Source organism: Choloepus didactylus, chromosome 10, assembly GCF_015220235.1.
Source record: "Choloepus didactylus isolate mChoDid1 chromosome 10, mChoDid1.pri, whole genome shotgun sequence".
NCBI classification, from domain to species: domain Eukaryota; kingdom Metazoa; phylum Chordata; class Mammalia; order Pilosa; family Megalonychidae; genus Choloepus; species Choloepus didactylus.
In genome coordinates, this window is record NC_051316.1 from 117,691,554 (window position 1) to 117,979,911 (window position 288,358).

The 288,358-nt window shown below is 39.5% G+C and overlaps 1 protein-coding gene, 1 long non-coding RNA gene, 1 other non-coding gene and 1 pseudogene across 8 annotated transcripts; 1 reads left to right on the top strand and 3 right to left on the bottom strand.

Annotated features, from left to right (window-relative positions):
- Window positions 1–3,883: 3,883 nt before the first annotated feature.
- Window positions 3,884–195,694, bottom strand: SLC44A1 (solute carrier family 44 member 1). 4 transcript variants are annotated; one of them, XM_037798696.1, is made up of 16 exons: window positions 195,465–195,694; window positions 143,144–143,233; window positions 132,416–132,558; window positions 102,687–102,823; window positions 90,581–90,674; window positions 83,767–83,936; window positions 81,707–81,796; window positions 77,711–77,850; window positions 76,256–76,442; window positions 75,172–75,337; window positions 74,300–74,456; window positions 73,513–73,596; window positions 64,853–64,990; window positions 58,239–58,475; window positions 56,381–56,461; window positions 3,884–5,027 (listed from the first exon to the last, which is right to left on the bottom strand). In XM_037798696.1, the coding sequence occupies exons 1-16, from the start codon at window positions 195,498–195,500 to the stop codon at window positions 5,013–5,015; spliced, it is 1,965 nt and encodes a 654-aa protein (XP_037654624.1). In that variant the 5' UTR covers window positions 195,501–195,694; the 3' UTR covers window positions 3,884–5,012. The 4 variants fall into 4 exon arrangements, with proteins under 4 accessions (XP_037654624.1, XP_037654625.1, XP_037654623.1 ...); XM_037798697.1 differs by lacking the exon at window positions 3,884–5,027 and adding an exon at window positions 45,110–45,251; XM_037798695.1 differs by lacking the exon at window positions 3,884–5,027 and adding an exon at window positions 51,661–53,993.
- On the bottom strand, window positions 64,386–64,516 carry LOC119505802. The gene has a single exon (XR_005210842.1). It is a non-coding gene; the product is annotated as a small nucleolar RNA SNORA11 (small nucleolar RNA).
- On the bottom strand, window positions 177,329–177,984 carry LOC119505781 (annotated as a pseudogene).
- Window positions 195,695–195,969: 275 nt separating the features above from the next.
- LOC119505606 lies at window positions 195,970–236,446 on the top strand. Of its 3 annotated transcripts, none has more exons than XR_005210775.1 (3): window positions 195,970–196,719; window positions 196,812–196,962; window positions 236,220–236,446. It is a non-coding gene; the product is annotated as an uncharacterized LOC119505606 (long non-coding RNA). The 3 variants fall into 3 exon arrangements; XR_005210773.1 differs by lacking the exon at window positions 236,220–236,446 and adding an exon at window positions 230,039–230,330; XR_005210774.1 differs by lacking the exon at window positions 236,220–236,446 and adding an exon at window positions 214,552–214,689.
- The last annotated feature ends 51,912 nt before the right edge of the window (window positions 236,447–288,358 follow it).

The following is a 288,358-nucleotide window of genomic DNA, read 5'->3' on the forward strand; positions in this document are numbered from 1 at the left end:
TTCCCCTCAGGAACAGCTAGACCCTTCTGGATGTGGCTTCAGTCTTCTCCAGCCCATTCAGGGTCTCTTCCCAATCACTCACCAACTTGGCACTAAGTCTTCCGTCCCCTCCCCCTGCTCAGTGCTTCTGGCCTTTGGGCAAGTCCTATGCCTTTTCTGTACTTGCCCTTTCACAGCCAGGTCAGGTTGGAAATTTCGAAAAGTAGCTTTTCTGAGAAACTAAAGCAACTGTTTTCAAATGTGATCCCTGGCCCAGGTGCATCAGTGTAACCTGGGACCTTGTCAGAAGTGCAGATTCTCAACCCCAGACCTACTGGATCAGCAACTCTGAGGGTAGGGTCCTGTAGTGTATGTTTTATAAAGTCCTCCAGGTGATTCTGATGCACACTAAAGTCTGAAAACATTGAACCATTAAGGGAAAACAAATTGTTTAAAAAAAAAAAAATACAGAAATATGAAAACAGATGATGTTTCTGATTCTGACATAGCACAGCTAGTCACAGATTTTTATTTGATCAAGGTTTCTGGGCCTCCAAGAACCCCTTTCTGAGGAAACCCCAAGTTAGAATAGCCTCAGGGTTGGCCCTGCTGATGTAAGGAGCTTAATGAAACTATCTGTCCCAGAACCGGGTTTCCTGTCCTCACTGAGTGTGCCAGGCCTGAGCTGCCTCTTATGTTCTGGAATCCTCCATCTCTTGGGAGAGAAAGTTCCTTCCTTCAGGTATTGTCAACAGTGTTCCCCGTTGGCAGTCAGAATAGGGTCATGGGTGTGGAATCAGCAGTCTGAATTAAATCCTGACTGTGCCACTTACTAGCTGTATAACCTGCAACAAGTCACTTAGTCTCTGTAAACCTCAATTGCCTCCTCAGTAGCAGGGCAATCCTCAGGGTTGTGGGGATTAAAAGAGATTATGTATGTAAAATGCCTGGTTTAGTACATATTTCATAAGTGGTAGCTGTTTCTACCATAACTCCCCTACACATTATGTCCTTCTGTGTCCCCCTTACGTGGCTCTTTCTCCCTCAAGGTCTTGGAGGTCTTAGAAGTCCTGTAACTCCCCTTTTGACTGTTACACCTGGCCACTCTGAAGTATAATCACTAGCCAGATGTGGCCTTTTGTCGACACCTCAAATCTTCACTCATTGCTCCCTGCTAATATCTGGCCTGAGTTTTAGCCTAGGCCCCCAGTCCTAGAGGACCCTGAGACATCTCTGAGCCTTAAGATTCCTCAGCCATGAAATGGGGATCATACAGTACTACCTACCAGGGTTGTGGAAAGGATTAAATGAGATAATTTCTGTAAAGTGTTCAGTGTAGTGTTTGACCTGTCATAAGTATTTGATGTTAGCTATTATCATTTCTCTCTTCCCAATCATAGAAACCTATCTAATTCTCTTGTTCCTGCCTTCTGACTGACAACAAAACTCCCCCAAAGCCCTGGAGCCTGTTGGAATTCAGAGTACTAATTTCGGGTCCGAAGAACTCCTTGTAAACATTTAGAGTCTCAGGGGGGAAGGGGGCTCTGCTCTGATGCAGCCAGAGCTCCATGTGGTGCCCTAGCTCCATTCATGAGGAGCTCAGAGCACAGCGAGAAGCAGTCAGAGGACATGAACCAGACAGACAAAGGGCCTGGAAACCATGTGAGAAGAAACACAGCTGAAGTGCCTGTGAGTCTTTAGCCTGGAGCAGAAGACTAGGGAGGACAAGATCACTGACTTCAGTCTTTCTCAGGCTTTTGAGTGGAAGAGGGAGCTGACTTCTTCTCTGGCAACTCATAGGTGGAATTAGACCCATCCACTGGAAGCTACAGCAGGACAAATTTCCACTTAACACAAAGTCCAACTTTATCACAGAGCTATACAGAGTTGAAATGGACTATGTTTAGAGGTAGTGAGATCCCCATCAGTGTAGTTGTTCAAGTAGGGCTGGATATTTGCTTGGCAGAGCTGTCAGAGGGAAGATTCAGGCACCAGAAGGGTGCCTGCCAATGCAACCTTTAACTTCTTTCTGAACCCTGAGTTTCCATCATTCTGCAAACCAGTCCAGGAACTCTTCATTCTCTTTCTGACTCAGCTTTGCAATTGTACTCACCTCTGGAAGACTCCCTATGAATCCTGCCCCACCTCCACTCCCATGTGGTTCATTGTAAGAGGCCCCGCCTCTTCTAGAGGGAGCACATGAGGTAGGAGGCAGTTAACTAAACTCTTGCCATTCTCATGTTTCTGTGTCATGGTAGCTTCTCTGTGCATGATGGCCTGCTTTATGCTAAGACCTGGGGCCATTGAGTTGAATAAGGGATTTAAAGGACACGGGTGTTTCCATCCTACCTTGCCTTAACTGTGGAAATGCCTTTGGGCTCATCATATGTGAGGATGACCACGGACAAAGGAAATTTATCTGCCTGTCAGTCTCCTCTTTGGGAAAGGATGCTGGCCCCAGCCAGCTCTCTCCATCACAGGGGGAACGGGCTCACTGTCCCCAGAAGGAACAATCCTCCGCAGTCCCTGTCCCTCTGGATACTCTCCTCATGAAAATGGTGTGGGCTTGCACTGGAGTGGAAAAGAGCCACAGTGAATCGATTGCAATTCCATTTCACTGGTTACACACCCAGACTCTGGTGCCAGACTGTCTGAATTCATGTCCCAGCTCTACCACTTACCCGTTGTGTGGCCTCGGGTGATTTCTTAATCTCTCTGTACCTCAATACTCTCATTTGTAAAACAGGAGTATTAACAGTAGCTATTGGCAGGGTTGTCATGAGGACAAACGATTTAACATATGTAAAGCACTTAGAATAATGAACCACCTGTTACTCTTTTCTAAAATAAACCTTTCTCCTCAGTGCGGCACCAGGAAATAATGGTGTCTTTCAGCCCTATGGTACTGCATTGCCATTGCTGTTTCAGGCTAGGATGGTTCTACATCAGCACTTCCAGGGAAAATAAACCTGTTGAAACCCATCCTTCATTCTGAAGGTCAAACTGGACTTCTCCAAGTCATGAGAGTTTGAGGGGGGATGATGATAGGACTTGAGCTCTTAAGGATAGGACTTAAGCAGACAAGAAGGGAAGAGAGGATCCTTTCCAAGCCAAGGAAACAGCCTGAGCAAAGGCGGGAAACAATGAAAAGACAAATTCCAGGGAAGGGAGGTTTTCTGTAGGAGTTGAAATGGATGGAAAGTTGATGCCCAACAACCGGGGAAGTATTAGGAAAACTTTGGAACATATAGACAGTGAAACATTCTGCAGCCATTAAAAACTATCTTTATAAAAAATACATAGCAACTCGGCAGAGAGCTTATGAGATTACATTTTTTTAAAAAACACCTTTAGCTAGGATTAAATACAATTATATAATATCTACTGTAGGAAAAGTAACTAAAATATTTATAAAATTTTCTTTTGTTTACAACTTTCTCCTCAGGTAAAGTGACATAATCTATGAGAGTTCAACCTGGCTTCTTGTTGTCAAATACTACACCACCTACAAGTGTTACATGTGTTCTTTTCTGCTTAAATAAAAGCAAACCGAAGACAATAAGTTGGCTGTGAAATATAAACTCAAGTTATGACTTCCTCATAATTAAGAGAGAGAGAAAGGGGTGAAGAGAGAGATTAGTAGGTGTCAGATTGTTATGGTCTCTAAATTCCAGGCCATGGTGTTGGGATTTGAGGATGTTCTAAGTGGAAAACCACTTATGAGTTTATAAACAGTTATTTTAAGAAACCTGGTTTGGCAAGAGGAATAGGAAGGACATGTGTGGGATGAGTCTGGAGGTGAGGAGTTGACTGGAGACCCAAAGCCCCCGTCCTGTCCCTTCTACTCCCTGCCCCTTCCCTTTCCTCATTCGATAGCTACAAACCACCCCCAGCCCCAACCACACGATTAGAACATGGTGGTTATCTTAGCATTATAAATCTTTAAGTTGTTTTTTTTTTTCAGCCAAATTGATAAATAGTAAATCAACTGTAATGAAAACTGTTGGCTTTCTTCCTAAGTCATCTAAACCCAAGGTCAGCAAACTTTTTCTGGAAAGGGCCAGAGAGTCAATATTTTAGCCTTTGCAGATTAATCATATGGTCTTTGTCGCAGCTAGGCAACTCTGCCTTAGGAGAAAGAAAGCAGCTATAGACAATATATAAAGGAAATGGCATGGGTGTCTGTATTCCAATAAAAGCTTTATTTGTAAAATAGGCTGTGGGCCACATTTGACTGACAGGCCATGGTTCACCAAACCCTGATCTTAAAGAACAGTGTTATTTTATTAGAAAATTATTCAGTGATTCTTCTGTGCCTCTGAAGACTCCCTGATCTTCCCTCTGCCACCTTCCCCACGCACATAAATGAGAGGAAGTAATACCACTGATGACATGATGGAGTAATTATCTCTGGAGCAATAATGAACAGTATAATGTTAGGATAGAGGAGTTTGAGAATTAGATTTGAGTACTGGCTCTGCCAGCTGTGGGGTCTTACACACAGCACATGACCTTGCTGAGCCCCCATTTCTTCATGGGCAAAATGGAGAGAAACTTACGGGTTGTTGTAGGATCGAATGTATGTCAAGCACCCACCATAATGCTTGGCATGCAACAGGCACTCAATAAATAGATTTAGTTATTAACCCACGTTGGCTCTATAAATAGCAGAGTCAAACAGGACAGATCCGGCCTGGAAGAAAAGAATTCCCTAGTGGATCCAGCCTTCAGGTCAGCTCTAGAGCAAGAAGCAGAGGGATTACTTTGACATACCCAAGGCTGGATAAGAAAGCGACACTAAATGTGAAGACACTCCTGCAGGACAGATTTGTATCAAATGCTTCGGGTAAATCATTTATTAGGCAGCTCCACTGTCCAAATCCATTTGGCTGTTGGTGGTTGGGGAACCTTGTCGGGCTTCCACTGAAGTAATAAGATCCCACTCCTCATTCATAGACTCGACAGCTGGCGAGTAGGAGAATCTAGGCTAAACGACTTCCTCTGAGGCCGTTCTTCCGGGCTCCAGAGAACAGTCACCTCTTCTTCAGCTGAAAAATAAACACATCAAGAAAATGAATCCTTCTCTCCCAGGGGACTATGAAACAGTGAGAAGCAACCAACAAGAAATAGCGTGGGATCATCTTTAGAGAAGACACTATGAAATGTCAAGCTAAATACAGACACACATGTACAAATGTACATGCATGCGTTTAGATTAACAAGTTGTGTATTCATGGGCAAGTTATTTATCCTCTGTGCCTACATTTTCCCATGTGTAAAATGAAGATAATACGATACTTTCCTATAAGGTTGTTGTGAGGATTAAGTGTGTTAGTAAATATAAAGTGCTTAGAACAGTACCTGGCACAGAATAAGAAATACTAGATTATTCTTTGACAAATAAATTTTTAGAACAGTCAAACACTGAGTCAAACAACCCCATAATGAACCAGATTCAAAGCTAATCTGCACAGTCTGATTTTATGGTTCTCTCAAAGACCCAAACCTCAAACTCAGATGAAACTTTGGATTTTCACTCCTATGCCTCCGTGGGCAGTGCAACAGGTCAGATCAGAATAAGGGGTGTTCTTGGAGATCAGTTCCATTCAAGAAACGTGACTGAGTGAATGTATTTAAGCCCGATAACTATACCATAGTTTTGTAAAAGAGTGCCCTTATTCTTAGGAAATATACATTGAAGGATTTAGGATTAAAGGGCCATGGTGTATGCAAATTATTCTCAAAATAGATATACATACATTCATATTTATATCTACATCTGTATCTATATATCTATCTATGTAGCTATTGATTGGTGGATTGATCTACCTACCTATCAAGAGCACACAAATGAAAAACAAATAAGGCAAAATGATTAACAATAGGTTTGATAAGAGTCTATGGTGTTCCGAGTACCATTCTTATTCTTGCAGCTTTTCTGTTTGAAATAATTTCCAAATAAAAAGTTGTTAAACCCCATTGAGATGTGGGGAAAAAACTTATAGGAAAAAGAAACACTGACTCAATGTGATTATCCAGCAAGCACTGTGCTGCTGCAAAAGAAGCAAAGGTGACATGATCCAGTCCTGACCACACGATGCCAGGAGAGCTTGGACTCGGAACAAGGGGATGTGTAGTGGTTCCATGACTCAAATATCTAATGGCGTCAGGCTAAGATTGTCTGCTACACTCATCTCCAAAACAGGCTATTCTTGCCCCCTGGTGCCTAGAACAGGCTGTGCGTGACACCAAGATTAACTAACATTGCTTGAAACCCTTGTCATAAATTTCATTTGGGGATTGTAACTTGAACCCACATGAAGAACTAAAGTACTGCTAGAGGTAAGTACAAAGATAAATATGTCAGCATAAATGTATTTTTTTTTGTTTATAACACTTGTTTTCTCCTATGCAATTTATAAGAGAACTGTATAAAGCAAAAAGTATAAATCTGTGTTAATGGGCACACAATGTATAAGGATGTATATGCTTGGCAATAATCACACAGAGGAGGAGAGAGGGAATGGAGCTATACAGGAGCAAGGTTTTTGTATACTATTGAAATTTAGTTGGTATTATTCTGAGCTAGATTGTTACAGTTAAGAAGTTAATTATAATCCCTGAGGCAACCACTAAGAAAATAGCTAACAAATGTAGTAAAAAAAAAAAAAAAAAAAAGGAATAAAATGATACACCAGAAAACATCTATTTAACACAGGAGTAGGTAGTAATGGAGGGACAAAGGAAAACAAAAGAATTAAGATCTATAGAAAACAAAGAGCAAAATGGCAGACCTAAATCCTACCTTATCAGTAATTACATTAACTGCAAATGAATTAAAATGCAGAAATTGACAGAATGCATAAAAAATCAATCCATTATCTGTCATATACGAGAGACACACTTCAGATTCAAAGGCACAAATAGGTGGGAAGTAAAATGATGGAAAAAGATATACCATGCAAACAGTAATCAAAGAGAGCTGGAGTGGCTATCCTAATAGCAAATAAAATATCCTTTAAGACAAAAAAAACTGTTTCTAGACACAAAGAAGGGCATTATATAATGATAAAAGGGTCAATCCATCAAGAAGATATAACAATTTTAAACATATATGCACCTAACCAAGGAACCCCCAAATACATGAACCAAACACTGAGACAATTGAAGGGAAAAACAGACAAATCAGCAACAATAATCAGTGGCTTTAACACCCCACTTTCAATAATGGATTGAACAACTAAACAGAAGATTAACAAGGAATAAGAAAACTTGAACAACACTATGAAACCAACTGACCTAACAGACATCTGTTGAACACTACAACAGATGTTGTAGTAAAAGGTTTGAAAGGTTTAAAATCAAACATAGTATGTTCCCAACAACAAAAGAATGGAACTGAAAATCAATAACAGAAGGATATTTGGAACATTCACAAATATGTGGAAGTTAACAGTATACTCCTAAACAATCAATAGGTCAAAGAACAAATTGAATAAATCAAAAGGGAATTAGAAAATACTTTGAGCTTATTGAAAATGAAAACATGACATACCAAAAATTATGGGATGCAGCTAAAGCAATTCTTTGAGGGAAGGCTATACCTATAAATGCCTACATAGATAAAGAGAATTGTCTCAAATTAATAACCTAGCATTCCACCTTATGAAACTAGGAAAAGAAGAACAAATTAAATAGGAAGCAAGCAAAAAGAAGTAAATAATAAAATCAGAAAGAAAAGGAAAAAGAGAATGGAAAGATAAAGACAAAATCAATAAAACCAAAAGTTGGTTATCTGAAAAGATCAACAAAATTAATTCACTTTAGGTAGACTGACCAAGAGAAAAATAAAAAGACTTACATTAATAAAATCAGGATTGAAAGAGGGGCCATTTTTACCAACCTCACAGAAATGAAAAGGATTATCCAAGAAACTATGAAAAATTGTATGCAAGCAAATTAGATAACCTAGATAAAATCAATAAATTCCTATAAAACACCCAAACTACCAAACTGACTTCATAAGAAATAGGAAATCTAAATAGACCTATAACTCAAAAATATTGATTTAGTAAAAAAAAAAATCTTCCCACAAAGAAAAACCCAGGCCTAATTTGCTACATTGGTGAATTCTACCAAATGTTTAAAAAGAATTAACACCAATTTTTATCAAACTCTTCCTATAAGTAGAAAGGGAGGAATACTTCACAATTCATTCTATGAGGCCAACATTACCAAACTCAGACAAAAACATCCCAAGAAAAGAAAATTATAGACTAATTTCCCTTATGAATACAGACTCAAAACCTATAACAAAATACTAACAAACTGAATCCAGGAACATATACATCATGACGAAGTAGGATTTATCCCAGGAATGCAAAGCTGACTTAACATCTGAAAGTCAATTCAGAAAGAATAGAATAGAATAAAAAAGAAAACCACGTGATCATCTCGAAAGATGCAGAAAAAGCATCTGACAAAATCCAACACCTTTTCATGATAAAAAACACTCAACAAATAGTAATAGAAGGGAAATTCCTCAACTTAGTAAGGAGTTTCTACAAAAAACCCACATCTAACTGAAAGCTTTTCTCCAAACATCAGGAACATGAAAGGATGTCTATTCTTGCCACCTTTATTCAGCATTGTATGTAAGTTTCTAGCCAGGGCAACAGGCAAGAAAAATAAATACAGAAAAGACACCCAGATTGGAAAGGAAGAAGTAAAACCACCTCTATTTGCAGATGACATGATTTCATATGTAGAAAATCCTAAGGAAGCCACAAAAAATATTAGTGCTATATAGCTTTTCTAAATTTAAAAAGGTTATATAAAAAGCTATATGTAACCCTGTAAGTTTTCAGTATATAAGATCAATATACAAAAATCAATCATTTCTATATACTAGCAATGAACAGTTTGTAAATGAAATTAAGGAAACAAGTCCATTTACAATAACATAAAAAAGAAATAAAATACTTAGGAGTAAACTTAATAAAGTGAAATATTTGTACAAGAAAAATTAAATAAAATCACTCAAAGAAATCAAATACTTAAATAAGTGGAAAGACATCCCATGTTGACGGATTGGAAGAATTAATTCTAAAATGGCAATGCTCCCTAAACTGATTTACATATTTAACACAATCCCCTTCAAAATCTCAGGTGGCTTTTTTGGCAGAAATTGACAAACTGAACCTAAAATTCATATAGAAATATGAGAGACTCAGAATAGCCAAGAAAATCTTGAAATAAAAACAAAGCTGGAGGACTCACACTCCCAATTTGTAAACTTATTACAAAACTACGGTAACAAGACTGTGTAGTACTAGGTTAAGGACGGACATATAGGTTAACAGAATAGTATTGTGAGTCTAGAAATAAACCCATACATCTATGGTCAATTAATTTCCAACAAGGGTTCCCAGACCATTCAATGGGGAAAAGAATAATCTTTCAACAAATGGTGATGAGACAACTGATATCCACAAGCAAAAGAATGAATTTGGATCCCTAACTCACACTATATACAAAATAACTCAAAATGGTCCAAAGGCCTAAATGTAAAAATGCAATTAAAAATGTGCTTTCATCAATTGTAACAAATGTACCACACTAATGCAAGGTGTTAACAATAGGGTGGTATACGAGAATCCTGTATTTAATGCATTATTGTTCTCTAATTAAAACTTAAAACAAAAACTTTGTGCTTCAAAGGACAATATTTAGATAGGGAAAAAACAACCCATAGAATAGAAGAAAATCTTTGCATTTCATATATCTGATAAGGATCTGGTATCCAGAATATATAAAGAACCTGTTCTGGTTTGTAATGCTTCCAGAATGCAAAACACCAGAGATGGATTGGCTTTTACAAAAGGGGGTTTATTTGGTTACACAGTTACAGTCTTAAGGCCATAAATTGTCCAAACACATCAGCAATCAGGTACCTTCACTGGAGGATGGCCAATGGTGTCTGGAAAACCTCTGTTAGCTGGGAAGGCACGTGGCTGGCGTCCGCTCCAAAGTTCTGGTTTCAAAATGGCTTTCTCCCAGGACATTCCTCTCTAGGCTGCAGTTCCTCAAAAATGTCACTCTTAGTTGCACTTGGGATATTTGTCCTCGCTCAGCTTCTCCAGAGCAAGAGTCTGCTTTCAATGGCCATCTTCAAACTGTCTCTCATCTGCAGCTCCTGTGCTTTCTTCAAAGCGTCCTTCTTGGCTGTGGCTCCTCTTCAAAATGTCACTCACAGCTGCACTGAGTACCCTCAGTCCGTCAGCTCATTTATATGGCTCCAGTGACTCAACTTAGACCCACCCTGAATGGGCGGAGCAACACCCACATGGAAATTATCCAATTAGAGTCATCGCCCACAGCTGGGTGGGGCACATTCCAAAGAAACATTGAAAGAATTACAATCTAATCAACACTGATAACATCTGCCCACACAAGATTACATCAAAGATAATGGCGTTTGGGGAACACAATATATTCAAACTGGCACAGAACCCAACAATGAAAAAGCAAACAACCCAATTTTTTTAAAATTGACAAAGGACTTGAATAGACATTTTTTTCCAAAGAAGATATACAAATGGCCAATAAATACATGAAAAGATGCTGAATATCATCAGCAATTAGGGAAATTCAAATAGAAAGCACAATGAAATACTACTTCACAACCAATAGGGTGGCTATAATAAAAAAGATGGATAACAGCATGTGTTAACGAGGATGTTGAACAATTTAAACCTACATGCATTGCTGACCAGATTATAAACTGGTACAGATGCTTTGCAAAAGTTTGGCTGTTCCTCCAGAAGTTATAACATAAGAGTTACCACATGATTTGACAATTCCACTCCTAGGTATACAACCAAGAGAATAGAAAACATGTCCACATAAAAACTTGTGCATGAATGAACATAGCAGTATTATTCATAATAGTCAAGAGGAGGAAACAATCTAAATGCCCATCAACTGATAAATGGATGAACAAACTGCGGTATATTCATAGAATTGAATATTATTCAGCCATAAAAGGAATGAACTGCTGGTGTGTGCCACAACATGGTTGAGCCTTGAAAACATTACACTAAATGAAAGAAACCAGACAAAGGCCATTGATCATACGATTCTATTTATATGAAATGGCCATAATAGGCAAATCCATCAAGAAACAAAGCAGTTAGTGGTTGGCAAGGGCTGATGGAGGTGAAAAGGCATTGAATTCTAAAAAGTATGGGGTTTCTTTAGGGAGTAATGGAAATGTTCTGGAATTAGAGGTCATGATTGCACAGCTCTGTGAATATACTAAAAACCGTGAAACTGTACAAGATAAAGTGATGAATTTTATGATATGTGAATTATATCTCAATTTAAAAAGAAAAAGGTAAACTATCTATGAAAAACTTAAGAAATGATTGAGCCCTACCTGATAAGAACTGCACTTAGGATATAAACATTGAGAAAGAAAAGATTTAAACAGAATTGAGATCATGCCAAAGTTCTGCACAGGAAGAATAGTTATTTAAAAATATTTTTTTCCAAATTAATTTATATAAGTAATAGCCTCCTAATTAAAATTGCAGAGCAATGTAGTTATTTTAGGTTATTTGTTTTTCTTATTCCTTTGTTTGGTTATGGTTTGTTAATTTTCTTGGTGTATGGTAGGAACATGTTGGAAGCAATGTAGTTATTTTAGGTTATTTGTTTTTTCTTATTCCTTTGTTTTGATTTTGTTTGAAATTTTTTTTATTGTTTGTTTTTTAATTTTTTGATGTAGTTAAAAAAACAATGAGTGTTAAAAAAAAAGTAAACGTGCAATGGGGGGAGGAGGGGAATGGAATGTTTTGGATGTTCTTTTTTATTTCAATTTTTATTTTAGTTTTTGGAGTAATGAAGATGTTCAAAGATTGTGGTGATGAATGCACAACTATATGACGATACTGTGAACAACTGATTGTACACTGTGGGAGATTGTATGTTATGTGGATATATCTCAATAAAGTTTCATTTAAAAAAAGTCAAATTGCAGTGACCTTTCCTTGATAACTTTATTGAGGTATACTGACATGCAATAAGCTGCACCTATCTAAAGTGTAAAATCTGTTAAGGGTTGACATATGTTCACACCTGTGAAATCTTCACAATCAAGATAATGAATGTATCCATCATTCCCAAAAATTTCAACTTGCCCCTTTGTCATTCCTTCCTCTTATCTCTCTCTACTCCCCTCATCCTCAGGCAACCACTGATATGCTTTCTGTCATTACTGATGAGTTTGTATTTATATAGCTTTATATAAATGGATTCATTCAGTGTGTGCTCTTTGTTTCTGGTTTCTTTAACTCAACATAATTATTTTGGGATTGATCTATGTTGTTGTGTATATTGATATCTCATTCCTTTATCTGGTTGAGTAGTATTCCACTATATGGCTATATCACCATTTGTTTATCCATTCACATGTTGATTGATAGTCAGATTGTTTCCAGTTTTTGTCTACTACAAACAAAGCTGCTATGAGCATTCATTTACAAAACTTTATATGGACATATGCTTTCATTCCTTGGATAAATACTTACGAGTGGGATTGTGGGATCATACGGAAGGGATATGTTGATCTTTTCAAGAACCTGTCAAAATATTTTCCAATGTGGTTGTACCATTTTACATGTCTACCAGCAGCATATGAGAGTCTCAGTTACTCCATGTCCTCAGCAACCAACACTTAGTATAGCCCATCTTTTAAAATGTTAGACATTTATGAAGTGTGTAGTGGTATCTCATGGTTTTTATTTATACTTCCCAAATGGCTAATGATATTGAGGATCTTTTCATGTGCTCTATGCCATATCTATATCTTCTTTGGTGAAGTGTCTGTTCAAATCTTTTGCCAAATTTTCTATTAATGAGTTTTGAGAATTCTTTAAATATCCTGAATACAAGTCCTTTGTTGGAAATGTGATTTGCAAATATTTTCTCCCTGTGTGCTGCTTGTCTTTTCATTGTCTTAACAGTTTTTTGATGAGTTCTTAATTTTGATGAAGTCCAATATATCATTTTTATGGATCATGCTTTTGGTGTTGTATCTAAGAAATCTTTGCCTAACCTAATATCACAAAGATGTTTCTCTTGTGGTGGGTGAGGAAACAGACAGTAAACAATGTATAAGTGATTCTGTGATATGTCAAAGGATAATAATTGCAATGGAGAAAAATAAAGGATATAAAAAGACATTGAGAATGTCATGGTGTGGTTGCTACTTTACATCGGGAGTTCAAAGAAGGCCTCACTGATAAGGCAACATTTGCACCAAGACCTGAAGGAAGGGAGGGCGTGAAACGTGTGGAAGCAAGAACTAAGGCCCTGACGTGGAAGTATGTCTGGTATGTAAAAGGACCAGCAAGGGAGTCAGGAAGTCACGTAGCTGGAGTAGAGTGCATGAAGAGTGGCAGGAAATGAGGAGTGAGCAGTAATAGGTGGGTGCATGGGCAACGAATCACACAGGGACTTTGACTTTTATTCTGAGCTGGGAAGCCAGTGAAGAGTTTTGAGCAGTGGGGTAATGAGACCTAACAGATTTTAAGAGGCTCTCTCTGGCTCTTGTACTGAGAAGACTCTGTAGAGGACAAGGCCAGAAGCAGGAAGACAAGTTGGGAAGTTACCACAATTTTTCAGGCAAGAAAGAACAGGAGCTTGGAACAGGGTCAGCAGTGGAAGACATGGCAGTGATTGGATTACGGGTCTCTACGGTCTATGGGATTTGATGTGGACTGGATGTGGGTTATGAGAGAAAAAGAGTAGATGATTCCCTGGTTTTCAATCTCAGCAAATGGAAGGTCAGCCTTGACAATTATTGAGAAGGAAGTTCAATTTGGGAATGTGAACTTTGACATGCCTCTTAGAAATCCAAGTGGTGACATCAGGAAAGCAATTGGAGAGGCTTAAAATGTATCTAAATTTCTGGAAGAATAAAAGGCAAGAGTTGCTAAGTAAAACTTTCAAAATGAAGATTAATGTAAGGGATTGCCGTTACAGATTAAAGTGCAATCTAAAATTTCGATAACAAACTTGCAAAAAAAGGATAAAGAACAATGAAATAAAAGAGCTATACCTTGAAACAGGCCCCCAAAGGTCTCTCTCCATTTGCAGATTTCAGTGTTGATGCTTGTGCTACTTGTGATAAACCCTAAATCTTGGACGACGATTAATCTGTAACTTTCCTGAGGCTAATGGAAACACCTTTATTGTTTTCCCCCTTACAATAATTATTATCAAAAATTAAAGTAATTTAATACAGAGAAAAGTAATACAAAAAACTCTTCATTCCTCTGTAAAGTAATAGAGAAATCCACCCCACAAATCCCTCCAGCCTTTGAGATAATCTGGTTTTACAACCTTCTAGAACGTTTTCCGAAGCATATGGATTGTGTGAGGGAGTCAAGCTCCCATTGTATAGACGAATGCAGCTTTGTTTGTTTTTTGATCATACAGTAGTATAGGATGTAGTATATCACTAGCTAATATCTACCGTATTGGATGTTTCCTAGGTGACTCCCCACACAAACTGCTCCACGTGCATCATCTAATACAATCCTCCCTACAATCCCTCTTTTATAGATGGGAAAACTGAGGGTTAGATGGATTTAGTAACTTGCCCAAGTTGAATCACCAAATACATGGTAGAGCCAGGACTTGAACCCAGTTTTGCTGACTACAAGATCCAAATTCTGAACTGCTATACTTCTTGGAATGTTTAGAGTCTACTGCACTGACAAAACATCTTCACCAGTCAAGGAAGGAAAGGATAAATGACTTAATAAATGATTTGGCAGAAATTTGTTTAATATTCAATATGGGTCTCATTCCATATTATATAGCAAAATAGTTTCTAGCTATTAGTAAATATAAAAAGATGAAAGAAAAAATACCTGTAAAAATAGAATGTAAATTATACCTCCATTTAAAAATGAAAAAAGAAATATTTTTTTTTGATGGGGGGTTTAAGGAAGAACTTTTGAAAAAGATAAAAGATAGCACAAAATACACAATCAACAACATGTATGATAAATATTTTAGTCATTTACAGATAAAAAATATTGCCAACACAATTAAAAGGCAAATTACAGAGAAGGAAAAATATTTGCCATAAATATGATCGAAAAAGTGCTAATATCCTTAATATATAAAGATATTTTATCTAACAGTAAGCAAAGCAGTGCCATCTTAATAGTAAAATTGGACTATTTTACTATTTTTACTATTTTACTATTAAAAGGCTATGAATAGGAGAAAGCCAAGGAAGCAAGAAGCCAAAATCAACAGAAGGGAGAGACCAGCAGATGTCACCATGTGCCTGGCCATGTGACAGAGGAGCCAAGGATCGCTGGCAGTCCATCTTTGGGAAGAAAGCATTGCCTTAATGATGCCTTGATTTGGATGTTTTCCCAGCCTCAAAACTGTTTAAAAAATGTCATTAGATCCTGATCAAGGTGGTGGAATGAGACACTCCAAGGCTCCATCCCACCCCACCCCCCCTCATCAGGAGCATTGAACAACCAGCATGAACTGGCAGAAACAACCTTCTCAAAGCTTCAGAAAACAGTTAAAGGATGCAGTAACAGGGAGAGCACCAAATCAAGAAAATGTCTACACAAAAGTGGTAAGATCCCCTGTGGACTGGCCCCTCCTCCTCCCCTCACTGGTTCTGCAGCGCTGACCCATCTCCTAGTGCAGATCTCTGGTCTTGGTACAGAGGAAGCAGAGTAACCCTCATGCACATCCTGGGAGCTTGCATGTCTCGCTCAGTCAAGCCTGAGGGACTTGCCATTCCAGAGCTTGCCCTACATGTAGAAGGCAGCTCACAGAGCTCTCCTACAGAACACTATAGGAAGGCAGTCAAGTCATGCTGCCTGGGGCAAGGGATTGACGGCTGTAGCACACACAGTGCAGTGTCTGGGACGATGAGGAAACTATTTCCCAAGGAAAAGGGGAAGTTTGTATCTGTGTAAACAGAAGGATTCCAGAGCCACACACCCATGCCCAAGACAAGATGACTGTGCAGAAAAGATCAAGGAGGCCCCTTTATTTTGGCCTGAAACTAGTCTCTCAACTGATTGTATACATAGGCCTTGAAGGAGAGAACTTGCACAGGTCAATATGCACAGAATGGGAAAGGTGTTTTCTTTTTTTTTTGCTTCTCTTTTTTGTTAGTTCACTAAAAGAAAATTCAATCATAACACTAGCTGGATACAAGCTTAAGGATCAGACACCTCAGAGTTTAAATTCCAGTGATGGCACATTAAAATATCAAAATGCCTAGGTTTCAACAAAAGACTACCAAAGAAACAGGAAGCAATGCCCAAGAAAAGGAGAAGATTAAAGAATTAGAAACCATCAATAAGAGGGACCAGATCTGGGACATAGCAAAGACTTTTTAAAAAATGGTTCTAAATATGCTCTAAGAGCTAAAGGAAAAATGGACAAAGAACTAAAGGAAGTCAGGAAAATGATAGATGAACACAAATATAGTATTAATATAGAGATGGGAATTATGAAAAGGAAACAGAGCTGAAGACCATAGTAACAGAAATTAAAAATTTCCTAGAGGGGTTCAATAGCAGATTGGAGCTGACAGAAGAAAGAATCGGTGAACCTGAAGATAAGATAATTGAAATCTTTCAGTCCGAGGATCAGAAAGAAAAAGGAATGAAGAAAACTGAACAAAACATGAAGAACCTAAGGGACATCATCAAGCATCCCAATATACACCCTGTGGGAATCCCAGGGGAGAGGAAAAAGAGAAAGAGGCAGAGAGAATTATTCAAAGAAAAAAGGATTGAAAACGTGCCCTTAAAGATAGACATGAATATACATATCCAAGAATGTCTTTCCTTTTTTACGGTTATAGGACTTTACTACAATGAACTCTAAAACAGACCCATGCCACAGCATATTATAATCAAACTGGCTAATGCCAAAGATAAAGAGAGAATTCTGAAAGCTGCAAGAGAGAAGCAACTTGTTATATACAAGGAAGGCTCATTAAGATAAGTGCTGATTTCTCATCAGAAACAATGGAGGTAAGAGTAGAGAGCTCCAGAACTCAGTCCTTCCACCAAAACAGCAGGATAAAAACAAACAAACAAAAACAAAAAACACAAAAACAACAACGAATGTTAAAAAAAAAAAGTAAATAAGTAAATGAACAATGGGGGGGATGGCATGTTTTGGATGTTCTTTTTTATTTTAATTTTAATTTTATTTTTTGGAGTAATGAAAATGATCAAAGATTGACTGTGGTGATGAATGCACAACTATATGATGATATTATGAGCAACTGATTGTACACTTTGGAGGACTGTATGTTAGATGAATATATCTCAATAAAATTGCGTTTAAAAACGCAATTTTTTTATAAAAAGGATATGAATAGAGAATTTACACAAGAGTGAATACAAATGAAAATTATTCAATTCACTATTAAAGAAATGCAAGTGAAAACAACAAAGGACTATCATCTTTTGTTTTTAAGGCTATTAAATGTGAGTAAGAATGATAACATGACTATCTGTCAGGGCCTGGGAAAATGGGACATTCAGAGACCTTAGTACAAATGTAAACTGGTAGAACTCACTGGAGGACAATTTGGAAATCTGTATCAATCTTCATTAAGAAGTACCTTCACCTTTTGATCTAGTAATAAATAGATGGCAAAGATATCTCTACAATAAAAAGATGATAAATAATCTAAGAGTATAATAATAAAACATTCATATAAGAGAATATAACACCATTAATAAAATCATGTTTTTGAAGAATATTTAATAACTTGGAAAATGCTTATTCTACATATACACATTCAGAAAGACAATTTTATATAATATTAAATGACAAAGGAAGTATATGAAAATTTCTCTGTGTACTTAATTATCAGTTCTGTGAAAAGGAGTATATATATGTGGATAAATATTATAGCTATAGATCTATGAATATATAAATCTAGAAGGAAAAACACAAAAATCATAAAAGCAGTTGTTTGTGGTAGAGGGATGTAGGACAGCTTATCTCACTCTTTTTTGGAAATATTTACTACATATTTTGAAACGAAAATGTGTTACTTGAATAATCAGGTTAAAATTATAACTTAATAAAAGTCTTTTAAAAGTTCACTCCTTTTTATCCAATAAGTTATCCAAGTTCTAGGAATGTATCCTTAACAAAATGGGCAGAGATATAGGCAAAGATTTCTATCCAAAGATGATCATTGAAGCATTAGTAATAATCTCCCAATATAGGGAGGAAACAGCTAAATTCAATAGTAGGAAGATGGTTAAAAACATACAGTATATTCAAATGAAGGAATATTATAAATCTATTAGTCCTACTTTCAAGGAATTTTTAATAACATGGTGAAATTTTCATATTTCCCAGATTATTTAATAAGTATTTTATTTAAATATAATCTTTTATATTCAATTTGACTTGAATTAGATGGATAGATACATACATACATACCTACATAATACATACGTATATACATATGCACCTGAAGGAAATGTGCCAAAAGATTGACAGTTGTTATCTTTTGGTTATGAGAATATGGCTATTTTTTCATACTTGCCTATTTTTTGTTTTATTCTTAACTTTTTTCTTGTACCTTTTTTTAATCTACAATGAGCAAAATGATTTCTTCAATTACTTTATGTATCATCTATCATCTATTTACCTATTTTATATATTTACTCATTTAGTTGCTTAGCTACCAATTTACCCATTTAATAACTTGCTGAAAGAGACTGGACTTGAATTCAGAATCTGGCAGACAATAACCATGTGACTTTGAACAAATTACCCAATCTTCCTTTAGCCTCTCTCTCCTCAGCTGTAAAATGGGAAGAAGACAACCTACTCTGCAAGAGTAAAAGAGATAATGTATATAAAGACTTAGCACAAGGACTCACTCACAAAATAGGCTCAAGAAATATCAGTTGTTATAATTTGATTATTATTTTTGAAAGTGGAAAAAGACGGAGGAAGCAAAGAAGTAATGGGGTTCTGAAAATACGTGGTTGAGACCTTCACGTTCTCCCAGTTGAGGGAATTATTTAACTTATAATTTTAAAACGAGAACTATATAACGTGTTACATTCTTGGGACTTAAAAAGAATGTCAATGTCAATGTAAATAAAAAATCAAACATAATTTTAAAATAACAATTTAGGGATAACGCAATGCACTGAGTAACCCCAACAAATTCTCGAAAGCCGCTTACTACCTGACATTGCCACCTAGTGGAATTAGTGATGCAGTGCAGAACCCTGGGAATCAGATTTTCTTTTGAAACAATTTATATAGAAAGGGTAAATTACAGTCAAATATTCTTGCCAAAAAATTAGCATGCAATAATGTGAGATCATGCATAAATTGTCTAATTCCATACTTACTTTAAAAATAAAAATCTAAGATATTACAAAGTAAGTTACAGGAAGTTTGGCAAGTGAAAAATTGCCATAATTCTATCACTGCCAGGCAATGACATCATTTTTATTATTTTTATTTCATCCCATTTTCTTTTCCTTTCCAAGTCAATATTATAGCATTAGCATTTCCCATGCTGTTACATTCTTCACAATGATTTTTAATGGCTGCATGATATTTTATGAGTGACGTGTCATACCACATCTTGGCACTTCCTTAATGCCAGATTCCTAGGCAGCTTCCAAGAACAATGGCAGTTTACCTGTTATAGGTACAGGTGGATTTTAGTATATTTCTCCAGTTAGAAAAATTAAAAACTGTTCTTGTCATAAAGGAATACACAATTAGCAGTTTAAAAGATAAGCAAAAATATTTTATTTTTATTTTGGAGTAAGGAAAAGCTTCAAAAATTGATTCTGGTGATGAACACACAACTATATGATGGTGAATAACTGATAGTACACTGTGGATGACTGTGGGGTGTGTGAATATATCTTAAACTGTATTAAAAAAAGTAAATGAGCAACGGGGGGAGGAAGAGAATGGGTTGTTTTGGATGTTCTATTTAATTTTAATTTTAATTTTATTTTTTGGAGTAATGAAAATGTTCAAAGATTGATTGTGGTGATGAAAGCACAACTATATGATGCTACTGTGAACAACTGTACACTTTGGATGATTTTATGTTATGTGAATACATCTCAATAAAATTGCATTAAAAAAGGGAAAAAAAAAAACATAAGCAAAAATAAGAAAATAAACTATATCCATAATCTCCCAACCCAGATAACCATTGTAACACCTTGCAGATTTTTTAAATATATTTATGCTGTAATATATATGTAAATATTTATGTAGCATATACTCAAATTTTTAAAAACAAAAACGGAATGATACTACTCTATAACCTGCTTCCTGCTTTCTTTCACTTAAAATTATATCATGTACCACATTATACATCAGCAATACCCACCTGTACTGGATTGAATTGTACCCCCACCCTCCCCACAACAGTTATGTTGAAGTCCTAACCCCCATACCTGGGAATGTGACCTTATATGGAAAAAGGGTCTTTGAGATGTCAATCAAGTTAGGATGAACTCATTCTGGATTAGGGTGGGCCCTAAATCCCATGACTGGTTCTTCATAAAAGAAAGAGATTTGGAAACAGAGACACAGAGACCGGCAGAAGACACACACAGAGAGTGGAGTGATGCAGCTGCAAGGGAAGGATGCCAAGGAGTGTGGGAACCACCAGAAGCCAGGAGGGGGCCAGGAAGGGGCCAGGAAGGGGCTGGAAGGATTCTTCACTAGAGCCTGCAGAGGGAGCATGGCCAGGTGACACCTTGACCTCAGACTTCTGGCCTCCAAAACTGTAGGAGAATAAGTGTCTGTGTTTCAAGCCATCCAGTTTATTATTTTGTTGTGGAAGCCCAAGGAAACTAACACACCATGTGTGCCAATTTGAATGTATTATGTCCCCCAAAACACCATTATCTTTGATGCAATCTTGTGAGGGCAGGAAACATATTGGTGTTGATTGGATATGAGACTTTTGATTGGATGTTTCCGTGGAGATGTGATCACTCAACTGTGGGTAAGATCTTTCATTGAATAATTTCCATGGAGTTGTGGTCCTGCCCATTCAGCATGGGCCTTGATTACTTTAGTGGAGCACTACATAAGCTCAGACAGAAGGAGTGAGCTTGCTAAAGCCAAGAGGGACACTTTGAAGAAAGCACAGGAGCTGCAAATGAAAGACATTTTGGAGACGGACGTTGAAAGCAGACTCTTGCTCTGGAGAAGCTAAGAGAGGACAAATACCCCAAGTGCAACTGAGAGTGACATTTCTGAGGAACTGCAGCCTAGAGAGGAACATCCTGGGAGAAAATCATTTTGAAACCAGAACTTGGAGCAGACGCCAGCCATGTGCCTTCCCAGCTAACAGAGGTTTTCCAGACACCACTGGCCATCCTCCAGTGAAGGTACCCAACTGTTGATGCATTACTTTGGACACTTTATGGCCTTAAGACTGTAACTGTGTAACCAACTAAACCCCCTTTATAAAAGCCAATCCATTTCTGGTGTTTTGCATAATGGCAGCATTAGCAAACTAGAACACCACCTAAAGTACCATTTTGTTGACGAACAGTATTCCATTACATAGATTAGTTAATCACAGTATGTAGTAGGTAGTAAGCTAAGCCCTGATCTACATGTTGTTCAACATGGAGCTCACAATTTGATGGAGAAAACAGGCATGAAACAAATCAATAGGAAAATAAATACATAAGCATAATTGGTGATGAAACCCCATGAAGGAAAAGAACAGGATACCACGAGAGAAAATAATAGGGGTACAGAAGGTGGTTGCAGAAGATCTGCCTGAGGGAGCAGAGCAAGTTTGGACTTGAAAGATAGAGAAGTTGGCATGTGAAAAGCTGGGGAGGAAAGTTCTAGGTGGAGGGAGCAGAAGATTTGAAGGCCCTGAGGTGGAAGAATTCTTAGTTCTAGAAACTAAAAGCTGGCTGACATGGCTGCGGGGGGTGAGAGAAGACAGTAGAGTGGCTCATCCTTGGTAAGGATGGGCCAGATGAAGCAGGGGGCCTTCCATGCCAGAGAAGGAGTAGACATTGCATTTTCAGTTGCATAGGAGTAACATGATCTGATTTCTATTTTAGACACAGGAGACTCTGGCTTTTCTCTGTTGGAGAATGGATTGGGGATGCAAGAGTGGAAGATGGGAGACTAGTTAAAGGAGTATTGCAATAATCCAAACAAGATGACAAGGGCTTGGAGGAGTGAACCTGGAGAGAAATCATTGGATTTGAGATACAATGGCTTCGAACCTTATGTGGGGATGGATGTTGGAGCAGTTGGTAGGTCCATCTTCAGACTGCACCTTGAGGGGCTTCTTAGGTTCACCTGTGGACATACCAGCCCCCAAGTCCAAGCTCCATCCACACCACCTGCCACGACCACAGCCATGATGTACCCTTAGGAGGGAGGACCTGGGGAAGAGGCCCATGTAGACTCTTTCTGGGTGGGGAGTTCTGGGGTCCAGGATTTCTAGAGTGCAGTGCTGGGTGGAGGGAGTTGGCTCAGGGTGGGCATGTCACCTTAGCCCTGTGGAATCCTGGCCTGTGGGACAGAACCCAGAGGGAAGGAGGGCAAGATCAGGGGCCCTGGCACTCAAGGGCCCAAGAGCAGTGCTGATCACATCTAGTCAAATTTAACGTTGAAGAATCTCTTATGTCACCTATAAAGTACAGTACTGTGTATATGTTTTCAGTATACCACCCTATACCATTATTGTCTAATTCTTCCTTGTCTGTATTTCTCCAAGGCCTCAGTTAATTTAACTTCATCTTCTAAGATGTTGATGGAGTCATCACTACCTACTTCCCTGGCTACTTGAACAATGTGTTTCCTTTAGCATCAGTGGTGAGTAAATCTTTAAAAGCACTCACACCTTCTTCACAATTATACATTGACTTTAAGTCTTGATGGCTTCTAGTGTCTACTTTAGTTAATTCATCTATGATATGACTCTCTTCATATTTAGGAAGATGGTTAAGACTTGGAATGACAGTTTGAGAGAGAAGGAGGGAAATTTAAGAATGTTTCTAGCTTGAGCAACTGGTTTAACAGTGTTTCTATTTACTAATATGGGAAAGACTAGGGGAAGGGCAGGTTTAGACATACCCTAAATCACTGACCCAATCTCCTATTGTTGGGCATTTTGATTGGTTGCAATATTTTATAAATAAGAACAATACCCTGATTTGAAGCAAAATCCTTTAGTATATCCTCCATTTCTACATACAGAATTTCTGGATTGAAGGACATGTCCATGCTCTTACAAAAAAATACATATTGCCAAATAATTTTCAGAAGAGCTAAGTGACTATTTCCTAACACTGCTAACATCAGGGTAGATTCTGAATACTCACATTCTGTGTCTTCCTTCCTCTCTCCCACCTTTCCTTTGCTCATTCAATAACTTAACTTTGTGAAGTACCTATGCTATCCCACACAGGGCCTAGAATATGTCTAGCTTTGTTCCTTACTGGGGGTTGGGAGATGATGAAGGAGAAGGATGAGCTAGGGAAGATTCTAGAAGTTTTAAACTTGGTTGACTTGGAAGTCCTACCCATGCACTTCTTGACAAAGACTGCTCTGGATACCAGGCCAAATAAGTTAAAATTCCTTCTGCATTTAGGTTGGTGATGCCACTCGGAGAGTTTGAAAGAAAAATAAGGTTTAACTTTGTGCAGCCCACTAAAACACAACTTTGCCCCAGGGAACTATAATTTAGAGGGTATCATTTTATGAGTTTTTAAAATATTGTGCAAATTGCACTCCCTTAGCAAATGCTACCTCCCTTCTCTAGCCCACGAGGCAGCACTGCCCTAGCAGGAGCTGATGGAGCAGGAGACCTCATGTCAGGTAGGAGTACCCCAGCATGAGGGCCCCTTTCTGAAACACTAGGGCAAGCGCCCACCCCCTTGATTTGAAAGCAGATTTCATAGTACTTGTCTTGAGCACCTACTTTGTTGGATTTGATTCTGATCTTGAGGTAAAATCGAAGTTGGTGGACTTCCTTATCACTGTAACTCAGTTAAGGAAAGTTCAACCTACGAACAATAGCTCCTCTCCTCTTGACTGTCACCTAGAGAAAGACTCACACATGTTTGGTGCCATTTGTACTGCAGTTAGGGATCCAAAGTTTTGGGAAGACTTAAGTCCTATGCATGGCTGGGAAATAATGACAATGCACTGATGTGCCGAAGGAATTAAAAGGAGATTCTTGGACTATAGAGAACCTAAGGCAAGACTTGATTATTGCTTGTCTTATTGCTTTCTTTTCTAGTTGTGTGGAGCCCTGAGCATGGGCTGTAACAGAATCCCCTGTCATCCAGACTCTGGTAATGACTGTGCCTCCAACACTTACCTTAACTAACTTACTAGAAGCTCTCTGGCCTCTAGTAAGCTACTTTGGCCTCTGAGTCATTGTGCTCTCATCTTTATATTGCGAATCACAGTTCTACCTCTCGTAGTCCTTGCAAGGATTTAAGAGATAAAGACATATAGCCCTTAGTGCAGTAGCTTTCACCTAGTAGAGTCAGCAAATGGCAGCAGGCAATGTACAACATCCTAGCACATCTAAGCCATAAAATATCAATGCATTTTATTAGAATATATATTTGAAATCCAGATGAACCATTTCCAGGTATTATATTGTCATGAAAAATAAGGCTTTAGATCTGCTTTTTAAAAATAATATGATATGGTTAAACCTATGGAATGCTTGATAGTTCTTTGTTAATTTGTTCAACATTTGCTGAGTACTTTTTAGTTACCAAAATCACCAAAGTTATGCATCTATCTGTTTCTTTCTGGATGGGCTCTCGCAGTGCTTTACTTAGAAGGATATTTAAGCAACACTACAGCAGTTCTATCTAGATCATCCTATTTAGATAAACATGGCAATGACTCAGAATCAGCTTCATCTTTCTGGCATGTTATACATGTCCTTACTTTGGAAGAAAAGAAACAGATGTATTATAAAAAAAAAAGGTGGGGGGGGAGATGCTCAGGGAAAGGAAGGGAGACTTTGTAACCCTCCCTCATATCATATCCCACCATGCACACTTATCTCCAGGACAAATAGCAAAGAATGTTGTGGGAACTTTAATTTTCCACACCCAATAGGAGGCCAACATTCATAAATAATAAAAGTAGCAGATGACCCTAAATTGTATTTAATTGAGTGCTTTAATTTCCCCCCTCTTCCCAGGGAGCCTAAAATAAGAAATAAAACAAAACCATTGGTTTCTCTCCTCTTCCTGTCAGTCCTTGATGGGTTCTGGGGCCAGCAGGGTGCAGTCCATTCAGATCAGGGGATCCCAGATGGGGAGGCAGACAAGGAGAGCTCTGATCAAATGTTTGAAGGGCATCTAACAGCACAGGCATGGACCATTCCAGAAGACAGAGCGAGGAGCAGATTCTGTTCTCCAGCCATCAGAGCAGACAGCATGGAAACATGCTGCCTTCTAAGAGCTCTTCTGAACTGGTTACAAGGTAGGAATTATGAGGCAAATTTCCATTAATAAACTGTTGGCTATACCTGGAAGTTGGGAGTTCCTGAGTCAACAAGAAGCTTCCTGGAATACAGGATGGATCAAACCTTTGAAACCCCAGATTGAAACATATGGTCTGTCCAAAGGCTTTTTCTCCTGACTTGGATATTTCCTGAAAGATATGCCCTTTGCATAACTGTAATGAAGGTACAATTTCCTTTCCTACCCTTTGAGCTTATTTAACACTAAAATAAAATTTATTTTGAACAGACTTTAAAATCCTTCCAGTACAAATAAAGCAATGTCATGTTTCAGGATCATCACACTCTATCATATCAGTCACCAGCTCTGTCCTGCAGCCACCCTTGGGCATGCATTTATATCAAGTACGATTCTTCTACGTATGACTCGGAAGTACTGCAGCACCACAGAGCAGCACTGCACAGGTGTCTATGCTAACCCTAAATTTTTTTTTTCCAGTTTGCAATTCTGTTCCTTTTGTGGCTTTTCGCTCTTTTTTCACCTGTCTCTATTTTGATTGTCATGTTCACTTCCAAGGTTTGTTCAGTCTCAGTCTGCCAACGTGCCTGCATTTCCAGGATATGAGAAGATGAGTACAATGGAATACAATATTTGCAAAGGGGACCGTCCCCAAAAATGTTGTCCCTCCAAGTCAAAGATTAACTTTGGGCCAAATCTTGGAGTGTCATGGCCTTTAGGTGGTTGACTTGGCTGATGAGCAAGAAACACAGTGAATTAGATACTGTCTGCCAACAAGAACATCACACTTTGGCATGAGTGGCTTAGGGACCCTCTCCTGATTTAGGGCTGGGCCAGCCAGACACAAGCTGCTAATCTAGGCAGATAGGGTCACTCAGCCCATAGGACAGGAAATTCTGGCCTTGGGGACCACATCAGGGTCGTGATCCATGTCCAATGGTAAGCAAATATTGACAAGCCTGGAATTCTCTTAGAACAGCAGGGGGATAGGGAGGTGGGTGGCTGGTTAATAACTGTCAGACGCCATACCTGAAAGAGGCTACAAGATTTGACAGGAAATCCATAAGCTAAGAAAACTGCTCTCATTTAGTTAACCTGTTTCTGAAGTAAACCCCGTGGAACAGCACAGAACAGCATTAGCTGTTGGCCACTTACCACTGTGCAGTCTGAAGACCTTATGGTTCCTGGTCTTTTTCTGGCTCACTGGTGTCAAGAGAAGGATGGAAAAAGAAGGGAAGAGTGCTAATATTTGTTTAGGGCCTGCTACGTGTTGGGCACTGGGCTCTGATATTTTATTTTAAACACATTTTCTCACTTAATCCTTACCTTTAACTTTTAGAGCAGCTATTATTATCTCCTCAGCCAGGTAAGGAAAGAGGAGAAGTTAAGGGATTTGTTAAGGTAATGTAGCTAGCAAATGGGTTGGGCAAGATTCAAATTCAAGTCCATCACATTCCAAATCCCATGCTCTTTTCACTAGACTAGGCCACGTGGGTGTAGATGTGCATGGGATGGCTGAAAACCAGATGGGGGAGGTGGGAGAAAAGAAGGGATTCTGTTTGTCCATCTTTCTCATGAGGGAAGGCCTTGATGGTGTAATATGGCAACAAGGCAAACAATTCTGTTTTGAAAAGCGGGATAAATGGAAATATAAATCCATGATCATTTTTTATTATAAAGGGGTACAAAATTATGCACAAAACAATGAATTGGTTTATTTCATGCCTCAGGCTCTGAATAGGAACCAGTGCCTAGCTTTCGACCTTAATAAGGACTCCTCTGGAATTTTCCTGGGGTCTGTGAGATGGGAAATGCTGAGTGTGAGGCCCTACTAGGACAGAGAGAGGAGGTAGTGCAGACACTCTGGGCTCTGAAATAAAATGCACAGAAATTCAGCCCTGCCAAATATCTATATAAAAAGAGCCCCCTGTTACATTACCAGGAATATTAAGAGACTTTCCAAATGGACCGGGACTTTTTGTGTTGAATCTGCATTAAATTCTCAACTAATACGTACAGTCTTATGAATTTTGATGCAGTTGAATTTGATGACTATCAAATAAATAGGGGGTGCTATCCTTTGTGCACTGATAGTCTGATGGCATGATCCGATAAAAGGCAAATCTTAAATTTAAACTCTTCAGTGGTTACTCAGAGCCCCTAGCATGAAATCTAGCCGCCTTGGGAGTTGGATGAGGCTCCTCTCTCATCATTTCCTGACTCACACAATAGCAGATTATTTAGAGGTTACCCCCTCTAGGCACACACACACTAAGTGCTGTTTCACACCTCTGTGCTTGAGCACATGCGAGGCTCTCTCCTGGGGCTTCCCCCTACTCTGTCTGACCAAGTGATGTCTATCCAGGATTTGGAAGAATGAATCGTTTTCGGACCTCATCTTATTTCCTGATCCCACTCCCTCCAGACAGGATAAATTACATCCCTCTCTCCCTCCCCCTGCTTCTCCACATTCACACACTTCCATCACTTTACTGATTGCACCTGTCCCCTGGCCATCTATGGACTATGATTTCCCAGAGAGGAGAGCTAGCACATAGTAGCTGCTCAGTGAGCAGAGGAACCAATTGCTCTAAGATATGCCACAGAAACTTTTTTCATCTTTCCAGAGTCTTCTATGAGAGTTCAGAGTGGGCTTCTCACTGTTTCCCTAAATCCACCACAAAGAATAAGTCCCCCAAGCAAAGCATTCAGTAAATCCTTCCAGAGGAAATCCAAAAGTTCATCATGTTTCCAATGAGCATAAAAGAAGATCATGTGGTCTAAGAAACATGTAAGAGAACAGAAGAATAATATTCGGCAAATATATATTGAAACTACCTGATAACTTAGTGAAAAGAAGACGCAAATCTTATATTCCACAGATACCTGGGATATTGGGTGTTCTAAACTTTGTTCTTAGAACTCAAACACTAAATTAAGGCCCCAGAAGAAAAAACGCCTCCGTTATTCCAGGAGCGGAGTTCGCTGAGTATTACTCTCAACCAGCAGGTGTCGCCAGAGACAACCACATTTGCTATTGCTTCCTTCTCAATGAAGGGCACCCAAATCCATTTCACCTGGAACTCCCGCTGCCCTTAATGTCCCATCCCTCAGGGGAAGCTTCGGTAGGACAGCCAGTATATACACCCATGGTTTTCAAGTTTATTGTAGAGCAGAATCACCAGGGGAAAGGAGGGAGGGTTTTAAAATGCAGATTCCTGAGCCAAGGATGCAGATTCTGATTCAGTAGGTCTGGAGCCTGGGGAATAATTTGCATTTTAAACACACCCATCTAACCCCAAACACCATTGTGATGCAGTTGGTCCAAAGACCACACTTTGAGAAAGACTGATTTGCAACCATGAAGACTATATAATGTCACGTCATAGTCTGTCTGGCCATAACTTTGACTCAGAGATGGTCAGGCTGGAAAGGGACTCATTTGTTCATTCATTGAACAAACATCAACTAAGTGCCTACACGTGCCACTATCAGGTACCTTCACAAAGTCATGCAGCTCATCCTCCTCTCTCAGCCTGGAGACCCCAGCAAAGGATCAATCAGGGAATCTGATAAAGACTCAGTCTTTCCGGTTCATGTCCACTCCATTAAAGAACCTGGCTTCTATCATAATAGGAAAAAAGTGTTCCTTTCCCAAAAAGAACATTCATAGACTGACAGAAATTCTGCCAATATTTCAATCCCTAATGGTTATTATTAGGGCATAAACATTCTAATAATCTAGTTGGAATGAATCTTATTACTATGGCTTTAAAACACAGGCAAAATTAATGAATCCATTAGCATCTAAAAATCAAAATGCTGCTGAGAATGTTTTACAGTCATGTTAACTTCATAAATCCAAGATAAATTAAAATGTTGGTAGTAAAAAAGTGGGATAGATTATACCATTACAAACAGACACAAACTAAAATTCCATTACACACTTAAAATTGCTGTGTTATGGTTGCCAGGGGGATTGTGAGAGAATGCATTCTTATAAACTGTCATGAAAATTGTGCATTCTAATGTAGATTATAGAAAAGAAAAGAAAAGAAAAGAAAAGAAAAAAACAAAAACCATCTGTTCAACCAAAACTTACTGTGCACCTATTTTTCTGTCTGACCTTTAGAAAAAAAAACTGTACTAGAATGGACGAAGGTTATTGAATTCAGGCCTTCACTTTGTAATCAATATTGCTTTATAACATCCCAGCTGCAAAAGTGCCAATCCATTTCTGCATGCATTCTTCCAGGGTCATTTGGTTCACTTCCACCTCTGGAGCTCATTCCCTCTTGGAACTAGTACCATTTTTAGGAAGCTCTTTCTCACACCCTGTCTGAAAAACAGGAAAAGCCAGTGGTTCCACAAGGAAGCCTTTTCCACTGAGTACCTACCATGGTGCCTGGGTGAGACATCTATCTCAGCTGCATTTAATAGAAATCTGTTATGGAGACCTAAATAAGGAAAGGGTTTCTTCTTCTCATGTAACAAGTCCAGAAGACAGTGAGTCCAGTTTGGGAGGAACGGTGCAAGGATGTCTCCAGGAACCAGCCTCCTCCTATCTTTCTGCGCTAGCACCTTTTGCATGTATTTTTTTTTAATATTCATTTTATTGAGATACATTCACATACCACGCAGTCATACAAAACAAATCGTACATTCAGTTGTTCACAGTACCATTACATAGTTGTACATTCATCACCAAAATTAATCCCCGACACCCTCATTACCACACACACACAAATAACCACAATAATAATTAAAGTGAAAAAGAGCAACTAAGCATGTATTTTTGTCATGCTTGCAAGAGAACTGTTGCGCCTCCAGGCATTGCATCTGCACTCCAGGCAGGCTGAAGAAAGAGAAAAGCAGGAGCATTGTGGCAGTACCCACATGAGGAAGGCAGAACTTTCTTGGAAGTCCTCATCAGACTTCAGCTTACATTGACTGGCCAGAACTGTGCCAGGTGGCCACCTCAAGCTTCAAGGAAGCTTGGGAAGGTGGGTATTTTAGTTGAACCCATTGCTGACCAGAACAACAGCTGGTTGTCCTCATGAAGAAGATGCAACACAGACATTGTGTATACATTTACATACACAGATTCAGAGAAGTAGAAAATTAAAAGCAAATGTAGTAAAATATTAACATTTGGGAATCTAGCCAAGGTGTATATAAGAATTCTTTGTAGTGCTTTTGCAAGTTTTCTGAAAGTCTAAACTTATTTCAAAATAAAAAGTTGAAAAATAATAGCCACTGGTGCCATTTGCTTTCATGTGTAAAACTAGAGTGTAGACTATAGCTTGTTGGGTTAACTTCTAACACGGAGTAAATACCTGCTAGGTAATGAATGAGTGAATGAACAAGTGATCACCAGGCCTCACAAAATCCCTATGAGACATCATCATTCCTCAGAAAAGTTGTGTGGCTTTCCCATGCCACCCGGCTTAGACAACAAGCAGCAGAGGCAGATTGAAACCCACATCTATCTAGCTCCAAGGCCCTTGCTCTCTCCTGTGTTGACTTCCTTAGTCACGAAAACAAGGAGATAACTCTTAACTGCTTTCAAAGCATGTTCTTATCTACTGCCTCATTTAATCACCACAATAATCCATTGCAATAATCTTAATCATCATCATTCCTACATTTGCAGTTGAAGTTCTTATTCAAGGCTGTGGTTTCCCTTCTTCCTCCTGGGATTCTACATAGTTTCTGGTGGGCTGCTTGAGAGTGACTGGGAGATGGGTTGTGCAGCCATTTGTGTGCCCTATTAGCACTTTCATACATGAGTTCTGTCCCAATCGAGAGGATCCTTTTGTACTTTAATACCTGCACAGAACGAGCAAGTAAAACACTAATGCCAATTTTAGATAAGGAAACTGAGGCAAGGAGAGACCAAATAGCCTATAATTGGATTGGAGGAGCTGGGCATGAATCCAATGTTCTAACTCCTAATCCAGTGCTCTTTCTGTTACATCCCCTCATCTCTTTATGAAAGTATACAGGGCTTTGGACATAATGTGGTTCTTTCCAGGTGAAAAGTGACTTATCTTCCGTGATGGTTAGGTTCATGTGTCAACTTGGCCAGTGATGGTGCCCAGTTGTCTGGTCAAGCAAGCACTGGCCTAACTGTTACTGCAAGGACATCTGTGACTCGTAATAAATCAGAAGGTTGGTTTATTAAATCATCAATCAATTGACTGCATCTGTGGCTGATTACATCAACAAGGGGCATGTCTTTCACAATGAGATAATTCAATCAGAAGTGTTTAACCCAATCAGTTGAAGACTTACGGAGAAGAGAGAGAACCATCAGTTCTTCTTCAGCCAGCCAACCTGTCCTGGAGAGTTTATCGAAGACCTTCATCAGAGTTGCTGGCCCACAGCCTGTCCTACAGAATTTGGGCCCATGCATCCTGCCCTACAGAATTTGAAGTTGTATAACTCCACAGGTGCATGAAACACTTCTATAAATATCATATTTACAGATCTCTCCTGTTAGTTCTGTTTCCCTAGAGAACCCTGACTAATACACCCTCCAGTACAGTTTTGCATGCAAACCAGGACCTAGAGAATCATGTTTGACTCCCATCTTTCCCTTAGTTCCTTAAAACCAATCACCTGGTTCAGATGATTCTCCCTCTTCATTAGCTCTGAGATGCATCCCCTTCTCTCCAGGCTTGGTGCTGTGTCTCAGGCCAGGCTCTCTCACTTGGCCTGTTGCAGCAGCCTCCTAACTGGTTTTCCTGACCCAGCATCAACCCACCAACACATCCTCCTTAGCATGCACCTCAGGATCTGATACCCAGAAACTTCTCTAATTTCACCCCAACTGTCCCCACACCCATTCTTTGGTACAGATTCATGGAGGCACATTTCATCATTCCTGTGCACATTCTGTTCCCCTTGCCTGGAACAGTCTCCCTAGCTCCCTGTCCCTCGAGGTTTCTTTACCTTAGCACATCCCTCTCTCCCTGTCCCTCCATATCACTTGGGAATTAACTATGTTAGAACAGCTTGCACACTATATTAAAATTGTCTGTTTACCCCTTTCCTTTCCCAAACAGACTGTGAAATTTTTTTGGAGGGCAGAGATGTATCATTTCTGTAACCTTAGCTAATACAGGACTCAGTAAATGTCTTTGAAATGAACAACTATCTTTCCATTTTTCTTTACACTTAAGAACGTGTCTTGTAAATCCTAATAGAGACAGACTGGGAGACAGTGTGAAGTAACAAAGGTTAGAGTCGCTGAGTTGCGGCGGTAAGAACATGGTTTTGTATTCAGTTAAAGCCTCAGGAAGTTACATCCTGGGACCTCACCAGCTCAGCACCTACAAACCCCAACTCAAGAGCCACACAAAGATCGTTTTTGCAGTAACCTGAAGAGCAGACACACCTTCCTCCACCAAAGAGTAAAAGTTCTGTAAATCTTGGCATTTTCCTTTCTTTTCAGGTTGCTGGGAAGCTCAAGTCATTTAATGCCTCAACTTACTGTAACCACACAGTCCTAGAGTCTAGCATATTTGTTTATTTACATCCTTGCATTTCTATTATTTTAATATTTATTATAGATATTCCCTTTTGATAAAAGGTAGGGCATGAATATGTACATGCATAGGTCCTAAAAATACATTGCATTTATTTCTTGTTAGCATAGAAACACCCAGATGGGTACAGTGACAACATGGCAAGGCAGAGTTGGAGCCACTGAGTCACCACGAGGGCAGCTGCCTAAGCCACACTAGCCACTGCCAAGATTGCAGACTCTTAACTAAACCAGAAATAAGGTCGATTTCATTCCTTTGGGAGTGAAACATTCTTGTTGGCACAGAGAAAGATTTTCCAGGCATCACACTCTTCTCTAATTGACCCCTTCTCAATCATTACAGATTTTTGCCTCAGCCAGCCTTGTGCATCAAAAGCAAACATCCCAGTGTTCAAAAATTAGAGATTCAGAGCCAGGATGAATTGGCCCACCAGGCCCAAACCCCCATCTTTACATGAGATGGTGTACCCCATCCCAGGAGATCTCCACAGTTCCTTCTTCCTTCCCCTTGGAAGTCTAACCAGTGGCCACACCTGTTGGGTTTCCCACCTTGACTCCTCCTCCTTCCCAGTACTCCTGATTCAGGTTTCTTCCTGTCTCCAGCCTCCCATCCAGCTGGAATGCTCCCCTGCTCAGAACCCGGCTCCCCATGGCTCCCCTCAGCTCCCATCGGAGGGCTGAACACACATGCAAAACAGCTGTATCCTTTCCAGGGTCACATTTGCCCTACATCCACATATTCTTTGTTCTGGTCTGCTCATGCCACTCCCTCTAGGCAGAATGATGCCCCCTTCATCCGGCTAGTTTCCACTCATCCTTCAAGAGTCAACTCAAGTTGACCAGCATCCTGGGTGCTCCCATAGCACCCTCTACCTAGCCTCATAACCCTCCCTGCTATCTGCCTTCCTCATCAGACTGAGTTGCTTGAGACCAGAGACTGAATATTTTAGAACGTAACTCTGTGTGGGATCCAAAGTTTTTAGGAAATGCTTGTTGAATGAAAGTGGACACACTTAACATGCCTAATGGATACATCTGAAATGGGCCTCTGTTGCTGACAGGGCGGCGCAGGAATGAGACACAGACACAAAGTTAAGAATTAAGGGAGCAGGGGGCCCACTGCATCTCGTGCTAAGTGGACAATAATGCACCTTTGCTCCAGTTATTTATTTCAGAAGATCAGGGAGTATATGCTAAATGTCCTCAGGCTCGGGAGAGCCCACCAGATACCTATGTTTACATCCTGTTGCATATCAGAAGGAACAATCTAGGTTTAGGACAATGGTAAACGTTGTCATCATAGTCACAAGACACTTATCTTTACAGGGCAGGCCTGCACGGTGTTCCATGCAGGCCTGAGGCTTAACGTTCTAAGCCACCACCCTAGATATGCCTCAGGCAACACGGAAGACTCAGTTTCCCACAGGCCTCATTCATCACATTTTGCATGAAATGTGAGAGGTAGATCTCACCAAATCCCACCAGCCTATTGTTTCTATTATTTTTCCTGATCCTTCTTAGCTTATCAAGTCCTCTGCACTTCTCCCCCTCAACTTTCCCTTGCTTGATTAAAAAAAAAAAATTCCTTAAACACTTATGCACTGCTGGTGGCAATGTAGAATGGTGCAGCCACTGTGGAAGAAAGTTTGGTGGTTCCTCAGGAAGGTAAACATAGAATTATCATATGACCTGGCAGTCCCACTAGTGGATATTTATTTCCTCAGAAGAACTGAAAGCAGGGACATGAACAAACATTTGCACACTGATGTTCATAGTAGCATTATTCACAATTGCCACAAGATGGAAACAACCCAAATGTCCATCAACCAACAAACAGATAAAATGTGGTCCATACACACGATGGAATATTATTCAGCAGTAAGAAGGAATGAAGTCCTGATGCAAGTGACAACATGGATGAACCTTGAGGACATTATGTTGAGTGAAATAAGAAAGGAAAAATGTTGTATGGTCTTAACTAATGTGAACTAATTATAATAAACAAACTCATGGAGTTAAAATCTAGATTATAGGTTACCAGGAGATAGAATGAGGGTAGAGAATGGGGAACTGATGCTTAATTTGCACACAATTTTTAGTAATGTTTATTGTAAATGTTTGGAAATGGATAGAGGTGATGGTAGCACATTATTATGAGTGTAATTAACAGAGCTGAATTATGGATGTGATTGTGGTTTAAAGGGGAAGTTTAGGGTCATGTATATCACTAGAAGGAAAATTAGAGGATGAAACATGAGACTGTATAACACAGTGAACTCTGTTATGGGTGATGACATGGTTAATAGCACAAATATGAGGATGTTTCTCCATGAACTAGAACAAATGTTCGTGACTATTACAAGGTGATAATAGGGTGGTGTGGTAGTTTTGAAGGCTTGTAGGTACCCTAGAAAGGATCATGTTCTTTTAACCCATTCCTGTGGGTGCAGAACTATTTAGATGGGACCTTTTGATTAGGCTATTTCAGTTGAGGCCTGCTCTAGGGTGGGTTTTAATCCTCTCACTGTAATCCTTTATAGGAGGATAAAACACAAAGAGATGAAATGAAGCTCACAGAAAAAGCCCCAGAGATGTTGAGAGAGGAAGCCACTGAAGCCAGAAGCTGAAGGCAGTGAAACCTGGGAGAGAAGGACCAGCAGACGTTGCCATGTGCTTTGCACAGAGGAGCCCCAGCTTGCAGGAGCTGAGGATGCCAGCAGCGTGTCTTCCGAATCCAGATATCATCCTGTCGATGGCCTTAATTTGGACATTTTCATGGCCTAATAAATTCCTGTTGTTAAAAGCCAACCCATTCTGGCATATTGTATTTCGTCAGCTTTAGCAAATTGAAACAGTGGGAAAAATACAACTAACGCAAATGAGGCACGCGGTGTTTCTTTTTGGAACAATGAAAATGTTCTCATATTGATTGTGGTGATGAAAGCACAACAATGTGATGATACTGAGAGCCACTGATTGTACGCTTTAGATTGATTGTATGGTGTATGAATAGAACTGTTTAAAAAAGTTCCTTAATCCATTTGGATTTGACTTAGATTTGTTTCCAAACTGAAAGCCAATTGTCCTAAACACCATTTATTAAACTAATTCTTTCCTTCTTTATTCATTTGAGGTATATCTTTAGCTTTTATTAAATTCTTATAGCTAACAGGACCTGTTTTGGGGTATCACTCTTCCATCAATCTATTATCACACTGGTTTGATTACTGTAATTTTATTATACTTACTTGGCTATTTCCTTTTTTTTTATTGAGGTGAAAAGAATTAACCAATTTAAAATGTAAAATCCAGTGGCATTTAGTATGTTCACAATGTTGTGCAACTATCACCATTACCTAGTTCCAAAGTTTTTTCATCACCCCAAAAGGAAACCCTGTATCCATTATGCAGTCACTCCCCAGGCCCCCCTCCCTCCCAGCCCCTGGCAATTACTAATATGCTTTCTGTCTCTATGGATTTACCTATTCTGGATATTTCATGTAAGTAGAATTATATACTTTGGTGTGTGTCTTCTTTCACTTAGCATATTTTTTTAAATTATGGTAAAATACATGTAACATAAAATTTGCTATTTTAACCATTTTTAAGTGTACAATTCTATAGTATTGATTACATTCACAATGTTTTTCAACCATCACCACTATCTATTACAAAATTTTAAAATCACCCCAAGCAGAAACTCTGTATGTATTAAGGATTAACTCCCTCCCCCTGTCCTCTGTTCTTGGTAATCTCTAATCTACTTTCTCTGTGAATTCACCTTTTCTAGATATTTCAAAAAAGTGTAACCATACAATATTTGTCCTTTTGTATATGGTTTATTGCACCTAATATAATGCTTTCAGGTTCAACCATATTGTGGCATGAATCAGAATTTCTTTCCTTTTTATGGCCAAATAATATCTCATTGTATGGATATACCACAACTTGTTTATCCATTCATCTGTTTATGGACACTTGGGTTGCCTCTATCTTTTGGCTATTGTGAATAATGCTTCTATGAACATGGGCATACAAGTTTGAGTTCTTGTTTGCAAATCTTTGGGATAAATACCTAACAGTGGAATTGCTGGTCATATAGTGAATATATGTTTAAATTTTTGAGGAACTACCATGCTGATTTCTACAGCAGCTGTACCATTTTACCTTCTTACCAGCAATGCCTGAGGGTTCCGATTTCTCCACACCCTCACCAATATTTGTCGTTTTCTGTTTTTTATTTTTGTTTTTTATGATTAAAGTCATCCTAGTGGGTGAGAAGTGGTATCTCATTGTGGTTTTGATTTGTATTTTCCTAATGACTAATGACTTTGAACATCATTTCATGTGCTTGTTGGCCTTTTGAACATATTCTTTGGAGAAATGTCTGTTTAAATTCTTTCTCCATTTTAAAAATCGGGTTGTTTGTTTTGTAGTTATTGAGTTGTAGGAGTCCTTTATATATTTTTGATGTTAAACCTGTATTAGAGATATGATTTACAAATTTTTTCTTCCATTCTGTAGGTTGTCTTTTCACTTTCTTGATAATGTCCACTGATGCACAAAAGTTTTTAATTTTCATAAAGTCCAATTTACCTATTTTTTTCTTTTAATGCTTGTGCTCTTGGTGTCATATCTACAAATCCACTGCCAAATCCAAGGTCATGAAGATTTACTCCCATGTTTTCTTCTAAGAGTTTCACAGTTCTATTCTTATATTTAGGTCTTTGATGGGTTTTTCATAGATCCCCATTATCAAGTTGAGGAAGTTCTTATCGCTCTTATATTTAGGTCTTTGGAGTTTGATCCTTTTGGAGTTAATTTTTGTATGTTGTATGAGGTAGGGATCCAATTTCATTCTTTTGCACCTTTTCTCAGCAACTATTCTTTCCCCCATTGAATGGTCTGGGTACCCTTATTGAGAATCAATTGGCATTAGGTGTATGGGTGTATTTCTGGACTCTCAACTATTCCATTAGTCTATGTCTATCCTTATACCAGTGCCATACTGTTTTGGTTATTGTGGCTTTATAGCATATTTTGAAATCAGGACGCTTGAGTCCCCCAATTTTTTTCTATCTTTTTCAAGATTGTTTTGGTTATTTGGGGGCCCCTTGCAATTCTAAATGAATTTTAGGATCAAATTTTTCATTTCTGCAATAAAGAGCATTGGGATTATAGTAAGGATTACATTAAATCTGTAGATTGCTTTGAGGAGTATTTCTATTTACCAGGATGTTATGACAAATACCATACAAGGGGTTTTCTTCAACAATGGGAATTAATTGGCTCATGGTTTTGAGGCTGGGAGAAGTCCAAAATCAAGGGATCTGCAAAGCAATACTTTCTCTCCAAGTCTGTAACATGCTGGTCCTGGCTGCCAGAGATCCTTGGCTTGTATCTCCAACTCATGTCACATAATGATGTTCTCTCCTTTCTCTTCCTGGTTCCATTGACTTCTGGCTTCCAGCTCCTCCTGATGGCTCTCTCTACGTCTGAATTTCTTCTACTTATAAAGCCCTCTAGTTATCCAGATTAAGGCCAACCCTATTCAGTTGGGGGCCACAACTTAACTAATAATAACATCTTCAAGAGATCCTATTTTCATTGAGGGCATACTCACAGGGACTCAGATTAAGAACATGTCTAAACTGGGGTACATAATTCAACCTAATACAAGAAGTATTGCCTTTTTAACTATATTAAGTTTTCCAATCCATGAACATGAGGTGTCTTTCCATATACTCAGGTCTTCTTTAATTTCTTTCAGCAATATTTTGTAGTTTTCACTATACAAATTTTTCATCTCCTTGGTTAAATTTATTGAGTCTTTTGTTTTTTATGCCATTGCAATGGAATTGTTTTCTTAATCTCATTTTTGAGATTGTTCCTTGCTAGCATATAGAAATACAACAATTTTTATATGTTGATCTTGTATCCTGTAAATTTTTTGTTTTAGTTCTAATAGTGTTTCTGTATATTCCTTAGGATTTTCTATAGATAAAATCATGTCATCTGTGACTAGAGGTAGTTTTACTTCTTGCTTTCCAGTCTAGATTACTTTTATTTCTCTTATTGTATATTTGCTCTGGCTAGAACTTCCAGTTCAATATTGAAGGGAAGTGACAATGGTGGGAATCCTTGTCTTGTTCCTGATGTTAGGAGGAAGGATTTGAATCCTTGATCACTGAGAACGATGTTACTGTGGGTTTTTCATAGATCCCTTTACCAGGTTGCTCTGGTTTGCTAATGATGCCTTTTTGCAAAATACCAGAAATGTTTGGCTTCCATAAAAGGGGGTTTATTTGGTTACACAGTTACAGTCTTAAGGCCATAAAGTGTCCAAGGTAATGCATTAACAATTGGGTACCTTCACTGGAGGATGGCCATTAGTGTCTGGAAAACTTCTGTTAAGTGGGAAGGCACATGGCTGGTGTCTGCTCCAGAGTTTAGGTTTCAAAATGGCTTTCTCCCAGGAAGTTCCTCTCTAGGCTGCAGCTTCTCTCCAAAATGTCACTCTCAGTCGCTCTTGGGGTGGTTGTCCTGTTAGCTTCTCCGGAGCAAAAGTCCGCTTTCAAAGGCTGTCTCCAAAATGTCTCTGAAAACTGCTGGTCCTCTCTCAGCTCCTGTGCATTCTTGGCTGTAGAAAGCTCTCTCCTGTCTGAGCTTATATAGTGCTCCAGTAAACTAATCAAGGCCCATGCTGAATGGGCAGGGCCATGCCTCCATGGAAATTATCTAATCAGAGTTATCATCTGCGTGGGTCACATCTCCATGGAAACACTCAAAGAATTAATCAACACTGATATGTCTATCCACACAAGATTGCATCAAAGATAATGGTGTTTTGGGGGACAAAATACATTCAAATTGGAACATTCCACCCCCTGGAACCCAAAATGTCATGATCTTTCCATGTACAAATACATTCATCTCATTGCAATATCACAAAAACTTAAATCATTTCAGTATCAATAGATAAGTACAAGATCTCATCAGAATCAGTTACAGACATGGTCTGTCCTAAGGCATAATTCCCCTCTAGCTGTGGACCTGTGAAACTTAGAACAAGTTATGTACTGCCAATATACAAAGGAGGGACAGTCATAGGATAAACATTCCCATGCCATAAGAAGAAACTGAAATGAAAACAGGGTTAAACAGGACCAAAACAGTTCCTAAAACCTGCAGGGCATACTCCATTAGATTTCAAAGTCTGAGAGTCATTCACAGAATGATGCTGTATACTTGGGGCTTGAGAGAGCAGGAGTCCAACCCTTTCCAAGGGCCTTCGCAGCCCTTTTGTCTCCAAATGCTGGAGTGAGTGCTTCAACATATCCACACACTGGGGAGACCACCTTCTTCTCAGCCCCATCCTCCTCAAACATTGGGGTGCCACCTGGACTCTGCCTCTCCGGGGCAAAGGCTCTACCCTCTCTGAACAGTGGGTGGCAGCCAGGCTCTCCCCAATCCCCAGGGAATGTGCTCCACCCTCTCTGAGGCCTGGGGTGGCAACATTCTGCCTGAGCATCGAGATGGAAGGCCTGCCCTCGACCTCCAGGGCAAACTCACCCTTTCCACATGTGTGGGCTGCTCCATTCTACCTGCCTGAGACTTCTTGACTCCAGACCTCAATCTCCATGGTTCTGTCTTTGAAGACATTTTTCCTTCAATTTGTTCCTCTGTCCCCTCCAGTCCAGACCGGCCATGGAAAAACAGATCTCGCAAAAATCTTGTTGGCTTGGCATGAAGTACACAGGGGTCGAAACCATTAGACAACAGGAGTTTCCATGAATCTTTTCTGGATAACTCTCTCTCTAATCCTGGCTTGTACTGAAATGGCAGTTGGGTTCCATGTTTGGTTAAATCTTCACGTTGGGCTGTAGCTTATAGGATCTCACTTTTTGGAAGCCAAGAATTTTCCAAGCTATCAGTTTCTAGTTTCTTTGTACCCAGGAGTTCATTTCTCAGCTTATCTCTGTCCTGTCGCATTTTACTGTAAGCTGCAAGGAGAAGCCATGCTGTGTCTTCAACTTTTAGTTTCATAATTTCATCAGCCAAGTATCCCAGCTCATCTCTCTCAAATTATTCCTTCCATCTGACACCAGGACTCAATTTTGCCAAATTCTCTGCCCCTTTAAAACAAGGATCGTCTTCCCTGCAGTTTGCAATGACACTTCCAACATTTCTGTTTAAGGCCTCATCAGAAGTCTCTTTAGAGTACATATTTCTACCAACAGTCTCTTCAAAGCAGTTTAGGCCTTTTCTATCAAGCTCCTCAATTCTTCAGAATCTTCCCCTTATCCATTTAAAAAGCCGTTCCAAAATGTTTGATATTTGCAAACTCAGCAGCACCCCACTTCTCTGGTGCCAAAATCTGTTCCGGTTTGCTAATGCTGCCTTTCTGCAAAATACCAGAAATGGATTGGTTTTTATAAAAGGGGGTTTATTTGGTTACAGTAACAGTCTTAAGGCCATAAAGTGTCCAAGGTAACACATTAACAATCAGGTACCTTTACTGTAGGATGGCCATTTGTGTCTGGAAAACCTCTGTTAGCTGGGAAGGCGTCTGCTCCAGAGTTCAGGTTTCAAAATGGCTTTCTCCCAGGACGTTCCTCTCTAGGCTGCACCTTCTCTCCAAAATGTCACTCTCAGTTGCTCTTGGGGCATGTGTCCTCTGTTAGCTTCTCCAGAGCAAAAGTCTGCTTTCAAAGGCCACTTCCAAAATGTCTCTGTAAACTGCAGCTCCTCTGTCAGCTCCTGGGCATTCTTCCAAGTGTCCCTCTTGGCTGTAGCAAGCTCGCTCCTTCTGTCCGAGCTTATACAGTGCTCTAGTAAACTAATCAAGGCCCATGCTGAATGGGCAGGGCCACGCCTCCAAGGAAATCAGAGTTATCACCTAAAGTTGGGTGGGTCGCATCTCCATGGAAACAAAGAATTACAGTCTAATCAACACTAATAAGTCTGCCCACACAAGATTACATCAAAGATAATGACGTTTTGGGGGACAAAATACATCCAAACTGGCACACAGGTTGAGGAAGTTCTTTTCTATTTCTAGTTTGTTGAGTGTTTTACCATTAAAGGGTGCTTGATATTGTCAAATGATTTTTCTGCATCATTTGAGATGATCAGGTGGGTTTTCTTCCCCTTATTCTATTAATGTGGTACATTTCATTGATTGATTTTCATGTTGAACCACCCTTGCATTCCTGGGATAAATTTGACCTGGTCATGCTGTATAATCCTTTTTAATATGGTGCTGGATTTAGCTTACAAGAATTTTGTTGAGGATTTTTGCAACTGTCTTCATAAGTGATATTGGTTCACACTGTTCTTTTTTTGTGGTATCTTTGTCTGGCTTTAGTAATCAGGATAAGACTGCCATCAATAGAATGAGTTAGGAAGTGTTTCCTCCTCTTTTATTTTTTGGAAGAGTTTGAGAAGGATTGGTGTTAATGTTTGGTGGAATTCACCAGTGAAACTATCTTGTCCTGCATTTTTCCTTGTTAGAAGGTTTTTGATTACCAGTTCAATCCCTTTACTTGTTACAGGTCTGTTCAAATTTTCTTCCTTCTTGAGTCAGTTTTGGTAGTTTGTGTGTTTCCATTTTTTCTAGGTTACCTAATTTGTTGGCATACAATTGTTCATAGCACCCCCTAATAATACTTTTATTTCCATAAGGTGAGTAGTAACATCCTCGCTCTCATTTCTGATTTTAGTAATTTTAGTCTTTCTTAAAGGTTTGTCAATTTTGTTGATTTTTTTCTAAGAACCAAGGTTTCATTTCATTGATTCTCTGTTGTTTCTCTGGTCTCTATTTTGTTTATCTCCATTCTAATTTTTATTATTTCCTTACTTATATTAGCTTTGCTTTGAGTTTGCTCTTTTTTCTAGCTCCTTTAGGTGTAAAGTTAGGTTATTGATTTGAGATTTTTTCTCATTTTTAATGTAGGTATTTAAAGTTATAAATTTCCCTCTGAGCACTGCTTTCCCTGCATCCTGTAAATTTTGCTGTGTTTTCATTTTCATTCATGTGAAAGTATTTTCTAATTTCACTTGTGATTCTTTTTGATTCCTTGGTTAAGAGTGTGTTGTTTAATTTCCATGTATTTGTGAATTTTCCATTTTTCTTTTGTTACTGATTTATAGTTTCATTCCATTATACTCAAGAAGATACTTTTTATGATGTAAATTTCTTTAAATTTATTGAGATTTGTTTTGTGGTCTGTCATATGGTCTATCCTGGAGACAGTCCCAAGTGTCTGTTTTGGGAAGAATGTGTATTCTGCTATTGGATGAAGGGTTCTGTTTGTATCTGTTAGGTCTTGATTGTTTAGATTGTTGTTCAAGTCCTCTATTTCCTTACTGATCTGTATGGTTGTTCTATCCATTATTTAAAAATGGGGGTAAGGGACAGAATATGTATCACATATTTTGGGGCTTTAAGTGTGTATATATTTACAATGGTTATATCTTCCTGATGAATTTTATCAATATATAATGCCATTTTTTATCTCTCAAAACACTTTTTGACTTAAAGTGAATTTTGTCTGATACTAGTATAGCCACCCCAGCTCTCCTTTGGTTACTATTTGCAAGGACTATTTTTTCCCATTCTTTCACTTTCAACCTATTTATGTCTTTGGATGTAAAGTGAGTCTCTTGAAGATACCATATAGTTTGGATCATGATTTAAAAAAAAAAAAAAATCCATTCTGCCAATTGCTGCCTTTTAATTGGAAATTTTAATCCATTTACATTTAAAGCAATTGCTGAAAAGGAAGGAAGGCCTAACTTCTGCCATTTTACTGTTTGTCTGCTCTCTATATTTTTGTTCCTCAACTCAACTGCTGTCTTCTTCTGGGTTTGTTTGTTTAGCATACAATTTTCATTCCCTTCTCATTTCATTTTTTGCATCATTTTTAGTTATTTTCTTTAAGCAGTTACTCTCAGGATTACAATTAACATTTGTAAACAAACAATATAATTTGATTAATGGTTAACAATCTTTAAACATTGTGCGGCCATTATCATAGATTTGTACACATTGTTTTATGCATTTGTCTTTTAAGTCATATAGGAAAAAACAAGAAGTTAGGAAGCAAAAATAAAATATTATTGACTTTTATGTTTACCTGTATAGATACCTTTATCATTCTATTTCTTCAGATGGCTCTAGGATACTGTCTAATATCCTTTTAGTCCAAAGGACTTCCTTTAGCATTTCTTGTAGGGCCGCTCCACTGATGATGAACTCTCTCAGCTTTTGTTTATCTGGACATGTCATAACTGTCCTTTATTTTTTGAAGGATAGTTTTGCTGGATATAGAATTCTTGGTTGACAGTTGTTTCCTTTCAGCACTTTATATGTGAATCTCACTGCCTTCTGGCCTCTGTGGTTTCTAATGAGAAATTTGTTATTGATTTTATTGAGGACCCCTTGTTCATGTCAAGTCATTTCTCTCTTCTCTGTCTTTTGACACTCTGAGGTTATAGGACAGGATGTGAGATTAACTGAGAGCCCCTTTGTTTTGCCTTGAAAGCAGTTCCTTACTGTCCTGTTCTGTCTAGTCTGACAGACTTGGCCAGGGAGCTAGCTATTTTAAGACTTCTATTGAAATTGTTTATAAGTCCATGAAATGGTCTAATAAGTTGCTTTGCTTTTTCTGGGATGCTAAATTTAATGCAGGTGCAACTTCTAAAGCTAGCTTTCTCAGGATTCAGGTAGTAAATGAGGCACAATATCAAATTAAACAAATAAAGTATTGATTACTTCCCTGCTATTCACCATGGCTAAGAAAATTATGTGAAAAGGCATGATCTTGAGGGTTAGTCCCACAGCACTTGATCAAGTTCCACAGTGCCTGATACAAGGCCAGAGTCTCCCAGGAAACTGGCTTCTTTCTGAGTCTTTCAACATCTCTAAGACCTCTGAGTTATGTGAATTATTTGAAGATGCTCAAGTTCATCATTACTTACACATGAACTTGGGGTGCAAAAGTAGTGTTTCTCCTGAAAGAACCCTCAAGATCTTTGTCTTCTAAAATTTGCAACTGAATACAGGGTATACTTTCCAAGCAGAAAGAAACGGCTTCCAGGTACCTGAGGAGATATGAGGCTTTCCACGGGTTCTTTAATCACTAGGTGGTCTACGTAACAGAAATTGTGGACACCTGCATTAGAGTCATGCAAAAGAAGAATAAACAGTCCAGACAGGTTAATATTCTTCAGTATCTCAAGCACCTCTAGTGTTTCAGACTCTTCACACGTGTTCTATAACTACTCCTTTTGGTGGGATGGTAGAGATAAACCACCAGGGCTAGAACTTGGGCGTTGGACACATTTGCTAATGAAGGCAACACTGTAGAGCACTCTCTCAAGAAAAACTCCAAACTTACCAAATTAAGAGGTGAATTTGTATTGCAAAAGGTCTCCCATTTAAGAACCTCCCATCTTCAATCCTTGATACATTTAAAATGATTAGTTTTAAACAAGCTTGATTTTTTCCGACTTTAATGGGGCATAAATATTGCCTAAATTAAGGGATACCACAGTTTCATGAACCCATTAACTTGGTACAGATCCAGACTTCAATTTACATGCAGGACACTGTACTAGGCATAACATGTGTTTTCCATGGTGAACCTTACTTAATGGAGGCCTTTCTACCCTACAATATCCTGTAGCTTATCACCAGTTTAAAAAAAACACACACACAGACACACACAAAATCTTTGGTAGTTACATGACAACTCAGACTCTAGTTACAAAGCCTGGTTTTAGTACACTTAACATTTCACATTCCAAGGATACTAGAACATGCTGAGAAACCTAGAAGGGAATAGCTGGGAAATTCTGGAGCACTCTTGCAGCATTCTGGCCTGATTTGAAACCAAGATGTTGCCCACGATCATTTTCTATCACTCACCACCCTGGGCAAGGGAAAGTGTTACAACACAGCAGACAATGACATTCTTTCCTATAAAATTTTATTACATAAAAAATTCTATACATTTGTTAGACTAAAATACAGTTTTCATTATAATTCTAGCAACTGAGTCAGTACACAGAGAAAACTTAGCATTAGATCAGCACTTTTTTTCTAGTTCAGGTTTCTGCACAAGAAAAACATGTCAAAGCTCCTTTTCACGTAGGCTTGTCGCACTCTGAAGCCTGGTGGAATTTTATCCAACTCAGAGCTCCTGGAAGTATTTGATAGCTCCAAAAGTTAACTGCTTAATATACAAACAAAGTCTTCTGAGAGCACAATGCTCCATCTGAGAAGTCTGCACTGCATCAAAAGGGCAATCACAAACACTAGAGCAACAACTGTGTCTGTGGAGCATTTCAAGCACCTAACGTGTTTCCCCACATGAACACAGTGCAGTGACACCGTAATGAGGAAAAACCCAAAGTGATGGTAAAGTAAATGGTGCCAAACTACGGTATTCATGGAAGGCTTAGTTGTGATCTTACAGTTCATAGTGGAAAAAGATAGGACCTGACACAAAAATTCTATGAAATGGAATGGAAATGGCAGAAAGAAGGGGAAAAAAAAAAAAAAAAACAGGAATGAAAAGGCATACTTCTCATGCTGGGTTACACAGCAGTAGGAAATCAAGAGACACACTAATGTGTACTTTCTGTTCATCTCCCTCCATATACTGGGCTGGACCTGACACTGGATAGACTCAGTGCCTAAGAGATCAATAATACCAGGTCCTTATTTCCTCACTGCATTGACTGATCTTAATACTTGGCTGTCTTATTCTAGGAGTTCTCAAGTTCAGAAAGGTTCTGCCACCCAGTCCTTTCATTTGGACCTTTGGTCTTCAGGAGATGTTTCTGCCTTTGGCTGTTTTTCCAGAGCCTCTGTCCTTTTGTTAGGTGCCCTCCACATTTCTGCCCCCATCTTTCTGTTGTCAATTGTAAAGTATTTTTTTCTTCCTCTAATCAAATCAGCTAATAACCACTGAACTTATTCCCTGGGTGCAAGACCTATTGGAGGTGCATGGCACACAGTGGTCAATAACATTCTAAGACAGTATAATTGACACTTCTTTTCATGACAGAGCTCCCAGAGCTTTTATATAGGAGGGAAGAAATCAGAAGACTTCAACACAATCTAGTAGTATTAAGACAACAAAGTAAAAGAAAGGTAACTTTCCCCACGGGATCATCTTGGAAAATCAAAACCACTAAGAAAAAGAAGGACCATATGGAAGTTCTGAGCCCAGATTACTGGATGGGGAAATTTATTTAATAGTCTCTGTCTCAAATCATCAGCCCCCAACGATGTCGTACCACTTTCACATTCCTATGAGGTGCCTACATGGTTTATTTAAAATTAAAAAAAAAAAAAAAAAAAAAATCGACCTGATTATCAACAGGGTAAATGCTGATGAGTTCTCATATTTTCTATGAGAATAATGCCTTGTGGGACACTGTAGTAGCTTCATCCAGTTCTGCGCCTGTTTATTTCCCAGGCTGTCTTTTGAAACCATACTTTTATTCATGTGGAATGGCTTAACACACATTCCTACACCTCAAAAACCAACTCAAATGTTACTCCTAGTTATAGAATGGGTGGATCAGTCATATAAGATATCAGAACATTCCCTTTTAGTCATACACTTCTGTAACAAAAGGACATTTTAAATTTAGAAACTTAACACTGGATTTAGGCATTTTTCTACCTGATATAGGAATTTCCACCAGTGAAATCTCATAGTGGGCACCGTTTACTACTATGGAAAACTCATTAGGTTCTTGTGGGAGTGTAAGTAGGGTAAAGGTGACTTTTGTCCTTTCTTCACCAGCCAGTTAGGAGATGGTCGTTGCTTCATTTGGTCTGAAAATGTAGGTAATGGGCTGTCTGAATATAATGTATGAACCACTGGAAACATTTCTTAAAAGAACTGCAAATTTCTTAACAACTTCCATCTGCTTTCTCCAGATGGCCTTCCATGAAGATGTAGCAGCCTTAATGAGTGCCATTGTGAAGAAAACCACACGCTCCCCTTCCCTAAAGAAGGAAGGTGGTGTGACTATGGGGAAAGGAGGGGCAGTCCCGATGGCAGGGTGGTCCAAGGCTGCTTCAGGGGGTAACTACCAAACACTCTAAACAGGAAACATCTATCTGATTAATGTAAGGAGGAGGAAAAACAGCTTTTGAATTTCTTCCCCTAGGATATACTCTTCCAACTTCGCACTATATGATTTTTGGCAACTCTGGACTTCCCTGAGTTTGCTAATTTGTCATCATCTCTAACTGCTTAGTTCTTGTTTAGGCATTTTTAGACAAACTGATAACATTGTGCCAAATAATGTCCCATCTGAGCTATGATGAAATTAATCAGATGTTTTGGTAGCTGGATATTAGAGATTCCCTATTCATTCCATCTTGGGTTTTTTTGTTTGTTTTTTGGTTTGTTTGTTTTTTGTCCATTGTAAATAAATTTGGGACCTGACAACCTGTCCCCCCTTCTCCATTCCCTGCCCCAGGACACACTCATCATCACACCTCCAAAGAAAGAAATTTCACTGTCTTCAAGATTCAGTGTTGACCATCTTGTTATTCATTCAGATTACCGTAGTTTCTATTTCAAACCTGGTTCTAAATTATACAAAGTCTTCAAGTTATACAAATCCAGCCCAGAAGGTGGTCTCATCGTAAAAGTGTCTTCAGTCGAGGCCTATCACCACCTCACTTCAATACACATTATCTAAACAAGTTTAGAGCACTCTTCTTATTCGTGTTCTTTGTCTGCTGAGGGGTGGTGGGTGGACGGGGAACTCATTATCTGAGGGTCCTGAAATTCTATGAGCATTTTAAATGTTCATAAATGTGCTTTGTGCATTTAGAGGAAGGAAAGTCTACAGCTTTCATAAGATTATTAAAGGGGTCCATGATCCCCTTAAAAGAATAAGTACCTACTTTTGGATATCAATTATTAAATTCAAGGCCTTAGCAACTAAAAGTGGAAAAAAAAAAACAACTCTCTGAAACATTTGAAACGACAATGTTTTCATCTTCAACTAGACCTCAACTAGACCACAACAACCTAAGAGCTTTATTCATCTGAGCTCCCTGCTCTGGAGTGTTTATTTCCAAGGAAATAATTTAAGTTGTAGATCTGAATATCAAAATGGAAGAAAATGGCATAATGTTTGGGTCCCTAGGATTTTCACCATTTACTACTGAGTTGCCTTAGAAAATATCAAACTTAAATCCTGTCTACGTAATTTACAAAAGTGGCAGGTGTTTATGCACTATTAAAATGGAAAAATGTTTTCCTTTTTAGGCATATAAAGATGAAGGAGATGAGGAGGAAAAAAGGACATAATAGTATTTCAATGGAAAATAAAGGGTTTCCACCCAAATCCTCAAGTTTAAAAAGTACACATTGAAGTTTTCTGTAAGAAAGATATTTTAAAAAATTTAAATCTTGGATTAAACTTTTCCTTTTAAATTAAAATTTGGAGTATATAAGAATTTAGCTCACGTTTATGAAATTTGAAGGGGTAAAGTGTGCTATTTTAAATTTATAAGCATATATAACATAGTCAGGTTTTTTGTATTGTTTTTTAAGTTTGCAAGCTTTAGGTTTTCTCTTGGCAAACTCAAGGTTCTCGCTTTTTCAAAATTCGGGATATGTGCCAGTAAGCAAAGATGAGTTAATTCTAAAAGCAGCCACTGCACATGAACAGTGCCTACTTTTCAAAAGGGATGACATGCATTCCTTAGTACATAAAGATACATAAATATGCATTCAAAGCAAAAGGCATTCTATGCTGTGAATACATAATACACAAACCTCTGCTACATGCATTTACTCATGAACCCACAATTTCCCAATATATATTCACAGATCACATCTTAACAATTCCAGGCAAGTCATTATAGTGAACGTCTAGCTGTCAGATGGAATTTATGAAAAGAAGACAGAAATTTACTGTGGCAGGTACATCAATAAACCACCAGACTCCAAGGAGATATATTTTATGGCGACTACCATAAAAAGGCAGTAAAGAACTTATTGAAAGGGGGAAGCTTAAAGGCCTTTCTGAAGGAAACTTCTCAGAGGGTATGTTAAGGCCATTGGAAACTACAAAAATCCAAATGAGAGGTCTACTACCAAAAGTTAAATAAAATGTTCAAGTCACCTTAACTGGCAGCTCTGGTTTTGGAACTGACCCCAGAATTCTACTTGGCAGGTGGGGGAACCTCTTGAAATGGCCTTCAGTAGCTAGTGGTAGGACAAGGTTGAACTGCTTGAAGTCTTGTGGGCAATGGTAAGGCCTTGCAAATATGTGGAGGCTGCAGTTCCTGCAGCTGCTTTGAGGAAGAGGAAGAGAGAGGTATTACTGGTTTAAAGCAGCTCAGGGCCAGCTCCTCACAACCCCACGCCCCACCCCCTGCCCCCCTACTGGGGTGAAATCCCAGGAACTACCTGGGAAGGCAAGGAAGCCCTTGGCATAAACCAAGGTCAGTGCTATTGGGAAGAGCTTACAATCCACAGCTTAATGACCTCTGCTGAAAAAAGAAATAATAATAATATTAAGCAAGAGAACGTCTCTACGAAGGAAAAGCTTATTTCTGGCATAATTTTGAAATATTTGCACTAAATGCCTCCACCTCAACCATTATGGAAAAGTTTGGGGACCAACACACAGCTAAGATACTTAAGTTCCAGTGACTTAGGACTTTATTACATTATAGGATGGGATCAAAGCTTTAATCCTAAACATCGCATTGGACGGTTTAAAGAAACAACCTGCTTTGAGCTCTGATCATCCATGCAAGGATTATATAATCTCAGTGCTGCAGCTCAATTCCTAATGGTTTATTAGTATTATACACCTAAGCCTCCCAGAGAAGATGGGACTCTTGGAGTTACAAGATAATATAACCCTTTCCCTTCCATATTATATTATCGTAGAACTTTCTTTTGAGGCAGGAGCCTAGAAAGTCTGAGTTATGCACCAGAGCCTTAGTTTTCTGATGGCAAAAACAAGCAAGATACTCAGGTAACCACCACTTTTAGAAAAAGAGGACCCTGTAACTCTAGAGATGATGAGTCCTGAATGCAGTTTTGAAGATCCAGCATAGAAAAATACAAAAACCACAACACGGAGTCAATGGTTTATAAAATTAGTCAGTTATCCATATTTCACAGACAATTTTTGTTCTTCCTCTATTCTTCTCACTTGGGCAGAAGATGGAGGCAGTGAGTGAGTAGCAATAAGGCAGCCCAGAGTTAGCTGAAGAATGACTTGCAATGAATGGAAGAAGCAGAATATCCAAACATAACCTCAAAACATTACAATAGTGCTAATAAGCCCCTGTGAGTCTTAATCAAACTAATCAAGGAATGAAGCTTGTATGAGAGGGATACTGTATATAGCAAATACCTCCCCATGTGTGCCTGTGTAATACATATGCATACTTGCATATATCTACATGGCACATACATTTGCTTAGAGAAAACACCCTGGCAATTAATTTGGAAGTCAAATGACATGGTTAAACATAGATCATAATTTCTAAACACAATGTTAGTAAAACAAAATTTATTTGTAAAACAGGACCTGTTATATAAAATGGCACACAATCAAGTTATACAAAAATACAAAATTTCTTTCTGATTACAGTTCTAGTTGCAAATGATAATTAGAAAGCATTCCTGGTGGCTTCCAAACAGCAGAGACTGCGAGCAAATGGAACAGGGAGCAGCAGGAGTCCATGATGCTGGGATGTCCAAGTGAGTAGAACCTAATTTCCAAATTCAAGCCTTCCATCAGGTCACTTTGGAGGGATACCTCCTAAAATAGCTAGCTCCTGGAATGTCTTCTGTTTGATACCCATCTTCCAGAATTTTGCCAACCCTAAATTTAGTCCCCAGTATTTCTGAGTCTCTAGGAAGCATGGTATTCTGAATCTTCTTACATCGTTTGCTTTTTGCACCAATCTGGGACAACTGTTAGTTACATAACTATATATATTCCATTTCAAATGATATAAAAGAGTACAGAGATACTGTTTGGCAAAGCTAGATGTTAACTTCTGGAGAATTATTGTTTCAAAATAGCTACTCTTTCATTGTTGGTTACCCAGATCGTGCTAAGACACGAGCTCTTAATTGTGTCTTCTTAAAAATTCAGACTCTTATTGCAAAGATTCTGAAAAATCAGAAATATTACACAAACTTTGAAATAAAACCAAGGCATTTAGCAATTTTTAGCCTAGCTAGAGAACACTGACACTTAAAAAAAAAAAAAAAAACAATTTACCTTTTGCAGCAATTTAAAGGTCCAACCCTTTGAAAGGAAGCACATTAGCAAACAGCTGCTTATTAAGCCCTAGTGACACTAATTGTATGCATTTCCATAATACCATTCTAATTCACTGTCTAATTCGGTAGGAGGCAATGCTTTCTTTCAAAAGATTCTCCTTCCATGGAATGATAAAATGCTGAGGCTTTTTTTTTTTTTGTACAGAGCCTGTATTTAGTGCAATAAGTTTAAAAAATTTGCTCTGAAATATTTACTTTACATTAACAAAAATAGCCTTTTTTTAAAAAAATGTAACAAAAAGGAGTTATCGCATAAACAGATCATGAATTATTCTTAGCAAATTACATATTTTTTTTCTTAAAGCATTCACCATTACAATAAGCAGAACAATGGAATTATTAGCCATTCATATCTGGTAAGCTTCAGGAATAAAAACAAAAACAAAACCCACCCCCAAACATAAAGAACATTCAACACTTGAGGATCAAAACATTAACCAATTTTTCAGCTAAACATTGTAGAATTCTGGATACTCAATGAATTCCAAGGAGAGGAGCACCTGCCAGAGTGTTTTCAGATTTTATAGCAAGCATTTGAATCAAATAGCCGTTTAGCCCTACGACATTGAAGTTCTTCTGCAGCAGAAGCCCAAGCACCTGCATTTTCAATGCATTATGTTCCATGTTTCTCTCCCTTCTTTATCCTCCCAGCATTACTTAATCTGCAAACCAACACACAGAAATTTAAAGGCTAAACTTGCTGGGTGCCCCAGCTTCCTTTCAAATCAGGCACACAAAATGTGTGGAGGATGCTACCAAAGTCAAAAATGAAAGAAAGACAAAACATAAGAAAAGAGTTTGCATAAGAAAGATTATCTACCCTTTTCTTTTACCTACTCTCGTTTACAGAAGCGTTAGGGTAAACTACAAATACCTGAGGAGTTGGTTACTTTTTAAATGTTGGCTGACAAATATATGACCTAGGATGAAAAATTCCCATACTGGGCTCTCTTGCATGTTTCTAAAAGTAAAATGACATGGCTTATTTGATTGGGAAGAAGTGATTGGAGTAATTCCTTATTTATCTGAACGCATAGGTCTAGACTTGTCCTACTAGGACTTATGCATCAGTAAAATAAGATCTTGATTTTATACACACACCAGGGAAATCAACCCTGAATAAACTTTAGACAGAGAATTTGGTACAATAATTTTATCTAATTTAAATAACTAAAGTTAAAATCTCCTCTACGTTATTAAAAATGTTAATCAGATATGAACCTTGACATTTCCATTTAGACAATTACAATTGGAAACATTAAATGACGGAAGTTGCCTTGTAAAAGCCACCCGTATGAAAGGAGTACATGTTTGACAAAAATAAGCATAAAAAAGGTATTAAATCCCTGTTCCTTTTCTCTGATTTTGGCTGATTATGTGTGTGTGTGTATATACATATACATACATGCACACATACATATACATATATACACACACCCACACACACAAATACATAGTTATGAGTAGATATTGTTTTGGAATGTCAATGGGTTCCATAACGGTCGGCTAGGTTCAAGCAGAACTTGCTCCCGAAGCCTAGAAAACAAAGTCATACAGAGTAGAATCTTAGATAATTACCATTAAAAGGAGACCTTGAATGATGTTACAAAGACACACATGGTCACAGACAGCAACAGGGCAAAATGCTGCGAGAGCCGTTCTCCCCTAAACCTGTATTCCAGGAGCTGAAACTCCTATGGATGCTGAAAGTCACACTTCTTTCTGGATCATCTTGGAGACACACAGATCATAGCTCCCTAGCCCAAGTTTCTATAATGCCCAAGTTTCTTCCTCCCTTTCCTCTAAATTCTTTGCCGTATGACGGTAAGCAAGTGGCCAGTAAAGCTCTTTCCTAAACCTCTTCATCATATTTGGTAAGATTTTCCAAAATAATTCCCAGTGAGTTGTAGAAAGGCCTCTCAAACCTTCAAAGTTTTCTTAATAGTGAGGTTCTCTCGCTAAAAAAAAAAAAAAGCCAAGCAGAAAACAGGAATTTGCTTATATTTAGTTCAAGGATCTGTCAAAGGGAAATTTAAAACTTCATTTTCCTGAACATTATTTTTTAGGCTAAAAATAAATCCTATGTTGAAATATCCCACTAAGGAGGAAGACAGACAGTGAGCACAAACAACAGTGCTTCTAGAGATATGGCAAAATAATAAGGCACTCTTTTACAGAACTTTTATCTAAGGGAATAACAATATGTGAATTAATAGCAAGCAGACACAAACAAGCCATCTTGAATTCTACCAATCCCCCAACTTTAGAGGGAATGTCTCAGATAATTCTTCAGGGACGCATATAAGGTAGAGGTGATATAGGGGCCAACTCTAATCACAGGAAAGAGAGATAAAAAGTTATGGGAGGTGCTGATGTGTCTAAAAAACAAAACTACACTGGGAACAATATTTTACACTTCTTTATGGGGTTTGCTTTCAACTGTTTAAAACATCATTCTCAGGGACCACATGTAGCAGTATCCACAGCACCAGGAAAGCAATGCACATCACAGTTTTATCTTGGGACAGAGGAGAGGGCTAAGCCCTTAATCTGCAAGCAGTGAACAAGGTGAAAAACATAAAATAAAGGCAAAACTGCATAAAGATTTAAATGCCTTGTTTGAGATAAGGGACATGAATTTAAAACTGAAAATAATAATAATAGGGAAAATCTCTTTAAATTTTTTTGCTTCTAATAGAATGCCATATAACCTGAGTAATTCCCCAATTATTACCTATAAATTAGTGGTTTAGGTAAGTATACTTGCATTCTAGTCTACCACAATGCATTATTATTCATGAAAGAGTAATACAGAAGCACATGCCAATTCATGGCCAAATTAGCTAGACCTAAATTTCCAAATATTTCTGTCTTTCTTTAAATGCTTATTACTAAAGAATAATCTAAGGGAAGTTTCAATGACTAGAAAGAAAGAAAAGAGGGAAAAGATCATCTAAGGAAGAAAGAAAGGAGAATCCTCACACTTTTGGAGACCACATGTATAATTATACGGCATATTATTTAAAATCAACTGTTTAAGGATCTAGGTAATGAAATGCTATCTTGAAATAAATCATATGTTCAAATATATAAACACATAAAAATTTAAGTAACAATACATTTGTAAAATGAGGCAGTAATTAGACTAATACATGCCAGTGCTTTCTGTCATTATGGAAGGTGAGATTGTCTATAAGAAAAGCAACTCAAGATTCTCTTGCACTGATTAAGTTGCCTTTTCAAATAAAAACGGAGTAGTATTTTATACATATCACCAACAATAGATAATTTATCCTTTTCACAAGTACACTGGGGGTGGAAGGAAGGAGAAGACCTGAGAGAATATGGGTGTTGATGGAAATTGTCTTGTTTGCTACTGAAAAAGAGCTTAAGAAACAAAGAAAGTATAATACAGGCAACAGAGGAGAAAATCAGCAAGGGAGAAAGACAGCAAAATAAACAGAACAATATTTTTTAAAGGGGGGTATGAATTTTAGCAAGTTGAAAGGAAGTGCTGTTATCACCTCCAAAATGATAGAAATCAAAGCATTTGTTCAAGTGCACAACCAAATGTTCAGTGAGGGCGAAAATGAGACAATGACAGTTAAAAAGGGAAAAGCAAAACAAAACAAAAAGAATAGCAGCAATTTCACCATAGGGACAAAAATATCACCTTCTACCCCACTCTGTGCACGAAGAAGGTGCTGTTCCTTTCAGCTTACTTTTACAGGAGATGGTCTCAGTTGTGACAAGAGTTCTGCCATCCAAGTAACAGGCAAGCACACAAACAGAAAGAGCAACATGTCCTGCGTGATGCAGACAACAAAAGCCTCTCCTGACGAAGTGCAGTCAGTGAAGACAGAGAGAGAGAGGAAGTGAAAGTGAAATTCTTGGAGGGCAGACCCCTCCTCATCTCCACCTACCATCGGTTTTAGCTCTCGGGCATCAGCAACGCCTCCCTTACCAGCTTCTTTCATTGCTTTCCTACTGTTTTCCACAAACTCCTGCAAAATATGGACCAAATTGCATAAATGCTTACATCCTTTCAGATTTCAGTAGGGAGATGAATTCTAAAGGGCATGTACAACTTTGACTCAATCTAGGTGAATGGATGGGCTAAAAACAGCAGTATATAATATTTAGTATCACACACAAGAGCTACTACATTAGTGGGGATAGATGGCAAACCACCGATGTGCAATCTCCTTTCCATCCATTCACTGTGACAATATCATTCTCACTAAGGCTTAAAAGAAATAACGTTAGTTCTATTCAGGAGAAAAAAATACCTAATGTTTTTTGAAGAGACTATTCTCACGCTTAGAATATTGTTTTATTTGTTTTATTTGTGTTTTTATTTTCTCTATATCAAGGTTAAATAAACAAGAACATTTTACTCCATAAGCCTCCCCTTTAAATGACCCTAAAAGGGCAAAGAAAGCATTGCTACTAAGCATAGAATATTGTGTGGTTTTTTGTTTTTTGTCTTTTAACAAATCTTTAAAAACCTGCAGGAAGACAGAGCGTATCAGCTTGAATCTATGGTAAGAAGTAGTTAGAATGGGAACAAACCTTGAAGGAAACGTTTCTATTCTGTCAACTTTTAGGAAGCACTTCACTGAACAGCCACATCATTCTTACAGAGAAAGCTAAATTTTGCTCTCGATTAGCGGATTAAAAAACAAAAACGAACTCTTCTTCTAAATGCCTTCATCACAAGAGAGATGCAATGCTCGTAAGTCAAATTGTTTTTTGAAAATAACCAATTAGTTATAATTAGACATTAAGAAAATGTCCAAAATTTAGTTGATGACCTCCTCAGTAAAAGAGGTAATAGCACCAAAGAGGTCAGATAAATCATTTGAAATTTTTGCTATTAAGATAAAAGAGAATCTAGCCATCTATGAATACATTTACTCTAGATCAAATTGGTCAAACATGCTCTTGGAAGATGACTTGTTGTTTCAATGTCTAATGTTCATGCTTCAGTATTAGCCATTCTTGAGACAGGACTATGTCACAGCTTAACAGCAAAGTACTATTATTAAAAAAGCCATCTTTAATTTGGTAGCATTTGACATTGATGATAATGTTAAATGGTTTAAACATGTTTTTAAATTTTAATTGAGGCTGCAATGGAGGGAAGCTGCAGAGACTACATAACTGTGAAGAACGTGAATATAATAGGGTAAATGCTTTTCTTGACGGATAGAAAACAATGCAATTTCCCCGTCAGGAGTCTGTCATCTGTATTCACTAATAAACTTTACCTTCCCTTGGGCTGGCATATTTAAGATGATGAGCTTTACCTGGGGGTGGTAACAATTGCATTTGGGAAGGTAATGGTTGGAGAAATACAGGGAGTCACTAGAACCGGGAAATAAGACATTTGTCTTTGTGTCCCGTTCTAGGAAAAGGCACTTAGAACATCAGTGGCCCAATGTTCCAACTCAAGGGCTAGAAGGCAGGTTTAAAAAATCAGTGCAGACGTGTCCAACTGTAGTGAAACGGGCAGCACTGCAGAACAGTCTGGCCTCAGGATTATCAACAGCCGGGGGGATTTGAAGGAGTCTCGTCCATGCCTAGACGGCCGCCTTCCCCAATTTCCCCAATACCAAACTCATCTGTGAGTGTTACGGTCTAATTCTGAATTACTCATAATGGGAATCAGATATCGAGAATGGCTACTCATAATAGGAATTAAATACAGAGAATGGGTTGCAAAATGTTTTTACTACTATTTTGATTCCTGAAGCAGTACAGGGCGGGTGAGGTACTCACCATCAGCACTTTATCCATGTAGAACTCTCTGCCAGGGCTCCCATCATTGTATTTTGTATCAACAGCAAAGCATAAGAATAAAACATCCACCACCATTTCATAAATGGACAGGAAACAATGGGCGACCAGGAAAGCAAAGAGGCAGACGATGATGAGTGGCAGCACCCACACCGTGTAATCTTGCTGGTAGTTGAGAAGCATAATCCCAGCCAGACCTGTGCTGCAGACGATCAGCACCTGAAGCAGAGAACAGAGACGGCATTTAACATCTGCTGCAGAAAACCACGCTTCCTCATCGTTTTCAAACTTAGAATTTAGAAATTTTAATATTTCAATATTAAATAATAATCCAATATCTTCATTAAATTAAAAATTTAATATTTTAGTATTTAGAAATGGTGGCTACATAAGATCATTCTATCTCAAATTAGGAGGAATAATCTGTATACACTCCTATATACACAGTTATGTTATATCATATTATATCATATATTGTATTGTATGTATAGGTATAGATATTATATGTCATATAAATTTAAAAATCATATCTTAAATGATCCTAGTGTACAAAAATATAATTAAATTTTCCTAATGTTATAATGTTCCCTAAAACTTTACTTATTTAGAATCTGTGGTATTTTTTTAAGGTAAGCATATGCATGTTTTAGAAAAAAATTATACATACTCTTAGCACCAAGCAAAAAAATTAAGAACGTTTCAGGGTATGTCTATGTATTTTTCTAAGCATTTTTACATACATGAAATTGAGCTTTATAAACGAATCATTAAAAGCTCTTCATTAATATCTATAGTATCATTATAAATGCTTCATAAATACTCGGCTACATAATTTCATTTTATGGTTGATTTATAGTTTACCTAGCCATTCACCTACTGTTGGAGATTTATATTGTTTTCAGATAGTGGTACAACAAACATCTCTATTCTAACAACTTTTTCTGTGTTTCATATTTTAATTCACAGAGAATATGAGGTAAATTTAATAAGACTTGCTATGAAGTTTAGATTTGTGAAAAAGAGGTTGCCAGGAACATGCATGCTACAGTAACAAAAAGAAAGACTCACCTGCCTATTTCCAAGAAGGACGTATTCTGACACGCTACCATCTCACACTCAGCGCTTAAAATTTTTTGTGGTTCTTTTAATACATTTTACTTCCGCCTTTCAATAACCCTATAAATATGCTGTGTGGCAAACACTGTCCTCCTCATTTACAGATTGGGAAGCATGCTCAGAATACTAGCAGTGTCCATGATCACAGAGCAAATAGCAGATACCGCCCAAATGAAATGGTCTTAGGATGCAATTCTTCCCAAGTAAAAACAGCCTGTACCTGGGGACTGACAAGAGCAGTGATGGGTTATGTTGGCTCCCAGGTACACTCCTGCCCAGCCCTTGAGTTGCTCTAGCATCATGCTTTAGCTAAAATAGGAAAAGAGTCGTCTAGACCCACGGCAGCCCTGTGCCGCATGGTGCTGCGGCCAGGCGGATGAGAACTCTTCTTTCACTCCCCCACGGTTTACAGGTACCAAAGTATCTCCCACTGACCATCATCTTAACCAGGAGCGACAATGCATCGCATGATACACTGATTAAGCTATAAATCGATGTCTTTCTAGAGGTTTTTAGGGGACAAGTCTGAGTCTGCTGAAGCTTTAGGCAACCCCCTTTTTTGGCAGCAATACATTTATGAGTCTTCTCTTCTGGGGAATTGTTTTCTGGTGTGATTTCCACAGGTAACTAATCACATCCATGTCCTTTCACTTTCGTGGTTTTAATTTTAGAATGAGTTATTTCTTACACTCGTCTTCAAATTCTGTAGATCCAAGGTTCTTTATGCTCTCACTGTATGACTAAAATTCAAACTACATTTGGAAAATCAAAGTCAATGATGAGAAAAAGTTGTGGCTCAAACAAACTAGATTTTGAGCCAAATTAGATGTTGAGCCTTAAAGCTGTTGAGATGGAAGGTCGGGAATTAGGTCACATAGGAAACAACTTTGAGAATGAGTGAAGCTTAGCCAAAACAGTTGAAGAAGTGTAATAAGAACTTCCAACTACAATAAAAGGCTATCCTGCATTTATTCAAGCAGAGGATACAGCACTTGAGAGAGTGTGCAAACAATGCAGATTCCTGGGCCCTGCCTCAGAGCATCTGATTGGTTGGCTATGGGGTGAGGCCCAGAAATCTGCATTTTAAAAGTACCCCAGGTGATTCTGAACGAGTCCATGGCCTACATCTCAAGAAATACTGGTCGATCTCTGTAGTCCCCATGATGGGCTACACATGCCCTAGGGAGGGCTGAAAATGATCACCTGAGATTTCTATTTATATTTATCTCACACATTTATAGTTTCTTTTTTAGTAAGCATTAAAATGGATAACATTAGTAAAGGTTGTTCATATATCATCAATAAGTAAATAAAAGTATATTGGGGATGTGTGCTTGACTTTTTTTTTTCCAGTAGGATGCATGACTTGAAAAGTTCAGACACCATTGGTCTAGATGATAAATTAGTTAGGATACAGTAGAAGGGATACACACACAGGGTAGGATGGAAAGAACAGAAAGGAAAAGATGTTACAGTCAAAGATGTAGATTTGCATCACAGAGTAAGTACTTAGTCTTGTTACTCTAAGTTCTTTATAACCTTTCTGAGCCTTTCTCATCTTTACAAAGAGACATAATAACACATACCTCCCATAATTGTTAAAATAAGCGTTCTGAAGACATTTAACACAGCACGTCTGGCAATGTTAGTTTATTTCCTTTTTAAATTTTTTGTTGGCCATCACAAATCCTGCAATTACGATGGCCTTTCCCCCATGGAACCCATTTTAAAAGATTTAGTTTATCAATAAAATAGCACTTATAAATAATAAATCATGTTTTCCTTTTTTATTAATCAATGCCAAATATACTTTTAACCAGAACATATAATCAGTGTGAGAAAAGTGTATCAAAGAGAGATAAAGTAATTTCACAGAGAAACAAAGAAACTTGAGATGTTATTTTTGTATAGCTTCTTTGGGAAAATATGCAATTTCTATTAGATTAAAAAAATTTTAAATAGCTTATAAATCTCCATTCTTACCTTTGAGGATCATCTGGACCAATGATTGCAGTTAAGCAGCCGCTAATCCAGAGGAGGTAAGCCCCTTCCAAATCTAATTCACCATTCCACAAGAGGCCCTGGGGCCCCATAGAAATGGAAACTATGATATTGTCCTTTTTTTTCCCTTGTTAAAGTCAGAGTTTTTAAATTAAATTTTTAATGCTGAGATAATTGTATATTTGCACACACTTGTAAAAAGTAATACAGAGAGATGCCACGACCCTTTACCCAATTTGTCCCAATGGTAAGATCTTGCAAAGCTAGAGTGCGATAACACAACCAGGATATTGACACTGTACTGTCAGGATACACAACATTTGCATCACCACAAAGACCCCTCACATCGCCCCTTTGAAACCTTTCCTGCCTTCCCTCTACCCCATCCCCAACCCTGAGGGACCACAAATATTTCAAGAATATTATATAAATGGAATCATACATATGTATGTAATCCTTTGAGATTAGCTTTTGCCACTCAGTATAATTCCTTCAAGTTTCATCCAAGTTGTTGCATGTACCAATAGTCTTTTATAATGTTTATTATGATCCATCTAGTTGAACTAGTTGGTCAAAAACTGGTTCTATACACTAGAAGTCCTTTAATTTGCAATAAAAGGAACTCATTTCAAAGGGTTTATATGTATTCTATTCTCAGAACTATGTTTTTAAAAAAGGAAAACTCAAGAATGTTCATCTTGATAGGCTGGAAACATACCAATATATTTCCCTGTTTTGTTCTACTTTTTGGATTTCTCAATTAATAAAAAAAGTTTGTTTTTCATGCTTTTAAAAGTCATTTTAATAATATTACAAATACTGCATTATTCAAAAATATGTCCTTCTGGAAGGCAATTTAGCAATGCATACCAAGAACCCTATTACACAGCCTTTGAATCATTAATTCTACTTCCAGGATTCTGGCCTCAGGAAGTAAGTCCTGATGTGGGCAAGGATGGTATACAGAGATTCCACTGCCGCAGACTACATATTAATAAAACACTAAGAACAGCTTAACAGTAAAAGATAAGAGATTGGTTAAATAAACAATGATACAAAAATTGTATAATGATGTTTTGAGACTTTTTAATTAAATAGGAAAATACTCGTAACGTAATACCAAGTGAAATAAAAACAGGGTTACAAAGCTGCCTTGTCTACTAGATTTTAAATTCTATTTATTGACTAGTATATAACCAGCACTCCAAATAGCCCTGGCACATTACCAAGTGGGCACTCATTAAAAATTTTTTGAATGAATAAAAGCAAATGATAAGCCTAAACAAAAATTTTGACATGTAAGTCATGTGGCTGCTGAAAATCTCGAAGCCATTTTTAAAACAGTACATTTTACCATCTATATGTTTTTCCATTATAAAAGGAATGCATACTCAACACAGAGAATCCTATTTATGGGGAAAGCAGGGGGAAGGGTTGGAATCACCCACATTTTCAATATCCAATAACAACTTGATGTGTTAATATCCAGTTTTTTTCCCATGTATGATTTTAAACATTATTGTGATAATTTAGTAATTTTACACAGCCTTTTCATTTATTATATTATAAGCATTTCTTCAAATTATAAACTCAATTTAAAACATGGTTTAATAGTTAAACAACAGTCTGTTTACTATTATCACCAACCATTTCCCTGTTGTGAGACACTAGGTTGTTAACAGTTGCAACTGGTCATTTTGTAAATAATGCTGTTTTCTCTGTATGTAGGATTTTTCCACAGAGAAGTTTATTATCAAAAATACTAAATTAAAAAATTGCTTTTAAAAGAAGGTCAAAGGGCAAATTTAAAGGTCAGCTGAGGCCACTAAAAACTTAGAAAAGTTTAGAAGTCAAACAGACCTGAAACTGAACTCCAGCTCTGCTACATGCTAGCTCTATAATTTGGGCAACTTACTTAACTCTCTAAGCTTTGGATTCTATATTCTTCCTGAATCAGTCATGGAGCATATTAACAATAATAGTTAATAATAGCACTGGGGAACTCTTCTCAGCCCCTTGCATAGATTAACTCATCCAATCTTTACTATAAAAAATTTCCTCTTAGGCAAACACATGACAAAAATGAAGTGCAACAATCACAATGTAAATTTAACTACACAATTTCAAAATATATGTAACTGTATAGCATTATTCTTAATTCTTTTCAGATGACAACTGCCTAAGAACATTTCCACTTCAAACAATACAGCACTACCGTGCCTCTTTACACCAAATCTTTTTCTTTTCAGAAACATTTTAAATGCACACTGAATGGAACGACCGAAGTGTTTGGTAATAGAACGTCTAAGTACAGCACTTGATGAAATGCCACCCATCATGATAATGAGTAGGTATGAAGATTATCAAAACAATATGGGAAACGTATAAGGTACAATGTGAGGTAAAAAGGGCAGGACCAACAGGTATGTATGTTATCACTGTTATACTTTGGAAATATAAGTCTATGAAAAAACACTGGAAGGAAATACATAAAAATGGTAAGTTATTAGGTTATAGTGGTGGGATTGTAAGTCTTTCTTTCCTCACTTTTTCACATTTCGGGTTATTTTATGATCTGAAATATAGATACAGTGAAATTCAATCATAATTCTATTTATTATTTTGCAAAGTTTGATACTATAGAATAAATCACCTTTCTGAGATACTGTGAAGGAAGGAATTAGTTCCAGTCCCTAACAGTTCTATCCTAATGGGTTTCTGCAGAACAACCATGAGCTCACATTCACTCCGAGTTTATAGTATGTCAGGCAGTGTCCTAAGTATACCCTACATGAGTTAACTGGTCTAATCCTCAGGACCCCTGGGCTATGACACTTTTATTGTCCCGATGTTACAGCTGAGCAAACTGAGGGATAGATACTTATGTATTCTGTCCCAGGTCACACATCCTGTAAGTGACAGAGCCAGGATTCAAGCCCAGCTGTCGAGCACTAGAAGCAGAACCCTCCACCACTAACAATGTTTCTTTCTTTCTTTCTTTTTTTTTTCTTCATGTGTAGGGCATTTGCTCATAGGGAGGTCACACAAATTTTGTGCCCCTTGTCACAATGAACCTGAATTCCTTTTGGGTGTGTTGTAAACAGAAGAGCCATTCTTCAGGCCCCCTGCTCTGAGCACACCCCCACAGACTGTTTCTTTATTCTTTGCAGTTCAAAATGTGTAAGGAGAAACCTGAAAAATGTGGCTGTATCACCTTGGGCAAATTACTTAACCTCTCTGTGCCTCGGTTTCCCATCTGTAAAATGAGGTTAAGAATAGAACTTACCTTACAAGTTTGTTATGAAGATTAAATGAGCACAATACATATAAAGTACTTAGAACGGTGCCTGAAACATAATCAGGGCTTTATCAAGTTACTTTTAGTTTTCTGGTAGGTCTGTTTTGTTTTGTTTTTTTATTAAAGAAGAAATATACACACAGGCAAAAAAAATTGCCATATGTCTCAACAATGGCCTTACCTTGCCTAGGAATAACATAAAATCCCCCACTGTGTTAATGGCAGCCACTCGCAAAGCATTCTCCACCAAAATGACAAAGGCGTCCTTCGCCGAGGTGCAGAAGTTGGTGCTGTTGATAGCTGTGGCTGTGTATGCATTCTGCACAGAAGCAAAAAGAGAATTTTCATCAACAAACAGAATCTTACTTTGTCATGATATCAACCAAGCATAGTTGGAGCACAGCTTTTAAAAATATTTCACACTTCAACCTATGGCTTTGATGAGGCACACACTGAGAGTGAGCACAAGGAAACATAAGACATTAAAAATAAATACCTGATATGGTAATAAGGCCTTTCCAGTTGGCTTGGTTTGGGTCCTTTAAAAACACTGATACTTACTGAAACACATAAATCTTTCTAACATCCTTTAACTTCTTCCCTGTCTTAGTAATCAAACCTTTTTGAGGTGCCTCAGGTTCATCCCTCTGAACGTCAGTGATGCATTAAAATCAGCTCAGTGATGCTTTAAAAGCTGCAGACATGTAAGCACTGGGTGCTTTTACAGTAAATGGCATCAGATTGCTGTGCGATTTTATCTGGAACCTCTGCAGTCTCTCCTGCCTGGCGGCTCTCTTTTTGGCCGTCACTTCTCACAGCTCTTGCAGTAGACAGCTGTTTGTTGCCCAGCATTTTATACCCTCTCCTTCATGGCAGCAGGACCCCAAATCTCTTCTGAAAAAACACCCCTTTCCCATTCTCTGGCTTGGGGCTGATTATGAATCGTTTGAGCTGCCAGTGGCCCTGGTGTCAAACTGACGGTGAGGCCAACACAGAGTACCTAAGAGCAGAGAAATTTGATTTCTTGATTTTTTGGTTCCAATGGCTAATAAATGTTAATATATTCTCATTCTTATCCCTTCTCTTTTTCCCTCCCTTCCTTTCAGGCCTTGCTGAGCTGGGCTCTCTGTCCCTTGTAACATAGAGTCCAGCTGGTAAGTTTTATTCAGTTATGCCTGCTTCTGCTGCCCCGTGCTCTCTTTCTTCTTTGACCTGCAAGTCACAGACTCTGATTGTTTTTCTTTTTTTATATTACATGCCAGAATAGCATTGATATTTTCTGGGAACTGTAAAAAATACTATCACATCAAATATGTTCTGGGTCTTACGAAGGGAAAGAATACGAACTTTGGGACTAAAACTTTTGGTCCTGAGGAATTTTGAGTTTAAAGCTGAGTTAAGAAATTTTATGTGGGTCCAAAATGCTGAAATTGCTGGAAAACTGCTGGCCATGTAAGGGGTTACTTTACTTTGTGTTGTCTATACAGCTTTAAACAATGAACCCAGGAGAGGAAGTCTTTAACTTAGGAATGTTCCATTTGTAGTTACTAGGAAACTGGTTTGAAGACAAGGTTTGAGCCATCATAAAATTAATTTGCCATTATGTGACTAAATTCATTGATTAAAAATGCAAAACATCTGAAAACAGGAAAGAGTTCTGGGTAGGTCACTAACTCTGGTTCTTAAACTTTTTTCAATAGTGGAGCAGCAGGAAATCATGGTGCACTTTGAAAAACATAATATGATTTGGAAATATGGAATTCCATCATAAAATTGGGGTAATTTACTATCAGAATTTATTGCTATATTGTATTTGTAGCTCTCTCTATCTCAAAAGCTAGTATATAAAATAGTTTAAAGAAATCATGCTATTATTTCTGTTAGTGTTCATTTGCTGCTAGCTCTCTTGTGTTGTCATCTGTCAGTACTTCTTATCTGTTAAGACAGCAGGCACCAAAGAGTTAACTGCTCTGCTCTACATTTCTTCACCTTCTACAAAAGCTTCTTTTGAAACATTCTGCCAAAAGCTTCAATGAGTTACTTCTGATCTTGCATGTGTGAGAGAGAACCCTCCTGAAACCCATGGAATAGGACTGCCCAACCTGTCCTATTCTCAAACAGATCACCTGGCCCTAAGCACCCACAAACACACCCATTTAACACTTTATTCTAGAGCAGGGGTTGTGAAACTACAGCAAATCTGGCTTCCCACCCACGTTTGTAGATAAAGTTTTATTGGAACACAGCCACGCTAATTTGTTTGCATACTGTGTGTAGCTGCTTTCACTAAATTGGCAGAGTTGAGTAGCTGAGGCAGAAAATGTATAACCTGAAAAGCCAAAACTATTGACTATCGGATTGGTCACAGAAAAAAAATCTGCTGACCCCTGTGCTAGAGGATTGCCAAGGATCAGTATCATCCTCATTGGTTTATGATCTCTGGAAACTACTTTATCTTTTTTTTGAAAACTAAAGCCACAATCGCTCATTTCAAGTCTTTTAGTACCTTTCTCTACAACTTCCAGTCCTTTAGCATCTTTCACTACAATTCTTCAGTTCAACAATTCAATTGACAAATGGCTTCAGTATATACCTGGGATGTAACTCTCTTGAAGATGAATACCATATTTCCCCTATTTTAGAAATGATCAAGAGAATAATGAATCAGTTATTTAATAACAGTTTTTCAAGGAAAACACCTTACATTATTTAAAAAATATGTATGTTGATCATGAGATGCATCCTGATGTAAAAAACAAAAACAGCTGAATGCCTAGAATCCAGGAAATCTGATTTAACTTACAGCAACCAAGTCCTCGTCTTATGTTTCTCCCTTATGGGGAACAACAACTCACTCTTAACTACGCTCCTCTCCCCTTTCCTGTTTGAAGATGAGTTTCCTTGAAAGAGGAGACAGAAGAAAGAGGGCACCACGTATCTCCATGTTCTCTCCATGACCATCCCAGCAGCTGACACCAGGAGAGGGCCCAATGCTTCCATACTAAACCCAAGAAGCTTTTAATTACCCTCGATAGTTTTCAGAAGCTTCAGTTTGTTTGAAAATATTATCATTCCTCTTTCTTCTCTCGCTCTGCCCGAGTCCATCTGCTTTTAGAGCAGAAGCCTATTTATTTGTAGACAAGCTAGAAAGCAGTTGTGGTTCCTTTTCTCCAGTCCTTGGTTCTAGGGTAGGATGTGCTCATGGAAATTAAGACTTCTTGGCAATATTCCTACAGATCCATGCAACTCTTCTGTACTCTACCTGAGAAAGAAAGTAGGTGCCTATTTTGGAGGCTCTTTCATCTACTTCCAATGCAGGAAGATGAGCTGCATATGATATGCAAAGAAGGTCAAGATGAGCCCTTCAGGAAGAAAAATGTGCTATGGAGCAGAGCAGGTTAGTCAAATTTCCCTCCGCCTCTATACCTCTTAGTCTGAAAGGATTCACACCAAGGTTCTCAAGAAGTTCTGGGCCCTCTGTGGCTTTCTCTGATAACTGCTGTGGGAGCTTTCTGAAAGCAAACTACTTAGTTAAGATCTGTAGGCCCCCCTTCCCCCTTCTAGAAAGCCTTCCTTATCTTGAGCTAATCTGCCCTCAGAGAGGCTTCAATGATGAATTATCTAGTCCATGACCAGTATCTGCTCAGGGAGGACATAGGCTTGAAACTCAATTCCCCACAGCAAGATAAAGGATGATCCCACCACCAAGGAATCTCTTTAAGAGATCCAAATAATCCCTGGGGAGCATTTCTGTGGGACAAGGTAGACCCCCCAAAAAAGTACTGGCCCTGTGGAGAAAACATTGAAGACAGACATAAGTCACCTTGCAGGTGGCTTGCGTACCTGCCTAGAGCACAGCTTCCACGTTTTCATACCTTCTTTCCTTTTTTGACTTAAGGACCCAGAAGTCTTCTTAAAATTTAAAAATCTTTATCAAATGACTCATTTAATAGGGGCAAGCTAACAGCAATGTAGGAAAAAGGGAATAGGATATATAACTATGTATGGATCATTATAAATTAAATAAGGGAGGGAGCTCAAGCCCATACCATTGGTTTCATCCAGTTTGGTTCTAAATTCTTAGACTTCTTAAGGGTCATAAGAATTAAAAGTATGTTGCAAATCTTTATTTAAATAGGTTTTCTTTAAAATCATCATGTGTCTAAGTTTATAGCACAAAATATGGAGGATCTGAGATGTTTGCATAGTTTCTAGAATAGACTATACTTCTGTTTTCTTTATGCTCTGCCAGATGTGTATATACATATATGGGAGGCAGTGTGATATGGCAGAAAGAGGCAAGCAAACGGATTTGTAAAATTCTGCTCCCCCTTGTTCATGTGACCAGTCAGAAATGCCAGTCTCAGGGTTCTTATCTATAAAACAAGAGAAATAATGCCTTCCTTAGAATTGTGGTGAGAAAAAGAATGTATACAAAGTGCTCAGTATAGTATCAGGTATATTGTAGGAACTCAAAGAATGTTTTCTAGAACCCTCATTCAAATCATATAGAGAGAAGCTTTATTATCTTAATAGTCATCAACCAGAGAGCAGACACCCTCCATTCTTAAATGTACTGTCTCCAACTGATGTCAAAGTAAACCAAGACTTGAGTAACCCAGAGAAAACAGACTCTGGTTGTAACAATCTCTCTACCTACAGTGAATCCTGTGAGATATACATATCACCTTCAACACATTACATTAAGCACCTGCAAAAACAAAGAGCAGTTCTCAGCTCATTCTATTTGGAAAACTGGAGCACTTACCCTATATATACTAAGTGGCTTATTTTTAAAATCTAAAGACCTATTATGAAGTCAGTTTTGTTTTCCACACTATACTTTGGGCTTATGTAATTTCATATTGTGCTGCAGAATGACTTTGGTTTATTCTACCTCCCTATCAACAGTCCTCTTTACTTGTCCTCTAAATTCTCTAAAGCAGGAGAGCAACAAACTGGTGGCCCATGGACCACTGATGTGTGGTCCACTGTCATATTTGCTCTGGCTCACTGGCAGTTATTTAAAACTAGCTGCCAACATTTTAATAGCAGAGATAAAATGTAAATAACCAGAATTCTGGCTTTTCTTGGAAAATTGAAAGAGCTAGAATAAATGTCTAGAAATTCTCACAAGGCAACGGTCCACTGGAGCTAACTAGTGACTGGCCTCTAGCTCTCCAGTTTCCCACAGTCCCCCCGACTTGCTGTCACCTTTGACCCTGCCTGCTTCACTCATTTGTGTTACCTCAACTGACCCCACAGGTGTCTGAGTTTGATTTCAAGGCTTTTGACTTCCGGTTGCATGCTGATCCCAGGAGGAGCAGCAAAAGGAAGGATAGGAGGAAAACAAGTCCAAAGTGATATGAACCAACTCATCTTTAACCGTCTTCCAAAGAGTATGAGACAAAATAGAACTGTAAGTGGGAGATAGTGCATGTAAAGTGTGAGGCACTTTAGTTGTTCAAGAAATGTTAGTTGCCATTATAATTGGTGTTATATACTCTACAGAAAACTCTAAAGCTAATTTGGAAAAATAAACAGGTGATATAGACAAGAAATCTTTGAAAAATAAGAATGAGCAGGATTTGCATACCTTATGCATTATAAAATATTTAAGATATATAATAACATAATAAGTCTTATAGTATTGGTATAAAAATAGACACATCAATGGTACTGAGAAGAAAGGACCGAAACAGACTCGAATATGATATATAAGAATTTACTTAATGATGAAGTTGGCATTTCACAGAAGGAGAAAGGATAGATTATTCACTGACTGGTCCTGGGACAACTGGTTAAATTCCAGACAAACAAAAGGGTTAAGTATTTTAAAAACCTCAAAAGGTGTATAAGAAAATATGAAAGAATAGTTATTTGAACCTGTGGTGGGGATAACCTTTCTAAGCACAAGTCAAGTAAGAACACATAGAAGGAAGACAAAGACCCGACAACAGAAAAATTAAAACCACTGCACATTAAGAAGGATTAAAAAGAAACCAATTGTGGATACTGTCACAGAAGAGCTGCGACTCACCGAGAACTGGCTGTTCTCAAAGCATGTGCTCACAGTACTGTGACACCATATCTCTTCATCCTTACAACTCTCTTAAAACAAAACACCATTATTATTCCCATTTTACAGATAAGGTGTATAGATTATCAGACATTATCACACTGAAATGAAATATTACATGCCTTTTTTTTCCAAAGCCAATTAAGTATCTGAATGATAGATGCTGTTGCATTAGGAAGATGAGATTCTGGGTGATGCTTTGAAACTCTTCTTTCTTCAGTACTTACATTACTTTTATTTTTAGAGAAAACAGACTTATCTTTAGAATGATTTTTTAAGATTATCTTTGCCTCAGCTCTCTTATCTCAAGAGTAAAAGATTGAGAATGTAGGTCATAAAGATTGGGGGTGGGGAGGTGATAACAACATTTACTTGGTGTCTGCCGAGAGCCAGACCATCTAAGAGTTAATTTACCTATTTTGTATTTGATCTTTACTCAAAGCCTCTAAGGATAGGTATATGTTTTTCCACCTGCTTAAGAAGGAAACCAAGGCCCAAAGGTTTCACTGAACTTGCCAAAGAGTGACACTGTTGGGATTGAAACACAAGTGCGGCTTCAACATCTAGGTTCTCTCCACTCTACATTCCCCCAATTACCCACTGTACCTTCTCCAACAAGGCCATAAGAGCGTGGGGCTCAATCCCATGTAACTGGAAAAAGCCAACTTCATTTACAGAAAGTAATGGTTGATAATGGAGACAAAACGGGGCCAGCTATGGCCTGACCTCCTGCAGAGCACTACACTAAGAACTGTCGACTGTGTGCAACAGCCCTGGAGCAAATGGCCCTCCCTGCACCAGCAGATCCTGTTCTTATACCTGACTGTTTTTTAGAATTTTAGAAAAGGGTTCTGAGGTCTGTTCAACATTGCCATGATCCTCTCCCGTCATCACAAATACTTCAAATACACAAGGGCCCACCTAGCTCTGAAACATCTCACAGGAAGGAGGTTTAAAAAATTCCTCTGGCAACTGAGCCTATTGCTCGACTTCTCATGACAGGAAGTTTTCTAATATCTTCAATATGTTTGCCCTCATTTCACATGGAGCCTTCCCCATGAGCACAGGAGACAGGAAGCACGCTGGTGATGGAGTCGAAGTTGTATTATTTCATGTTCTCAAACAGAACAGAAGTATGCGTTCAGTCCTTCTCTTAAGGAATCACATTTCCTTAAACCTCTTCTACACATTCAATTTATTACTTTGTGTGAACTTTAAGGCTTCTCTCAAATACTAGACACCACCTACACATAATGAAGGTATAAACTGGATAAAACCTGTGCAACAAAGAACAATATGCAAATTATATATACATCCCAGATCTGCAGAGCTAAACTGCTGACCAATGTTTACCTTGAGATATGCTGGAAGCCTTGGATTTTTAACCCAGCTGACTGACCATCTTGACATCCTATGGTTTGTTTTCTTCTTTCAGTATAATTGCACATCTCCTTTTCTGAGATTCTTACTTAAAGTTTTATATCACCCTGTCAGTCTTTTAGAATCCAAATGTTCACTGATTAATTAATAATATGTTCAGGAAATATTTAAGACCACCTATGGTATACCAGGCACTGTGCTAATTTCTGTCTAATTAAGATCTCTGTCTCAAAGGAGCTAAAAGTCTGACAGTGAGGACATGAAGTAAACAGACAATTTCAACAGAGCAGGCTCAGTGTTTTGACAGTGGTAAAAGCTCGTGCTGTAGAAGCTCAGCAGAGAGGCCACGGTGACGAAGGAGGGCTTTTTGTAGAAGCTGATGGTCAGGCAGAATCGTTAAGACTTAGCAGGACTTGGGGAGTGGAAGGAAGCCAGTCTTTTAAACAATGGCCCTCCAAACACTTGTATATCCATAGAGTGTATGACCTATAAGAATATATTTTGCTAATGAAATGTCATACCTACTTCTCATATTAACCAGATAATCCCAACCAAGCAAACCCCAGGTATGTTCAATCCAATGGCCACAGAATGACTGACATCCTTTGACTCTGCTGGAGGGATGGAAAGTGTGATTCTACTCTTCAATCGGTTCAAGGTAAAAGGGGAGAAAATCAGTTTTGGTTTTTGATCTATTAAATGAGGACATTGGTACATTAGAAATATTTTCAGGGAATGGAGAAAAGTTGTAAACAAGAAAGGGAAAAGATGGGAAGAGTCCTGCATGCTGCTAAAGGAAAGCAGAGGACGTGCCTATTGCTCTGAGAACTTTTATCTCAGTAAGTCTCAATTCCTTCGTTTGACTTTAGAAATAGTATGTCCTTTGATAATATTTCCCAGGCAAATAGAGATTTTAGCAGGTGAACCAAAAAAGTAATGAACATAGAGAGCAAACTAGTTCTGCATAATGGTTAACAGCAACAAAGAAGGAATAAATGTCACAATAGCCTTTCATGAAACTGAAGCTTTCAAATAGCATTTAAAAGAAAGAACGATGGCTAGAGCAGACAGATTTATATGAAAATCAAAGATGAAAGGATAGGAAGTAAGGGATAAAGGATGTCTTTCCTGAAAGAGGAACACTAATGGTTTTTTATTAGTTTATTAAAATTAAGGTTAATATAATAATGAGCTGTGGTAAGAACATATGTTGACTAAAAAAAAAAAATGACTGTGAATAGACAGACTTGATCACGGCACAATCTACGACACCACAAGAAAAACAGCATCTTTCAAGTAAGCTCAATTATTTTACCTTGGGAGAAGACACAATGAAATTGTTTTTGAAACTAAACATTAGATATATTTTTAAAACATTTTACCTGATTTAAATAATTTAGGCACTTCTCAAGACACCAAAGGCAACAAATACAAGATTTCAGCACACATCGAGCACAAGCATTTTCCTGAAAAGGGAGAAAAATCGGAATCATTAAAAAGCAAAGAATCAAACCATTATATAGTATTACAAATATTTAAAAAAAATACAAGAATTTTAAAAATCATAACTACACTTCAAAGCCTCCACCCCTGCCCCTTTTCTCCTCACTCAGAACATACTAGCTGAATTAATTTTAATCAATTCAACATTTAAGTAGTACCCATTGCATATAACATAAAGTGAGATACATAAGACTAACAAGGAGCTTACAATCTAGTAGGAGGAACAGAATGCTAATAAAACAGATTGGAACCGGAATATGATATGGATTCCAAAGGCTGTGGGAGTGCAGAGCAGAGAGACAGCATCCTTTGGGAGATGGAAGAATCAGGAAAGGTTTCTAGGAAGAGGTGGGCATTTGAGCCACGTCCAAATGCATGTTATTTTCAGTCAAGGACAGGGACAAGGCTCTAAGGAGGAAGGTGAGTGAGGCAGCGCAAGGAAAGAAGCAAAGCACAGGACGTTTTGGTCCCCAGTGATGTGATGGATTTTGCCAGAGCTGAGGGGGTGTGTGAGTGGAAGATGGGGGAAGCAATGGACTCCAATTTGTGAAGACTGTGACTGAAACATCTGCAGCTCTGGACTTGACGTTGGTGGTGCTTTACTACATACAGAACTAAGGTCTGGAATGTACCCACAGGAAGTCAGAGAAAGCATTTCCCCCTTACCTTTCCTTTGAGCTGACTGTGAATGTACATCAGGATCATTCGTGGGATTTTGACTAATGTGATAATAAAAGATCCTTTTGCCACAGTACCAAGATGATAACGAATAAGGCGATTCACTGATGCCAAAATAGGTGTAAATGGCAAATTCCTTTTATCCCTATTTAAAAAATAACCGAAAGATTATTAAAACAGAGCCAAGATCAAAAGGTTGGAAACACAGCATTGGTTTAGAGTCTAATTGAGTGAAAAATCAATTCATTATTCTTACTCTAGCTTTATGACAAAATGACAAAGTCATACACAGCTAATACAGACACTACAAATTTAACATATAAAATTGTTTCATTGCTCTATGGTATTTTCATGGGGCTCTTTTACTCTAATACTTTAAGTTAAATAAAACTTTGCTTTGAAAGCTCTTATTAGTGAATACTTATGGCACTAACTGTACAATCAAAACAGAATTCCAAAAGATGCTCTATCTAGACCTAATTAGAATAGGAAGCTGTGAGATCAACAGTGTTAAACTCAGCTCTGCAACCAGGAAAGGGGACTCTCAATACTTGTTCTGATCCAAACAAATTAAAAAGCTTTGTGTTCTCTGAAGGACTTATACATAAAGCAAAAGTACCATATAACAAACTACTACAAAATTCATCCTTCTGCTACATATAATTTAAGTTTCATCATGACCTGCTGGAGAAAGTTATAGAAACGAGTAAGGAACAAAATAACAACCTCCCAGAATTATCAACTATTTATAAAGAAATGAGGCTCTTCCCAACCTCAGTCCCATTCCCTTCCCCTCCACACTGTCTATATAATTAATCACTTGGATGAACTTGAGTTTTCTGACAAGTACAAATTCTCACCTAGTAAAATAGTATGTTACCACGGCTCCCGCCACCGTCATCTGCTGACATGCTAGAATGAACTCACTGATCCAAATGAGGCCCACTATGTGATACCACCACATGTATTGCAAAGGCCCAGAAACTCTGAATTCCACAAAGCCTTGGTCATTCTGAACAGCACTGCCTAGGAAAATATCAGAGAAGGAAAGAAGTACACAATGTATAAACCAAGAAATATAGCTATGAAATATAGGAGATTAATTTCCAATAATAGATCCTCCACCTCCCACTCCGAACTTCACGATCATAGTATTATTTATTAAGGAACAAACATAATTATCACTTGAAAAAAAGTTGTGAAGTTAAACACTGTATAACAAAACATTCTGAACTCCTTATAGGCATCATTTAAGGCTTTTAAAAGTTGTTGTATTTGAATATAGCGCTTACCATATTCTCAGTTACTTAGGTTATTAGGCATGATTTTTTTAAACACCTTACTTTTCTTAGGCCTATTACTTATCCAGTTATTATAGATCTTAATCATTACAGCAAAACACAGAAATTAATATTATATTTGATGACTGTGTAGTGACTGGCCAGAGAAATCACATACAGATTTACTACCCTTATGCTATTCTTCACTATTAATTACATCTAGGCTAATCTTTGCTATCGAGTATGGCTCAATAGGCACTCCTGCTAGATTTGGTCATTTCCAATCCAGAAACTCCAAGGAAGTAAGTTGATCTTTGGCTGTAGCCGTGCTTTGAGGCCAGTCCACAGTGGAACTGCATTCATGAGTTCATCTTCGCATGGATCCAAACGTCTGAGTCCGTACAGGAGCTTACTTCCAACCCACAACCATCTCAAAACTAGGACGGAATTCCAGGCCTGATCTGGTCTAGACTCCCATCATTAGGATGACCCAAAAATCATGACTAGGGAATGGATTATTCAAGAGCCATATCCACAGCTAGTTCTGGTGGTTACTGCACCATGGTCAACCAATGTTTGAAGAATTCTATGTATCTAACATTTTAAAATATTTTAATGCAAGTCATATTTATCACCAGGAGAAAGAAGCAACACATCTTCTTACCAGTCGTGCCGAGAAAAAGAAGTGTCATGATCCAGTACGCCCAAAACAGGACAAGAGCCAAGAAAGTCCAAAAGGGCTGGAACACCAGGAGAGGCAAGTGAATGAAGACCTTGCCAGCCACGTGGAACAAGGCGATGGTGAGAGCAACGCGTTTTCGCATCACCAACATGATCAGGAACAAGATAACCTGTGCAGAGAGAGAGGGGTGCACACGGTTCCAGTGACTCTATTAAGCAGTAAAAACAAAAGCTGAACAAGGGTGGAAATTTTTAACGTAACTCTTCATTCCCAAACCTGGAAGTCTCATTCTCAAAATCTCAATACTTGATCGGTCCATACCTCTCTTGCCGCTCTTATTTCAACTGTGTATTATGGTTACCGAGTATCCTTTAAGATTAAACATAAAAGGATTTCTCAATTTATTAACAAACCCTAGAATAATTCTCCCTTTCCCTTCATTTTCTTCCATTAGGAAGGAAAATATGTTCTTTATGACTAACAGTCAGTCTGGATGATACCCTTGCTTTATTTAAATAGACACATGCTTGTCACCCTGAAAAATAGGGGAGAGGACCCATGCTATCACCACAAAAGCACAGGAAGTATTTACGTGTGCCTCATCTTCCCTTCTGGACCAAGAGCTCCTTACAAGTGGGATCTATACCCCGATTTGCCCTTTGTTACTTCTTGTTACTTCTTCCTTCCCTCCCCCACTCCCCCAAGGCATGAATTGTACTTAAAAGATGATTACTAAATACCTGCAGAAACTAGCTAACAAATAAATATTTTTTGGCATCAGTGGTTTTATGTAGCTGGCTTTATTTTTTCTTTCTAATATTCAATAAAAAGCTTAGGAGTGCTCCTTGAAGTAGATTAGATTTTTCTTTCCTTTTTCAGAGAAGATGAACCAAAGAGATGAGTATGAAATTATTCACATTATTTATTAATTTTACTGTATAATGGGTAAACAGTGGATCTCATCTACATTTCTGAAATAATACACATTGTTGAAAGGAAAGTTTGAAGGAAAATATGGGCCAATAAACAATTAGTGAACAACTAAAAGGAAGGAAGTGGCCTGTTTCTCAACATACTTTTCTACAGTAAAAGTAATTGATTTTTTTAAAGTACTTGTGTTTTATTATGACAATAAGATATATGTTTGTGTAAGCACATGGTCATAGACTGTAAACGAATATTGTAGGTGAAAAATCCTCCCACAAAAAGCAGGCTGAAGAGAACAATGTGTTGCATCAAATAGCACTCATCAATTAGGGAAGCCTTCTGAAGACTTTTTAGTGCTTTCTATACTACAACACAGAGATTTTTTTTTTTTTTTTTTTAAATGGTGATCAGGGTTAAGAATGCAAAACCTAGAAGTGAGTTTCTGCTCCATCAATGATCTCCTGAAAATAAAAACACAAAATTGGAAGATACACCCCAGCCTCCACTCACAGTGAACACTGTAGCTGAAATGGCATAGATGAGGAGGGCCCGGAGATTGTCTTCAGCTACCTGAAGCTGTTCAGGAATAACTGTTTCTTTGGGAGACTTTCTTTGCCTTGCATACAGCCACCACAGAACGCCTGTGCCACCTGGAGACAAAAACAATTGATTTTGCAGTAATTAGTACAGGAAAATGTGTAACATACATCCTCAATTTTCTGGACCCTTCCTACACATCTTCATGGGACTTATGCAGTGACTGTCCATTTGGAAGGGAGATGGCTGGGAGCTCTTGGCCAGCATTAAGGGGTGCTCTGATGACTCCACTCCCATCTTCCACATTAGGCACTTATAAATCCTTCAGCATATCAAATCTACTTCCTTCAACGGTATTTATTATGGACTCTGGAGCTGAGAGAGGGCCAGCAAAAAACAGATACTGTTTTCAGACTCCTGAGAGGAATTGGTCAGAAAGAAAGCGCCTCAGTGTCTGTTTAAGTTGGGGTGGTTATCAGCACCGAGTAAGGGTCACAGAAATCAGCCATGAAGCTCGAGGAAGGCAAGATCTTCTCTGTTATACTAGGTGAGTGTCTAGTGCTGATGCAGAGTCATGCAGTTGATTCAATATTCATTGAATGAATAAATGAAGGTCAAAGAGTAGTTCCCACCAAACGTAGGAGCAAAGACAAGCAATCTCTAATAGTGGTAGGCTCTGGGGATAGGAGATTCATCTCCAACACTGGCTCAGAGATTCAGAGACCCAGTCTGGAGAGGGAAGCAGACGTCTAAGAGAGCGGCACTGGACCCATTCATTCAAATCATTCAGCAAGCATTTTGAGTGTCTACCACTTACTGTCCTTGGTGCTGGGGACACAGCAGTGAACAAAACAGCATCACAGAGTTATATAGTAATGTGGAAACAAAAACCAAGGAAACAAGTAAATATGCAGTATACTAAGTCTAAGAAAATAGATCACCTGGTAAGAGGGATAGAAAGTGCTGGGGTTGGGAAAAGTTTGCATTTTATAGAAGCCAGGTAAGCAAGACCTCACTGGTAAGCTGATATTTGAGAAAGAGATTCAAAGAAAGAGAGGAATCCATGAAATTACCCAAGGAAAAAGTGTTCCAGGCAAGAAGTAACAGCAAGTTGGAAGACGCTGAGGTAGGAACATGCCTGGCAAGAGGGAAAGAAGGAGGCCTTTGTGCTACAGCAGTGAACAAAGGGGAAAGGTGGTGGGAGATGTGGGCAGAGGGGAAGCTGGGGACCAGAGCGCAGGGAAGGGCTTGTCTGCCACGGCAAGGAAATGGAAGATTCATGGAGGGGAGAGGGTGTAGGCAGAAGAGATGAATACCCAGGAGATAAGAAACTGGGCTAAGATCCATGTACATAAACCCAAGCCCCATCTGCACTCAAGTAAACAGTGGATGGAATCAAAGGGAAATTCCATGCCCTATCTGTTGGCAAAGACTGAGTATGAATTTTACTTCTGTTGAACACGGGTAAACAAGCAAACCATAAAGGAATCTATAAAAAATATTTCAGAGCAAGGGGCAATGCTTCCATTTCAAAATCTTGTAGGGACAAGAACATTGTTTAATATCCTCAAAAACTGGCAGAAAATATCTTCTCTACAAACAGGAATAAGAAGTTATAATGAGAGAAAGGCAGAAGTTCAAGGAAGATATAATGAGATAATAATGATGACCTTGAGGAAAAAGTTCAGAACAGTCACAATAGGTAGCATATATTAAGCTTTTAAATTTGTGCCCGGAACTGGACTAAGCACTTTATACATGAGACCTAATTTAATCACACCACCACCATTAAGTGATTATTATTAGCCCCACTTTGCAAATGAAAAAAATTGAAATCTAGAAAGGTTAAGTAACATGCCACTTTCCTAGTAAGTGGCAGAGCTGGGATTCAAATTTAGATTTACTATAAAATTTGCCCAGTTTCACACAGAATTAGATATAAAGGCTACAAGGTGAAATGAAAAATGAAATTGGAGTAGCAAAATTAAGGTCCTTAGTGTAGGCAGTCAAGGATAGAACTGGTAGTAAGGAGAACTGAACCAACAACATAGAAGATAAACTTCAAGAGCTCTCCAAGCATGTAAAGGAAAATGATAGGAAGATTAAAATGATAATTTGGAAGATGGCAGGAAGAATGAACAGTGATGAGCTCAAGAAGAAAACCAGTGGAACAGAAATGATAATCAAACACAAAAATAAAGAAAACTCTCTCGAGTTGAAAAAGTGAAAAAGAGCCTTAAAAAAAAAAAAAAAAAAAAAAAAGCCATAGGCAAACTTAAGATTCAGAATCAGAAAAAAAATTTTAATTTTAAGGATAAACAAAAAAATTATATGAACATTTCAGTAGGTGAAACAGATTACTGGCAAAGCAACAAATTCAGACTCTTGATCTCTGACTTCTCTGAGAAAAAGTATAGACAGAAGGGTACATATTATGCCTCAAGAATTTTATATCCAATGAACTCAATATATACACGTAAAGGCAAAGACAGTTTTAGATAAGCAAGAGTTGAGAAAATACACCACCCATAAGTCCTTCATGAACAAGTTACTTGAATTCACATTCCAGTCAATATGAAGATGAAATAAAATTAAGAATTTACATATAAAGTTTTGTGAAAAAAGGATCAGTAGTTCTCACTAAAACCAGTCATAGGAAACAGATATATTTAAGTGTAAATATAATTATGAAATATTTTAGGCAAAGATAAAATTCTTTAAAAAGAAGATATAATATGTTAAAATAATATTTTAATTTTATTAATAACCTGGGGAAAAAAGCTCAGATTATTTTAAAAAGGCTAAAAAGAAAGTGGGCAGAAGGGCATAGGGGAAGAAATGAAGGAAAGTTTATGCAAAATTTAAAGGAGGTAGGGGAAAACTCAACATATACGATTTAATTTCAGCCTTCAATTATCTAGAATTATAAAGAATGTTTTCTGATAATGTATAGGTTTCCAACTGTAGAAATAAAACTATAATTGATACCATTCAAAGCAAGGTGAAAATAAACCAGAGAAAATATAGTCCATGTAGCAAGTATAGGGAAAGCAAAATAAGAAAGAATAAATTTAAGCAAAATCTAAAACACATGACAGCAGTAAGACCAATATACCAGTTAGGATTCTAAATGTAAATAGTATAAATTCCCCTACTAAAGAGTTTCACTTTGGGTTAAAAAAATTTAATTATATTATATACAGACATATACATATACCCGTACATATACAGAGGAAAAAGCTCTGGAGTTTAACGCTAACTGGTAAACTAAGGGGAGGGAAGTAAATATAATCTTGAAACTGTCTAAGACAAAGGTAAACAAATGTCTTAGAGAGAAGACAAATATGTGAAAATAATAGTTTTATTTTCTTCTTTATATTTCTATTTTCTATCATGAGTAAGTATCAAATTTATAAGTGGGGAGGAAAATTATTTAAACAAAACACAAAAAATCCAGTTTCATTACAAACAAGAAAGTAAAAAGAGGAAACAAAATAGAATGTGAATAGAATAAGTAATTAAAATTTAAACACGCTTACACACACGCGCATGCACAATCATCACGCCAGGGACACTTTTCAACCAGAAAGAACTTCAACACCTCACAATGACTGATTCAGGCCTTTAAAAAGTACAAGATAAAAGGAAAGGGTCCATTCACCTGCTAGGCTGGTGGACGAATCAAGTGAAAATTAAAGAACAAGAGGCAAAACAGAGCTCAACTGCTTTCTTTTCTCTTGGGCTCTTCACCCCAAAAGGCCAATGACCTTCCCATTTTATTAGCTATCCCAGAGAACTAACTCCAATGTAATCCACTTACCAGTCTTTTTAGAGCTTATAAATTAATTCACAAGCCTTACAAGAGGGAAGTTATTGAAAATAACCAAAGCAGTTCTGAATGGAGATAGTGCTGAAATAGCATTCAACTCTCAATTCTAATGACTAAGAAACAGGAAATAAGCAGCTTACCAAGTGAACCCAGTATGACCAGAATTGTTAAGATCCATACGAGTATTCTTGATATATACCTGATTATCACCATCAAAATCATGGATAGAACTGCAGGGAAGATAAATAGAGAACATGCAGAATATTATTTGAAAACACAGGAAAATAAAAGAGAAACTTTTTCAAATGCCCCCCTCCCTCAGAGAAACAATTGGTTGCTATTGACTAGTTCATGACCACAATTTAAGTAAAAAAGGAAAGTGCATTTTGACTTTGTTACTTGTGCCACTTGAATAGCATCACTCAAACCCAAAGACACCTAACTGTGCAGGTTTATAAATGACTGAGAAGTACACATACAAATGCACATGGTGACTCAAAAACAGTACAGGACTGTTGTGAATTCACCACGGGAAGACGACAGGACTCTCATGCAAACATACATGCCAACATACAAAGTATAGATAATGACATGTCATGTTGGTGAAAAGAAAAATACCACATGAAGACAGACATCAGGTAAATTAGGCACTACACTTCCTTGAGTCATCTAGGGGTTTCAAGAGCAACTTCTCTTTCAGCCAGTCAACAGGCTAGAGGGCATTTTAGCTTCTTCTGGTTGTTTCTCTTCTAGAACTCCAAGGGATGGTCTGACACTATGGGATAATATCCTGAAATCCACTGACCCCAAAATTCCTCTGACTTCATTTCTCAACTGGGGCCAGGGCTCCGTTGAGAAGCCTTCCTCCAAAAGTCAACTCCTCTGCCCTTCCCAAGCTAAATCCCAATGTGTTAAAATCTTGAGTAAATATCTCAAATAAAAAGAAAGGGGAGAGGGGGAATGTTCTCCTTGCACGGGAACATATATTTCTGAAATCGTAATTTGTTCATCTTTAATTATCTAAATGACCATTTTGCAAACAAATGAAAAAAGTCTGGGTTTATATTATTTCTTAAGACTCAAAAGAGAATCATTCTAATAAAATAATGGAATACCAATGGCCTAACAATATTATCATCACTAATTTTAAGGTTTGGCTTTTTCTTTTCTTGGTAAAAGTATTCGACTATTTCAGAAACCAAGTAATTTTTATATAAAGCTTGTCTCGTTGTTGAGTTTCTTTGGGCCATTTGCAAAGCCAAATAAATGCTTGGGATCTGTATCTAGGTAACATTATTAAGATACTCACTTTTGCAATAAATGTACAGGAACCAAAAACAGATGGGAGCCTTTCAAATATCACAGAATTAGATTTTCATATGGACAGCATTATTTCAATTGAGTCAAGTACTACCTAAGTAAAAAGAAAATACTCTCTAATGAGAGGAAGGACGGATATACAGCTTGTATCTTGTCAATGACTATAATTACTCTTAACAGTCAAAAATACTAATTTTACTTTATATATATAATGAAATAAGTGTTTGGCCCTAGGACAGTTTATATTTCCCAACAAAGAAGCCACTGGATAATAAACTCTGAAATGGCTACATATAGTTTTAGGATAATAGAGGGAATTTACATTTTGAAAATGAAACTTTATTTTATTAACTATTTGCTGACCAGAAAACTCAACTGCTAACAAGTGGAGATTTCCTAATTTTCCCAGCAATACAGTGATGTTATGAACTGTAGCAATGAAAAAAAAATTATATGTTTCAGAGGTACTCTAAGAGAAATCTATGTTCTTAGATGGGAATGTATAAGAGGGTATGTAGCCTCTTTTATAAGCAAATATGCCTTTTAGAATCATAAGTAAAACCAGAGGGCTGTTGACTCATTAAAAGAAGCCCTTCCGCTACCATATTAAAGGTAGTTTCAGTAAAGGTAGTTAGTTACCAAAGTTTGGGAGAACATCCAGTTTTCACCAATGAAAGAAAAAGAAGAGAAATGAGTTTCAGATGTATATATATAAATATATATATATCTTTATAACTATATATAATCTGAAACACTTATTTTGGATATGGGAAGTTAAACATTTTACAAGTAGCCCCAGTTGTACTCATATCTTGGCTAAAGACAGAACAGTCTTCTACTCCAGTACTATGCAATAGCTAATAATGAGAAAAACAATTACCTAGTGATAACAAGCAAAGTCCCAATATAATTTCTTTGCTGGTCATTACGCCACTAATCAGCCTGTGTAAGACACTATTGTCACTGACAAAGGTGATCAGGGCCTCTGCAAACTTGGCATAGCAGGAAATGTTCACAGGAGCACAGCGATGGAAGAATGGGATAGGTGCACTGGTGACACAAGAAAAAAAAATCAGAAAAAAAATTACTCCTACGTAATATAAATGCCACATCAAACACACAAATGAAAGGTGAATATGGCTGCAATACAGTCCACCCTCCACACACTGTTATGGGTGCTAAGAGCTGTGAGCTTAAGGCTAGGAAGATGACTGGAATGGGTGGTGATGCAGATCTTACCACAAGCCTTATCAAAGAGGGTGGAGTGCACGTTCCACAGAAGACATTACCCTCCCCTTCTGAAAAGAAACACACACGCACACAGACACGCACAAAGCCACCAAAAGCAAAACCAAACACTGATATGCCTTGGCCTCTACCACTATCAATCGAGGGGCAGATGATGAAACTTACACACATAGACTTCATTAAACTGAAAGTGAACTTTTGCCATTGGTGATTTAAAAAAAAAAAAAAAAAAAATACATGCTTGCTTGAAATGTGACACCATTAATAGAACGCTTCCTCTATCGGAAGAACACACAAAACCTTAGATTAATAAAGGAGTTTAGACCTTAGATTAATAAAGGAGTTTAGACCTTAGATTAATAAAGGAGTTTAGACCTTAGATTAATAAAGGAGTTTAGAGCATGAGCTTCATAACTCTCGTATAAATTAGTCATACTGAGACATCAACATACAGCGTAATATGCAGCTATTTAAAATAACCATGAAAACTAATGATGTAAAGGTACAGGAGAAGAAACACAAAGATTTGTATCTAATGGGATGGATTACTTCTTTGTAAAAAAGATATATACATATGAATGAGAATAGAAAAAATATTAAAAAGTGAAAAATATCTGATTTGTTAGCATCATGGGGAATTCTGGGCTATTTTCTTTTTATATGTTACCAATTATACAAGATTATTTGTGTCATAAAAGAAGTAAAATAATCAATTACTTTATCAGTTATATCAGGCTTTTATTGGCTGCAGCGTTATTTTACCTGAGAGGGGACAGAGCTGTGTGTAAACTGTGTTATAAATCTGGTTTGTTATAAATGGGTTCTAGATCAGTTTCTGAGAGGATGGTATACATCTAATCAGTCAGAGATTTCAAACCAAGAACTAGGAATATGCCTTCAGTTGTGATTTATTGGGAATCTAACCATGCATGAACACACAGCTCTCATATGTACATTAAGTTAAATTTTACCCATTACTAACAAGAATCCCACATCTTCAAACTGTGTACAGGACTATTGGACTAACATAACATTTTGAATAGAAATGATATAAATGTTTTCTTATTTTTGGTTGGCACTGCATTTTTGTCAAATTAGCACTTAAATTTTGTCAAGTGGATAAGCTCACAGGGCTGAACATCAAGTTCCAAAGTTTCTCAAGTCAGCAAAGCAACTGTGTGACCTGCATCAAAACACTATCTTTGTTTCCTTCCTCAAAAAATAGTATTTATGTTCGAATAAGAATATGCATGAACTACATATTGGCTTTTCCTTAAATAATTCTGTAAATGTCAAATGAGCACCACTGGGAGTAGAATAAGCAACATCTTCCATGCTGCTAATGCTCGTGGGACAATAGTCATTGTTTCAGTAAAACACATTAAAAAATGAAGATTGAGCAATGACATAAATATGCATTTAAAAGATTCACCTCTGTGTATCCCTGGGAATTTGTGCGTACCTCCAAAATGATGTAAAGCTAATGCCAAAAAATTTGATAGTTTACCAGAAATTGCAGAAAGCCATAGCATTCTGAATAATGTGTGAATTATATATAGCCAAGTCATCATTTTTTGATCCAAAGTTGTTTCACTAATGATGTAAAAAGATATTAAATTTCATAATACTTACAAGTGAGAACAGATTTAGATAGAAATATTGCAAGAATCAAGAAGGGTTAACTGTGAGTTCCTCAATCAATGGAGCTGATTTGGGGCAAAAGCTGGCAACTCTGTTTTGGGGTCTACAACTCTTTCTTTCCTGATTCTGTCTAGATGCTGGCCTGTGAGGTAATATCCCTTCCTGTCTCATGACTTTTCCAACCATACTTTAACTAAAGCCTAGCTCTCTATCCTTCAGTACTCCTTGGTCCATGATTATCTATATCTTCATTCTCTTTGTTTATAATCCTGTCATCTCTGATATGGCCTCTTTTTAACTCACTTGCCTCCAACGCTGAACACAAAACATATCTGCCTTAAGCACACCAATGCCTTTTTCTTTCTAATGTCCACTGATTTCCTTGGCCCTGCTCTCCTGTTTCCTTTTTTCCTGCTGGATAACTGTAGATGAACTTTATCCTTTATCCAGAGGTGACCCCCACCTACCTCTCCATGCTAACAGGATGCTGGTAAATTTTTATACCCAAAGGGAAATATACATTATTTCCAGAAAGAGTGGAGCCTGTAACAATGGAAAGAAAACTGGCACTGGGGGCAGAAATCCTGAGTGACTCTCTTAGTACTGCATAGCTGCATGTTCTCTCTGTAGCTCAGTTTCTCCATCTGTTAGCTGAAAGGGTAGAAGTAAACAAACTGCAAGTCTCTTCAGATCTTAAAAAAACAGCAGCAAAACAAAGAAAGGGCCCATCCATAAATCAATGATTTTAAATTATTTAGGATGAGCATGCACAGTATGTTCCGTGTTCTCCTGCTTTTCAAAAATAGGATGAGGATAGATGATCTGAAAAAAGGAAGAATTATACTCTCAATATGCTAATCCCTCATCTTGTTTAGGAGGAAATGCTGAGTAATACCTGCTCGGAACTTACCCTTTCAAGTCATTTTCATATGATGAATTGTAAAGAGTATTTAATAATATCCTTCAAAGAACTAGAGCAACATAACAACAGTTCCTTACCCTGTAATTCAATATATGTCAGTTAAAAAACTGACAGCTCTAAATTTGAAGGTATAAAATTAGCACAAGCTGATTAACTACATGGTGTAGCGGATGGTTCAAATTTGCTCTTAGAGGCAATGAATAACAGAAATGGCAAGCAAATGAAGGAAGAGATAATTGTTGGACATTTTTTTTTCAAAAATGAGATTAAATACTTAGCTTTAAAGTAAAAGGCACCAGATCCTTTTTCTCATCAGCTCCTCCCCCAAACAGCAGCAACTCAACCAGCCATGTTTTTTTGATACTTGAATTATTTTCTTATTAAAAAATCTAAGTAATCATGGCATTGAAATGTTTGTCTTATATTTTATCATTTAAGTCCCATATGATATGATGGATTTTAAATTGAGAGGAATTAGCTGATTTTATATAACCTCTGAGAAAATAATACTGCTGAGAACCTAGTGTATGTGTTCGTTTCTACACTAGTGTCTAATCTACATGGACACATTCTGTGCTTCTTAATTAAGGGGATGAGCATAAAGAATTCTATTAATGGTAAGTTTTTCTACCTTGTGAAGCCCACATGGATCTTTAAGAAGTCAATGAAGTCCCATTAGAAACTGATGCTGTTTCACATTATTGAAACATTAGTCAACAAGAACAAAATGAATTTATAATGAGTCTTTTAAAGATTTTCTAAATCAGCTGTTCGTAGGAAAATTGTATCTTACCTTAGAAAACATACTATTTGCCATACTATCACAGTTAATGAGCTCCCTCAAAGTACGATGACAAACAGTGCCTGGTAGCTCTTGTCCGTACACTTTCACAAGTGAAGGCGGGGGTCTGCACATCATGCAATTATTTTAAAGCCTTAGATTACAAATAAGCAATTACAAGTGATTCCTAGCTAAAAGTTTTATTTAAGAAAGAATAACAATAAACAGTTCTGGCAATATCTCTATAGCACACAAAAGGCAGGAGATGAACTGAAATTTAATGGCAATATGAAGTTTTGTCATACATTTCATTTTATTTCTTTTCTTTCTTCTTTCATTCCTTTAATAACTATGCTAGAGACTACAAGATCCTGGCTTCAAATTCTGATTCCCAACAGTATGTTGTGTTGCCTTGAGTAACTACACAATTAACCTCTCATAGCTTCCATTTTCTCTTCTACAAATTCAGGATCATATAATTATAGACAGTATCACTGAGAGGGCTAAATGAGATACATGAAAAACAGCATGATGGGTAGCCCACAGTAGTTGATTTATAAATGTTAATTTACTGTAACACCTCCATTTAAAAAAATTTTGAGTAGGTAACATTTTATAATTGGCTTTTAGTTTCTTATCTCCATTTTGTATTATCTATTTCCCATCACCTAGTATCCTTTCTGGCATCCGAAGGTGCCCAAATAAACGTTTGATGAATAAATCGAATTTTTGTAATCTGTTTCTACTATTGCGGCTTTCTCTGGCTATATGTAACAGCTAGTATTGCAAATATATGGGCTAGCTATTCCCCCTGTTGCTGCCAGGCTTGGCATTTCCCCCATAAAGAGGTATGAATTGGATGAAATATGATCCTTTCTAGGCATTTCCTCTTAAAGTTCAAAAGCTCTTAGGAATGGCAGTTGTTGGGTTGTTATGCGTCACTAGTGTGTCATTGCAAATTAGTTTGCGATTGCTTTTCTCTGCAACAGGCACTGCCTTCAACCACTGGAGGTCCCTGGGTGTCCAGGAAGGTTGGGGGAAAAACAGAAGCTCTAGAAATTAACAGAAATAATACTCCTTAAGCCAAGTGCTAAGCCACTTGCCTCCATCCCAGTTTTGCCTAGTGTGAGTCCTTTGGTACATATAAAACATTAAGTGACCAAAAACACAGTCCCTGTAAGACTATGAATTTCTTAAGGACAGGGACCAGATCTTACTGGACTTTGGAGACTTGTTTCAAATACAAGGTATGGAAAGGGGTGGTGTCCTAAACTTTTTATTAAAATGGATTTATTCTTGTTCTCTGATCCTTTTGATTAGCTTGCCAAATACCAAATGACTAATATTTGCAAGGTCCTAATCTGCCTTCCTTCATCAGCTGTTTCTTCTCTTTTACTTTCCAGCAGACTTAGTTCAAATAAAAGGGTTAAGGTACTCAGAATGTGAGGTACTGAAATAAGTAAAACATGAGGATCCTCAAATATGGCACAGGGGCAGTCAGTTTTCAGATGGTGCAGGCTCAGCATTTCATCTTAGATTAGTGGGACATGCTATGACCTTGTTAGAAGCCAGGTCTGTCAGCTCTAAAACCCATGCCCCTAACACTATGGTTTTTTGGTAAATGCCCTTTGGATGCAATGAGGGAGAAGTGACGTGCATGTGGTGCTGGCAGCAAGACTGGAGCATCCAGGATAACCAGGAAGGAGCAGCAGCAGGGAGGATCTGCAGGTGGGCTCACCACCCTCACCACCTCCCACACCCCCGCCACCCTCCGCCTCCCTCTGTATTATGCAGGAACAGAGCAACTTCATTCTCACACCAACACTAGACTTTGTTGGTTATGCTTTTATTATCTGTTTTGGCCTGGAAAGAGTGACTCTAGTCTCAAAAGTGCATTTTAAACAGTCTTTAACAGACGGTAGATGAGGGTACAGAGGTTTTCTTGTTTCTCTATTGATAAATTGTCTCCAATGACTTCCTTTTCTTTACTATTACAGCCTCCCTAACATTCTCAATTTCTATGAATGTACTCTCCTTACCTGTTGGTCTAACATCATAATCTGTAGGTGCCTCTCACTTAGCATCTTTTAAAATAGTTCCTTTATTTTTAAGTCTGTAGGCTTTATATTCCAATTTTCAACAGTAACTTGGCAAGACTAGAAGAACTCGAAGTCAATTTAACTGATACATCCTTTTTCTACATTTTTAACAGAAAATTTCAGCTTCAAGTTAATAAAGCACAAGTTACATCCATAAGCAATCCAAAGGAAAGCAGTCACAAGCCTCTAAGAAATTTTCACCCAATAGCTCACTAAAATGTACAGAAATAAAATAGAACTGGCTTCACGATATGCACTATGTTTCTCAAGTTCCATACACCTAACTCTGAGAATATATTATAAATACTTGAAAATTTATGTAATTTAAAAATATCTATCACTTAAAAATTTGCTTCCTTATAATTACCGTGAGATCCTTCCCAACAAAGAACATTTCTTGGTTCATCTGTATATCCTTAACACACAGTAGGTGCTTAATAACAAACATTTGTTGAATAAAACTTTGGATAAGATGTGGCAAATAGCATACTACAGAGAACCACCCAAAGGATATAACCTGAAATGAACCATGAAGAATAATCATTGTCGAAGTTTTACATTTACAAAGCAAATTAAAAAATAATCCCAGTAAGTATTAGCAGGATCAACTTCAAAGAATCTTTGGAGACTGTGAGACTCAACTTCTAAGCTCACTGCAGACTTTATAATGAGTTAGCAATTTTTTTTAAGGTAGCAATTTTGTGTACTTAAAAATTATGATACGAAAAAATAAAATGTGAACCACAAAAAAGATTTAAGGTATCTGAAAGTGAGAAAAGTAGTGTGTGTATGTGTATATGCATGTCTGTGTGTAACATATGAATTACATGTTGTCATGGTTATTCCAGTTTTTAAACTTTGCTGGAAAAGCACTGGACCTGGGCAACAGGTATCAACAAGTGACTACTTTTTCAGAATACTATTCAGAGTTTAAAATTTACCTAATCCATACTACCCCCCCCCACCATGATCACAAGTTAACAATCATTACAATAAAATTTACCTTGCTGGAACTGGTAGTTTTGGGCAAAGAACAGAAGCTTTTGGAGATGTAGTGTATTCAGAAGGCTTTAGGTTGTAGCTACATAGTGCTGAACCTGTCGAAAGAAAAGTTACATATTACATATGGCAGAGCAGAGCAGAGGCTGAAAAAGTTCACTTAGTGATTTATTTTAATTCTATTTTATATGCTAATATTAACTTAGGATATGTAATTTTTAAACATTCTAGAATTAAGAATCTGAATTTGTCTATATTATCAGTCCTCAATCATTTAAAACTGGCTCTTTACCAGGAATTTATGTACAAATTTTAATTAATAATATTAAGGGTAATTACAACAAAAAAGTACCAGAACCACCTTTATTGAGTGTCTGCCATATGCCAGTCCCTATACAAGATAACATACGTTATGTTCTTTACTACAGCTCTATAAGGCAGGTGTTATTAAGCCCATTTGACAGAGCAGGAAACAGAGGCTAAGATATAAGATAAGTAACTTGCCCAAGATAACATGACTAGTAAGTGGTAGTACAGCTAGGATTAAAACCCAGATCTCTTTGACCACAAAGTCCATGCTCAACAATCTATGCTGCTTCTTTCCATTACTATATACTTAAAATTACTGCATACAGCACATAAGCATTCAGGTAATACATTACGACTGGAAATAAACTGAACAAATTGATACAATTGATAAATTGATAAAGCAATTCCCAGTTTTCAGATAATTTAACAGTTTAAATTCAATCCCAGATTGAATACGCAGACCACCATCTGAATAGATAGTTCATATATAACTAAATAATATCTAAAATTCAGGTAGATATAGTCCCCCAAATCCTTCATTAGTCTTATTACTCGTCGGCTAATTTTGCAATATAGCAACTAGAAAACTGCAAAGGTCATTGTACAACAGATATTCTTGATGGAGGAGCTCCAGGCTCCAGTTCTAATTTTGCTGAAGATCTACTACACTATATCACCTCTTAGCCATGTAAACTGTTTATACTTGATTAACCTAAGTTATATCAGATTACTAATTTCGTCAAGCACTTTATTATGAATAAAGAAATAATACAAACACAGACTAGCTTTGCATTTGTATGATAGCAATCATGGACTTTCATATTGTAGCGCATTGAAAAAAAATAGATTTTTATATTGTAGCACCATGAAAAAAAGCTTCAAATAGAATGTGAAATGAAAACAGCAGACTTCAACAGTGAATTAATTATGGAAAAGCCAAGTGAGCATATGCAAAGGAACTAGAGGGAATTATAGAGAAAGAAAATAGCTTGATTTGTTGGTACAAAAAAATTGGAAGTTAATTTATTTCACCTATAACTTGTCCTACCAATCAAAAGAATTTTTAGAAAGTTACAAATCAACATTGAATTCAGTAATGCTGCCCCAAACCTGCAACCAACCTCCTAAGTATTTAAATATGTGGGCCATAATAGTGTAATGACATAAATACACGTAGCATCTATTTTGTATAAAGATAATTCAAGTAATTTGACAATGCAAAATTTTAAGAGATACTTGAAATCTTCATGGCACTGCTCTTCAAGCCTCTTCAGCTTAAGATAGACTCAACAGGAGGTGAAGTTTTTTAAATTGCTTTTTGACCATTTTTTTTACATTTTAATTACTTTTTTTTTAAGTTAAACATGAATTTTAAATATTTAATTCTTCTAAAATTGTCTTTTGTGTTTGAACATAATGCTACTGGATTCTATTTATAGCAGTGCTGGTGAAAATGAGAGCAGTGGCAAGTAAACATTTGAGATTCTCATCTGGAATAGAGAGAATATGAACAGAGTTCCTATTATGGAACTGCTAACAAAAAAATAGCAATTGTGCCAATGACTGCAGCTCACTCACGTGATCAGCAACTCTTGATCTGAATCACCAACTTATTTCAGAGTCCATGATGGAATCGATTTGCACAATATAAAAGGCCCTAACTAAAAAGCACTTGTGTTAGTGCCGTCAAACACAACGCTTCATCTGAATTCAGTAAAACAAACCTCCATCCCTGCCCTTTCTTCATTTAAAAAAGGAGTTCAGCAGGTGCAACTGGGTTCAATTTTATAAATACTTTCCCAGGATAACACTCCATGAAAGGATAATAGCCTTGTCGCTGATGGTGTTCTGGGATAGAGGCCAGGACTAAACAGACCCTGTACTAAACAGATTAAAGGAAAAAGATCTTTACAGTGTGTCAGTAGTAACCATCCTAAAAAGGCTTTTGCTGCTCCCTGCTCAAGGGGTGGATGGGCAGGGAAGCCTGAGTGAAGAAATTCAAACACAGTCAGAGCAACCATTTTTCAATGTTTTTCTTTTCATATTTATGATCGAACGCATTTTCAGTGAACATTTTTAAGGTTGGATCTATCTTAATTTTTTACGGTGGAAGTATAAACAATACTTGGCATGAGAGGTTTTGGAATAAATAAAGACAAATAAAGACAGGGTTGTTTCTTCAAATTCAAAGAACATATAAAAACCATACTTGAGTAATGAAAAGTCTAAAACAAAAACTAAAGCTTATCTAAAGCCACACCAGAGGCAAACCATGAAACTCAGTCAGTGTTATCCAAAGGCCAATGAAATGAGTGAACTTAGGAACTTAACTCGGTTATATAAATGTTTATCTTGGTAAAAGGTTGCTGTCACCCTCCAGAAGGTTTAAGTACTACAATTTTTCAAATACCTTATAATATTCAATTATTTATCCTTTAGTTCAATATCAGTTATAACAACTCCCCTACAAGGTGTGTTTCCATCACCACACTCCCAACATTATAGCTGAAAAACAGTAATACTTCCAAGGCCTCATAAGCAATTGCTGGTGAAATTAGAATTCTTTACTCCCACCAAAGTGCTTCTTTTGGATCGTTACTAATAATCATAATCAGATAAGTAGTCAATAAGCTCCTGGGAAAAAACATATGTCCTACAGATACCTTGAAAACAATATGTTGGAGAAAAATCACTTCCACCACCCACTCTCCAACTCTGCTCTGCCGCCTCCTGTGTATTTTCTAACCAAGAACTTCCTGGTTACGTTCCTGCTGCTCAACAAGCTTCAAGGCTTTGCACCTGCTGTTCCCTCTGCTTGGGCTGTCCTTTCCTACTAAGATCGGGAAGAGTGGTCAAGTTTGAGCAGAATTTCTACAACCTACTCAAGTTTCACCTCCTCAGTCAAGCCTCTCTGACCCACCCAAACAAAGCTATTGACTGCTTATGTCTATTATAAAACTTAGGTTATTTTGCAATTTTTTGTTTATACATCATCTCTATTTTTAGAATGGGAACACTTTCAGAACCAAGAGCTTATGCCTTCAAATGTCCGGAACTCCCATTTTCTGGCTGCTAGATGGCACCCAAAAGACATCTGCTAAATAAAATGTACCTCCTTGTTCTGGTTTGCTAATGCTGCTGTTATGCAAAATACCAGAAATGGACTGGCTTTTATAAAGGGTTTTTTGTTTGTTTGTTTACAAAGTTATAGTCCTAAGGCCATAAAAGTGTCAAAACACAGGCATCAACAATAGGGTACCTTCATCAGAGAACAGCAATGGCGTCCGGAAAACCTCTGTCAGCTGGGAAGGCAGTGTCTGGTGTCTGCTCTGGTGTTCTGATTTCAAAATGGCTTTCTCTCAGGATGTTTCTCTCTAGGCATCTGGCGATGTTCTCTTAATTTCTCCCATGCAAACTCTGGACTAGCAGAAGGTTACTTTCAATGGCTGTGCCCAAAATGTCTCTCCTGGCTGCTCTCCAAAATGTCCCTCTCAGCTGCTCTCCACTCCTTCTGTTTGTGAGCTCTTTTACAGGACTCCAGCGATTAAATTAAGACCCACCCTGAATGGGTGGGGTCCATAACTCCATGGGAATAATCTAATCAAAGGACTCGCCCACCATTGATTGAGTCACATCTCCATGGAAACACTCAATCAAAGGATGCCAACCTAATCAACACTAATACATCTGCCACCACAAGATTACATTAAAGAACATGGCATTTTGGGGACATAATACATCCAAACTGGCACACTCCTGATTAGAAAAAAAAAGTTATGAAATACCTGTTTTTAATCTCTTATATTTTGGTGTTACATGTTATAATATAATGTTCAAATGCTTTTCACCATTACTACAAAGTATACTATTTACAGCAGGGTTTCTTAACTTGGATACAATTAGCATTTTGGGCTGGATCATTCTTTGTCATAGGAGGCTGTCCTGGGCATTACAGGATGTTTAGCAGCATTAGTGGCCTTTATCCACTAGATGCCAATAGATTCCCTTTTCTGTGACAATCAAATCTATTTTCAGACACATCAAATGTCTCTCGGGAGGCAGATATCACCCCCCACTTGAGAACCATTGTTCTAAAACACTAATTTAAAAAAAAAAAAAACATAAAAACAAAAAGTTGGTATGTTGTGGCCTAATTTTTTTTGCTTTAAAATTTTATTTAATTTACCATCATTGTATGATACATTAAAATTAAGAGAAAAAAAGTCCATAAAATGTGATATAGAAATATGCAGTTAATAAAAAGAAAATCTCTCAATGAAGGGCAATTTTCGTTATGAAAGAAATCTATGTTGCCTTGTGAAGACCAGTAAATTTAACCTCTCTCTCTAATTGGGAAGGAGTTATCTATTTATATCCTGAAGGAATGCAAGACAATTTTCCAATTTTAATTTCGAATAACCCATGAATAATATGGACATATTTGCTATTCCCAAGAAGCGCCCATCTGCAGAAATTAACCAGCTTGTACAATATCCAGTCAACCAATACTGGCACACAAACTAGGCATATAAGACGTATTTGCTGAGTAAATTAATTTTTGAACATTTATGTGCAAGACTTCTACTAGGTGTTGTAGAGGACAGAGACGTTTGACTCTCTACTAGATGGAGTAGAGATGCATCCTACAATGCATCCTACGAATGTGGGGGACTGCATTTTGTATGCTTAGGGGATGCTCATTAAGTATTTATTGAATGAAGGAATTAGTTTAAATTGTATTATTGACTGTAAGGTTTTGTTTTTACTTTTTAACAATCAAGCTTCCCTTGCTGTTCTCTGTCTTGGAGGCAATTAAAACAGTTGCTAAGGTTGATCATTTTGCTCATTTGCAAATAATTTTGATTCACTATGCCAAAAAAATCCATACTAACTTTGGTTCAAGTTGTATTGTTACTGACTGGTAAGAAAGAGTGCAGTGTACTGACCATCTGTTGATATTAACTCTAAACCAAGACACCCTCCTAACAACTAAATAATGGCTTACTATTATTTATAAATAGCAAAAGTTATCTGAATGGATCACTTAATCTTTCAAGGTCTTAAAGGGCAAAACAGTGATCATTGAGAAAGCACCATAGATGCGTGGCTCTACTCAAAATGTTAATATGCTCCAAATGGCAAGTCAGAAAGCTCCTTGAATTTATACAAATACAATACAATGGAACTCACTGCCCTCCCCACTACGTGGGACCTGACTTCCAGGAGAGTAAGTCTCCCTGGCAGCACAGGATATGACTCCCGGGGATGAATCTGGACCCGGCACTGTAGGATTGAGAACATCTTCTTGACCAAAAAGGGGATGCGAGATGAAATGAAGTGAGGCTTCGGTGGCTGAGAGATTTCAAATGGAGTTGAGAGGTCACTACGGTGGGCATTCTTACACACTATATAGATAACCCTCTTTAGGTTTTAATGTATTGGAATAGCTAGAAGTAAATACCTGAAACTATCAAACTCCAACCCAGTAGCCTTGACTCTTGGAGACGAGTGTACGACAAAGTAGCTTACAAGGCGTGACGGTGTGATTGTGAAGACCTTGTGGATTGTACTCCCTTTGTCCAGTGTATGGATGGATGGGTAGAGAAATGCAGACAAAAACTAAATGAAAAATGGGGTGGGATGGGGGGGATGATTCAGGTGTTCTTTTTTACTTTTATGCTTTGTTCTTGTTCTGATTCTTTCTAGTGTTCAGGGATGGATTGGGGTGATGAATGCATGACTATGTGATGGTACTGTGGACGGATGATTGTGCACCATGGATGACTGTATAGTGTGTGAACATATCTCAATAAAACTGAATTTAATCTTAAAAAAAATACAATACAATGAAGAAGCACACTCAAATGGGAGTGCTTTTTCACATGCTATAAACGGTACATAAAAAGAGGAAAACAGATTTCTTCCAGAGTTTACTACTGTGTTAGGAAAGTCAAAATCTGTATTACAAAACAGTTTGGTAAGAGTAATGCAAAAGGTAGTAAGTATCCCATACAAAATATTAGCAAGAATTAAGAACATGCAGTCAGCCCCTAATTTACTCCCAGGTTATGCTCATCTCTAAATCAGCTGTTTAGAATTTAGATGGCAAGTGGAAAGAATGAAATGACACCCAAAGCATCTGGCACAGCACAGGGCCCCCAGCAGGCACCAATAAATGGTAGGAGAAAACAAAACTCAGGGCTTAAGTATCGCTTGTCTACTGAGACTCAGATGCGATACTTAACATGTCAATGATGGGGGCCGTGAAGGGAAATGAAGGGTGGACTGTGGGCCAAAGACAGTGGTAAGGGTGGGAATTAGATGGGTGAGAGAGGGGTAGAAAGAACTGGCTGATGGGGCTATACCTTCCTTTCCCTTCCTCACCTCTCACTGTCTGGCTGGGTTGAGATGAAAATCCCATACAAAGCTGGTTAGCTGCAGAAAGAGGGGGATTTCTCTCCCTACCCATCCCCCAACCCCCACCTCCACCCCTCACCATCACCCCCGCCAAATGTATGCATTATCTGAATTTTCAAAAATAATGATACTACAGGAGGAAAGAAACCTGTTCACTGGAAACTGAAGGAAGGAAAGTGAGAGTCAAGATGGAATTCGTGCCCTGCTGAAAATAAGAACTCAGATGAGAGCTTTCACCAGATGGTTCCAATTTTCTCTGTAGGGCATAAGGTTAGGAAAGAGGAAGAACATGAGGGCTTAGCAGAAGAAAAGGCATGAGTAATCACCTGAGAGTATGTATGGGAGCGAGAAACGAATGAAGAAAATGAATTATTTAGAGAGGAATAAAAAGAACTAATTCACAGCATTTCTGGTTAGACAAAAGCTAAACAATTTACCTGCTGGTGGCAACTCGCGTGGATGTGGAATTGAGCAAAGAATACAGTGTGTTGAGAGAATGAGAAAGAATGAAGTGGCATTTAGAGATGAAATTGGAAATCTGGTCCATTGTTCTTTCAAGAAAAAATTTTGTATTTACTGTATGAGGTCCTATATTACAGCCTGGATTTTCAGAGATGAATAGAGCATGATCCTTCCCCCAGGAAACTCACACGCCACCATGGGAAGATGAATAAACAAACAGAGGATCAGAGGTGTTTAATACTGAGTCCCCAGGGCATTTGGCAATTTTAATATTTTAAGGCAATTTTAAAATTGTTTTATTCTCAAGCATCACGTATTTATGATATTTGTGTCATATATAGATTATGAACAATAATAAAGTGTACATTTGTATGCCGACCACCCAACTCACACTAGAACTTATTCTTTTATATTCACCCAAATTATTCTGCTTGCCTCTCAAAACCCTTTGCAATATGGCACCATCTCCATATAATAATCTAATTTCCAATTATTACCTTCAAGTCCTCTATTCTAGTCAGATAGAACTTATAGAGGCTTTCCACAAGTTCTAAGTGTCCAAAGAAACAATTCCTCTTTCTTGTCATAAAAGAAGAAAAGAGTTGGTGAAATACATTACTTGTCCAACAAATGCATTTCTTTAAAACACGACTACAGGAACCAAGAACTTCCCCTTATAAAGATTTTAAATTATTTGTGAAGGTAATAAAAGTTCACATAAATGGATGATTGCAAATGCAAAAACAAAAAACAACAAAAAAACTTTCAAATGTTGTCATGGAAATTTAAAATTCTTTAGAAAGATTTACATTATCTTTTGATTCAGGTAAGAAAAATATTTTACCTTGCATTTTTAAATAATGTTTAAAATTAGCATTTAAAGAATTTATTAATTTGTTGAACAAGTTCCTTCTTTTTCATGAACCTTTAACAATTCTGTCATACAAATTTGAAAATTTCCCACTTAAACCTAAATTCTCTCTTGAAGATAATCATCCCTGAAATTAATGAGTGAGCTCTATATACATGAGGTCAAAGAGACTATGTATTTTCCAACTGAAATATAGCTGTAATAACACACAGATACAGAAAACCAATAAAAATTATGTGCTCCTTCTGAATCAACTTGAACCTCAACTGATGAAAAGGAAAACTTAAAAAGACAAAAGGGGGGAAAAGATAATGCAAAAAGCAGAAAAAGAATTCTTTTGGTGATGACAAGGGAGATATTGGAAAATTTGGCACATCTCATATGCAAATGAATATCCATAGTTCCTATCTGACATTATAATATGTGAATATCATGGTGCAGGAGGTAAGATGATAGAGAAAGGGAGGAAGAGAAAACTTTACAGAAGGAATTTAAGAATACAGGGAATTAAATTTACCAGATCCAGTTGTAAGTCACCAATTCAAAGAACATTATAGGTTATTTTCAGAAATTCCAATTTAGGATTATCAGAATAAGGTGTTTAGGTTTCTACACCAGAGATTTCCTCTCGCCCCTTTAATTTTTTTTTATTGTGGAATATAACATATTTACATAGAAGTAATAACTTTCCAAGTGCAATTTAAGTAGAGAGTAAATTTCAAAGAATGTTATGGGTTACAGTTCCCTTTAATTTTATAGACACATATTTTATAATTTTTCTGTTTGTCTTTGTAAAGTCCTGTATCTCCTTGCTCTATTGCTATGCTCCTTGATGTTGTTATTATCCTTTTTGTGTTTTGTTGTCTTATTTTATACACAGCTGGCTCAAAAAGCCTAAGGGTGTCTGTAGCTAGGCACCCATTTAAGAAGGCTGCTTCTGAAATAAAATTTATTCATTAACACTTCTAGAACACCTACTTTGTGCAAGGCACTGTGGGAAATACAAAGCTTCAACAGCTACCAGGGATTCTAACTAGACATTCAGATCCACAAGACCTGGAGAGGTCACGCTCGGGAGCACAGTCACTGAGGAAGACGCTTGCTGGCCCGGAAACGGTACATCAGGAGGGCAGCCCCGGGCACTGCTCCTCAGTGGGTCACTGCAGCAGGCCATTCAGCCGTCCAGATGACAGTTGAGGTGCAAGGGATGAAGACTCATTGGCCAGTTCGAGAGCTGCTCTCACTTGGTAGCCTCAGGTTCCAAACTGAAATCAACATATCTGGTAACAGATTCAGGCATAGCTTCCAGCGTCCCTGCCAGGGACATCCCCAGTTATCAGTCACTGAACTCAGGGAAGTCCAAGGCTAGGGCTTCCTATTAGATATGTGTAATTCATTTACAGAATGCCCAGGTCAGATGTAATTGGGAGATCAGGGCAGTGGGGAGAGAGTTAGAAAATAAACAGAGAACAAATGTGTCCTTATAGGAGAATGCATTCCATCGACCCTTTACGCACAAAAGCTATAAAGGATAAGCTGCCTGCCCTTAAGCAAGAGAGGTAAGATATCTACACTAAATAATAGGATTTAAGCTGGAAAGTGATAAAGAGTAAAGTAACATGGGAGTTGAGGCCCATTGAAGTAGGCTTTAAAGGGGTAGGTAGTATGTGGAATGCTGTTGTCCACTAGAACTTTCTGCAATGATGGAGATGTTTTATATTTGCACTGCCCAATATGGTGGCCATTAGCACCACACATGTAGCTACTGAGCACTTGAAATGTGACTAGTACAAACGAAGAACTGAATTTATAATTTTATGTAACTTGAATCTAAATAGCTCTCTGCAGCTAACATCTACTGTTAACAGACAGCATAGATTTGGAATACGGGACTTGGAGAATGGGAAGGATTCAGACAAACAGGAAGATCAAAGGGGTACTTGGAACAAAGAGGATTGTGTGGAGCACAGCCAAGTGTTGGTAGCATCATGTACAGGGAATAACAAATAATTCTAAGCCCCCAGAGCCTACGGCAGCAATTAGGAGTAGTAGATCAGTTTGGAAGGTAATTCAAGACTAAATCAGAGCTTTGAATGCCAGGGTAAGACATATAGATGTTTATTCTTTTACTACCAATGATTTCTGAGCAAGGGATCAATGTGACTGAAGCTCTAGGAATAAATAATAATGTGGTAGCAGACTGTAAGGGAGCTGGGAGTCGAGCAGGACTCGAGGCAGGAAGGCTGTCATCCCACTGGTGGAATAGTCTAATGAATAGTAATAATAGCATAGCCAACAATTTCATTGAGCAACTTAGTATTTGCTGGACTCTGTTCTAATTATTGCATGTATTATCTCCTCATAACAATCTATGGGGTAGTTTAGGTACAGTTATTATCCCTATTTCATAGATGGGGAAACTGAGGCATGGAAAGGTCAAGGAACTTGCCCACAGTCTCACAGGTATTAAGTAGTGGGACCAACATTTGAACCCAGACAATCTAACTCCAGAGCCTAGACTCTTACCCACTGTTGAAATAAAATTTATTCATCTTTATTCCTATGCATAAATTTATTCATCTATCCCACCCATCAGAGGATACTATTTGTGCTCATGGTGTCTAAGATTTGGGGAAAATTCTTAAGGAGTAACTCACCCCTCCCTATGAAAACTGGTAGTGACCAGGATTATAGTTCTGGTGTAAGGCTCAGCAAGCCAACACATGTGAAGATATCATGCAGGAAAAGAAAATGAGAACTCAAAGAGAAGTTGGCACCTCTTAATTCAGTGCCCACCAAGTGCCCACGATTCTTCGTGCAACACATTTAAAAGTTCTAACAACAGTCTATGGGGGAGGTATTATTTTTACCCACAGTCTTTCAGATGAAGAAATCTAGGCACAGAGCGGCTACACCATGAGCCCCTGGTTAAAGAGTCAGACAGCGACAGAACCCAAATTGAAATCCAGATCCAAATCAATGCCGAGCTCTTTGCACTATCTTGTGCAGCTGGCATGGAGTGGTGAGACAGGAACACTGCCCATCTGGAAGGCTGGGTCCTTCTGTCTTCTGACACCCTTCTGCACCCCATCTGACAGACCTGAGCTATACTCATGTGAATGTTACTACAACCCCAGGCTAGAAGTTATACCAAGTGGATGCTTGAGCTAGCCCTGGTGCAAAGGACAGAACTAGCCTGGGATTTGGACAGGACTGAGGAAGCTCTGAGGAGTCCCAAACAAAAACATAAATATGAAATCACATGTATGTGCAAATTCATGGGCTTAAGGGGTCATCAGTATGTGGGTCCACTCTCCTCCCCCAAAAGTGGTTTTAAAAAAAAGTTCTCAGAAGAGAGCTGAGGAGAGCGATATGGAGCTGAGGGCTGCACCTGAGATTAGAAGTCCCAAGATTCCAGGAAACTGACCATATTGGTTTCCTCATCTCATTCTCAAAGATTAGCCTCAAAGTTTCTTAAAACTTTATTCTTAGAAAAATGGTTATGGCACAAGGTTAAATTTTTAAAAAAGCAGAACAGAAAAACATATATACACCAACACAATGAAAAAGAACTGATGTTGGAATTTTGCTTTCTACTTCTTTATGTTTTCTCTGAACTTCTCAAATTTCCTATGATATACATATATTATGTTGCTAAACAGGGATAGAAATAAAATATAAAGTTAAATACTTTTAATCAATACTTGGGGAGTGGGAGAAAAACCCAGATTTTACGTAAGTGGTCTAGTCATTCCAAAATACTCAACAGGCGACATCAAAATCATGAGGCATTTGTAAAAAATACGAATTTCCAGAGCCCAAAGACCTACTCCATCAGAATCTCCCTTGGTGGGGTTCAGGAATCTGGAGTTTTAACAAGCTCCCTAGGTGACCATATATTTTTTATCAAAGAAGTGCAAAATTACTTTCAATTCTCTTTTTCTTTTTAAAGTTCATGGGTGGTTTATTTACTGCTATGACAAATTTATACTGGAACGTGACAGTGAGAGTAGGTAACTGGGGCACAGGTTTGTGTGGCCTCATTTCTCACCATTCATCTCTGCAAACTTCTGAACATCACTCAGGGTTTTCAGTTCTTGTCGTGGACATGCTGCTACACACAGTGCTACAGACTTGATCTTCCGGTTTATCAAGTCCAGATTGCATGGATCCAAAAAGAATACATACCTAAAGCGTGGAGAAAGAAATTGGGATATTATTTTGACAAAATATATTCTGGTTCACCTTGTATTTGAGCCTACAAGCAAAGAACATTTATTCCATACTCCTTTCACAATAAAAATATCACGAATCTAATCATGGATGAATTTCTAAAATAATGGCTTCTAAATATACTCTTAACTGTGGGAATGAGGGGGATGGTAGGGCTTTCAATTCTCATTATCTGTTTTTCTAATATTTAAATCTTTGTAATGTACACATAGAGATTTTTATAATCAGAATCATATGTTTGTTTTCTCAAAATAATTTATTCAGTGTACTTTTGTCAAATTTCACTTGTACCACAAAATTACTTAAAGATGACAATATTGCTATATAATATACAATATAGCATTATATAGTTTACTATAATTGCAGCATTATATAGTATAATAATTGAAGTTTATATATAAATTTTAGTTAATAAATTAATTTAAATGAATATCTGCACATTAAAAATTGGAGATACATAGCTGAATGGACATTAGAGTAAGATACAACATTGTAGCAGCAATCATCTGAGTGTTAGATTACAAGAAATTTTCTTTTGCTTTTCAAAATTCTCAAACCTTTTCCAGAATACAGATAACTTTTGAATTGAGATAATTACAGTAAACTTTGTTTAATTGAAGTCAATTACAAGACAAAATAATCCCAATGTCTAAATTATTCCCTCTGCATCCTATATATTTATATTTTGAAAAGGGAAAATTAATTAAAAATTACATTAAAACCTATTTTTTAATATCATAAAATAAAAGAGATGAGCAAGACTGTAGATATCATCATTTACCCAAAGAAAAAGTAAGGGCCAACCACCCCTACCTGAGCCAGCAAAGTATAATACGGGTCAAGGGAGGGAGATGTCCAAGTAGAAGTTAAAGAACCTCCAGCCCTGGGTTCAATTCTACTGCGTCCATGGAAAGTTTTATAAAACCATTTATCTGTCAATAGCCTTTTCCACATTGTCAAATTCTATTGCAATGCAGAGTATGATTCAAATTTGGAACAGGAAATAAACCAAATATAAGAATTAGGGGGAAAACTGAAAAGCAGTGTCAACATGTGCTGGGGTGGACAATATAAGGCCTTTGTAGGGGAGCAACACTGCACACTTCAGTCGAGCCAGGGGACCAAGAACCTGACGTGAAGGTCAGGTATAAAGCTATAAACCAGTAAACTAAAAAAAGAAATGCCATCCTCTTAGTGACTCCAAAACTACTGATTTTATACACAGAAAAAAGGCAAGAAAAGAAGCCAGGCAGAATGTGGGGATTCTAAAATTATGTGGCTTGGAAGTGGGATTCACAGGCAGCTTCTGTGTTGTTGACAAAGAGCTGGAGCTCAACAGTTACATAGGCAACTTCAAAAACTGTTATGGGTTACAGTTCCACAGTTTCAGTTTTTTACTTATTATGAAATACAGGGTACATACAAAAAGGTGGAGACTTTCAAAGCACAATTCAACCAGTAGCTATACAGCAAGTCCCCAGGGATGCTATAGGCTATGGTTCCACCATTTACTTCCTTCCAGCTATTCCAACACCCCAGCATCTAAATATATAAATATATATATTTATATATATATAATATATAAATAAATTTTAATATATATAATAAATATAAATATATATTTATATAAATTTCATTATATATTAATTACTCTTTTTTATACTTCAAAACACACTCCCTTGATTTACCCTGGTGACTGGGCAGTGGCCTCAGACCACACTTTAGTCAAACTAACCAGAGCCTGCCTTCCAGTTCTCTCTCCTAATAGTTCTCTGACCTTGGGAATAGATTTAGCTTCTGAGTCTGTTTCCTTATCTGTAAAACTGCACACCACCTATTTACAGGTTGTTGTAAGGTTATCAATAATATATATACATAAAGCACCTTACAGAATATAGCCAGAAATTCACTATTCATCATCATCATGAAAATGTATTTGCCTTTCACAAATCTCATACTTGATAGTAATGCTCTGAACTCAACAGTTTCTGATACGGGCATAAAACAGATGACAGTACTAATATTTAGCTTTTATTTAGAAGGCGAATCTGTGTAGGGGTATGGGTATTTAGGACTGTTAGATCACAAGCCTTAATAAGAGCTAAGTGCGCCTCCAGAACAGGTCTAGCGACAAGAAAATGAGAGTAGTGTGGCGAGAAGAATTCTACAACTAAAACGCTAGGACTAACACTGCATATTTTTTAGCCTGTGTATATGGTTCGGAAAAATCGACTTCAACAAAATTTAAAAAGTAATTTTAAATGGTATTCTCAAGAAATACATCCCAACATCCACACAGACCATCACACTCAAAACGGTCACCTACTCCACGGTCTAAGAACATATTCCATTTCATTCTGTCTTCATTTCACATATTCAAATACACACGTGCATGTGCACACACAAACACAATGTTAAAAATAATTTAGAAGCTTAGGTTCCGAAGCCAGGAACAGCTACTGGGTGTTTGGGTGCGAGGCGCACATTTGCGACCTTGTTTGATCCTTGTGACAACTCTGGGAAGCAGGGTCATCACTGCTCCACCGACGACAAAACGGAGGCCTGGAAGGGCTACCTGCCAGCCGCAAGACCAGGAATTCAAGCCGTCTTTCTGATTCCGAGTTTCACTCTATTTTCATTCTGCCCTGTTCTCGAAGTATTTCCTACAAATATCATTAATAATTTTAACTGTCCTGTATTAACTCAGAATATTCCATTTCCAGCATTCTGAAGTTCATCCAACCTATGGCAACATATTTATAAATAATTACATCTTAACCAACTGGTATTTAACCGAGGATGTACAGAGTAGGAAAGGTGCCTGAATCCAACAAATGTATGATGAATTAAAACTGTACTTTCTTACTGTTCAATTTGACAATGCTGTTAGCCAGATAAATATTCTTACATTAGTTTCCATTTTCACTTTTGAACAAAATGAACTTTAATGCATTAATTTAAATGTTTGACAGTGAAAGAAAACCAGTTCTCAAATAAGCAGGGCATTGGAAACCAGATTCCTGTAACTGAAATCTACAGATGACTTGTTTTCAGCTGAGAGGGCAAGAGACAAGGGGCAAAGGGTTACAAAGCATTCTAGAAAGCGTTCTTGAAATACTCTGCCGACCTTCCCTCTGCGTCCAGGCAAATGGTTGCAAGGAGGGATTGGTCAATATGAATTTCAAAAAGGCTCTGGGCCAGTCTCACCACACATCTTGCCCGTCCCCTTCCCTCCAGGGTCGAGAACCACTGTCACACACAACCCATGAGCTTAAGTTAAAAGGAAGCTTTGTTGTTGCTATCCTCAGTGACTCTCTTACTTGACCTATTCATAAGTTAAAAATAGCTTGCTTAAGTTTTACCTCCTTTAGAGGAGCTGGAATGAATACCTTAAGTGGGAATGAAAGAAAGAAGAGAACCAAGAGACAAAAACACTTCACAACTTGAATAGCTCCACACAGCTGCCACACTGGTGTACACGATATGCACACAGCGTGACTGCATGATACTGAGAACACATTTGCAAAACAGCCTACGTGAGCTCTGAACTTGAACACTGAACACTGAATGGGAAAGGAGAAAAATGCTCAGGCAAAACTGTAAACCAAACACTGCAGAGGACAACATGTAAAAACTTACTACAGTAGCGATGGTTTCCAGGAATTATTTGAAGGGCACAGAGAAAAAAATAAATTTATTTTAAATTGGAATTCCTGAAATATGACCAAAAGTATTCCAAAAAGACGGGAAAGGGAGAGATATTTAAATACAATATTCTGTCTACACAGTAAACTCGTAAGGGGACAGAAGCACCAAGGGGAAGATGGGCAAAGAGGCAAAAAAGAGGCACCAAAGCCCAAGCGGAATGGAAGCTCAGGAAAAGGGACAAGAGTCACACAAAGAGGCGCTTTTTAAAGCTGTGCTCACAACAAGAAGATAAACTCTGAATGATATGATGCAGAAAAAGATGTCAGGGAAGGTTCAAAACTAGTTCAAACTTCTATCTTGCCTTTGCCATCTTCTCCGAGGACGGGGCAAGATTAAGGAACCAGGATTTACCGAGAATTTACACTGAGCCACAAAGCATCTCAGGCGTGCTCCCAACAACCTCCTAATTCAACAAATCAGGGAGCTGAGACTTTTAAGGGAAGCAACTAAACTAAGACCGCACTGACCTGAACCCAGGGGAGCCCGACTCCCAAATCCTGCTCTTTCTGCCATGGCTGCTCCAATTCAAACTGGAAAAGTGAGAATAAATGTAATGGAGAAGGAGTCACAGACCAGCCAGGTCGGCTGCTTCACAGGGGCCAATCCCCTGGGAACTTCGGGCAGATGGTGACCTGCCCGGACATGACACAGCGCTGTACTCTGTGTGGTATTCAGCTCGCACACGATAAGGTGAGACAGGCTGATATGAAAATACTGTGCTCATTCAACAGACCTTGCTGAGTGTATACTGTGTGCCCACTCCTGGGCTAGGCTGGAGGGCAAATGCATAAAACACAGTTCATGAAAGCAGTCTAGAGAAGAGGAGGCAAAAATTGAGGGCCATTTCAAAATCACGTGATAAGCGCCAAAGTTGAGTTGGCCACGGAGATGGTGGAATCTGCATGAAGAAAAGGAGTCACGGGGTGCTCTGAGGAAAAGGAGGTGGTATCTAAGCCACGGTTTGAAAGTGAGTGGGACTTTTCCCCACAGATGGGGAAGGAAGCATTCTAGGCAGAGGAAACTGCATGTGTAAAAAAGCACACAAGCATGAAAGGGCGTTATTTAAGGGACTGCCAGTAACGTGAAATGGTGGACTGAAGAGGGGGTGAATTAAAGGGCTATGCTCCAGGGGATGCAGGGGATAAGGAGGCAGTTTTCCTTGGGCTCTGGAGGATCCTACAGCTCTGCTCCATTAGGCCACGTGCACTAAACGGTCACAGCCCAGTGTAGCCCTGGTGTAACAGGCCCCTCGGGTAGAGTGCCAGAAGGATGGAGCACCAGCCGTGCTGCCCCAGAGATGACCATTTACCATTAAACTGCAACCCGCTGCCATGGCAACTCTCTGCAGCAAGGCTTCTAGGAGCAAAACATGGCAAGCAGGGACTGGGGCTGCTGGCCGCTGCCTACTGAATCTAGCTCCCCTCCTCTCTAATCAGGACGGAAGCGTGCAGCACCAGAGCTGGAAAGCTGGGTGAAAAATCCCTCCATCACCTTCTGCTTTAGTGAATCCTGACGTGTGTTCTCCCCAGAGGGGGATAAAAATGTAGTCTGATCATTTTTCCAATTATTACCTCATATCAGTTTACAATTTATAGCCCATTTCCACCAAGAGCACTGCCATTAGTGAATCGCATCAAAAGGAAAAACATGATGGCCTAGCAGAGCTTCTGCTTTGCTAAATCTGTTCTCCACCCACATAGAATTCTGGCAAGAGGGGTCTTGGACTTCCTGTGGGGATGCCAGCAAGGCAAGGCCGATCACCCCGTCTGGGGCAGGGCCCAACTGCCCCACAAAGGGCTGTGTTATGAGAGGACAGAGCCATGGGAGAAGGCTGGTAAAACCCAACTAAGCTAACCCAACCAACTGCAGTACACAGGTAACTACAACTTTGCTGGCCTTCAACTTTCTAGAACAAAGCTAAGGGGAGAGAAGGACACAAGTTGACTCCAGGTAGTTGCTGAGAACATTGTACAATGTTCACTGTGTACAGTGTACAACTCCAATATTGCATGAACACGGATTAGAGAACCTAAGGAAACCATGACTGAGATGAGCTGTGGGAAATCCAACCCATGAGAAGGACGACAGTGACACCCGCTGTCCCACTTCCTCCACAGCTCTAATGGGGTAGAGGCAGAAATCTCGGGAAAGAGGTACCACTTGTCAAAGAAATACCCAAGCATGCATCTCATCAACCCCCAAGGAGGAATCTGAGCTCTAAAGGTCACTGCAGTTTCCTATTTCTAGCACTTCTGTAGCCCTAGATTTACACTCAAGTGATAGTGTATTAGTTAGGGCTCTCTAGGTAAACAGAACCAACAGGAAATATCTGTAAATACGACAAATATGCACAAGTCCAAATTCCGTAGGGCAGGCAGTGAGCTGGCAACTCCAATGAAGAAATGAAGGTCCTCTCTCTTTCTTCCTTAAAAGTTTTCAACTGTTGGATTAAATCCAGCTGATTGAATTCTCTCATTGTGGAAGACATGCCCTTCATTGATGTCATCAGTCACAGGTGCAGTCAATTGACTGATGATTTAAAAACCAGCCTTCTGGTTTATTAACCAGCCACAAATGTCCTTGTAGTAATGGTTAGGCCAGTGCTTGCTTGACCAGACACTTGGACACCATCATCTGGCCAAGTTGACACATGAACCCAGCCATCACTTAATTTGTAGTATCGAGAGCCGATAGCGATACTTGGAGAACCCGCCATCTACGGTGCTGTCCATAGGAGGATGGCATGCTCACCTCTCTAACCCCACCTCCCACTACTCTCCTCCTGGTTTCCCTCCCATTATCTCCATTCTGTCCCTCAAACAGTCCAGCCCCTCTCACTTTGAGGCCACTGCTCTATCCTTCTGGAATGTTCTTTCTCCAGAGAGCAGCAAGGAGTATTTCCCTCACTCCTTTTGAGTTTTCATCCAAAAGTCACTTTCTCAGTGAAGCCTTCCCTGTCCACCCTATCAAAAACGCCAATTTCCCACTCTGACATGCCTCATCTCCCTTTCCTGCTCTATTTTTTTCTCCTCAGCACTTGCACTGGCTAACAAACCACATTAACTTATTTATCTGTTTATTATCTGTCTCCACCTCTGAGGGCAGAGATGTCTGACTGTTTAATTCCTCATGATATCCCCATTGCCTAAAAATAGTGCCTGGAATGAAGAAGGAGTTCCAAAGTTATCTGTTGAGTGATAAATGGATGGTAAAATCTGCGTAAGATTTTGCCAAGGGGGTAGGGGTCAGAGGGGTGGAAGGGAAGAAGCTATTTTGGGTAGAAGGAAATACTTTCACTCATTCAACAGAAATTTATTGAACAAGTACTCTGCAAGACATAGGGCTAAATAAACACTGGAGATGCAGTGATACATAAAACCAACAGAAACAAGTTTCTGCCTTACCAGTGTTTACAGTACAGAGGGTTGGAGGTAATTATGAAACTGTGTGTAAGTGCTGCAGCAGGGAAAGAGGATACTTGAGGATACATGAGACGGCCCCCTAATTGCAGAGTCTGGGTAGGTGTCCAGAGAGGAAGCGATATCTAAAGTCTGCACTTAAAGAATGACTAAGACTTAACCAGGGATGGAGACAAGGAGGTGGGAGCAGGGAGGGGACAGAGTGCAAAACTGTAAGGTGAGAAAATGACAAAGATCAGCAAGGTGGAGGTGGAGGGTGAAGGAAGAGAGAGACGGCTGGACAGGCAAGATGGGGCCAGATCATAGAGGCACTTACGTGACATGAAAGATGCTTTCAAGTTTGGAGTTCATCCTCAAGACACTGGGAAGCTGCTGGCATGTTCAGATCCTTGAACATAATGTGGAAAATGAATCATCGGAGCAAGAGAGAAAATAAGGAGGCTGGACAGGCTATTGAATCTCAAGAAATGATGACTTGGATTAGGGTGGGAATGGGGATGAAAAAGAGCAGATTTCAAAAGCACAAATTTAGGCACAAATAAGAAAACATAATGATTGACTAGATGTGAAGGGAAAGGAAGAAATTAAGGATGTTGCTTAGCATTCTGATTTACACATGTAGCTAGGGACTTCTGGCTTGGAAACCTGTTCCATCTGAGACAGGGCACTCAAGAAAGGAGTAGAGTATGGCGGGATAAAGATAATGTTTAAACTTTAAATCTGCTGAATCTGCAGAGGTTGTGGGGCATCCCAGTGGATCTAGACCACTGGCTCTTGTGTTCTCACAGAGAAATCTGGACAGGGACAGAGACTTTGGAATTATCAACACAGAGATGGTAACCCTAACTCAGGAAGTGGACGAAATCACCAAAGTGAGCATGGACAGTGAGATTCTTAACCTGGGTGAGATCTGTGACCATCTGGAAATCTTAAATTTCATTTGTAAATTCATGTGCGTTTTTCTGATGAAAGACTTTGTGCTTCATAGTTTCTAACAGATTGTCAAAGATTGCCCCCAAAGAGATTAAAACTAAGAGCAAAGTAAGAAGAAATGAAGAGCCCAAAGATCATGGGGTTGTAGGCGCAACTATGTGATGATACTGTGAGCCAGTGATTGTATACCTTGGATGGTTCGTACGGTGTATGAATATATCTCAATACAACTGCATTAAAAAAAAGGGGGGGGGCAAAAGAGACACTAACATTGCAAAAACAAAGGCATGGAACTGGAAAAGCATGGGGGAAAATGGTTCTTCTATTTAGCTACAGCATCGGTCTCTGTCTTATACATGTACTATACAGTGAGAAATAATTCCCAGAATGGTAACCAAGAGTCACTGGCATCAAACTGTGTTCCTTATATTAAATTAAGGCAAGAAAGTAAATTAAAACACCTTTAAAAAGATTCCACAAGAGTAAAAAAGAAAAAGTTTTCTATTAATCCAGCCAACCAGAATAACACTCATTTAAATCCAAGTTCATTGTCAATATCATATGGAATCGTTCCAGCACTCACACTGAGAAATAATATGTGCCAAGAGTCAATGACCATGCATTTCTTTCTCTTTTCTTTTTTAGACAGCTTTATTGAGATATAATTTACATGCAATTAACCCATTTAAACTGTATAATTCAATGTTTTTCACTTATTTGACAGAGTTATTCAACCATCACCATAACATCACACCTAAAAGAAACTTTGAATCCAATTAGCAGTCACTGTCCATCCTCATGTACCACACCACCCCACCCCCAGCCCTGGGCAAGCACTAGCCTACTTTCTGTTTCTATAGATTTGCCTATTCTGAATATTACATATAAATGGAATTATATTAATTGTTAGGTTCGGAGCCATTCAAGAATTCATACAATGCAGTGAGTCAAAGTTTAAGTATAAAGTTTAAGATTTATTAGAGGAAGAAAGCAGGTGGGAGCCAGCAGAAAAGAAGAAAAAGATAATGGCTCCCGCCCTCTATCTGAGAGCAGCATTCTTTAACGAAAAAAGGAACCCACGTTGGGTAGGGTGTCTACTGTGATGTTCTGTGCCTCGATTGGGTGAGTGCCTATCTAGTTTTGGGCTGATTGGTTGGTAGAATTCTGAGACAATATTCTTTGCAGGAAAGCAGCTGCATTATCTAACTGGGGAGAGCAGGCCTTTTTGGTTGTTTATTTTATGGGATTATCTGTCCTTGCCTTACCCGCCTTTGAGGGGCCACTGTGACGGCCCTGAACAGCTTTGAACAGCCTTCATTCTTTAGTTTATGGGCAGGCAGGAATGTCGGGATAAGCTGTGGGGTCCCTGAGTTAGAAACTCCTTCTACATGTTAGTTTCTTCTTCCGGAATCTAACAATAATATGTGGTCTTTTGTAACTAGCTTCTTTCACTTAGCATAATGTTTTCAAAATTCATCCATTTTGTGGGATATATCAATAAGTCATTCCTTCTTATGGCTGAATAATATTCCACAGTATGGACAGATCATATTTTATTTGTTTATCCATTCATCAGTTGATGCACTTTTGGGTTGTTCCTACTTTTTGGCTATTATGAATAATGCTGCTATGAACATCTGTGTATAAGCCTTTTTATGGACATAAAATTTCATTTCTCTTGGGTAGATACATGGGAGTGGAACTGCTTGGTCATCTGGTGACTCTTTGTTTAACATGCTGAGGAACTGCCAGACTGTTTTCCAAACTGGCTGCACCATTTTACATTCCCACTGGCAATGTACGAGGGCTCCAATTTGTCTACATTCTTGTCAGCACTTGTAATTGTCTATCTTTTTTATTGTAAATAGTCTAGTGGGTGTGCAGTAGTTATCTCATTGTGGTTTTGATTTGCATTTCCCTGATGGCTAATGATGCTGAGCATCTTTATGTGCTTATTGGCCATTCATATATCTCCTTTGGAAAAGTGTCTATTCAAAACCTTTGCCCATCACAGAGTAAGGCGGAAGACAGGCAAGAGATATTGTGACAGCATTATGAAAAAAATTGTATTACAAGAGAAAATAAGGATGAAAGTGGAGAAAAAAGAGCACTTGGGAGGTTGAAGAATGACTGCAGTGGGCCAAGCAGAACAAAAAGCTGGAAGGTGAGAAGCTGGTCAGAATGGGGAATTCTTGGTTTGAATTGATTTTATAGGTGGGGCAATTAAGGGTGATGACAGAGACAAGCTGCGACTATGGAAGAGGGAATCCTGAAAGCCCCCACTGTGAAAAAATTTCAACAACTCCCAGGACTAGAGTGAGAACCAATGAGACTATACAATGGTAAAGTCTGTTAAAATAGCTGTGTCTTCCCCATTCGTGTTAAAAAGAGAAGAAGCTTTGATAAGTAACTCTGAAACTTGATTTGGAAAATAATAATTAGGAAGATGAAAATAATAAATAGCATTAACATTTAGGTTCCTGGCACTGTGGGTAAGGAGTACACATCATTTATCAAACGTATTCCTCTAAAACACCCTAGGAAATAGGTACTACTTTTATCCTCATTTTACAGATCTTCAGGCCAAACATAAACTGTCCTTTGGTTATCTATCTACTGGAGATACCCTTATAGCTATATCCTTAACTATACAAAGCATCTTATCCATCATACAATAACTGCAAATGCTGTTCCCACTGGATTGCTTTATCTTTACAGCAGATAATCACCTTTTTTGATCAAACATGCTCACCTTGGTACCAAATGGTTTCTTTGACAATCTGTCAATTATCTCCCCCTTTCCACAACAAAGGTAAGTATAATATTCCATTAAAAAAATATCTACCTCATCTGGAACTTCTTTTGCATATGAGATTGAGATATATCTAAATGTATTTTTTTCATATTATCATTCAACCCAGTGGTTTTGTTACATAATGTTGCTTTCAGTTTTAATTTTACTTATTTTCTCATATATCAAATCACTATAGTTTATTTCTATTTCTATTTTTGTTCCCTTCACTTATCTTAACCTACATTCAGGTAGTCTTGTTAACATGTTTTGGAATGCATTTTTATCTAGAATGGCAAAACTCTTGTTCCCTTCTAAGCCGTATAATCATTAATTAGACAATGACAGCTACAGATATATAATCCGTACTCAGACAATGAGTAATCACACCCCCCACACACACACATACATGTTTTGCTTGGCCAGTACTATTAATTTCCAACATTTAAAAAGCCAAAGATAGATCAAACACACACACACACACGCATATACACACACACACAGATTTCTGGCTTCTCTTGAAAATCAGCATCAGGGCCTATCGTCTCACATGCAAAAAATCAGCTAGAACCAAGTAGCAGCTATCTCCTTTTTATGGGCCACACACAAATCAAGTTCAAGGTGTTCAACATTCTCTGTTGTTGTACACTCAGCCCACTTAAGGGATGTAGAGCATCTTTCTAGAGGCTTTTGAATATGCAACCTCTGGTAAAACCCACTGAGTTTCCTTTTCTGCCTTCAAAGTCAAAAAGTTCACAGCTAATTTGGTGCTCAACATCAGCAACTACACTTAGCCTAGATTTCTGGTCTAATCTCTTCTCTACTTCCATTGTATGGCTCCTGACCTTTTATTCCTATTTAATTGTATTACAGGACATGCATCTAATTTTAGTCCTCTCGAATTATTTTGAGAACCAGAATAATTTTTACCCCCCCCCGACATTCCTGCCTGCTTCTTTACCCTGTGATTTACACTATTAATCAACATCCTATTGGAATCTTACCTGGTACTGTATTAAATCTATAAATTAACTTTGTTAATATTGTCATCGTTAGTATGTTAAGACTGCTCAACTAGGAATAGATTATATTTCTCTTATTATTTATTTTCTTTCTACTAAAGTATTATAATTCTCTATTTGGTCCTATAAATCTCTTGTCAGATTTTTATTTTTTTAATAAAACAAGAATTGTCTTTCCTTTTCATTGTATTTTCTGTCTACTGATAAAATGAAAGACTGACTGACTTTAGTCAGGCATATGTTTTATAATCCATGCATTGAGTGCTTCATTTCAAGATGTTTTTGTCGAAAGTCCTTAACATTTTGGGTCATAGTCCTTTATCATTGGTAAACTATTTATTTTTCTCTCTACTGACCTAAAACTAGTCAGTTTATTTCTTTCATATGATTTGTTGCAACTAATTATTTAAAACAATTCTATGAAAGGTGCTACCCTTGTTTTAATTTCAAGTAGACTATTTCTATTTCTCCATAATGCTGATACCTGCCACTTCTAGGAAGTCCATAGGCCTCCTTTTATGCCCTCAGACTTAATATAAAATCCCCTGTTTTCTACAAAGTTGCCAAGGTAATTCAATGAGAGAAGGACAGCAGGTTCAGTAAATGCTGCGGGGATATCTGGATTTTTGTGTGTGGGTGGGGAGGGGAGAAAAAGATAAGCCTGAATCTTTTCTTCACACAATACACAAAACTTATATCAAAATGGATCATAAATATAAACTTAAGAACTAAACAGAAACTTTCTAGAAGAAAACAGAAAAAATCTTTATGACCTGGGGTAAAACAAAGACTTCTTAGATAGAACGTAAAAAGCATGATCCGTAACAGAAAAAAATTGATAAATCAGACTTCATCAAAATTTAAAACTTTTGGCCATCAAAAGATACCATTAAGAAAATGAAAAGGCAAGCCACAGATTAGGAGAAAATATTTGAAAAACATTTACCTAACACAAAGGTCTTGTGTCCAGAATATATGTCAATAAGATGACAAAACAATTTTTTAAATGTACAAAAGATCTGAATAAATACTTTAGCAATGAAAAAATATGGATGCTCAACAAGCACTTGAAAAGATGCTCAAAATCATTGGTCATTAGAAATACATGAGTTAAAACCATAATAAGACACCACGACACACCCACTAGAATAGATAAAATTAGAAAGACCCAGTACAAAATGTGAGTGAGAATGTGGAGCATTTGTAACCCTTCTATCTTGCTATTAGGAATGCTGTATGGCAATTCTCACAAAATTAAACATACTCTTACCACGTGACTCAGCAAACCACATCCTAGGTATCTTCCCAAGAGAAAGGAAACATACACCCATGAAAAATTTTGTACACAAATTTTCAAGGCAGCATTATTTATAGTAGCAAAATAAAATTTTAATGTAAATCCAAATATCCAAAAACTGGTGAACAGATAAACAAAATGTATATACCTGCACACAGTGGAATGAATATTAAACAGAACTTTAAAAGGAATGAACTAATGATATATTCAACTGATATATATATATATATATACACACGCATATATATACTGATATATATACTGATATATTCAACAACATCGATGAATCTCAAAAATATTATCCTATGTGAAAAAAACCAGACACAAAGACTACATATTGCATGTGATGGTTAAAGTTCATGTGTCAACTGGTCTAGGTTATGGTGACCAGTTGTTTGGTCAAGCAAGCTCTGGCCTGAGTGTAACTGTGAGGATTTTCATAGATGGATTTGCATGTGTGCCGGTTTGAATGTATTGTGTCCCCCAAATGCCATTATCTTTGTGGTCTTGTGGGACAGACATTTTGGTGCTGGTTAGATTTGCTTGGAATGTGCCCCACCCAGCTGTGGGTGGTGACTTTGGTGGGATGCTCCCATGGAGGTGTGACCCCACCCATTCAGGGTGGGCTTTGATCAGTGGAGCCATATAAATGTGCTGACTCAAAGAGACTGAAGAGAGTGCAGCTGGGAGTGATGTTTTGAAGAGAAGCAAGCTTGCTGGAGAGGAACGTCCTGGGAGAAAGCCGTTTTGAGGCCGGAGCTTTGGAGTAGATGCCAGCTGCCTTCCTAGCTAACAGAGGTTTTCCGGAGGCCATTGGCCATCCTCCGGTGAGGGTACCCGATTGCTGATGTGTTGCCTTGGACGCTTTGTGGCCTTAAGACTGTAACTGTGTTGCGAAATAAATCCCCGTTTTATAAAAGCCAATCCATCTCTGGTGTTTTGCATTCTGCAGCATTAGCAAACTAAGACAGATTTTGGTACCAGAGAAGTGGGGTGCTTTTGCTGCTGTGTTTGCAAATACCAAACATGTTGGAGTGGCTTTTTAAATGGATAAAGGGAGGACTATGGAAGAATTGTGAGGAGCTTGATAGAAAAGGCCAAAACTGCTTTAAAGAGACTGTTTATGGAAATATGGAGTCTAAAGATACTTCTGATGGGGACTTGAGCAGAAATGATGAATGTGTTGTTGCAAACTGGAAGAAAGGCGATCCTTGTTTTAAAGTGGCAGAGAATTTGGCAAAATTGAGTCCTGGTGTCAGATGGAAGGAAGAATTTAAAAGCGACAACCTGGAATACTTAGCTGAGGAGATCTCCAAACTACATGTGGAGGAGGTACCCTGGCTTCTTCTTGCAGCTTATAGTAAAATGCGAGTGGAGAGAGTGCAGCTGGGAGTGATGTTTTGAAGAGAAGCAAGCTTGCTGGAGAGGAACATCCCCGGGAGAAAGCCATTTTGAAACCAGAACTTTGGAGCAGACGCCAGCCATGTGCCTTCCCAGCTAAGAGAGGTTTTCCGGATGCCATTGGCCATCTCCAGTGAAGGTACCTGATTACTGATGTGTTACCTTGGATGTTTTGTGGCCTTAAGACTGTAACTGTGTAGTGAAATAAACCCCCATTTTATAAAAGCCTATCCATCTCTGGTGTTTTGCATTCCTGCAGACATGTATTTGGAAAGAATATGTTTTTCTGGGGTCCAGGGGGTGGAATGTGCCGGTTTGAATGTATTATGTCCCCCAGAAAAAGCCATATTCTTTGATGCAATCTTGTGGGGCAGACATAATAGTGGGGATTAAGTTGGAATGTTTGAATTAAGTTGTTTGCATGGAGATGTGTCCCACCCAGCTGTGGGTGGTGACTCTGGTGGGATACTCCCATGGAGGCGTGGCCCCACCCATTGAGGGTGGGCCTTGATCAGTGGAGCCATATAAATGTGCTGACTCAAAGAGACTGAACAGAGTGCAGCTGTGAGTGACGTTTTGAAGAAGAGCGAGCTTGCTAGAGAGGAATGTCCTGGGAGAAAGCCATTTTGAAACCAGAACTTTGGAGCAGACGCCAGCCACGTGCCTTCCCAGCTAACAGAGGTTTTCCGGATGCCATTGGCCATCCTCCAGTGAAGGTACCCGATTACTGATGTGTTACTTTGGATACTTTATGGCCTTAAGACTGTAACTGTATAGCCAAATAAACCCCGTTTTTATAAAAGCCAATCCATCTCTGGTGTTTTGCATTCCGCAGCATTAGCAAACTAAGACAGCATGTGTAGTTGACTGCATCTACAATCAGCAAAGGAGATTGCCCTCAGCAATTAGAGGAGTCTCCTTATCCATCAGCTGGAGGTCTTAAAGCTGGAACTGAGGATTTCAGAAGTCAGAAATAATTTCTATCTCTACTTCAGCCAGCCAGCTTCTCCTGGGGAATTCAACATCAGCCTCATTGGAATTCCCTAAGGAACTTGGACTTGCCAATCCCCACAGTCACATGAGCCAAGTCCTGTAACAAATTTCTTAATATTACACATATATTTTTGATGGTTCTTTCTCTCTGGAGAACCCTGACTAACACATTATATGATCCCACGTACACAAAATTCTAGGAAAGGCAAAGCTATAGTGACAGAAAGCAAATCGTGGTTGCCTGGGGGCAGGAATTGACTGCACAGGCCAGGAGGTAATTTGGAGGGGGGTGGGTGTGATAGTATGGATTGTGGTAGAAGATACATGATGGTATAAATGTACCCAAACTCAAGCTGTACACTTAAAATGGGTAAATTTCATCGCATGTTAAGTTAGACCTCAACAAAACTATAAAAATAAATAAAATATTTAAAATTTCATCTTGAAAAATGCACTTTACAAAATCCATAGTATCAGGACTAAAGTATCAGGACTAAATGCACTTTACAAAATCCATAGTATTTGGGACTAAAGTCTCAAATAAAGATGAATAGGTGGAAAACCAATGACTGTAAAATTCATAGTTAAGTGGTCAATGATTATCTAAAACACATTCCAAAGGTCAAACCTATGCACTTATGCACAATGACAAAAGCTTTTAAAAATCTTTATAGCCACCAGGTTAACCTGGAGCCAACCCAAGTGGTCAGGAACTAGATTGAGCATGTGAATCAGCTGTTTAACTAGATATGGCAAGCATACACACCCAGACAAATAACATGGAGAGAAATCAATCAACCTGTCCTTGCCTAGATGCATATATGTCATCTAATTCCGTTAAGCAGCTTTTCATTTCTCTATTTTAGAATTTGCAATGCAACATTTTGATTTTCAACTCCTGAATTTTTCTAAAGCTATGCCGTCAGACCTCCTTCAAAATTCACAGCCAGTATTATCCTAAAAGTAGAACTACACTAGCAGTACTAGATATTAACCTCTGTAAAACACTTAGGCTAAAGAGTAGTCGTGGTCATGAAATAATATTTTCCAAAGATATCTCCATAAATTGAGACTTCTAAATATTTAGCCATTATTTTTATAACTTCTAACATTTCCCAACAGAAATGACAATTTAAAAAATGTATAAATAGTACAATAATTAGTTTCCGTTTGGAACATTATAAATGTTACTGTTTCTGAACTCATAAACACATGGGGAAAGGAGTTCACAAATGCACATCCACATGAAGTATTTCCCTCGTCTGCTCTTTTTTTTGTTGATCTTCATGTGGAAATGAGAGAGTATTTGAAAGGAGAAGAGAGGAGAGTTCTTTTCTCTTGCTGCAAAACCAAAATCTCCAAAGGATTAGAGCATGTGTTGTTCAGACATAACCCTGAGTGTGGCAATGAGCAGGTGATCTATTGGGCTGCTCTTAAGAATACTTCAATAGCAGGTGAGTAGGACATTCTGTTGAACCAAAGCATCGGCACACTGGATAAATGTGCCACCTCTCCTCTTCTAAGCCTCTAAAACCCCACAAGACGGTGCCGGGAGCTCCTTCCTGTGTGCACCCAGCCTTAACTTGTCTGGACTGCAGAATGCCAACCTGTAAATGCAGTCCTCCCAGTTCCTCAGCCAACAAGAACAAAGCTTGGCATTCAAGTGGAATCCCATACTCACTAGAATGTGGCTCTCAGAACCACCTCTCAGTCAGAGAACCCACAAGACACCCATTTAGCAGCTCCCCACCAACCCCCATCATGTGTGCCTTCCTTCCAGAGACCGCATGTATTTGATTTTTCCCCTGCTAGAATGCAAGCCTGCCCCAACCCAACTAACTGGAGCTCTAAAACCCTACCCAAACTGCTTCAACCTACATGGATGACCTGGAACCAAGATGCCGCTCCACAAAAGGGGAAGGTCGGAGAGATTCAAATTTGAGAAGGATTTGACCTCCATCTCTGAAGAATGAGGAAGGGGCCATAAGCCAAGGAACACAGGCTGCCTCTAGAAGCTGAGAACAACCCCTGGGTGACAGCCAGCAAGGAAACAGAGACCTCCATCCTATAGTCGCATGGGACTGAAAATACCAACACGTGAATGAGTGTAGAGGCAAGTTCATTCCCCAGAGCCTCCAGAAAGGAAGGCAGCTCTGCTGATTCCTTTGTTTTCAGCCTCATGAAACCTGAAGCAGAGAACCAGCTGAGCCACATTGTGTTCGGACTTCTGATCTATAGAATTCTGTTGTTTTCAGGGGATAAATTTGTGGTAATGTGTTAACAACAGCAATAAAAACTAATATATTGTGGCAGATGATGACTGTGATTAACTGTACAAATATAAAAAATTTCCTCCATGAACTAGAACAAATTTACAAAACTATTACAAGGAGTTAACAAGACAGTGGTATATGGGAAAAAACACACCTACTGCAAACTGTGGACTACAATTAACAATAATATCTTAATATTCTTCCATCAACAATAACAAATGCACTGCACCAATGCTAGGGATCAATGACAGTGGGGGACAAGGAGTACAGGATGTTCCGGGTTTTCCTTTTTTTTGCTTCCTGGAGTAATGAAAATGTTCGAAAATTGATTGTGATGAACACACAACTATGTGATGATACTGTGAGTCAGTCATTGATGGTATACTTTGGACAGATTGTATGGTTTGTGAATCTATCTCAGTAAAATTGCATTAAAAACAACAACAGTGGCATAGAGAAGAGTGAAAGACTGTTAGCCCCCCCCGGAACAATTCATAAATGACCAAAAAACTAGCAAATAACCTGGAATAACTGCGGGGAGACAAACGTGACTGTCCACTCATCATCCACCAACCTGAATTGGGAGGAATGCCCAAGATCACAGCATAAAATCTGTAAGTAAAACTGCAGACCTGCGCTGAGAGCCGAGAGCCCCTCCCTCATGGAAGCCTTGCAGTGCTAGAAAGCAGCACTCTCTCAGCCCAGCTGCCAGTGGGGTTTTAATGTTAACTGCTAAATACAGTGAATCCTCAACAAGCAGACAGAGGCTTTTGGTTATAACTGACCTTGGGGGAGTCGGGGGACATATTTGTCTCAGGACAGGGAGCCCAGAGGATTGGATGCTATCTCTGGCTGACGGGTGAACCTGGGAGCTTTTCTGTCCCTTTCTCTCTCTGTGGAGAAAACCTCAGCTGTTTTCAGTCCACAGTGCTTTGCAGTCAAGGCAGCCTCAGCCATTTTAAAATCAAAACACTCTGATCAGCAGAGTCAGCGAAACAAAGAACTTATTGATATTCAGGTGACCTCTCTGGAGGGGGCATAGCTTCCCAAGAGGAAAGGGAGGGGCCCAGCTCTACTGCCCGCCTTTCTGGAACCAGACACCAAAGCCTGGGGGAGGAGAGCCACAGGCCACACCCTCTTACACAGGCGGTGACAGGCTGACAGGTGCACCTGCCAGGCAGAAAAGCACAGGTGTATCAATCCTCTAAGAAAAACCATCAGGGAAACCAGATACTAAATATTTCCTCTTTCTGTGACCTGAGCCTGTTCTCGTCTGGGAAAACCTGATTGGGATGGCCTAGGAGGTCAGATGCCTAGACAACAGAAAACTACAACCTACACTAAGAAAAACAAAGCTATGGCCCAGTCAAAGGAACAAACATACACTTCAACTGAGATACAGGAATTTAAACAACTAATGCTAAATCAATTCAAAAAGTTTAGAGAATATTTCGCAAAAGAGATAGAGGCTGTAAAGAAAACACTGGGCATACATAAGGCAGAAATCGAACGTTAAAAAAAACAACTAGTAGAATCTATGGAAATGAAAGGCACAACACAAGAGACAAAAGACACTATGGAAACATACAACAGCAGATCTCAAGAGGCAGAAGAAAACACTCAAGAACTGGAGAACAAAACATCTGAAAGCTACATGCAAAGGAGCAGGTGGAGAAAAGAAGGAAAAATATGAGCAATGTCTCCGGGAACTGAAAGATGAAACAAAGTACAAGAATGTACATATCATTGGTGTCCCAGAAGGAGAAGAGAAGGGAAAAGGGGCAGAGACAATAATAGAGGAAATAATCAATGAAAATATCCCATCTCTTATAAAAGACATAAAATTACAGAGCCAAGAAGCACAGCGTATTCCAAACAGAATAGATCTGAATAGGCCTACACCAAGACACTTAATAATCAGATTATCAAACATCAAAGACAAAGAGAGAATCCTGAAAGCAGCAAGAGAAAAGCAATCCACCATATACAAAGGAAGCTTAATAAGACTATGTGCGGATCTCTCAGCAGAAACCATGGAGGCAAGAAGGAAGTGGTGTGATATATTTAAGATACTGAAAGAGAAAAACCAGCAACCAAGAATTCTATATCCAGCAAAGCTGTCCTTCAAATATGAGGGAGAGCTCAAAATATGTTCTGACAAACAGACAATGAGAGACTTTGTGAACAAGACACCTGCCCTACAGGAAATACTAAAGGGAGCACTACAGAGTGATAGGAGAAGACAGGAGTGCATGGTTTGGAACACAATTTTGGGAGATGGTAGCACAGCAATGTAAGTACACTGAACAAAGATAACCATGAATACGGTTGAGAGAGGAAAGGTTGGGAGCATGTGAGACACCAGAAGAAAAGAGGACAGATAAAGAATGGGACTGTGTAACTTGTTGAAATCTAGAGCATTCAACAATTGTGATAAAATGTACAAATATGTTATTTTATGAGGGAGAACAAGCAAATGTCAACCTTGCAAGGTGTTAAAAATGGGGAGGCATTGAGGGAGGGATGCAATCAGCATAAACTAGAGACTGTAACTAACAGAATCAGTGTATTATGCTTCCTTTAAAGTAACAAAGGAGATATACCAAGGTAAATGCAGAAAAGAGGGGGGGATAGGGAGGCATGTTAGACACTTGACATTGGTGGTGGTGTCTGACTCTTTACTCTACTTTGATTTAAGGTTACTTTTCCTTTTGCTACTTCCTAGCTGTCATTTTTTTTCCTCTTTCTTTTGCCTCTCTACCTTCTTTGACTCTCCCTGCTGCCTTGTGGAAGAAATGTAGATGCCTTTATATGGTGAAGGTGGTGAACACATAAAATGTGACCATACAGAGAACCATCGATTGTTTACTTAGGATGGAATGTATGGTGTGTGAACAAAACCATCTTAAAAAAAAATGGGTTGATGACAAAACCTCAAGGGCAATATACTGAGTGAAATAAGCCAGACACATATAAGGACAAATATTGCAGGGTCTCACTGATAAGAACTAATTATAATATGTAAACTCATAGACATGAAATATAAGGTACCAAGATATAGGATGAGGCTTAAGAATGGGGAGCGGTTGCTCAGTATGAGCAGAATGTTCAACTAGGATGAACTTAAATGTTTGGAAATGAACAGAGGTGTCAGTAGCAAGATGTGAGAATAACTAACAGTGCCGAATGGCACGTGAATGAGGTGGAAAGGGGAAGCTCAGAGTCATATATGTCACCAGAAGGAAAGTTGGAGGTCAAAAGATGGGAATGTATAAAACTGAATCCTGTGGTGGGCAATGTCCATGATTAACTGTACAAATATTAGAAAACTCTTCCATGAACCAGAACAAATGTATGACAATACAACTAGAAGTTAATAACAGAGGGGCATATAGGGAAGAAATATATACCTATTGCAAACTATACACTACAGTTAGTAGTATTTCAACATTCTTTCATAAACAGTAATAAATGTACTATACCAACACTACAAGTCAACAATTGAGGGGGGTTGGTTAGGGATATGGGAGGATTCAAGTTTCTTTTTCTTTTTACATCTTTCACTTTATTTCTTGTCTGGAGTAATGAAAAGGTTCTAAAAACTGAACAAAAATTAAGTGTGGTGATGGATGCACAGCTGTATGAGGGTACCAGGGGCAACTGATTGTACACTTTGGATCTTTGGATAATTGTATGGTATCTGAACAATCCCAATAAAAATTTAAAACAACAACAACAACAACAACAACAACAAAACTAATACAACAGTAGCCCCAGTCCTACCACAAAAGCATTTTCCTCTCCCACCAGCCTGCTGTGAGGAACCCAGAAACCGGAGCCACCCAGCTTTCAACAGACCACACTGTTCCAATGCTCCATGTTGCACTGTAATTTATCTGCATTTTGTCTTCCTCTCTAGAATGTGAGTTCTTTGAGGACACAGACTAAGAATGCCTTTTTTCTTTTGAATATTTTTCCCTACTGAAGTAATACATATTGATGACAGAAAACGTAGGAAAAAGATAAGCACAAAAGAAAATAGAAATCATCTATAATTCAATCGCCTGACAAAACCATGACTCTTATGTCATTCTCTACTTTCCTATGCATGTGTATATTTTTATATAAAAATAATATGCCATATAATTACTGCCTTAGAAGTGGACATTCTTCTACAGCATCGCTTTTATTGGCTTCACAGTGCCTCAGACTGGGTCAGGGCCTCCTCTTATATACCCTCTTGAGTGCTCCTATACCTCTCTCTTCTTAACCTTTCTATAGTCATTGTAACATTTGTGATTGTATGATGATTTTAAGTTCTGTGTTCTCTATCAAACTGTAAATTCCATGATATAAAAGAATGTGTCTCTTTTGCTGAAAAGTATAATTTCCAGTTCCTAACCCAAAGAAGATGGCCAAGAAACGTACTGAATGAATGAAACAATGAATGTAACAATCCCTTCTTTTTAACCCTTTAAACTGCTTCCTATTTTACTATTCCTTAGAGGCCTTTAGCACATATTAGCCTTTCATTAAATGTTTGCTGAAGGCTAAATTAAATAACAAACAGAATCTTTCCCAAACAAGTTCTCTAAAATATTACCAATTTCCAGGGATGATGAAGGACAATCAGTCAGTAAATAGCAATTTGTTAAGTCATGGAGAGGAAGAGAAATAAGTCCTGTTACATAAACATAAAGAACTGTACCTAGTTGATAAAAGCAACCTCAGAAGCAAGTATTTTAGCAAGTTTCATCTGTCTTTTCCAGTGCTTTTTCTTTTTCAAACAGGGGTAGTCAACAAGTTGCATGGTCACAAGATTTGATAACTCTTTTAAAAGCCTTCAAAGGCAGCACGTGTTACACATTGTCTTTTTAATGTTCTTCCTAAAACACATGGTTGCATAGCATGGTGTAGGACCAGAAAACTTGGCAGTCTTCTCATGAGTAGTTTAAAGAGTGAACACTTTATTCATATTGGTACACTATCACTACTTATTCCCTAAATAAGACTTTACAGAAGTTACTAAGTTATTTAGCCATCATGGGATACATTCAACCAGAGACACTAAACCGACAAAAGCTCTGCATTCAGAGAAGGGAATGGTCACTAATGTTCTACTCTGCTTCCATGTAAAGATTATAAAAATGAAGAGTTTCTTTAAGATGAGACTACTCAATATTAACATGATCAAGCATCTAACTAAAAAGTAACACCATCAGTATGAAGCTACATTAAAACATTCAAATTATTAAAAATATCCAAATACAAAATGACAATAATAGGGTTCCTCATTATAATTCATATCCTTACCTAACAGAGAAACAGTCAAGACTGCCTTCAAATTATTTAAAGCCTTCATGGACAGATTATGTAAATGCTTTGGTTCCTTTCATAGTTTTTTAACTTAGTTATCATTTTATTAATTCATGTAACCTGCCCCTTCTTCTCTTCATGTTCTCTTAAAAATTTCTTTTATTTTTAAATGTTGGGAAGGAGAGGCCTCAAAAGAGAAAAGACAGGAAACTGGAATCGCCGTGCAGCTTGCCAGAGGCTGTGTGCTATATCACGCAGAGCGCACTGGATTGATGGTGGAGAGCACGGGGCCAGGCCCACTGTACCTGCCGTCATCAAGTGACTTATGTTTCCCGGACCTGTTTCTTCACCTGTCAAATGAAGGGGCTAGATGGTCTCACGTGGCTTCCAGCACAAAGATTCTAAGCTATAGCATTTGGGGAACAAGAACAGTTACGAAAAAAACTGGAAAAAAGCACCTTGGTTCTATTTTCGCTAGATACCCTGCTCAGAGCTATGAAGGACACTGAAAATGGTCTCAAATAAAATGCCCTCTATGGACTTTACTCACACATGCCACCACCCTCAGATCTCTACCTCCTTTACATCCTGTTAACACTGATTATCTGAAATCTATGATGCATTTTAGGGCCATAGAGCCTTTATCAATGATTGTGACTATAATCGTAAACAGCTTCCTTAGAGGGAAGACCAAAAAAAAAAAAAAAAAAATAAGGAAAGACAAATTGGTGCAAAAATATACCTTTAGAATCTCAATGGAAAAACTGATATTGATAAGTGAGAAATGCCTGGAAAATTTCTCAGAGTACCAAAGAAAGTAGACACAATGCTCTCTGTTAGGATTGTTTGCAGAAAGGAAGACAGTTCTAACAATGCCTACATCAAAAAGAGTAAAAGCAGTTCCCTACTTATCCTCACTCAGCTTTACAGTAACCTAAATGTACCAAAGCCATTGCCACTTGGCCATACCTCCTTCCCATCCCAGGCACCCAGGAAATGGGAACATCCATGGTAAAAAGCACCATCCTCCACCACCACCACCCCACCCCCAACCACCACCAAAATCCTTTTCTTAGGGGCCAAATAGCTAGATGGTTTTGCCCCAGCATAGTCCCCACATCCACTAATTGGGATATCTCAGAACTACGAGCATCCCTGCTCTATTCAATTTGATAAGGAAGATAGGGGGATCCCTCCCTGGAAACTACTATAATAATTTTTGTTGAAAAATTGACATACACACTCTAAGTCTAGCTTACACATTATAATCCTGAAAATTGTAGGCAATCTAGAATGTGGCAGAAGAGACATGTTTTTGGAATTGCCAATCAGGGTTCAAAATATATCACCACCACCCCAGCCTACCCACCAAACAAATGGCTGTAACTCCACCCACGTTCTGTAGTATCAACACCACCACAGCCCAGCTACAGGTTAAAAAAGACATTCTTCTCTCCGGGCCTTAGTTGGTACTCAAAAATATCTGATGGGATGCTTTAAAGACCCCTTTCATCTCTAGTACTTTATGGTTCTAAGATAAATGAGCTTTCCTGAGCTGACCCAGCAACAGAACCTTATTTATAGCATTATTTCTATGCATAAAAGTTTCACATATCTCAAGCAACCAATTTAAAAGTCAAATTTGGGAACATATTGCATTTGATACTGGGGAGCTCCTGTATCTTATTCAATATTGCCTGCCATTTTCCTATACATCCTTATTACTATGGTAAATATAATACCAGGTCAAAAGTATTACTTGCAGAAAAAGAACATGTTATAATTGGAATGAAAGGGAAGTAAAATACTGCAACTTTCCTCTATTGATACAATATCATAGTCATTTCTACATCTTAAACATTCTGATTAAAACATGTCACTTGTGTCCCCATCCCCACTCCAGACTTTCCTATTTTACTGCAATTTAATAAGTCCTTATTAAAACTCTTAGTTGCTCAAATCTGGAAGTTATAAAAATGTGGTGCTCCAGGAAGATAGAGTTGTGCCATGTGGCAGACTCAGAGATGCCCCAATTATCCTTGCCTCCTGACATTCATGCCCTTGTGAATTCATCCTCTCCCCTTGAATTTGGGGGGAACTGTGACTTGCTTCTAACAAGAAGAATATGGCAAACATGAGATGTCACTCCTGTGATTAACTAAGATTGTAACTTCCACCTTGCTAGGAGACTCTCTCTATTAATGCTCTCCCTTGCTGGCTTTGATGAAGTGTGCCATCATACGGAGAGGACCTTGTAACAAGGAACTGAGCCAAGAGCCAGCAAGAAGCCAACAACCTTTAAGGAACTGAATGCTGCCAACAGTCACGTGAGCTTGTAAGGGCATCCTTCCCCAGCTGAGCCTGAGGCAAGATCTTAACTCTGGGTGACCCCTTGTGAGCAACCCTGAAGCAGAGGGTCTAGCTAAGCTGTTCCCAAATTCCTGACCAACTGGGAGATAATGCATGTGTCTTGTTTTAAACTGCTAGTTTTATGGGAATATTGTTATCCAACAACCAATAATTAATACATGCAGATAAGGAACACACACAATATCATTAGAGGGCAACTTCAAGACAATCAAAAAACAAGTTCAGGTATTTAAAGTAAAGAAAAGCTTACTATGGAGAAAGGTTAGTTTTGAAACATTTAGAAAAGGGTTATTTATGATACCCATCTGTGCTGGTTTGAATCTATTATGTCTCCCACAAAAGCCATGTTCTTTAATGCAATCTTGTGGGGGCAGAGTTATTAGTCTTTTGATTAGGGTGGGACCTTTTGATTAGACTGTTTCCATGGAGATGTGACCCACCCAACTGTAGGTGAGACCTTTAGATTAGATCAATTCCATGGAAGTGTGACCCCGCCCATTCTGGGTGGGTCTTAATTAGATCACTGGAGTCCTTTAAGAGAGCTCATGGAGAGAAGGAGCTCAGAGAAGCTGAGAGAGACATTTGAGGGACAATAAGATATGCAATCCAGAGTTTGCTCCAAAAAAGCAAAAGAGAGGACTCCCAGATGCTTAGAGAGAAATGCCCCAGGAGAACCAAGCAGAGAGCTGAGAAAAGCTAAGAGACACAGAAGTCCAGAGACATTTTGGAGAAAGCCCTTTGAAACCAGAGCCTGGGAGCAAAAGACCAGTAGACACCAGCCACATGCCTTCCCAGCTGACAGAGGTGTTCTGGATGCCATTGGCCTTTCTTCAGTGAAGGTATCCTTTTGTTGATGCCTTAGTTTGGACACTTTTATGGCCTTAAAACTGTAAATCTGTAACCTAATAAATCCCCTTTATAAAAGCCAATCCATTCCTGGTATTTTGCATAAAGGCAGCTTTAGCAAACTGAAACACCATCTTAAGATTTTCAAGAATTCAGACTGGTAGAGAGATTACAGGAACAGCATAGAGGTAGAATCAAGTGAGTATCACAAACAAAAATAATACAACCCCAAGAAACAGCCAGAGAAGACCAAATAGGTTAAAACAAGTCCAGATCATGGGAAGCCTGCAAGACCAGGGGCTGGGTGGGTTCACCTTTGATAGTATAGGCTACAACTCTAAAAGAAGCTCCTGAGCATGGAAATGACAAAATAACAGCTGTGCCTTGAAGAACTTAATCATATTGGAGGATTAAGGAAGAAGCAGATTAGAGATAAGACCAAGAATAAATATGCTAGCACATGAGGCTAATAAACATGGTTGGGGGGGGTGGTTCACACTCATTAATAATCAAAGACATGGAAATTAAAACTATAAAACATCATTTTTTGGTCTATCAAATTATCAAATTATAAAGAACAAAAACTGATAATACTAGCAAAAATAAAGCAATCTCAGACACTGTTGGTAGGAACGTAAAGGGAATAGCCTTTATGGAAAGCCATTCAACAGTATGAATTAATAATCTGGAGTCTCAGAATCAATAATTCACTTCTTAGAACACACTTTAAGGAAATAAATTACACATTCAACAAAGCACCTACTAGGCACTGAACTAGGCAGTGAAGACACAGCAGTGAACAAAATAAACCTCGTCCCTTCTCACCTCACATGTTTAACAAATAATCACAAAATAAAGGTCTAATTACACATATTACAGGACAAAATGTGAGTGTATTTTAAAATGTCTAATTAAAATGGTGAGATGAAAGAATGCTTCCTTGGAAAGTGAAATTTATTTTGAGAGCTTAAGGATGAGTAAAATTTAGCCATATGAAGAATGGGAGTGATTTTATTTTCTGATAAAGGAATTAATACTCACGAAGGCAAGAAAGAGTTAGTTGTATTTAAGATTTTAGAGGCTGCATTTGTTGATTTTTTTCAACAAGTATTATGGAGGTCTTGGTAAGTACCAAGTATTGTACTAAGTGATGAGGAATTGAGTGTGAAAGGAAGAAACCAATGTACACAGCAAAAGAAAGAAGAGGATAGAATAAAGGCAAAAAACACAGACTCCTGCCTTCCTGTCCCCTTCCAACTCCAAGTATCATAGACTTACTTGCAAAAGGTATGCTCAACAAATTTACCATTCACTGAAATAAGCTAACAGTAAAAAGGTACAACCAAGATCAAAATAAACTTGAAACCTGTATGCACATGTGTTAAATACCAGCTATACCAGGGTACTGTTTTCCCTACAGCTAAATATGAATGGCTCCCAACTAAGCTAAGCCTTCAAGGGGAAAGCGACAACTTTTTTTTGGAGTATTAAGAAAGCTTTCTTTGCAAGAGACCAAAATGAACATCATTAATCCAGGGATTTGAAATCTCCACTGAAATTAAAAGCTGACCACATGAAGCACCACAAGATAAATCGTGAAGAGTGGCTTTTACACAAACCTTATGGTGAGAAAATGCTTGGAGCCATCAGCAAGTTCTAAAGGAGGTCATAAATATGATTACAACTGCATGTGAGCAATGGGCCCAAGGGAGTACAGACCTTTTCCTCTTATCCCTTCAGTTGTCTAAATGATAAACTTTTATATGAGTCCAAAACTATTTCAACATTAAAAGTTAAAATAAAAATGAACAAAAAGATAACAGGTATTCTTGCCGCAAGAAACAATGCTAGGTCTAAAATTGGCATTAATTTCATGAGCTGATCATAAAGAAAGGTAAATGAAACAATCCTCCAAATTGCTTTCTAAGAATCCAATTTTCACTTCGCCCATCAAGGGATGCAGGTGGCATCCAAAGAAAAGCTAAGGGCCTGATTTGGCTCTCCCACTGCCCAACCATCATGTGACTTTGGGACAGGCACTGCGATTTTTCTAAGCCTCTGTTATACCTGCCTCAGAGGGTGGTGTGCATGTGCTTGTCGACTATGGTATACTATACAAATATCTGTTATTACTCCTTAAAATTTTATGTACTTGAGCTGCATTGTCTCATCTTCATTAAGGAAAGAATGTCTTCGAGAAATGATTAACTGTTTGGATTTCTGCAAGTCTCTGAAATTATCAAATTAATCTTATATTTCCCAGTAGGGACCTAAATTTAACCAATGGATTTATATAATAATAAATATAGTTATTACATATTGCCTTCCGGAAAACACTTCATAATAGAACTATAAACTAAAGAAAAGGTTTTAGCTGCTTAGTTTTTTCCTATAAAGTGCACTAATTGGATCAGTTAACCTATTACCTTAAAATTCATTTTTAATTCTGAAGACCTACTTAGATGCTTGAAATGTCTAATAAGTTTGATGAGGCATAAAATATAGTTTGAAAATATTGGCATAATACATAAAATGTTAGATGAAATATATTTTCCCCAAAGGCATTAAAAATAAAAGAGCTCTTTTGAAGAAAAAAAGGTGATGAAGCCAAGAATTTCTTGAAATCCAAACAATGAATACTGAGAACCCAAAACAAATTTATAAGCCTGACAAATAAAATGTATCACTTACAAAATTGGAATTTGATGTGTACTTATCAATGTTGCATTACAAAATGCTTCTGTTTCTTTGTAACTTTAATGTTTCAAACTTCATTATCATCCCTCTGCCTCACAGCAAGTATATACTTGTGGAAAGAAATATCACATTATAATCTGGGTTAAAACTTAAGTTTATAACCTAAAAGCTGGTGGGAAAACAGAGTACAAGCACAACCCTCTCAAATCAAGCCTTTACCCCATTAAAAACTCAAGTCAATCCATTTTAACATGGCAGCTAATTTTGTTTCCTGGAGAATGTATTTGTAGAATGAAAACAGGAATGATTCAAGTGCACAATTTTTTAAAATGCACAAATAGCAACAGAAGTCCTATAAAAATAATATTCTTTATAGCAGTCAGAAAATCAGGATTTTCTCCAACCCCACTCCCACCCCCACCCTCACCCCCTTCAAACTTTCTTTAGTGTCCATCACTGTGTTAAGCAACAATCTACTCACTTCCGATGGGTGTGGTCCATGCCACTGTTTGGTATTGCTTCCAACTTTGCATTTTTCTGCCCACAGATATTTCCGTAGCTGTCGTATCCTGACACTAGTCTCGCTGCTGCACCTGTTGCTACTGAAAAGCCACAAATAAATCCCTAGGAAAGAAACAGAAAAAGACACAAATAAACCATTTCAATAGAAACTGTCACTACTTGGTACAATAATGAGCTTCTTTTGTCTGTTCAAGGGAACAAAGAGCCATCTTTATTGCAAACACTATTGTACTGTTTTCCTTGGATTTCACATGAGCAGCACAAGGCAGTCCACAGGGAAACACTATTTACTACCATAACAAAACAAATCCCAAGCTATTACATCATAAGATTGTCTCTGCATTTTATAATAATAGCAATGTCTCCATACTGAACATCTGCTCTGTACTCGGTGCTTACCATACATTATCTCCACTCCCCATGAGGAGGAAACTGAGGCCCGGGAAGGTTAAAGAAGTTGCTCAAGCCCATAGAAGCTAGTAAAACTCAAAGCACAGAATCAAACCCAACTCTCTTCATTCTTTACTTGTATTTGGTTGTAAAGGGGTTCTGTTTAAATGAACAACAGCAAATGAATGAAAGAAAGAATTTCAAAGAACAAAGAGTATGTGGTTGGTTTTTGAATTATTATCACACTTCAGTGCACACGGCAACTTCTGTTTCCCTCCTGCAGGTAAAGCTGTATACAAACCAAAGAATTACACCATGAAGTGTCGCCACGCTCTGAAAATTGAAGACTCAAGGAGAGTAGGTGCCGGTTCTGTGTGCTGCAAAGATCACTTTCATTTCACGGGAACATGCTTCATCCCAGTGCCAAAGGCAAACCAAAGATGCTTCAGAATCGTGTCCTGCTTGCTAAGCCAAGTATTCACTGACCAAAACGAAGCAATGCAAGCCTACACTCAACCGCAGGCCACCAGGCATGAGAACAGGGGAGTAAGGCAAATCACTACTGATAAACTGATTGTACTTGGGGGAGAAAACTGGGGTTAAGAAATATCCTGGCATCCGGATCATTAAAAGCTTGAGTTTTTGTTAACGTCATTAAAGTGACTAATGAAGGCAGTGATTATCACTGTTTAACTCCTTTTAGCCGAGTAGCATGAGTGATATTTTCTAAGTAGTCCTGACAGATCTCAAACCCACAGGATAAATAATGTATCATTTGTAATGCCTTGGAGAAAAGTATTTTCCCCTTAAATATACTTACCTAAAAAGGCAAACAAACTCTCTTTGCTAAATAGCTCCCCTCCCTATTTTTACTGTAGAGGGTATAACTCTAGCCAGTATACATATTTTGAAGCTACGCTTTATAACAAGGAGCACTGAAGTAAAGAATACTCCCGATTTGCTACTCTCTAGTGTTCTAATCTTGGCCAAGTTACTTCGACTCTCTATACTTCAAGAGAAACCCTACATTTATTTTGCATTAACTCCCCAATGTCTGTCTCCCATCCCCACCCCTGGTAACCTGTACTCTAATTTCTGTCTCTATGAGTCTGCACATTGCCAAATATTTTCTTTGTGGTTACCACAGGTCATAAATTTAACATCCCAAATCTGTAACAATCTCGTTTGCTTTGATGTCAACTTAACAACTCCAATAGCATACATAAACTATGGTCCTATACTCCTCCTTCCCCCAATCTTTATGGAGTTCTTGCCCAAAATTACATATTTACACATTATGCATCCAAAACTATTGATTTATAATTACATTTTATGCATTTGCCTCTTTAGATCCTGTAGGAATTAAAAAGTGGAGTTGCAAATAAAAAAAATATAACAATACTGGTCTTTATATTTGCCCATGTAATTATCTATACTGGAGATCCTTATTCTTCAGTCAATTGTCTGGTGTCCTTTCCTTTTAACTTGCACAACTCCCTTTAGCATTTCTTGTAGGTCTGGTCTAGTGGTGATGAACTCCCTCAGCTTTTATCTGGGAATGTCTTAATTCCACCCTCATCTCTGAAAGACAGTTTTGCCAGCTACAGAAGTTGGCAATTTTTGTTGTTGTTTGCTTTCAGCACTTTAGATCTGTCTTCCCACTGCCTTGTTGCCTCCATGGTTTCTGGTGAGAAATCACCACTTATAATTTTATGCAGGCTCCCTTGTATGTAACATGTTGCATCTTTCTTACAGCTTTCAGACTTCTCTCTTTATCTTTGGAATTCAACAGTTTGATTACAACATGGCATACTGTGGGTCTATTTGGGTTTATCCCGTTTGGAATATGTTAGGCATCTTGGATGTGTATATTCATGTCTTTTGTTAAATTGGGGAATTTTTCAGCTATTATTTCTTAATATTCTCTCTGCCCCTTTCTCTCTTTCTTCTCTTTCTGGGACTCCCATAGTGCATATATTGGTGTGCTTGAGGGCGTCCCACAGGTTCCTCAGGCTCTGTTCACTTTTCTTCATTCTTTCTTCTTTCTGCTCCTCAGACAGGGGATTTTCTATTGTCTGATCTTCAAGTTCACTGATTCTTTCTTCTGCCCGCTCTAAACTGCTGTTGAACCCCTCTAGGAAATTTTTAATTTCTGTTACTATGGTTTTCAGGTTTTCAGCTCTGCTTAGTTCCTCTTCATAACTTCCATCTCTCTACTGATAGTCTATTTGTGTTCATCTATCATTTTCCTGGTTTCCTTTAGCTCCTTGCCTATGTTTTCTTTTAGACCACTGGGCATATTTAGGACCAAATTTTTTTTAAGTCTTTGTCTAAAATGTTCGAAGTATGATCCTCCTCATCGATGGTTTCTAATACTTTCACCTTTTCCTTTGCCCGGGCCACCACTTCTTGTTTCTTTGTATGTTTTGTAATCTTTTGTTGAAACACAGACATTTTGATACTTTGATGCGTTATCCACTGGAATTTAGACTGAGGCATCTGTTCCTTACATATGAGTAACCCTAGGAATCCCCCTGTTTAAGCAGATATGAATGTCCCCTCTTCCCTAGGAAACAATTTCTTCACAGTCCTAGTCACTGCTCTGTGCACCCTACAGCCAGCAATCTCTGTGCACTGTGTGTCCCACAGCCAGCAATCTCTTGCCCCGGACAGCACAATTTGATTGCTCTCCCACAGTACTCTGTAGGGGAGCTTGCTGAGCTGCCTTCTACACACAGGGCAAGTTCTGAAACAGAGTCCCGCAGGCCACCACCAGACAGACTGGGCCAGAAGTATCTGCTCCTAGTACAGGCACGAGAGCTTCTGCTCCGTCTGGAACTGGGACCAAGGATCCACACTTGGAGCATGGGCTGGAGCCTGTGAAGGGATAGGAATGGGGCCAGCCAGGGCGCCAAGAGATCCTACCACTTTCAAGTAGCCTTTTTCTCGATTACTGCAGTCCTTTAACAGTTTTCTGGAGCTTTGAGATATGTTTCAGCCAGTTCTTGCTGGCTGTTCAAAGCTTCGGCATGGGGATGGAACCCTCAACAGTCTTGCTCTGCCATCTTGATCTGTTTCTCAAACTGGGATGCCAGTTTGGCATTTCTGGAACCCCAAATTAGGAAACCCTGTAATGAGCAAGACCTGCAAGTGGAGGTAAATATTAAGAGATTTAAGTTCTTTAACAAGAAGCATCACAAAGTACTAGTAAGAGAATGGGGTTGGTGTTCACAAAGACCTGGATTCAAATCCTCAATCCACCACTTACTACATGTGCGACTTTGAGCCAATGACCTGCTTAGTCTGTTTCCTGCTCAGCCCTAATACAAAGTAACACCATCTACCTCCCAGCCTAGCAATGAGGACTCAATGAGATAACACAGGTCCAGCCCCTTGCTCAGTGGCTGGTGCTTGGCAGGTGGTCAGTAAATAGAAGCTGTTACTGGTAAATCTGAATGGGAAAGTGAGACTGAAGAAGGTGATGACTATTATACTTGGGAATTAACGAAAAACCCCTTCTGTTCTCTATTTTAGAATAAAAATTTCTAGGGAGAAAAAATAAGAAATATCATAAGTAATCTTGTTATTACACAAAAACATTTTCAGACCACAATTTCAATCTTCTTTCACTCCCAGTCTAAAAACTACTAGCAAAACCCTGGCATAATTAATAGGGTATGTTCTTCTTTTGCTTTTTACAGGAATTTGCTTTATGTGTTTGTTAAGTACTTTATGTTGTTCCTTAAAATGGTTCATGATTTCCCTTTCTGACTATTTTTAACAGTAGAGTTGGACATGTGGTTTTTTATCGTAAGCCACCTCGCATCCCTCTGGGATGTAGGCAGGGTATAAATTATAAATGTTACATAAGCATGTTAAAACAGGACACTAACATATTTTCACAGAGGCCATTTAAACTTCTTAGTCGCTTCCAGAAGCATGAGAATAGAGAGGGTGAGAAGCTAGCGGAAGGAGTATAGCAAGCTAATAAGACAGAAAGAAACCATGACTGTTACCTAAGAGACCTCCCATATGGTACAAGCACTGACAATGGGGAACAAGGCCAAATATAATTAAAAATACAATCTCCTTAAAAAAAAATTCCGAAAACAAAAAAAAAGGGGAGCAATGTACAGAAGTTTCATATAAGAAAAAAATGTGATAGATGAAATTGCAATAGGGTGAGAGGAACTTGACAGAATACACTCAATAATTTAATGGCTCCACAGAGAGGGAAAAAGGGTATTTGACAGAAGGAAATCACTTTAATGAGGCACATGATAAGGGAGCACATGATGAGGAAAGCTTTTATAAGCATATCGTAGGAAGCAATCACTAGAAAGAAAGAAAACCTATTAGTAAGGAAGAGAACGAGGGCTAAAATCTTCAAATGATTGAGCTATTGAAGTGCTTTCAGAACTGTTATTTTAAGAGAGAAAAGGGGAGCAGACAAATCACAAACAAGAGGTGACAGGAGGAGTCAGATAAAGGCACACAGTGATGGGGGGGGGGTCAAAGGCAAGACCTAGCAACCAAGAAGTACCCACTGCCTAAGCAGGAGACAGGCAATCTGCTAAACAACAAAGGGTGTTCAGTTTGCCTTTGCACAATAAGATTTAGTTCTACCAAAGTAAGAGTTTTGCTTAGTTTCATTCACTATTAGTCAAAAAAAGATATGCTTTTATTTCACAAGCATGTTTCAATTTCACACCGGAGCCTTTACTAAGCAACTGAACAAGGCAGAAGGCCTTCTTTTAGCTTTTGCAGGTGAGGGGTAAGGGGTAGAAAAAAGTCAACAAAACATGGTGGTGGGGAGGGAGACAGGAATATGGCAAAATGTTTCAAAACAAGATGGGGAATAAAAGAGTTATGTGTACATCCCTTTCTCAGGGATTAACAGGCACATATTCAGACAGAGCTTGGGGTCAATCTCGTAAAAACTAACTTGCAAAGCCTTGGAGTAACATTTGGTTTCTGTTCCTTTCTCTTCTTAGAACCCTAAGACAAGGCAAGCTTATTTAGGACCCAACAGATAGGGCAGGATCAGAAGGCCTGAAGTAGTGCTAGAATTTATGCAAATTAAAAAAAAAAAAACCAAATAAACAAATATAAAACTTTTGCCCATCTGCCAAGGATTTCAGGATTCTTTTAATGTTTAATAGGATGCAATGCTCTAAGAAAGAGGAAAGAGGGGGAAAAAAACAAGAAACATCACTCAATAAGCATTTATTAAGCATATACAAATGCAAGGTACAAAGAGTTATAATGCATAAAGTTTATCCTAAGAGAACCGAAGAGAAGAAAATAATGGGGCACAAGGCAGTAAAGATCAGAGGTTCAGGTTCATGGGCAGCTCAGGCAATGAAAAGAACACAGACAAACCCTGAGAACTGACCTCAACCCTGCCAATAATGCTCCTTATGATCATGGTAAGTCACTTTAAAATTCTCTGAGCCTCAGTTTCCTTACCTGTCATGAAATTAATCTCTAAGGCCTTTTCCAAAATATTATGATTTTAAGGGAAAGTAGGTACAAATTAAAATTTTTAGGAGAATACAGGGCAAGAAGAAGTAGAAACCCATTTGGTTCACTACAATGACTGAGAAAAGCAAGAGTAGATTAAAAAACAAACTGATTTAACAGAAACCATAAGGCAATTTTTAGCACGCTGTTCTTCCAATTCTATGATCCTGGCAAAAAACAGACCATCAAACAGGCACCAAAATACAGCAGTGAATCTCTCACTTTGTGCTGCATGCTCAACAACAATTAATGAGGTAGAAACACCGTGCCCTGGGAACTAGACTAATGCTAGGTCCCTGAAAGTGGTCTGAAGAGACAGCTATACAATGATGTCTCCTAAATGCAGCTCTAATTCAGAACATTATCCAGAATTCCAACCTTGCATTTCCAATTGCTTATCCTACCCACAAATTCTACTTATCCAAAACTCATTTTTTCATTTTGTATTTCCCCAAACCATTTCCCTTTCCTGCATAAATTTTATCTCCATTTGCATCATTATCTATTAGAGAAGAGATCACGTTACCGTATTTGATCAGAGTCCAAGACATTGAGGACACCATATTTTACTTGCAAATGAGGGAGCCGTGTCTTACAGGTCCATGTTCCCAGGCAGGACTTTTTTGTTGCTTCTCAATTGCAGGGGACAAACACAAAAGGTAAGGTCTGCCTCTTGAGGCCTCTCCCTCTTCCTCCTCTCTCCTAGGGTCAAATCTGTCACTGTGTAATCTTGGACAAGTTATCTGTGCCTCTGTTTCCGTATCTGTAAGATGGGGGTGTTGATAGCAGTAGTATCCACTTCAGAGTGGTTGTGAGAATTAAATGAGTGTCCATGTGTCACGTGCCGCGAAGGGGCCTAGCACATAGGGAGCAGGGATAACTGTGGAGGTGGCTGGGGAGGAGAGGGCCTGTGCATCAGCTCCCACTGCCCGTCTCCCGCAAGGTGCGCACACCCGACAGGGCCGTCTGGCCTCCTCTTTCCTGCCTTTTTGGGGCCAGCTGATTTGCGCAGGTTTGGCCCAGGTACATCTTCCCTGCTCTTCTCTTCCTGTATTCTCTTCTTTCTGTATGTCTCATAAAACACCCCTACGTCCTCTTCCTGAGACAAACTGGGTACTGTCATACCGTCCTAGAAGTGGTGGGAAGGAACTTTAGCTCACTTGGCCCAAGCTTCATTCCACAATTCCTTTTACCCATGAGTGCTTTATTGGGGATGTCAGGTGCCTGCTTGGCTGCTAATAAAGTGGTTTTCTGTTATCCATCCTACTCTTGGTTCCCTGTGTGTAAAGAAACTGAACATGGGAACCTAGGAAGAGCTGAAAAGTCCTACCCTCGACCCCTGACACAGGAACTACTCAGTCATCCTGACCCCCCCCCCCCACTTTACTCCAACATCAGTGACACCGAATGCTATTGTTCTTGCCTCTTCATGTTCTCTCCTCTCCTTTTCCACTACCACAGTTCAAGTTTCTCACCTCTCACCTGGGCTACTGCATTAGCCTCCAAAGTGGTTTCTCTGCCTGAGATCTTGTCCCCCTTCTGTGTCAACTTTAATGCTGGCTGCCAGGGCATCTTTCTAAATCCAGTCATCACTCCTTGCTCAAAACTCTTCTTTATCAGTCCCAACATCAGTGGGTCTCAACCCCACTGAGCTGTTAAGAGTCACAGAGTTTAAATCAGAACCTCTGAGGTACGGCCCAAGCACGAGGAATTTTGTAAAAGATCCCAGGTAGGTCTAATACACACCCCGAGTTTAGGGCCACTTGTTTACTACCGTAACGGAAAACAGAAACTTAGAAGTGCAATGCTATATATAATTTTTTAGAGCAGGGAAAGCAGATGTCCACTAAATTCAAAATAGTAATGAAAGTTCAAATGTGGAAGATGGCAGCTCTCAAAAGGCTGGTAGCAATTTACTTTGAAAAAAATCATAAGTTCTAGACAATTCAGGCATGGAGAAACCTTGAGACGGAGCGAAGATACGAAAAAAAAAAAGTACAAATATTTATGAAGAGATGAGCATGTATAAATAAAAAGATTTATTGGTGAAAATGAGTGGAAGATGACAAGAACTTAAAATATTTAAGAACTAGAGCATAGATATCAAGGAGTCAGCAAAGAACCGCAAGTGAGGACAGAAGAATAGACATAGTTTGAATATTATTAGGCTGCAAGACGATTGAGAAATCAGCTGTAAAAGCAGCAGGCAGCTGTGGCCACAAGTTGAAAAGAACGTAGCCAGGAGGAGCCCCTTCTAGTCCATCTTTGTCACTTACAAACAGCAGCAGATTCTTCCACAAGTTAATATTTAACCTCGCTACGCCTCCTCCTTTGTGAAATGGGAATAAAACTTGTCTCACAGTGTAACTGGGAGAAATGAATAAGAGAAGTACACATATGAATAAATATACATAAGAAAGCGTCAAGATTACAGATCACTGTTCAAAAAAATGAGTTGGGTGTTTCTCTAAGAAGTACTAAAGAATGAAATCCAAAGGGGAAAACGTCTAAAAACCATACAAAACAAATAATCAGAAGACAAAATCACTTAAACTGTTGAGGTGCACAATGATGGGCAACAGAACTTGGAGATTTCTTCAATTTCCACAAGGCAAAATTTGACAATAGCACAACTCCATGAAGGCAATCCATTAAAAGAATCATTCCAAAACAAATAATAATGCTATGCCTGTATTTAAAGGCACACACAGTGGGTCTTAATTACCATTACACTGAAATCAACATTATATTAATTACCACTGCATTAAAACATTTCAGAAAACAAATCACTTTTACTCTCAAGTCACTCCCAATCAGCCTATTAGCAGTAATGACTGCTCTTTCTGGAGCTATTTTAACACCAAAAAGCAGAAGCACCTCGGGTGACAGGGTGCATGTTTACATAAACATAATTCTGAAAGGTCAGGTGCTATTTGTCCCAGGGTTAAATTCAGGAGGGAATAAAGGTTATGGACTAACTCTGTTGGTGAAAGACCTTTTCCCCACTCTGCTCGCATATTTGTGCATGCTGCAATTCTGCTGCCAGCCCATTGAATTAAGTAGTCTCTTGAACAGCATCTTCTAAGTCCTCAGATCTAGGAAACAGGTCTTTTGACGTTTTTCTAAATATCCTACATTTGGAAAAACTGAGCTTTTATCTTTAAAACAAACACACATTATTTCACTGGATTGGTTTATTACTTCTTACTGTTAAAATTTGCTGCCTTCCTTTCCTTGGTCCAAAGGTACTGGCACCTACAGTTATGCATATGAACCAAATTGTGTGATCTGCAAACGAAACTTGGAAAGTGGGTACTGGCATGAGATGCAGAGTAAGATGTTCTTAAAGAGCCTCTGTAAGAGGTATAGGGAAAATGGGGTTAAAAATATTCACACCTGAGTGGAAAAAAGACTGCCTGTGGAAGCACAATTGCATTTTGAGTTGTAGAAGACTGAGAGAGAGAGAGCAACGCTGTCTCTGCACAGACCCTTGAGGAAGAAGAAATGAGGCACGAGAAAAGTTAAGAGACCCAGGCTCCATTCCCAGTGTGGCCTTGGGATGGCCCTTCCCACCCCTGGGTTCCACGTTTTAATCTGTAAAATGAGGACAATGGACCACGTAAGGATTTCCAAAGTCTATTCTGGCTATGAACATCCTCTGGCTTGAGTCTAAAACAGTCAATTTTTTTTCCCACCTTTTTTCCAGTTCACACGAGCAGTGACTACAGCCCCTGAAGTCTGTGTCAAAGATTCCTGCGGGGCGGAACGGGTACACAGTCTGAGTAAGCACACCCTCAACACCTTGCACCTGAGAGTCTGCGCCCCCACCGGCTACCCCCCATTTGAAAATCACTGATGGAAGGTCCTTTGGGCTCCCTGATCTCGAATGCGAGATGCTGATCATTTCGGCCAGCTCAGCAGGCAGCAGGGGACTGGTGCGGGCAGAGGGAGAAGAGGCAGTGAGCTTCCGGCCATCTATCTAAGAAGACCTAAAAAATGCCAGAACAGGAAGCCACTACAGAAATCATCCAGCAAAACCTCCTCCTCTTATGCGCAGGAACACTGAGTCCACGAGGGGAAAACTGACCAGCCCGAATGAAGCCAACTGTCAAGTTCTCGTGCCTGAGCTCCAGACTCTTGGCCAGGACTCTGCTCACCACCTCATCAGGGTCACAGTTCAGAGAAATATCTGTCAAACAATCCGATTTCTGAAATGACCTAGTGAATGAGATAGATTCCAGTTGCTCCTTATTTTTCATCACAGTTTTCAGGTAGGAAAAAAAATGAGGGGGATACCAAATATCCCTGTATTATATAGGAAAAAATAACCTGCCTCAATAGTATGCTAAGCCCTCCAGTTACAGGCAATACATGAAGGGTTAAAAAAAATAGTAACTCCCCCTCTTTTTCCCCTTAAACTTTTTATTTTGAAATAATTGCAAACCTACAGGACAGCTACAAAAAATTTTTTAAAAACCCATATAGAGAATTCCCCTCCCCTAGTTACCCAGATCCACCAACATTAACATTGTGCCACATCTGTTTTATCATTCTGTCTATCTATCCATCTATCTATCTTCTTCTAAACAGTTGAGGGTGGGTTTTACACATCATGCTCCCTGAACACATTAAACTTCCACTGTGCCTTTCTGAAGAACAAGGGCACTCACTTATGCAACCACCTTAAGTGCAGACACAGCTTCCCCTTTAAACCGATTCCCCACCGTTCTCTGGGATCTGAGTGCCAGTCTCGGTGCCTGTGGGGTGTCCTTACCATCCCGATGCAGAAGAGGACGAAGAGCAGCAGCCAGGGAATGTCTGTGCAGCTACGGTCCTCCAGAGGCTTCCATTCTCGCTTGGAGCTCTGGTTGAAAATACAAAGTGAGAGAGGGCGATAGACGTTCAGTTCAGTTAAAATCGGGAATGCATAAACACATCACTTATACCTAGATCCCTTTTTTACTAGCTAAGTTTCTATTGAACCTTCAAGACCCAACTCGAAGGACACCTTTTCTGTGGGGTTTACCCTCCATCCTTCAGCCAGCACCCCACTGACCACCCACCCTGCCCCAACCCCCAGCTCTTCCTGGCCAGGCAGAGTGCTGTGCTCGGTACTTTTCTGGTACTCTATCAGTGTTATTTAGCACACTGTATTGTTATTATTTGTCAAGTGGTGTCCCCCAGCAGCTCTTGAGCTTCTCTAATCTCTCAGAATTTGAGCTTCTTCTCAACTAACATGATGTCTGAGGCATCAGTAAATGCTATTTAAAATGAATAAACAAAAGAACTCTCCCAACTTCAATCTTAGTAGTCGCTTTTTCTTTGTGTGTCCAGATGCTAGACTTAAAAATTTAGGGCATGCTTTCTATATGCTCTCTTCTAGGAAGGAAGCCCATCAAAAGGAATTCCTCTTTAGAGGCAGATTCTTTTAAGTTGAATAAAATTCAGGAAGGAAAAACAAATAAAACACTTTAAAGATCTGGGTAACTCTTAAACCACCATCCCCAAATTTCCATTCTGTTCTGGGAAGTGTTAAGGAGTTTCTAGATCAAGCACAGAGATTCCCTGGTGAACAAGAGACTTTCTAAAAGTTAATGTGCAAAGTATCGACTGGCATTCCAATTGCATTTTTTTTTCTTATAGCAATGGTCTGAGGTTCTCAGGTCAGCTCACAAAGTCCTTTTTCCAGAATGCAGCTGAAATACTAATACTAGAGTTTTCTAATTAACAAACAGCCCTGAGTCTCACACCCTCCCTGGAAAGGGGTGAGAAGGGAAGGGAGAGAGAAGGCAGAAGAACTTTCACAGCTTGAGAAAGGTTTCCAACAAAGAGATTGGGATCTCCAGTGGTTTCCATGACAAGAAACAGGAAACCATCTGGGTAAGGCTTTTCAGGGGGAAGAGGGCTCAGACATAAGCAGGTTGGAGATAATGGAGGCCTAATTATAAGCATAATTAGTATTTAGAGTGCTAGGGTGGGGAACTACATGTCAACCAAATTTCCTTCCCTCTAAAACAATGGTTTCTAACTATGCACTCTGATACAAACCTGATGAGCATTATGGATTCTTTCTTGGGAAGGTAAGTATAGATTCCCATATTTTTCATAAAAGTTTAAGGAATTCAGTGACCCCTAGGTTAAGAAACTCAACTTTAAAATGTCTATCAACACTGAGAGCAGAAAGTTCAAGCTACAACCACTTCTTCCTGACCTCTAAAGTGTTAACTAGACAAATGCCTTTTTCCTTGCTAACGCCACACACTGTTCAGTTGTTACAACCCACACCAACAAACCACCACCCTTGATAGCTACTCCCACACACCCACATGAGCAAACAAATGAGCACCAGTTACTCCTGGGAAAAAAACCTTATCCCAAGATCCTAACCAGCATTAAAAACCAAGAGTGAGAAGCCAGTTTTTTTGTTTTGTTTTTTTTTTTTTTTCAGAGGAATGCAGCCCTGTGTCATAATGGATAAAGGGCATGGCTCTCACTGGCTATGTTATTAGCTAGTTACACGACTTGAGATAAATCATTTCATCTCTTTGGGTAGTGTAGTGGGAAGGAGTTAGACTGGATCTCTTAGGGTCTCTCCTAAAAAAAAACCTCTAAAAATCTATTATCAGGAATGCAGGAATGCAGTCTGCAGTTTTGTGGAGATTTTAATTACGACAAGAAAAAAAAATTACAAAATAATTTGACAGCATTTCCTGACCTATTCAATGCCTATGTTGTGGTCTCTGTTCTGGAAGCCAGTTGCTCACAGTGTGAATAAAGAATGTCTCTTTGTAATAAATAAATTCAGTCTTGAATAATACCTAGTACAGTAAAATTATTTACAAACACAGAATTTGGCACCTCTATGAAATTCATTATATTTATTCTACGGTAATTTACAAAGCAACAGCTACTCTGAAATATTATATTTGTTTGTCTTAGCAAACCATATATGATGAGAGGAGACAAAGAGGGAGAGGAGGGACCTTAGGTTGATCAAGCGAAGTTTCCTTATTCACAATTTTTTTTCAGTATTTTCACCTCAAACCAACACTCAGTTTGCTAATGCTTAGATTTTCATCTGTAACATAAAGGAAGAGGGATTTCACTCTTGACCAGAGAAACACAAAGATTAAACATCTCAACCATTTGACTGAACTCGCTGTGGGCTACATCTGTGCCAAATATACAGGAAACCTCCCACTGGGGATGGGGACGAGACGTGGGGAGGGATGAGGCTGCAAGGAAAAACTCGTGATAGAGCACAAAGCGGAGGGGAAGAGCACAAAGGCTTCCCGCAGGAGGGCCTGAACTGAATCTGGAAGGCTGGCTGAGATCACCAGGGAGACAAAGAGGATGGGAGCAGTGACCCTGACCTTGGGTAGGAGACAGGCAAAGCCAAGGTCACACAAAGACAAATTCCTCTGAAAAAGCAGATCCTCCAAGGCGGAATCCTTAATTCTGGATTCTGTAAGTATAGTACTTAGTTATGTGACCTCCGCCAAGTTACTTATCTCATGTAAACCTCATTGTCCTTGTCTATAAAGTGGGGCTAATAATAGTGCATATTTCCTAGGGCTGCTTGAGGATTAAATGTGAGCAACTGCATAGTAGGCACTAATGCTTGGTTATTATTATTATTTATTAATACTCACTTTTTGATTAATCCTCTCCCTACTGTTAAACCATCCTTTCACCAGGTGGATCTTTTCACTAAAAAGGATAAAAGAATTTTAAATTTTCCTCTCATACTTACTCTAATTTTGACCAAATGGTGGCATATTTCATTTAGCTACCATTCTTAAGGCTATCAGCTATTAATTATTATTAGCCAGGCACTATACCCAAAGCTTTATACACATTATGTCCTCTACCTTTGGAACAGCTCTCTGGTATAGGTATCACCCCTACTTCACAGATGAGGAAACTGAGGGTCAGAAGTTAAATAATCTGCCCACAGTTTCACAACGATGCAAACAGAATTTGAATCCAAGGCTGTGACTTCAAAGCCAAGACCAGTGAGAATACTATTCATTTGAACTAGTCCGTAAACAGCGTAAACCTCCATTAGTTTCTCCTCACACTGCAAAATTTGGGAGCCAACCCAATAATTTAAGGTCCTAAAGGAACAGGGAAAGAGAGTGAGACGTGTTATGAGCCATGAAATTGCTGAAGTGAGTCAGGAAACCCAACAGTTGAATAATTTTAATGATTCTTTAACAGAGTTAACCAAGTGGCAACTGAATTTAATGTTTTCTGTTTCTTCCAATTAAAACGTTTTGCAAAAGCACTTTTTAAATGTGATTTTACCCCTTTTTCTGATTCTACATGAGATTAATGCAGATTTGTCAATAGATATTAGGTCCCCTCCCCTTCACAGAAACTTACAATTTAGGAATTAAATAAGACTAAAAAAAAAGCATACAGTTCAGATTCTTAATGAAAGTGATTAAGATCCAGCAAAAGGAAAAGAAGGGACTTGCCTGAGGACCCATATTTATGACTTCATTCAATCCTCAAAACGATTCTTTTAATTTTTATTTGCTCTACTTTTCTATTTTTAAAAAAGGAAACTGAGGTTCCAAGAAAATAAGTGGGAAAGCTGTCTGGAATCTAACTACTCAAATTCCATCAGGGAGATAGAAACTATAAGAAAGAGTTAAATGGAAATGCTAAAAATAAATTTAAAAAGAACACATGGTAACAGATGATGAGTACCTTTGACAAGCTCATCAGGAGACTCAACACAGCCAGGAGAATAATCAGTAAACAAAGATAGGTCAATAGAAATTACCCTCGTTGAAACACAAAGAAAAAAAAGTGAAAATTAAAAAAACAGAACAGAGCATCCAAGAGCAGTAGGACAACAGCAAATGATCTAACACATGTGTAACTGGAATCCCAGAAGACGACGACAGAATGGGGCAGAAGAAATATTTGAAGAAATAATGACTGATAATTTTCTAAAATTAATAAAGGGAACAAAGCACAGATCCAAGAATCTCAGAAAATCCCAGGCAGGACACACACACACACACACTATATTCAAAGTGTTGACTACTAAACAATCAAGAGATGATTTCAAAGGCAGCAGGGGAGAGGTGGGTGAGACACCCTATATGCAAAGAAAAGATTATAGCAGACTTCTTGTCAGAAACTGTACAAAGCAGAAGACAACAGAATGGTATCTTCAAGTACTGAAAGAAAAAAAAAAACGTCAACCTAAAATCCTACACCCAGGGAAAATGCCTCTCAAAAAATGAAGACTTCTTGAATCTCCCTGGCAACGTGGAATATGACTCCCAGGGAGGAATGTAGACCTGGCACCGTGGGACGGAGAACATCTTCTTGACCAAAAGGGGGATGTGAAAGGAAATGAAATAAGCTTCAGTGGCAGAGAGATTCCAAAAGGAGCCGAGAGGTCACTCTGGTGGGCACTCTTATGCACACTTTAGACAACCCTTTTTAGGTTCTAAAGAATTGGGGTAGCTGGTGGTGGATACCTGAAACTATCAAACTACAACCCAGAACCCATGAATCTCGAAGACAGTTGTATAAAAATGTAGCTTATGAGGGGTGACAATGGGATTGGGAAAGCCATAAGGACCAAACACCACTTTGTCTAGTTTATGGATGGATGTGTAGAAAAGTAGGGGAGGGAAACAGACAGACAAAGGTACCCAGTGTTCTTTTTTACTTCAATTGCTCTTTTTCACTCTAATTATTATTCTTGTTATTTTTGTGTGTGTGCTAATGAAGGTGTCAGGGATTGATTTAGGTGATGAATGTACAACTATGTAATGGTACTGTAAACAATCGAAAGTACAATTTGTTTTGTATGACTGCGTGGTATGTGAATATATCTCAATAAAATGATGATTTAAAAAAAAAAAAAAAAAAAAAATGAAGACTTCTTCAGACAAACGAAACGTTAAGAGAATATATTATCAGTAGATCTGAGCTACAAGAAATGTTAAACGAAGTTCCCCATGCAGAAGGCATATGATATCACAAATCAACTTGGATGTACACAAGGAAACGGAGATTTCCAGAAGTGGTGAAAACAAAGGTTGGAAATTCTTCATAATAAAACATTTTTTAAAAGTTAAAAGGGGTGCTTTTAAAAAAAATGCATTATTTGGTCTTTTGAACTGGCACAAGGCAGATTTCCAATGTTAAATACTAGTCCTGGACAATAAAAAAACAATTTGAAGTCAGACCACAGCTGGCATTTCCTCGTTTGTATTATAACATATTCATAAAGTCAGGAAGGGACAATGTTTAACATCTTCACATTCCTTCCTGCATTCTGCACAGCACAGATGCAGAAAGCAGCCGCCGTGGTCTCTCTTCTAGAAGTCATAGCACAGGCAACCAGGTCAGACCCCACAGAATCTAAGTTCACAGAAATAGGCAGAGCCGGACAGATTAGGAGGATTGCTTAAAAAACAAACAAACAAAAAAAGATCAGTGGGTAAGAGCAACAATCCAGAATTAAGATGAAAAGAGTCAACCAGGTCTCAAATATGGAGAGGCAGGTAGGGTCCAAAATCCAGGAAGTTAGAAGACACCACGGTGATAACTTATCTAAGGGTAAAGACTGAAAGCTCCCTGCCCTCTTTCTATACTCTGCGCTTACTCACTGTAGGTAAGAGTTTCTCCTCATTAAGATAGACTAAAGCTTCCCAAAAGATACTATAATGATACAGTAACACTACTGCCTAACTACTGCTGAGTCTTTCCTTAATACACCAGACTTCTGTAGGAACGGTTTGAAAATAATGGAAAATGTGCTACAAAAATGGTAGTAGCCAATTATACTAAGAAGTTACTTTACTTTCAGACAATACTCAGCATTTCAGGGGTTCCTCAAATAGATATTAAGCACCACACAAAGTACTTGGGATTAAAGGGCAAGTAAACATCCCCTGTCCTCACTGAGCTCTGGTTTGGTGGGAGAGAGTCAAAGTGCTAGGATATCATGAGTGATGCCAAACTAGAGATGTGCAGAAAGCACTGCAGAAATAGAGATGGGGGAACCATTAAGTAAACATTTGTGAGATCTGTTAAAATTACCTCATAAACTTTTGCATCTTTTATTCTGAAACAAACACTGAAACGATCCTTCAGTGTCTAAAAGAGAATGTGTTTTGTACCCAAAAAGCTTACTAAAAATTCTTGCTAGCTATGATGAGGAAATATTGACTGTCAAAAACAATTATTCCACACAGAAATATTCAGTAATGAACAAATAGAACATTAGGTTGGCTAAAAAACAATAACAACAAAAAACCAATCAGGCATTTATTTCTCATTGAGCCATTAAGAGTTCTTTATATACTAAAGATTTTGCAGCTTCCATAAGGAAGGGCCCTTTCAATCTTGGAAATGAGGGGAAACTTCTTCCTGTGTTCTGACACAAGTAGTGCAGGGTCATACTTACGAAGCTGCTCGAATATTTTAATGCAAGTATCAACCTTCCTAATACCAAGTAAGTACTGTCTGGACACATACAGTTCGAGCTGCTGCAACTTGAAATTTCTGATGGGCTAGGTGACTACACACCTCTTGTTAATGCATTCTCCAGCATTCAAAGCAGGAACTAATGGCAGCTTGGAAGGCTGGTCTAGAGGGAGAAAAGTGTCCAGGTAGTGTTAACCCTGCAAATAATGGGCAAACCAGCCTCAATTCCAGTCCCACTTGGGCCAGCAGTTCACAAACGCGGCACTGCCCCTATTGGCTGGGAGGTGCACCACTGATACTTAAGACTAAGAACAGAAGAATGGAGCTTAGACATTTACGCAGAAGCAAGCTTGTCCTTAGGATAAGGTCATCCCGACATACGCATTCTCACATGCTTTCTTGAAGGCCAGCATTATGGGGAGGTAGGTTGGTGGGCCGGGAATTGCAGATTCCTACTGGCAGGCACACCAATGACACCCTTTGCAAGTGCCACATGTGCAGCATGATCCATTACTTCTGCCTTTCCCAGATTCCAGTGAAAAGCCTACTAAGCCACAGAGGCTAAAGCAAGCTGAGACATGGCTTTTCAAAGCAGATTCCCAGGATGTGTTCTTAGGTAGTGTGGCTTAGTTTGTTAAATACTTAAAGCCACTACCGCCACCCACCCCTACCCCCAATTTTTTCCTTGACTATCATAGCCTCTATTTCCTGGATGAACAGACCAGCTCCAAAACAGACTCAGTTCCAGCAGCTCTGCTATAGTTTTTCATTGTCCCTGCTCCTCCTTGGCTCATCCAGAAAGCCTCTATAATAGTCACCTCTAAAGTCACAGCTACAGAGCCATTTATGTGACTTAAGTACATAGAGGACAAACACTGGCCTATCCGTCAGGACTTGTATTTTGTTCATGCCATCCCTTTTACACAAGAACCTCCAGTATTAAAGACAAATAGTCATACACTCAGAATCTTCAAAGCTCCCTCCAAGGACATACTGCTTCATTAAATTCCCCAATATGCTTTTATTTGCGCAGAGTAGTAACAAAAGAATAAAAGAGCTGATGTGTATCATTTTTGTCACAATTTTCAATAGAGTGAGCAGACCTGATGAGGTTGGGTAGCAATAAAACATGGAGGCTTTCAGCCTCCTGTTCATAGCACCTGCAAATAAAATCTTGTAATAGGATTTTGAAAGAAACTGCCTGTCCTTTGGGAGAGCTCTGTCAAAGATCTGAGTGCATAACTACTTACACTTACCATAAGTAATCCATTTCATTTGCTAAGCCTGGTGACAGCAATTCATATGTGAAAGGTAAAAATAAAAGCATGGTTTTAACAGGCGGTTAAAGGTAATAAGATACATTGAGTGGAAAGATACAGGCTTCTATGTCCAACTGCTTATCTTAGTTCGTGAACTTTATGCTAAATCACAAACGTTCATCCCTTTAAGGAGAAAGGGGGAAATAGCAACTAGAGGTGCTTTATAAATTATGTATTTACATAGTGATCAAAGATATATTACCAATGGCCTTATTCTTCCTCCAAGTGCCCTAAAACCAACTGGAGCCTCTTACAAAGATGTCCCTCTGACATCTGACTTCTCCACAGCTGCCTTTCTTGCATATGAGCACATGATAATTACTGGGCAGAGGCCAAGTTAATCCTTCTCTATCACATAACTCATAACACTTTTTTTCAGCTTTTACCTTCATCATCAGTGAAGCACAATCACAACTAGACAATGCAGATGAACCTTGAAAACATTATGCTAAGTGAAAGATGTCAGACACCAAAGGTCACATATTGCATGATTCCATTTATATGAAATATCCAAAAGACATAAATCCATAGGGACAGAAAACAGAGTAGTGTTGCCAGGGGCTGGGGAGAAGGAGGGAAACATGGGGTAACTGCTTGATGGGAATAAGGAGGGTCTCCTCTGGGCGTGATGGAAATGTTTTGGAACTAGATGGAGGTGATAGTGGCACGACATTGTGAAATGTTCTAAAAGCCACTGGATTGTACACTTTAAAATGGTTGATTTTATGCTACATGAATTTCACATCCATAAAAAAAATTAGCCTCTTTCAATATATTTTTGATAAAACTATAAAATGCAATTTAAAATTTTTTTAAAAAGGAAAAACTATACAGACAAGTCTTGCTGGCAATCCTGAAAGAGTATTTCTAATTTGTATTTCTCCTGGATCAGTGGTGAGCAACCTATCTTATCTAAAATTACGCTTTAATTTAAAGAAAAATTCTGAAGTTTTTATGGGCTTTGTTTTTTCCCTGTCATTCTGATGGGCAGAATGACAGAACCAAAATTCTCCTCTGCATCTTCCACCTGCTCCAGATACCAGTTTCCAGATAGCTACCGGATCTACTGACTTTCATTGCTATTCTTTACCAGTTTTTCAAAGCGGGAATTCATGGCTACTAAATATAGGCTTCTTATTCTGTCTTTGGAATCTTGGTTTCTTTCCATCATGGAACAAAGAACTGATTCATGAAGACTGCACTGACTTCACTAGCATGAAGATTGCACTGACTATGACACAGCCAATGGGCGGGTCTAAAGGGTACTGAGTACATGTAATAAGTTAAAATCAAAATTAGGCATTGCCTTCGGCAGCAAGGATGTTTTTAGTCCACAGAAATCCTGCCCCGAAATAACTATATGTTCAGTTCTGTGGCAGTGGCCAAAGATCTCCTAAGTGAACCAAATCCCTAGTGTAGTTTAAAAATAATGTAGTGTTTATGGATCATCTGTTTTAGTTGGTAGTGATAGGACATATTTACTTGAAAGAACCCAGAGTAGGCAATAAACAATGTAGATTTGAAACATTCCCCACCACACCCCCCAAAAATTTCACAACCTCAAAAAATAACGTAGGAACTATATAATACATGCTTCCAGTTTTGTTCATTTCTGGAAAAAATCAGTAAAGTTTTATTGAAATTCAAAAGTAGGTTTTTAGAAAAAATATTTCACTAAGTGAAAGAAGCCAGACACAAAAGGCCACATATTGCATAATTCCCTTTATAAAATGGCCAGAATAAGCAAATCCATAGAAACAGAAAGCAGATTAGTGATTGCCAGGGGATGGGAGAAGGTGGGAATTGGGAAGTATGCTGTTTCTTTTCGGGATGATGGAAATATTCTGGAATTAGATAGTGGTAATGGATGTACCACACTGCAAATAGACAAAAAACCCCACTGAATTGTACTTTAAAATGATTAAAATGTGAATTTTTATGTGAATTTTATCTCAATTTTTTTATTAGAGAAGTTATGAGTTTACAGAAGAATTGTGCCCAAAAAACAGGAAATCTCATATAGACTATGCCAAAACTGAAAGCAATGTAAATTGGTTTGATGCTTTTGGAAAGTAATTTGGCAATACATTTCAAAACCCAAGAAAGTGATCTAAAAGATGGAAAAAAAGCTGCATGTGAGATGTTCAGTACAATGCTATTATAAGAAAAATAGAAACAGACTATCCAATAATAGAGAAGTTAAATATGAGAATGGAATATTAAGCAACCATAAAAGCAATTATGAAGACTCTGAAGTAAAATAAAAATTATTATGATAAAAGTTATTAAAAACATGGAGCAATTATATCCATGCTCTGATTACACAGTACATACTCAGAGGGAAGGTGGAAAAATTTTAAGTTTGATTTATAATGCATATTTCCCATTTTGATTTCCATTAATGCTAGTTAGTTGTAGAAAAATTACGAAATAAAGGGAAATACTGGCTCACATTGCTTCAGATTATTCTTTTCCTACTACTTCAGTTAACTTTCAGCTATAAAGGGTTACAGTATCAAAACCACCAGAAAACATTGAAGTCATTCTACCTGACACTTTGTTGACAGGAGATCAGAACACGTCAAACTTCATTAGAAAGCTGTATGCTGAGAACCACCTAGGCAGAGCCAGATTTCCCCTGAAGAATGCAGGAGAACTGGCAACCTTAGAGAACTACCCTGGTGTGTGGGTGTGGGTGTGTGCTGGGGGGTGGGGAGTAGGGGGTTCAGACCTGGTTTGAATCCTGGCTTTTCTGAAGAATAGTATGATCAGCTGGGCCCATCTCCCCACGTGTGCGTAAGGATGACTGTCCCCATACTGTTGTTTCCAGGATTAAATGAGCCATTCCAAGAAAAGCTCCTGGTGAGGACCAGGTTCTAACCCACAACTGATGCTCTTTCCCAATGGGCAATGGGAAAACCTGTGAAGCATTGAAAAAATGTGAATTCCCACAAATATCTATCTCAAACATCCTCAAGTCGCTCCCATAATATCTGCATTCTAAAATGCGTGCCTGAAAAAGGGAAAAATGAGTTGTCAAGGAAATGCAGCCAGGAGAAATGAACGAATGTGCAGCTGTAGACAATTTGTGGTAAATATAACAAATTAATAGTAACTGTATGAGCAACTGAAATGCCTTTCTTGTATCTTACATTTTTAAGGGCAGTTGAAGGAAACTGCAGTTCAGAACCCCAACCAAAATATAAAAGAATCCAATCATTCAATAAATGGCTAATTATCATATGCAAGGAACTATGCTGGAACTTAAAAGATTCAGTTACTTTCTCTTCATCTTTCTGCTCTTCTCCTCTTCTTGACCTTTCTCACCTCTAGGTTCTACTTTTTCCTTTCTTCTATAAACCCACAACCCATTTGTGTTTACACATGAGGGTTGGTAAAATGACAGGACAAAAATGGTGGAAAATGTCATGGACCAACCTTGATTAACAATGTTACTAAAATAATCTGCTTTGTTACAAGTACTTAAAGTCACCGCATAATACTAAAACATACTATTAGACAAAGAAGCAGACTACAGCTAACATTATTGCTAAGCATATTCCATGTTCCACTTTCATGTTTTAACCCATTTAATAGTCATAACAAGTCCATGAAGTTGATACTATTATTATTCCCATTTACAGATAAGAAAACTGAGGCAGGGTGAGGGGGTAAGTAACTTGCGAAGTCACACAAGCTATAAGTAGCAGAGTGGGAATGTGAAGCAAGCAACTGGGCTCCAGGACCGATAAACACTCTGCTTTCCGTGTTTACTGTGGTTAGTGTATCTTGTGTGGTCACTGGGGAAGGATCTATGAGGAAGAGAGGAGGGAAAATAGGAAAATAACAGGAATAAGAATTGCAGCAAAAATACCATAGCACATTTTATAGCTTAATTTAAACCCTCTTTAAAAATAGTTAATTTTTTTTCTGACAGGAAAACTACAGACCATAAATCAAGGGTAACATTTTATTAACATAATTTTTTATTTTGTATTCAAAGAAAATTTCCAAATAGCCAAATATGAGTCTTGATGTTAGAAGAAAACACCTGCAGTGATGTTTAACAGGTAGAACCAAGCTGATGTATCCTCCCAGCTGTAACTTCCACCTATACTTTGTATAATGTTTGTTTGGATTTCAAAGAGTAATATACTGAAAGTGCTACTCTGCTATTGAGAAATCACATACAAATGTATATCAACTGATGAACAGATAAATGAAATCCATACAGTGGAATATTATTTGGTAGAAAAAAAGAATGAGGCAATGATACAAGATACAATTGGATGAACCTTGAGGACATTATGTTAAATAAGTCAGACACAGAAAGACAAATATTGTATGAGCTCACTAATATGAACTAATTATAATATGTAAACTCATAGCCATAAAATCTAGAATATAGGTTACCAGGAGATAGAATGAGGCTAGAGAATGGGGAGCGGTTGCTTAATATGTGCAGAATTTTTAAGTAGGTTGAACTTAAACATTTGGAAATGGATGGAGGTGATAGCACGTTATTGTGAATATAACTATAGTGCGGAATTATATGTGAATGAGGTTGAAAGGGGCAATTTAGAGTCACATATGTCACCAGAAGGAAAGCTAGAGGTTAAAATATGGAAAGTATAACACAGTGAACCCTGTGGTGGACAGTGACTGTGATTAATAGTACAAATATTAAAAAGTTCTTTCATGAACCAGAACAAATACACAGCACTTTTACAAGGAGTTAATAACAGAGGGGTATATGGGGGAAAATATATCCATTGCAAATTATGGACTATAATTAACAATAATATATCTTAATATGCTTTCATCAACAGTTAACAAGTACACCACATCAATACTGGGGGTCAACAGTAGGTGGGGGGTTAAAGATATGGGATGTTCGGGGTTTTCATTTATGTATTTCTTTGGAGTAATGAAAATATTCTAAAATTGACTGTGGTTATGAATGCACAACTGTCATGAGCCTGTGAGTCGTGGACTGTATACTTTGAATGGATTGTATGGTGTATGAATATATCTCAGTAAAATTGCATTTTAAAAACAGGAATAAAGTGATGATATGTGATAAAACATGGATGAACCTTGAAAACATTATGCTGAGGGCAAGAAGACAGACACAAAACACCACATACCGTATGATTCCATTTCTATGAAATGTCCAGAATAGCCCAATCTGTAGTCAGAAAGCAGATTAATGTTTGCCAAGGATGAGGGATGGGGGCTTAGGGGAAACGGGGAGTGACTGACAAATGAGTTTCTTCTTGGAATAATGAAAATGATCTGAATTTGATTGTAGTGATAGTTGTATAACTGTAATATACTAAAAACCACTAAATTGTACTCTTTAACTGGGTGGATTCCATGGTATGTGAATTATATCTCTTAAAATTAAGCTGATCTATATATGGAAGAAATCACACAAAAATACTCAAAAGGGGGATAATCTGCCATTGGCCACTTCACATGTGGCACTGTACTTATTTCCCAGTGGATTCCATATGATCACACTGAATATAGTAACCACATCAGATACAAAACAAGATAAAAGCAAAATAGCTCAACTAAGGTACAGAGCTGGGTAATAATGAAATTTGTCAAACCACAGCATTATTCATAGAAATCAAATTTACTAGAATGACTCAAGTGTCGATTTTCATGGAGCAGTCCAATCCCTCTGTAGGCAGCACAAAAGGAAATACAGTTGTGGAGAATTAAACTGTAACATAAAATAAACCAGAGTAGAGTTAGAAAAGTCACCTTAAAGAGACCAAAGGATGCACGTGCCAAGGCAACACCAGGCTGGAATAAACATGGCTACAGAAAAAATGGATTTGGACAAAAGTTGCTGGATAGGGCAGAGGCATGTACAGCCATGACTAATTTTGCACGAAGATCTGTACTTGGCCAGTTACACTGAAAAATCAAAGCCTGAGCAATATATGTGAACCCTGCCTTGGGGAAAGGGTGAGAGGCAGCAGACTGTGGCCCTCATGCCTTCAGGGTAGTCGTGCCCTTACTGCTGAATGGACAATTCAGGCTAATGCACTGCTGCTGCACTAGGAGTCCTCCAGCCTCCTTCCTTCCTCCAACTCCTTCTCGCCAGGCAGCCTGCACCACAACTAGAGCGCTACAGACAGTCAAGCAATAGAGCAACAGAGCTTATCACACGTTTGAAGAGTCTGGACAAATATATACAGACTGCACTGCTATTAATGGTTATCTCCTGAAGTGGGATCAGAAAGGACTTTATGCCTTTCCCTATTTGGATTGGATTTTTAATATAAATGATATAAAATATAAATGTAAATATAAATAAGCAGGTAAAAATAAAGCTATAGAATAAAAAATGTTATTACATGTATGAAAAGTCTAAAAAATATATACATATCTCATGAGGTGGGATCAGAAAGAAATTTCTACAGGCACATTTCCTTATTTGGATTGGACTTTTTAAAAATAAGCATGTACTAATTTTCTATTAAGAATAAATATGATAATTCTCGATAATAACTTAGTTTTACCTTCATGCTTGCCAAGCTACTAAGAGTTTTCTGGTCTGCTTGCCAGTCGAGTCTTTAACAAGGTAGCCTTCTGAGCTGATACGTGTCTTACAATTGTGGTTTACATGAATATACTATTAATGGTGGGGTGTACTCTAAATGTACTAGTAAACTTAAGTTTCTGAGACTCCAAAGCCCCAGGACATGGTAAATTCTAAGGTCAGTGCTACTCAGTAAGGTTTCCTGGCAGCAAGCCTGCTGGTCTTCCCTGATATAACCTGAACCATACCAAGTACTCTTCATTCAAAGTCTATAAACCCACATATTAAAAAGCTATAATCTAGAACACTTCTAGAGAACTTCAAGCATTTCAGCATAAATTACAAATAGACAACTTCTGGATCTGCAGACTGGCATCAGTCTGCTAGCTTTGGAAGCAAGAGAGGTTGGTTTTACTCCACTGCCAATCTCCAATACCTAACCCATCCCCCTGAATAGATCACAACCATGGAGGCTGCCCCAGGAGCACGGGCATGTGTGTTCAGCCTGGTCCTAGAATGCGGGTCCTAAGTCCACCTCCACCACCACCACCACCACCACCACCACCACCCCGGGAAGGGAAGGGTCAAAGATATAGGTCAGGGTACCTTGTGGTAGGGACCACTGGACAGTACCAGTGTTTCAGCTGGCCCTCAGCTACCCCAAAGAATGACCAGTTGGTTATCTCCAAGTGACTACTGAATCTGAGGATGCTATATTGTCACAAAATCCACTTCTTAGTAAAATTCAACTATTAAAAATCACATCAATTATTTAAGTTTGAAATAGAAAAAAAAGATAATACAGAGGATTCAAGCATCAAATTGACAGTTGGATTAGAAGTCTATTACAGTCCCTTCCAACCCTGAGATTCAAAACTTCCATGATCAATGAAGGTTTTCAGAAAAATATACGAGTACATCAGAAGCTAAATTAATGAAAACTAGCTAAAGGTCTAAAGTGATTAAAGAAAAAAAAATCATACTAAAAAGGCTAGAAACACCCAAGTTAAGTGAGGAGAAACACTGAATTATCAAATTAATAGCCCTGTAAATGACAGATACTAAACTTGTTCTTAAAATGTCAAGCAAGAAAAATGAATGTTAATGGACCAAACTTGAATAAATAAATTATCTAAAAACATGAGCATCTGTAAATCTCCACGTCCAAGGAGTAATTAAAACATCCTACTCATAAGACACCATTTTTTTTTTTTTTCCATCCCCAAAAGCCCAGTCCTAAGCTCAGGTAGACCGAGTTTACATCTTGACTGGACTGTATCCAAATCTGGCAACCCATCCTGCCCATCAGTCAGTCCTCTGGGTGCCTGCTAGAGTTATTTTTCTCATCAGATCATTCTTCATTAGCACCTCAAATGTAACTGTTTTTTTTCACTTTCCACTCTCCACATCCCTATCCCGCTCCATGCAATTGGTTCTTTCTGTACCGCCCAAAATAATGATCCTCAATCACAGGCTTCAGAATAACTATGGGATTTCTAACAATAGCAGTGCCATATTCAGAAAGTCTTCATGTCCTTGAAATCCAATTAAATCCTGCTTCTTTCCACAAAGTCGACCTAAGAAGAAACCAATCTCTGCACTAATGCAAGGTTTTAATAATGGGGAGGGTGGGTATATGGGAACTCTGTATTTTCTGTATGACTTTGCTGTAAACCTATAACCTCACTAATTAAAAAAAAAAAAAAAAAAGGAAAAAATAAAGAAACAAACCAATCTTCTATTAGAACTACAAATATGATCACAAAGAGACAACACTCTCTAAGACGGTGTCTCAGTTTGCCAGAGCTACTATGACAAATACCACACATTGGGTGGCTTAAAAGATAGGAAGTTATTGGAATTTACTGGTTTTGGAGGCCAGAAGTCCAAAATCAAGGAACTGGCAAGGCCATGCTTTCTCCAAAGCCTGTCACATTCTGGGAACAGATTTCCAGCAATCCTTCATCACTTGGTGATTTCTCTCTGGATTCTCTTACTTCTGGCTTCCCCGACTGCGTCCAAATGTCCTTTGCTTATAAGGACTTCAGCCATATGGATTAAGGCTCACCCTCATTTGTGCCAAACGACCAGCTCTAGCCCACTGTAGAAAAAGAAGTACAAGCCCACAAAGGGGGCCCTTTGTCCTATACAAACGTGTCAGGATGCAGGGCTCCTTTCCTGACAGTATTACTCCCTGGCTGCCATACGACAGTTCACCAGCCTCTGCTACGAGATATCACCTTAGTCACTAGACAGACACAACCTTTGCTCTCACACACCGCCACTCCCCCAGTGACTGATGTTTCTGGTGACTACATGCAAAAAGTCATGTAGAAAACCACTACAGACAGTAATTGAACAAAACCAAAAGGAGAGGGAAAGGGAGAATGAAGAATATAGATATCAAAAAGAGACAAAGACAGTCAAACGCATGTGTCTCTGCCAAAAGTGTCCTGGGGCTTCAAAAGGAGCAGCAGCCCAGGAGGAAACACCCTTTTCTCTGGTCCAACGGCTCCTTTTCTGCTAAGCGTTTGCCCAGCAATCTCTCTCCCCACAGTCCCCAGCCGTGGTGTGACTTTGTCCCCAAAGCAGCTGTTCCCAGGGTAGGCCTCAGCCACCCTACAGGGCTCTCTCCACTAAGAGGCTCTTTGCAAGTCCAGTCCCCTGTAAAGGTCCTCTCCTTGATACAACTCGGTGAATTTTTATTCTCAATTCTCTCTCTGTCATGCTTCCTGGGAAGGCAGCTTCAAGCGAGAATGTGCTCTGGCCTGAGTCACAGGCTCACCTCTCTGGGCCAATTCCAGGTGGCGTCTTGGCATCTCTTTCATGCCTAGGCCAGGGGATGCTGCAACCAGCTTGAACCAGCTTGTGAGAGGGGCCGTGAGCACCCCTTCCTAACTCCTCATTCAAGGACTTCATGTGGGTAGCCTGAAATCAATCGTGGGGGGCAGTATTTACATCACAGAAATCATCAAATACTGCAAATCAGGGTTGTTACACTTTTTTCCTCCTTTTGGAGAGCCAGTTGTTAAACATTTACCAACCCATCACTGCTTGTACCTCAGCTTGCAGAGGTGAGTGCTTCTTTTATACAGAAGTATAAATTTTTGTGTAGCCAAAATCAATCTGCCTTTGAACCTTTTTGGTTTGGAGGTCTTTGATTATTTGATAAATATTTTTTTCTTCTATTTGCTCATGGTTTGATGGAATACATTTTGAAGTATAGTGTGAGTGACCCAAAATTTTTTAATTAAATGTAATGTCTGATTGTCTGTTGCTTCAAAATGGCTCCTTCAATGAATAATAAATTCTTATTTATACTACGGTCTATGTTTAGATTATTCTCATTCATTGGCTTGTCTTACTCTTGTGTCAACAACAATAACACAACAGCAGCTAACATTCACGGAGCACTTCCCATGTGCCAGGTATGCTCAGCTCTTTATTAGCATCTCATTTAATCTCATGCTTCACAGGCCAGGACACTCACACTTGGAAAGATTAAGTAACTGGCTATGATAACACAGCTGGTAGGTGGCAGAGCTAGGTCTGGTTCTAAGACTCTACCTTCAACACCTAAATTCACAACTGCTACGCTAAACTGCACCAATGTATTGACTTGTGTTGTTTTATTATCTGATATGACTCCCCCCCTCTATGCTTATTGCTTAGAATCATTTTGCCAAGCTCCTCCACAAATATTCATATCAAATTTTTATTCAAATCATGTTCAATTTATAAATTGATTGGAAAACATGACATCTTCCCCCAAATTCCAGTGTTTGCATACAGGAACAAGGTAGGCACCTCCAATTCATTCACATTTTATTCTCTGTATCTCAAGAAAAGTTTTATACTTTCTTCATGTCTATAACACATATTACTTGCTCAGGTTATTTCTAAGTACTCTGTATTTGTTGTTACTATGGTGAAAGGGATTTTTTTTTCTCATATTTTTATAAAAGGGTATTTCTAGTATTGGGGAAAGCTATTGATTTTTCTATATTTTACACATAACCCTTATTAACAGTTTCTGGTGATTCACTTGGTTTTTGTATTTTACCTCCTTTCCGATCATTACACTGTTTATTTGTGCTTTATGACTTACTGCACTAGTCAGAACTTCTAGAACAATGTCAGTGATGACAGGTTTGCTTATCTGGTCCTGAAGTAAACAGAACATTCTCTAGTGCCTCATTGTCCAGTATGCTATTGGCTGCTGGATCAAGACAGTTGATCTTGTTAAAGATGTAGTGTCCTTCCCTAGCTTTTAAACAGTTCTTTTAAAGAATACATATTGAATGTTGTCAAATGTTTTCTGAGCACATTATTGAGATAATTTTAGGGTTTTTCTTACTGGAAACACATTTTAAATGTAAAAATTCTAGACTATCCCATAAGGACGGAGATCTGAGTTTGGTCCAGGGCTCTGTGTCAGATCTAAAGAGCTCTAGGCCAGCAGTCTGTTCTGCCACAATGTGTTTCTTTGATATGCATTACCTCATAGAGGGCTGGCAAGCAGATGAATGTCATCAGTATTACAGTGAAGTCACGTTGGCTCACATGAGATTTTTCCCAGCATGTATGTTAATGCTTTCAAGCAGTCAGATGCAAGTTTTCTCATGATTACTAAATAGCAAGCCTTAGCAATATAAGACCTTAAGAAAAAAAAAAAGAGCTGAAAAGTCTGCAAAAGTGACATACTTTAGTATAAGTGGTAGCTGATTTAGTGGCTTCAAAACCACTACACTTTCCTATCTGGCAAAGCTGAAAGTACAGATGAGAAAGTCACAAAAATATTTCTCCCTGTATTAAACAATGGATTAATTAAGAGGGCTACATGCTGGATCAGATTTTTAATTTTGATAAAAATGATCTGTCGATTAGACATGAATACCCTCCAAGACCTACTTCTCAAGGAAAGCATAAGCCCCAGCATTTCAGACTACAAAGAACTTTCTGACTGTGAGACTGGGTACAAATGTCATATGATAGAGAGTTAACTGTGCTAGGTTTTTATAAGTACTTTATTAGGACTATTTGATTACAAATTTCCTTTAGTTTTGCCTGTTCTGTCCCAGCTCTATTTTTGCCATCAGCCTTGACGTTTTCCATGCCTGTTTTTGTACAACATGGGGTTGCTTAGGTTTCTAATTGTTATATTTTCCTTTGCTTGTTTTTTCCAGGCCCACCTATATGGTGTAACAATAAAAACATGAATTCCATCATAGAGCCACTGGGTCTAACGCAGCCTTCTTACGAGAGTGTACCCCAATTGAGAATTTGAGATTTTTTTAAACCTAGTTAGCCAATAGACAAGCACTTCAAGATATTTGATTTAAACATCAAAAAGTTTAAATAATTTGTCATGGATGAAGTGGCTGCAATGAAGGGATGTGTGTGTGTGAATTTCTCAAATATCCTCAAGCGATCAGGCTGACCGTACCCAACTCCATTGCCTAGTATGTGATGCGTGTCTGCCACCAACCTCCTGATCTCTGCACAACCTGCTCCACCAACAGCCTTCCCCGCTCAGTAAACCCTCTTACATGCTCAGACCAAAAGCCTTACCCCACTCTTTCCGACAACATACATTCACTATATCAGGAAATGCTGATGGCCTGATCTCCAAATATGCCCAGAATCTGGCCATTTCTCATCAGTCTCCCCACTGCTACCAGCTGGCTACAGCCACCATGGTCTCTCACCTGGATTACTGCAACAGGCTTCCATCTCCCTGGGCCTCTGCCCTCCCAATGCGAGTCTCAAGGAAGTGAAAGCCAGGTCACATCATTCCTCTGCTCAAAACCCCTCACTGCCTCACTCACTGCAAAAGCCAGTCTTCACCATGGCCTAGGTGATCTGGCCTGAGCCCCTCTGACCTACTCCCTCCCCTCCACCCACTCCCCCAGACTCTGCTTTTTTGCTGCTTCTTCAGTATTTCTACACCCCTTTAGTCTGTCGGGCTTTCCAGCTCCTGACTTTTGCAATTACGGATCTCACTGCCTGGAATACTCACTTCCTAGAAATGTATTATTTATTATGCTGACTTGCTCCCTCACTTCCTTTAGGTTTTCGCTCAAATGCTTCATCTCAGTGGATGCTCTCCCTGACCCCCCCACCTACTATAAATTACATACACATATACACACCCAATACACACCCAATACCCATCCCCCTTCCTTATCTTACTTTTCTCCACTGTACTTGTCTCCACCAGCTAAAATGTACAATTTACTCATTTGTTTATCCATCTCATCCACTAGAAGAAAAGGTTGAAGTTTTTTGCTGTATCCCCAACACCTAGAACAGTTTGCCAACACATAGAAACACTCAGCAACTACTTACTGAATGAATGAATCAGGCTAGCTATATGATGTGATGGAGGAAGTGACAGTCTGAGATTGTGGCTCTTCAAGCAGTATGGCCTCACAGGATATTTGGAGGAAGGTGAAGCAGTACATGGAGGTTTACTTTAATGCAATCAGATGGCTAGGTTATGAAAACTTGTTCAAGAGATTTACTGAGCTGCTTCCTCAGATCAAGGACACTTGGAATTAAAGGGCTTTGAGTGGCTCAACCCCCTGGCGACTCATGAGATTGTTCTTCAATGATCTGACAAGACATCTGAACACACTAAAACTGAGCCTGCGGGGGAGAAAAATAGGAAGACTGCTGATAGGATCTGGGAAATACAAGTGTTCTGGCTCAAACTAGACATGTGAATCAGCAACTGGAAACTGTGTCATTTTCCATTGCTGAGCAGCCCCAAACTCAATGGACTCACTGAATTTGAAAATTAGAGAATATTTATTAGAAATCAATGCAAAGAGGTTCACAAATTTTTATAAGAACAAATCACATTTTTAGTGTCTGTGGTTGCCTCCTAAGTGAATCCCTCAAAAACAGGCCTGAATGATTTGTCCCAGTGACATGGCTCACATTTTCATGAACAAAATGCAAGAGCTGGAAGCAACATTTGGCTGAGGAGATGGTCAATATTCATAAAATTCTTAAGATGAATTTACATAGGCTAGACCTATCCTAAAACTTCTGACATACTCAAACTCTGGAACATGTTTACCATCCCTGATGCTGTGAAAACACATTCTTTTTTGTCAAAGAACTGAAATCAAAGCTGGAGCTACCATCTGTGATGTAAGCCTAGAGTCATGCCAAACTGAGATATGGTTGACTAATTATATCCTATAGTAGAGGACGGTTGTTTCTTAAACGTCATTTTCTCACTGTCAAATCATAAATGCTTTATGACTATCTCCAGGCCTTTTACTACGTACTTTGGAGGAAAAAACTTTATTAAATATTTTTCAAACTGATTTTGTATTAATTTTTGAAATCATAATATTAAATATCTGTTATAGGTTGAACTGTGTCCCCAAAAAAGATACGTTGAAATCCTAACCCCCAGTATCCTAGAATGTGAACTTATTTGGGAATAGGGTTTTGTAGATGTAATTAAGTGAAGATGAGGTCACACTGGAGTACAGCAGGCCCTTAATCCAATATGACACGTGTCCTTATAAGAAGAAAAGAGACACAAAGACACACACACATATAGGAGGATACCATGTGAAGACAGAAACACACAGCGAGAAGTCAGCCATGAAGATGGAGGCAGAAATCTGAGTTCTGCTGCCACAAGCCAAGGAACACCAGGGCCCATCAAAAGCTGGAAAAGGCAAGAAGGGATTCTGTCCTAGGGCTTTCAAAGGGAGCATGGCCCTGCTGACACCTTGCTTTCAGACTTTTAACCTTCAGCACTGATATAAAAGCACCCAGTTTACACTACTCTGTCATAGGAACTCTAGGAAATTAATACAATATCAAACAGGCATTTTATATGTTAAGAATTCAAACTTCATATGGGCCCACACGTGTGGTGTTCAAATTATGTCGCTCATTTCTTTTAAAACATGGATGCTTACAATTCAAAAGTGTCACAGTCATGAAAGATAAGAAAAGGTTGAGAAACTGTCACAGATTGGAGGAGTAACCTTTAAGGTACATGACTAATTTCAATGTAGGAAGCCTAAATTGGACCCTGGAACAGAAAAAGGACAATAGTGGGAAATTTGAGGAAACCTGAAAAAAGTCTGCAGTTTAGTTAACGGCATTGTACCAATGTCAATTTCTTCGTTTTGGCAAATGTACTGCACTGTGGCTATATAAGATGTTAACATGAGAGGAAGCTGGGTAAAAGGTATACAGAAACATGCTGTACTATCTTTGCAGTTCTTCTGTAAATCTAAAATCATTTCAAATACCATCAAGAAAGTGAAAAGACAGCCCTCAGAATGGAAGAGAATATTTGCAAATTGTGTATCTATTAAGGGATTTGTATCTAGTCAATATAAAGAACTCTTACAACTTAATAATAAGACAAATAACCCAATTAAAAATTGGTCAAAGGATGTGAATAGCCATTTCTCCAAACAATACATTCAGATGGCCAATAAGCACATGAAAAGATGCTCAAAGTCATCCATTACAAGGAATTGCAAATCAAAACAATGAGATACCATTTCACACCCACTAGGATGGCTAGAATCAAAAAGTCAGACAACAACCAGTATTAATGAGGATGTGGGGAAATCAGAACCTCATATGCTGTAAAATGTAAAATGGTGCAGCTGCTTTGGAAAACTTGCAGTTTTTCAAAATATAAATCATAATGACCCAGCAATTCTACTCCCACGTATATAACCAAGAGAAGTGAAATCATATGCCCACTCAGAAATTTGTACATGAATGTTTCTAGTAGCACTGTTCATTATAGCCAACAGACGGAAACAACCCAAATGCCCATCAATGCAAAAATGGATAAGCAAAACGTGGTAAATCCACACAATGGAATACTATTCAGCCATAAACAGAAATGAAATCCTGATATCACATAGATGAACATGGACAAACTTTGAAAACATTAGGCTAAGTAAAGAAACCGGTCACGAAAGACCATACGTTATGACTCCACTACTACGAAAATTCAGAATAGGGAAATCTGGTGGTGGGGAGGTGGGGAGACAGAGGGTGAAAACTAAAGAATATGGAGTCTCTTCTTTAGGTGAAGAAAATGTTCTAAAATTGACTGTGGTGATAGATGCACATATCTGTAACTAAACTAAAAACCATGGAATTACACACTTTAAATGGGTGATTTGTACAGTTAAAAAATATTTCAAAATAAAATATTTTACAAGAGAGTGGCTAATTTTGGAACCACCACAAAAATTCTACCTACTTTAAGGGTGATCTAAATATAAACACCCTACCACATATAAAGGAAAACCACCTCAGGATAATCACAATAATCACAATAATCACATCCACATAGACTTGCAGTGACAGTGAAGATTAGAATAAACCTTTATTTCAGCTAATACTGGGTGTGACTGACATCCTAAATTCATAAAGAACTCAAAGTATATAGTGTTATCTCTAAGTGATAGAATTATAAGTGATTTTCATTTTATTCCTCAAACTTTTCTCTACAAGAAACATATATGGATTTTATAAGCTGAACAAGAAGCATAAAAACATCTCTATAATGACATATCAAGCATTTTGGAATGAAATATCAAGCATTTTGGAACAAAATAACGAAAGGTTGTGACTGCCCTACAAACTCGCACGCTCTCTTCTCCCTCTCTGTACCCGTCAGCCTGCACAGGTTTGGATTCTCATCAGCTCTCCCTGGTACCCTGCATCAGCCTCTCAGTCAGTCCCTCTATATCCCTGTACTCATCTCCAGTTTATTTTTCCAACCTTAGGGTTATTTTCCTAAAATCTAAGTTACAAAACATCACTTTTCTCACAAAACAAGTCAAAACAACAAAAACTCAAACGGTTCTCCCCATTGTCTTGAGAATAGAAAATAATATTCTAAGGGTGAAATGATTCATCGAAGCCACACTTCCCCATTTACCTCTCAAGCCTCAGGCAACTATGTCCCATCATATGGGACCAAACCCTTCCACAAACTCAACACTCATCTTAAAAGTTTCAACCATGCCTTTGTTCATGTGCTTCCTTCATTAATTACATTAATTAATTGAGCTAAGATTTACCGAGTGCTTATTATGAGCTAGGCACAATGCTAAGAAATTTACATGTTTTTTTCTACAGTCTTCTCATCAACCATTTGGGGTTAAGTACCACCAAATGAGGAAACCATGGTTCAGATCTATTAACTAATTTTCCCAAGTTCACCCAGCTAGTAAATGGTGGTTTAAGAACCTTTATTCCAATCTCTAAGTTCCAAAGTCGAAATTCTGAATACAGTCTTCCCCTACACAACTTCTACCCTTTCTTCAAGTCCCAGAACAAATGCTAACTCTGGTATCATCTCTAATTCCTCCAATTAGAAATGATAATCTCTTCCACGGAGTCACAGCACTATTTACGTTTATTTTATAGACTTTATCTCACCTGCCTGAGTATGGACAACATAGGTAGGTATGTATATGTGTGTGTATACATATCCATATCTATCTATGTCTACCTCTGTATCTATCTATCCGATTACTCATTAGATTCAAGGGCTTTGAGGTCAAGAACAGATAAATTTTATCCTTCACAACCCAGACCCATAATAATGCCTTGCATGGAGTAGCAGTATTCAATAAATGTCTGTCAAAGAAGAACATCATGTTAAGAGAAACTAAGACATATATTTCATTCTTTCAGTTCTTCATTTAAAAAAATGTTCTGAATTGGAGATAAAAAGTTTGGCGAGCACAAAGGCACAGTACAAAAGGCAAAGGCTTTGAAGTTCAACAAACCTGTTTTCAAATCCTGGCTTTACTACAAAGTTACTTTCCGACCTTGGGGCACTTCAACCTAGAAGCACCTTAATTTTCTCATCTGTAACAGTTGTGAGGCTAACAACAATATATGGAAAATGTGCAGCACCACACAGTAACAAAGTGAGCACTTGATAAGTAAGAGTTGTTCCTACTTCATTCGGTATGTCTGAAGGTCCAGAATGAAAGCGCCTCGTCTCTAAGCTTTAAAAAGCACTCAGAATTCAATATCTAGGAGAATATATGATTAGGACCCAAGTGTTCAGAGACGGAGCGGTCAGTGTGGGTGACAGAGGAAGGCTTCCTGAAAGAAAGGAATATGAGCCAGCGCATCAGGACAAGCTTTGAAAGACCGGACAAAATTTTCAAACAAGAATATCATCAGTATAAGCAGTGAGGCAGGAGTGAAGATGCTTGTTCAAAAAGACCAGTGCAATTCTTGTGGAGTGACAAAGGCCAGATGGATAAACGGAGGGCAAGGCCCTGGGAAAACTTTGAATCCAATGCTGTTATAACAAATATATATTGCTAATTAAAACAAAAGTGGAAAAGAAGAAGCTTCACATTGCTTGAGGGACAACATCCAGGAAGATGAGAATTAGTGGTTAACTAATGAATGAATCAATAAGAGTTTGCTATAATGAGCATAAACAAAACCTTACTGATAGATCTAGGCTTTATTTTTTTTATTGCCTTTAGTCACTATTTTTATCTCTAACATCAATATCGACACTCCTACCTGCTGTGTCTTTTAACACTGGGAAACATATCTGTATGCATAGAGAAATAGTAAGTTAGAGAGCTATCCTATTCATTAGCATGTGACTGTGTGGGTGTGGATAAAAAGCAGAAGACATCAGGGCTGAGGAACCCTCACAACTTAAAAATGCTCTTTGATCTCTAAAAAGCATCACAGCCAGTTAAAGTAGTTTATTAGTAATATTATGAAGAAGAAAACATTAGACACATGCTGTTGAGAAAAAAACAAAAACAATAATTTTAGAGCAGTGCCAAGCAGGTTAATGAGCTATGATATGATGTGTACAGTGGGATGAGTTATCACTGCTCTGTGACTGCAGGAAAAGAATCAAACAATACTCTCAGAACATAACATGTTCTACAATGGACTCACATCAAGACTCCTATTGCTCGAAGGAAATTCACTCAGTTGCAGTTTTACACAAATCATCTACCATGAAATGGTACAAGAGCTCAGCACCCTGAGTTTATATATGGATTTTCAAATCAGTGGGCACCTGTTCAATCAGAACCGGAAAAACAAAGGAGGAAAAACATATCTAGCGAGCGTTAATGAAAGCAAAATGTAGCCCATTCGTCTGCTTTTAAGAAACTCACCACAGTAACAATGCTGACAATAAGCAATAACCCACTCCTCTCTAATTCATCAACGCCTTATGTTCTAAAAATATATGTTGGTAGCTTGTATCCCAATCAAGATTATCAGTCAACAGCAATAGTCGATGCCAAATGGAGAAAACCCCTATAAGAATTACAATGCCACTGTTGAAGTAAAGAAAAATTCAAAATTAAACCTATTCAGTTATTTTATTTTTAAATAATTTTTGTTTTTCTTTTCATTACCTATTTTCATGCATGTGTCACCAGAAAGGCCAGAGGCTTTCAATTTGCTTGTATGCCTTAGCAGTGGGGAAGGCCCACTTTCAGTGTGTGTGCAGCCAAAGCTGCACAAATTGCATTGTTTTCAATTGGCCAGTAGGCCATCCATCAACCATAAATGGAATTTGGGGTACCTACAAAAGAGAGGAAAGGAAGTAACAGAAGACCTGTGTTCCAACCCCAGGTCTTTTGCTTACTAACTAAGTTTATACCTATAACTTCTAGGAATCAGGACGCATAGGGTTGTTCTTAATGGCAGCTCCAGATTTTTTCACTTATTGGGAGGTGGTGCATGACATCCCTCTGCACAGCAGTGCTCTGAAGATTAAGAAAATATTAGTTGTCCTATTGAAGAACGGGGACCTGAGGGAGATTATAGGGGAAGTTATACATCCCCAGCCCCTCCCCGATGAAAGCCCTGCTTGTTGTAGTGATCAAATATTATAAATGGGAAAACTGATATGGGAGATCCAAAGATGACAAAAAAGGAATATGCATAGTGCAGATTCACATAAAGTATGCAATAAAAAATTATGTATCTCCTTTAGATTAATTCAGTGGAAATCTGGCCTTTTAGATTCTTGGGAAAACAAGATGCTCTCATTGCAATTCAATTCAACTCAACATCGAACATCTATTACGTACGTGAAAGCTACTGCTGTTGAAGACTGGAAAAAAAAAAGTCCCTTGACTTCAATGAACTATAATATAAAAGAAAACAAAATAATTCCTACACTAGACGCATAAAATATTATGACACTAGAGTTCAAAACCTCCATAACCCTAAGCCTAGCAGTGAAGGTCACAACCTATCTTTCCAACCAGACCTCAAGCTATAGATAAGGATACACTCCAGCCCCCCTAAACTACTTCTGCCAAACACATTATGCATTTTACACGGCTATGCTTACTCATGCCATTCCTTCAGGCTGGAAGTCCTTAACCACTGAAGTTATTATTCACCCTTCAAGGCCAAGTTCCACTCCTTTTTCTTAACAAAGCCTTTTCCATGCCCAGTTGGAATTAAGGGAGAAAATAAATTAAAAAAACAAACAAACAAACAAACAAAAAAAGATATCCGGGAACACAGACGAAGAAGTAAAGGAATGAAAAATCTGTACCAGACAATCTATCAGACTAAAGATTTTTCAGAATCTTCTAGAAAACCACTATCCCAGGCTACAGAGAAAATTATCATAAGCCTAATAAGGTCCAACAGGAGGAATCCAAGAAGCGAGCAAAAGTCTGTCACAATTATGGGACAACAAGAAAACCAACACCAGAAATCTGAGGAATACATCTAGGAGTTGGGAAACCAAAGAACTTGGAGCCACAGTTGGTCTTTTTATTTGTTATTCCAACAGGAGTAAACATATGGAAGGTTTACCACTGGTTACACAGGCAGCATCAAAGAACAGAATTTAGTTTTCTGCAGTTTTAACATGCAGAGGTTAGCTCATTAAGTCTGGGAGAATGCGTTGCTCAGAACTGGCATCTCATCAGAGGAGCTATGGACTAAAAATGGAAGGAAGGAACATGTACATGATACTGTCACACATATTCATTCAACAAGCATCGACTGCACACCTCATAGGGCCAGACGCTGTTCCAACACTGGATGCAGCAGTGAACAAAACAAACATCTGTGCTTATGGAGCTGCTGGTGGGAGAAAGCCCATAAAAATAGAGCCAAGTAAAGAAATAGAAAATGGCCAGGTGCGGACAAGATGGTTGATTCAGAACGGAGGGAATGAGCCTGATAGAGCTGACAGAGCCAATCAGAGAGAAGAGGGAGGATCTCGACACCTTTTGAAAACAGTGAGCAGGACTAGTACAGAATGAATGAGAAGAAGAGTCTAAGGTATGGAAGCAAGAGGTAGGCGGGGCCAGAATAAAGTAGAGAGGAAGTCTAGGAGTTATATTTAATTGAGATGGAAGCCACTGGAAGGGTTGAAGCTCAGAGGAGATGCGTGCTGAGTTATCTATTTTTTTTTTACATTTTTCAATTATGAAATATAACATACAGAAAAGAGATAACACTCAAAGTACAATTTAACAAGTAGAGAGCAAATTTCAAAGGATGTTATGGGTTACAGTTCTACCATTTATTTCCTTATTGTGAAATATAACATAGATACAGAAATGTAAAAACTTGGAAAGTACAATTTTATAAGTAGCTATAGAGCAAATTTCGAAGCATGTTATATGTTACAGTTCCACCATGTCAGTTATTTCCTTCTAGCTATTCTAGTACCCTAGAGACTTAAAAAAAATTATTTATATCAAGATTCAGTATTTGTAATCCTTTGTTAAATCCTATATTGTCAGTTGCTACCCCTTTCTCTCATTTGATCACTGTCCCAATCTTCAGGGATAGCTGGGCAGTGGCCATGGTTATCTTTTGTATTACACTGGCTGCTATGTCAAGAAAGGGCTGCAGGCGTCTAAGCAAGAGACAATGGTGACGTGGACTAGGTGGTGGCTGTGAAGCTGGTGCATATCAGAGATGACTTGTAAAGAAAGATTGAAGACAGTCTTAGGAGAAAATTTTTGGAGAACAGTTAACATCTCACATATGTGACCCATGCAGAGGATGGGTAGGTAATACACAACACCTCAGCCTTACTGCTTCTTGAATCCTCTCCTCCCCACGGGGTGGAGAGCTCCATGGCAGCAAGAGCTGTCTGGTTGTTGCTCTATCCCCAATGGCCAGCACAACACTTGGAACATCAGCGGGTACTCTGAAAAGATTTTTTTTTCAATAAATCTTCATATTTTAACCCACATAAGGAAGTACAACCTTCCAGTGATCACCAAAATTTTGTGGGATGAGACTGGACATTGGTCCGTAAGCACTGAAGCCCTAACAGGTGGGAAGGGAAGTCTGAAAGAACCCCCAGCTGTTCTGAATAAACAAGATGCTGCCAACCTGTGCTGAATATCTTCCACATGTTAAGACAGTGCAGGGTGCCTGAAACATGGAGAGAGAACATGCTGCCTCGTCTGTTTCCTATGGGAGTTGACACCCTGGTGGTGCAGACAAGTTTCATGCCTGAGCACCAAGAGAACTTGTGCAAACTGGACTGCTGAGCACCTGTCAGTCGCCTTCAAGCCAAGGCAGAGAACGAGGCATGCAATGTGAAAAACATTTCGCATCCTCATTTCCAAAAAGGGGGAAGAAAGGGAATGCTGCAAACTTTATGGTTTAGGGTAACTCCAGCTCTAGGTAAAATTCTAGCACAGAATATCAAAGGGAGAGTTTGTGGGCACTTAGAAAAGGAAGAGATGGACAGTGTGAGCCAGCACACAGAAACCTGACTAAGCTGTTCCTGGCTAATGTCATATCCTTTCTTGAAAGAATTAGGAGAATGAGAGATTGGAAAATACATGATATAGCTGAATTTTATTCAAATGTGTAGATCCTATTTCTAATAATATCTGGGGATAAGGTGGAGGAAACATTGACTAAAATAAGGGACAAGTACATTTGGAACTGCTGGAATAGTCTCGAGGAAAGAGCTGATTATGAATCTGGCCACTGAAAGGGGTCTTGAAAAAAACTAAAAAATATTTTCATCAATAAACTGTGTGAAGACATAAGTGGCTTGCTGAACAAATTATCAGAAAATGCAAAATTGTGAAAGGGAATAGCAAATAAATTCACTGGATAATAAAGTCAGAATTCCAAAAGCTCATGACAGCTTTAAGCTAGGCAAAATCAACAACTTTAAACTTCTTGGGGAAAATTTCAAGTTTGGTACTTATGTTTTAAAAATCCAACATCACAAGAACATCAGTACAGGAGAAAAAAAAGTCAACTTAGGGCTTTTAGTGGACAGCAAGCTAATGTAAGTGAAATTGATGAAAAGGCTAATTCGGACCTTAGGCAACATTACAAATGCAGAAGAAAAAAGAACTGACTACAGCTGGTGTAGTTAAGTTTCTTTTTGTGCAGCACCTTTAAGAAAACTGTTAACTAGAACTCATGTGAATGAGACTAAGATGGTACATCCAGTCAATGCTGACTGAATGCGCATTTAACTCTCTCTCTTCCAAAACTCCACTGAAATGACAGTAAAAGGATTTAAAATATTGGAAACTGGGAAACAAGTGGAAGAGCGAATTGACTTAGTAGACTTCAAAAAGCTGAATCCTGAGTCGACAGAGGGAAAAGCCAGGAAGTAAACCAATTTATGCCATGAAACTCCCCCCAGAACTCAGGAATTTGTGGTACAAGATATCTCTGGAGCAGGACGTGACATTGGGAGTAAAAACTAGAGGATTCACTGAGAATATGCTTAAAAGCAGTGAAAACCTCAGTGCCACTGGGCAACTAACTGTCCCCCATCATGGGCAGTACACCACACAGCGAATAAGAGGATTAAATGGGAGTTTACATATTGAATATTAAGGCCACCTCAACCCCTCTGATCTTTCCACACTTGGGTCCCAGAACTCTGGCAGCCAGACACACTCATCAGAAGAAAACCAGAAAACATTTTTTGGGGGGAAATCTGGCAAGTCCAACAGAAAAGACCAAAAGATACTGACATTGGGGCTTTCCCAAGGAAACAGACCAGCTGGACCACCCTACAGTAAACCCCACAATCAACAAGCCCATCCCCAAGTGAACACAATGCTTTCAAGCTATCTTTTAGCAACTGGTTCTTAAATAATGAGCAGATAGCTAAGGATCACCAGACATTTAAGAAAATAGATGTAAAGGTAACTTAAAACAAATGCACAAATTTAATCTTTGACATTTGCTCTCTAACTTCTTGTTAAATTTAACTTGGAAAGTTATCATTTCTATGTATATATATTATATTCTACAATAAAACATGATTAAAAAAGACATCATAGCTGAAATAAAAATACAATAGATATATTTAAAGATGATTTGAGGAAATCTACCATAATATGGAGTAGAAAGACAAGGAGGTCAAAAATGAAAGAAAAGAAAATTAAAGAACTGAGAAAATACAGGAGGGAACCAGGGAAAAATTTTCCCAACTGCAAAACACAAATTTCCAGATTTAAAGAGACCACACAGTGCCCAATCTAATGGACGAAAAGACCCACTCAAGCTACATCACTGAAAAATGGCAGAATATAGGTTACAAGGAAGATCCCAAAAAGGTTCCAGAAAGATTAAAACAAGTTCAATGCAAAGAATCAAGAATCAAAATGGCAGACTTCAACAGCCACCATAGAAACTAAAAGACAATGGGAACAACACATTCTGAGGGAAAATAATTTCCAACCTAGAAATTTACTATTCAGCCAATTAGTAAATATGTATGAAGGAAGAATAAATACATGCAAGGTTTCCAAAAAGCTACCTCATGTGCCCTGTCACAAGAAGCTTACCAAATCAAAGAAGTACACCAAGAAAGAAAAACATCAGGGAAAAGTCACTGATGAAAGAAATCAAAGATGATCCAAGTATATGGAGAGCTATACCACATTCACAGACTGGAAGACTTTGTTATATATTGTTAAGTTGACAATTCTTCTCTAATTAATCTACAGTTTCAACACTAACTAAAGCAAAATCTTAGCAGGATTTTTTGTAGATATCAACAAGCTGACTCTAAAATGCATAAGGAAAGGTGAAGGATCTAGAATAATCAAAACAATTTTGAGAAGGAAGGAAAAAAGTTGGAGGACTCACACTGATTTCAATACATGCTATAAAGCTATAGCAATCAACACACTACGGTATTGGTATTTAGACAAACAGATCAACGAAACAGAATAGAAAGCCCAGAAATAGGCGTACATACATATGGCTGACATCTGAAAAAGTTACAAGGGCAGTTGAAAGGAAAAAGTGTAGCCTTTTCAACAAATTGTGCTGGAATGTCTGGACATACATATGCAAGCAACAAACCCTCAAAACATAAAAAATTTAACTCAAAATGGATCACAGACCAAAATGTAACACGTAAATCAAGAAAACTTTCAGAAAACATGAGAAAATCTTTATGACCTCAGATTAGGCAAAGAGTTCTTAGATATGAAACCAAAAACACAATCCATGAAAAGAAAAATTTGGCACACTGGACTTCATGAAAATTAAAAATGCTCTTTGAAATATACTGTTAAAAGAATGAAAAGACAATAAAGAGACTGGGAGAAAATATGAGCAAATCACGTATTTGACAAAAGATCTGTATATCAAAAAAAAAACAACTCAGAATTAAACAATAAGAAACCAAAAACACATTAAAAATGAGCAAATGATCTGAACAGACCCTTTATAAGGAAGAACAACAGATGTTGAATAAGCATATAAAAAGATGCTCAACATCACTGGTCATTAGGGAAATACAAATTAAAACCATTTATCACCTCACATCTATTAGAATGGCTATAACTGAAAAAACAAACTGACAATACCAAGTGTTGACAAGGATATGGAGCAACTGGAACTCTTCATACATTGCTTGTGGGAATGCGAAATAATACAGCCACTCCGGAAAAACAGTTTGGCAGTTTGGAAGAATCATTCACTTACCATATGACCCAGCAATCCCCTTCCTAGACCTTATTTTCCTAGATAGTTACCCAAGAGAAATAAAAACTCTTGTTCACACAAAAGCCTGCATGTGAATCTTTATAGCAGTTTTATGAATAACCTCCCCAAACTAGAAACAACTTGTTGGGTATTAAATCATGTCCCCCCACAAAAGCCTTGTTCAAGGGTTAACCTTGCGTCCTCTGGGCATAAATCCACTTGTGAACAGGACCTTTACAGATGTTATTGTTAGTTGTGGTGTGCACTCATTTGTAAACAGGATCTTCAAAGATCTTATTCAAATGAAGCCAAATTGAATCAGGGTGGCTATAATCAACACAACTATAGAGGTTTTTTTTTTTTTTTTTAGTTCTTTATGTTTATAACTCATAACCTGGAGGGCCTACTGAATAAACTTTCATGAAAGCATTAATGATAGAGCTTCTTAAAATAATTCTCTCTTTCTCTCCATGTTTTCACTCAACTAGTTAGATTATACACTCTCAATTGAAAAAAAAAAAAAAAAAAAAACTAAACAAAAATAATTTCCAGTGCAGAGTTCTGAAGAAAATTCCTATTCATTTAAATGTTCCAACTTCAGTTACCACTGAGAATTAATTTGGTTCATTTCACACAGGGAAAACGCATCCAGGAAAGGGGTAGGACAAAGATTTCCATGCCAGCCACACTGCTTCACATCCACTTCAGGGCATACAAAAACCACCAACCAGCTTCAAGCCTGGTTGTATTATATGACCTTGGTTCTAAATGTCCTCCAGATATTGGTGGTGGTGCCAGGTACTGTCCTTGCAGAACAACAGCCTGGCAGGAGGGAGAAGTAGCTCTACAGCTTGAGCTCTCGGTCTGGTTTCATGCTGAAGAGCTCCAATCTCTTGCTCTCGGGCAGCATGCTGTTGAGCCTTTCCATCAGGGGCACAGTCTGGTCAATGCCCATCTGTATGCGGCAGACAATGGCAGACATTTCATTGACTTTTTGGATCTGTTCAGCATATTTGGCATATCTTTTCTGGAGCTCCTGCATGAAGCTAAAGAGGGTTTCTACAGACAGCTCCATCTTTCAAAAGCGGCTGGAAGGTTGGAATCTCCTGCAATTTGATGACATCGGGATCATTGCTAACATTCCATGAGGCCTGGGATCCCTGAGCTACAACCACAATATCATCCACCTTGGCTCTATGCTTAGCTGGAGAAGGGGTCATTGCTAACGTGCCACAGGCTTGCTCCTCAACTATAGAGTTTTATAAGCAAAGAAAGTTCACTGGAAGAAGCCAGAGAATGGGGCAGACTGCCATGAGGCAAAGATGCCAGCTAAGGGGCCCCAAGAATTGCAGTAAGCCAGCACCAGAACGCTACAGATTCCAGGAGAAAGCATGGCCTATCGAGACGGGACTCTCATCCTCCAAAACTGCGAGTCAATAAACTCCCATTGTTTAAGCCATTCTTGGAACGTGTCATAGCAGCCCTGGCAAACTAAGACACAACCCAAATGTCTTTCAGCTGAAGAGCTCAACAAACTGTGGAATATTCATCCACTGGCAATTAAAAAAAGAAAAAACATGGATGAATCCCAAATGCGCTGTAATGAGTGAAATAATCAAAGGGCTACCATATTATGATTCCATTTATAAGACTCTGGGAAAAGCAAAGCCACAGGGACAGAAGATAGACCAGGGGTACCCAGAGTCAGAGGGAGATGTGACTACAAAGGGGCAGCATGAGGGAATTTTTAGAAGTGGGCAAGCTGTTCTTTACTTTGATGGAGAGTGGTGTTCCAAGGTTCTATGCAGCTGCCAAAGCTCCTATAACTGTACAACAAAAAGAAGTGAATTTTACTGTACATAAATTTAAAAACAAATTAAAAAACAAAACAAAAAAAGAGACACACATGGGATCCAGGTCATTGAAAATCCAACACAAGAAAGCCTAAGGGAATGCCCAGTCTGTGAAGGGAGACAAAATTGACAGTTTTGCAACAGGGCTGAAGAGTGGTCGGCCCAGACTGGAGCTATGGGACAGATGACTTCTGTCCAGAAAAACTGAAACTGAAAGAATATCTAAGGTATCTGAGCTAACTCACAGGAGATCTGCACAACTCGGTGAGAGTGTAGAGGTCAGTCACAAGCACATAGAAAACTAGACAAAACAAGACAACTATTATACCCAAGGTCAACAAAAGACTGTACAGGAATGATGAAGTATCACAGGATGCAGCTGTGAATGGCATTCACTCCATAATAATGTAAAAGCTGAGCACTGATCCAACCCAAATTACGATGTATCCGCAGCCAAGGATGAGGGGGACAGGAAGTGTGTGCAAGTGGCGGGTGCAAAGGGTGGTGGCAGAAGAAAGGTCGATTGTCATCTTCTATACCACTATGTGGAAGCCAAAGATAATGCTGAAAACTGAAGAAATCAGGAGGGGGCAATATAAGTATGTTAGAGATACGGGGGGAATAAACAAAAGAATCAGTTCTAAGATGTGAAAGTGATGGTCCCAGGGCAGTGGAAAATGGACGGAGTCTTTTTTTTTAAATCACAAGCCCTCTAGAACTGTTAGAATTGTTGGGTACTTTCAAGTATGTGACACATACCTTTGGAAACAAAGATTAAGTTTTTAAAAATCAAAGCATAGGAAAGAGGGGAAAAGGGAGGCCTTTTGCAGTCTGTTAAACGATCTGGAATTATGACATTTAGAAATAGTTTTATAAAGGGTTTTAAAGTTTAAAACACGCACAATTTGGCACACATCAAAAGCTGACTTCAGCTTTTTATTCTATCCAACAGGGGCAGAACCAGGACCAGCAAGAAAGGAGTTCAGCTGTGCAAAAAAAAGAAAACTCTAATAACTGCTGGAAAGTCAGGAAGCACTGAGTTCTCTGTTGCTGGAGATATTTAAGCAGAGCCTGAAAAATATCCACTTAATGGATATGCTATAAAATATATTCATGGCTACTATGGTGGGGTAATCTGGAGACTTCCAAGTCTCTGCCAGCTGTGGGATTCTGTGAAAGGATCCCATGTAACAATTCCCTCTGAATTAGTACCGATCTAAAGTAGGACTAGCAACACTGGTAGGTGAAGCAGCTTAGGCACTTAGCACTCCACCTCTACTATCTTCTAGCTTTTGCTTATTTGAAAGTCTTAAATACATTTTTATTTGACTACAAATCACCCAAAATATTTTTAGAAGCAGATGAGACACAAATAAAGAATAGGAGAGAGACAGTGTATTTCTGAGTGGGGGAAAAAGAAACAAGAAGGTGGACTAGTGCAGTGGTAAGGAACAAATTGAGGAGCTGGAGGTCCCTGAGTCTACTCTAGGCCCTGTGGCTCAGTGGCCAGGGGACATGAAAGCTCACTGTACCCAGCTGGTGGGTACGAGATACGAGCACCTGGGTTTCCTGGCAGGTGAAAAGGCAGGAAAGCCACTTGAGTTTAGAGACCAATAAAAAAAGAATACTTTTGTTTTGTTCTTCTTTAAAGTTTCTAAAACTTTATGCTATCAAAGAAAAAAAGAAATCATACCTTTGCCTAAATGTTAGTCATTTCAACAAGAAAAAAAAAAATATATATATATATATATATATTTTTTTTTTTTTCCAGTATTGCAGGAACCATATTTTCTACAGAATGGCCTCAATAGTCTGTGTGATGTGTCTACAGGCAACTGAAGCTTTATTTTCCAGTCAAATATACTACTTTTTTGTTCACTTTCGGATAATAAAAAAAGACCATCGTGCCTACAGTTACAATAAATTTGTCTTAAAGTTTACGGAACTCCCATTCTCACCAGTTAAGCACAGACACAAATCATACTTCAAAAATAAAGTCTGTGTTCCTTTAGGGCACTGTTGAATTTTTTAGCTCTAAGTTGTAAAAATTAGGTTAGAATCCACTGAGAAATCATCAGTGCCCTACACTGTAACCAGTGTAACTTTGGCTTTTTAAGAGATCAGGTACCCCTGACACTCTTCTGCATGGAAGGGTTATGTTTATGTTTGCCTCTCTTAATAGACTGCGTAGTTCTAGAGGGAGCCTTGCTCCCTGTTAAACCCATTATCAGCAGCCTAAGCAGCATACTACTCAATAAATGCTGAACTGCACCGAAGCAGGTGCCTAGCCTGGAATTTCCGTTTCATCTTGCCAACATTCTTAACTTCTTCTTTGCAGTATCTTCCCACTGTCCTAGGAGTGTTGTCTCTCAGCGCTACTCTCCACTCTTCTGGTGGCACTTTGAACAAAATGTGTAGGATCTGCAGTTCTACTGGCTCTGCTGCTGGCAGGCCTGGGAAGACGGGCCAGAAAAGCTTCCACTATGCTCTTCTGCAGCGTGGGCCAGTAAAGGTGCAGGGGGCTGGGGAGATAGGCAGGAGGGAACGTAAGTATTAGGGAATATGGTCTCCAAAGAGGCCACTTCCAAAAGGTAACCTCAACATCCTTGGAATTTCCCAAGTGACAGGAATGTCTTCGTCATTCACAGTAAGCACCATTCACCTCCCCCCGCAACACACACCTGAGTCTGTGCCAACAAGATGATGCCATGCCAGAAAGACAAACTATGTGATTAGAGGGCTGGGGCCTGAAGCATGGTCTCCGGGGGTGGGTGGGGTGACTGAGTTCAACAACGTGGGCACTGATTCATGTGTGCACAATACACCCCAATAAAAACTCTGGACCTGAAGCTCAGGTGAGCTTCCCTGATGGGTCATACACGTGGATGTGCTGGGAGGATGACTCCATGAGGAGGTCGTGGGAGCTCTGTTTGGGGACAGACCTCGCCCTATGCATCTCCTCTTTTGGTGCTTATTTGTGTCCTTTTTACTATAATAACACTGCAATCATAAGCACAGCACTCTTGTAACTTCTGAGACTCATTCTAGCAAATTATCAAACCTGAATTTTGGAGCACCCAAATTTGTAGACAGTCAGTCAGAGGTGAGGGTGACCCTGGGGGTCCCTGGAACTGGGGAAGGACTGCACCCTTAACCTGTGGAGTCTGCACTAATTCTGTAGAGATGAATTGCAATGCCGAAGGGAAGCCCTCATTCCTACAAGTCCGTTGCCCAGTGCGTATCACCTGGCACAGGTAGGAGGTGGGTGTCGATGCGGCCCAGTTTACAGTGTGCCTTTCTTTTTTCCCTGACAGGCTAGTATTAATGTCTTCACCAAGAATTCATTATAATGTAAAGGAACACATGCTAGAAAGGTCGGGTTCAAACACCACCTGGATTAACTTAAACTATTTTGAATAGTTGGCAGTTACAATTTTCAGTTTCATTCCTTTTTCCCTCCATTGACAAGTTATATTTAATAGTAATTTTGAGAAGTAACATTGGCATCATAAACTAAATTTTGTCTCCAAATACACTATCCCCCGCCACATTTATTCAATGAACTTCCACTGAGAACCTATTATTTGCTTACTCCATATAATAACATCATCCCTGCCCTCAATTCTTTCCCAACAAGACAGTCGCTAGTTGGTCCAGCAGGTCCCAGCTCCAGATGGCCATTGGGAATGTCAAGCGGTAACTAGAACAGTCCGTAGTGTCGCTACAGCAGACCTGGAGAGAAGAAAAGCCCAAGTGGAGAGGGCTGGTGCCCCTCCAGCTGTTGGCCCCGCTGGCCTCTCAGCAGTTCAGATTCTCAAGTTTCCAACTTGACGGATCCTTTTGTAAACCAGTCACCTTTCCCTAACTACTGCGAGATCTCAAATCTCAGATCTCAAATCTCAGCTCTACTAATCTGAGAAACAGTGAATCACATGAAAGGACTTTTACGCTCCATTTTACATATTATACTTGAGCAACTTGAGATTTGTTTACCTTGCCAATATTTTAAAGAACATGTTGAAGTGTGTTGATGTGCTCAAACTCGGTTTCACATCTGCTGAACACTTCCTAAGAGTTATATCCGATCCAAGAACCTTCTTGTTGCCTCTGTTTCATGACACTAACTTTTGTTGTCACTTAGGAGAATGGAATTGAGAAAGAGCACTTCAAGTGCTGTTGTTTTTTTTCCCAAACGTGTTCTGCAGGACAGTAGTTCCTCAAGATCTAATGACAAAAGCAAAATGGATTCTATGGACAAGTAAATTTAATGAAGGTCAGTCAAGCAGTGGGATTAGGGAACAGGTGGGGTGTTGAATGCAGGGTGTTGATCCTTGAATATGCTGATACGCCCTATGAGTCTTCATAAGGGGTAGGGGCATGGAGTGAGCAGAACTTCCCAAACTTTTCTCATCTCAGGACCCTTTGGTGGGCCATGTTGTGGCCCTGACACTTTGGGGTACACACACACTTGGTGTTAGGGAGTGACTTGTGTCACCTCAGAAGCCATGTTCAAGTCCTAACGCCCAGTTCTGTGAATGTGAACTTATCTGTAAATAGGATATTTGAAAACATGGGTCTTTACCAATAGCTGGTGTCCTTACAGGGAAAGGAAATTTGGGCACAATAAGAGAGAGACAGTGAGACAGAGACGCCACGTGAGGAGGCAGCGATGGAGAGATGCCACCACAAGCCAAGGAAGGCCATGGATAGCCACAGATTGCCAGCCGTCCCCCAGAAGCCGGAGGGCGTGAGATGGATTCTCCCCTTTTTAATAGGGAGTGTGGCCCTGTAAACGCCTTGATTTTGGACTTCTGGCCTCCCATAGAACTGTGAGAGAGTAAAATTCTGTTTGTTCAAACCAACTAGGAGCCCTGGCAAACCAAGACACCTGTGGAAACCCTGACTGAGGTATTCTTACAGAAGTAAACATCTGCATCCCTAAGTGGGTTGGCACACAGAACCCAGAGGAACGAGAATAAATAGCAGGTCACAGTTATGGGGTCTTTTCCCAGCCAGGAGGCCCCCGCTCTTTTGCCTGTAACCACCTGGGAGAAGCACAGGTTTCCATAATGCCCCCTCCCCCAGCCCAGCTGATATTGGCTCACCTCTCCATATTAACTTGTACTAGAAGCCTTTTGCCAAAACTAGGATTGCCCTCGATTTTAAAATGAAGTGTCTCATTAAGGTATTATTTCCTAAATCTTCAGACTGAAATCTGCTTCAACCTTGTACACATTTCAAGATGTTTTTCCTAAGAGAAAAGTATGGCTAGTTTCAAAATATATTTGAAAATGCCAGGCTTTGATTTTTAAAACTTGATGTCTTTACAACTGTCTTCCAACACTTGATGTTTTTAGAATTGTCATGAAAATACAAAATCACAAAAAGTTTGAAAAAACTTCAAGCCCAGCAAGCAAGGGATAAAAGTTTCTCAAGTAGGCCAAGTTTTTAAAGTGTAGTTTAGTAAAAGAAATTCCAGCTCTACTCCTGTAATTTGATCCTAATGTATGAGCTAATCACTTGTGAGTCAACTCCGTCGCGGCCATTTTCTTCACCCTCTCCTTTCTGACGGCTTTCCAGAGCCTTGTTGGAGCTCAACATTAAATAACCTCAGAATCAATTACATTAACCCTGTCAGAGGCCCTGGCTTTCCAAAAACTAAGTATACAAATATATATTCTTTATTTAAAACTGTATTCTCAAGAATCTGTGAGTTATGGGGAAAGGACACAGCTGTGGCCATATTTATTAAACTTCCTGCTGTAACAGACTCCCTCGGAATCTAGTTCTTGGGAAAAAAACCATCAGAGGGGCCAGAAGGAAAGACACGTCAATCACGGGTCCCTGAAGTTTAGAAACACCAACCACAACTGGCATAACCAGGCCTCTAGTCTGAGGAGCCCCTGGTTTAAAATCAGCCCCAACCCACCCACCCACCCACACTTTAAAGAAAGAATAAATAGTACATGCACCCTCTGAATTTAAGTGCAGAGAAGTGATATCTATGGTACATTTAAACAGTATTTAAATCCTATTTAAATGTAGTGGTTCTCAGTGCAGCAGAGGGAAGAACGGAGCTCAGCAGGAGATGCACAGGCTCTGAACTAGGCCTGGTTTCCACTCCTGGCCCCACAGTAACGACTCGGGTGAGCTTGCACAGCCTACTCAAACTTTCTGAGCCTCAATTTCCTAACCTGTTCCATGGAACTAATCCTGGTACCCATCTCAGAGCTGTGAGAAAATGACAAGTGCATGTAAAGCACTTCACCCAGCGCCTGCCACCCCACAGTACACCCCGTGCTCATTCTGTTGCTGTGCACGTCACCCAGCTGTCTGCTCCCATACGTCTGTGCCCCTTCCCTCCCCTCGGAGACCCCCCAGCCTCACAGCACCTCCCCGATGCTCACGACTCAAAGCTTTTCCTGAAATCTAGTTCTGAGTTCAACTGCCTTGGGAAATTGCTACATGGACCTATTAATATAGAATCACCTGAAACTCAGCCCGTACAAAACTGAATTCATCTTCCCCTCCCCACACACTAGTCCGGCATCTCAGTGCTTATGTCTATCAACTAGAATATCCTTCTCCCGTTATGTGGCACTGAAAACTTCTGTTGTGTCCCTCTCCTTCATCCCATATATCCCACATAAGTCAGGAAAGCCTGTCCATAGTGTCTCTTCTGTTTCCCATTTTTCATAGTTTGGTTTCAGTTACTGAAACACCTGCGGGGTGGCTCTGCCTCCCACTTCAGGCACAGCGTCAGACTGATCTTCCTTAAACCACGCTAACAATCCCTCACAGCTGTCTGTTTCCCTCCCTGGAACGTGTCTTCTCTCTACTGTGGCCAGGCTTCCTGTCCATTCATGCACAAGTTATTGGCTGTTTCCTGCCTTTGCTCCAGCTGCCCCTTCCCCCGGATACCTTCCCTCTTCCCACTAAAATCTGCCTCTCCTCCCACTCTTTCTAAGCCCCAATCCTCGAGGCCAGATCAAGGGTCATTTTCGGGAAGCTCGTTCTCCGACTATCCCCCGGCCTTCTGGGTCTCCCCATTCCCTCAACTCCTAATCACTCCATATTGCTATTTATGTCACTCTTAGCACTCATCTTTCTGACACAAGTTTAAATTAATGGAAGTCAGGACCCCTTTTCCAAAATCCAAACTGAGTATACATCCTCTGACACAAGATTGTATGGGGGGAGGGAGGGGAGATTGATGGATGAGAACATCTGGGAAATTTAGTTCACACTAATATCGTACTTTCTGAGGTATTTTCATGGATTGTGCAAGGTTTTCCATAAGCCTAGGTGATAGGTTTTATTATTGTTCCCTTTTTATACCTGGGAAAACTTAGGCACCAAAGAGTAAAGAATTTGCCCCAAATAACCCAGCTGGTGACAGAGCTGAGACTCAAACCCAGACAGTCTGGCCACAGCTCACACTCCTACACGGTGGCATCCATCACTCCGCTATCCCGCTAGCCCTTCCGAAGAGCAGGAGAGAGGAAGGCAGGCGGCCACTCACCATCAATGGAGGGGAGCTTAGTTGGGGATGGGGAAGGAAAACACACAAGACAGTCCAATTTCAGCTGACTTATATATCAAGAAAAGGAAGAAAGTTTTATACCAGAAATACTCTGTTTAAAATGAAAGTCTGTTGCTATTGTAAATAATGCCACAATGGAAAGATTTATGCACATACTGTTACTTTACTTATGGATTACTAACTAAAGTGTGTCAGTATTATTTTACGGCTTTCATTGTATGTTGTCAAAAAGTGTCCCTAGAAGGTCATTAAAATTTATTCAGCAAATCCATAAAGAATACTTGCTTCACAACCACATGAGCAATGAATATTATTCTGTCAACTTTTACCAAAGTTACAGGTGTAAAAGGATGTGTCTCTTGCATTAATTTGAGTTAATTTTAGTACTAGCAAAATTGAATAGCAGACACATCAGTTTACTATTTCACATAAGTTTACTATTTCCCCTTCTGTAAATTAGCATTTATAGCAGTACTGCCTTTTTTTAACATGAGAGCTCTTTATATCATATAGATATTGTCTGTCTAAAATATAATGATGTGACTTTGGTTTTATTAACCAAAAGAAAAAAAATCAAACAAGAAAATAAAGAAAACAGAAGCATTCTCTTTTTTTTCTCTACTCTTTTCTAGTATATTCCATTCAATAGTATAGCTCTTAAGTGCATCAGGTGGGAGAGGGAGGGAAAGGAGGAAAAAAGAAAATGCTAGGGAAAAGGAGGGGGAAAAGGAAAAAAAAAATTGTACCAGTCAGATAGAGAGAGATAAATCCACACAGAAGTGAGAAGTTAGAAGAAGAAAAGGGAATGGAGAGCTAGAGAGAGAAGACTTTATACAAACCCCTAAAGTTCTCTTAGGGGCCACTTCCTCTAGGAATTCTAATTAGCTACTTAACCGTTATTGGAACTTCACTCAATCCTGAAGCCGTCCTTGGCTCAAACTGGAAAGAGGCCGTGGAGTGGGCAGAGAAGGACAAATCCCCCACAGTGCCCACGGCAGGACACGGGGGGTAGGGGGATCCTAGGAAGGTAACTGTGTGACTTTCACCTCTGAACTATGAAAAGTTTATAATGGAGATATAAGCAAAAGGTTAGTGTTTATAAACATGTGATTTTACAGGCAGAAGAAAATGGCTCAACTATGCAGCAGATACTACTGGCTGCCTACCCCACGCCATTCCTGCCTTCTGCCTTGCCAGCTGTCTCCATTTTACTCCGGTGTCGCCTCCCACACCCCTCCAAGGCCTCCAACCCCACCCCTCACCTTGACTCAGAGGGGAGTCTGGGTTAGTACAAGACAATTTGGGGTCCTTTGCCTCTTCCTTGATAGACTGTTTAGGGTTGAGTATGCAGAGCTCCCTAATTCCCATTAAAGGAAAACCACTGGAAATTGTCGGGTCAACAAATGACAACTGGAAAAGCCACAGCCATGTTGGGATCAGGGGGTGCTAAATGAGGATAAGTTACCTTCCTTAAATGGAAAAAAAGAAACACGGAAAGAAGTTAGGTCCTTGCTGACAACCTCAAGGCACTAAACTAACCAACCCGGAAGTTACCCTACCTGTCAATTCCTACGGGAGAACACACTTCCCTTAATGTTTTAGCTATTGAGAATTAAGGTGTTTTGTTTTGTTGTTTTTTTTTTAAATTTCTTATAACTGAAACATCCTAAGCAATTCATAATGAAAGATCTTACAAGATCATGATCATTATTATATTATCACAAAGCTACAAAAATAAAGGAATCTCATTACCTTCACTGTTATGTTACTTGAACATCCTGAAGAAACCATCTATTTTCAAATGTTTTGCATCTTCTTGCCATTTTTAAATTTTACATTATACAAATGTATCCAGAAATCAAACACTTCTGTTTAATAATTTTCAGCTACCTGGAAACCTTAAAAACTAGAAAAAAAGAACTTTTAAGGGTTTCCTTACTAAATTCAAATGTCTAAATATGTGGTTGTGGGATGTTGTAAAGTGCAGCTAAAAAGAGAGCAATGAGTAATAATATTTTCACAAAAAAGTAAATTCCAGCAGTTTATCAACCAAATGTGTAAGTAAACTCTATTATACAACTGATATGATGTTAGAAAGGAGTCCACTAACAGGGAAAACTGGCACCTCCCACCACCACTGTGTTTATTAAAACATACTAAAAACACATTAAAAATCACCATTTAAAAAAATCACTGATTTTTGATACAATGCTTAAGTTCGAAATTGAAACATTATGCTATGCTATATTCCAAATAAATGAGAAAATAAAAAGTACAGAAAGCGAAAAAATATCACTGTGCTACAAACATTAGCCATTAACACAGAGGAAATTCCCACGGTAGAGATTAACAACACGTAGCCCTTTCAGGACTGAAGTTTTTCACCAGTTCAAACCACTTTTTCTTTAGAACTCTACACATAAAATCCCATGACTGTGCCTACTATAAAAATATCAGCACAGTGAATCCAAATGGTCCACTACCGGGGCAGACTAGTCTTTTCCCACCCACCTGGACCCAGTAACTCACACCTCTCTAAGTACATTCACTTTGCACATGAAATGCATGTCTGCAATGGACTAGCTGTTCAAGAGTTCTGCTGAAAATTCTGTTGAGACTCTTCTTCATATTTGTCGTTTAAAAAATTTTTTGTATGAAATTTTAAAACATCAGCGTTGCTACAGTAGGAGTTCACCCACAGTCATCCATGGAAGGACAGAGAACATTTGGTAATTGGTTCAAATATTCCAAGAGCATCTACCACGTGCCAAGTACCAGCTAAGCACAGAGAATAAGAGCACTGAATGAAGCAGACAGGGTCCCCGCCCTCGTGAGCTCAGTCTAGGACAGGGGTCAGCAAACGTCTTCTGAAAAGGCCAACAGCATAAATATTGACGCTTGCAAGCCAAAAGGTCTCTGTCACACTAGTCAATTTTGCCGTTGTGGCACAAAGGCAGCTACAGACAATATGTGAATGCATGAGCGTGGCTGTGTTCCAATAAATCTTTATTTATGGATCCTGAAATTTGAATTTCATATCATTTTCCCATCTCCCAAAACACCATTCTTCTTTTGTTTTTTTCAACCATTTAAAAATGTAGAAGCTACTCTTAGTTCGCAGGTCACATAGAAACAGGGCAGTGGGCCAGATATGGCCCACGGGCCATATTTTGCCAACTCCTACGACATTAGAATTAATTCTATAATCAAAACCGAGAAGACCACGAAAGTTTAACAAGGGAACACAGCCTGGTTTGAGGGACCAGAGATGCCTTGTTCAAGGAACTGACTTTTAGGCTGAAATGTAAAGGATGAGCAGTAGCCAGCCAAAGGCCAGGGAGAAAAGCAAAGAGCCTTCCAGACCACCAAACAGCATGTAAAAAGCCCTGAAAGACCTAGGAGTTACAACTGATTTTGAAGAATCTGAGAGATCAGTGGTGCTGGAATACAAAGAGTAAGAAGTGTGGCTGGAGAGAGACAGGGAGCAGCCCAGGTACAGTCCTGTTGGCCACTGTCAGGGATTCCGGCCTTTATCCTAAGAGCAATCAGAAACCCTTAAAGCATTTCAAGAGGAGAGGGACACAATCAGCTTTAGATTTTTCAAATATCCCTGAGACTGCACTATGGAGAAAGAGCAGAAGGGAGCATGGGAGGATTTACAGGGAGATCTGTCTGTATCCATGAGTCCCAACTGGAGACGACAGAGGCTCAGAGTTGCGGACTGGTAGTGGAATTCAGGAGGTAAAAGAAGCAAGATGTGGGGACTAGGTGGAAGAATGAAAGGCAGGTTCCCGACATGCTCAGGTCTCCAGCTTCCACAACCAGGACATTGTATTTTTCAGCAAACAGAGTGAAAAAGGCCTAAGTGTGTGTATAAAGTTTGAGTTCTCCTTAGACATGCTGAGTATAAGCTGCTTATGAGACATTCAAGTGGAGGTGCTAAGTATTCAGGCTTTTGGCTTTAAGGATCAAAGGTCAGGAAAGGGTTTGTTTCAATTTCCTAGTTCAGTTTGGGAATTGTCAGCACGCAATCCATAACCGAAATTACCTAGGGAAAGAGTATGGAGCAATGGTTCTCGATCTTGGCTGCACATGGGAATCACCAGGGGAACTTTTAAAAATCCTGCTGCCCAGGCTGCACTCCTGGACCAATTAAATTAGCATCTCCAGAAGGAGGACCCAGGCACTGGTATTTTTTAAAGCTCTCCAAGTGCTTCCATTGTGCAGCCAAGGTTGAGAAGAGAAGACGACCTAGGACATTAAGAATTAGCAGTACTACAGAAAGAACGAGAGATTAAGAGGACAGGTTTCTAGTTCTAGCTCCCTCATAACCGATCCTCAAACCACTTCATATCTCTAAATTCTAGTTTGCTCAGCAGAAAAGTGATAGTAGGACTATTTTAACTCTAATAACCCTTAGAATCCCAAAAATCTGAGCCAAAATTATGACCTGAAATGTTTAATTCTTCCTTCCTAGGTGGCATGGAAAAACAGGTATTGGCCAATTACCAGTAGCAGAATGTATTTTTATAAATAATTACCTTCCCAGGCCATTGACATTTTTTAATGTAAATGGTAAGGGTTGTTAACACATCAAACAGTATTTGTTAAGTCTGAGAGAATTCTAACTGGCTCAGCTTTGCTATATTACACTATGCTACTCCCCCGCTACAAAATTCAGAAAGTTCAAAATGGTGGCATCGATTTAACTTGGAAATTCTTTAATTCAAAATTTTACTGAATGAACCTTGCCTAGAGATTAAAAAAAAAAAAAGTGAGCTGCAATTTAAGATTTGGGAACCAAGCATGTGGACACAGAAAGAGTAACACAGGGCTCAGATTCAGAAGACTAGGGCTCAAATTAAGGTCTAAAGCTCTGCATTTCCACCATTTTACAATCTCTGAGTCTCAATGTCCTCTATTGTAAACTGGAACCAAAATCAACTTTTCTGACAACTTCAGAGCTATTACAGAGATTAGAACATGAAAATGGCTATGAAAAAGGCAAAAACTATTAACATTTCTAAATTATTGTCCAGTCACTTTTGTCATTATTTTATTACTCATCTTCCCATACCCTGGGTAAAGGGAGTGTGAGTCACCAGGTTTTCACAATCACACGGTCACACAATAAAAGCTATATAGTTATACTGTCCAGCCAATTTCAACATTAACTTTTGAGTTACATTATTTTGAGGAAAGGATGTTCTATACCAACACAATATATCAAAGGAGGGGAAAAAACTGTCTTCATGCTCTGACTTTTTTGTTCCAGTTAGAGCAAGTCTACTTTGCAGGTCATATTTTAATGGAAAAATTTAGTCTGTGTTGGTAATTCCCACTACACCCTTCAAATTTCATTTTTATCATATGATTTCAAATTCCACTAAGCAAATGTAGACTGTGACATTATTAAAATTCTGTTAAGGCACAGTTAACATACTCAAATGTTAATCGAGATTTGTGAACCATTTCCGATTGTTTTTCATCACTCCCAAGGTAAGATATGAGAGTTAGAAAAAGACAGTTAAACATATAACTCTCGAATTGAAGACCACAGGACAAGACAGTAGACACATGCAATTTCTCCTAAAGTCAGGCAGACAAGAGGCTTTTCAATCAGAAAGATTCTCCTCCATCCCTCTCACAATTTCTAAGGCGGGAGCTGAAGGACACACAACTTCAGAGCCCTTGAGAAATCGCCCGGCCTCCACTGCACTGCTGTGAGAAATAATGATCTAGCCATTAACGACCACGACTTAGGACAATATGCTAAGTAATCTTTCAAAAGCCTCCTTCACTCAAACTGGTCTGTCAATGGGAAGGAGCATTTAATATATCTGAAGATTTACAAGTGAATTTTGAAGCCTCACATTACAAGAATAGAAATTATGTCAGGTTACAACAGAACAAACGAATTATAGAGGGACGGGAATAAATTTTAAGAGTCTTAGGGAGGATTAGCACTGTAAAAAGAAACCTAAGACTATCTCACTTTTATGTTTCCTTTGAAAAGATTTTTAGGGAAAGGCTATCATTTGTTGGCTTGTTTTGAGCAATTGCTAGTATCAGTCAACTATTTGCAGTGATCGCTAATAAAAAACAAAACAAAACATAATCAAGAGTTCTATAAGAACCTTGACTCATTAGACATCCTAAGATTCATGGATGTATATAACCAATGCAGCACAAAGTATTTTGCCAATAATCTCCTTTAACAATGAAATACAAGTTAGTATAAAATGTGATTTTCTTTGATCTAAACCCTAAAATGAGATAATTATTTTGATGGTAAATTATGATGGTATTCAGTCAAGAAAATGAAAATAATACCAGGACAGACTACAAAAGATGAAACAGCTTGGAAGACCATAAACTCTTTTATGAGAGTCTACAACATGGCAAGAGACTGTGGGGGAAAAAAAATTACATTTCAAAAGTGAATCCCTACAACAAAAACACACTATAGTTACATTGATAAAACACGCCAGGGTTTTAAAGTTGCCAACAGTTTCGCTGAGAAAAGCGAAGCCAATCTGCAGGTTACTTCAAAGCACGTTGTTCTGATGTGCTGTATAGGTTATCATTAGAGTTTACAGACAAGCTCTTTTAAGTTATTATAGTCCCTCACCAACTAAAATATAAGCATTGAACAGGCATCATGAGAAAAGGAAAAACCCATTCAATTTTGCAAACTGGTGGTACCACTGACAGAAATAGGAAGGAAGGTGGCAAAGGCAGGTAAATTTTAACTTAAACAGTTAAGTTTGAGGTTAGAAGAGGAGAGCTTAGTGCAATTAGCCAACCAGCTGATGGAAGTGAAACAGCCCACCGATCGGGGCTGGATGTTCAAATTTGTACATATACATTCCATTCAGTGAATACTGCAGAGCAACTGTTAAGTAGAAGGTAAAGGGAGGTACTGCAGTGGATAAAAAAATGAGGAAAACAAAAGCAGCTCCTACACCAGAAAAGCTGACAATCCAGTAGAAGGGATGAAACAAACATCCTGCCTGAAAATACAAGCAAGGCCTCTAAGAGAGGCTTCGAGTGATGTGAGGTTCACATCTGGAGAGGATTTGGGAATCGCACCCCTATTTTGTTTCAACACAACACATACAGACACAACATTATTCTAAAACTGGTGAGCTCCTTGAAATGAACATGAAAACACCAACAAACTAGCAACATTTCACAAATGAGAAATAATGCGGAAATCTCAAGTGAGAAAGAAAAATTATAACCAGCTCTTTTGCACAAAACCTGCTCCTTTATGCTCCACTGAACACTACAAGTCCCTAAAGCTGAACTTAAAGGCATGCGACAGCTGCTGATTGGTTACAAGAATCCATAGAAAAAAATGCCCCCCTCAGGTTGCATGACATGTATCTTGTCTGTAGAACACGGCACGAAGCAAACAGTGGCTGCGAACGGAGGAAAAAGCGAAGAAAATATCTGTGACAACACTGGGAAAAGTAAGATGTGGAGCCAGGCAAATAGAAGATCCACTACCTGTTACCAAAGCTGAGTTTTGGTGCAGCATCCATCTCTTCCAAATTTAATTGTTCACACACTGAAGAAGTCAGCCATAAACTATTAGTACTTTTCCTCACTTAAAGGCATTTCACCACCGAAAGAGAACATAAAGTAACCAAATTCTTAAAGGACACCTTTTTGGTCAAGATTATATTTAAGGGAATATTAGATGAATAGCACCCAAATGGAGCCCCCTCCCCTGAAAAAAAAAAAAAAAAAAATCCCTAAGCAGTTGAAAGGTATTGTGTACTTTTAAACCTTAATATGTTAACATGATATTCCTGGTAACCAAGCCCTTTCCTAACCTCACTAAGTCTTTGCTATTCTAACTGAATAGGAAGGTTTAAATAAACCAATCAGCCTAAGAACCTACAAGAAAAAAAAAGCACAAGGGTGAGCAAACACAAAAAAAAGAACCCGACAAATAAGATGGATACTTAACAAACATAAATGTCTTCCATTCATCTGCAATTCTAGTCATTTTCTCCCTAACAGATCTCAGATTTTCAGAACAAGTATGCAGGTTATTTAAAACTGAGTTATATATAGTCATTTAGCAGCAGCAAAACACTTCTGGCATTATCACAGATGCTAGATCTCTGGAGGAATTTTTTCCCCCAAACTAGCATTTTTCTTCACCAAGAACCAACCAGCTTTTATTTCTAAAAACAAGAACCCTTTTCTTCGCGCCCTCTCCCCCGCCCCAAAGCAAACAAATCCCAGACCGCAGTTAAATTCTACACTATCAAGACTGAGATTACATCCAGGCGTTGTCAGAGCCTATTTTTCATACACCACCACCAGACAGTTTGTTGCAGTATTCCTGATTGCTTTTTATCGTATTTGTAAATACACTTACTAATCCACTAAATTAGGTCATTTACAAACAGGTCCTCTCAGTTATTAGCGGCCGGCAGTCAAGTGCCATTACATTTGATCCGTATACAGTTGTCTAAACATCTCCATCCAGGTTAAGGGCTCAGCTCGGAAAGGAGGAAGGAGGTTAGCGAAATTTGGATGGGGGCAGGGTAGAAGCTGGGTGAAATCTCTGCATCTCAGCCCTCAGCGACAACATTCAGCCAGTGCCCACAGAAAAACTAAATTCGGAACCTCTTCCTCCTGTTACACTGGCAACAAAGAGGGAGTTTCCGTAACGCTCCCGTCACCCACCAGGTGCCCAATCTCCTTCCCAGCCCGGTCTAGGCGCTCCCAAAGGGGCCTCCGGGCGCGCCGAGTCCGCGGAGCCCGGGGTCAAGGCACAACCGGGGGACGGGACCGGGTGGGTGGGATCTGGGAAGTGGGCCGCGGAAGGGCTCCGGGACCCGCAAAACACTTGAACCCGGACGGGGGAGAGGGCGGCGGGCAAGAGAAAAGGGACAGAATACACCCAGTGGCACAGAAACGGGAATAAGGTGGGAGGGAGGTGAAGAGTCCATGCTGGAGTACACCTCCTGGGAGCACAAAAAATAACAAGGAGGTGGGAGAAGAGCCAGGCCCGGCCGACGAGGGGCTGAGAGGAGGCGCCGGTGCCGCCTCTACCTGCGGGCGGCCGGGCGGGACGGGCCACTCAGGTGTGACTGGGAGGAGGAGGCCAAGTCAGGAAGGGGCCCTGCGGGAGCAGAGGGCGCACTGGGGGCCGCACGGAGGCGTCCCCGGGTCGGCAGCCGAGGGAGGCAACGCGGGGGCATCCACGGGACGCGCGGGAGGGAGAAGCGGGTGGGGGTCCCTGGAGCGCACAGCGGGCTGCAGGGAGGCTCGCGGCAGCCAGAGGCAGAAGGGCACGGGCGCCCGCGGCGCGGAGCGGGAGAGACATCCGGGCGGGCGGCCGGGAGGCGGGCGCCCCTCACCTGCGCGGCGGAGGAGGCGGAGTTGCAGCAGCCCATGGCGGAGCCGGGGGAGCCCGGAGGCGGCGCCGGGCGCGCAGCTACGCCCCGGAGCCCCTCGGCATGCGAGCCGGCGGGCGCCCGGGGAGGGCGCGGCCTGGCCCGGCTCGGTGGCGGCAGCGGCGGCTCGGGCGGCGGCGGGGACTCAGGAGGCGGCGCGGCTCCGGGCTGGCGCGGGCCACATCCCCCGGCGGCGGCGGCGGCGGCTGCGCGGCTCCTACTCGGCTCCTGCTGCTGCAGCTGCTCCCCAGCGAAAAGGGGCGGGCGGCGGCGGCGGCGCCTCCCCCTGTCCCCCGCCTCCCGCCTCCCGCGCCCAGTCCCTCTCCCGCTCCCTCTCCCGGGCCGCCGCCTCCTCCGCGCCGTGCGCGTCTCCCATCAGTCTCCCCGCCCCCAGTGCAGCGCCGCGCGGGCGGCCGGGCGGCGGCGGCGGCGGCGGCGGTAGCGGCAGCAGTGGCCAGAGCGAGGCCGGTCCCTTCGGCACCCGGCGGCGCCTGCGCGGCGCCGGGCCCATTTCGCAGTGGCACCGAGGCAGAGCGCTGCCTCGGGGCGAGAGGGCGCCTGAGGCTGGAGCGCCCCGGGGCTGGGTAGGCTCGCTGCCGAAATGGGGCCGGGCTGTTTCCGGAAGGGGCTCTCGGGGCCGCCTTTCCCTCCCCCGCAACGCACCTGGGCACGCAACCCGAGGACCCCGAACGCTCTTTTCCTCCCCGAAGGCAGGAGAAAGACATGACCAATAAACCTTACCTGGAGAAGTAATAGACGGTAGAAGACGAGGAGAAACAAGCTTCCGTTGTTACTGGCCCCATTTTGCAGACATGGAAACTGAGCCTTGAAAGGAAGGAACCTAATGAAATCACCCACGGTCGAAATTGTGAAAAGGAGCCGGACGTAGGAAAGGGCAAAGGGTTCTCCAGGTCTCAATTTAGAGCCGTATTGAATCTGAATTAAACTTTCTTATACAGGACAGTACACAAAAAATAACAAACAGACATTCATTCATATTTAAAATATTTGTGAGGACACACTAAGTTCGAGTGACTTATAAGCACCGGGAATACAGAGGTGAACAAAGTCCCTGCTCTTTCCAAGCTGCTACCTTGATTCACTGTGGTCAGAGAAACAAATTAGACTAGTCACTACCTTCAAAAACGTACAACCCCACAAGACTCGGTGGGAAACAGTGTGAGGTGAGGACAGTTAAAAGGTAGCAGGAATAAAACGTGTAAGTATTATTTAGTTAATGTTAAGAGAATGCTTATCCAGTAGCAGGCACTACTATAAACTCTTGACATGTCTCATTTCCTACTGCCAAAGGATGACTCAAAGACAGACTCCGTTAGAAAAGAAAAGAAAAGAAGTTTATTTGTGAAGATTCGAAGGAGTGAAATCCGGAAGGACTGATTCACCAGATAAAAGACAACTTTTAAAGATTACTCGGTGTAAGAGGAAGAAAAGGGATACAGAGGTAAGTTGACTTTGTGTGCACTGAAAGGGAATCTAAGGGAAGGAGAACAGGGATAGGAGGTCTGGGGACCACCCAAGAAAAGGCTGGAGGAGGAGAACCCGTAGCTGTAGGCCATGTGTTCCAATACCGTTTCCTATGTCTGTGACTTCAAACCTCAGTGTCATTCTCTGTGGAATCGTGATAATATGCATGACCTCAAACGGTTCATGTCAAGTTCGATTAACATAAGAAAGCACCTAGTTAGGTCGCTATACACTCAACAAGTATTGACTGAGGCCAGTAATTTTCCCTCTGCATTCTCCCTGTGTTCCCACCGTGTCACTGGCCTGGTGAATCCATTAGGTCAGTAAATGGAAGTGAAGAAATAAAACTTCAATGGCTCTGGTCCCAATTCTGATTGTAAACTCCACGATTAGATTGTAAACTCCCTGAGAACAAGGGAAAGCATTTTCTCTTTTATATTTCCCTCAGCTCTCTCAAATGTGTGTTGAATTATTCACTGCAGCTAGGAATAAAAAACCTTCCCTTGAGATTCTTCCCTCAAAGCCAGAAAAGTACATCTTGTTTTTAACCGAGGGAGGAGGCTGCAAGTAAAATTACAGTCTTAAACAAGAAGCCATCTGTCTTCTTTCTTTATAATCAAGGAAAAGGGAGTTGTTTCTCTTTAGCAGAGTCAATATGGGAGCATTTTCCCTCAGATTATAAAAATCTTTTTGGCTGGTGCAGTTGTTCCGTGTAGTAACTAGTGCTTATTTTGTAATTAGAACAGCAGAAGCAGATAAATATGTTACAGGCTCCAGCAGTGCTTCAGAAAAACATGTTTTACTTTTTTTGGAGGTGTCTTTCCTAGACATTGATGATGGGTGAATATTATTGAAAGGGAGCACATCTTCTGCTTGACTGATCTGAACTTCATTTTTCCCTTTAAGGCTTAACAGAACTGGGAGTTCTAAGGTTCTGCAGGATGCTTTGTAAATATACTAATTATGTATGTGTATACTATATATGCTTATGAATGCGATGTTTTAAAATTATACCTCATCATTAGCAGGAGAGAAACCAAGGGCTTCTGCACTGATATTCTGTACCTTCTAAGAACCAGTCTCTTTTTCATCCCCCTCACACCCGAATATGCCTCATAAAAGGAGTGATTTAGAGGGGGGACAAATTACTCTTCCTTTTCACTTTTCTCACAAACAAGCACACACAAGTACACACTGCATTGAATAAAATTAAACTACAGCAAATCCAGAAGTCACCAAAGGGAATATTTTTTTTCTCTCTAGCCAATGATCAAGGCACAAGTCTCACCACTGAGAGATGTCATCAGGGCAAACCACCTGGGAAGGGCTTAGGTTGTTTTTCTTTTGGGAAAAAGAGAGTATTTAAAATAATAATAATAATAATAACTTACATAAGCACAGCATCTGCATTAACCAGGATAAAAGTATAAGATCTATCAATCTTGGTGCTGCAGGGTAAAAGCAGATCACCAGCTGAGCCAGCCAGAAATGTTTCCCAATGGTCTAGTATTGCTTAATTGGCCATATGAATTCCAAGATTTCCAGCTTTAGACTGGGGGCTTGGTGCTGGTCACTCATTGAGAGAAAACACTGGACTAATGGTCTTTCCAACTATTTAAATAAAGCCTGACTCATTGTTCACATGATTTCAGGTTTGGGGGTAACAGAAATATAAATGCATCTGTACATGGAAGTCTATAACTGCTTAGAATAGTCCTGATTTGAAAGCCGTGGCATTTGGTGCTTTGGCGGTGCTATTTACACTTTAGCACATACTGTATTCATAGTTGTATCCCAGAAGAGCACATTTTCTTCAGCAGAGCCCCAGCTTCCCTTATCTACCTCACAACCTCGATCCACCTCACAACTTCCTCGGAGTATTTGCATGTCACCCTGGGGAGATGCTCCAAAAGTGAAAACTGATTGTAACCAAGGGCTGTAACTTTTCATTCATTACCCGAGAGGCAAGAGCAGGTCTCTTTTGGAAAAGATGGAAATATATCTCAGCGTCCCAGTTGAGCCCAGAGGTTAGAAAAGAACCTGAAAAGAGCTTCCCTGAAGTCAAGCACGTAACAGAAAATGACAGCATTGTTCCCAGCAAGGTTCTGGTGAGAGTCACAAATCCTTAGCTCTGCAACTTTGTTTCTGCCGACCCTTGTAAGGCTGATACTTCTCCAGTGCTAATTAACAACTCTGGCTTTCATTTATGGTTTCACCTGGATCTTGGTTGTTTATCAGGCAACTGATAAATTTTCTAAAAATGTTGCTGTGAATCTGTGTATTAGAGGGGTGTAGCATTTCCCCTATTACTTTTCTGAATGACGTTTTTCTTTGATCTGTTGTCATTGAGCTCTTTCAGTATTTTTTTTTAAATTGAGTCCTTCCTATGAGCTAAGTGCTATGCATGTTTGATGAAGTATCATATGCTCAAATGTCAGTCCTAGGGTACTTGAGCTGTTTCGAACTTAAAACTAGTGTTAGTGTTTGTTTTGGGGTTATGGGATGAGGAAAAAGGGGAAGAGGAGGCAGGCTTATGAGTATTAATTTGAGAAGGGAAGGCAAGTTGTGAAGTAGAAATTCCATTTCTTTAACAATCTATTTCTTGATCCATTTTCACGAGCCAGATACCTAGCTACATGCTGGGGATACAAAGCTGAATAAGGTACATTTCTTGCCCTTAAGGAAAGACATTTAAACCAGGAATTAAAGTCTAATTTAAATGTAGTGAGAGAAGTTTAGAGGAGGTCCACAGAAGTTGATTTATTTTGTTTATAAAAGTGCTACATTACATTTTTTTCCCTATGAGCCCTTATATTCTCATCTCCACTAGATTCTGGTTCTGTGGAGCGAGGGACCTTATTTTCACTATGTATCAAAAACCTAGAGAGGAGCTTGATATCCAGAGATGTTTCGTAAATATTTCTTCAATTAATAAATGAATTTTGTTCATGAGTCCCTAGGAATTTAGATTTATAAATGCCTAGAAAGTCTAAGGAAAGGTTATCTGAAATACTAAACAATTATTTTTCTATAAAATGCTTGTTTTGTTCATTGTGAAATTTCTGAAAGAAAATATAGTTACTTATATAATATTGGAAGTAGAGAAGGCCTTTCTTTGGATGACACTATTGCCCAACATCTTAACTAAAAACAGATAAGATTAGCTACATAAACATTTTTAAGCCCCAAAGGCAAAAGGTACCATAAATAAACACAAATGACAAACAGAGAAATATCCTCAAAAGTCTATATAAAAGGTTTACTATCCATAAAACACCATAATACATGAAAAGCTCTTATAAGAAAGAAACGAAAGCACCCCATAGAAAATTGGGCAGTGTGAACAAAATATATAGTATAAGAGATACAAGGATTAATAAAATATGAAATGTTGCTCAAACTACTAATAATAAAACTTCAAGTTAAAAATTTAGGTGATATTCTTCACCTAATATATTGGCAAAGATTAAAAAGCTTGATAACATCCAGGGTCAGGGAAGGCCATGTTATGCTCATGCACTATTGATGTGAATATAAATAGCTACCTGCTGTCTGGAGAGGAATTTAAGAATTTTTATCAAAGTTTTAAAGGTGAATTTCTTTGACCCTAGGAATTTCAGAAATGTATCCAATAGCAATACAGTCTCATTTCCAATGAGGAAAAATTGGGGAAAAAACACAAATTTCCATAAATATGGGATTGATTAAATAATTGGTTAAATAATAGGGAATACTATATAGCTGTTAAAAATATGAAGTTGATTCTGTATGTTCTGACATGGAAAGATAAGTACAATATACCTTTGACCAAAAAAGCAGTTTACAAGACAGTATTGTGATGGAATCCTGTTTATGTAAATATCATGTGTATGTATGATTGTAGAAGAGGTTGTGAGGAATATGTACCTATCTGTGGATAGTGTGAACCTTTGGAAAGGGGATGGGGATAAATTGAGGTGAGGTAGAGCAAGACAGAAGAGGGACACTCTCTGAGTTATACACTTCTGTATTGTTTATATTTTTGACAAAAGCATGTACTGTTTTTAAAACCAACTGTAATATATTTGTAAAATGACTGTGGGAGGAAGAGTGCTCCCAAATGATCTAGTAGTCATGGAGAAAGTCTGCAAAGTGTTCAGAGTACAGAAAAAGAACAGATCACTATGAAATGCAATGATTAGGAAAGGCTTCATGAAGTGGCATTTGATCTGATCCTTGAAGGACAGGTAGGTTTTGGATAAGGGAAGACGGGAAGGGAAAAAGATTATTGTCCAAGTGTCTTAGTTTGCCAGAGCTTCTGTGACAAATGCCACACAATGAGTTACCTTAAATGACAGGCAGGTATTGTCTCTCAGTTTTGAATGCCAGAAGTTCAAAATCAAGATGTTGGCAAGTCTGCACTTCCTCCTAGAGTTGGCAGTGTTCTGGAGATGGCCGTCCTCAGTCACATGGCAATCTCTCTCTCCTCTCGGGCATTGCTTCAGCCTTCTTCTGGTTTCTGGTTTTCAATGACTGAGTCCGAATTTCCTCTTTTTATTAGGCTTCCAGTAATACAGATTATCACCTACCCTGATTCAGTTGGCCACATCTGCATAGGTTCATCTAAGATCCTATTCACAAATGAGATTACACCCTGAGCTTCCTCACCCTGAGCATGGTGGTTGTGGCCCAAAGTGCGCACCCCAAGAAGCCCAGGCTGCAACTGCTTCACTTTTTATAACCTGGCCTCAGAAAGCATCACTTTGCTGTTATCACAGGCCCACTCATATTCAGGGAGAGGACCATAGACTCCCCCTGTTGATGGAGGAGGTGTCAGTGTCACCTTTTAAGAAGAGCATTTGAGATGGACATCTTGGCATGAGTTCCCCAGGTTGCCACAGTCCCCAGCACTCCCGAATGTCTGTCCCGACAGGATCTACATTACCTCCTGGTAGGCATAGGCCTTAGAGTTTGCACCTCCTACAGACAGGAGGAGCCAGAGGGTTCTGAGCAAAGTGGTAATAGAGTGAGCTTTTCGCTTTAAAAATATCACTATGATGATTTTGTATAGGAAGATCTAGAGGGAGGAGAGATTAAATAATAAAAACAGTGGATGCTAAAGCTGTTGTTCCTACTCATCAGCTCCCTGCTCAATTCAGCAAAATGATGCTCAAGTATGATTGATGGGAGTTGTTCCGGTTTGCTAATGCTGCTGTTAAGCAAAATACCAGAAATGGATTGGCTTTTATAAAGGGGGTTTATTTGGTTACAAAGTTACAGTCTTAAGGCCATAATGTGTCCAATGTAACGCATCAACAATTGGATACCTTCACTGGAGGATGGTCAATAGTGTCTGGAAAACCTCTGTTAGCTGGGAAGGCACATGGCTGGTGTCTGCTCCAGAGTTCTGGTTTCAAAATGGCTTTCTCCCAGGACATTCCTCTCTAGGCTTCAGCTTCTCTCCAAAATGTCACTCTCAGTTGCTCTTGGGGCATTTGTCCTCTCTTATCTTCTCCGGAGCGAAAGTTGGCTTTCAAAGGCCATCTCCAAAATGACTCTGTAAGCTGAAGCTCCTCTCAGTTCCAGTGCATTCTTCAAAGTGAACTGAAGAACTGAGTTCCTTCTGTTTGTCAGTCCATTTATATGGCTCCACTGTTCAAGGCCCACCCTAAATGGGTGGGGCCACGTCTCCATGGAAATATCTCATCAGAGTTATCACCTACAGTTTGGTGGGGCACATTTCCATGCAGACAACCTAATCCAAACCTTCCAACTTAATCCCCACTAATATGTCTGCCCCACAAGATTGCATCAAAGAATATGGCTTTTTTCTGGGGGACATAATACATTCAAACCAGCACAGGGCGTTTTGTCCTCTCTTAGCTGCAGCTGCTCTTCAAAATATCACTCTCAGTTGCTCTGAGCTCCTGTTTGTCAGCTCATTTATATGGCTCCAGTGATTTAATTCAGGGTGGGGTAACACCTCCATGGAAATTATCCAATCAGAGGTCTTATCCACTGTTGATTGAATCACATCTCTGTGGAAACAATCAAAGTATTCCAACCTAATCAACATTAATACGTCTGCCCCCTCAAGATTGCGTAAAAGAACATGGCGTTTTGGGTGACATAATACATCCAAACTGGCACAAGAGTCCTCCACTTTCTCTACCCAAACATTCCATCTTCAGAGAGCTTGTGGTGGGCCTCAATTCTTGTAGAACCAGATGCTTCTGTGCCTAGCAGGAAATTTCTAGGCCATGGGAAGTAATTAAACTTTTTGAGAATATCAAGGTACCACTTTAGGGATAGTAACTGACATTTTTCCCACTGTGAAAAGGACACAGGCTACCTGGGAATCAAGCCTGACTTGACCACCAGCTCACTAACTTTTCAGGTGCTCCTACCTGTCTCTGCTAGTGGGTGCTGCCGAAGAAAATGGGAAGAAGAGGGTGCTGGCTGTGAGGTCTGGCTGGGCTAGCAATTTGAAGCTTAGCTACTGTGATTCCCAGCTTCCCTCAAGTCCTGTTAAAAAACACATATCAGGCAATGAAAATTGTAGCATTAGCCTGGTTGTAAAAGTTTTTTTTACTCCCTCAACTAATATTATTTTATTGAACAAACTGTCAAAATCCACCTGTTCTTTTTCTCTGAACTCACTTCTTCCTTTTTCATTGATGCTAGATGGAGTCATTTTCTATAATACTATGTGATTTAAAAGTGGCTGTATCAATTGCATAAAATATATTTCTAATCTCCATAATTAAGATGATACTGGTCTGACAGCTTTGCTCTCTCCCTCAGCTAGTTGCAGGGCTGTAGAAAGACACTTAAAGACTACTACAGCAAAAATGACATGCTGTTGCCCTCCCCAAGGGCCTGCTCATGACTCTTACCTGCTCCTAGACTCCTTTACGGGGGCGTTTCATTTATGACCTCTCCAAAAGTGGGAAACTGAGATGCTGCCAAGCTTCTCCAAAGTGTCTTCTGTTCTCAACTTGGATTCAGAGAAAATCTGAATTGACCTTTCTATGGCCTGCCCTTGAGGTCAGCACCTAGCACAGCATTTGACTCAGATTGGAAACCTATAAATCTAGGTTAAGTGATTGAGTGACTGAATTCTGAGATCAGAGAGAAATTTAGAGGTGAAAAGTAGCAGAACAATACATTTGGTGGCAAGGAATCTTTGAAGAGCACATGATCTATTTTCCTTTACTTTTGAAAAAAATGGAGACAATAATTCCTGAGATTGCCATATATTCAACTCTTGTCCCCTACTTCTTGCTAATTTGACAATATATGGGTATAGCCAATAAAAGTAACACTCTAGGAATCTGCCTTGTTTAAAATTGCTTCTGTTGAAATCCTCGTAATACTAAAGGTCAGTATTGAAGTTGATTTTGAAAATTTACTCTGTGCAAGGCACCATGCCAAGAACTTCACATACATCGTTTCATCCTCATAATAATTGCATTAAGTAAAACTTGTCATCCGCTACTTTAGAGATAAGGAAGATGAGGTGTAAAGAAATAGTTAAGAGAGATTGGATTATACTGCTATAACAAACTAACCCTCAAATATAAGTGGTTTAATAGAACAAAGGTTTCTTTCTCCCTCACAGAGTATACAACACAGCAGTTGGCCTGGCTGGGGAGTGGTGGGGGTGGTAGCATCTGCCCCACATATTCATCCAGGTCCTCAGGCTTATGGAGACTCTAAGACATTTGAGTTGCACCCCCTGTTACTTGAGGTCTTTTGTCTCTCCAGGGAAGAGAGGATTGGATAATTGCTCTTAGGCTTTTCATTGCTTTAGCCCAGAAGTGACACAGATCACTTTTGGTCACAGTTAATTGCCTTGAAATAGTCAAATGTCCTCACATGTGACCATAAGGGGCAGGAAATGAAGGAGAAATTGGAGTATTTTGTGAGCATTACTATCACTGCTACAAGAGGTGAAATCATTTGTCCAGGGTTACATGAGTATTGAGTGGAAGGATTGGCATCCAAACCCGAGGTGTCTGATTCCAGAGCCCATCCTCCTAACCACTAGATTTTCTTTGCATACCTTCATATTCTGTTGTGGAGGTGGAAGCGGTAACATACCGGGAAGAGACCTAGACTTTAGGAAAGTGACTTTATGTATCTACTTTGCCACTTAACTAGTTGTGAGGCCTTGCTTGGGCAAGTCTCTTAGCTTATCTGCAAAAAGTAATTTTCCCTCCTGTAAATTAGGGATGAAGAAAAGACTTTCATTAGATTATTGTAATGTGGAAGTATGGGAAACTTCGGGGTATGTAACATGCCCTCAACAAATGTTTGTCTGAATCTTTGTCATTCTTTCTTTTTGCGGCTCTTTCTGCCAGGCAAGTGCCTTCCTAGGAAGTAAGTCTCCTTCCATAGTTTAGAGAACTTTTGCTGAAAGTTCCAGTTGAAATTTTGCCAGAGGAAAGACTTTTGTAACCTGATCCCAACTCTTCCGGCGTTAAAGTTCTATTACCAGTCCTTTCCCTGCTATCAGCAATTTTCTTCATATGTTGCCAAGCACAACCCATTCATGTCTCCTCGTAAAAGGAAAGGATAATATCACAGTGGAATTGAAAGTTGCGGCTGGAGATCAGTCTCACATTTAAAAATACTGTGAATGTTGGAGCCTCTCTAGGAAGTAAATATCAAGGCACATGTAATATGGAGTGAGCCCGAATGCCTTTAAGTATTCATCTATTGAGGAAGCTCATTTGGTTCATTATTGTAGCCTCTTCTAAACTCTGAAAATAGGTCCTCTATATTACTTTAAAATAATTTGGAAAAAATTAAATGCCTATTAAAGTGATCAGATAATAGGAAAAAAAAATATCTTATTTAGAATTTTAATGGGCCTTATACTCCTGGGAAAGGAAAGGAAATTACTTCCTATGAGGAGGTGCATAAACTCTTTCAGCCCCTGGGTAATTGCTTAGGACAGAGTTGATAGAGATAATTTACAATCTCTGGACCCACATCCACAGCAAAAGTAATGAACTTTCCCAAAGCAAGACTCCTTTTTCAAAAGGAGCCTAAAGCTCAACAACTCTCATTCCTCACTTTCCCTCTCTTGTTAGCGACTCAAACATCCTAACACATTGGCTCTGGAGTCAGACAGATGTAGGTTTGACAACTGGCTCAGCAAATTACCAACAGTAATTCCTCAGCTGTGACATTGCATCTTGATTATCAAATGGTGGGAAGGCCACAGAGCATCAAATGGCAGGAAGGTTACAGTGGCATACCTGGCACGTTTGACTGGGGCAGATAATTTTTAACTCCCTCCTCCTCTCTGTGACAAAATTACTATAAGTAATAATCATGTATTAATCATCAGTAATAATCATTTTGTTAATTAAATCTTTCTTTTTAAAACAAATAACAATTTAAAAGAACACATTTCAATTTTTAAGAACTAAAATCTATCGTTAGTATGAATTACTAAACAAAAATATTACACCTTGCAGTTCACACTGTTTCACTGTTTTGTATTTTAAACTCAAAAGAAAAGCTCAAATTATCACAGAATAATTGAATTAAATTAATCAAGTTTTTTTCATCACCTTTAGAACCACTGCGCTGTCATTGTTTATTTATATCTACTGTTTAAATGCAGGAATATATCTTATCACAGGGGTTGGGGATGCCAGTGATACCCTAATGAGTTTGAACAATTCCTAACCATCATTCTCAAAGCAAACCCATGAAACTGTGGCACAGGTGTCAAGGTTGACTGTGTAGCTGGGGGTTCTCTGGATTAACTTCCACATAGAATACCATGTTTATTGAGAGAGAAGTAATACGTATTTGCTAATCTAAAGTTTATATACATTATGAAAACTCAACAGTTTAGAAGGTAGACCAGCCAAAGATTTTTTAGGAAAGAGTGTTTTATCACTGACATTGTTTACAATTGCCAACACATGGTGATAATAGAATGCCGACTACTAGGTTTTATTATGTATAATTTATTATATTATTGTTTTTAAATTCTATACAGAAGATGCACTCCTTGTTGCATCAGAGCCAACCACTCTGACTGCCCGGCCCTTGCATGCCATTGCCTGGTTCCCAGCATGTACATGGAAGTTATTATGATTTCACTACAAGTCTTTTAAAACCAAAGAGATTCCTAGGGTCGTACTTTGTTTTGCAGATAGAGAAACAATGACCTGGAAATACAACTTAATTCTCCAATAAAGAAGTAGCGTCATCTTTTAAAAAGAGTAATAATAGCAATAGTGTAGATACTTTTTCATTTAGAAAATACACAAAAGTATTTTTTTAAGTATAAAAAACACAATAAAAGCCCTTGTACTCATGCTACCCAAAGACAACAATAAAAATCCCAGGGACTGTACCTTCATCCCATTGTTTTAATCCTTACTATGAACCTGTGAGGTTGGCATTACTATCCTCTTTCTGTTTTTCTTTTTTACAGAGGAGATAAATGAAACCTAGAGAAGTTATATAAGTAGTCCAAGATTGCAAGTCCAAGCTCAAAATGGCAAAGCCAGGATTCAAAAATACAGCTGGGTTCAACTAAAAGCCCAATCATGTAACAACTCTGCTATTTTATAACTCCGATGTTCCTTGCCGAACATTATTAATATTCTGGGGTTTTTCCCCCTTGTCTCTTTATTTTGTATGCGTAGATTTTTTAACAAAATTAGGATCATGTTGTGTATAATGTTTTGTATCCTACTTTTTTTTCATTTTATGTAATATTTTGTTAAATTACATAATTACAATAATGAGTACAATAGGAATTAGCAGGTTTGGGGATGAACACAATTGCCTGTTGGTAAGCAACAGATCAAACTATTGAATGCAGAAGTACATGGACATTCTAGAGCATGGAATAACTGCTCAAACAGAAACTCTGTACCAATTAAGCATTAACTCCCCATTTCCCTACCCACATTCTCACCTCTGATAACCTAGTTATTGACTCTATGAATTTGCTTATTCTAATTATTTCATATCAGTGAGATCATATAATATTTGTCCTTTTTTGCTTGGCTTATTTCTCTCAACATGATGTCTTCATGATTCATCCATGTTGTAGTGTGTATCAGAACGTCATTCCTTTTTATGGCTAAATAATATTCTATTGTATATATAAACCACATTTTGTTTATCCTTTCATCAGCTGATTGACACTTGGGTTGCTTCCATCTTTTGCAATTGTGTATAACACCATTATGAACATCAGTGAGCAAACACCTGTTTGAGTCCCTGCTTTCCATTCTTTTGGGTATATACCTAGAAGCAGGATTGCTGGGCCATATGGTAAATCTATACTTAACGTTCTGAAGAACCACCGAACTGTTTTCCACAGTGGCTGCATCATTTTATGTTCCCAGTAACAATGAACAAGTGTTGTATCCTTCATTTTTCACCTAGGTTATATTGCAAGAATTTTCTTGCATTCGTTACATAGGCTTCAAATGTATGATTTTCAGTGGCTGCATAATAATCCATCATGTGCTATACCATGTTAATGAACAAATCCCCTAATGTTAGACTCTAAATTTTGTTACTTTGAATAAAGTTCTTGGAAATGTAAATTATTACAACCTTTCTTAAAGTCACTTCAGTAATACGTCATGAGCCTTACAAATACCTCACCTTTAGCTACTGATTCAATCTAGGTATTGATTCAAAGGAAATAAACAGAATGGTGGCCAAAGATTTATGAAGGAGGATATTTATCATGGTGATATTTGTAGAAGCATATATTTATATTATGAAAGAAAGATATTTTAGTTTCCTAGGCTGCTCAAGCAAATACTATGAAATGTTTCAGCTTAAACAAAGGGAATTTATTTGCTTATGAATTTGAAGCTTAAAGAAAGTCCAAATCAAAGCATCATCGAGGCAATGCTTTCTTCCAAAGACTGGTGTTCTGGGGCTGGCTGCTGGAAATCATTGGCCCTGTCACATGGCAAGGCACATGGCGGTGTTTCTGGTCTTTCCCCTCCCTTCCAGGTTCCATTGGTTTCAGCTTCTTACTTCCTGTGAATCTCTCTCTGTCTGAATTTCATTTTCTTATAAAGGACTCTAGTCATAGGATTAAGACCCATCCTGATTGAGGTGGGACACACCTAACTGAAGTAACCTCATCAAAAGGTCCTACTTACAATGGGTTCACACCCACAGGAATGGATTAAATTTAAGTACATGTTTTTCTGGGGTACATACAGCTTCAAACCACCACAAAAGATAAAAAGGAAGCAAAAATACATTAGCAATGGTTAACAATTTATTATTGATTTTTATTATTGCTTCTATTTTTCAGTATTTTCCAAACGTTTCTTCATTAAACATGCATAACTTGTAAAATTTGAAAAAATGTTACATTAAAAAACATTGGTAACTTTTTGGTGAATCCTCAAGTCATCAATTATTGAATCCTGATTTCACATACAAAATTTGATTAAAATGTTCTGTACAGCTCATACTTTCCAACAATGTCTGGTCTGTGCTGGAATTAAATGTCCCTTTATTATTCTCATAATTTGTTCAACCCTCAACTGTTAGTGGCTTTACTCTACCAATTCGTTCATTGATTCTAACTTTCTCAGGGAGAAGGCATTCATTTATTTCTCCAGCTACTTGTTTTATGGACATCCAATTCCTTTCTTTCAAAAGGAAATTCAAAGATGTCCCTTTTTAGTTTTTGGTGTGTTGGAATGGCTAGAAGGAAATACCTGAAACTGTTGAACTGCAGCCTGGTAGCCTTGGTTCTTGAAGATGAGTGTATAACTGTATAGCTTATATGGTGTGACCATGTGATTGCAGAGAATCTTGTGGCTCACACACCCTTTGTCCAGTGTATGGACAGATGAGTAGAAAAATGGGGACAAAAAAAGTAAATGAATAATAGGAGGGATGGAGGAGATGAGTTGTTTGGGGTGTTCCTTTTTACTTTTATTTTTATTCCTATTTTTATTTTATTATTTTTTGGAGTAATGAAAATGTTCAAAAATTGACTGTGGTGATGAATGTACAACTATATGATGATACTTTGAACAATTGATTGTACACTTTGTTTGGTATGTGACTATATCTCAATAAAATTGCAAGGGGGAAAAAAAGGAAATTCAAGAAAAAAATATTTATACAGCCCAATTTCCTCCAATGAGGTAATGCTTTTTTCCTATTTTGAAAAATTTCTTTATTACCACTAGCTTTCTCCAGAAATTTTGGACATGGTTAATAGTCCTCTTCATAAGCATAAGCTTCTTGGATATGTAGGCAATGAAATATTATTCTCTTCACTTGAACTTCAGTTTTCTCATCTATAAAATGCAGATTTAAAGTCACTGAGCCTAGTCTTAATCCTTAAATGAACATACACCAGTAAAGGACTAAATATTAGTTCTGGTCCCAATTGTTAAGGTGGACATAAATATAATACTTTGAATGGGTACCTGAGCAAGAGGCTTAGAATGTAGAGGCTTACTGTGGTATAGCAGAAGGATGCAGAATTTAGGAATAAATGACCCTGAAAGGAGGCTCAACTCTGCCATTTATTATCCACATGATCTTGGGCAAGTTTGTAAACCCCTGGTTGCTTTTCAGATTTTCTCTTTGTCTTTGGTGTTCTGCAGTTTCTGTATGAAGTGTTTAGTTATGGATTTGTTTTTATTTATCCTGTTTGGGAGTGGTTGGGAATTTTTTTATTTGTGTTAATGGTATCTTTTATTGGTTTTGGAAAATTCTCAAGTGTTCAATATTCATATATTGCCTTTAATGGCAAAATGATATACAGTCTGAGGATTGCTTTAAACTACACCGACAAAAATAGAAATAGGAAAACAAATGAACAAATGTGACAAAATCTTGATAATTGTGGAATCTGGGTGATGGGCATATGAAGTTTATAGTACTGTGCTTACTACTTTTTTCCTTCATGTATGCTTAACATTTTTTTCTTTTTTTTTTAAATCTTCATTTTATTGAGATATATTCACATACCACGCAGTCATACAAAACAAATCGTACATTCGATTGTTCACAGTACCATTGCGTAGTTGTACATTCATCACCTAAATCAATCCCTGACACCTTCATTAGAACACACACAAAAATAACAAGAATAATAATTAAAGTAAAAAAGAGCAATTAAAGTAAAAAAAGAACACTGGGTGCCTTTGTCTGTTTGTTTGTTTGTTTCCTACCCCTATTTTTCTACTCATCCATCCATAAACTAGACAAAGGGGTGTGTGGTCCTATGGCTTTCCCAATCCCATTGTCACCCCTCATAAGCTACATTTTTATACAGTTGTCTTTGAGATTCATGGGTTCTGGGTTGTAGTTTGATAGTTTCAGGTATCTACCACCAGCTATCCCAATTCTTTAGAACCTAAAAAGGGTTGTCTAAATTGTGCATAAGAGTGCCCACCAGAGTGACCTCTCGGCTCCTTTTGGAATCTCTCTGCCTCTGAAGCTTATTTCATTTCCTTTCACATCCCCCTTTTGGTCAAGAAGATGTTCTCCATCCCACGATGCCGGGTCTACATTCCTCCCCGGGAGTCATATTCCACATTGCCAGGGAGATTCACTCCCTTGGGTGTCTGATCCCACGTAGCGGGGAGGGCAGCGATTTCACCTTTCAAGTTGGCTTAGGTAGAGAGAGAGGGCCACATCTGAGCAACAAAGAGGCATTCGGGAGGAGGCTCTTAGGCACAATTATAGGGAGGCCTAGCCTCTCCTTTGCAGCAACAGTCTTCCCAAGGGTAAATCCTGTGGTAGAGGGCTCAACCCATCAAACCACCAGTCCCCTATGTCTGTGGTCATGGCTTAACATTTTTTATAATAAAAAATTTAAAGAGAGATAAGAGGCATAACAATGATCCTGTCTCCTTCTTCTGGAGCTTCAACTGAGTATATGTCAGACCCTCTCATTCTATCCTCAATGTCTCTTAACTTTCATATTTTCCATATTTTCATCTCTCATGACATTCTGACTAATTTCTTCTGACATTTTTAGTACATTTATTCTGTCTTCAGTCATTTTAATCTGTCATTGAGTGTTTCGTTTCAGTTATCATAATTTTTATTTATAGACATTCTTTTAGTTTCTTTTGCAAATATGTACGATTACATTTTATAGTTCCTTTTCCTGATTATTTTACTTCAATCAGAAGTGAGCTTTCTCTGGGAATTTTTTTTATTACCCCCTTCCGTTTCCCCAGCTATTATAAAAAAAAATAAAATAAAAATAAAAAAAGAAAGCAACATAATAGACATAGTTGTTTTAACCATAGTTTTATAGCTTGGATCTTTTGATTCCAACATCAGAACTTAGTGAAGGTCTTTTAGATTGTCTGTTTGTTCTGTTGCTTTTAAAGATTCTTGCTCGTGGTGCTTTGTTTATATGCTTGGTTTGGGGTTGTTTTTTTTTTTCCAACTGTGTGCTGCTCATTTATTTGAAATATTATATGCGGGATCCTTTGAGGCCTGGGATGAAGGTGTTTTCCTCTAGTGAGGATATGCTTTGATTCTGACAAGTGTTCAAAGCATTGCCAATTCTGGACCATTTTTAAATAAATTCAAAGGTTGAGAATTTTTGGACCACTCAAATTCAGTGATGTGAATGCAGGCTGCAAATGCAATTGAAGGCTAACTTGTTACAACTTCTCAGAATCTTTTTCCCTGTTAGGCTCAGCAACAAGGCAATTTGCTGAGCCTGACCCCACCTTCATTGGGGTGGAGGGGATCTCTCCTTAGGGAATCCACCTTGGGCAGGGCTTGGGACTTGATTTTCCTCCCCCTTGCTTGTGGGAGGCCATTAGCACCTGTGGCAAAAGGGTCTTTGTGCTTTCTCAGTTACCATTATTTTTATATTTTAGCCTGTGAGGTTTTTTTTGTTTTGTTTAATCGCATAAGTTCTTTGGTGCTTTAAAGAATTTAATTTTTACTTGTATGAAGCATTTTAAGTTATATTGGTCTGCATAAGCTAGCCAGATATATTCCTGGAAAATATTCTACTTAATAATTATTAGGTTATTAATGCTTCACTCACAGAGTTATAAGTGTGAAACAAGATACAAAAAGTCCTTTGTGAACTGTAAATCTCAATATAAACCAGAGTTTCCTTACTCTGGAACCCTGAGCCTTAAAGTTTGAGGAACACCCGTCAAGTTGCAAGCTTACCTTTGTGGATATTTTTCTGTGTGTGTTGGTGGGGGAGGGTGAGAGTGCCCACATATGTCATAAGATTTTCAGAGGATCCGTTGACTCCCACAATATTGATAAAAACAGTTAATGGGAATTATTATTAGAAATCAAACAAGTACAGGAAAAAGGCAGCAGACTGGACTGGTTTTCATTTATTTGGATGTTGCTGATTTTTTTATTGTTGCCAATTACTACCAAAATAATGCTTATTTGCTCAATAAAACAGTGTTATCTCTGTTCTTTTCTAAACTGCAGTTTCACATGCGTGAAGCTCAGGGGTAAGAAAAACAGCACATATTCCAAATTAAGATGAATTGGTCCATGTTCAAGTTTAGCATCTGGTAGGAAGAGCATTTTGTTCCTTTCAAAATTTATTCCCTGCAAATTTCCATTCATGGAAGCATAGACTCTCAGAATGTTAGAACTGGCTCAGTCAACCTCCTTGAGCTACATTTAAGGACACTGAAGAAAGGACAGAGATCAATTTTATTAGGATTATAAATGCAGCCAATATTCCAGAGACTTTCTGCTAATTAAAATGTTTCTTTCCTTAAAAAAAAAAAAAAAGAAAGTAGTCATCATTGCCTAAGATTTTTTCCTCTTTTCCTTTATAGCATTACCTTTAAGGCCCTGATTGAATATTCTCCTTTTGTGAAGTTTTCCTGGCTCAGATAAGATAGCCCATTTCAGCATCACAAAGGTTTCCTGCTCTACCAGAATTCCTACTAAACTTTCTAACTCTTTCCACAAAACTAGTCTGGACTTATTCCAGATTCAGGGCAAAAGAGAAGTCAATGATGAGAAGTTGGATAATGTATACATTTAGTTCCAAAGCTGGCAGGAATCATTCATTCTTTCATTTAACAAATACTTATTGATTATCTAAAATATACTAGGTGCTAGGATTACAGTGATGAACAAAAGATATGGTTGCTGCCCATTTCATCATCTATACCTTACTTGTATCTTTTTTGATCAACTCCATTTACCTCCTAACTGATGAATATGCTTCCATTCTCATTTCCCTTTGATCCATTCTCCACCGAATAGCCTGAATCATTTGATCCTGCTTAAACCCCCCCCCCCCCCCCCTTAAAACCCTTCATAAGTACTACTTCTGGAATTGCAGAGTTAGCTCCATGGACCCACTTCCCAGTGAAACAACCATACTAGTGAAAATTATATACATACATATATAAAATATATTCATGTATATAATTTCAACCACTTAAAGCCTCTGGAAATTGTTCTAACAGCATACAGCAAAAAAAAAAAAATAAAAAAAACTCAAGAAAATCTACTAAATCTTGGTAAGAGCAGTGAGAGTCTGTGGCATTTGATTAATATTGGCTCCATCCCTTGTCCTCTCTCATTTCAGCACTTGTTGACAAAGCTCTAATCCGGGCAGATGCTACCAAGAAAATGGAGCTCCCTCTCCCTTCTCAGCTCCCAGTCAGTATTTCTCATCCCCCTAGCTCTGAGTTGCACATGCTAAATTCCTGGCAAGTGCAGCTGAGAGGTCAGGAGTTCCCTTTCCCTACCCACCTCTCACTCAGAGGTGGAGGTTCTACCCCAGGCATGGCAAGGAAGAATACTGGGGCTCAGTCATCCTGGCTCCAGATCAAGAGGCAAGCCAAGAAAACCAGAGGCTACTGTCCCCACCCAGCACCCTACTTGTAAAGCAGAGTATTACTCCAAGAGAAGTGGGCCACTGTCCCTGCCCCTGACCCCAGAGCATTGGTTCAAAGAGTTTTCCCAGTAGAAGAGGCAGTGCATAAGAACAGAGAGCTCTGAAGCTCTCCGAGAAGGAATTGACTATTAAGACTATGGCAAAATTCAAGCGTAAGAACACTCGCAAAAGCAATGGAGATTCTAGTGGTAAACAATTAAGAGGAGGTTGGTAGCACCCTGAGATCAAGAACCAAGAAAAGAGAGAGCTAAGAAGAGCTCTCTTGGGGAAGAGAACAAACCTCAAAGACTGACCTCAAATACTGCCCCTGCAAAGGGGATGAATTTAATTGGGTCAGACTATGGAGCAGTTTATGTCCCAGGGTGTTGTCAATAGATCAATAGTGCAACAATAGAACAATCACCTGGAAATTAGTGGTGCCTAACAGAAGCAGGCAGCTTCAGAGACAGGTCAGGAAAACACAAGAGAGCTCACAAAACCACAGCCCTCACAGGTGACTGTGGGTATACCCACAGTTGTACCCTTTGAGGAACAGCATCACAGGCTTCACACTGCAAGAGAAATAGACTTCATTGAAACAGTCCAGCCAAGTCACTAAACAAATAAACAATTACAAAAACAATCCCTGGGAGTGGGGGTGGGGAGAGAATAAAGTATCCAGAGTTGCTACACTATATTACCTAAAACCTCCAGCTTTTGATATCGATCAAAAGTGGGGTGGGGTGGGGCTGAGTGGGGTGATTCTCTGCCCAGTGCACTCAAATGACCAATTCCTGAGTGTTTCAGTTTGCTAAAGCTGCCATAATTGGCTTTTTCAATGGGGATTGATTAGGTTGCAAATTTACAGTTCTAAGCCCATGAAAATGTCCAAATTAAGGCATCAAGAGGTAGATACCTTCTCTGAGGTGAGGCCAGTGGCATCTGGGCTTCCTCTGTCATACCAGAAAGCACAAGGCTGGCTCTGCTGAACCTTCTCTCCCAGGTTTAGCTTCTCGTTTCAGTGGCTTTCTGCAAGATGTCTCTGAGCTTCTGTCTCAGTTCCTGTGGGTCCTTGCTTGCTTCTCCTGGGTTGTTTCTTTCTCTCTTAAAGGACTCCAGTAAAGGATTAAGACCCATCTTGAATTGCATTGGTCACTTCTCCATGAAGACAACCTAATCAAAATATCCGACCCACAGTAGGTCTGCCCCCCACAAGACTGGATTAAAAGAACATAGTCTTTTCTAGGGTACATAATAGATTCAAATAGATTCAAACCAGCACACTGAGACTTCAGGATTTCAAAGAAAGGGTTTATTGCTAATGTAGAAAGCAGGCGATCAGATGGCCTATCAGCCTAAAAATCTGTTTCCCTGACTGCCATAACTCTGATAGTTTTATAGAATCAAGAGATGGGCCAGTTTTAGGATAATGAGGGCAGTGGCTTGAGATGATGAGGTAAGAGATTATCTAATTACTAATCATGTGCAGATTGATTATATGCTTAGTCACAGAACATATGTAAGCAAATGACGGCCTTAATATGATGATGGGTGTGATTTTTATAATTATATTGAGGTTAAAGTATGAGCTGCTGCACATGTCAGGAGGGCAAATTTTGGTTAGATTGAGTTGCATCTAGCAAGATAGTTTAGGAATTGGGGTGTGTTAATTCTGGGCTGACTTAGGTTCCTTCATTAATAAACAGTAGGGGCTGTGTTTTGTGATCATAAAACTCTAAAGTTGAAAAACAGGATAAGGGGGTACAAGTGGGGCTAGTCATAAAGTTTTTATAATCACAAGATAAAGACTTTATAGTTATACAATATTACAAAAGATCAAGGCAGCTGGGCCATAATTCAACATCCTCAGACATTTCCCTCTGATCATTTTACAATATATGAGAAGGTAAGAAAAGCATCTATATAATGATTCAGTAATCATAACTATTTGTTAATTAATGTAACTCTTGGTTACATTTCCAATCAAAATTCTATCAAAATTTCAATCAAAATTCCAAGACATACAAAGAAAGAAGAAAGTGTGACCTAGACACAGGAAGAAACAAACAACAAGCAAACATACAAACAAAAACACACAACAGAAACTGCCCATGAGAGGGCCCACATGTCAGTTTTAAAAGACAATATATTCAAAGCAGCCATTATAAATATTTTCAAAGAACTGAAGGAAACCATGCTTAAAGAATTAAAGGACGGTTGGTGTTAATGTGTTATTCAATAGAAAATATCAATAAATAGAAATTATTAATAAAGAGCCAAATGGAAAGTCTGCAGTGGAAAAGAACAATAACTAAAATGAAAAGAAAAATCACTAAAGGGGCTCAACAGTAGATTTGAACTGACAGAAGAGAGAATTAGCAAACTTGAAGATAGATTAATAGACATTATGCAATCTGAAGAATAGAGAGGGAAAAGAGTGAATAAAAATGAACAGAGCCTCAGGGAAAAGTGTTACACCGTTAAGCATACCAACATACGTATCTTGGGAGTACCAGAAGGAGATGTAAGCAAGAAAGGCACAAAAAATATGTTCAAAGAAATATAGCTGAAAATGTCCCGAATTTGATGGAAACCTTTAATCTACGCATTCAAGAAGTTCAACAAAACTCCAGGTAGAGTAAACACAAAATGCTGAAAGACCAAGACAAAGAAAAATTTTGAAAGCAGCAAGAGAAAAGTGACTCACCACATACAAAGGAACCCCAACAAGATTAACAGATGACCTCACATGAGAAATAATGGAGGCCAGCAGGCAGTGGGATGACATTCAAAGTGCTTAAAAGAAAAACACTGTCAACCAAGACTCTCATATCCAGAAAAACCCTTCAGTGAGGATTAAGTGAAAATTGCTTACCATGTTTTACAAAACCTCTCTATCTCTCTTGACCTACAGTTCCCTTGAGGGCTCTTCTTTGAGCCCTGTTAGCTCTTCATCTAATTAAATCTCATTTATTTTTAAGTCTCAGCTCTAACTTCAACTTCCTCTGGGAAGTCTTCCCTGACTTCACTGCCCAAGTGAGATACTACATACTACCATGTGACTTTCCTTCATCTCCTGATTGAAATTTTTAATGGGTTGGTGTATTTATTTGATTACTGTTCATAGATAATAAATTCTATAAGGACAAGGATTGTGTGTGTGTGTTTGCTTTATCATAACAGAACTGGAAGTCACTGAAAGATTTTAATCAGCAGAGTTGCATGATCAGATTGACATGTTTAAAATATCACTCCAGCTGCTTTTTGAAAAAGTACTGGAGACATCTGTAGGGTGGATAGAGGGAGACCAGTAAGGAAGTGGTCATAGTATTCCAAAAGAGAGGCGCTCAAGACGTTCAGACCAGGGCAGAGATAATGGAGATGGAAAACAACGAGATCTCCATGGGAAATAAAATCAGAAGGACTTGGGGATAGGTAAGAAAGGAAAGGACAATTATCATTTGATGGAATCCTAAGTTTCTGACAGTGGTTTCATTTACTAAGAGGGAGGGGACTAGAGAGAAATCACGTTGTAGGGTGGGTGTAGATACCGAGTTCAGTTGGAACCTGTTGAGTTTTGGTACCAGCGAGACTCCAGTGGAGATCTGAGGTAAGCAACTGGATACAGGTTTCTGGAACTCAGAGAATTTGGGACCACAGATGTGCAAAGCCAGCACAGGGAAGGTGTGGTAACCTCTGAGCAACCACCCCTCCTTCCCTCCCAGGCCTGATTACCACTGCTGACTCCCAGTTACATTTCTGTCTTTCCCCAAGCTAATCAAAACCGTGGAATATTCTTCACCACCTCCCTCCAGCTGGAAATTCTTGCTCATTCCACAAGGCCCTTCTTTCTCTGAACCCCACCCCGCAGTAGGGATATGCCAGAGCTCCTGGGGATTCTTTCGTCCTGAGCTAGTCCCAAAGAAAAAAACAACTCCTAAGAACTAATGAAAAGTTCCTTTTGTGTCTCTTACTTTAATTTGATCCTCTCAGCTTGAATCCCAGAGAGGGTATGTGTGCAGAATTAGAATTCTGAGGGTGAGGGTGTGTTTTTCTGCTTGCATATTTGTTCTCAAAGGTCAGGAAGCAAGCCTTAGTCATGCTAATAGCCTTTTCACCTTCCAGGAAATCGGAGTTTTCTGACTCTTGAGATTTTAGAAATGTTTCAAATAAGGCCTTTGTCTCCAAACCATAGTGATAATTACTGGCAAAACAGAAACTGAACTCAGGACTTCTGGATGGTAGCCCAGCGCTTTTTCCACTCAACACTCCTGTATCATATGTGGCTTTCATGCTGGCTGTTTCAGCACCAAGCACCATTCTTGGCACATAATACTGTCATAATTGTTGTTGAATGAATAAACAATTAACTGCTACTTTCCTGCCCCATTCTCCTTTTTTCCCCCAAAGACAGCAAAGTGGAAGAATGTGTTTGGGGCCTCTAAGCAGCGTTAATAGTATGAACAAATGACCTTTGGAACTTCTACCACTCACGACATTCAATCAAGTGAAAATTGAATCTACAAAGAACAATGACCCATTCTTAGCACAATCCCTAAAGGATACACTATCCCAGAACCTAGCTGGAGGAAAATACCAACTCTTATCTGTTGTAGAAGCAGTCTTGGGGATGAAGGTGAAAAGCTGGACACATTTCTAAAACATACATCTAGTTAGAAACAGAAGACTCTCAGGAAGTCTTAGGGTGTGTTATGAGTTGAATTTAGTTGAATTGGATTCGTTTCTGCTGTGGTTTCTTAAGGGGCTAGGGCTTTGTCTTTCAATGTACGGATTTGGTAGGACTCTAGAGGACATCAGTTGTATTTTGCCACTGTGCATCAATTCATCATGACCTGGGATTTTGGATCCAAATACTTTGTTGACTACATATTATACTTTTGACTGTCTTTGGAGCCAGCATTGACTCCCCTTTTCTGGCTATAGTCAAACACTATTGTGGCACTGTCCAACATGGTAGCCACTAGCCTTATGTGCCTATTCAAATTTAAAATAATCAAAATTAAATAAAATTAAAAATTCAACTTCTCAGTTATGTTGGTCACATTCCAAGCACTCACTAGCCACATGGCTAATGATTACCATATTGGAGGCACAGATATGGAACATTTACATAATCACAGAAAATTCTGTTGCACAGCGTTGCTCTAGAGAGAGATTTCCCTTTTTGTTCAAGGTTACCCAGCTCAGGATACCTGATAGGATCTTTCCTCTCTCCAAATAGCAAATGAGGCCAATGGACAGATGATGGACTATGACCTATTTAGTTGCCAATCAATTCCATGCTTTCTAAACACTTAAATGGGATTGATAGGGCCTAGCTATTCATCCTGGGGATGCTACTTAGTAAGGGATGATTAATCTGTTTCCACATATCAAATCCCTTGAAAATATTATATAAATACATAAAAATTAAAGCTTGCATCTCTCTACCCTACTCTGATCTATGATGTGAGAATACGTATTTCTTGGGATTTAGGAGAACACAGAGTTTCATCCTCAGGCTGGTGATTCGTTAAAGATACATTTCTCAACAATGTTTCCGCAGGTCATCACTCTTTGAGCTGAAACTATCTTCCTAGGTCTCTGGGACTATGTCCCTTCCAGATTAAAACCCTCTGGGAAAAAGATCCAATCATTTCAGTTCTGACAGGAAGTAAAGTTCTCCAACTGAAAATTTGTAGCTGATATTTAAATCAGAAAATGGTAACAATGGTGTAAAATAAACCTTCCTTATTGGGCAGAATATACAAACGAAAGATTACATTGTCACTTAGATACCACAAGTAAGTTATTCTCCCAGGAAAAAAAAAAAAAAGATAGCTTGCTTTGCTTTGTTTTATGTCAAATGTCAACAAACAAACAAAAATACACACACACACACACACACACACGCACAACCACAACAGATAATACACAAGGCCCAGGGTGACAATTTCTGTTTGGTTTGACATAAATAGTTAGAATTTGTAAACATTCCCCATTTGGTTTTGTGAAATAATTGGAAAAAAGCATGCAATTTTCACAAGATTGGAGAAGGGGGGGTTGTCGCTCTTCAGCCCTAGTACTCTCCCTTATTGGATGGGTAATTTGGTATCGGAGGTAGCCATTGGCGACCAATAAAAGTTACTTCATGTGACTAACGATGCAACTAATGATGCCCACAATACTTAATTGCAGGCAATGCTTAACTGCTTGTTTGCCATTTTTGGAGGGTGCTTATGGCTAATTGTGGCTGCACGTAGATAACTACAGGTGCAATCAGATGTGTTCCTAATTTTTACATTTGTGCTGACAGCAGGAAAATAAACCGCCCCTTCTAAGAAGGGGGGTTTATAAAAAGAGGGCTGAAACCAGTTCTTGCAAATCCAGGGAAGATGGAACAGCACCCAATATGAAAACAAACGCAAGTCCTTTAATGTTTCAGCAGAACATAAGAGAGCTCTGGATCATCTGCTGACCTTCTGTAAATTTGTAACCAAATACCCCCCTTTTATAAAAGCCAATCCATTTCTGGTATTTTGCATAACAGCAGCATTAGCAAACCAGAACAGAAGTGATACAGGTACAATGCAAGAGCAGAAGGAGGTATGTAACCTTTTGTGGTAATGCACAAGTCTTTGATAAAATCTACTAAATTAGCTAAATGTTTAATATGCATGAATATCTTGTGGAGACATGAAGAGACTGAGTTTGGTGTCTGGACCGAAGTGGAATACCATCCCTGGAGTTTTCAGTTTCATAAATCCATAACATCATTTTTTCCCCTTAAAGCCAGTCTGGTTCTTGCTTTATCTCTCTTTGTCTCTGTCTACCAGTCTCTTTCTCTTTTGCTCTCTCTCTTACAAGTACACATACACATACTCATTCCACATTGTGACAGGGAAGGAAGCAGGTGAAAGGATTATTCCATCCCAAGCCTGGGATACCAGCAGGCTTGGAGAACTGAGCATGCTACTAGGGCCAGGGCTTGGGTAGCCGCGAGTCACAAGGTGATCAGGCAATGGAAATGACCAATTCATAAAGGCTGGAGGGCAAGGCCACAGGGAGTGTTCAAAGTCCAAGCAAACGATCACCATGTCGGGGGTCTGCTGGTGCTGAGGGATTTGAGCAAGGCAGAGGATCATAAGGCCCAGTGCTGGGGAGTCCAAGGGATTAAGACGCTGTCCCCCTCCCCCTGGAGGAGAGACAGAGGAGAGGCCGTTGTGGAACAATCACAAAATGATGATGTCAGGAAGCTCCGGAGGAAGCTGGCAGGATAAGGACGCTTCCAAGGTTGCTGCTGTGAGCTTTGTAAGACTAAGAGGGTCAGGCAGATGTGCGAGGAAGGGTTTCCCAGGCAGAGGGATGAGCCTGTGCAAAGGTATGCAAGTGTCCAGGGAGCTGCACCTGAGGTAGGAGATGAGGCCAAAAATGCTTTTGCTTCCCTTCTGAGGAGTCGGAACTTCTTCGGAAGGTACTGGGGAGCCACTGGAGGTAGATTACAGCTGCTGAAAAGCATGACTGAATTTGCCTTTTGGAAAGCTCTCCCTGGGTTCGTGCCCCTCTTCTGGGCTCTCAGAGTACTGTCCTGTCTATATTATGATTGTTTATTTCTCTGTCCACTACCACATGGAGTGCCTTGGAGAGTTGCTGTATCTTTTATCTCTGCATGACCGGCACATAGTATACTGTCTAGAGCATAGTAGGTATTCAATGGACTTTTAAAAAATGTACTCAGAAATGAACAGTTGGACAAGACAGAGATAAGTGAGAAGGTTCATACAGCAATTGAGAAGGAAATAACAAAATCCTGAGTGAAATGTGAATATGGCAATAGAAATTGAGAGGAGGGAACCAAATCTAGAGATGTATATAAAGTGGAATCTACCAGACATGGTGATTGACTGATGGGTTGAAGGAATTGGTGAAGAGGAAAGTGTCAAGGATGATCCCCTGGTTTCCAGCTTTGGCGACTGCTTGGACAGTCACAGAAGAGTTCTTGTGACAATTAAATGATACCTGTAAAGTGTTTAGCTTTGTGCCTGGTTCAAAGTCAGCTCTCCATAAGTGTTAGCTGCCACCATTATTATAGGTGTTAGTATTATTTTTTTCTTTGTAATTTTTTAAGCCCTAGATTCATGATGTAATTTTAGTGTGATGAAATGTAAATGGCTCCAAATTCACTTAATTCCACTCCACCCAGTCATAATCATGAATGTAGCCATGGCTGTAGGACTAACTCCTTAACTACACATGGGTAGAAAACTTGTATAATGAGAACCTGAGGCGGGTCCCTCAGAGTTGAGTGATGGCCACCGACCCTCACAAGATCAAGTGTGCATCTGAGAGGAGCTCCCTGCTTCCTCTACGCCGGGCCTCACCCTGGTCCTTCTTAGAGCTGGGAAACAAAAGCTTTCTCACAAGCACTGAGAGATGAAGTCAGTGGTTAAAAACCCCAGTTTCCCCATCTCTCAGCATTCTGAGGCGTGTTCTAGATGGCTCTTCAGAGATCGAACCTTGTTGGTCCTGCTCATCAATGTACCTTTAATTGGCTTTTCTCCCTGTCCGATCTGACTGTCTCTACTGTCTCATTTGAGCTTCCTGAGATCACCTCCCAGAAAAGCCACCTATTCCCAGTTCCTTGCTTCAGGATCTGCTTTTGGGAAAACATAGACCAAGACAGGAAGTAATTGTATATGCCACCTCAAAATCTTCTGGAACAGGTGAGTGTAAATGCTAAAATAAATAAAATATTTAGCATCATGTCCTGGGTCCATTCACATGCTCGCTATCTCTAATCCTCTGAATGAGCCATTAATATTCCTTTTTCAGATGAGAAAACTGAAAATGAAAGACATTAAATAATTGACCAAGATCATGTAACTAGCAAGAACTGAGATGCAAACCTGTAACTGCCTTCAATCTCGTCTTGCCTCATGTTCTCCATTTTGTTTCGGGTGGACAATTTTCTCTAACAGCTAGAGGGTTTCCTTCCTTCTTTCTTTCCATTTTGAATTATTCTATTTACTTATCTATATTTTGAATGGGAGAATTTCCTGCCAGTTGTACTTCAAGCTGTGAGTAAAAAGGCCCATCCTGATGTGGTCTCCTAGCAACAATTTATGAAACACTTTAAAGCAATTATTCTTCTCAAGCACACCTCCAAATGTTGAAGCATGTTCATTCACTTCGATCATTAAAATCCCCGAGAACATTCATTGTGTAGCACACAGTTCTGGTAATTAGAAGCTCGTCAATAGGTTGCTTAGTGAGCTGAGAGGGCCACAGAACGTCCTCCCTCCGGGAGCTGAGCACTCTGTCTCTGGCTGAGCAGGGCAGGGCAGACTCAGTCCTCTCCAAAGTGGCCTTAACTGAGGTGAGAGAAAGGGGTGGAGGAAGGAGAAGAAGAACATTTAAACCCCAAGTAGCCATGTGTAAAATGTGGAGCCCATGACAACACACACAGGCCTCGGGAGGATTTGAAACTGTAATCCTGGGGTCCACTAAGCAGACAGCTTCCTGCTCCTCTTCTGGGCTGGAGAACGAAAGTCCTGCAGAAGATGCATCTCCCCTTCCCTGATCCCTCAAAAATGCCATTCTGCCTGAAATTAGCCTCCAGCCTTCAATTTTTCAAGAATGTGCTGCTTTGCTGTCTTTTTCTAAGAATGTGCTTTTATTTTTATTTTCTCTTAAATGTTTTATTTAAGATGTCTAGATGGGAATCTCAATCATTGGTGGTCACCTGAGAGGTGAGCATGTCAGGTCATAGCTCTTCAGGCCACCTGTCCAAGGGTGGAGCAAACAGTAATGTCAACATGGCAAGTTAGACAGTTGCCCACCTGGGCTGTGGTTGTGGAGGCATCAGGCCTAACTCCATCTTTACTGGTGAGGAATTTGCAACTCGCATGGATGGAGCCTTTAGAAACAAGTTAAAATCCCTAGGAAGTTTTAAACCTAAGGAGGAGGGGAAGATTGAACTTCTGTTGTCCTTGGCAGGTGTTTTTAAAAGTCTTTTTATTTTGAATCAGTTTTAGGTTGGCATGCACTTTATATCCTTTGCCCAGCTCCCCTAATGTTAACAGCTTACACAACTATGGTACAGTTATCAAAACTAAGAGGCAGTTGTATTTTATATGTCCTTGTATAGAGTAGGGCCATTGTATGGACTCCAGACTGATGAAACTGGATGTGTGCACCCATAAAGACAGACACTCACGTGCACAATGGATACCACAAAAGGACCAAGGGTACTTTATTCTTTTCATAATATCAGGAGCCTTGCAGATGATATATGCCCCGAATGCTTTCATCTTCCTCCTCCTTTCTTTCTCACCTGTGGATTTCAAATGAAATATAAGAGTTGGGGAGTTGTGAGGGAAGAAGGCCAGGAAGTGAGAGACAGAAGTGGAGGACCCAGCAAAGTTTAATGATAGAAATCACTGTTATGGGTTCAGTTGTGTCCCCCCAAAAGATATGTTGAAGTCCTAACCCCCAGTTAGTGGACTTATTTGGAAATAAGTTTGCTGCAGATGTAGTTACAATAAGGTGAGGTCATCCTGGAGTAGGGTGGGCTCTTAATCCAATATGACTGGTGTCCTTGTGAGAAGCAGAGAGGAGACTCAGGAAGGAGAACACTCATGTGAAGATGGAGACACAGGGGAGAAGGCCCTGTGAAGACAGAGGCAGAGTCTCGGGTAGGCAGCCATGAGCCAAGGAGTGCCCAGGATTGCCGGCCACCTCAGACGCTGGAGGAGGCAAGGAAGGGTGTCTCTTCTAGAGCCTTCAGAGAGAGCACGGCCCTGCCTACAACTCGATTTCAGACTCCTAATCTCCAGGATTGTGAGAGATTACTTTTTTGTTGTTTTAAGCCACCTAATTATGGTACACACAGCATATGTACAGATATATACAACATACAGATGACTGTGTCATACATACAGGTATACACACAACACAGACACACATATGACATACAGATGCACACATTCTGTCACTTAGAGGGCTTGTACGGTACTTACTGAGAATATATCTTATGGAATTTGAGCAAGTTGATGGAGATTGAAAGGTGCGGAGAGAGCTAAAGAACAGGTGCTGCGACAGTCAAGGCAATTGGGCAAGAATGGCCTTCTCTCCCTAGATACTTCTTTGTCTGGATGGGACAGCCGTCTATCATACTAGCAGTTTGGGTTGCAAAATCTGACTCACCAAACAAGCTGAAGGAGACACATTCAAGTAAACTTCAGACAGGGGCAGGTGGACTTGGCCAATGTAGATTGCCTGGGTACAGCAGCTCTAGGGAAATAAGACAGTCACTGTTTGCACCAGGAACGTGTGTGTGTGTGTGTGTCTGTGTGTCTGTGTGTCTGTGTGTCTGTGAGAGAGAGATAGAGAGAGATCAGACAGACAGAGACAGAAAGAGATTGAGAAATAAAGAACTTCAAGAGTCTAGTAAAATGCATGGGTAGTAGCTATAACAGTATTTTTCTTTTCCTTTAAAAAGTTATTTTAACAAATATTTACTTCAATTCCTCCCCCCCCCAGTATCTGAGTAATACAGGTTCATTATAAAAAACTAGAAAATAGAAATAAATGTAAAAAGACAAGACAAGAGTCCTCCATGATGCCATCACCCAGAAGCAATGTTGCTAATATTTTGACTGTCCCTTGGTTCTTTTCCTGTGTACATTTTCTTCTTGAACTTGAGATCATATTCTCTCTGGCTCTCTGTAATTTTGTATTCTGCTTTTTATAACTAGTTCTTTGAAAAACTTTTAATAAGCATTATTTTAAAAAGATGAACATATATTTTTCTTCTCTTGTTATAGATGCTCATTGTATAAAAAGTCAGGTGCTCTAGAATTGTGTTAAAAGAGACAGAAAAGATGTATGCAGATAATGCTTAAAACTAGATAATTTGAAATGTTCTGTAACTTTTTTACTTAAATGTCACTACCATGAATTTTACCATGTCAGTGTATACCACCTCATACTTTAAAAAGTTGTACATTTTTCTGATTACAAAGTAGTAAATTTCTAAAGTATCATTTTTAATGGCTGTGTAATATTCTGTCATATAGATATACCATCCTTTCTTTATTTAATAGTTACTCTATTTCTACTCTTTTGCTATTATGAATAATCTTGTGAGGATTCCTTTTGCCATTTTTCCTCTCTAAATTTCTGATTGTTTTCTTTGGTTCAGTTCTAAGGGTTAGAATATGCAGTTCAAGGGCATTGACCATTTCTGACTCGTGGGTCATATGGTCAAACTGCTTTCTGGAAGGATGCAAAATAGTAGTTGGTGGTGACAGAAGAAAAAAACAGAGATGTCAAGAGAAGGATCAGGAGAAGGGTCAGGTTTTCCTGGTCAGAGATTGTTTGCAAGCCTGGCCCCAGAGCTATGGCTGGTGCCTAGCAGCTCCCAGACCTACCCCTGTGCTTTGTCAGTGGTGGATGCAGAGCAAACTGGTAAAATTAATCATAAGCTACTTCCCCAACTGCAGTATGTTGACTTTAATAACTATATAATATAGTCATTTGCTGTTTGCTCCCCATCACCATTTCATGCATTATAAAAACAGTAATAATTCTCATTGAATCATTTTTCCTTAAAAATATTTATTTAATGAACAAACCTCATTGTAATAACAATGTATATTTAAAATCCTTCCACCACAATAAATCAACTTTGTATTTCCATATTCTTATTTTGCCGACTTTGTTGTTCCATATTCTTATTTTGTCCTTTTTCATATACATAAATACTTTCATACCTGGGGTCAGAAAACTTTTTCTTAAGGGACCAGATGATAATATTTTAGATTTTGTGTGCCACATGGCCTCTGTCAAAACCAGCCATAGATAACACATACATGAAGGAGCATGGCTGTGTTTCAATAAAACTTTATTTTAAAAACAGGCAGTAGTTTGTCCACCTCTGTTTTAGATGGTTGTCCTTATAATTTAGATGAAAATATCTATTTGACCATTCATGAACTAAAACTTCTAACTTTCAGAGTCTGTTTTAAAATTTTAATTATTTACATTTTCACTTGTTATTTTTCCCAGATCTTATTAGCCACATTAAAATTGTGGAAGAAAAGCTGAAGTTCCTACACATACTTGTTTTTAGTAACTTTATCAATTCAGTTCATTTACTGACTGTAAAAATACAGAATATTTATTTACTGTGAGTGTGCTAGTTTGGATATATTATGTCCCACCAAAAGCCATATTCTTTGATGTCATTTTGTGGGGCAGACGTATTAGTGTTGATTAGGTTGGACTCTTTGAGTGTTTCCATGGAGATGTGACTCAATCAACTGTGGGCGAGACCATTCATTGGATTATTTCTGTGGAGGTGTTGCTCCACCCATTCAGGGTGGGTCTTTATTGGATCACTGGAGTACTTTAAAAAGAGCCACACGGGCCCAGACTCAGAGCAGCTGTGAGTGACATTTTAGAAAGCAACTGAGAGTAACATTTAGAAAAGGAGCTGCAGGTAAGAGAGGACAAAATGCCCCAAGAGCAACATTTTGGAGAATGCCATTTTGAAATGCAACCTGGGAGCAAGTGGATGCCAGTCACGTGCCTTCCAAGCTAACACAGGTTTTCCAGATGCCAATGGCCTTTCTCCAGTGAAAGTATCATATTGTAGATGCCTTACCTTGGACATTTTATGGCCTTAAGACTGTAACCATGTAACCAAATAAACCCCCTTTATAGAAGCCAATCCATTTCTGGAGTTTTGCATAATGGCAGCATTAACAAACTGGAACAATGGGCTTCAGGGGTGACTTTTAAAGAAAAATATTCATCTGTAACCCCATATCATAGCAAAAGAGTTATGATCTTTTTCTGTCTTGGTTCATGAACGTACTTTTAGATGACTATATTAAATGGAAAAGATGATAGAGCAAGAGTAATTTTGAAAAAAAGATCACTTCCAGTTCCACTAAACTTACACATCTATTTCTAGTACTTGTCCACTTGCAAATGTATCTTTGCATGGCTGTAATTGTATACCTATTCCTTTAAAATATTTTTACACTTACTATAATGAACACATTTTCCAAGCTATCAAGTAGCCTTGATCTTTTACAGGAATTTCAAAATGCTTTTACCCTTTTCAGCACATTGTCCCTCCCTTCTTTCTGAAGCAGCTTAATTATTTAATAATTATGGAATGATTTATTTGTATACTTTCAACTTTTTATTATGAAAAATTTTTAATGTACAGAAACATTGAAAGAATAGTATAATGAAACTTAAATACTCATCACCTGAATTCAGCAATTGATAATATTTTGCCATATTTTACATATACACACACACACTTTTTTTTTCCTCAACCATTTGAAATTAAATAGCAGAGATCACAATTCACTCCTAAATACTTCAGCACACATCTCCTAAGAATAAGGCTGTTTTCTTACACAACCACAATACCATTTTATCGCACCTCAAACTGTGAATAATTCCCTAATATCATCTAGCCCACATTCAAATTTCCTCAGTTGTTCCCAAAGTAATTTTTATAGATGGCCCTTTAGGATCCAGGATCCAGTTAAGATTTATTTGTTACATTTGTTCATTTATCATTTCATTCTCTTTTAATCCAAAACAGTACCTCAACATTTTCTTTCCCAGGATACTGACTTTTAGAAGAGATCAGGCCAATTGTTTTTATTCCATAGTCTGTTTCCCCCTGGTGTCATTTAAACTGTTTCTCTGTCTCCTGTACTTCCCATAGCCTGGAGACTAAGTCTAAAGTGAAATAGATTCACGTTAAACCTAAAATGATTAAAAAAAAAAAAAAAAATTCACCATTCACTCCCATCAACTTTGATTCATCAGACATTCTCTTTTATATCTACAATAAGAATATGTCCCAGGTGGCCTGGTGGACAAGATCTGCTTTGCAATCAGGTTTTAAAGCTGGGGAACCTGGGAAAATTATTCAATTTCTTTAATAATTGTCTCCCTCTGTGTGAAAGGGGGAGTAGTAGGCACTCAACGAAGCCTCTCTTCCCCTCCTTTCACTAAGCACCTCTGGGAGAGAGATCTCAAGCTCATTTGAAGAACTTGAGTTCCCTAAGTAAGACAGCAGCAGCAAGCCCGCAATCATTTCTGTGGAGACAGTATCATCATAATGCAATATTAGCTCCTGTGATCTTCTGTCATTTCCTTCCTGCAGAGTTATGACTGTGGCATTGAGGATTTAAGACCTACAGCCCGAACGCTACTTACTACAAATCTCTCACAAAGCTGCTGCAATAAATCTCATGGAGGAAAGTCATTTCATAAAAAATCCCCAACTCCAGGGAGCTGGCCATTTATTTTCCTGGGAAAGAAGGGCTGTGATGAGACACTCCGTGCTCCTTTAACTCCACGGAACAGAACCCAAGAAAGTATTCATCGTGGAACATTGAGTGATGGGCCCAGCAGGACAAGCTGGGGAAGGAAGATGGAGAGAGCGCCCCACACAAGCCCTGCTCCTCTCCTAGCTTCTCCCCAGAGGTTTCCTCTTGGCCTGGGGGTTGACTCTGCGTAGAATCAACACGGCTAAGTGTGTGGTTCCTTATGACACTGTCTTGAGAGATGCTGAGCCAGGGCCTTAAAAACCTGACCCAACCTACCTCACAGGCTTACTTAGTCTGCATGGTATTTATAAATGTTTTTAGTTAGTGCCTGCTTCATTCCTAGCAAAGTGCCATAAACTGGATGGCTTAAAACAACAGAAATTTATTGTCTCACAGTTCTGGAGCCCAGATGTCTGAAATCAAGGTGTCGGCAAGGCCACAATCCCTCTGGAGTCTAACGAGAAGAATCTGTTCCAAGCCTCTCTCTCCTGGCTTCTGGCGGTGGCTTGGCAGCAATCCATGGCTTCTCTCCTCAGTTGTCACATGCTGCTCTCCCCGCTGTCTGTCGGTGACCAACTCTCCCCTTCTTAAAAAGCCAACATCTATATTGGAGTTGGGCCCACGCTGGACCAGTTTGGCTTGATCTTAATAACATCTTCAAAGACCCAATTTCCAAATCAGGTCACATTACAGGATAGGCTGTTGGGACTTGAACATGTCTTTTGGGGGGGACACAATTCCACCCATAGTAGTTCCCAACAAGTAAAAATTGAAAATTTCACAGAGAAAAATAAAATCCAGATTTCTGGCTTCTCTAAACAAATGGGACTGTTTGATATCAGTGTGTCATATTCTAGCATCCCTGCCCCCACTTAGACAGTATGTGCCCTCTCCAACTTGCTACACTACCTTTTCATTTACCTTAAATACCTTGTAGGCAATAGAGTTTGCAATCCTCACATTAATCCATCACCTGGGGCCCATTCTCTCACCCATTCTTCCCCACCTGTGTCTTCACATCAGCAGTGTAAGAATTGAATAGAAAATAGAATTGACTGCTCTCACCTAAACCACAACCTCATAGACTTTCAGGTGTTATTTCTAACATGGTAGGAGGCACAAGAGCAAAGGCTGTGCAGACCTCAGCTCAAATCCCTTCTCAGCCACACCCTGGGATGTTTTCTGTTTTGGATTTAATTGTAACTCCCCCCCACCTTCCAAAATATAAATTCAAGTCCTATCTTCTGGTTGCATGAATGTGACCTTAGTTGGCCATAGGGTGTTTGAAGGTGAGACCAAATTGGATTAAAATGCTTTAATCCAATACGTCTGGTGCCCTTATAAGAAGCAGGAATTTGGGCCCAGACAGATAGTAACAGAGGGGAGACTGTCAGGGTTGCTGGCAAGCCACAGCCAGAGGCCAGGAGAGAAGCACGGGACAGATTCTTCCCTGTAAACTTCAGAGCGAGCATGGGTGGCCCTGCTGACACATTGATTTTGGACTTCTGGCTTCCAGAACTGTGAGACAGTGAATTTGTGTGTGTACAATAACTGCATATTTTCATAAATGGCAAGTAAAACATGAAATTCTTTTTTAATCCTTTTTGGCTGTTGTGTGATGTTACTTGAATGTAATACTGTTTTGAGACTGAACTACATAGGTCCTTGGATTAATAAAAACTATAATAAATTTGTCAGTCTTCCTCTCCAAAGGATTTGTGTCAGCTTACAAAAATATAAATATAATAGGGCAAAACATTAAGTGAGGAAGGTCCGCTCTGATCAAGATGGTGGAGTGGGATGCTTCAGGGCTCAGCCCCCAGAACCACCAGCAAGAAACTGCAGAAGCATCTTTCTCAAAGCTCTGGAAAACAGTTAAAGGACTACAGTAACAGGGCATGCACCAAATCCAGAAAAAGTCTACTTGAAAGCAGTAGGATCTCTGGTGCCCTGGCTGGCCTCTCCCCCAGCTTGACGTGGAGCCTGTCTGTACCCCTTATGTGGGTCCCTGGTCCTGGTTCTGGAAGGAGCATAGTAGCCCTCATGCATATACTGGGAGCACACATGTCTGAGCCAATCTGTTCCACATGGAACCAAGGAGAAACATCCCAATGTCTAACTTTTCTCAAGGTGGGTTTAAAAAATGAATGCCTAGGATCTTCTCTACTGTGACATCTAGGTAAGACAATATTTGTGAAAGTGGGGATGCTTTATCTCTTTACTCATATGGCTAGGCCTGGTGCGGAGTCAGAGAAACAGCATCTAGATTAAGGGAGCTGAGGAGAATGTTAATTTGGAAGAAAAGGAAGATGAGTTGGATTCAGTTAATGTGCTTTATGTGCCTGCTATGTGCTAGGAATATTGACTAGATGTTGCCAGTGGGCCGGGATAGCTTGGTTGCTGAATGGAAATCAACTGACAAAAATGGCAGTCAGGTTTGGTAAGGAAGTAGGGGGCAGCTGCAGCCATGGGGGAGGCTGCTAAAAAGGAAGCAGCAGGTAACTGGCTATTTGTGACAAGTTGGCTTTTGGTAATTCAAGGGGTGGCTAGATGGTTGTTTTAGGACGCGATCTCTCCTTATGGCATAATGTCCCTCCTCAGGTCACCAGAGTAAATGAATGAAGACAAACAATAACATGACACCAAGTCGTTTTGGAGACTTTATTGTCCATGGAAGCCAGCTGGCAGCACAGAAGTAGGTGATAGAAGGTCTCAAACTCAACTCAAAGTAATAAGCCTTTCCCCCACAAAGTTTTTATAGGTTGATTCTTTTTTCCTTATTGTAACATCTTTTCCACTGGCCACCAGTTTTAGCATTGCTTTCCTGTTGTAGATTAACAACCATATCCTGTAAATGGGACTATTGGTGAGAGATGTAGATAGGGAGCATTTGCTATATGTCCTATGTTCTTCTTCTTGTGGCTGCCTGGTGTCTTGGATCCTAAGGAGTCAGTAGAGAAACCCAACTCTCTGGACATCTTGGAACCTAAGATGCTACTTATGTGCACATGATTCTTCCCTAAATTTGAGAAGCAGAGTGCCATGAATCTTAAATAGCAAGTAAGAGAGAAGGAAGGGTTCCTAGCTGGTTGAGAAAGTTGTAAAAAATATATATATATCTCCAGGCAAGAGAACACAGACCAGCTTTCAGCTGGCTATATTCTTCAAAAAAAAAAAAAAACCCATATGCTAGAGAAAGTAAGAAGAGGAAGGCAGGCTTCAAATGCTTCACCCTGTTGCTGAAACTGTACAAATAAACCCAATTCTGCATGGGTGTATTTCCTTGAAGCCTAAGTGAAACTTATAGGTCCATGCAAATCAATGGAAAGTGGAGGGATGTTTTTGGTTGCTTTTGCATTTTGAAGCACAAGAGGTTTGTTTTCTTCTAGGAAACCTGGGAAAAAGGAGCAGTTAAAGAGCAGCTTCAAGAGGGTCGAGCCAACAGAAGAAAAGTTCTAGAGTCAGGAGTTTTGGGAAGACTTAGAAAAATGTCAGTGTACTGATAAATCTGTCATAACCCCTATCTTGTGATAGGATATGAAATGTTTGATCTGATATTGGATTATTTTTTACTTTTATTTTTTTAGGCAGGTGAGTTGTTACATACTCCTTAGAGGATTCTGACTTCCATGACCACTGTCCTGCTTGATGTTGGATTTTAGGAACAGTCAGGAAAGTTTGTAAACCTAGCAAAACCCCAATTCAGCTGTTCTCTTGCACTCTTCACAAGTATTCTGAACTCTGTCCTTTCCTTCCTTTAATTAAAGTGGCTGGATCATTGAGGGGGTTTGCTAGCCAACTTTATGGCTCAAATGTGCAATGGCTCAGCTGTCTGTTTTCCAGATCGTCCCCTCAGCCAGCCACCCCCATTTGTCTGCTCTCTGTGACCGTGAGGGTAAAGGACATCTGATCCACAGAACTGTGAGCTCACCAATGATAGTCTCTCTCTCTCTCTCTTTTTTTTTTTTCCCATCCCCCTATGGTGGTTGTTTTAAGGCAGGAAGTTTGTGATACTTTGTTACGCAGCAATAGAAAACAAATACACCTACCTTCCTCTTTCATCTCGCTGGAGATCAGTGTGAGAAGACCCATTACTCAGCTGGGCACGCTAGGAAAAGAGGGCGTCCCTGTACTGCCCTCTGGTGTAGATCTTTGGTAAAACAGGCATTTGTAATTGCAACTCCCTCTCTGCGAAAGGGCTGGTTGTCCCAATCCTTGTTAATTGGACTGCAGAAATATTGATGTCAACTTAGCACAGGAGTCTCTCTTCTTAGAGCAAAGCAGAATCAATGGAACAGTTGTGCCACATCCAAAGTTCCCTAAAATGTGCAGTGAGAAATCTAGTGAACACAGTAACAATAATTAACAATAACAGGGTAAGAAAAAGGGACAGCTTATAAGGGGCAGCTTACCCAAAGACTGACATCCTCCCACAGTCCAGTTAATGGTCCAGCACCAGGGAGCACCCGACCCTGCCCAGCAGCCTGCTCCTGCTGGCTCCAGGCTCCCTGTGAGTCTGTCCATCTTCCACCAACCCAAGCAAAAGCTCCTGGGGAAGAAGCTTGGCTTGCTCTATTCCTTAGCTTCTCAGGGCCGCTATCACAAAGGACTACAAACTGGGTGACTTGAAACAACAGAAATTTATTGTCTCAGTTCTGGAGCCTGAAAGTGTGAAATGCAGGCATCAGCAGGGCCATGGTCCCTCTGGAACCTGGAGGGGAGACTGTTCCATGCCTCTCTCCTGACCTGTGGAGGAGGTTGGCAGTCCTCGGCGTTCCTTGGCTTGTGGCATAACTCGCTCTCTGCCTCCGTCATTGCATGAGCACCTTCTCTCTCTGTGTCTGTGCCCAAATTTCCTCTTCTTGTAAGGTCACCAGTCATATTGGATTAAGGGCCCACCCTACTGCAGTAGGACCTCGTTTTTCTTAATAATTCCATTTGCAATGACTATTTCCAAATATGGTCATAGTCACAGATACTGGGGGTTAGGATATCAACGTATCCTTTTTTTTGGTGGTGCGGGGGGGAGTGTGCCCACAGTTCAACCCATAATACTATTCTTAGACAATCACCCTCCCAAGTGCCCCTCAGGCTTATTCTACGTGGGGACAAGCCCCAGATAGATTCTCACTTGGGCTTTGCTCTTCTGGTGGGCCCAAGCAATCTCAGTCCTATCTTTGTACACCAGCTTTCCTAGTGGGTCACAAACCTCAAAGACCATGAAGGCACCAAGAGCTGTGTTTTGGGGGTTGTTGAGGTTATATTTATTCAGCTTTGTTCTGGGCAGGCCCAGCGCCTGGCACAGCCAAGGCATGTTTCAAGAAGGTGCAGGGGAGATACGTTTAGAGGCAAATTAGAGGATGTTTTGCTTCCAAGTTCACGAGAGCACTTTTTAATAGCCCTAAAGTCAAGGTGAAGGGAACCAGGTGCTTTGACACATCATCCTCATAACAATCTTAGTGGATAATATTATTATCATTTATGTATGAGGCTTAGAAAGATTAAATGACTCATCCAAGGTCACACAGTCAAAAAGTTGTAGAACTGGGATTCAAATCAGATTAATTTAATTTTTAAAAAATTTGTAGATGGTCTAATTATTTTTAAATACACTTTTAAAAATTTTGGAACAGTTTTTGATTTACAAAATCTTATGAAGATAGTATAGAGAGTTCCCATTTCCCATATCCAGTTTCCCCTATTATTAATGTTTTCCATCAGTATGGTGCATTTGTCACAATTAACAAACCAATATTGATATATCATTGTTAACTAAAGTTTATATTTTATCCAGGTATCCTTAGTTTTCACCTAATATCCTTTTTTTGTGTTCCAGGACCCCATCCAGGGTATCACATTACATTTAGTCATCATGCCTCCTTAAACTCCTCTTGGCCATGACCATTTCTCTGACTTTCCTTGATTTTGATGACCTTGTCAGTTTTGAGGAATGTTGGTCAGGTATTTTGTAGGCTGCCCTATTGGGATTGTCTGATGTTTTTTCATGTTTTGTAGGAGGAAGACCTCAGAGGTAAAGTACCATTTTCATCACATCACATCAAGAGTACTTACTGTCCACATGATCTGTCACTGTTGTTATTGACCTTGATTACATGACAGAAGTAGTGTTTATCAGGTTTCTCCATTGTAAAGTTATTCTTTCCCCCCCTTTTTTGAACTGTACTCTTTGGAAGGAAGTCATTATGTGCAACCCATATTTAAAGAGCAAGTATTATGCTCCAACTCCTTGAGGATGAAGTATCTTCATAAATTAATTGGAATTGTTCTGCACAGGAGATTTGTCTATTCTCTCCCATTTATTTACTTATGCAATCATCTATTCATATTAGTATGGACTCACAGATTTTTTTTATATTTTGGTTTATAATTCAATACTACTTTATTTAGTTTGTTGTACATAATTTGATTTTAATGTCCTGGGCTTTCTTTTTTTTTTTTTTTCAATACTCTGATGTTTGTGGTCTCCATAAGATGATGTGGAGATGGTATTTGGCCAGGACCTAAGATCCGGTACACTGGTGTCCTTTCTTGCCATAGCCATCCCTTTTGAGGTTTCCAAGGGAGGTAAATGCCAGAGTACGAGGCCAGGCAAAGGAGCCCTTCTTCTCACTGTCTTGGTCTCTGATCCCCATCAAAGTATAAATTTCAAAAGCTGAAAACATGACTTTCTTAAAAATATAAAACAAACATCTATCAAAGCTTTTGCTTAATTCACTAATTACTGAGGGAGCCAGTAAAATGGTAAAGCTGTTTGAAAGAGTATTTGAGGAACAGGATATATGTAGCCAATTTGAGAAAGGAACATCAGAATAATGTCACTGGGTTAGATATAAAACTGGTTAATGCCTTATATGGCAATAAATCCATAACCTTTGGGGTTATCTTGTCTACCAGTCAGAAATCACTTTCATCTCTGCTAGTCACAAATCTGTGTTAACACATCGTGCCATTGTGTCTGAGCCTTAATTGACAGAAAAAGCAAAGTCAAAGTATAGTGCATTCTCATGGGAAATTAATTCATCTTTGGATGGGCCTGTTAAACAATGGTTCAATATGACATTGAAAGGACAGGTTGTACTACTGTCTTATGTTTTGGATAATATTTTTAACAACTCATACTCCAAGTGGAACTGCAAGAAAGCATTTGCGAGCCTGGTAGCTTCCTCCTAATCCCCACTCTGGTTCCCACTCTGGGAAACAGAAGGTCCTTTCCAGAGAGGATGTAGCCCCAGGCCCCTCTTACTCCACTAGTCTAGTGGGAGAAAGAGACAATTGCAAAAAGATAATAGCCAAAAAGGTGTCAGAGAGAGGCCAGAAAGAGCCCCAATATGGTATATTCATGCCATGGAATATCATTCAGCCATAAAAAGAAATGACGTTCTGATACATGCTTCAACACTGATGAACCTTGAAAACATTATGTCAAGAGAAATAAGCAGACACAGAAGGATACACACTGTATAATTCCCCCTACATGAAATATCTAGAATAAACAAATTCATAGAGGATGAAATTAGATTAGAAGTTACCAAGAGTTGGAGTTGGAGGGAGGAGGGAATGGGAAGTTTATTGCTCAGTGGATACAGAAGTTCCATTTAGGGTGATTGAAAAAATTTTGAAATGGATAGTAGTGATGATAACACAATATTTTGAATGTAATTGATGCCACTGAATTGTACATTTAAAAATGGTTACAATGGGAAATTTTATGTGATATAGATGTTATCACAATAAAATAAAATAAAAAATTAGTAATTCAGAAAAAAAGGAACCCCAAGGAACATGGCAACTTCAATCCCTTCTCACACCAAAGCAGCACTCCTTGGCCTTGTGGTCCAAGAAATATTAAACCTCACCATTCACATCACCATTCTTTAGAAAGCAAAATACCTTACATGACTTCCAAATTTGAACATCCCCTAATAGTACCAGTTTTTATTTAATGTCCTTTAGACTGAGATGTGAGGACAGGCCTTCACTTTGTATAGCTTTGCATTCCCTACAGCCGCTGGCATTGGGGCTGGCACACTATAGGCGCTCTGCAAGTGGCAGCTGCATGAATGTGGCGATAGTAGGATTTGGGTGATTTGTTAAAAATGGGAGAAAGAGTTTTGAAAAGGCTACACAAATGACTTGCTATTTGTGAGGCCATGCTGTGAGGGGGTGCCCTGAGGACACAGTATCCTGGAAGAAGTAGCTTCCAGAAGCAAAGGAATGCCTTCTATTTTTAAAAATATGACCCAGATGGCAATACAAAATAATAATAGTTATGATGATACATATTTCAAACAGAGACCAGGTCTGACGACGTCTGGCTTTAGATTATAAATTGGATCATTATCAGGAAAAAAAATATTTATTGGAAAACAGCAGTGATCAATGACTCATTATCCTACAGTGGCAGCCCAGGAGTCCTAAGACTGTGGTAAAAATCAGGCAATTGTTTGTTTATGTGGTGTTTGGTGCATAACTTCTCAACAGGGAAAATTTTGTTCCAAAATGGGCATGAAGGACAGGAAATTGGACTTTGGGGTCCTTGTTTGATCGTCTGGAAACTAGGGCTAATTGGGATCCCTCCTTCAGAGGTTTGCTTCATTCATGTTTGGTGGAGAGCTCAGAAATCTCTGAATCAAAGAATCCTCAGCACGGTGCTCGGCCTTATTATTTAAGTTCAAAAACCTCATGCTGCTTAGGCTGGTTCACTTTTTTCAAGCGTCTGTTTTTCTGTTACATTAAGGCTTTTCTTAGGAATTTGCCTATACCTAGCTCACCGCCCCTCTGCTTCCTTCTTCAGAAGCCTCTTTTTTGGTGTCCCTCAGAGAGTTTTAAATATTATTTTGCATAGAACATACTGAAAGACACAGATACTGCCAGGGTCACAAAGGAGACAAGAGAACACACCAGAGACCCAGATGCATCAGTACTTTCTGCAACAAGCAGCCTGGTAGAAAGAACAAAGGCTTTAGCTTCAGATGGTGTGCTGGTTTGGATCTATTATGTCCCCCCAAAAGAGCCATGATCTTTTAACCCCATCATGTTGGGTGGAGATGTGACCCACCCGACTGTGGGTGATACTTTTGATTAGATTATTTTCATGGAGCTGTGGCCCCGCCCATTCAGTGTGGGTCTGAATTAAATCAGTGGAGTACTAGATGAACTCCCAGACAGAAGGAGCGCAGAGCAGCTGAGAGAGACTTTTGGAGAGCCATTTGGGAGCTGACACTCAGAGATGCTTGGAGACATTTGGAGATGCTAGTCCAGAGTTTGGTCCGGAGAAGCTAAGCGAAATAAGCCCAGAGACATTTTGGAGAAAGCCATTTTAAAACACAACCTGGGAGCAAAGGAACAGCAGATGTTAACCATGTGCCTTCCCAGCTGACAGAGGTATTCCGGATGCCATCAGCCGTTCTTCATTGAAGGTATTCTCTTTTTGATGCCTTAGTTTGGGCACTTTTATGGCCTTAGGATTGTAAATTTGTAACCAAATAAACCCCCTTTATAAAAGCCAATCCATTTCTGGTATTTTGCATAACGGCAGCATTAACAAACCAGAACAGATGGCTTTGAGATCGAAGCAGGGGCCTAAAACATACTAGGTATGTGACTTTAGACATGTTGTTTAGCATTATTGGGTCTCAGTTTACTCATCAGGAAGAATGGAAATAGTACCTGCTTTGTAGCATTGTTTCAGGAATTAGCAATGATATTTGTATAGTTGTTGGAGCAGAGCAATTATTATGGTCCCTCCACAAACACTGAAGGGGGGAGGCTCAGTGGGAAAAGTGGAGATCTGGGAATTCTTTCCTTGAGGACATCTTGAAGATAGGCATCATGAATAATAGGGGTCTCTGGTCACAGATATGACGGTAACATCCTTAGACAACTCTGAGCTCCCCAGCAGCCTTAAGCCTATCATCAGCTGTAAAATAAGCATGCCTAACATGGAAAAAGCTGAAAAGGAAGCAGGCAATGGAATGAGTGAGAATCAGATGAATAGGGCTAAAAGAAATATAGCATTCATTGCCTTAAACTTGAGTGCAGATAACCCAACCTCATTGTGGTGGTTTGGAGCTATGTACCCCAGAAAAACATATTCTTAAACTTAATCATTCCTGTGGGTGGGAACCCTTCTAAATAAGAACTTTCGGTGAGATTACTTCAATTAAGGTATGGCCTGACGGAATAGGATGGGTCTTGATCCTGTTACTAAAGAGAAGGCCACAGAGAGAGAGAGAGAGAAAGCCACACTTCCAGGAGCTGGAAGTCAGTGGAACCAAGAAGCCAGGAGAGGCTGCCATGTGCATTGCTATTTGACAGAAAAGCCAGCCCCAGAATGCCACAGTCTTCTGGGAGAAAACATTACCCTGATGACACCTTGATCTTGGATTTCTTCTAGCTTCAAAACCAATAAATTCCCATTGTTTCAGCCAACCCATTGCATGGTATTTGCTTTTGCAGTCAGGAAATCTAAACCACTCCTAACCAGTAATTGAGCTCATAGAGGTAACACAGAATAGTGTTTAGGAGCATGGACTTTAGAGCCAAACTTCCAGATACACTCTAAATGTGTTTGAATTTCCTCATCTGAAAATAAAGATGTATCATTTAGAATAGGCAAGATTATGCTGCAGTAACAAATGACTCCAACAGTCTCAATGACAGACAACACAGGTGTTTATTTCTTGTTCACTGCAAGTCCACTGTGAGTTGGTTATCACTCTGCTCCGCGTCATCTTTCTTCTCAGACTCTGACTGACATAGCAGCCGCTATCTGGGACACTGCTTATCATCATGGCTTTTAAAGTTTCTTCCAAGAAGTAACATGTGATACTTCTGCCCTTACTTCTTTGGCCAAAGAAAGTCACATGGTCACTCCTTAGTTCAACAGGGTAGGGATGTTTAATTCTTTTACAAGCAAGAACACTGTAGGTTAGTGTGAAATCCTGATATATCCCAAAGTAATTTGGGCAGAGAATAAAAATATATTTGCAGGGCCCCTGTGGAACTGGGGAAAAATGTGGAAATGTTGGACTTCCCCACTTGGGTTATAACTGATATTCTTACAAACATTGAGGACTACCAATTTAGTAGGCCGAACCCTCGATTTGGGGCTTGCTCCTATGAAGCTTGTTACTACAAAAGAGAGGCTAAGCCTACTTAGAATTGTGCCTAAGAGTCTCCTCCAGAGAGAACCTCTATGTTGCTCATACGTGCCCCCCCCCACCAAGCCCACTTGGCAGGTGAACTCACTGCCCTCCCTGCTATGTGGGACATGACTCCCAGGGGTGTAAATCTCCCTGGCAACATGGGACATGACTGCAGGGGATGAGCCTGGACCCAGCATCTTGGGATTGAGAAAGTCTTGACCAAAAGAGGGAAGAGAAATGAAACAAAATAAAGTTTTAGTGGCTGGCAGATTTCAAATGGAGTTGAGAGGTCACTCTGGAGGGCATTCTTATGCACTATGTAGATGTCCCTCTTTAGTTTTTAGTGTGTTAGAATAGCTGGAAGGAAATACCTGAAACTATTGAACTGCAACCCAGTAGCCTTGATTCTTGAAGACGATTGTATAACTAGGTAGCTTACATGGTGTGATGGTGTGATTGTGAAAATCTTGTGGCTCACACTCCCTTTAACAGATGTATGGACAGATGAGTAGAAAAATGGGGACGAAGACTAAATGAAAAATAGGGTGGGATGGGAGGGATGGAATACTTTGCGTGTTCTTTTTTACTTTTATTTTTGTTCTTATTTTCATTCTTTTTGGAGTAAGGAAAACATTCAAAAATTGATTGGGGTGATGAATGCACAACTATATGATGGTACTATGACCAGTTGATTACACACCATGCATGATTGTATGGTATGTGAAAATATCTCAATAAAACTGAATTTAAAAAAATAAGAGCACTGAAGTGAGGGAAACTGTGCCGGTTTGCATGTATTGTGTCTCCCAGAAAAAGCCATGTTCTTTGGTGCAGTCTTGTGGGGGCAGACATATTGGTGTTTATTATGTTGGAACTTTTGGTTTGGGTTGTTTCCAAGGAGATACGCCCCACCCAACTGTGGATGATAACTCTGGTTGGATGGTTTCCATGGAGGTGTGGCCCCACCCATTCAGCATTGGCCTTGATTGTTTTACAAGAGCACTATATAAGCTCAGACAGACGGAACGAGCTTGCTATAGCCAAGAAGGACACTTTGAAGAAAGCATGGAGCTCACAGCTAGCTGGAGCTGAGACAGACATTTTGAAGTTGGCCGTTGGGAGCTGATGCAGACATTTTGGGGAACACCATTTTGGAACACAACCTGGGAGCAAGAAGACACCAGCCACGTGCCTTCCCAGCTAACAAGAGGTTTTCCGGATGCCATTGGCCATCCTCCAGTGAAGGTACTGGACACTTTATCGCCTTAAGACTGTAACTTTGTAACCGAATGTATTAGTTAGGGTTCTCTAGGGAAACAGAAGCAATGAGAGGTGTCTCTGATTATCAAATTGTAAAAGTGACTCACGCAACTGTGGGTATGCACGAGTCCAAATTCTGTAGTGCCGTCAACAAACTGTCAACTCCAAGGAAGATGTCCGATGAACTCCTCAGGAAACGAACTGGCAACTTCGATGAACTCCTCAGGAAATGCTTCACTGGGCAGCCGAAGAAGAAGTGAAGGTCCTCTATCTGTCTTGCTTATAAATCTTCAACTGATTAATTGGATTAAATCCAGCCAATTGCATTCTCTCATTGTGGAAGGCACGCCCTTTGGTGAGTCATCAGTCACAGCTGCAGTCAATTGACTGATGATTTAATAAACCAGCCTGTTGGTTTACTAACCAGCCTCAAACATCCTCACAGCAATTGTTAGATCAGTGTTTGCTTGACCAGACAGCAGGGTCACCTGGCCAAGTTGACACATGAACCTAACCATCACATCGAATAAACCCCCTTTATAAAAGCTGATCCATTTCTGGTGTTTTGCAAAAAGGCAGCATGAGCAAACCAGAACAGAAACCAAAATATTTGGCAAAAGTAACATAGTTCACCACAGGTGCTGATAATGATAATAGAGTCCCAACCTCACAGCTTGCTCTGACAACTGAGTTGATCCTACACATAAAACATTTAGGACAGTGAGTGAACACGTTAAGCATAATATGTTTGCAACTATTATTGTTGTTGAACATCACACAGTAGGTTAGTGACAGAGCTGAAATAGATACCAAGTTTCCTAACTGAAAGGAAAAAAAAATTGTGTGTACTGAGAACTACGGATCTACAGACAGCTTCAATCAAGGGCCAAACACACCTAAAAACCAGTGGAAAACCCAGGGGAGTGAATCTCCCTGGCAACGTGGAATATGACTCCCGGGGAGGAATGTAGACCTGGCATCGTGGGACGGAGAACATCTTCTTGACCAAAAGGGGGATGTGAAAGGAAATGAAATAAGCTTCAGTGGCAGAGAGATTCCAAAAGAGCCGAGAGGTCACTCTGGTGGGCACTCTTATGCACACTTTAGACAACCCTTTTTAGGTTCTCAAGAATTGGGGTAGCTAGTGGTGGATACCTGAAACTATCAAACTACAACCCAGAACCCATGAATCTCGAAGACAGTTGTATAAAAATGTAGCTTATGAGGGGTGACAATGGGATTGGGAAAGCCATAAGGACCACACTCCACTTTGTCTAGTTTATGGATGGAACTATATATAGTAGAAAAATAGGGGAAGGAAACAAACAGACAAAGGTACCCAGTGTTCTTTTTTACTTCAATTGCTCTTTTTCACTCTAATTATTATTCTTGTTATTTTTGTGTGTGTGCTAATGAAGGTGTCAGGGATTGATTTGGGTGATGAATGTACCACTATGTAATGGTACTGTAAACAATCGAAAGTACGATTTGTTTTGTATGACTGCGTGGTATGTGAATATATCTCAATAAAATGAAGATTAAAAAAAAAAAAGAAAAACCAATGGAAAGCAGGTTTTATAAAGAGAGATAGAGAGGGAACTAAGGGAGAATGAATCGAAGGAAAGGAGAAGAAGGAGAAAGAAAGGAGTGAGGGAAAGAAGGAGAAGCAGGGATGAGAGGAAAAGAAGGGGAAAGACACTGAGCTGCGAAAACAGGGACAGAAAGCTTCTAAGAGATGGTGAAACTTAACAACTCATGAATCGCTGTGCTAAGTGCAGCCAAGCCTTTGTCAAGTCCTTCCTTTCCTTTGGACTGAAGTCATTCTAGAAGGTTGCAATCTGGATCATTAAAATGCTGATTTCCTTCAGCTCTTAGTACCTTTGTCCAGTCCTTTAATTGCTCTCATCAACCTTGAGTCAGTGCTGGGTGGGATGGTCAGAGCTCTCACTGAGGAAGGAAATTTCCCTGGGGGTCCAGCATTCAGTGATCTGAGCAAGCCTGAAATCAAGGCTCAGGTAGGCTCAGGTAGAGGGCTGGGACACTCTATTGCCAGGCTCCCATTTCTGACACGGTGCAGTGCCAGAAGGTAGGGATGCTAGTTAGGTGTGGAGCAAGGCACTGACGCTAAGCTTTTTGAGTAGGGCCAATAAAAATAGTAAGAGCAAATTTTCAAATAGCATTAACTGCCCAAATTTCTAAGTGCTTCTGTCCGTTACATGATCATGTTCACGACAACCCTAGGTGGTAGTCGTATTTTTATCCCCTCCATTTTACAGAGGGGTGAACTGAGACACGGAGTTAAGTAACTCACCGAAGCTCACAGTTAGTAGGAAGCAGCAGAGCTGGGATTTGAACTCAGGCAGTTTGCTTCAGCTGCCCATGCCCTTGAAGGCTTCAACAGCTACCTTCACTACTTCAAATTTCTGTGGCCCAATAAATCATGATTTTGGGCCCTGGACATACAAAACCTAGAGCTAAGTTTGAGGGGCTATCCTCCCCCCTCCCCCACATACCCACACACCAGGAAGGATTCTTTTCTTATAAAATAACAGTGTTTTTTTTTGTTTTTTAAGAAACCTGCTGGCAATTGTTATTATTACATTGGCTCCATCTACATTAATTTGCCTTCAGAAACATAATCAGCACAAACCTTAAGAGCTTCCTCATAGCCTACCAGGAAGTGTTGGTTGGTTTCAATAAAAGGTTCCCTTGGGACATGGATCCCTAAGCCCCTGGACACAGAACATTCTCTGGGCCTCTCAAGTGTCAGTCTCCCCTTGGATTGCTTGCTCTCACTCCCTCCTCTTGACTGTCATTAGCTGTTACAGCCCAATTTTATTGCTAAGTCAGACAGTCTTAACTGTCTGTTTCCACCTCCAGCTGTATCTTCTCCTTGCAGGAGGAAAACCCTCTCTCTTAGAGGTTGGCGCTTGCCCTTCCCTGGATGGATGCACAGGGTGACAAGCACAGGCCACTTACAGGCTCCCCTGCAACGTCTGATCCCATTTCCTTGGGCTGTGCAGAGAAGATGAGGGTCTCGTTCTCAGGGCTGAGCCTCTCCTAATAATCTGTCCCTGCCATTTTGTCCTCCTCTAGTAGGTGGGTTGTGCTGTGCCCTTACCTTCTGCATGTCCCTCCAGACTCACTCCTTTCTCCACACTGCCACCTGCCCTGGGAGGGTGAACTGTATGGACTAAAATGAAGGACTCTGTGCCGGTTTGAATGTATTATGTCCCCCAGAAAAAGCCATATTCTTTGATGCAATCTTGTGGGGCAGACAGAATAGTAGGGATTAAGTTGGAACGTTTGAATTAGGTTGTTTACATGGAGATGCGCCCCACCCAACTGTAGATGATAGGATATTTCCATGGAGGCGTGGCCCCACCCATTCAGGGTGGGCCTTGATCAGTGGAGCCATATAAACGTGCTGACTCAAAGAGATGGAACTGAGTGCAGCTGTGAGTGACGTTCTGAAGAAGAGCAAGCTTGCTAGAGAGGAACGTCCTGGGAGAAAGCCATTTTGAAACCAGAACTTTGGAGCGGACGCCAGCCACGTGCCTTCCCAGCTAACAGAGGTTTTCCGGACACCATTGGCCATCCTCCAGTGAAGGTACCCGATTACTGATGTGGTACCTTGGACACTTTATGGCCTTAAGACTGTAACTGTGTAGCCAAATAAACCCCCTTTTTATAAAAGCCAATCCATCTCTGGTGTTTTGCATTCCTCAGCATTAGCAAACTAGAACAGACTCCTTTGCTGACCCTCAAATGCATAGCTCTGCTTGTGGTTTACCTAATGTACCACATACTTTCATGTGGTCTTTGCACTTGCTGATCACTTTGTTTTTTTTTAAGATAAAAAAAATGAGGTTCTGGTTCTCAGATACTGCATTTAAAGGGTCCCTTCCACAGCCCTTGAATCCCTCCTGCCCTTCTGAGATTCTTGCTGGCATTCAAATTGTTTATTCCTGCCCAAGGAATACTCAACGTGGTATTTAAGTGTTTGAACAGCCTCATTAGAGTTTCTCTGTTCAAAAGGGGCTCATTTGCTGTGGCAATGGGTATTGACTCTGAAGAAATAACCGGCTGTGCAAAGTATCTGGCTTTTCTGTAGGACATTGAGTGCCCCCAAGGCAGGCATGGTGAGTTACTCATCTTTTTATATATCCCCAGTGTCTGGCATATTAGAAATACTTGGTGTTTGTTTGAAATTCCATCTAAATTAGCAGTGGGAATAGGGAGTAAGATCCGGAGAGGGCACAAATGTTGCCAGCCAATTGCCGAGAAAGCTGCCAAACATATAATCTATGAGCTGAGAGGCTGAGGTCACCACATTCCCTGCAGCGAGGGCCTCCCAGCCTGTCAGATGTCACTTGCATTTGCAGAGCTAGGAGTTCAGGTGGAAGGTTGAATTTTTCCTCATTAAACTTGTCATTCCCCAAGGTGGGGCTCTGACAGGAACCCAGTGAGATGTCAAGCGAGACAGCTGTTGCCAAACCTGGTGGAGGCATTTCAGATAGTGGGGAGACAGATGCTGCCTCACACTTTATGGGCAACATCCTTTTCCTCCTTAAGAGGGTCAAAATGCTTAACAAAGTGAAGCAGCCAAGGTATGACAGAGACAGAACTGGATCTGAGTCAGATCACATGGATTTGAGTCTCAACTCGGCTTCTTATTAGCTATGTGACTTCAAGCTAGTTATGTCTCCTCTCTGAGCCTCAGTTTCCTTACCAAATGAGATAATGTATATTATACGAAAATGTTCTATGGACTGTAGAGCACTGCTCAAATGTTAGGTATAATTAGGCTATATTAAAATTACCTTCAGTCTTTACAACACACACAGACACATATTAAGTATAGGATGATCAAGTCGATACTGCTCTCTGCTGGGAACTGTGATAGATATGAATTTTATATAAATCAGTTTCCTGACTTTAAGAAATTTGTAATCTGGTTTGGAAGATGAGGACAAATTATTCCTCACTTTCCATTTTCTAAAGAGGAGAAGAAATTTTCACAACCAAGGTAGAATATTTCTCTGGGTTTTTTTTTTTTTTTTTCCTCCCCTCATTCCTCCCAAGGGAGGAGGAGTAACTCACCTGATTGGTGAGCTTGGTCAAAAGAACTGAGCATGGCAACTAGAGCCTCTCTTTCTGAACTAGTAGATCATTGAGATGCAAGTTTTCTCTACTCTTAGCCACAAAGTAAGCCTTTGTGTGGGAGGGGACTGGGTGGCTTAAATTCTGGGGGAGACTATTGAGAGGTGAGTTGTACCTTGGCTCTTAATACCAGTTGCTAACTTTGATCCCTTCCTAAGGTATATTTCTTTCTTTAAACCTCCACCATGTAAATCTCCTCTCACCTTTTGGGAAGCACCTGCTGCTTTGCTACAGGGCTTGAACTTACCTCAAGATCCAAGTACCTACCCAAGTCTAGATTACTTAAACTATACCAATGGGTCTGAGAGTTCTGCAAGGCTCTCCATTTAGGCCTGCTACTCCAAGTCCTACAGAACAGTTCAGAAAGCACTCCAAGACTGATTCTCTTCTGTGTGTCCCCAGCAGGGTGAGTTGCTGAGGTGCTTCTTTATCTTTGGTTTTGAAAATTCTTAGATGTGGTTTTCTTTGTATTGATCCTACCTGGGGTTTGTTGATATTCTTGGATCTGAAAGTTAATGTTTTTTTTACCAGATTTGGGAAGTTTTTGGCCATTATCTTCAAATATTTTCTGCCCTATATCAGTCTGTTTCTACCAGAGAAACAGAACCAGTAGGATTTGTCTGTCCATCTGTCTGACTCTCCATCTATCTATCACAAGGAATTGACTTACATGATTGTGGAATCAAGCTAAGTAAATCTGAAATCCACAGGTCAGGCCATCAGGAAGGGCAGGTTGGAAAATCTTGGGCAGGAGCTGATGCTGCAGGTGGAATTTCTTCTTCCTCAGAGAAAATTCAGTACTGTTCCTAAGGCCTTTCAACTGATTAGATCAGGCTCACTCAGATTATCCAGGATAATCTCCTTTACATAAAGTCAGCTGGTTATAGATGTTAACCAAGTCTACAAACTGCCTTCATAGCAGCACCTAGATTCGTGTTTGATTGAATTAACTTGGTACTATAGCCCTGCCAAGTTGACACATAAAACTGACCATCACATGACCCTTTCTTTCACGCTTCATTTTCTGGAACCCCAATTACATGTATGCTGGAATATTTGACATTGTCCCACAAATTTCTGAGGCACTAACAAATTTTCTTCAATCTTTTTATTTCTATTCTTTTGGATTGAATAATTTCTGTTGCTCTTTCTTCAAGTTCATTAATTCTGCCATCTCAGATCTACTGTGGAGCCCATCTAGTGAGTGTTTCACTACAGTTATTGTAATTTTATACTTCGGATTTTATATTTGGTTATTACATATATATATATTCCATTTATCTGTTGAGAGTCTCTATTTGCTTACTCAGAATTAGCATATTTTCTTTTGTTTTTTCACGTGCATTTTTCCTTAATTCTTTGAACATATTTATAATTAGCTCCTTTGAAATCTTTGTCTGCTAAATTTGGACCCACTTGATCCATTTCTATTGATGTTTCCTACTCCCTGCATGAGTCACATTTTCCTGTTGCTTTGTATGACTAGTCATTGTTGGTTGAAAATTGGACATTTTAGATTGTACATTGGAGCAACTCTGGATTCTGTTTTGTTCTTCTGAGGGATTTTTTTTGGGGGGTGGGGTATGGCAATTGGTGCCTGGACAAAAACTGTAAAATATGTCTCCTTGCAATATATAGCCACTGCTCTCTCTGCTCTTTAAAAAAAAAAAAATCTGGATCCCTAGTGGAAGCCCTAGAACCTGCATAATTTAGCAGTTTCAGCTAATTATTTGGACAAAGCTTATTCTAAGAAACTGGGAGCCAGTAATCCTTTTACCTCTGGTGCCAGAATGGTGTGCCAGGTAGGGAATGCATTTAAAGGCACATCAAATTCCCAAGTCTTCCCAAACTTTCCGTTTTTCACCAGACCCTCTGGAATCTCCTGTATATATGTGTAATTTAGCAATCAGTCAGGAATATATGGATAGTTTATTACTTCCCTCCCCAAACCTCCCGCCTTAAATTTCTCTGAACTTCTCTGAAATTATTCCATCACTTCAAGCTGTTAAAACTGTGTCTACAGAAACCCAGTTGAGGAACAACCTACCAAATAATTGGCTGGTAATACTCAAGTTCATGAAAGTCAAGGGAAGACTCTGGTACTTTTCCATATTAGAGAGACATGACAACTGAATGGAATGTGTGATTTTGAACTGGATCTATTTGTTATATAGGGCATTACTGGGCCAATGGGAGAAACTTTTGTTGCTCTGAGGATTAAAATATCCATGTCAATATACTCATTTTTAAGGTTTTATTGTGCTTATTTGTCATTGTTTGTAAGAAATGCATTTGGCAATTAAGTTTCATTTGATTCAGAAATAAAAGGGTTTTACTCTATATTTGTAAAACAACAACAACAACAAAAACTGTGTTTAGGAGAGACCAGTAAAACCTGAGCTGGGTTGGGGTGGGGATGGGAATACTTTCCAGGCAAATTTATCACTATCATGTGATGCAGAAGAAAGTTTTTTTGGTTGTTGTTTGTGTGTGTGTGTTTAATGACTAACCAATTCTTGAGTCATTGCCTACTTTTGGGTGTTAAAATGGTTGATCTTAATGATATTTCCCAGTTTTATATTTGTTTTCTGCAAGTTGTCTTTACTGGAAGTAGTTCTCCTGAGGTGCTTCGTTATCCTTCTAAGGGCCTAGCTCAGAGGTTCCCAACTTTTCTAGTACTGATGCCCCCTTTTTATAATATATTTGCCATGCCACCTTTAGTGTCCTGAAATAAAATTCATAGGCAATGTAATTAAACCAAATGCCAATATTTAAAATATCAATATAATGCCCCAACTTTAGTATACAGGAAATATTAAGGAAAAGTAATTTGTTATAAAATTATATGTATAAATACTATGTTCAAGTAGACCATGCTAGGAGGTAAAAGTGCCATTTCAGATTTTTCAAAACTCTCCAGAGGGTTCATGCCACCTCCATTGGAATACACACACACACACACACACACACACACACACACACACACACCCTCAGCTATTCTTCTGTCAAATGCAAACATTAATTCTCAGAGAAGTTAGAATTCAACCCAGTAAGGAAGAAGAGAAGTCATGTTTTTCCACCTGCTCCGCAATTTACAAGTCCACCACCATCTGCAATAAAGCTGATTTTCTCATTATTATATAGAGGAATATTAGTGTCTTTCATTTAGTGTCCTCCTACTTTCAAATTATGCCTCTCCTTGGGCCTAAGAGAAGTTGTAATTGGGTCCATTAGAGGTCCATATATGGCCTCATGGCCACTTCCAAAGCCTTGGAGTTGCTTGTGCTGGCTGATCAAACCCCTAGACCAGGTTCCGTCTTCTTCTCCTGCTAGGTCTTGGCTGGAGTAATGGGAGCAGGGAGGGGAGGAGGAAAGTATCCTTCTCCATTCTTCCAGAAGAGCTTTGTTTGGATTATTTTATTTTCCTAATTTATGTCTTATCTTTAATTGAAGAAATAGTATTTAAATGACAAAATATGTCCATCCAGGGAGTAGTTGGGAGGGTAGTGCACATCCTAAATGAGGGAGCCCGGATGATGTTTTCCTCTCTGCAGGCATGGTTGTAATGCTCCTGGCTCCCACATGGCCATTGTTTTGTGTTTATTGTTTTGTCCAACATTTCATCTGTCCATCTTTTAGTAACAAACCCCACTCTATGGCCACAGGAATGGAACACAATCCTTGTTGGTTAATCTAATAATTTTCCCCACTACTCTGGGCACAGTGATTGGTCTAAGGGATGGGCACACATCCAAGCCAGACCAATCAGAGATCTTTAAAAATTCTTCAACAGAATTTTATGTTTTCATAGTTTAATACTATTTATAGAATTATTAAACTTAAAAAATTGAAATGCATCATTCATACAAAATACCAAGTGCAAATGCATGTGCAGTTTAAAGAGCAATGAAGAAATGAACACTCAGACACCACCATCCAGTTTAAGGAACTGAATTTTATAATTTGAAGTCCTCAGAGTCTTTCTTCAGTTGAATCACCCCCCTAACTATAAAATATGAAAGACAGTACTATATGTTATTATGTAAAGATATAAAGAATGTGCATAAATAATAAATATGAAATTCAAGACAGTGGATACCTCTGGGAAGCAAGAGGAATGGGACAGAATAGGAGTACAGAAGGGTTTCAACTATATTTGTAATTTCTTTTTTTTTTGAAAAATTTCAAGCAAATGGGGAAAATATTAAAATCTGATGAGGTGGGTATAGAGGTGTTTTATTTTCGGAAGCATAAAGGCAAAATGCACAATGTGTTGAGAGCACAGGTTCTGGGGCCAAACTGCTTTAGATTCAGTTTTGGCCATCTGAGTTACTAGCTGTAGATACTTGCACAAATTACTTAGCCTCTCTGCCTCATTTTTCTCATCTGTAAAATGGAGAGCATAATAATACTTCATAGTAATGTTGTGAGGATTGCATTAATTAGTATATAGAAAGCATTGGCATATAAGCATGTAAGTGTTTTTATTATTATTACTCTCAGTAGTAGTAATAATAGTAGTAGTTTAATAGTATTTTACACATTTCGTAAACTTTTCTTAAGTAACTGCTTAACACCTCCCCACACACACACCCCACAAAAGTCCCAACTTTATAGTTCACAATTCCTTATTTGAAACCCTTGGGGGCAGATGTGTTTCTTAATCCAGCATTTTTTGGTTGTGTATTATGCAACATCACTAGTGGGGCCTAGAGCAATGCCCCCAATCACTTCCATTGTTATCAATCACATTATTGTTTCCTCATTGAAAATTATGACTATTCATTAAGTGGGATAAACAAAGACAATAAAAACTTCAAGTCAGTTCAGGTTAGGTTTTATCACCAAATGAGTTTGCTGCAAACTTTCCAAAAATTTTTCCATTTTCAGAACATTTTACATTCTGGAATTGCCGATAAAAGATTGTGGATCTGTACTATTTTGCATCTACCTTATGAATATTATTTAGTCCTTAAAAATAAAGAGGCAAATTTATATATGCTGAAATGAGAAGTCAAGGCATATTGTTAAGTCATAATACCATATATGTTATAGTACTTGGAAACTGACCAAACAATAGATTGTGTATGAACTCTGTTACTTTTATAAAAAGGACTTACACATTTTTGTACACATAGGTAATAAATGGATTCAAAGGAGACACTAAAGATACCTGGCAAACTGGTGAGGGTAGTTACCTCTGGAGAGGGGAGTGGGAGAGGCTGAAGGAAAAAAAAATAAAGATTTTTTTTTCTTTATACTGCTGAATTTTTAAATCTTCAATAAAAAAATATTCACACATAGTTGGGTAACAAAAATAGAAAACTGCTTGGAAAAGTAAATTGGGGATAAGCTGGGAAGCCAGAATGAGAAGTTTGCATTTAAATCAATAAACTTGAGGAGTCCTGGATGCTTTTGAACAGGGCAGTCTCAGCAGCTCAGGAGAGTGAGTCGGAACTGTGGGATAACGGGGTTGAGAATGGAAAGAAGACAGATCCCGGGACCAGTCTGTGCTTAATGAAGTCCACCTTGGGATTTGAATACTGATCCTCTGGATTTGCCATTCGACACTTTGGGTGGTCGAGTTGACCATGCCCAGGGTTTGTAGCTCTTGAAGTACCTGAGGGACGTTCTGTGGTAAAGATAGAAATGAACCTGAAGAGCGTCTTAGCCTCTAACAGAGACCCAAAATGTTTCCGCGTCTCAGAAGAAAGGGAAGAGAGAATTGTGTTAAGGGACTGGTCAACAGGGTCCAGGGGTGTTTCCGTTTTGCCTCTGTCCAATCTACCCTTCAGCAGCCGGAAGAATCCTTTAGAAGCAGACACCTGGGTATGTCACAAATCCAGTGGCTTCCCTAGGATCAGTCTAATGAGGATTGGGGAGAAAGAACCCTCAGCTCCTTTCCGGTTGGAAGCCTAGAGCTCCCTGAGCTCATATTTCCCTTCTCTTCCCCTCCTTGGAGAAGCTGGCTTGAGAAAGAGATGCCAACAGAGCAGAGAGAAGCAGATGGAAAACAGGGAGAGGGGAGCCTACCAGCATTTAGGTGTCCAGATCCGGTCAACCCCTTGAGGCCTAGTCTACCACAGCTTGTTCTGAATTTGGTTCCAGTGGTTTTGCTCAAGCTAATTTGAACTGGAATTCTATCACTTGGAACCCAAAGAATCCTGAATAATAAATACACTCCTTCGTAGTGTTGGACTCCCTAGAGCATTTAACTGGGGCTCAGATTCACTTGTAGAATATAAGAATATTATCTGTGCTAGTGTCATATTTGGGTTGTTATACTGGTGAGGTTTGTGAGATTTTATGGGATCTAAAGTCACCATCTTATACAAAGAAAGCAGAAGGAAGCAGTGGTGGGAGGTAACTCAAGAACTCATCATGTTTAAATCTTACTGCATATCTTAATTATGACTGTGGTCATCATTAGGACTGCTCACCATTATTCCAGTTTTCCTTTCAGTCACCACTATGACTTTCAGTCACTGTGGCCATGTGATTTGCTTTGGCCAATGGAATGCAAATGGAAGTGATACATGTCCCTTCTGGACAGTTTCTTTAAGAGCCAGTGTACAATTTGCGTGATCTGTCCTCTGGAGAGTGTGGAAGCACAGGTTTAGATGAAGCCTCCATCATCTAAGTGATTACCATGGACTGAGACCCCTGCTGACCCACTTTGGTCATGTGGGTGAAAAATAAATGTTGTGTTAAATCTCTGAGATTTGGGGCTTGGTTGTTGCTGCTGCAAAATGTGGCCTATTCTGATGGATACAATCAATCAAAATATTGAGTATAAGAAGTTCTGGGAGGCCTTGGACTTGAGAATCAATAATGGAAGTAATTCTGAGGACAGTGGAGGTAAAGCTTTCAACTGATTCCTGGAAGAATCATTCCTTTTAACTACCTCAGAATTTTGTAGACCCTATATTCCATTTTTGGTGGGTTCTAGAAATTACCTCTTTTGAAAGCCCTGGAAAAGATTTTATTTTGTCGTGTCTTTTCAAAGCCTATATTTGGTGACCTCTGGTCCTTATCATTAACTCCTCAAATTCAATTCAATTTGGACAAACTCAAAATAGAGGCCACCCCATTTAAAAAATTTATTTAACTTTTTTTAATTGGAGAAGTTGTAGTTTACAGAAAAATCATGCAGAAAATACAGAGTTCCTGTATACCACCCATCCTTTACAAGCACGGTTTTCCCTAGCTTGGTATCTTTGTTACAGTTGATGAAAGAGTATTATTATAGTTATACTATTAACTATACTCAGTTTATATTAGGGCTCACTGTTTGTGTTGTAGACTTATGTTTGTTTGTTTTTTTAATTTTATTCTACTAAGAAAAATACAGCCTAAAATTTTCCCTGTAACCACATTCAAGTATATAATACAGTGGTGTTAATAATATTCACAATGTTGTGATACCATCGCCACCATCCATCATCCCAAACAGAAACTCTATACCAATTAAGCATTAACTCCCCACTCCCTAGCCCCACCCTGGCACCCATATTCTGGTTTCTGATAATATGAATTTGCTTCTTCTAATTACTTCATATCAATGAGCTCATACAATGTTTGTCCTCTTGTGTCTGACTTATTTTACTTAACATGATGTCTTCAAGGTTTATCTATGTTGTCGCATGTATCAGAACTTCATTTCTTTTTATGGGTGAATAATATTCCATTGCATGCATATGCCACATTTTGTTTATTTATTCATCTGTTGATGGAAACTTGAGTTGCTTCCATCTTTTGGCAATTGTGAATAATGCCAATATGAATGTTAGTGTGAAAATATCTATTTGAGTACCTGCTTTCAATTCTTTTGGGTATAGACCTAAAAGTAGGATTGCTGGGTCATATGATAAATCTATCTTTAATTTTCTGAGGAACCACCAAACTGTTTTACACATCAGCAGCACCATTTTACATTCCCATCAACAATAAACAAATGTTTCTTTTTCTCCACATCCTTTCTAACATTTGTTATTTTCTGTTATTTAATAGTAGCTATTCTAGTGGGTATGAAATGGTATCTCATTGTGGTATTGATTTGCATTTACCTTTTGGCTAATGATGTTCAGCATCTTTTCATGTGCTTTTTAGCCATTTGTACATTTCTTTGGAGAAATGTCTACCTAAGGATTTTGTGCATTTTTAAAGGGATTGTTTGTCTTTTTATTATTGAGTTGCAGGATTTCTTTATATATTCTGGATATGAAACCCTTAGCAGATATGGGGTTTCCAAATATTTTCTGCTATTCTGTAAGTTGTCTTTTCACTTTCTTGATAATATCCACAAAGTGGATCCCCAAAGTTTTAAATTTTGATGAAGTCTCGTTTATCTATTTTTAATTTTCTTGCTCATGCTTTTGATGTTAAGTCTAAGAAAATATTGCCTAACACAAGGTCCTGCTTTTCTATGTTTTATTTTAGGAGTTTTATAGCTTTGGTTCTTATATAGAGGTCTTTGGCCCATTTTGAGTCAACTTTTGTATATGGAGTGAGGTAGGGGTCCACCTTCATTTTTTTCATATACGCATGTCCAGCTTTCCTAGCACCATTTGTTGAAAAGACTATTCTTTCCCCATTGGGTGGACTTGGAACCCTTGTAAAAAATCAGTTGTCTGTAGATTTGAGGATTTATTTCTGAGCTTTCAAGTTGATTATTGGTCCATATTTAGTACCACGCTGCTTTGATTACTGTAGCTTTGTAATAAGTTTCTATATCAGGAAGTTTGAGCCCCCAACTTTGTTCTTTTTATCAAGATGGTTTTGGTTATTTGGGGCCCCTTACTCTTCCGTATAAATTTGATGATTGGCTTTTCCATTCTGCAAAGAAGGCTGTTGGAATTTTGATTGGGATTGCACTTAATCTGTTAATTGTTTTGGTTAGAATTGCTATCTTAACAATATTTAGTCTTCCAGCTCATGAATATGTAATGTCCTACCATTTATTTGGGTTTTTTACTTCATTTAGCAATGTTTTATAGTTTTTCATATACAAGTTCTTTATATCCTTGGTTAAATTTATTCCTAGATATATGATTTTTTTACTTGCTAGTATAAATGGAATTTTTCCTTGATTTTTTCTTCAGGCTTGCCATGCTTAGAGTATAGAAACACTAATGATTTTTTTCATGTTCTTCTTGTACTTCACTACTTTGCTGAATTCGTTTATTAGCTCTAGGAGCTTTATTGTGGATTTTTCAATTTTTTATATACAGGATCTTGTCATCTGCAAAGAAGGAATGTTTACATTTTTTCTTTCCAACTTGGAAGATTTTCATTTCTTTCTCTTCCCTAATTGCTCTGGCTAGAACCTCTAGTACAATGTTGAATAACAATGGTGACAATGGGCCTCCTTGTCTTGTTCTGATCCCAGAGAGAAAGCTTTCTGTTTGTCACTACTGGGTTTGCTGTTAAGCTATGGGGTTTTTTTCCCCTTCATATATGCCCTTAATCATGTTGAGAAAGTTTCCTTCTATGACTAGATTTCTAAGTATTTAAAAAAAATCAATACAGAAGAGGCAGGGCAACATGGCAGCATAGGGGGGTGTGGAATTTAGTTAGTCCTCTAGAGTAATTAGTAAATAGCCAGGAACAATTAGTAAATAGCCTGGAACAACTGTTGGGGGACATCTGTGATTATTCATACATCTTACATGAGCCTGGAATGGTTGGAATGGCTGAGATTGCAGCATAAAAACTGTAAGTAAAGCTCTGCAAACTGTGGCTGGTGCCCCTTCCCCACTGGCAGGGCAGGCTGAGCTGCAACACTTCGCTGTGGGATCCCTGCCAGGATCAAGGGAATGTAGCTCAACCAACCTCCAATTGCAGTTTTTTTTTTTTTTTTTTCATTTTTATTGAGATTGTTCAGATACCATACAATTATCCAAAGATCCAAAGTATACAATCACTTGCCCCTGGGTACCCTCATACAGTTGTGCATCCATCGCCACACTTAATTTTTGTTCAATTTTAGAAACTTCTCATTACTCCAGATAAGAAATAAAGTGAAAGATGAAAAGAGAAAAAAAGAAAAGGAAACTTGAATCCTCCCCTATCCCTAACCAGTCCCCCTCAATTTCTGACTCATAGTATTGGTATAATATATTTGTTACTGTTTATGAAAAAATGTTGAAATACTACTAACTGTAGTATTTAGTTTGCAATAGGTATATATTTCTTCCCTATATGCCCCTCTATTATTAACTTCTAATTGTATTGTCATACATTTGTTCTCCTTCCTGGAAGCGATTTCTAGTATTTGTGCAGTTGATCATGGACATTGCCCACCATAGGATTCAGTTTTATACATTACCATCTCTTGACCTCCAACTTTCCTTCTGGTGACATATATGGCTCTGAGCTTCCCCTTTCCACCTAATTCACACACCATTCAGCACTGTTAGTTATTCTCACATCTTGCTACCAACACCTCTGTTCATTTCCAAACATTTAAGTTCATCCTAGTTGAACATTCTGCTCATACTAAGCAACCACTCCCCATTCTTAAGCCTCATCCTATATCTTGGTACCTTATATTTCATGTCTATAAGTTTACATATTATAATTAGTTCCTATCAGTGAGACCCTGCAATAATTGTCCTTATGTGTCTGGCTTATTTCACTCAGTAAATTGCCCTTAAGGTTTTGTCATCAACCCATTTTTTTTTTTTTAATATGGTTTTGTTCACTCACCATACATTCCATCCTAAGTAAATAATCAATGATTCTCTGTATGGTCATATATTTATGTGTTCACCACCTTCACCACTATCTATATAAGGGCATCTACATTTCTTCCACCAGGCAGGAGGGAGAGTCAAAGGCGGTAGAGAGGCAAAAGAAAGAGGAAAAAAAAAATGACAGCTAGGAAGCAGCAAAAGGAAAAATAACCTTAAATCAAAGCAGAATAAAGAATCAGACAACACCACCAATGTCAAGTGTCTAACATGCCTCCCCTATCCCCCCCTCTTATCTGCATTTACCTTGGTATATCACCTTTGTTACATTAAAGGAAGCATAATACAATGATTCTATTAGTTACAGACTCTAGTTTATGTTGATTGCATCCCTCCCCCAATGCCTCCCCATTTTTAACACCTTGCAAGGTTGACATTTGCTTGTTCTCCCTCGTAGAAGAACATATTTGTACATTTTATCACAATTGTTGAGTACTCTAGATTTCACCAAGTTACACAGTCCCAGTCTTTATCTTTCCTCCTTTCTTGTGGTGTCTCACATGCTCCCAACCTTCCTCTCTCAACCATATCCATAGTTATCTTTGTTCAGTGTACGTACATTGCTGTGCCACCATCTCCCAAAATTGTGTTCCAAACCACACACTCCTGTCTTCTGTCACTCTGTAGTGCTCCCTTTAGTATTTCCTGTAGGATGGGTGTCTCGTTCACAAAGTCTCTCATTGTCTGTTTGTCAGAAAATATTTTGAGGTCTCCCTCATATTTGAAGGATAGCTTTGCTGGATATAGGATTCTTGGTTGGCGGTTTTTCTCTTTCAGTATCTTAAATATATCACACCACTTCCTTCTTGCCTCCATGGTTTCTGCTGAGAGATCCGCACATAGTCTTATTAAGCTTCCTTTGTATGTAATGGATTGCTTTTCTCTTGCTGCTTTCAGGATTCTCTCTTTGTCTTTGACATTTGATAATCTGATTATTAAGTGTCTTGGCGCAGGCCTATTCAGATCTCTTCTGTTTTGGAGTACGCTGCGCTTCTTGGATCTGTAATTTTATGTCTTTCATAAGAGATGGGAAATTTTCATTCATTATTGCCTCTATTATTGCTTCTGCCCCTTTTCCCTTCTCTTCTCCTTCTGGGACACCAGTGATACGTACATTATTGTACTTTGTTTCATCCTTGAGTTCCCGGAGATGTTGCTCATATTTTTTCATTCTTTTCTCCATCTGCTCCTTTGTGTGTAGGCTTTCAGGTGTTTTGTTTTCTAGTTCCTGAGTGTTTTCTTCTGCCTCTTGAGATCTGCTGTTGTATGTTTCCGTTGTGTCTTTCATCTCTTGTGTTGTGCCTTTCATTTCCATAGATTCTACTAGTTGTTTTTTTGAACTTTCGATTTCTGCCTTATATATGCCCAGTGTTTCCTTTACAGCCTCTATCTCTTTTGCAGTATCTTCTCTAAACTTTTTGAATTGATTTAGCATTAGTTGTTTAAATTCCTGTATCTCAGTTGAAGTGTACGTTCCTTCCTTTGACTGGGCCATAACTTTGTTTTTCTTAGTGTAGGTTGTAATTTTCTTTTGTCTAGGCATGGTTTCCTTGGTTATCCAAATCAGGTTTTCCCAGACCAGAACAGGCTCAGGTCCCAGAGGGAAGAAATATTCAGTATCTGGTTTCCCTGAGGGTGTGTCTTAGAAAATTTCTCCACCCTGTGATGCTTCAGGTCACTGTGCTTTTCTGCCCAGCAGGTGATGCCTGTTAGCCTATAATTCTTGACTGATGTGAGGAGGTATGGCTGTGTTCCCCGAGGCACTGAGGTCTGGTTCTGAATGGAAAGGGCCCCACCCCTTTCCTCTTAGAGAAGATAGACCCCCTAGGGGGAGGTCATTAGCATTTCAATGGTCTCTCTCTCTGCTTGTGCTATCTCCACCCTTCTCTGAGTCACAGCCTTGGAAACAAAATGACTGGGCTTTCTCCACTTACCTGAAAAAGAAACAGATAGTCCCCTTCAGAACTAGTCCAAGGTGCCCCTCCAGCTCTCCAAGGTCAGTCATCACCCAAAGCCTCTGTCTGTTTTTTGGGGTTTCATACCTGAAGTGACCAGTTCACACTCGCTACTTAAAAGCCCAGTTGGAGCTCAGCTGAGCTATATTCGCTTGCTGGGAGAGAGCTTCTCTCTGGCACCACGAGGCTTTGCAGCTCGGGCTATGGGGGAGGGGGTCTTGCAGCTTGGATCTGCAGGTTTTACTTACAGATTTTATGCTGTGATCTTGGGCATTCCTCCTAATTCAGGTTGGTATATGATGAGTGGACGGTCTCATTTGTCCCCCCACAGTTATTCTGGCTTATTTACTAGTTGTTTCTGGTTTTTTGTAGTTGTTCCAGGGGGACTATGTAGCTTCCACTCCTCTCTATGCCGCCATCTTGCCCAAGCTCCAATTGAAGTTTTAATTAACAAAATTGGACTGCTGAATACAAGCTACAAGCACAGATAAACCCGTAACAAGCTGGAAAGTACCCTGAGGTTGCTCCCAGTGGAAAGGAGGTGGGGTTGACGTAAAAAAAATACAGAGGCGAGGAGAACCTAAGATGGTGGCTAGGAGAGACAGGGCAAAAAAACACCTCTATGAAAAATACTAGGTAAATGCCAGAAAGTGACCCAGAACACCAGTTTCAACGATGCACCAGTTGGACAAGTTCTGCTAAATCCACGGGGACCGTGAACTTGGTGAAACTGGGAGTCTGCATTCTGAAACGAGTGAGTAAGCCACTGAATATCCAGCAGCCATGCTGAGGTGTGGGGAAACCATGGGTTGGCGTTTGGAGGCAGACTAGTTCTTTTTTAAAAAAACCCAAAAGCGTCTGCAGATATGGCAGCGAGAACCGCGCAGTGAAGCGCGGCAGGAACGGGCTGTGCAAATGCCTCAATATCTGGAGTGGAAGATAGCCTTTTGCGCGCCCACTGCTAATTGTTTTGGAGCGAGGCAGGCAGAGGTTAGCCAAAAGGGGAGAAAAATCACACCCCTTGCAGCCATTTTCCCGGCGGGCTGGGAATGCTCCTGCCTGACACTGGAGCCACAGCCCAGAGATGCACCAAAAAACCCAGTGTGACAGGAAGTGTTTCCAACAACATGTGCACATGCCACAATATCAGGCATGGACAATAGCCTTTCGTGCACCCACAGCTAATTGTCCTGGAGCTGGGAAGGCGGAGCTGTGAGAAAAGGGGGAAATTAACAAGCCCCATTCAGCCATCCTTACAGCAGGTTGGGAATGCACCTACATGGCCCGACAGCCCAGAATTTCCCTTGAGGGACAGCACACACTTGTGATGTAGCACAATCTTCCCTGAGTAGAGACCCTAGAAGGGCACAGCTTGGAAGGGGGACCCACTCAGAAATCCCAGGGACCATATGCCAATACCAAAGACTTGTGGGTCAGCAGCAGAGACAATCTGTGGTGAGACTGAAATGAAGGTTTAGATTCTTGCAACAGCCTTAAATCTCCAGGAACACCTGGGAGGTTTGATTATTAAAGCTGCCCTCCTTCTCTAACTGCTCAGACACGTGCCCCACATTCAGGGCGGACAGCACCAACAACACACCCAAACTTGGTGCACCAATTGAACCCCACAAGAATCAGACCCCACACACCACAAAGACAAAGTTGGGGAGAACTGACTTGAGGGGATAGGTGACTCACGGACGCCATCTGCTGGTTAAAGTGTACTGATGGTAAAGCTGTAGATCTGACAAATAAGAGATTTGTCCTTGAATAATCCTACATATCCTAAAAGAACCCTATAAAGTAAAGCAAATGCCAAGAGGCCAAAAACAACAGAAAAATTTAAAGCATATGATAAAACCAGATGATATGGATAACCCAAACCCAAACACCCAAATCAAAAGATCACAGGAGACACAGTACTTGGAGCAATTAATCAAAGAAACTAAAGACAAACAATGAGAGCATGGCACAGGATATAAAGGACATGAAGAAGACCCTAGAAGAGAATAAAGAAGAAATTGCAAGAGTAAATAAAAAAATAGATGATCTTATGGAAATAAAAGAAACTGTTGACCAAATTAAAAAGATTCTGGATACTCATAGTACAAGACTAGAGGAAGCTGAACAATGAATCAGTGATCCCGAGGACCACAGAACAGAAAATGAAAGAACAAAATAAAGAATGGAGGAAAAATTGAAAAAATTGAAATGGACCTCATGGATATGATAGATAAAATAAAATGTCAAAATATAAGACTCATTGGTGTCCCAGAAGGGAAAGAGAAGGGTCAAGGTCTAGAAAGTGCATTCAAAGAAATTGTTGGGGAAAACTTCCCAAACCTTCTACACAATATAAATACACAAAGCATAAATGCCCAGCAAACTCCAAATAGAATAACTCCAAATAAACCCACTCCAAGACATATTCTGATCAGACTGTCAAATACCGAAGAGAAGGAGTAAGTCCTGAAAGCAGCAAGAGAAAAGCAATTCACCACATGTATTAGTTAAGGTTCTCCTTGGAAACAGAATCAATGAGAGATGTCTCTGATTATCAAATTGTAAAAGTGACTCACGCAACTGCGGGAGTGCACAAGTGCAAATTCTGCAGAGCCGTCAACAAGCTGTCAACTCCAAGGAAGATGTCCGACGAACTCCTCGGGAAACAAACCGACAACTTTGACGAACTCCTCAGGAAACGAACCGGCAACTTCGACGAGCTCCCCAGGAAATGCTTCACTGAGCAGCAGAAGAAGAAGTGAAGGTTCTCTAACCGTCCAGCTTATAAGCCTCCAACTGATCACCCGGACCAAATCCAGCCAATTGCGTTCTCTCATTGTGGAAGCACGCCCCTTGATGAGTCATCAGTCAGCCGCAGTCAATTGACTGATGATCCAACAAACTGGCTGATCACCCAGACCAAATCCAGCCAATTGCATTCTCTCACTGTGGAAGCACGCCCCTTGATGAGTCATCAGTCAGCTGCAGTCAATTGACTGATGATCCGACAAACCAGCCCGTTGGTTTATTAACCAGCCTCAAATATCCTCACAGCAATTGTCAGGCCAGTGCCCGCTTGACAGCTAGGCCACCTAGCCAAGTTGACACATGAACCCAACCATCACACCACATACAAAGGAAACAACATAAGACTAAGTAGTGACTCCTCAGCAGCCACCATGGAGGCGAGAAGGCAGTGGCATGACATTTAAAATTCTGAGAGAGAAAAATTTCCAACCAAGGATACTTTATCCAGCAAAGCTCTCCTTCAAATTTGAGGGAGAGCTTAAATTTTTCACAGACAAACAAATGCTGAGAGACTTTGCTAATAAAAGACCTGCCCTATTGAGATACTAAAGGGAACCCTACTGACAGAGAAACAAAGAAAGGAGAGAAAGATATGGAGAAAGGTTCAGTACTAAAGAGATTCAATATTGGTTCATTAAAGGACATTGAGAGAGAGAGGGAAAAAACATATCTGACAAACATAAACCAAAGGATAGTATGGCTGATTCAAGAAGTGGCTTCACAATAATAACATTGAATGTAAATGGATTAAACTCCCCAGTTAAAAGATATAGATTGGCAGAATGGATCAAAAAATATGAAACATCAATATGTTGCATAAGAGACTCATCTTAGACATAGTGACACAAAGAAATTGAAAGTGAAAGCATGGAAAAAATATTTCATGCAAGCTACAGCCAAAAGAAAGCAGGAGTAGCAATATTAATCTCAGATAAAATAGATTTTAAATGCAAGGATATTAGGAGAGACAAAGAAGGCCACTACATATTAATAAAAGGGACAATTCAACAAGAAGAAATAACAATCATAAATGTTTATGCACCCAATCATGGTGCCACAAAATATATGAGAAAAACACTGGCAAAACTAAAGGATGCAATGATGTTTCCACAATAATTGTGGGAGACTTCAACACATCACTCTCTCCTATAGATAGATCAACCAGACAGAAGACCAATAAGGAAATTGAAAACCTAAACAATCTGATAAATGATTTGGATTTAACAGACATATATAGAACATCACATCCCAAATCACCAGGATGCACATTCTTCTCTAGTGATCACAGAACTTTCTCCAGAATAGACCATATGCTGGGACATAAAACAAGCCTCAATAAATTAAAAAAAATTGAAATAATTCAAAGCACATTCTCTGACCACAAGGGAATACAATTAGAAGTCAATAACCATCAGAGACTTAGAAAATTCACAAACATCTGGATGTTAAACAACATACTCCTAAAATAAATGGTTTATTGTCCGGCGCTGCCCCGCTCGGTCCCCGGTTCCCGGCCGGCGAGGGGAAACAGGGAAGGAGAGAGAGAGATGCAGACTGCGCGAACTAACCTGGTCATGAATCACGACTCGAACCACACGGCAGTTGTGAAAGCAAGCCCTTTACTACAGCTAGATGAACATTCTGTGTTACTGGTTCCCACACGGGGCACGGCGCCTCGTGGGAGAGCAGCCTCGATGTGGCCGTCAGGCACGGCTCCTTGTGGGCTGTCTCACCCTACCCCGTCCGGGTAAGACCTTTTATACACAATTAACAACCAATAAGCTTCTAGGCTAGTATCGCGTATACAGGATTTCGATTGGTAGGAGCGGGTGGCGGATACATGCGTCACTATGCGGAAACAGGATGCAGGCGCCATCTTGGCTCACTCGATGGGCGGGGGTAACTCTAGAGCAGGCTGCAGCGCATACGCTAGGCCCGATTCGGGAGGCGGCTTTCCACATCTCCCCCTTTCTTATTTATTTTTGACCCAGTGTCTCCAGTGATGAGCGTGCTCCCGTGAACCCAAATGGTTCACAACCTCTTTGGTGCTTTGGGGAGTCTGGACTAGGCCTCAGCCATCCAGCGGCGGAGCCTCTAGCACCAACCAGAATGCTCACGTCATATGGAGACCGGAGAGTCCGTAAGCTGGAAGCAACGTGACTCTCCCTGCAGTGCTTTGCCTGGCAACTGGGGAACAACGACGGGGGCAGGAACAGCAGTAACCAGAGTCGGGGGTGTCACTAGGTGTCTCTGTGCAATGGCTAGGGTCCAGTCTGGCCACAACTAGGACTCTGCCCTAGAGACCCACCTGAGACAAAATTATGACTACTGGTGTCGCCTTTTACACCCGAGAAACAGCCATGCGATTCGCTACAAATTTTGCTCCAAAGCGCCCCACCTGAGGCGACCAGGAAGGGGTATGGTTAATAAATCGGTCACTATCGGGGGTAACAGAGGTGGGAGTCATAGCCATCATAGTGGTAACACGCAATTGCTGCTGCGCTTGAAACAGGCGTTCTAGCAAACATTTAACAACGACTAATCCCACCAATAATCCCACTGCAATGAGGATCCAATTAGTTAAATTGGGCCAAGAGAACCAGGAAGAAACACTGTGCAATAGTTTCTGTAGAACCTCGCCTAACCCGGAGAGATCGACTTTAACGGGTTTTAACTTGATCCCCCCAATTGTGTCTAAACTAGATTCCACCTGTTGGGAGAGATTAACAAATTCAGGAAAATATGACCTTTTCAGCCAATCAGAGACTCTGGAAATGCTTCCGGTCACGTTGGCCCTGACAGGAGTGACACAGAGTTTAACCGTAAGCCACCGGGTGTCACATGTTTGCTGAAGCACTCTCCAGAGTCCATCTATTTCCAGTCCAAGTTCATCTATCTCCGCTTGGAGTTTCTGAATGGCCTGGAAATTTAAGTTCAGCATCTGATTGTGGCGGCGTAGCACGTCTCGGGTAAGGTTGACCAAGCCATTTACCGTTTCCATCGTTATGGCGAGCTGCCGATCTGTCCATGCTTGTAGCACAGCCTGCCCGATCGTTGGGACAAACAAAGAGGAAGCTACACTGGCAGCATTCGATAGCCATTCTTTTATGCCTCTTGGACGCCTAGACTTAGAGAAGGGGATATTGTTAAGTGAAACAACTTGAGAAACAGGGCCAACCCAGTCGGTTGCCTTGACGGGGAGCCAGACATAACTTGGGCGATACACTAGGATAGCGGGGCGGCGAGGCATCCGGGTCTTTGGAACGGTTTGCAGACTGTAGGAGCAAGCCCTGGAAGGAAAAGGCACCTTTGAGTCTCCTTTTTACTCAAGATCCCTTCACAAGACTGGCGGCTCTTCCCTGTAACGTTAAGAAATTCAAGCAAGACTCCCTTACTTAACTCGCCATTACCAGTTTCACAAGTAGCATTCGCCGCAACTGTGGTGTTGACAACCTTGACAGAGAGGTTAGCAAAAGAGAGGATCAGTGTGTCATTGGTGAGGGGGAAGGACTCGTTGAAGCTTGTGGAGGAAATATAGAACAGAGTTACCGATCCTCTTTTTGGGCAACCGCGGGGTGGTCAGTCCTACTATTATCGTCTTGTCGGTCGTCGCCATCATCAGCAGGGTCGGAGGCTTGGTCTAATGGTTCAGGTTGTATATTCGTTGGCGTTTCTGACAGCTGTTCCTTGGCTTCTTCAGGTGATGTCACGGTTCTCACCAGTCTTTCCGGAACCCACACTGGTTGACGTCCTGGTTCCTGGGGAAAAACACAAACAGAGCCTCTGGCCCAGCTGAGCACCGGGTCAGGGCCTTTCCACTGCCCCGACAGGACATCCTTCCAACGGACTAGACCTCTATGCGGAGGACTCGGGGTGGTGTGTTGCAGGGCAGGTGTCATTCCTTGTGAATTTTCGTTTAAAAAATTATATGTGAGCAAGGCTACAGACAGTCGAGCTTTTGGGGACAGGCCGTGGCCTATACCCTCTTTCTGTTTTTTAAGCAAGTCTTTGAGAGATCTGTGCGCTCTTTCAATGATTCCTTGCCCCTGAGGGTTATAGGGGATGCCATGTTTTAATTGGACATCCATGTTGTCACAAAATTTTTGGAAGGATTTACTAGTGTAGGCAGGCCCGTTATCCGTCTTTAACGTCTTTGGCTTACCCCAAGCTGCCCATGCAGCAAGGCAGTGTGCAATGACGTGGGAGACTCTTTCTCCTGGTTCAGCAGAGGCAAATAAAACTTGGGAGCATGTGTCCACCGACACATGTAAGTACTTGATCTTACCATACTCTGAATGATGAGTGACATCCATCTGCCAAGTATCCCCTGGGGTGAGACCCCTAGGGTTGACCCCAACCGAGGGGACTGCTCTCTGCTCTGCACAATTGTTGCAGGCTCGGACAATATCTCGAGCAGCTGCACGTGGTATGCTGAACCGCTTAGCTAGGGTACCTGCATTGATGTGAAACTTGGCATGGAATTCTCGGGCTTGTTGATACGGTACCAGCGTCGGAAAGATGTGCAGCTGTCGAGTGGCTACATCTGCGCTATGGTTCCCCTGGGCCATAGGGCCAGGCAAACCTGTGTGGGCTCTAATATGGGTTATGTAAAAAGGGTGTTGCCTGGTCCATATAACCTCCTGTAGTTTGGCAAAGAACGTCCTTACTGTAGAGGAATGTTTAACAATGCCCACCGTTTCTAAAATTTGTACAGAGTTCACAACATAAGCAGAATCCGAGACGACATTTAAGGGCTCGGAAAGGCTTTCCAGGACTGCAATGATAACCTGCAGTTCTACCCATTGAGGCTTTTGTGGTTGGAAGAGCACTGTTTTAGGAGTGTCCCCCTCCACACAATACGCCCCTGTTCCGGAGCTGGAGCCGTCCGTGTATACGGTGGGGGCGCCTGCTAGTGGCCTAGGAGAGGTTACTTTGGGAAAAATCACTGGGTGCCGGGTGACAAACTGCAAGAGAGGAGCCTTAGGGAACTGATTGTTAATGGGACCAAGAAATGTACACCGGAGAATGGCCCATTGATCTATGCATCCGGTGAGTATCTCAAGCTGCTGGGAAGAATAAGGCACCCTGAGATTTTTGGGCTGCTGACCGAAATGCTGCACAGCCCTTTTAATGCATTCTAGGGCCAAGTCTGCAACCGCTGTAGGATAGTGCTCTAGGACTTTTTTGGGGGAAACTCCAGGGTGGACCCAGAGCAGCGGCCCCCGCTGCCACAGTACCGCAGTGGGCTGTAATTCTGTCGGCAGCACGCAGGCTTCAAAAGGCTCATCAGGGTCTATTCTCTTCAATGCAGCGCCACTGAGCGCCTGTTCCACCTGGCATAGTGCTCGCCTTGCCTCTGGAGTGAAGCTTCGAGGTGAGTTTATATTAGAATCCCCCTTCAACAGGTCGAACAAAGGTGTTAGTTTGACATTGGGTATTTTTAGGTATGGACGGATCCAATTGATATCCCCCATGAGTTTTTGTAGATCATTGAGAGTGTGTATATTGTCTAGCCTGAGAGACACCTTTTGGGGGGAAACATGAGTGGGTGCGACTTTCGCCCCCAGGAAAGTGGTAATGTCAGTCATTTGGATTTTTTCAGGGGCAATCTCTAGGTTAGCTTCTCTAAGACTAAGGACTAAATGTGACAAAACTGTTTTAAGAAGATCTGTGTCTCTATGGGCTAAGAGAATGTCATCCATATAATGGATGATTTTCACTTGAGGGAACTGCTGCCGAGTGCTAGCTAGCTTCGCAGCGACATACAGCTGGCACATGGTAGGACTATTAGCCATGCCTTGGGGCAGGACTGTCCATTCAAAGCGTTGACAGGGCTCCTCTTGATTACTAGAGGGCACAGTAAAGGCAAACTTAGGGGTGTCTTCAGGGTGGAGCGGAATAGAAAAGAAGCAATCTTTCAGATCTATGATGAAAATCGACCAGTGCTCCGGTAATGCCGAGAGGAGGGGCAGTCCCATCTGAACGGGCCCTAAAGGCTCCATGCAATCGTTAATAGCTCTTAGATCATGTAGCAGTCTCCATTTACCAGATTTCTTTTTTATTACGAATATAGGGGTGTTCCACGGTGACGTGGAAGGGGCGATATGGCCCTTTTCTAGTTGTTCTGATACTAGGGCGTGCAACGCTGCAAGTTTTTCCTGTGGCAAGGGCCACTGAGGCACCCACACCGGAGCCTCGGTTTTCCATTTTAGTTTTATAGGTGTGGGTGGGAATCTCTCCTCAGTGGCCCCTATGAAAAACCCAAGCCTCGTCTGTCAGACTTGGGGGCAGCTTGTATAGGCTCCGCACGTCCGTGCAGTGAAGCTCCTAAACCCTTGCCGGGGGTATACCCCATTTCTTTTAGCAGTCGCTTAGAGGTTGGGGAGTAGCCGCTAATTAAAGTAACGTCCATTTGGGTCAGAATGTCTCTTCCCCACAAAGACACAGGCAGGGCTAATACATAAGGCTGGAAACTGCCTTGGTGTCCTTCTTCATCGGCCCAATGAAGGGCAGCTGCACTGAGCATGGGCGCTGAAATTTGGCCTATTCCTCTAATGGGCCCTTCCGCCCTGCTCGTTGGCCAGGTGGGGGGCCATTCTTGTTGTCTTATGATAGACCGATCGGCCCCTGTATCGAGCAGGCCCAAGAAAGATCTGCCTTGCACCTTAATGGTTAGCATAGGTCGAGACTCCAGGGACATATGGAGTCCCTCAAAAATCGCTCCACTGGATCCGAACCCTTTTTCCCCTCTCTGTCTGATTCTGCTTGGAAAGACTGCATGTAAGCTGGGTAAGAGCAGGAGCTGCGCCAGCTTATCACCTTCTGCAATGACTAAGGTGCCCCGCTGAGATTGAACCATAACTTGGGCACGGCCTGTGAAATCTGAATCTACAAGTCCTGGTATAACTGTTAATCCTTTCAGGGCCGTGGATGCTCTTCCCAATATGAGCCCTACAGTACCAGCCGGTAAGGGCCCCTTGAAGGAGGTCCCTACTAACTGGACACCCATGGAGGGGGTTAGTACGAGTCTGGAGGTGGCACAGAGGTCCAGTCCTGCTGAGCCGGGGGACGCACGAATTTGATCGGATCCTGTGTTGTCGAATGGCATGCAAGGGGGTCCGTCGAAAGGGCGGACCCCCTCTTCCCGTTTTTTGGAATCTGCTCGGGGCGGCCAGAGAGGCGTCTACCCTGCGCATCGAAAACCGATTTACAGTCTTCTGCGCGGTGGGGGCCTTTGTGGCAACGGCCACACGGCCTGGTTGCTGCACCTGGTTCGCCAAACCGTTGAGTGGCAGGGGGTTGACGTCTATTGGGACAATCTCTCTTAAAGTGCCCTGATTGGCCACAGCCATAGCACCCGTTAGACTTTGCCCCTAAGGTTCTCGGGCTTTTTGTAGCCACCTGTAGGGAGCTGGCTAGCATGGCAGCTAGACCTGCATTAGTTAAAGGGCTGCCAGCATCTCTACAGAGCCTGACCCACTCTGTCAAATTTTTTGCTCTGTTTTGTGCCAGGATAACTTTGCACTCCTTGTTGCACTGCTCAAAAATCATTTGCTTAACCACAGTCTCTGCTACTCCTGGATCTGAGAAGATTCTCTCAGCTGCGGTTTGCATCCTGGCTACAAAATCCGCAAATGGTTCTGTGGGGCCTTGGTGTATATTGCTGAGTGAGGCCTGAGCCTCTCCCTCACCTGTTAGCTTTTTCCAGGCACCCACAAAACAGCGGAAGATCTGGGCATAGACCTCTTGTGGGAAACCCGTTTGGTTCTGGGCATGGGCGCCTCTCCCCAACAGCATGTCAGCATTCCACCCGCCACGTCTCCCCGCCGCATTCCTTGCGGCCTGCTCTTCAGCTAACTCCTCAAACCATGCTTTCCAATCTATGAATCGGCCTGACGGCAAGCAAGCACGGGCTAGCTGAAAAATATCTGCGGGTGTATGATTTAGAGCAGAGAGGTTCTCGATCATGTTCAAGGTATAAGGGGCATTGGGGCCATACTGATGGACGGCCTGCCTCAATTCCCTCAATAGTTTGTAATCATATGATTCGTGCCGATTGCCACCTTGGGGATTGATAATAACCGGGTACATTTCTGAGACTGGCTGCGGCTCAAGTGGCTGGTAGCCACCCAGCATGCCAAAAGGTCTAAATGTTGTGAAAGGGTTCCATCTCCAGAAATGTCTCCCACCACTACCTAATGGCAAAGGGTCCTGAGGGCCTGTATACTCGGGCGGGGGGTACGGCAAAGGTTGCCCCTCCCCTGACCGACCCATCGGGGTTTCCGGGTCTGGCAGCAAAGGATAATTACATTTACTGGGCATGGCCACTAGAGGGAGCTCTCGGCAAGGTCCTTTGGTGGGACCGCCCAAGGCGTCAGTTGGGAGCTGGGGTGTCCCTGGGGGTGCAGCGGTAGACATTGGCGGGGCGGAAGGCCGCACGGGTGTGGCGGGAGGCTCCTCCCACTCAATTAGCGGGGATGCTTCCGCCTTCTCGTCAGTATCGCTATCTGACTCTGAGTCAGAGTCACTGGACTCCGGCGGTTTGCCCTTACAGGAGCCGTCCGCTGACGAAACTGACTGGGTTTCTTGGAGCGCGCACCGTGCTTCTTGCAAGACAGAGGACGGGCTTAGGCCGGTAGCCGATTCTAGTTCAAGGACCGCACGGACGGTCTCCCATATGGGTACTAGAATCGGGTCCATACACACGCCCGTCTGGCGCGCTCGGTCTATGTCGCGACCGAGCTTCATCCAAGAGGGTAGGCTAAGGCTGCCGGTGCAGGCAAACCAAGGGGCAAAAGTATCAACATCATCAAGAAAACGCTGAAGGGAGCTTTTCCTGACCGAGATACCCCGTTGTTTCAAAAGGTTCTTTAAGGGAGCTAAGAGAGGTGAACTTCCGGACTGCCCCATGATTGCAGTCGGCACTATACTTCAGTCACTCGGAGAGCTCTTCCGAGTCCCCCGGGGTCACCTGAAAACCCACGGGCCCTAACTATCATGTAATAAGACGCACTCACCTTCTCGCGTTGATCAGGCGCGGGAAGTCCGCCGTAAGCTCGACGCGCAGCGCTGCTCTCCTCACAGAGGGACCGTCGAGAGCGAGGCAGGAGGAGGAGCTGCCCCGTACGGGCCACCACTTGTCCGGCGCTGCCCCGCTCGGTCCCCGGTTCCCGGCCGGCGAGGGGAAACAGGGAAGGAGAGAGAGAGATGCAGACTGCGCGAACTAACCTGGTCATGAATCACGACTCGAACCACACGGCAGTTGTGAAAGCAAGCCCTTTACTACAGCTAGATGAACATTCTGTGTTACTGGTTCCCACACGGGGCACGGCGCCTCGTGGGAGAGCAGCCTCGATGTGGCCGTCAGGCACGGCTCCTTGTGGGCTGTCTCACCCTACCCCGTCCGGGTAAGACCTTTTATACACAATTAACAACCAATAAGCTTCTAGGCTAGTATCGCGTATACAGGATTTCGATTGGTAGGAGCGGGTGGCGGATACATGCGTCACTATGCGGAAACAGGATGCAGGCGCCATCTTGGCTCACTCGATGGGCGGGGGTAACTCTAGAGCAGGCTGCAGCGCATACGCTAGGCCCGATTCGGGAGGCGGCTTTCCACAGTTTATAATGTAGAATGTAGGGGAGCTAGCGATAGAGAGCAATTAAGGAAGGGGGAATGATAACCCAATAAGAACAGATAAGCTATTGTGGGTAAATTTAACATTCTGGGAATGCCCAGGAATAGCTATGGTTTGTTAAATTTTGATGGGTGTGGTAGGAACAAGTTCACAGAAATGTTGCTATATTAGGTTATTTTCTTGGGGTAGAGTAGGAACATGTTGGAAGTAAAGTAGTTATTTTAGGATAGTTGTCTTTTCCTTATTCCCTTGTTATGGTTTGTTTGAAATGTTTTTTTATTGTATATCTTAAAAAAATTTTTTTGATATAGTTAATTTAAAAAAAAAGAGCTAATGGCAATCAATGCAATATATGATACTGGAGTGGATCTAAGAATAGAGGAGAAAAGCTCAAAGGGGCATAAGGAAAAACTGGAATATAGAATTTAAGCTTTATGTACATATTAATTTTCTTGAATTAACTGCAGTTAAGTTAATGACATAAGTTAATATCCTTGTTCATAGGAAATGTACATGGAAGTATTATGAGTTCAAGGAGTATGATATATGCAACCTGCTCTCAAATTTTCAGAAGATGATAAATGGGTAGATAGATAATTGATAGAAAAATAATAGATATAGTTGAAAGAAAGAGAGAGGGGGAGGGAGGGAGGGAGAGAGGAAGGAAGGAAGGAAAGAAAAAGAAAGGAACTGCAAAGGTAGCAAAATGTAAAATTGGTAGATACAGATATCTGGGGGTGGGGGAGTGTTGAGTTCTCTGTATGGGGTTTGTATTGTATTTGCAACTGTCCTATATGTTTGAAATTATTTCAAAATAAAAATTAAAAAAAAGTACAGAGACTTTTGAAGATGGGTGTGCTGGTTTGAATGTATTATGTCCCCCAGATGTCATTATCTTTGATGTAATCTTGTGGGTGGACCTATCAGTGTTGAATAGATTGTAGTTCTTTGAGTGTTTCTTTGGAATGTGCCCCACCCAACTGTGGGTGATGACTGATTGGATAATTGCCATGGAGGTGTTGCTCCACCCATTCTGGGTGGGTCTAAGTTGATCACTGGAGCCATATAAATGAGCTGACATAACAGAAGGAACTCAGTGCAGCTGAGAGTGAACTTTTGAAGAGGAGTTACAGCCAAGGGGTACACTTTGAAGAAAGCACAGGAGCTGCAGATGAGAGACAGTTTGAAGATGGCCGTTGAAAGCAGACTCTTGCTCCAGAGAAGATAAGAGAGGACAAATACCCCAAGTGCAACTAAGAGTGACATTTTTGAGGCACTGCAGCCTAGAGAGGAACATCCTGGGAGAAAGCCATTTTGAAACCAGAACTTTGGAGCAGACACCAGCCACGTGCCTTCCCAGCTAACAGAGGTCTTCCAGACGCCACTGGCCATCCTCCAGTGAAGGTACCCAATTGCTGATGTGTTACCTTGGACGCTGTATGGCCTTGAGACTGTAACTGTGTAACCAAATAAACCCCCTTTTATAAAAGCCAATCCAGCTCTGGTGTTTTGCATTCTGGCAGCATCAGCAAACTAGAACAACAGCTGAGCTTAGAGTAGTGGAAAACAGCTGTGTCCCAAGAAAAGGAACACAGAGGACTGGGTACTAACTCTGGTTGACTGAAGAAACTGGGGGGCTTGGGAGTGGCTCTGAAAAGGGGCTTTCTCTCTTTTTTTTCCTTTTTTTTCCTCTCAATCTAAGCAGCTCATTAGAGAAAACTTCACACATTTTCAATTGTCATTCCTGACCCAGGCATGGATGGAATTAACAGAGTCAGAGAGACAAAAGAGGAATTCAAGTGGAGAAGATAACTCCCTGAAGGGTGTATCATCCCTATGAAAAGGGGCTCGGGGTCCAGCTCAAGTGGCAGCCCTCTGTCGGAGAAATCAGACTGTAGGGACTGGGGGAAGGAAAAAAAACAAAACAGAAACAACTTAAGCTTGACTTCTGACACCCTCAATCCCTGGCCAGGACAGGGTCCTCTGAGAATTAAAGGGACTGAACCTCTTTACACCAGTGGGGAGCTGCAGGCTGACAAGCCAGCTGCTGGGCAGGATAGGAAAAGCACAGAGTCTAGAGGCCTCACAGGGAAGTTGGACAACCTGCTGACTTTCATCCTTATGGAAATGTGATACTGATTGCATCTTCCTCTTGAGACCAGGGCCCGTCTAGTCTGGGAAAATTTGACTGGGGTAATCAAGGAAACCAAATGCCTAGACAACAAAAAATTACAAGTCACTTTAGGAAAAATGAAGATATGGCCCAGTCAAAGGAACAAGCTCACACCTCAACTGAGATACAGAAGTTGAAACAACTAATTATTCCTCAAACAAATCTCCTAAATCAATCCAAAAATCAAATCAAGGAGTTGAGGGAAGGTATGGCAAAGAGATGAAGGATATAAAGAAGACATTGGGTGAACATAAGGAAGAACTCAAAAGATTGAAAGAACAATTGGCAGAACTTATGGGAATGAAAGGCACAACACAGGAGATGAAAAACACAATGGAGACATAAAACAGCACATTTCAAGAGTCAGAAGAAAACATTCAGGAACTGAAGGACAGAACATCTGAAATCCTACACACATAAGAACAGGTAGGGAAAGGAATGGAAAAATATGAGCAGTACCTGCAGGAATTGAAGGGCAACATGAAGTGCATGAATGTACATGTCATGGGTGTCCCAGAAGGAGAAGAGAAGGGAAAAGGGGCAGAGACAATAATGAAGGAAATAATTACTGAAAAATTCCCATCTCTATGAAAGACATAAAATTGCAGATTCAAGCGCAGCATACCCCAAATAGAATAGATCCAAATAGACCTATGAAAAGACACTTAATAAGCAGATTATCAAACATCAAAGACAAAGAGAGAATCCTGAAAGTAGCAAGAGAAAAGTGATCCATTACATGTAAGGGAAGCTTGATAAGACTATGTGCAGATTTTTCGGTAGAAACCATGGAGGTGAGAAGGCAGTGGTATGATATATTTAAGATACTGAAAGAGAAAAACTGCCAACTGAGAATTTTATATCCAGGAAAACTGTCCTTCAAATATGAGAGAGAGTTGAAATATTCTTGGACAAACAGACAATGAGAGAGTTTGTGGACAAATACCTGCTCTACAGGAAATACTAAAGGGAGCACTACAGACAGATAGGAAAAGACAGGAGTGAGAGGTTTGGAGCACAATATTGAGTGATGGTAGCACAATAATGTAAGTACACTGAACAAAGATGACTGTGAGTACGGTTGAAAGAAGGTTGGGGGTATGTTGGACACCAGAAGGAAAGATGTAAGATAAAGATTGGGACTATATAACTTAGTGAAACCTAGAGTGGTCAGTAATTGTGATAAAGTGTGCAAATATGTTTTTACCTGAGGGAGAACAAAAGAATGTCAACTTTGCAAAGTGTTAAAAATGGGATGGTATTGGGGAAAAATACAATCAATGCAAACTGGAGTCTATAGTTAACAGTAACATTGTATTATGCTTCCTTTAATGTAACAAAGGCAATATACCAAAGCTAAATACCTATAAGAGGGGGATATAAGGGAGGGGTATGTGATTCTTGGCATTGGTGGTTGTTTTAGTTTGCTAATGCTGGAGAATGCAAAACACCAGAGATGGACAGGCTTTTATAAAACGGGGGTTTATTTTACTACACAGTTACAGTCTTAAGGCCACAAAGCATCCAAGGTAACACCTCAGCAATCGGGTACCTTCACCGGAGGACGGCCAGTGGTGTCTGGAAAACCTCTGTTAGCTAGGCAGGCAGCTGGCGTCTGCTCCAAAGCTCCGGCCTCAAAACGGTTTTCTCCCAGGACGTTCCTTTCTGGCAAGCTTGCTTCTCTTCAAAACATCACTCCCAGCTGCACTCTTTTTCCTCTCTTTGAGTCAGCTCATTTATATAGCTCCACCTATCAGGGCCCACCCTGAATGGGCGGGGCCGCACCTCCATGGGAACATCTCATCAGAATCATCTCCCACAGCTGGGTGGGGCACATTCCAAGCAAATCCAACCAGCACCAAAACTTCTGCCCCACACAAGACCACAAAGATAATGGCATTTGGGGGACACAATACACTCAAACCGGCACAGTGGTGTTGTCTGACTTTTTTTATTGTATTTTATTTTAATTTTATATTTTCTTTTTTTGCCTTTTTAGCTCTCTCTTTTTTTCTTTCTTTTTCTTTTCCTTTTGTCCTTCTACCTTTTTTTGCCTCTCCTCTTTCTTTGTGGAAGAAATGGAAATTTCCTTATATAGATAGTCATGGTGAATACATAACTATGTGATTATTCTGGGAACCATTGATTGTTTACTTAGGATGGAAAATATGGTGCACGAATAAAACCATTTAAAAGATAAACTGAGGGATACAAGTGCTGGAGAGAATGTGGAGAAAGGGGTCTACCTAACCACTGTTTTTTGGGGAAGTAGAATGGTGTAGCCCATGTGGAGGGCAGTGTGGTGGTTCCACCGGAAGCTAAGCATGGGTTTGCCATATAGTCCTGCAACTCAGTTATTGGATATTTACTTGGAAGAACAGAAAAGAGGGACACAAATGGACATTTGCACAGTTTATGATGCCAGATTTTCAGGGGATAGAGGTGGTCTTAGGGTACATTCACTGATGAATGGAATGGCGAACTGTGGTTTATACATACAGTGGAGTATTGAGCTTCTACAAGAAGGAGTGAAGTTGTGAGGTGAATGGACATTGAGGGCAATATGTTGGGTGAAATAAATCAGAAATGAAAAGAAAAACATTATAATGCTTCACTAATATGGACTAACTATAATGTGCAAACTCTGAGACCTGAGCCTGAGAGCACAGTTTATCAGGAGAAGCCTTATTGTAAAGGTTGCTAGATTGTAAGTTCTTAAAGCAGTTATATCTATTCCTGAATTATAATGGTTATTTCTAAACTCTGAGATGCTGAGCTCTTTGTGTATAACCTGGTCGGTCCCTGGAACTTTGGGTATCTGTGTGACACTTGAGACTCAGAGCCAGAGTCCGGCAGCTATGAATGTCAACATTACCCCATATAGAAAATATTTAGGGGTCCAAAAAAAAAGAGATCAGACTTCAGTTAGAGAGATGAATGAAATTGACTTGGTTAGGACTAAAGTAAATCAGACTAAAGAGTAAAGGATGATATTGATGGTGTTTTTAAAACTTCAACTTCTGTGTGAGACCAAAGGAAGAGCCATTTATTAGGTGCAAAATCTATATTGTTTGTAACACACTATGTGATTTAACTTGTATGGTCAGTTTATTCAAACAAAATAATTACATGGAATGTTGAATAGGGAGTGAAATCTGGTTGGTTTGTACAGGTTAGTGTGAAGCCCCAATATATCCCAGAGTAATTTGGACAGAGAATAAAAATGTATTTGCCAAGCCCCCTTGAGGAACTAGGGAAATTTTCAAAATATTAAATTTCCCCACCTGGGGAATTAATGACATTCTCACAAGCATTGGGAATTAATAATTTGGAAGGCCAAACTCTTGATCTTGGGGCTTGCCCTTATGAAGTTTGTTGCTACAAAGGAGAGGCTAAGCCTACTTAAAATGGTGCCTAAGAGTCAGCCCCAGAGAACCTCTTTTGTTGCTCAGATGTGGCCTTTCTGTCTAAGCCAACTCTGCTGGTAAAATCACTGCACTCCTCCCTAGGTGGGACATGACTCACAGGGGTGTAGGTCTCTCTGGCAATGTGGGATATGACTCACAGAGATGAGGTTGGCGCTGACATTGTGGGATGGAGAAAGTCTTCTTGGACAAAATGGGGGAAGACAAATGAAACAAAATAATATTTCAGTGGCTGAGAGATCTCAAATGGAGTCAAAAGGTCATTCTGGAGGTCATTCTTATGCATTATATAGATATCACTTTGTAGTTTTTAGAGTATTGGAATATTCTAATATGGCTGAAGCTGTTGAAAAGCAATCCAGTAGCCTTCATTATTGAATATGATTGTATAACTATACTGTGTGACTGTGTGATTGTGAAACTTTGTGGCTCCCTCTCCCTTTATACAGTTTCTAAAATGAGGACAAAAAGTAAATGAATAATTGGGAGGGATGGGGGGTGTGGGATTTGGGGTGCTCTTTTTTACTTTAATTCATGTTGTTTTTTGTGTGTCAATTAAAATGTTCAAAAATTGATTGTGGTGATGAATACACAACTATATAGTGATACTGTGAACAAATGATTGTATACCATGAATGATTATATGGTTTGTGTATATATTTCATTAAAATTGAATTAAAAAATCAATATGGGGTGCTGGATTTTGTCAAATGCCTTTCTGTGTTGATTTAGATGATCACATGGTATATTTTTCCTTTATTATGTTAAACTGGAATATTACATGGTTGATGTTCTTATGTTGAACCACACTTGCATACTTGGGATAAATCCCACTTGATCATGGTGTATAATTCTTTTAATGTGCTGTTAGATTTGGTTTGTTAGTATTTTGTTGAGGATTTTTGTACCTATATTTATCAGGGATATTGGCCTGTAATTTTCTTTTCTTGTTGTATCTTTATCTGGTTTGCATTAGGGTGATTTTGGCCTCATAGAATGAGTTAGGAAGTGTACCCTCCTCCTCAATTTTTTGGAAAACTTTGAGCAATATTGCTGTTAACTCTGGGAATGTTTGGTAAAAAATTCACCAGTGAAGCCATTGGTTCTGAACTTTTCTTTGTTGGGAGGATTTTCATTACTGATTCGATCTCTTTATATGTTATAGGTCTGTTGAGATCGTCTATTTCTTCTAGAGTCAGTGTAGGTAGTTTTCATGTTTCTAGGAATTTGTCTGTTTTTTATGATTTCTTATCATACAGTTCTTCATGGCACCCTCTTATAATGCTTCTCATTTCCATGGGTCAGTAGTCATGTTCTCCATTTCATTTCTTATTTTAGTTATTTTCATCCCCTCTCTTTATATCTTTGTCTAGGTAAAAGTTTTGTTGATTTTATTGATTTTTTTTTTAAGAACCAACTTTGGTCTTGTGATTCTCTTTTTCTATTTTCTATTTTATTTATCTTTGCTCTAATATTTGTTATTTCTTTTCTTCTGCTCACTTTGGGCTTAGTTTACTCCTCTTTTTCTAGATCCTCATGTTATGAAGTTAAGCCTCTGATTTGAATTTTCTTATTTTTTAATGTAAGCATTTAGAATTATAAATTTCCCTCTCAGCACTGCCTTTGCTGCTTCCTGTAAGTTTAGGTTTATTGTGTTTTTGTTTTCATCCACCTCAAGATACTTCCCAATTTCCCTCTTGATTTCCTTGATCCATTGGTTGTATAAGAGTATGTTTAAAATTCTAGATCTATAATGATCTTTTTTGATTTGATACCAACTCAACTTCTACAGCATACACAAACACCATTGCTATACCTCTCCATATGCCACCTTTTTGTTGCAGTTGTTACAAATTATATCTTCATACATTGAACATCTAAAACTATGAATTTATCATAATTTTAATGCATTTGCATTTAGAAACTGTAAGAAGTAAAAAGTGGATTTACATAACAAAAAATACAGTAATACTAGCATTTATAATTACCCATGTGGTTACCTTTACTGGAGATCTTTATTTTTTATGCTGTTTTGATCCACTGTCTAGTTTCCTTCCTTTCAGTCTGAAGAACTCCCTTTAGCATTGTTTGTAGGGCAGGTCTAGTGGTAATGAACTCTTTCAGCTTTTATCTGGGAATGTCTTAATCTCCCTCTCATTAAAAAATTATAGTTGTCTTCTTGACCAAAAGGGGGATGCAAAATTAGACAAAATAGTTTCAGTGGCTGAGAGATTCCAAATGGAGTCGAGAGGTCACTCTGGTGGACATTCTTATGCACTATATAGATAACACCTCTTAGGTTTTAATGTATTGGAATAGCTAGAAGTAAATACCTGAAACTACCAAACTCCAACCCAGCAGTCTGGACTCCTGAAGACAATTATATAATAATGTAGATTACAAGGGGTGACAGTGTGATTGTGAAGACCTTGTGGATCACACCCCCTTTATCAAGTGTATGGATGAGTAGAAAAATGGGGATAAAAACTAAAGGACAAATGGGGTGGGATGGGGGGATGATTTGGGTGTTCTTTTTTCACTTTTATTTTTTATTCTTGTTCTGGTTCTTTCTGATGTAAGGAAAATGTTCAGAGATAGATTGTGGTGATGAATGCATAACTATGTTATCATACTGTGGACGGTGGATTGTATATCATGGATGATTGTATGGTGTGTGTGAATGTATTTCAATAAAACTGAATTTAATTCAAAAAATTATAGTTACATTTATGAAACCTAAAATTTCCCCTTTTAGCACATTCAAATATGTAATTCAGTGCTGTTATTCACATTCACAATGTTGTGCTACCTCATTTTTTTTTAATTCAATTTTACTGGGATTGTTCATATACCATACAATCAACCAAAGTGTACAATCAGTTGTTCACAGTACCATTATAAAGTTGTGCATTCATCACCACAATTAATTTTTTTTGATTTTTAGAACATTTTCATTACTCTCCAGAAAAAAATAAAAATAAAAAAGAAAACTTAAATCCTCCCATGCCCCACCCCCCCATTATTAATTCATAGTATTGGTATAGTACATTTGTTACTGTTGAAGAAAGAATGTTAAAATACTACTAACTGTAGTACATAGTTTGCAATAGGTATATTTTTCCCTATATACCCCTCTATTATTAACTTCTAGTTAAAGTGTCATACATTTGTTCCAGTTCATGAAAGAGATTTCTAATATTTGTACAGTTAATCATGGACATTGTCTGCCACAGGATTCACTGTTTTATACATTCCCATATTTTAACCTCCAACTTTCCTTCTGGTGACATATGTGACTCTACACTTCCCCTTTCTACCACTTTCACACACCATTCAGCACTGTTAGTTATTCTCACAATAATGTGCTACCATCACCTCTGTCCATTTCCAAACACTTAAGTTCAACCTAGTTAAACATTCTGCTCACAATAGTAACCACTCCCTGTAACCTATATTTCATGTCTATGAGTTTACATATTATAATTAGTTCATGTCAGTGAGACCATCCTTTTGTATCTGACTTATTTCACTCAATATAATGCCCTCAAGGTTTCTTCATCAACCTGTTTTTTTTTAAAAAGATGGTTTTGTTCACACACCATACATTCTGTCCTAAATAAACAACTGATGGTTCCCTGTATAATCATGTGGCTATGTATTCACCACCACCACCACTATTTATATAAGGACATTTCCATTTCTTCCACAAAGAAAGAGGAAGAGTCAAGGGAGGTAGAGAGACAAATCAAAAAGAAAAAGAAAGAAAAAAAATTACAGCTAAAAAGCAACAAAAGAAAAGATAGAATTAAAATAAAGTAGAATAGAAGAGCCAGACAACATCACCAATGCCAAGAGTCCCATACCCCTCCCTTATGTCCCCCTCATTCATTTAGCTTTGATATATTGCCTTTGTTGCATTAAAGGAAGTATAATACAATATTTCTGTTAACTATAGTCTCTAATTTGCATTAATTGTATTTTTCCCCAATACCACCCCATTTTTAACACCTTGCAACACTGACATTCATTTGTTCTCCCTCATGTAAAAATATAGTTGTACATTTTATCACAGTTGTTGAGCACTCTAGGTTTCACTAAGTTATACAGTTTCAGTCTTTATTTTCCCTCTTTTCTTCTGATGTCCCACATGCCCCTAATCTTCCTCTTTCAACCACATTGACAGTCATTTTTGTTCAGTGTACTTACATTATTGTGCTACCATCACCCAAAATTGTGTTCCAAACCTCTCACTCCCATCTTTTCCTATCTGTCTGTAGTGCTCCCTTTAGTATTTCCTATAGAGCAGGTAACTTCTTCACAAACTCTTTCATTGTCTGTTTTTCAGAGAATATTTTAAACTGTCCCTCATATTTTAAGAACAGTTTTGCCAGATATAGGATTCTTGGTTGATGGTTTTTCTCTTTCAGTATCTTAAATCTATCACACCACTGCCTTCTGGCCTCCAAGGTCTGCACCAAAAAATATGCACATAGTCTTATCAAGCTTCCTTTATATGTGATGGATCACTATTCTCTTGTTGCTTTCAGGATTCCCTCTTTGTCTTTGACATTTGGTAATCTGATTATTAAGTGTCTTGATGTAGGCCTATTCAGATCTATTCTGTTTAGGGTGCACTGTGCTTCTTGGATCTGTGATTTTATGTCTTTCATAAGAGATGGGAAATTTTCATTGATTATTTCCTCCATTATTGCTTCTGCCCCTTTTCTCTTCTCTTCTTCTGGGACACCCATGACACATACATTCATGTGCTTCATGTTGTCATTCAATTCCCTGAGATATTGCTCATATTTTTCCATTCTTTTCCCTATCTGTTGTTTTGTGTGTAGGATTTCAGGTGTCTTGTTCTCCAGTTCCTGGATGTTTTCTTCTGCCTCTTGAAATCTGCTGTTGTGTGTCTCCATTGTGTTTTTCATCTCTTGTGTTGTGCCTTTCATTTGCATAGATTCCACCAATTGTTTTTTCAAACTTTCGATTTCTACCTTATGTTCATCCAGTGTTATCTTTATATCCTTAATCTCTTTTGCCATATCTTCCCTAAACTTGTTGAATTGGTTTTTGAATTGATTTAGCATATTTATTTGAAGATCTTTAATTAATTGTTTCAATTCCTGTATCTCAGTTGAAGTGTAAGTTTGTTCCTTTGACTGGGCCATATCTTCATTTTTCCTGGTGTAGATTGTAGTTTTTTCTTGTCGAGACATATGGTGTCCTTGATTACCTCAATCAGATTTTCCCAGGCCATAACAGGCTCAGGTTTCAGAATGGGGCTATTTTCAGTGTCAGGTTTCCCTGAGGGTGTGTCTTAGAAGATTGACAGACTTTCCTGTGAGGCCTCTAGATGCTGTGCTTTTCCTAACCTGACTACCAGGTGGTACCTGTCAGCTTGTTGCTCCCTACTGGTGTAAAGAGGTGTGGCCCCTTTAATTTTTAGCTTAAGTTGTTTCTGGTTTGATAGTTTTCCCCCAGGCCCTGGGATCTTAGTTCTGAAGGGAGGGCAGGCACTAGAGCTGGGTCCCACCTCCCTCCTCTTAGGGAAGATACACCTCCTAGGGAGTTATCTTCTGCACTTGATTTACTCCTTTGTCTTTCTGACTCTGTTAACTCCACCCCTGTCTGGGTTAGAATGATGCAAACTGAAAATGGCTGAGAGTTTCTCCACTGAGCCACTCAGATTGAGAGACAGAAAAAGGGAAAGAAACCCCTTTTCAGAGCCAGTCCATGGCCCCCCCAATTTCACCCATCAAACAGAGATAGCACCTGATTTTCTGGGCTCTCTTTCCCAGGACACAGGCACTCTAAGGTCAGCTGTCTCCAAAAGCCTGTGTATTTTTTTTTTCCATCAACCTCAGTCCTCTCCCCTGGGGGCGACCTTCGGGTACTTTTCTGCTTGTTAGGGGGTTGTCTGATTGTAGTTTGCATTCAGCAGTCCACATTTGTTAATTAATTCCCCAATTGGGGCTAGGTTGAGCTATATTCACTTGTTCCAGGAATGCTGTTTTCTCCCACAGTGAGGTTTTGCAGCTCAGCCTGCCATGGGGGGAGGGTGCTCCTGGCATGGTTCTGCAGTTTTTACTTACAGCTTTTCTGCTGTGATCTCAGCCATTCCTCCCATTCCAGGTTGGTGTACAATGTGTGGACAGTCATGGTTGTCTCCCAGCAGTTATTCCAGATGATTTACTAGTTGTTCCTGTTGTTTATTAGTTGCTCTAGAGGACTAACTAAATTCCACACCACTCTATGCCACCATCTTGCCCCCTCCTTCTGCTACCTCATTTTTGAAAGACAGTCTTATCAGATATAAAATTCTTGGTTGGCAATTGTGTACTTTCAGCACTTTAAATATTTTATCCTACTTCTTTCTTGCCTCCATGGGGCTGATGAGAAATTGGAACCTAACCTATATTGGGACCCCCTTGTACATAATACGTTGCTTTTCTCTTACACCTTTCAAAATTCTCTCCATGTCCTTAGCATCTGGCAGTTTGATAACCATGTGTTTGGGCATGGATTTCTTCTAGTTTATCCTGTTTGGGGTTTGTTGGCATTCTTTTTTTTTTTTTTTAACTTTATCAAAAAATTTAAAAAACATTTCAAACAAAACAAAACAAAGAAATAAGAAAAGCAAAGAACCCGAAATAGCTACATTGCTTCCAATATGTTCCTACCAAACCCCAAGAAAATTAACAAACTATAGTCATTCCTGAGCATGCCCATATCGTTAAGATTACACCAATACCTTATCAATTATCATTCTTATTCAGTTATCATTCCCCTTCACTGGTTGCTGTCTGTCTCTAGGTCCCCTATATTCTACGATATAAGATACTTATTTTACATTTTTCACAGAGTTCACAATAGTGGTAACATGCAATATCTCTCTTTTTGTGTCTGGCTTATTTCACTCAGCATTATGTCTTCAAGTTTCATCCATGTTGTCATATTTTTCATGACCTCATTCCTTCTTACTGCCTCATAATATTCCATCATGTATATTTTCCACATTTTGTTTATCCACTCATTTGGATTGTTTCCATCTCTTGGCATTGCAAACAATGCTGCTATGAACATCGGTCTGCAAATATGTGTTCATGTCACTGCTTTCAGATCTTTTGGGCATATACCGAGAAGTAAAATTGCTGAATCAAAACATAACTTGATATCTAGCTTTCTAAGGAAATGCCATGCTGTCTTCCAGAGTGTCTGTACCATTATACAGTCACACCAGCAATGAATGAGTTCCAATTTCTCCACATCCTCTCTGGAGTTTGTGGTTTCCTGTTTGTTTAATGGCAGCCATACTAATTGTGAGATGATATCTCATTGTGGTCTTGATTCGCATCTCCCTAATAGCTAGTGAAGATGAACATGATCTTTTGTGTGTGTGTTTTTTTAATCCATTTGCATTTCCTCTTCAGAGAAATGTCTTTTCATATCTTTTGACCATTTTATAATTGGGTTGTTTGTACTATTGCCACTGAGTTGTAGGATTTCTTTATATGTGCAAGATATCAGTCTTTTACCAGATACATGGTTTCCAAATATTTTTCCCCATTGAGTTGGCTGCCTCTTCACCTTTTTGACAAATTCCTTTGAGGTATGGAATCTTTTACGTTTGAGGAGTTCCCATTTATCTATTTTTTCTTTTGTTGCTTGTGCTTTGGGTGTAAGGTCTAAGAAGTGACTTCCTAATACAAGGTCTTGAAGATGTCTCCCTACATTATCTTCTAGTTTTGTGGTACTGTCTTTATATTGAGGTATTTGGTATATATTGAGTTAATTTTTGTGTAGGGTGTTAGGTAGGGGTCCTCTTTCATTCTTTTGGATATGGATATCCAGTTTTTCCAGCCCCCTTTGTTGAAGAGAGTGTTATGTCCCAGTTCAGTGGGTTTATGGGCCTTACCAAAGATCAGTTGACTATAGATCTGGGGTTCTATTTCCAAATTTTCAATTCAATTCTATTGTTCAATATGTCTATCTTTGTGCAAATACCATGTTGTTTTGACTACCATGGCTTTACAGTAAGCTTCAAAGTCAGGAAGTGTAAGTCCTCCCACTTTATTTTTCTTTTTTTATAATGTTTTTTAGCAATTTGAGGCATCTTTCCCTTCCAAATAAATCTGATAACTAGCTTTTCCAAGTCTGCAAAGTAGGTTGTTGGAATTTTGATTGGAATTGCATTGAATCTGTAGATGAGTTTGGCTAGAATTGACATCTTAATGACATTTAGACTTCCTATCCATGAACATGGAATGTCTTTCCACCTATTTAGGTTTTCTTTGATTTCTTTTGGCAATGTTTTGTAGTTTTATGTATACAGGTCCTTTACATCCTTGGTTAAGTTTATACCTAGATTCTTGATTCTTTTAGTTGCTATTGTGAATGGAATTTTTTTCTTAATTGTCTCCTTGATTAGCTCATTACTAGTGTAAAGAAACACTACTGCTTTTTGTTCATTAATCTTGCTTCCTGCCACTTTGCTGTATTTGTTTATTAGCTCTGGTAGTCGTGTCATCAGTTTCTCTGGATTTTCGAAAGAAAGGTCATATCATCTGCAAATAATGACAGTTTTACTTCTTCCTTTCTAATTTGAATGCCTTTTATTTCTTTTTCTTGATAAATTGCTCTGGCTGGCACTTCTAGCACAATGTTGAATAACAGTGTTGACAGCAGGCATCCTTGTCTCATTTCTGATCTTAGAGGGAAGGCTTTCTGTCTCTTGCCATTGAGTATTATGCTGGCTGTGGGTTTTTCATATGTGCCCTTTATCATATTGAGGAAATTTTCTTCAATTCATACCTTTTCAAGTGTTTTTTTTGTTTTTTTAATCAAAAAAGGATGCTGGATTTTGTCAAATGCTTTTTCAGCATCTATTGAGATGATCATTTGATTTTTCCCTTTTGATTTGTTAATGTATTGTGTTACATTGATTGATTTTCTTATGTTGAACCATCCTTGCATGCCTGGAATGAACCCCACTCGGTCATGGTGTATGACTTTTTTAATCTGTCTTTGGATTCGATATGCAAGTATTTTGTTCAGAATTTTTGTGTCTATATTCATGAGAGAGATTGACCTGTAGTTTTCCTTTCTTGTAGCATCTTTACCTGGTTTTGGTATTAGAGTGATATTAGCATCATAAAATGAGTTATGTAGTGTTCCATTTTCTTCAATTTTTTGAAAGAATTTAAGTAAGATTGGTGTCAATTCTTTTTGGAAAAGTCATCTGGCCCTGGGATTTTATTTGTGGGAAACTTTTTGATGACTGATTGGGTATCTTTCTTTGTGACTGGTTTGTTGAGGTATTCTATTTCTTCTATGGTCAGCCTAGGTTTTCCATGTGTTTCCCAAAAATTGTCCATTTCTTCTAAATTATCTAGTTTGTTGGCATACAGTTGTTCATAGTATCCTCTTATGATTTTTAAATTTCTTTGGGATCCACAGTAATGTGCCCTCTCTCAATTATTATTTTGTTTATTTAGGTTTTCTCTCTTTTTCATTTTGTCAGTCATTCAATGTATTATGTCCCCCAAAATGCCATTATCTTTGATGCAATCTTGTGTGGGCAGACATATTAGTGTTGATTAGATTTTGGAATCCTTTGGGTGTTTCCATGGAGATGTGATTCAATCAACTGTGGACAAGACCTTTGGTTGGATAATTTCCATGGAGGTGTTGCCCCACCCATTCAGGGTGGGTCTGAATTGAATTACTGGAGCACTATATAAGCTCAGACAGAAGGAGAGAGTTTGCTACACCCAAAAGTGACACTTTGAAGAATACACAGAAGCT

What these genes read in the sequence shown, in the direction of transcription:
- SLC44A1 (XM_037798694.1), bottom strand. Translation starts at nt 195,500, where the DNA reads ATGGGCTGCTGCAACTCCGCCTCCTCCGCCGCGCAG. An exon ending in CCGCCTCCTCCGCCGCGCAG is followed by an intron (nt 143,234 to 195,464) that starts GTGAGGGGCGCC and finishes ATTTTCAACCAG; the next exon opens with AGCTCCAAGCGAGAATGGAA. An exon ending in TTTCAGCTACAGTGTTCACT is followed by an intron (nt 76,443 to 77,710) that starts GTGAGTGGAGGC and finishes CTCTCTGCACAG; the next exon opens with GTTATCTTGTTCCTGATCAT.